Below are 288,358 nucleotides of genomic sequence, written 5' to 3'. Positions count from 1 at the left end.
GCCTCGTCAATGCAGCATTAATTCTTTCTCATTAAGCTAGCCCAAAAGCTCTGGGGGCCTCAGTCACTGATAATTAATTTTCCTTCACTAATAACAAAGCCAATGACAATGATATTGTAGACACGGAGGTGGGAGGGAGAGTAGGCCATTGTCATTGAAGACTGGTAACTATTACTCTGATTAAAGGAATATCAACACTATAATCAGACTGAGCTATGTTTTTGAAACTTCTAAAAGCCTATATGCTGTATCTTGTTGAAAGTTTTAAGAAACATGAATTCATTAACAATAGTGCAATGGTGTAGTTTCATTGTATGCCGATAAACTTTGCATCTCCATACCATGTACTAATAAGTGAAATCATGGTACAGGAAAAGCAGGAAATGTTGTCACTAGAACCCTTACTATTCAGAAGAATTCAGAAATTGTTCTGTGTTGTTATGTTATGTTATGTTATGTTACGTTACGTTACGTTACGCTACGTTACGTTACGTTACGTTACGTTATGAAGAGTGGCATAGAAATCGTTATCTGTTTGGAGCTACACAATAAAATACACAATAAAACATTCACAATGTCTGGTTTAATTTGAGTCCAAAAAATTCTGGATATGCTTCCAACTGGGTATTTGTGTGTGTGTGTGTGTGTGTGTGTGTGTGTGTGTGTGTGTGTGTGTGTGTGTGTGTGTGTGTGTGTGTGTGTGTGTGTGTGTGTGTGTGTGTGTGTGTTTCTTAAAATGTAATCCAATTTTGTTCATTTATATTACTCATATTTTTCACTAACATAATCAATGTTTTTACTGACTAAAATCAATAACCAAAAAAACTCTAACAGTGTGTTAGTCACCGTAAACAATGTCTTACGAGCAAAGGTGTGTAAGGTGTTGAATGATGCTTTAGTATTGTATCAAGGAGAGGCTGAATTAGGGGATAGGTTATTAGAAATTATTAATATGAAAATATTTTTTCCTGGCATTGCCAAAGTCTATGAAATTGATTAATATCAGCCAGTATATTTTTTCAAAGTCAATTGGTCTGGTAGATTAATATTCTCTTTTATGTGATTCATAATCTTTTGATGTGATTTTATTCTTTTATTATGAGTTAACAAATTATTAGTAGATTCATTTTTTTAACTTTATTTATATTGACAAGACAAATACAAACATTACTTAATTAGAAACAGCTGAGGATATTGCAAGCCCAATGCTGGTATTAATTAACAGGCTGCTGCTGCCTCTGTGACTTCCTTACTGAGTATGATGACCGGATAGGAGCGCTTCCTCTTGCATCTGCAGTAGACTAGTTTATGTTGACAACCAGCCAATAATAGGGCCTTGCTTTTCTACTTAACATGATTAAGATATATCTGCCTGTGCAGTGTCTAATGTGATTTGCATTCTGGGTGTTTAAATCATCTTCATAGCCATTTTCCTTTTGCTTTTAGTTTTTAAATCCGTTTCTGACACATTTTTTTTTCTCCATGTCAGCTTTTTTTTCTTACAGGCAACATTGGTTCAGAGATGTCACGCATTGCTGTTTTTCTCCTTTATCTCGGACAGCCAGTGTCACCTCCTCCATGCTTGATGCAACAGCAGCCCTTCAGGTTGATGAGGTTTATCAAGCCTCATAGCAGCACAGTAAAGTGATGCTATATTGCACCTGTTCAGTATGGATTTTCCTTTGCTTGCCTTGTGCAGGCCTTGCATGGAAGCTGTCTGGGGGCCTATGTGTGGGGGTGATTTTCGGTCTCTGTTGGCAAGTGTGTGTGTGTGTGTGTGTGTGTGTGTGTGTGTGTGTGTGTGTGTCTGTGTGTGTGTGTATGCACATGTGTTGGCAAAATCTGGCAAACCCATGGGTGCACGGAAGCTTGTGTCAATAACATTAATCTTAGTTGTCTTCTTAGGCAAGGGAGCAGAGAGAGTTAGAGAAACGACTGTGTGAAATAGTGAGCCGTTCAGGTTGGGTGCTGTGTGTTTCCAAGCTTTACAAACAGCATGCCATACAAAAGCTGGAATAAATGGAAACCAGCATCATCATCCTGCCTGAAAGCAATGTTCACTTTTGATCTCCTGTAGCGGCTAATCAATTAAGTCTTGTGACGTAAAACAGAGTGATGGCTGCCATTTGTTCTGGGAAAGATGTGGCTGTTTTCTCTCTAATGCTTCTAGTTCCTGATCAAGTCTAGATCCTGACAAACTGCAACCAAATGCATTGGTCCATATCAGATGATAGATTTCCGATAACATGCTGGTTCTGTAAGATTGCAATAAGGTTTCATTATGGTTTTATCATTAATAGGAGAGAGAAAAGTCATTCAGTGAGACTGCTTTTATAATTAATGAGAGATTTTCTTTCCAAATCTCTCACATTAAAGGAACAATGTGGCTTAATAACTCATATGGCTCACCGCATAATGAAGATTTGTGCTCGCTTGAAAGCTTTTAAATGTGGATGTCTCAGCCTGTGTTTGACCTGTTAGACACTTTTGCATTTATTGAAAATTCAATAAGAAAGTGAGATCAAGTAATATACAGCATTTCATCAAAAATTTCCCTATCCCTATGTATAGACAATAAATCAAATGTCCAGGCATATAGTGAAAAGACAGCAGCACTCCATGTGATTTCAAATTTATTGTGTAATCTTATTGTGAATAAGAGTCGTGGAATGTATTATTATGAATTCAGCAGCAGTCGTTAAGCAGAGCAAGTTAACGATAGGTAATTATTATTTATACTCTGACGTATAATTATGTTGGCTTTGGAGAAGCCAACATTCTGATTTCCATTATAAGCTTATTATTATTATTATTATTATTATTATTATTATTATTATTATTATTATTATTATTATTATTACAGACCTGGCAACCTTGGAAAATTTTTTGGAGTAGCAACTTACTTCAGCGACACGGCGCGAGGTCAGGCACATTTGCTGGTCAGTGTTGATTAAGTTCACTAGCTCACTCATCACAACTTTTTACTTAGCACATAGTTCTCACTCACCACCATATCAAGTTATTCAACATACAAATAGACCATGAAGAACTCTTTTATTGAAAAGGCAACATAAAAACTATTTTAACAACTCTTTATGTGTTGCCATAAATTAGATCTAATGAACTAAACGGTAACTTCATATCTGACCACACATACATGTGTTAATTTTCTCAGCAATAATGCAAGACTCTAGACTTCACTATGGTTTTGACTGACTGATCATATAATAATACCTCCCTCATCATTTCTACTTTCTGCTTCTATTTCCCTGCTTTTCACAAAAAAATCTGATGTCCATCAGATGTGATCTACAGGAGCCAGTAACAATCGAGTCAGAATACGAGTGATATTTAAGAAATTACATTAGTTTCGTCATGTTATAGCATGACTGCGTGCTATAAAAGGGACACACAGACGCTTGTGGATATTGATTTCTGCGTGCTCGTGCCAGTTTGCCTTTTCCGTTAAAGTACGACGGCAATGCGTTTACAGGCATGACTTACGTTTCCTATATAAATACTGCCAAATAAAGTAAAACTTGATCTGTGCGTAAAACTTAAACTTGAGGCACAACACCGGACACTTGTGCACATGCCCCAGTAAAGGAGTCTAACGACGCCTGTGGTTCGGCAGGCTTATTAAGATGGATGAAATTCACAATTCTGGCCATTTACCTTCTAAACATTAAGTACTCACTTGTAAAAAACAGTCACTGTAAGAAGAACTGAAGACGGACAGAGACAGATGAAAACCACATACGTTTTGACGGTTCTCCGCTTGTAGCGTTGTTACACCCATAGGCGCATTGCCTGGTGCGCAAATGCACAGACAGTTGGACTCAAAGGCATCAACGTTTTTTTTACAATGCGTATTTTGAAGTGACAAATCGTAGCAGCGTAATTTGATGTCTAAATGCGTGTTTGCTACACAAAATGCGTAAAGGTTGGCAGGTCTGTTATTATTAGCCAAATATTTATGAAGAGTAACTCCTCCTAGGGCTTTCGAGCCACATGCACCAAATTTGGATATGTCATAGACCCTGGTCTGATGTTTGTTGCTCCTATTTTTCTAAGCAATCGGAATTCCGGCATTCCCACTACGGAAGCTCAAACTGGCCTTTTTTCCCATAGACTTCCATTATAAACTTTTGAGGTTTATAACTCGGCAAGTTTTTGAGCGATTTACACCGAACTCGGAGAGGTTCTTTAGGACCTTACTTTGGACGAAGTTTTTATTCCGGAGTTCCGACGGATTTTTCGGTTTTCCCGGTAGTCAACGATCGAACATCCCATAGACTTGAATGGGGAATTCCGAAAAGTCCTCTAAGCTCTCACACACGCAATACATCCAACATTAAGAATTGCATGTACTGTTCAATGCAGTATAATAAGTAGAATCCCATAATGACTGCAGTATTGACATGAAATGTCCAAACCCTCAGTAGCCACTTTTTGCCAAAAGTATTGGCACCTCACCGGGTATTCTGGTGACGTCACTCGACACCACGTGACGTCACGTGTAGCCCCGCCCCCAAAACAAGCGAAATCAAAAATTTGCACAACATGGACATGTGACATATCAAAACACTCAGCACAATGAGGGGAACTGCCCCACGGGTATTCTGGTCACGTCACGTGAAAATTAAAAATTTGCACAACATGGACATGTGACATATCAAAAAACTCAGCACAATGAGGGGAACTGCCCCACGGGTATTCTGGTCACGTCATGTGGGGCAGTTCATGTGGGGTAGCGTCATGTGGGGCAGTCACGTGGCATCATGTGAAAATTAAAAATTTGCACAACATGGACGTGTCATATATCAAAACACTCAGCACAATGAGGGGAACTGCCCCAAGGGTATTTTGGTCACGAAAATTAAAAATTTGCACAACATGGACATGTGACATATCAAAACACTCAGCACAATGAGGGGAACTGCCTCACGGGTATTTGGATCACATCACATGCTGTCACAATCTTTCTGTCCACTCGCCTCCAAAAAGCACCGGCCTTTGTGAATACTTGCACTGTCAAAGCCAACATCAAAGTTTGTCGCAACAAACTTTACAAATCTAGTTCAAACAATAAAATGGAAATCAAATGATCAGACATTTCCAATCAGTGTGAACAAATGAATAATTGTATTCCTTTCAATCAATGGGATGTTGGGATAACCTTAAACAGAATTTAGTAGTTAAAATAACACCAACGTTTTATAAAGAACATATGAGTTTGATGTCACCATTTTATATTTCATATTTGTTTTCTGGAACTTTCCTATGAATATATTGCCCCTAGTAGACTAGGTAAAAACAGACATACTTATGAAAAGCTACAAATTCTTAAGCACTGAGTGTCTACATTCATATAAGCCATTAATCACCGATGTGTGGGTGTGACATGACAAAGAAATTTTATGTTGAATATAGACACCACAAAAAAATCTATTGTTTTATCCTCTGGTAAAAAAGCAGTTAAGCATGAACTGGTATTGTGAAGTCATTGAGATATGCATGTGGACCTGTAAAAGCTGGATTACCAGAGCAGGAGTAGACTATCTGAATGTATCAGGCAGGTGCAGAGCCTGATCACTGATGCCAGCTTCACATCAGGCAACAGAAATACACTCACTTTTTAACAGAGTAGAAGAGAACAGAAGATGATTAAGTATGCTCTTATTACACAGTATTAAAAGGGTATACGTTGTGATTGGTGTGTAAGTGTGGACTCCAGCAGGTCTGTGAAAGCATAATTAAAACTTTGTGAGACAGAAGGTAAAAATCAGCCTTCTCTACAAGGCAGGCATTAAAGATTTACAGAAAAGTATAACAAAAATGCCACTCACGTTCTGTAGATCTACCAAAATCAATTCTATATAGTATTTTAGAATTTTATACTTGATCATTTACCGGGAGCCATTTTAGTACTATACATTTTATATATATATATATATATATATATATATATATATATATATATATATATATATATATATATATATATATATATATTAATTGTATACACAATTAATAATACACATACACACACTGTGAAGTCCAAAAATTACTTCTAGTAAAAAAGCCTTTATGTTGTATTCTTTTTAAAATTGAATAAAAAATGTATTACAAAGGACATTATTGAACAATAACTTGGAAAAAAGAAAAGAAAACATTTTCTATTGTTTGGTTTGTCACCTTTTTTATGGCAGTGTGCACTCGAGCCGACATGGACTTCACAAGTTTGTGCAAAAACTTATGATCCATTTCAAATCAAATCCATCGGAGAGTCATCTGAGCATGTGCTTCAGTAGAAAAGATTAGACATGAGGGAAAATCTGACCTTTTGTACAAAACAGTTAAAATTCTCAATATAACAAATTTGTATACATTTAAAGAGCAACCTAGATAGTTCAGAATCTTAAATATTAAATATTTAAAATTCAATATTTTAAACATTTTTCTTCTATTTTATTTACAATTTTAAATTACAAAAAAAAATCTATCTGGTCTCAGGCCCCAGAGTGTATTGAGATTGTTTATGCACTCCCTGGAACATCTAGACAGCAAGACATTAGTCCAACCAAGAAGCAATAAAAGCATGAATTATTATTTTTTTCTGCAGCATGTAAAATAGGCTGCAAGCCATTCCTGGCTGTATATAATGGTAAGTGGAAGAATATCAAGAGTTACTACGTAATCACAAAGCTTACATCTGTACCCATCTGCAACAAAGCACTTCTGCAAATGACAAAGAGTAATATCTGTGGATAAATATAATGTACTTCTACTGAATCATTCATACATTCTCTCAAGTCTCTTCTCTTCTCTATATACTTTGAGAGAATTATCATTGACTAATACGGTGTTTTTTTCTGAGCCTTGCCTAATAACAGGTCCAGTCAGTTTCTGCTTTTGCCAACCCTTAGCCTTCGGTAAATTATCAAAAGATGCCTTCTATGCAAATGTCACTACAAGGGGTACAAATGACTCATGAGTACAACAGTGGTGCCAAAATATGACAAATTTAGTTAATCACTGACTATATTAAAAACCAGTGAGCCTTTTACCGACTATATTTTTCATGCACTGTATATAATTTTAAATATTTCTGTATTAATGGATTTAATTTATTTTACTTTCTTTTAAAGGAATGAATATGACTGAAATGGAACAGTAAATGATGTTAATGATAAGATGAAGATTAGATATAGAAACATTATAGAACATTAACCCTCCAACTGTAGCTAAAGTGCTCACATTGGCTCATCACACCTCACTAAAGGTCTAGGTGCAGGTTGTAGGAGTACAGCTGACATTATCCTTCAGGCAGACAGGATGGTGTTCAATTTTTGATAGAACGATGTCTCCCACTGGGGCACTGGAAGAGCTGAGAAGAGGTGGGTGATGTAATACTATCTAGTTACAGCAAAATGATGTCTACCAGTTAATAATTCTATACAAATAATAAAAAGAAAGTTTGTCAAAATAAATCAGCTTTTGCTGTAACAATTCAACAGCTCTTTAAGAGCTCTGGAGAAGGGTTGTGTGTTTATGTTGATTGTTAACTTTGAAATACCAAAGATTTTAACATTGTAAACAGACTACATCTTTTGTTGCATTATTAGTGAATAAAAAAAGCTAAATTGATTGTGCCTCTTTCTGCATTTTCAACTAAAACTTTAATGATTCCCAAATGCCAGTATAGCAGTATAATATACTCTACAGAAAATAAACACATCACCTTTGTTTGCTTTAAACAATTAAAGCACATTTCCAAATAAGCACATGCTGACTAGAGCACCTACCCTTTTGACTTCTTGACAGCTATGTCATAAAACATCCAGTTGGCCCATAAAACAATGGTGCATTCCTGGGGAGAAGACACAATCCAACAACAGGGGTCTCAACTATACATGCTCCATTTCCCCAGATCTGGTGACTTAGCCTTGCCTAGGATAGCTTGCAGGTCGTCTTGGCTAAGGTCGGGTTGACTAGAGGTTCTGAGAGATTGATCGGTCTTGGGCGACCTCCCTGGTGAGTTTGAGGATATTTTGGAAATCACCCTGGCTTTGTCTGAGCATCACAGCACTTTATCTGCATTTTATTTCACTGTAAAATGCATAATTTGTGTTATTAAAAGAATTCCGATATAAGTATTTGAACAGTGAAACAATTTCCATAATTTTGCTTTTATACAACACCATAATGGATTTGATTTGAAACAGTCAAGGTGGGATTTGACTTTCAGCTTTTATTCTATGGGTTTAACAGAAATATTGTATTAATAGTATCGTTTATTACAGTAATTTCTTTACATACAAGTATTATTTGTCCCTATATTTTCACAGCTGTGGCCTGTTTCCTTTCTGTTTAAATAACAAATTAAGAAGATAAAAATTTTATAGTTGATTTAATCGTAAGTGTAGATTTTGATTTTTTAATTTAAGCTACATACAGTAAGTGTATTTGGTAGCTCTTCATGGGAATTCTCATTCTCATTATAAGGTCCAAAATGGTGTTGATGTAATTGAAAGAGGTCTTCATAACAAACACACAAAACCTATCAAATACATAATTGAAACTTTTTATCAGTTATTAAACAGTAGTATATTCACTGGTTAACACAAAATTCTTTATTTAGTGATAAACAACACCTTCACAACACCTAACCAAGTGTAACAGCACGACCTACAATAACCACAATCACACCAATAGCTGAAGTATTGTTAGTTCATCTAGGTACTGAGCACTTTCATAGTGTTTTCATTGTTTTCCTGTGTATGACCATTGCTACAGTAGTTCTATTGTTTGTGATTTCCGTCTTTGCTATTTGGATATGTTTGCCAGGTTTGATTGACTTCTCAGCACCATTATTTTGCATTGTTTTCTGTCAAAATGTCTTTTATGACTTGTAAATAAACTCTGGATTCTCAGAATCCTGTCTCCAATTACACCAAGTCAAGAACATGCTCTAGGATGTTGGAGAATCAATTGTCTAGGTCTACAATCAAGAGACATCTTCATGAGTGCAAATAGTTAGTTTTACCTCAAGATACACACTTCTGGTAACACTCCTTAAAATAATGCTGCCCAATTCTGGAAGAAGATTCTTTGAACAGATGAAGCAATGACAAACTTTTACTAGAATGATGGGAAGAGTATAAAGAACCAAAGGAAGGGCTCATAATCTAAAGCAAACCACATCATATATCAAACATAGTTTATGAGTTTATGGCATGGGCATGTATGGTTGCCAATGGAACTGGGTCACTGCTGTTTATTGATGATGTGTCTGCTGATAGAAGAAGCAGGATGAATTCTGTATAAATAGTTTACTGCACAGATTCAATCACATACTGCAAAACTGATAGGATGGCACCCAACAGAACAGATGGATAATGATTAAAAATATACCACAAAAACAACCCAATAAGCTCTTAATACAAAGAAATGGAATGGAAAGTCACCTGACCTTGAACCAACTGAGCATTCATTTCACTTCCTGACAACAAATCTGAAGGCAGAAACAAGGAGCAACTGAAGACAGCTGCAGTAAAGGCCTGGTAAAGCATCACAAGGGAGAAAACTCAGCATTTGGTGTCCATATGTCCATGGGTTACATGCTTCAGACAGTCATTGACTGCAAATGATGTGCATCCAAGTAATAAAATAATCCTTATATTTAAAACTATGTTAGTTTGCCTTTCAGAATGGAGGGACTGTGCAAAAAATGTCTGTAATTCCTAAATGGGTTAATGCAATATTTTTTGTTAAACTCCTTGATTTAAAGCTGAAAGTCTCCACTTCAATCATATCTTGATTAGATGGGTCTTCAGTCTTCATTATAATTACCATTATAATGCGATGTGGTGGCTGGTGTCAGGTGGCCTGGAATTCACTTACCTGATGCCCCTTAATACTAGCAGGAATTAGAAATTGTCACAACCAGGGAAGGAAGAAGACGGACCTGTACACAGGATAGCTTCAAATGAATGGGGTTTAATAAATGATAAAGACAAATACATTAAATGACGAGAACTAAAGCAATACAGATGACGACACTTAACAATGACTGTCAATGACTAAGGCTAATGTAACCAAACATACTGTAACTAAAAAAAGATAATGATGACACAATTAGGATCAGGTGTGGAGACAGGGAGGGGCAGACGAAGGCAGGGCAGACAGGTGACAACAACAACAGTAACACATGGCCAGAAGTCCTGGCTGATCCCTGACAGTACCCCCCCTTGAGGCGCGGCTCCCGAAGCGCCAAATCCTGACAAGGTCCAGGAGGGGGTGGGTGAGGCACACAGTGAGGTAGATGGGGGAGCAAGGACCACGGCGAAGGAAGATGGGGGAGCAAGGACCACGGCAAAGGCGATGGGGGAGCAAGGACCACGGCAAGGCCGGGGGGGGGGGGGGTAAGGCACACGGCGATGTAGGCAAGGGGAGCCAAGGCACACGGCGAGGCAGGTGGGGGGAGCAGGGCACAAGGCGGCACAGCCAGAGGGGGCCGAGCAATGCGGATGAAGTGAGGTGACGTCCTCCTCGGCGGATCCGAAAATGGAGTGGTGTTCCTCACCGGATCAGGGTGTGGGCGATGATCAGGTGTTGAGACAGGGAGGAGCAGACAAAGGCAGGGCAGACACGTGACAACAACAACAGTAGCACATAGCCAGAAGTCCAGGCTGATCCCTGAGAGAAATGGTTGAATTAGATTTTAAAAATACTATTTCTTATTTTTACACTAAGTTCAGTCAGAACTTTTTAAACTGTTTTTACTTCAAATCAATTCGTAGCAAGTCAATTTTATTTCCATACCACTTTTAACAATTGTCACAAAAGGAATATAAAAACTGTATTTGAATATGTCAGTATCAAAAATAAGATAAGAGGAAGCATCTTTGAGAGGAACTCATCTGGGTGATACCTAATAATTATAATAGTTATTGTAAATAATTTCCTTTCTTTAAATGGTTTATAACATAAACAGAAGCACATGGCCAAGCACATGGCCAAAATGTCCGGGCTGAACTGTAACAACAGTAGGGCTGGTAATCTATAAAAAAAAAAGCTTTATAAATAATGAAACATAATATAGGTCTAGTTTGGTTCTCCTTTTTTCTTAGAATGAATGACCACACTTAATTAAGTGGTAAATAAAAATTTGTTATTAACAGAAAGAAGGAAGCAGCATTGTACCAGTACCAGTATTATATTACTCTAATACGTATTACACTAAGAATGAATTAGTTGAGATCAGCATATCGAGCTTGCACATTTTATCAGCATATCTTATCTTAATTACACGATAATTCATATGATATAATTATATATTATTTAATTGTATAATATAATTGACATGATAAAGCAGAAATGATAAACAAATAATGTGATGAGCAGAAAGTGAAATTCTTAGCTAATTTCAGTACAGCTTACTACTGATGATCTGTATCTACAATCACAGTCTCTATGTAAATGCTAAACAGTACTGTAGTTCTTTAAAAATGTTAGCAGGTGTTTTATTGGCCTTCATATACCAATACACCAAATTTTGCACTAGGATTGTGCTCTGTCTTGGTTACTCTTGCATGTGTACTAGTTCAAATAGACATAGTAGTCTAAGTAAACCATCAGGCTAAAATTCTGTTTTAGAGTTAGGGTTAGTATGGAAGCTACAGAATACAGTATAACAGATTTTGTATGTGTCTGTATGTAGAGTTTGTGCTTTGAGTTTAGATGGGTCTTCAGTCTTCATTAGAATACATTGTTTGGACAGCTTTTTTGGACATTTAGGGAAAATTTATTCTACCACCTGGGTGTCAGAACTAAGCAAAGAATGTCTTCAGGTAAGTGGGAACTGGTCCGTTTTTGATTTTGTAGGCATGCATAACTGTTTAAGGAGGCAGCCAATCCGAACTGAAGCCAAGCCAGTGACTCTTTGTTCTTTTCTGTGGTAGATGCAAAGAAGGGCATCAGCTGTACATTGGATGGAAGTGCTCAGGCTGCATGTTGTGCACAGCGTGATGTTCAACATACACTGGCTCGGTAAAATAGTACAACCTAGAGTTCTGTTAATGCCAATGACCAGTGTTACAAAAATAGCTGATTGTGTAAAAAGTATTGAAAAGCAAAGTAATACAGTTTTGTTTCACCTGGTGCCTGTACCATGATACCAGTTGAAAAAAATCAGGCTTACAGAAAGTTGACAAACTAAATCAATCCAATCAGCCTTTTTGGTATCATGACATTGCTCATCAACTTTCTCTGTTAACTCAGGGTTTAATCGGTAAGCTTCCTTATGATTAGTCCACAAACTCATACACAAAAACAGAGCAACTGCATTGAAAAAAACGATGCATGGATAGATTAGCAATATATGAGATTGCAAAATATGAATAATATATAGTTGAAGGCATGAAGTAATACTGTTTCTGCTGCCAATGCAAGCAAGAACTGTTTGAGAATGTTTGCTGGCTGTCTTAATGTGTATGTTAAAATTTCCTGTAAAAAATGCATATCTTTATTGAAGTATCAGGGAAAGCCAACAAATTTTTATCTATTCCTTAGATAACAGGCTATGTATGTAAGCCGGTTCCCTGAGAAGGGATGGAGATGCTGCATCAGGACTGATGCTATGGGAATGCTTCTTTGAGGAAGCTGTGTCTGAAGCTCTGCATGCACACATGCCAATTTAATGGCTTGAGAAGGACACGTGATGAAGTGATTACGTGCCAGCATAAGTCCATATAAGGGCATCTATGTCAAAGTACTCCAGCTTCTATTTGTCTGAAGGAAGCACTAGAGGACTCCTGGGGCATGGCCACGATGCTTGTTTCCTTCGAAGCTCGATAATGTTTCAGGGCTGACACTATGGGAACGTCAAAACCCACAGTTACACCACAAGCATGAGCAGTGAACATAAGTCCTCAAGGGCCTTATTGGGCAAAGTAAATGCAGTCTCTCCTGGTCTGCCAACTCATGGGGTGGAGGACAGTAACAGGGGTGTTAATGACAGGGGTGTAGCATTGTGCCCTGTGCCTTAGAAAAGAGATCCTTCCTGGTGGGAACCTCCCATGGAATGCCTTCCAGGAGGGAGACTAGGTCCATGAATCAAATTCGAGTTAGCCAATGAGGAGCAACTAGAAGAATTGACTCTGTCATGGTGTACTCTGGCTGGGCCTTGTGGAAGCAGAGCTAACAGGTGAAAGGCCTACAGACACTGAACCTCGGTCAACGTCTGTACCAGGGAATGCAGGCCAAGAGTGGTCGGATGAGAGAGGAAAGTGTTGTAAGAGATTTGCCTTTAATCTTTAGAACTACAGTACATCAGAGCTATGTCAGCAGTGGTGAACTGATTTGAGGGAAAAGGTCAGACAAATAATGGACTTAAACTTTCTCATGTATGGTAAAAATGGCTGTGTCGCATACACACACCTATACATAAGCCTGAGGTGCTTTAACAAACTATTATTTAAGGGGTGTGCACGTTTATTTAACCAGATTCTAAAAAAATGATTTAAAAAGACCAATGAACTGTTCCTTTTGAAGGTGGAAGAGATCTGACACGAGATATTTTCAGCAGTTTTAAAAGACTTTTTATATCCATTGTACATAGTCTAGTCAGGCTCAGACTGTAAAGGTGGAATCTGTTATGCTATCATGTGGACTGACCACCTGTGATGATCAGGTACAATGAAATGCACAATTACAGAAACACAGTTTTATAGGTATACTTACCAGTCCTACCAGCTGATCGTGAGTGGACAAGAGGGTTTCCTGAGATTTCGAGTCTCAGGAACGACAACTCCAACTGTTGTTTGATTTGAATTCAGATGGCATATAAACACTTGAATCTAAAGTACTTCTCCTCTGTCCTGAATTGAGGTCAGGGACTGAGTTTGAATAGACCATGTTGAACCTTAAAAAGTGCTGGTGGAAGTCACTGAAGCGATATTCTGCACATGGGCAGAGTGTGAAGAGTCCACATTCTTAGTTGTCACAAAGATGTTCTGGCAGACCATTCAGTACCCCAGGAGGGGCAAACAAGACCGTTATAAAGATCTGTAAGTTTTTAATAAAAGATACACACCATACAGGGAATTGCAGCTGGAACCATTACAACCGTGCACAAGACAGAGTAGCACATTGAGGAACTCTTTAACTTAATGATATTAAATGAGGATATTCAACTCGATTTTATTTGTATAGCCCATTTCACAATGCACATTGTGGACTTTGTCTCAAAGCTTCTTTAAATATATGTAAAAATTTAAAATGGAAATTATAAAGATTATAATAAAATTTATATTATATTATATATCATATATGTGAGACTATGACACTAATGAGAAAGCCAGAGACAATGGTGGCAAGGAAAAGCTTCCTGAGTTGATATGAGGAAGAAACCTTGAGAGGAACCAGACTCAAAAGGGAACCCATCCTCATCTGGGTGACTCTGGAGAGTGTGATCATAAATAATGTCCTTTCTATAACTGTAACTGCAAGGAATTCTCTGTTTTGAAATCCCGCTATGTGGCTAAGGTTACTGTGGTAGAAAACTGTAGTTGATGCAGCTGTGGCAGGATCATTCAATAAGGCTGTGTAGGTAGTGTAGTTAAGGTTTGGACTGATATACAGTATTTGAAATTATACAAGTTTGGCATTGCCTGGTTAACCTGCTTCTAGAGGTGTGGAGGCTGGTAGTGATATTAGATAGGAAGATTAACATATCAATACTGTAGTTTCATTATACGTCTATTAGGAATGAACAATGTAGTTTATCACATGGCTCGTGGATGGCATAACAACAATATTGGATATATTATACACACACACACACACACACACACACACACACACACACACACACACACACACACACACACACACATAAAGACAGGGTGGCAGCTGTACTGGTGTTTTCTATTTGTTGAAATGTTTCAAGTCTGTCATGCTCTACTGGTTCATGCAGTGTTTCCTCCGAATACCAAATACATATGACAAAAAAAGAAAAGCTGCTTTTTATTCAAAACAAAAAGAAAAAACTAAACTTTTGCTTCTTTTGTTTGTTCTTAATCTATACTTTGATTGAACAATATGCACTTAGTCAACTTTTAGTTTCTCCTCCAAATGCTTTTCAAAGAGAAAAGGACAATAAAGTAAATAATTCACTTTGTTCATGTTCATTACACCTGAGATTGAGTCTGTAACTTGACTGCTGATTAGGTATTATGTCTGCGTCTGTGAACTGGGTTGAAAAATAGCTTTGGTGCACACCAAATCCTGGAGGCTTTTCACTCTGTGTAATCACCTGACTTGCCTGTCACTGATTCATGCTTCATGAATCTGCTGCAGTGGGTTCAGAATGTTTAGCCCCCAGTTTTGTTTCCTAGCATTCTCTGTATTTTGCTTACAACAGTTATTGGTGCGTTTTTGCTTGGTTCTGCAAAAGTTTAGATTCTATAACTATATTTCAATGTTTGTTAAGAGCATATAATCTGATAGGGATGCCAAAAATGTAATTATATCAAATACTGTACATGAAATTATTTTGGTGTCTTTTTCATATCTGAAAGACCCTTAGACTGGTCAGTCCATTTACATGAGAGACAACTGGACACCAGTTGGATGTGTTCTAGTTATAGTGGAATTACACTTACACCAGATAAAAGATGCAGAGTTCTTGTCAGACTCCATCAATTGTTCAAGAGGAGTAAGCTCTTTACTATTTTTTGCTCTTTACTACTTTACTCTTTACTCTTTACTAATATTATGAATGGTCATGGGAGTATTATAATCCAGTCAACAGTCTTCATGTTTGGTGGATTTGAAGAAAGCCTATAGATGCATCCCAAACTGCATTCTCATGCACAATTCATGGACATTGTGTAGTATAAATAGTGTAAATAGTGTCTTCAGACTGAAAATTGAAAATGTCACACTAAATCAACTGAGTAGAATAAAATAAATTAAGATAAATTCAGCACAATGGTCATGGTTATCTCCTGCCAAAAATTGTAATGATCCCTTCAGACTTTGGCCCTGGTGGAGAAGTTTAAATATATTTATGAAGTAACGAAGATCTAACCTTAACTAAGACGTGAGTCTTATATTACAAATTAAGAAATATGAATAACACCCCTTACATAAAGGTAAACTAAATCATGCATGCTCTAAATAAGACTAAAACACAGGAAAATAATCTTACAAAACACCATCGGGGGAAATGTGCCCCAGGACCGAGCCACCCAGAGCACATCCTAGTACTACAGTGGGATTTAAAAATAGCGGGATAGATAATGACACAAAGAGGTTCAGCTGAAATTACTGGTGCTTGTTGTATTTTTACTGGTGTGATGTTTTTTTATATATTCGTTAAGCAGGGTTCGTGTAAATAAAAAAAGTAATTCATGTACACTGTAGCATATGGCAAATTATAAAAACAATATGAGACTGATGCACCTTTAATTCATATTCTTGCTTTTAGAGCATGTTTGATAAAGCTTACCCCAATGTGTTAATTAATACATTAACTCACAAAACATGTACATAAGGTGATTGTTATTCACACATGAATCCATAAGACACACGCTGAAGTTAAGGTTAAATTTTTGTTATTTCATAATTATAACTCATTGCTTCATATTTAAGTAAGTGTTAATTAAGTCAGATATTAGTGCAGGATTATTCATATAGTGTTATTGTAATGTGTTACCGATCAGTGTATATATTTGTGGTCATATAGATATGATATTTACACAATGGCTACAAATTGTGTGTTCATATCTGTTAGACGCAAGATGTTCTCAAGAAAGCAAATACAGATAACATTTGAGATGTTCAGTTAGCAGCAGTTACAGGTTCTGACACTCAACTACTTATATAAAAGTATGCGTTGAGAACAAAAACTCAGATCCCAGACTATACAAGAGACAGAATTGTCAGTGAGAACCTAAGCATTCTTAAGCTCTCAAAATATTGAGTGATTAAATAAGCAGATTTAAAACAAATGACATAACGCATGGAAATGTCAGATGGAGTAAATGCAGCTGCAGAATGTATAACAAGTATTTACGCAAGACTTTCCCTAAACTCTCACTTAAACATGAAAGTATCAGCATGGTTAAGGTTTCTGTTTTGAGGTTATCCTTGGCTATTATTTATTTATTTATTTTGTGTGTGTGTGTGTGTGTGTGTGTGTGTGTGTGTGTGTGTGTGTGTGTGTGTGTGTGTGTGTGTGTGTGTGTGTGTGTGTGTGTGTTAAAACTCTGGCATTGAAACGACTTTAGAGATTCTTCCTGTCCATGGTTGGACAGCAGGAAGATAAGAGTATTTTTCTCAGTGATGAAAAGAGACAACAGTCAGAATAGGTAGAGTTTCTTTATTATAGATGGGGGACTTGGAAGAACTGCAATTTATTTTTTCTTGGATCGGGACCAAGGATGTGAAATAATAATAAAAGCAGTGTCCAATTGATCATTCTGTACAGAGAGGCAACTACTGAAGTAAAACTTGTATATCTGTGCCTAAATATATCAAAGTCCAGCAAACTAAACACTGGAGTTTGGATGTCTCATTACTGTTCTAACAGCCTCCCACAGCCTCTTCTATTCGACCCCATATTTATACCTTGCACTGACATTACACTGCCCTTAGAGTACCAGAGACTATACTGACTGAATGGTACTTCTATCCTTGCACTAATGAACACATGGAATTGCTAACCTCCTGATCATGATGACTTCTGATCGTGAGGTATGTTATTAACAACAACTAACAAGATAAGCAGAGCAAGGAGTAGATAAGGTGTTACTAATATTCTTACTGAAAATAAGTCGATTCTGTCCAATTTAGCAAATAAAAAAAAAATGTTTCTGCCCAATAAAACATACAGTCTCCTTCATAGGTTTTTGAATAGCAAGGTCAGAGAATTTATTTTTGCAATACACTAAGGATATTTGGCTTTGAGTTCAAAAGAAAATTAATTAACGACAAATCAGAATTTAGACTTTCAACTGAATTTCAACTGAAACTCAAGGTAAAGCTAGAGAAGGGGTGAAATCAACCACAAAGTTATAGGGAGGATTGACGTGTAACAAATTAAGGTGTGATCCCTCTCAGAGTGCCGTGCATATATTTTTCTCTTCCCCTTTAAATAATGTATATATGCACTTAAGCTTATTTTATATGTTTTATTTTTGGGTAACATTTTTCCTACTGAGTTTTCCATGTGCCCAGAAGAATAAATCAGTTTGGGGAAGCGTTTGTGTGTTTTTATGTTATTTTGCGACTAGTAAATTTGGTGAGTTATCCTTTTTCCTCACAAAGACGTGTAACAGACGGCCTCCAATGAATGATGGAGCGATGCCCAGAGTGGAGTGAGGAGGCAGAGTGACATCCTCAGGTGAGCAAGAAGGCAGTGCAATGTCCTCAGTGAATCAAGTACATGGTGTGACATCCTCACCTGAGCAAGGAGGTGAAGTGATGTCATCTTCTGAGGAAAGAGGCATAGCAACATACTCATCAGAGCGGGAAACTTGGAGTAACGTTCAAAGTGGAGTCGGGTGGCATTAGTGCCAGCCAAGGTAGAGTAGGGAGACAGAGCGTGGTCTGTGGCAAGTCCGTGAATTGTACTGTCGTATAGAGGGATAGCGTGACATCCTCAGCCAAGCATAAAGGAAGAGTGACCCCAGGCAAATGCCCCATGCCTCAAAAAATAATCTAAGAAGACACATAGCTTCAAATCATTCTAGCATGCCACCGATTCATTCTCTCTTTCTGTGTTAAAAAGAGGCCCCAATGAATCAGCTAGGTATGTCTAGCTTTCTATTAGGAATTTGCAATGAAGGAGGATACAAGTGCAATTAGTTGACTAAAAACACTGGCAAACAAACCCAACAACGGAAATTTCAGAAATCCTAATATGTGAAAACATGCATAGATAAGGGGGTTGTGTACTCACAACAAATGACAACCTAGACAAGGATGCTACACAAGACAGGACTTACTTTGGCTTCAAGTGCTCCACGGATGTTCATATTTACAAGATGGGAAATTGTAAATAGAAATGCAAAAATGCAATGCTTAAAGAAAATCCAAAAGTTTCCAACTTGTAATTATGACTTGGTGATGGTGTTCATGTGCATTCTATACTAATGTTCATTATACTACACACAGGTACAGTTATATAACATGGTCAGAAGTTTATGGGAATCATAGTTCTGCACTGTATCCTATACTTTGGCTCACCTTAAAATTGGGTGATCTAACACTAAAGGTGCAATGTTCAAAGTTGTTTAACATATTTAGATGTAAATGTCAGAAAATAAAAGCTGAAATTTTGTCAAATACATTTAGTGTACAGTATAGCAAACACAAAAGAATTGGCCTTGCTGTTCCAGTGCTATCGGAATTAACTGTAGCCCTTGGAAAAGAAATCTGGTAGGGTAGAAATCTCAATCTCAAACCTAGTCACACTGATAAACTGCAGCAGTCTCTTTGCAGATAGAGTTCTTAACTTGTGAGCTGCCTCCAAAGAAGATTTCAAACTCTGTCCACTCTCTTTGGCCAGATTCATAAACACACACAGACTGGATACAAATCATATTTCTTCAACCTGAATTCAATTTCTTTCACCACATCAGATTCCACTTGAAATATCTTGTAGAACAGCTTTGTGGGAAGGTGTTTTTGACGCCTTTGATGCCTGTAGACATTCCAAGTACTTGGGGAGACAGTTGGGGGAAGAAAAACAGACATTTTCCCAGCATCCATCTGCCAATCATTGATATGTTGCCTGGGTGGGCAGCGATGGTGATTTTTTTTTTTCAGAACTTGTAAAAAGAGCAATTTTTATTGGCTGACTGCAGAATTAGAAGGAGTCCATATTGTACTGATTGTGAAATGATACAGACGCCCTCAGGAGATAAAAAACACAGTGGAAAGCCAATATTGTAAAGCATCAGCTTTCAGTTTATTGTGTTGTTCTATTAAAGTAAATTATCTTTATAATTGCATTATGGAGAGTTTGAATTTTGTAAAGCGTGAGCATATAAATAGCTCTGGGCGATTCAAATCTGAGCCGTCTTAATGGGTAAATAAAACACACAGTGAGCTGTCACCAAACATTTCAAAAATCATAGTGTGCCTGGATTTGTGGAATGGTTGCTGAAGTTATCAGGATTCACATACTGTATGGGCTAACACTTGTGAACCATGACATGAGCAAAACATATAAATGGATAAATGCTTAAATGTTTAAAAAATACCTTTGTTCAAATTAAAACAAAAACAAAAAACAAACAAAAAAATGTGTCTAATGAAGGATTAAAGTCCCTTGCTGCTTTCTTCAGCAGTTCCTTGGCTGACACCACTGACTAAAAGATCAGCCGTTAATGTGGTGCAAATTGTTGCTGTACATTACAAGCCCATTCCATATCAAGGGTCTTGTGTCATTTTATGTGAATATCTGTTTCTTCTTTGGCTGATGCCTTCAAAAAGCAATCATATCTGGCTGATGTATTAGTCAGGCACTGTTCCAGAGAGATTCAGTATTTGGCAAGACACCAACCAGGACAGTAGGGCTGGCTAAACACACTGCAATACCATGCAAGAGCCACAATATAATATAAATGCGCCTGACATTCAAGCAACTTACAACATTTTGTACAAGATTACACAAATGTGGTGATGCGTGGAGGGGTGGACGTTTTCCAATAATCAAATAAAGAGAATCAGTACTGGAAAATCCATGCAATATATAAAAATGGGCAATAAGTCAAACTGTATGCATTTATCTTCATTAAAATACATGCATTATAAAGCCAGAGCCAAATGGGATTCACTTGCTGCTGAGATTTCAGTGCTTAAACTGAAAGAAATGCACAAGCGCTTGTCATGCCAACATGATTCCACTACAATTCATCTGTCATTCCTGCTTAGTGTTTGGCTTAGATGCTTTAGTCTTAGACCGCCATGGCTGTATGAGCTCCAGTCTCTAGAGCTTCGCCATTCTGAGGATTTGCATCAAAAATCTGCAGGCAATTTGAAGAGACCCTGTCGCCCTGCTTCTAAATGGAATTGCATGTTTTCAGCTTCAAAAGTTTAATACTAAAGGACCTTTTGTCCTACCCATAAGTGCATGGTAATGGACTGGGTGGAATGCAGTCTAGCTCTATCTGAAAAAAAAGACTCATTTGTAATGACCAGTGTTACAGAGCAAAGTATCAAACTGGGTTTCAGTTCACTTTCCCCTACTTCTTTTCTTTTCTTTTTTTGTAGTAACTCCAAAGATATATAATATTTCCATATGGCTGTTAATACATAATAATATTGATTAATGATATTAATGATAATGATAATGTTTTTTTTCCAATTAATTAATACATTAACACATTAATGCATTAATGAATGTATGTATTTCATTTTATGAATTTATTTTTATATATTTTATTGATTAATTTATTGCTTTAACAAACAAACAAATATAAATAAATTACCTTCAACAGACTTTACCAAACAGACCTTTTAAAAGATTAGCCAGTGACAATTACCTTTACTTGGAAACCATCTTGATAAATATTATATGCTTGCCATTCTGAAGGAGAAATACCTTGAGTTCATTTTCACTTTGAGTTCCTTAAATTTTTTTTCTTTCTTGCAGACATTACAACACTTCATCATTATAATTATTACCAAATTCTAATTAGTACAAATTACCTACAACCTGAAACAAAACTATTCAATATTATTAATTAAATGAATCACAAATTACATAAAAATACTCTCTTTTAATAGTTTGCATTTCAAATTCATTCACATGTTGTTGTTGTTGTTTGGCACTGCATTGACATTTAATGGTTACTACATTTGCCTCACACTTCTGAGGTGCAATTCCCACCTCTTCACTGTTTGTGTTGTTTCTACGTTCTATATGTGCTTTATGAGTTTCTTCTGCTTTCTCTGGTTTTCACTTCAAGTCCATGTGTTGTACAGTAGGCTGATTGGCATCTAAAATTGCCCATATTGTGTGAATAGGTGTGCAATTGTGTCCATCAATGGGTTAGCATCCTGTCATTCACTTTGTGGATTGAGTCCTTTATGATAGGTTACAGGTTACGACCCTGTATAGGATAAGCACTACAGAAAAGAGATGATATTTACAGCACATTTTATAGATAGATAGATAGATAGATAGATAGATAGACAGACAGACAGACAGACAGACAGACAGACAGACAGACAGATAGACAGATAGATAGATAGATAGATAGATAGATAGATAGATAGATAGATAGATAGATAGATAGATAGATAGATAGATAGATAGATAGATACTAAAGGGGCAGAAATAAGAACTAACAAGTGACATATTTGTCAGAATGCTGATTAACTACATGAATCTTCTTATGTAATGCGCGCGCCCTTGCTGCCACCTAGTGGCGATCTTGAGTACTATCCCATGAGTGTAAGTTTTTGACGTTGTGCTAAAGTCGTAAAAACATATTTTTCTTAGAAAGGTGTTACGTATTGGATGCGAATTCATATTCAAGGCCAAACTAATTCATATATTCCAGTAGTCCACATAAAATTAGTCCAACCCAATTTTTAGGTCACCACTGAGTTTCATTCATAATTATTGTAACATAAGAAGCCTAAGTTGTCTTCAAATAATGTTGGTACAAAATCGTTGTGGATTAAATTCTGAAAATCCATGCTAAACACAGGAGAATGAAGAAACACAGATCATATACATCTAAAGGAATACCTGAACACCAATGAAAATCCAGGATCGTTATGGAAGGATCTTGGTAAGTATGACCTCAAGTATGACCTACATTGCAGAGGAAGTCATTAATTATACCACAAGCTCTGTAATTGGAGGCCTGTAGGGAAAAGGAACAATTATAGTCTCTATTTATTACTAAAAACTTAGTTGTTAAAAGGTGTGTTGTTTAAGGGCAGCAGAGAAGGGAAAGATTTTAGAAATTAGTCCCAGCTGTGCCCTGTAGCTTGTTCCAGACTGAAACCTGCTGGAATCTTCTGCTTCTATGAGTTAAGGCAACCACTCACAGTGGCCTCAGGAGTTTATTAAAGTGAAATCATTAGATTGTGAGAAGGTAAGAACAGAAAATGTGTGCAGTTAACAAGCAAGTAACATTTGATGTGCTTTCAATTTTTTCACACTATATGAGGTATACCAGCATTTCTCAACCACTGGGTCCAGAAGCAAAAGTGGGTCACGAGATCACCTCTGTAATCTAATCTTTTTTAATATGTCCATAAATCTGGTCATATAAATCTGGTCAAATCTGGTCACTGTCCAATTATAAACCTCAATCAAGGTCCTTCACATATCATTGCTGTTGCATACTGTATGAGCTAGCTTAATGCATCTGGCTCGTCTCAACTCAGTTCAGTGTCTGGAAAAATGATTGTAGTAATTGATTCACAAACTCTGTCTACTTCAAAGGCAAAGTACAAAATGGAATATATAAGTACAGCTTTGCTATTACAGTGGACAGAAAGCACGAGCGTGTCGAGTGAGGTGAGGTATCAAGAGGCAATAATGCAATCCAAACTTTTGACCCATTGCTGGTATCAAACATGATATGAAATCAGAGATGGGGCAAAATTGTATAAAGAAAACAAAATTTGATTTTTAACAATTTTATTTTTAAATATTATCCATGCAGCTATGCACAAAGCAAATAGTAAACTATTTTGTTGTGTTTTGTATTTTAGATTGAAGAATAAAGAGGAAGAGAACATCTAAAGTAAAATGTACCATAATCTAAGCAGCTATTTGTTTCAGTGACATTTTAATTCACCACTGATCGTTACATAGGTTGTAAATATTGTGCTAATGTCCTTTAAAATGTCTTTTTTTTACCCACAGTACACAATTAACTTTTATCATGATAATGTTTCTTGTGATAAGATGTCCTTCAGACGATGCTCTCTGGCTTATTGCCCAGTTGTGCGGAAATTAGGATGGTGATGTGAGCAAGGCTAAGGGAGATGATTTCAGCAGCATCCTGTTCAAAGAAAGAAATGTATCCAAGCAGACAAATATAAAATAGCTGAAGACATCCTTTATGTAATAGAACAACACAAGGACATTTTATAAAAGCAAAAAATAAAGCTACTTTTTCAAAGCAAGCACTATCTATAAATGTGCATCTGTTTGGTTTACTTTCCAATGTTCGTTTTTCAGAACATAATTTTATTCTGGTTAATCTCATGGTTGTAGTCGGTGTATTCCATTTTTCACTGTTTTTACAAATACTATATTTTGGTGATTGTGGTTGATGGTTGGATTAAAGGGACATGGGCATTCTGCATTATTACTTTTTTATACTGTATTGCAATTTCTTACAATCATTAGTCACCAGCCTTCGCAATCAACTTCCAGTTTTCAAAACTCTTCACACAATTAGCAAAACAATGCTCAATCTGTACCAAGCTGTAAAAACATTTTAATTATTTGACTCAAAACAGTTTATATTATATATGTATTATATTATATGTCTTATATTTCTTTGTATCTTGTACTCTTTGTATATTTCACCTATCTCTACAAGCTAATTTTCTAATGTATACATTGTGTTTGTGTGTGTGTGTGTGTGTGTGTGTGTGTGTGTGTGTGTGTGTGTGTGTGTGTGTGTGTGTGTGTGGTAAAAAACGATTACATTAAAGTTTAAAACCAAGAAGAGAAGAGCTTAGAGGTCAAATTGATTGCAGTTAGCTAAGTTGAACTCAGTCAAAAGCTTCAAAATGGACACAGTAACATGTTCTCAGTGTCAGCATGCTACTAAGAGCACAGTGTGTGCTGGAATACTATACCACAAATCCTGAATCAGCTCCAATCCCAAGTGCCTATTTCATTTTTGGATGATCTTTGTGGAAAGCTTGAGCCTAGATGCAAAGACTTCAGGCAACACAGCACTTCACTGTCTTCAGTTCACTGTCACAAACTGTTCAAAGATGGCATTACTCTTGCTTTACCTTAAAGAAGAGGTGAAAAGCTTATAATCCAGCCACCATCTGTAGCGCTGTATTATCCAATACAGGGTTTCAGGGGGCCAGAAGCCTATTCCAAGGGATTCAGAGGACACATTCTCAAGACATAATCACACACACTCACACATCCATTCACACATAGTTTAGAGGTGCCAGAATCAAGCCTTCAACCCTTCAAGTGTGAGACAAATGGTTTATTAAATAAATAAATAAATAAATAAATAAATAAATAAATACATTTATTTATTTATTTATTTATTTATTTATTTATTTATTTATTTATTTATTTATTTCTATGTTTTTTTAGAGTTGGATTTTCTGGAGTTTTTGTTTGGAGTTTCTGATTTTTTTTGTATTAGGTTTATGATTGAAATTTGAAGCTTAAAGCATTGCTTCTATCAACCAAACGAGAAGCAAAAATTACAATGCAAAACAAACTAAAGAAAAAGTTCATCATCATTGTATATAATTTACCGTGGTGCAGTTTCTGTAAAGACATCAGCTATTAGCATATTTTGTCACTATGCTCTAAAGTGATCTTTTTTTGAAGGTGAGCATAGTGTAATTTGTTTGTGAAATGAACTAACGTGATAAAGCAATGTGTTTGTACTGAGCAAGGTGTGAAGAGTTGGATGCTTTATGAAAAAACTGTACTCATGTCTGCTCTTGCTTGAAACACTTTTAACTATGTCTATCATTATCATTTATGACTATTACTTAGGTTTTCAATCGTAAGTGTAGAGTAGTAGTTTGTCAACAAGGCTGAAATTAACATATCCTCGTCATTAGGATTATCCAGATTTGTGATGGTTAACAATAAGGAAGGATGAACGATCATTTAAAAACAAAAAAGAAAGAAAATCCCAACTGAATAAGTTATAAACTGAAAACTGAACCTCAGTAAATATGGTTGCATGATATACAGTACCTATAGAAAGTCATAATATCTTGTGAAAATTTACCTTTTGGCACATTACACCCTGATAAATAATATAAATGAATTCCAACTATTTTGAGTTGTATGTTTATATGATAAAGCTTATCATCAAAATGAAAATAATATTTTAAAAGATTCTGAAGGATTATTATAAGTTAGTTAGTGAAATATTTAGTTTGGTAAAGTGACCAGTCCCTACTATACCATTATGAATGGTACTGTCCAACCAATGATCACACAAATCGAATTCCAGATGAAGCACCAGGCTAACTGTGTCCCACATGAAATCAATTGTAGTGGTTTTTGCTTACTTGCGTATAAAAACAGTGGTTCTTGAATGAAAGAATTTGCCATAAGTGGGGAAAGTGCTTTCCAAAAGCTTTATGGATAAAGTTGTAGAAACACACAATTTAGAAGAAGGCTATAAACAGATTTAGAAGGCTTTAGTTGTCCTCTGAGCACTGTTCAGAGCATTATTAAGAAGTGAAAAGCATATGGTACCACCAACACATTGCCTAGATTAGGCCGTCCATCAACTGGATGACCAAGCCAGAAGGATATTGATCAGAGAAGCTACCAAGAGGCCAAAGGCTAAACTACTTACAAGGCTTTTTGGCTTCGACTGGTCAGTTTGTGCATGTGGTAACTATGTCACAAGCTTTACACAAGGATTGTCTGTTACTTCTTGTGTGGCAGGAAGTAAGCTTTTTCTGAAAAAGTGCCACCCTCAGTCTCATTTGGACTATGCACAAACTTAACTGGAATCAGAAATATTCCAAATAGTCCTCACTCTAGGTGTGCAAAGCTAGTACAGACATATCCATAGAGATTAATGGCTGTAATTGAAGCAAAATCCTCTGCTATGTAGTAAATCAGGGGTCTGATGACTTTCTAACCCTGGTATTCTAACTTTTTAGGTTTTTTCATTAATATTCAGAACTGTCACCTTTTACTTTTATTAGTTTGATGTTGTTGTTTTTTTAATGGTTTTGATTTCGATAATGTACAATAAATAAAGTAACTATTTTAAAGGGGTATGATGACTTTCTATAAGCACTGTATCTAAGCATGCGTGTATTTTTTTCTTTTTTTTGTCAATTACCCCTTGAATCAAATTTAATCATTTCTCTCCACTTTAATAAAAGACCATATGGGATTTATCCACTTATCCACATTACTCTAGTGAGTACTGGGTCACTGGTTTGTTTGCGTAGCAAGTATAGCTTTCTCTCATATGCCTCATCTAATTTTGTCTTTAAATTGCAACCGAGCTTAAGATCCAAATCCACCAAAATATGGCAAAAGAAGCAGTAAATAAATTTACTAAGGCTGGACAGAGAATAGAGGGGCTTTAGAGCGGTTCAGTCATCGTAACCATATCCTCTCTATTTCTAGAGTTTGTGAAAATCATTTAAAATTTAGATTGCACACACAAAACTGCCACCTCATAAATCTAACTGAGGCTGTCCACTCAGCTGACTTTGGCAAGAAAGAAAAATATCGGTTTAAATTTTCAGTAGAGCAGTCTAGTGATTAAAAGATATATTTTTTCCAGGCAAGCTTCTCCCACCAAATGAAATATTCCATTGTATTTGATTAATTAATTGCTGAAGTCCCTTGAAATCCTATTTATAGCCAATATTTTTTTTCCAAATGAAATGGTTTCCCCTTTTATAAGCGTCTTTTTAAAAGGAACTCTTGCTCTGAATTAAGGAAATAATTACTCTTTTTGTGTTCACATTATGAGGGAAAAACCATTGTAGAGGAAACCTTTTAGCCTTCCTTTTTTTTTTTTTTTTTTTTTTTTTTTTACAAAACTACACCAGGTAAAATAAGTAGCCCAGTTCCCTGAAAAGGGAATGAGATGCTGTATCATGGCTGAAACTATGAGTGCACTTATTTGCAGAATTTGTGTTTAAAGCTCTGTTTGCATTCATGCCGATATATTGGCTCACGTAGGTCATGTGCCATAATTGGAGCACACCAGCAAGACCATAAAAGGACATCGATGGAACATTACTTGAACTACAACTACAGCTTTTACTTGTCTGAAAGAAGCATAAAGGATGCCCGGAGCGACACACCATTTTGTTCCCTTTTCAGGGAGCTGGGTTACATACATCACCATGCGTTTGTTGTATGTGTGTGTTTTAAAATATACATTAAAAAAAATAAACTCTCAACAGTGTCTTAGGCTCATGGTATCTTAAGTCTGTAACCTTGTGAACCAGAGTTAATGTATTCAAAGCACTTTTTTATGTTGCTCTGGATAAGGGTGTCTGTCAAATAATGTAAATGTTTATGAAGTTCCCTTTCAAAGGAACTCTACACTGCATCATGGCTGACACTAGGGGAATGCTAATATCAATGACGCCACATGCCAGGAGATGCCTGTCCCGGAGGTAGTACAAGGGCATAAATGAGCCTGGAGAAGAGCACCACTAGCCCTGAAAGACCCAGGATTGGGGTCCAGGTTGTAGAACCTCATATGGCTGTGTGGGGAGGACAAGACTGCCACAGCACAAATATCCTACAGGGTCTCTGTAGGGGTGAAAAACCCCTGCTGAAGAGCCAGAGTTGATCAGTCTTGCAAATCCCAGTCTTGTGAATCTCAAACTATCCCCAAAAAGGTGAACACTCCTCTCTGGGCAAACACTGAGGCTTAGGGATCTACTGTAATTTGAGCAAGCACTGAATCGCAAAGGCGGGCTCCGATGTCCCTTAGCCGGGCTAGGATAGGCCAGTCATCGATAATTAAGTACATGTATGCATTGGTACAATGATGTACAATGATGCCAGAGCAGACGCCATGAGTGAGCAATAACACTTGGCCAAAAATTAGCCTGGGGACTTTCATGTTCCCCTGCTGAGTTAGGCATCCTTCAGAATTATTGTCACAAACTAGTACTTGGCCCTGATCTGTGACACAATGACCTTGAGGGTTCAAACTTGTTTCCGCATACAAAATTGGGTATAGCCCCCTGTCCTTCTTGGGAACCAAAAAAAATACTGGCTGCAAGTCTGAATCTGGTATGGGAATGTGCTCTACAGACCCTTTTACAGATGTGAGAGAATCTGCGACCTTCAGGTTAGGAGAAATCTGACTTGGGAGAGTGAACAAGTAAAATGGGACATGATAGCCTAGTGTGTAAGGTGTTGGATTTCCGATTGGAAAGTTGTGACTTGACTTCGAGTGCCAGGTCCAGCAAGCTGGCCCCTTGGGATCAGTCATCTCTGCCAGGGAGGACAGAAAGGAATCCTAATGCCCGAGGGCTATGGTTTCTACTGATGTCCCTTTAGGACAGGATCCCGACTGTTGCCCTCCCTTCTACCTCTGGTGCTCACTGTTTTTTCAATTGCTCATTTGTGCCAGAGGTACAGTTGCTTGGCTGGAGAAGAAAAGTTTTGCAGTGCACACAGCCGGCTCCCTAGAGAGCCATGCATGAATGTTCGTCTACCAAACAAACATTGCAGAGGGGCACAGATGCACACACTTTCTGAACTGTTTGCTCACCATCTTCCTAATCTTTTATATTTTTTCTTTTTTTCTAATCTAGACAGACTGAACAAACAATCAACACAAACACACACAAAGCCCTTCCTGAAGACAAAGAAGCTGGAGTAATGTGACATAGATGCCCTTTTACATTCTTGCTGGCTCTGCTCTGCTTCTTCACATGACCTACCTGACCCGATAAATCAGCATAATTTCACACAGAGCTTCAGACAAACTTTCGCATAGATGCATTCCCATAGTGTCAGCCATGACGGCTGATTGATTTCTTTCAAAAGGTAACCTGTAGTACCGTTAAACAACAGTAAGCAACTAATATTCCAATATTTGGTCCTATAAAGATGAGATATAAGATATAAAAATATGCCTGTACACACAAACATTTACAATCATTGTGTGTGTGTGTATATGTGTGTGTGTGTGTGTGTGTGTGTGTGTGTGTGTGTGTGTGTGTGTGTGTGTGTGTGTGTGTGTGAGTGAAAATTCTTTTGACACTTATGTTCTAATATATTTTGTAATTGCTAAGTGTTTAGTAACTCTCTTTTTTATATCAGCACATCATTAGAGGTGTGCGAGAAATGCTATTAAAAATACTTAGGTGAAGTGAAAGCCACATCTATTCGAAGATGTAGATGTAGATGCAGCACATTAGGTGTGTGAGACATTCTATGCAAAATTAATAGATGTGGCTTTCACTTCATCTAAGTATTTTTGCATTTCCTGGCAACACAACTCTCAGTTCAATGTGAAAATGACTGACATTTGATTCAATTCAATTTACGAACTTTGACTATGTCTGGATAAATTTGATTTCTCTTATTCAAGTAAGGATTTCAGAAGCCGGCTAATGAACTCACAGTTCTTCCTTCACACTGGTCTTACACCATTAGTGGCTTATGTGCTAATAACTCATGGAAAGACCAAAGAGCCTCTGCTAATAAGCTAACAACTCAAGCAGAGGTAATTGGAGGCTTGATTTTTTTAGAAAGTTAGTCAGGAATATCATGCATGTCACAACATGCTTTGAAATTTCCTCCGTGATCTGAATGTTAGCGGTTTCTGATTAGCAGAGTTGCTTAAGATAAACAGATGTTCTCAAAAGTGAACTGTTAAAAAAAATTGCCCCCTTCATCACAACAATAAGCCAATTATATCTATCTATCTATCTATCTAGCTATCTAGCTAGCTTGTGTTGACTATAGTTCACATCAGCCCTGTGTACCATTTGCCACTAATCAGCACCCCTATTGTCAATGTTGTTTGTTTATAGCCCTGTTTTCTATAGTCTTGCTCACAGCTAATTGTATGTTTACTGTTTTGAGTGACATATTTATCTGCCTTTTTTCACTATTCACAATAAGTCTGCACCTGCATTCATCTTCACTTCCTTCCCTGTCAAAAATTCTTACACCCCCACTGGGACTTTGATCAACGTAGCAGGAATCACAAATTTCTACAAATAGCAGTCGATTTTAGTACAAAACCTTTAGGTGTCTGTAGTGAAGTTGACGAGGAGAAGGAATTTCACCTTTCAGAATGAGCCAAAACATACATTACAAGATTGATGTAACCAAAAATAAGATTGAGGTCTTGAATCGAGCTAAAAATCTGTGGGGTGTACTGAAGCGGGATGTGCACCAAAGATGCTGCACAATTTAATGGATCTAGAAAGTTTCTGCAAGAATGGGTGGGAAAATATTGCAATATCCAGACATGCCATGCTTTTAGTTTAGGGTGATGCACACCTACGCAACTAGGTTTATTAAGTTTGTATTATCAATTGTTATTATTATTATTATTATTATTATTATTATTATTATTATTATTATTATTATTATTATTATCATGTGAAAATCCTTTTTCATCCCAAGAATTCATCCAATGATATGGCATGCCAGAGTCAATTGATAATGATGGCATTTCTTTTGCAACAAATGTGACACAAAATCTCTGTAGATATCTCAATTTAATTACCACATTTAATAAAATAAACAAAATAAACTATTGGCGAAAGGCATTTTAGCTCAGAAAAAGCAATTTATTAAAGACAGTCTGTCTAAACCCATGATGAAGACAGTAAGAATTAGGTTGACCTGCTCCCAAGTTTTTTTTATTGAAATTAGGATGATATCAGACTCAAAATTACAAAGCCTTCTCACACCTTTTTTAGCTAATACTGTGTCGGTTAATAGCCTGAACCTAAGGAAGAGGTGCACAATAGAAAGGAAAGGATCAAAATGATATAAAAAGGATATAAAAAGGTAAATCAGCAAACAATCAGCTCATCAAACAATCAACTCACTGTGATTACTATAGTGTGTTCCCATTTTCTTTCTGCTCACAGATTTAGTTGTCCTTCAGTTGCACTATTCACAATAAAATATCTGCAATTGAATCCATCTTCATCTCCTACACTGTCAAAAGGTCTAATAGCTATTAGCACGTACAATTTTGTACACTTTGAGTACTGTTGATTTTCTCAGTTATCTGTCTCAAATCCTCAGCCTGGTGCTCCTTTTCCCCTGTCTCTCCTCACTGCAAGGCCCAAAATGGGTGGAAGGGCAAAGGATGTCGAATATCCTACTGTATAGAGGGAACTGATAGATTATTTTATGTGACCCTCTTTTGTATTTTTAAACCAGTTAAAAACAGATATTTGTTATAGTTTCATCTGAATCACACCTTGACAATACACCCTGCTCTTGATATCTACCTCTGCTGATTAGGAGCTATCCTTCATTTAGTTCATGCTGACTATTAGATTCGAGAAAAAGACTGGCACAACTGGACAACCTGGCACCAACTGAATACCAAAGCTGTGTATATATGCTCATATTTCTGAATAAACTTTGAGAGATCTTGCCATCCGAATAACTCATCTCTGTGTCTCTTTTGGCAACTATCTCTGGATCCAGAATGGGAGCATCCAGCGGGCTATTCTGTACACAATGGTATTCTAACACAGGAAAAGACCTTAACTGTGTGTGTGTGTGTGTGTGTGTGTGTGTGTGTTACAGTACATGTAAATTGAAACATTATTTCAATGATGTGCTGCCATGTGAAAAATAAATAAATAAATGAATGAATGAATGAATGAATGAATGAATAATAATAATAATATACTTCCAATAATAAAGTCCTTCCAAGTTATAAATAATTGGATCAATTAAAAGGGAATGCCAGTTGTTTTTAGCTGAGAGGAAGATAGCTAAGGAAAAACAGCAGCTTTCCAGCGATTGGTGTTTAAACAACAAAATGCATAAAGAAGAAAAGATTGGGATGATGCATGAAACATAGGCTTGATTGCAGAAAACATAAGAGAGGAGGGTGTACACTTTATGTTTACCTTTAAAGTATAAATATGCATGTACATGGAAACATATGCTTCAACACACATCAGCTTTATTTTGTTTTGTGGAAATTGTTTTCTCTAGCTTATTTCATGAAAAACATATATCTAGACTTTGCTGATTGATGCAGGAAGTACTGGACTGTCTGAAAACGTAGCACACATTCTTGTTTGCCAACGTGTATCACTAATTCTTTCACAGAATTGACTTCCAGCAGAGAGTGCTAAAGGGCTGTGTGTATGTGATTGTGTGTGTGTGTGTGTGTGTGTGTGTGTGTGTGTGTGTGTGTGTGTGTGTGTGTGTGTGTGTGTGTGTGAGAGAGAGAGAGAGAGAGAGAGAGAGTGAGAGAGAGTGTGTGTGTGTGAGAGAGAGAGAGAGAGAGAGAGAGAGAGAGAGAGAGTGAGTGAGAGTGTGTGTGTGTGTGTGTGTGTGTGTGTGTGTGTGTGTGTGTGAGAGAGAGAGAGAGAGAGAGAGAGAGAGAGAGAGAGAGTGAGAGTGTGCGTGTGTGTGTGTGTGAGAGAGAGAGAGAGAGAGAGAGAGAGAGAGAGTGAGAGTGTGTGTGTGTGTGTGTGTGTGTGTGTGTGTGTGTGTGTGTGTGTGTGTGTGTGTGTGTGAGAGAGAGAGTGTAAGGCTTTATAGGAAGTACTCAGTGGAAAGCATCATTCCCAGAGAACCTTTGATTATGTGCTTGTATTCCTTCTGACCCTGAACACTATCACATTTTAATATTCATTGGTGAAAAGACCATTCATTAGCAACCGCAGCAACACTAAAAGTGCTAAGGATTTCTATCCTTTAAAAAGTTAAATCTTTTAACGATTTATTGAACATAGAAAACCTTAACAGAACTTAATAAACTAATGAAGACTTAAAATTCCTTGAAGAACCGATTTTATTTCGCTGCATTTGCACCTTCCTTTTTTTTTCCTTCAAATTTTATCCTTGCGAGTCACCAATTGCTGTACTATGAAGTTGCCAATAGGTTTTCCTACTATTGGCTGCCATAGTAACAATGTTTATTGCTAGTTGGTGGTGTAGTATTGCTGTAGTATTCTTCTTGACAACAAGTCAGTTTTTTTGTATCTAAATGAAACATTCTGGAGGGAGATTTGGTGTTTGTGTATAAATTTCAACCTATGATGATGCATCCTCTCATACAAGATGAAGGAGAAGCAATGTGTGCTCTTTCCCACTGATCACGTGCATGCTGCGGTCTTCACTTCCATTGATAGTCCCAGTTGTTTGCTCCATATTTACATAAACATTTCTCAAATGTATCATGACACTAATCACCTAGTCCACATTTAGTCACCCGAAAATGTCATGGGAAATCACCAGCTCTCAGTGAAAATTAATGATCTCCGGGCGCTTTGTTGCTGCGAGTTGCTTTACACTCTGGATGTACTGTAAGGAATAAGCACCATGGCACTGAGACTCCTTGTCTAATTAAAACAAGTGTCAAACAACAAAAGCTGTACCGCATCAATTATTAATTAGATATTTTTTAAACTTTAGATTTTAAGATTTAGTATTAATATTAGATCATATGGGGTGTCCACACTGTGTACCTATATGAAAGTACCTATGCATCAGCTGTTTCTATAGAAACAATAATATAACCAGTGATATGAATTACAGTTAGCAATAATCAGTTCCTCCATAAAATAATCAGAAATCAATGCAAAAGTAATCAAACCCTGTAATATTTGGAAGAGCTTGCAAATGATCACAGATGTTCTGCAAATTTAAGCCTAGATGTGTTTTATAACAGCCAAAACCCTTTTCGAGTCAACTATCATAGAAGGTACTTACTGTACATATGAGTCTTCATTGGTAGTTTATAAGAAGAATCCTGAGCTTGCGAGTTTGCCAGTTAAAGCAGCTTTTCACAAAATAATATTATATTGGCTTAACTGATCAGATCTGTCTTTTGGGATTTACACAAATTTCGCCTCCCTGTGTAAACATCAAGTAATGCCATCTATCTGCCTGTGGATAACCATTTGCCATATGTTTAGTTTTTTTATTTGCTACTCTGTAATATTGAGCATATAAAGTATATCATTATAGACCAGTGTCTGCAGCCATCAGCAAGGGAGTGACAGTTAAACCATATACTTATGCACTAGAGGCTTCCACACACTTCTGCTCAGACTTGTGTATTTCCTTTCAGGGTCTGAGGCTGTGCTGCTTTTAACCACACTCTTCACTTTCCAAAGAAAAAGAAAACAACCTGTTATATTTTAGCATTCCACAGAATGATCTCTGTCTATCAATTCTTGTATTTCTATCAGGTAGAAAGTTGGAATATATAAAGCTCAGCTATAGGCTAGTCATAATCTGCTTTCACACTATATTTATTTTCATCAATACATTTTACATGTATTCTTTTGGGATGTGGCCACAAGGTGGGCAGAATGTGACCATCTATAAAAAAAATTCGTATTTTTGTCCACCATAGTATTTTTTTCACTGTGCAGCTTCCAAAAGTTCAAAAACAGTTCAACTTTGCTGTAAACCCCGAAAAGAAAATCAAGCAATTTTAACTACCAACTAATCAGTTTGCAGGGTTGAGACAAAATCAGGAAGGACAGTTGCTAGGATAAAAAAGTATTTTAGTGAACAAATACAAGCTGCTTAATGACCTGAAACACTTTATACTGTATTTTAATTTTGCTTCACAAGTAGAGCTAAGTGGATGTGTTCATTTTGGGATGTTTACAGCAAGCTACCTGGTCTTAATTGTCAAGGTTGGATGCAATTGCAGTGTTTATTAACAAAATGTTAATTATAATAGGAATTTAATTATAAAATTTAGGAACAATTCCAAACAAGGAAGGAGAACAATCCAAAAAAAGCAGGGTCAAACAGCCACAGGTCAAACAAGCATAGACTGATCCATAAGGGCTTGGCAAATTCAGAGTAGAGAACACACAATATCCAAAAAACAAGCATCAAGAATTAACATGTGAACATATTCAGAAGGCTTGTGATGGGGAGCATGGGAACGCAGCTGGTTGCTGGGAATTTGGGCATTCATATGCCATGGTAGATTAAATATTTAAAAATGAATTCAGATTAAAATTTTATTTGTCGTACACAGTTTGAGAGAGAAGAGCAATGAAAGACAGTCATAGGAAGATAGAATACATGTGCATGAACAAGAGGGAGGAAAGTAGAATAGAGAGGTTACAGGAGGCTGAGGTCAAGAAGGTGCAGGAGTTTAAGTATACTGGTCTTTTGCCCAGTGTGACAGGGAGTGTGGAAAAGAGGTGGAGAGGCGAGTGAAGGCAGTTTGGAGTGGGTAAAGAAAAGTTTCAGGAGTGTTGTGTGACAGAAGAGAGTCAGCAAGAATCAAAGGAAAAGTGTACAAGTCAGTGTACAAGTCAGCTTTGCTGTATGGGTTAGAGACTTTAGCAGTGAGGAAAAGACATGAGGCAGAGATGGAGGTAACAGAGATGAGAATGTTGAGGTTCTCTTTAGGAGTGACCAGAATGGACAGGATTAGGAACAAGCACATCAGCAGGACAGCTCAGGTAGAGTGGTTATATTGGTAGTGACTTGTTGGACATGGAGCTGCCAGGTAAGAGTAGGTGATTTCAGAAAATGTCCAGGTATGGCCTGCAGAAAGAAGTTTGAAGTTTGAAGTTTCGATCAGTACCCGAGAGCCTTGACTATTCGGCCGCCACTGCACTAATAAAAATCTAAAATTACTTTTACAAATTAAAAGTAATTTTTGATTTTTATTAATGCAGTGGCGGCCGAATAGTCAAGGCTCTCGGGTACTGATCGAAAGGTTGGGTGGCCATTTCTGAGCCCTCGAGCAAAGCACTTATCCATCTCTGCTATGTATCATGGCTGATAAAAAAAAAAAAAATGCAAAAAACAAAAAAAACAAAACAGAATTCCACTGTGCTCTAATGTATATGTGACTGTCACGATGTGACACGGTGAGACAACAGGCGAGTGAGGATCCAAATGCAGTTTTTAGAGTTTTAATCGGCCAATACACGAAACAGAAAAACAGTCAGGCAGGCAACACAAGGCAGAACACAGAACGAACAGGCAATGGGAACATCAAACAGAAACACACAACATACCAACACCAACAACGACCAACAACATTGAAGTGAACAGACAGAGTATATATGGTGAACGAGAACCAATCACAAAACAGAGACAGACAAGGACTAAGACAAAACACCTGGGGAAGAGAATGAATGTAATTAGTGTCCATGGTAACAGATAGGTGGGCGGGGTCAACAATTAACATCGGGGAAAGACGGCAGACAGAAACAAGGGGAAAACACAGACAGACACATTACAGAGCCCCCCCCCCCTACGAGCGGCTTCCAGACGCTCCCAAGTCCACAAAACCCAGTTCAGGCAGGTGGAGCGAAGGCGCAACCAGGGTGGGAGGGCGGGTCGGGTTCGTGTAGTGGTGGCGCCCGCCGAGCAGGAGGCCGGGGTTGCGCCAGCCGAGCCGGAGGCCAGGGCGGCGCCGGCAGAGCAGGAGGCCAGGGCGGCGCCGGGAGAACAGGAGGCCAGGGCGGTGCCGGGAGAACAGGAGGCCAGGGTGGTGCCGGGAGAACAGGAGGCAGGAGCAGCAGAGACCAGCGCAGGACCGGAGCCCAGGGTGGTGCTGGAGGCGGAGCCAGAGACCAGAGCAGGACCGGAGACCAGGGTGGTGCTGGAGGTGGAGCCAGAGACCAGAGCAGGACCGGAGACCAGGGTGGTGCTGGAGGCGGAGCCGGAGGCCAGAGCAGGACCAGAGACAAGGGTGGTGCTGGAGGCGGAGCCAGAGACCAGAGCAGGACCGGCGACCAGGGTGGTGCTGGAGGCGGAGCTAGAGACCAGAGCAGGACCGGAGACCAGGGTGGTGCTGGAGGCGGAGCCCGAGACCAGAGCAGGACCGGGGACCAGGGTGGTGCTGGAGGCGGAGCCAGAGACCGGAACGGAGTTGGCAGCCAGGGTGGTGCTTTGGGCCTATGAACAGGGACAGGAGGTAGAAGGGCTGGCAAGTCCAGCGAAGCAAAACACAGGAAAACAGAAACATGCATAGGTTCAGGCCAGGCAGAGAGTTCAGGTAGTTTGGGTGTCATGGTCCAGCTGGCGGCTTAGGGATGCCGGCCGCCCGAGCCGACCTCATCGGGGTATCCGCCAGTTTGGAGACCAGCCGGTTAGCACGGACCTCAGCCGAGCTCGCCGGTACGGTAGCCATGGGAACTGGCTCAATCACGGATGTGCACGGGACTGGTCTGGGCGGAGGCACTGTGGAGCATTCGGGCGTCCGTGGCTGATTCCACTCTGTGGCCCACGGATCCCGATGCTTGCTGCCCCCCCCCAAAAAATACTTACGGCCGGCTTCCGTCTCTACAGTGCTCACGCTCAGCGTGGACCCGTCCAGGAGCAACGCCAAGTTGACGAACTCCGAGAATGTCTTTATTTCCCTGGTAGACGGCATCAAATACCGCAGGATCTCCCTTAGTCCGTGCTTAAAAATGTCTTTGAGCGCCTTCTCATCGAAGTTTACCTCGCTGCACAGGTCCAAGAATACCTCCGTGTACTCCTCAACTGGGGCGTCCTCCTGACGTAGGCAAAACAGGAGTTCTGCTGGATCCATTGGGGGTTGGTCGTTCTGTCACGAGGTGACACGGTGAGACATAGGCGAGTGAGGATCCAAATGCAGTTTAAAGTTTTTACTAAACAAAACACGAACAAACAGGCAGGCAACGCGGAACAAACAGGAAACGGGAACATGGACATGCACACACCAACACCAAAAAACGACCAACAACATTGAAGTGAACAGACAGAGTATATATGGTGAACGAGAACCAATCACAAACCAGAGACAGACAAGGACTAAGACAAAACACCTGGGGAAGAGAATGAATGTAATTAGTGTCCATGGTAACAGATAGGTGGGCAGGGTCAACAATTAACACCAGGGAGAGACGGCAGACAGAAACAAGGGGAAAACACAGACAGACACATTACAGAGACAAATAAAAATGCTTTTACTTCTTCTTCAATAATACAGCTAGCCTGAATTAACTAGAGCTCATTGATATTGTTGCAGTGTGTGAGCCATGAGAACCTCTCTTTTATGTCAGCACAAAAGACTACAGAATGAAAAACAAGTCTTAATCCAGAATTTCCCTTATACATGTTTAGAATGTTCCTGTTCATCCTTACACTAATTGTTTCTCAGCAACACAATTATTTTATTTGCCTCTTCCCTTAGAAACACATCACATTTTTTTGTCTAGCAAAGACTAGCCAAAAAAACTATTATGGCACAACGTCACTAACCATTAAAAGCTTTCATTTCAAATAGGACAGAAAGTGAAAAAAGGTCAGGTCAGACAATTTTAGAATTGCTATTCGCAACCTCTGTAAATAAAGAGTACATCTTTTGACCAGATGTGATTTCATTTTTGCAATTTGGACCCTTTTTCTGCCTGAACCTAGCTGACAGGTCTTTCACATTCAATTGAGTTTTAAACGTTCAATTATTTGGTGCCTGTATGTCTCTTGCCTGGTTCCTTTTTTTCTGATTTTCACATTTATTCATATTGGACTGCCTCCTGGATGGAATATTAGCAGTAATTTCATGGTCTGTGGTATGATGGATTATGCTATCTGATATCTCCCGGAGAGGGAGAATTCTTCAGGTCAATCAATGTTTATTTTGTGAAAGGTCCAGGCAGAGAGTGAAAGGAGAGTTGATTGATGGATTTTACACAGGCATTTTTATCTGTGAAAAAGATGACAGAGCTCTCTCTCTCTCACTCTCGCTCTCTCTCTCTCTCTCTCTCTCTCTCTCTCTCTCTCTCTCTCTCTCACCTTCATCTGTCAACCATTTTTCATCAGATATAATCCAGATCTGAGTCTCTAAGACGTTATATAGTCGCTGTCAGTCTCTCACTCTGGACTTCCAGGCAGTGATGATAGTGCACTCTTTGAACTTGGCTCGTGTGTTTGCTTCAGTGGTGTGACTGCTGACTTTACGAGGAAGGAATATTTGTAGCTAGAGACAGCAAGGCTCCTAAAGGATATGATTTTGGTCTCTCTGTCAATACCTTTGCCGTAGCATCATACAGAAAGCCAGCAGTGATGGAGTTGATGCCTCCAACAAAACTGCTAGACCCATTAACCATCACCAAGTAAATTCTTCTCACACCACTGTACCCTTTTAACCCTTAACTTGGTCCAACTAAAAACTTTACTATCCTAAATATGGCAAAAGTTCTCTCTAAGGACTTTGCTCTTTACTGTTTCAGCATTATGTTAAGTTTTTAATCTTTATTCAACTCAGGTGCCAAACAAAGTACTTGCTCAAAATGCGCAAAAGCAGCCATTCCACAGTGAAACACCAAAGTGAATAAGTTTCTCTTCAATTTCTCTTCAAGGCTTTTTTGTCTAAATTTGTCCAGAATTCAAAATACTGGTACAAACTGTTTCCAGGTGTTAAACAACAGGATGTGTTTATAAGTATTGGTATCAAGTATATTGTTCTGTAGCTACAACCCAGTCCAGAGGAACACATGATTTGCTGTAATTACAAAGAAAGTACAGTTTTGTAACAATCGTGTAATCCTGCATATAAGCACGGTCCTTGTCAACCAATATCAATATGTAATATTTTTACAATAACATTTTAATTTGACTTCTATAGTGTATCTCTAGTGCAGTGTGGAAAAGCATGGTGTCTCAGCTGTGTTGCTTCTTTCCTCACAGCTCCAGGATTCCATAGTACAGATCCTGTACAGGTATGGCAGTGAAGGCTGGCCATCAGCACATGCACATGGTCACAGCATTATCAGTCAGCCAATCAACTTCATTGTACCAAGCAAGCTGAAAGGACCTGATTTTGCTCCATGTCTTCTGAAATAAATCAGTCTTAGGCATTGAGCTGTTATTTTACAGTATGTCATTTTCAATACCTCATCATTCTCAGTCACAAGAAGAAACACTGAGGAGAATACAGGTGTAGGTTAACTTGATATTAAATCAAAACAGCAAACAGTCCATAAAACTAAGCAGCCTCACAAACAGTGAACATGCTCAGGTCAGGTGATCAGCAAACAGTATATCTGGCAGAGTCAACATTGTGAACCAAAACAAGAAAACTAACAAAATAAAGAACACTGAATAGAAATAGAGAAACTGAACTTGTACTTCTCACTATGGCTGAAACTAAAATGGGTTTACAAAAGATGTGCAGTGTGAGTGAGGCAATATTATCAGGTGAGGTGCAATCAGAAACCCAGTTGGTATGGGAAGTGAAGTCTGGTGCAGCCATGTTTGTAGCAGCCACAATGTGTGATGGGAAATAAATTGACCATTGATTGGTCACTTGATTGACTTGACTTGACAAGCATCAAAATACAGTAATCCCTCGCCACTTCGCAGTTCAAGTTTCGCGGTTCAAGTTTCGCGGCCTCAGTGCATCACTGATTTTTCAAAAATATTCATCGAAAAATAAAAATAAAAACGGTTTCCCAGGATGCCAGACAAAGAGAGAAACTCTCTCAGAGACTTTGTACATACCCACGGGCACTCAGACAAGGCGCATGATTGGTTCCCGGTGTGAGATCTGAGCTGATTGGCTGCGCATCATCGCATCCTCTCCCAGCTTCTTCCCTTGTTGTATCTCACCACTCTCGTTCATGCTGTCAACTGTGTCCTGCGTATTGTGTTCGAAATTAACTTTTCGTTAGGCCCTTTCAATGCCTCCTGGGGACCGTGCCCCTGCGAAAGATTCCTCTAGTGAGCCCAAGAGGAAGAGGAAGATGATGACCATCAGTGAAAAGGTCAAACTTAGGGCCAATCCTACTTCTCGGATTTTCACCTATCGCGAGAGGTTCCGGTCCCCATTAACTGCGATAAACGAGGGATCACTGTACTTCCAAAATCAAGTCGATAAAATTAGTCATTTCTGCTATGTTGCACTAAAAGTCATTTAGTGCAAAAATTTCTATTTACTACCAGCTAGGTTTTACACTTGAAATAGTTATGCCTGGAATCCTGGATTATCTTGTTTCACATTGCTCATACTTTACCCAGGGTTAACAAATAATTCCGGCTATTCATAATCTCACATTTGTACATTCATAATCCTAATCATATTTGCAGCATCAACAACCATGATTGGATTTATATAATTGGGCCACTTTTCCTATGCTTTCACATCAGTAAGAAAAATAGGCTTGACCCATGGCCTAATTTATAAGAACTGCATTTAAAATTCTTAGCAGTTATTGTTATCTTTCACAGTTTTGTTATGGTTTTTGGCTTTTTTGTTGTGTATGTATCTCTGTTCCCTGAGAAGGGAATGAGGCACTGTGTCATAGCTAACTCTATGAAAACGCTTCTTTGTGGAATGTGACAAAGCGTAGCGCACCAGCAAGACCATAAAAGTGCATCTAAGTCACATTACTCCAGCAACTTGTCTGAAGGAACTGCCTGGAGTGTGGCCAGCAACTTGTCCCCTTCTACATATGTAACCTGTTGAACTGTAGTTTCCTTTCAAGCTAACTCAAAGCTGTGTCATGGCGAATGCTACAGTATGGGAACGCCAGTACCAACGCTGCTGCATGCCAGAAAATATCTGTCCCAGAAGTCATTACAGGGCAAATCTTGATCTCATTCTAACCCTCAGATTAAATATAAAAAATATAGTAACACTGCATCAGCCAAAAGCTTTCTCAAACCATTATCTCATTAGATTTAAAATCCACCTTGTGCACGATATATGCAATTTGCCATATCACTGTGTTAAACGTACATTTACATCTGCTACTGCAGAGATTTACCAATAGTCTCCCAGACTCCCAGAGTGTTTAACTCCTTTTCAAGAGACTGACTTAATTTTACTGATAGCTTCTTTAAAATTATCAACCTGCATATTGGATCCCTTACCCACATGTTTCTTTAAACAGATATTACCAGTAGCTACTAAACCCATTCTAAAAATAACAAGTATTTCCCTTATCACATTTTGATTAAAAAACCTGACCTTGACCCAAGCCAGCTGTAAAACCATAGGCCAATATCAAAAATCCTCTTTATCTCCAAGATCCTAGAAAAGGTTTTAGCACAGCAGTTATGCTCATACCAACATAGGAACAATATTGATGAAATTATTTAGTCAGGATTTAAGCCTCATCACAGCACAGAGACAGCAATGGTTGAAGTTGTTAATACTGTAACTTGATGCTGGCCTCTGATCAGAGTTGTCTCTTTTGCCCCTTTTCCACTGAGACAGTTTGAGTGCTGGTTCAGAGCCAGAACCTAATTTCAAATCAGTTTTTTCTTTTTCGACACCCAAAGCACCAGCTGTGAACCAGGAAAAGTGGTTCTTAAGTAGCACCAAAACATTGCTGGTCTAGACTTAAGAACCGCTTACGTCAGGGGCTGCAGGCAGGGTGACTGTGACCAACAAGACAATAGAGACAAATTATGCTAGCATTGTTAGCATCATTATTAAATCCTTTTAAGTTAGCTAATGGAAAGGCAAACCGTGCAAGACAAGACAGACAAGGCAGTGGAGGACAATACAAACAAGACAGACAAGACAGTGCAGGACAAGACAGACAAGACAGTGCTGGCAAAAAGTTTACAAGACAGTACACAAAATACAAAAAAGACAGTACACAAAAGACAGTAAACAAAAAACAGCGCCGACCGACCAGTGTCAATACTGTATGTAATTACTGTAAGTCCAGACAATACTGCGTGCAGTAACACTAGAATGAACACCGTTTCTTAGCAACAGGTCCCTGAGATAGTGTATAAGATTGTGCAAAAACAGCAACAACTGAAATATTGTACAGTATGAGCAAAATGACTGAAATGACTGAAATGTTAGACAATGTGTGCAAGGAGCAAAAAAGTACAAAAGTGTGCAAAACAGCATGTAAACAGTTTGTAAACATTAAGCATGTAAACAGTTTGATGAATGTAAGCATGTAAACAGTTTGATGAATTTAAGCACCATGTAAACATGTTGATAGATGTATAGTTCAGTTCAGTTATTAAGTAGTCTGATGGCTTTTGGGAAGAAACTGTTACACAGTCTGGTTGTGAGGGCCCGAATGCTTCGGTACCTTTTTCCAGATGGCAGGAGGGTGAAGAGTGTGTGTGAGGGGTGTGTGGGGTCATCGACAATGCTGTTGGCTTTGCGGATGCGTGTGGTGTAAGTGCCCATGATAGAGGGAAGAGAGACTCCAATGATCTTCTCAGCTGTCCTCACTAACCGCTGCAGGGTTTTGCGATCCGAGATTGTACAGTTCCCAAACCAGACAGTGATGCAGCTGCTCAGAATGATCTCAATGGTCCCTCTGTAGAACATGGTCAGGATGGGGGGAGGGAGATGTTCCTTTCTCAGCCTTCGAAGGAAGTAGAGACGCTGCTGGGCTTTCTTGGTGATGGAGCTGGTGTTGAGTGACCAGGTGAGGTTCTCCGCTAGATGAGCACCAAGAAATTTGGTGCTATTGACGATCTCTACCGATGATCCTTCGATGTTCACTGGAGAGTGGTCGCTCTGTGCTCTCCTGAAGTCAACAACCATCTATTTAGTTTTATCAACATTCAGATACAGGTTGTTGGCTCTACACCAGGTAGTTAGTTGTTGCACCTCCTCTCTGTATGCTGACTCGTCGTTCTTGCTGATGAGACCCACCACTGTCGTGTCATCGACGAACTTGATGATATGGTTTGATCTGTGCATTGCTGCACAGTCGTGAGTCAGCAGAGTGACTTGAGGAACTCCAGTGTTCAGAGTGGTGGTGCTGGAGATGCTGTTCCCGATCCGGACTGACTGAGGTCTCCCAGTCAGAAAGTCCAGGATCCAGTTGCAGAGGGAGGTGTTTAGTCCCAGAATGCTCACCAGTGGAACCAACTTTGAATCAGCACTCTGAACCAGCACCCGGTTCTTTCTGGTGGAAAGGGGACATTTGTTGGTGTTGCTTGATCTTGAAACCTGTGACCATGCTATTTCACTTGATGGGTGAGAACATATTCAAGTCAAGAAGCTTTTATTGTCATTTCAACCATATATAGCTGTTGCAGTACACAGTGAAATGAGACAACGTTTCTCCAGGATCAAGGTGCTACATAAAACAAAGACAGGGCTAAGGACATGTAAGTAGTCTTAGTCACATAAAGTGCAACTGTGCAACCTGGTGCAAACAGTGCAGGACAAGACAAACAAGACAGTGCAGGACAAAAGACAGTTCAGGACAAAAAACAGTGCAGACATAAAGTTACAAGACGATACAAAAAGTACAAAAAATGCAATACACAAAAGACAATAAACAGTAAGAGAAACAGCGCCGACTGACCAGTGTAAATACTGAATGTTCAAACAATATTTAGTGCAGTAACATTAGAATGAACACAGTTTCTTAGGTCCTTTGGATAATATATAGAGTTGTGCAAAAAACAGCAAATGATTGAAATATTGTATAGTATGTGCGTAATGGCTGAGATATTGTACAATATGTGCAAAAACAGCTGAAATGTTGGACAGTATGTGCAAAACCAGCAGAAAAGTGTGCAAAACAGTGTGCGTGTTTTGTGAGGGTCTATGCAGTCCATACAGATGATGTGTGTGTATGTTGTGCTCAGTCAGTTATTGAAAAGCCTGATGGCTTGTGGGAAGAAACTGTTACGCAGTCTGGTCGTGAGGGCCCGAATGCTTCGGTGATGCAGCTGCTCAGGATGCTCTCAATGGTCCCTCTGTAGAACATGGTCAGGATCGGGGGAGGGAGATGTGCCTCTCTCAGCCTTCGGAGGAAGTAGAGACGCTGCTGGGCTTTCTTGGTGATGGCGCTGGTGTTGAGTGACCAGGTGAGGTTCTCCACTAGATGAACACCAAGAAATTTGGTGCTCTTGACCATCACTACAGATGATCCGTCGATGTTCAGCGGAGAGTGTTCGCTCTGTGCTCTCCTGAAGCTCTCCACAACCATTTCTTTAGTTCTGTCCACATTCAGAGAAAGGTTGTTGGCTCTACACCAGGCAGTTAGTTGTTGCACCTCCTCCCTGTATGCTGACTCGTCGTTCTTGTTGATGAGACCCAACACGGTCGTGTCATTGGCGAACTTAATAATATGATTCGATCTGTGCATTGCTGCACAGTCGTGAGTCAGCAGAGTGAATAGCAGTGGACTGAGCACGCAGCCTTGAGGAGCTCCAGTGTAGTTGAAGGTGGAGTTAAAGGGACAGCCCTCTCCTGGCTCAGGTCTTATTTAACTGATCACTATCAGTTCATAGATCTAAACTACTGACTACTCTAAACATACTACGGTAATGTTCGCTGTTTTAGGCCCATTGCTTTTCTCCTTATATACAGTGTTGTATAAAGTATTAGAAAGCAATACTTGAGTAAAAGTACAAGTATCGTACTAGAAAAAGACTTTGGTAGAAGTGAAAGTCACCTTTTAGAATATTACTCAAGTAAAAGTCTTAAAGTATCTGATATATACTGTACTTAAGTATCAAAAGTAATTTTCTGATATTTAATGTACTGTATTTGAAGTAAAAGTAAAAATTTAAATTTCAGTGATTTTTGGTAGGCATTAGAGCAGGGGCGGTTCTAGGATTTCATCTTTAGGTGTGGTTCATCTCTTTAGGGGGGTTTAGCCCTCAGTGAGAATTTAAAACAAGAAGAGTTTTATATTATATGACTACATAGTAAGCCAAAAGTTATAGTATTGTTAAATGACAAAAGTGGACACCAAAATTTTATGCATGATGTAATGATGCCAGTCTTGAATCAAATCAGTTCATGTATGTGTGCATTCTCTACAAACAGTGTATTTAATGAATGCAGTCATTAAAAAAAAAATATTCACAAGACAAAGACCAAATCAATAAATGTTATTTTTATTTAGTATTTAATTGATTGTTTGCATTTATATTTTGTTTGTGCTATCAACTCTGGTAATAAGAATAGTGAAATTTCACTGCTTTTGGTTGCCGTCTTTGCGGTTTTCAGCTGATTAACGTTATAGATAAACGCCTCCAGCTCTGACTGCGTGTGCACTGCGCGTACCTGTGCTTCTCTGTAGAGCATGCGGAGCGTAATGCAATCTAGTAGCAGTGATTTGCCAAACAGAGTAAAAGTATACATTTTATCTAGGAAATGTAGTGGAGAAAAGTGAAAGCTGACATAAATTTAAATAACGATGTAAAGTACAGATACGTGAAATTTCTACTTAAGTACAGTAACGAAGTATTTGTACTTCGTTACATTACAACACTGCTTACATATGCTACCCCTTTTGCCATTATTTGTAAAAATGGTATTAAACTTCCACTGTTATGTTGATGACATATACTGTATGTTTCAGTTAAATCAGCTATATATATCTATATGTTTCAGTTAAATCATATTTGAGTCACCAGCTAAATAAGACTGAAGATCGTGTGAAGGACATCAGAGAGAAGTAAAAGTCCTTAGTGGGAATGTTGACACCAGTCTCTAGAGCTCATTTGAAGCATTCTTAAATAATATCACAAGGGTAGCCATCTTTCATCTCAGAAATATTGCTAAGGAGCATAAACAAGCTCCGGCAAGTCCAGAACGCAGCAGCTGTCCTAACTAGACTCAGAAGATAAAAATACATCACCCATATTTTATCCACATTGCATTGGCTCCCAGTCAAATGTCACAGTGATTATAAAATACTATTATTAAACTATAAAGCACTTAATGGTCTCGTGCCACAATACCTGAGTGATCTTTTGTTTTTTTATGATCCGTCAAGCATAGTTTGATCAAAAGGTGCAGGATATTTGGTAATACTTCAAGTACAAAAGGCTACAACAGGGGCAGAGCTTTTTCTTACAGAGCCCCAGAGTTAGGGAACAACCTTCCAATTAGTGTTTGGGACTCAGACAGTGTCTCAGTGTCCAGACTGAAAACACATTTGTTTAGTCTAGCTTTTTGTTAATAGCATTCTCAGGTAAAGGAGCAGATCTGGAGTGTTTATGAGCATAAAGTTTTTGGTGAACAGGGATGTCTGGATGCTATCACCTTACCAGCCTCACAAGTCGCGTAGAGGTAGGATGCTTTACCTCCCATGAACCCCTTATGTCTTTGGCTCTCCTTTTTAGTTATGCTGTCTTAGCTAGTCTTGCCAGAGTCCCTGTCTGCACTTCGCACCTTGCACATATTGTACATTGTCCATTAGGTGATTACAATCATACCTAACATTTTTCACTTTTTCTCCCTTCACTATCTCCCTATCTCTCTCTCTCTGCCAGTTTATACATGCCACTAATAAGCTCCCAGTGTTCTAAGTTTCTAGTCTATTCGTCTCTCTGACCTATTCCATCAATCCTGAGGTCCTACCCCTGGTTGGAGTCTTGCCGCCCGATTGTCACCCTGCCGTGGATTGATTTGCATGGTCAGCCAGTGACACATGACATTGCTGTGGTTGTGGCCACCCGGAGACTGTCATGCCTTCTTTGAACCATTGTTGCGTCAGTCAGTTGTATAGTCTGATTTTTATCAGTAATCATTTGAAGATTTTGGTAGTAAGAAATTAGTGTTGGGTCCATAGTAAACTCAGAATGACCTTTGCACTGACCCTTTATTTAATCTTTATATAATTTTTCAGTTGCATGATTATAAACTGTTGTAGAAATTACATTATTTACATTTACATTGTCCAGTGTCACCCAAATGAGGATGGGTTTCCTTCTGAGCCTAGTTCCTCTCAAGGATTCTTCCTCATATCATCTCAGAGTTTTTCCTTGACAACGTTGCCTCTGGCTTGCTCATTACAAATAGGGATATATGTTAGAGATATATAGTAACTTAAATTTAAATGTATTTATTTAATTATGTTTCTTATGTTTTCTATTTCTATACCTCTGTAAAGCTGATTTGAGACAATGTGTATTGTTAAAAGTGCTATACAAATAAAGTGAATTGAATTTGGTCCCCAAACCATAGCCAAGTGGGCCAGCATGGAGTCACCAACAAAAGGCAAACTTGGTCCTGGCACACTCTGGCTAGGACTCCCAGGAGCAGAGCCACTGGAGAAAAGGCATACAGACAAAGCTTTAGCCATGTCTGTACAATGGCTTTAAACCCCAGAGGAGCTGGAGGGAGTGAGAACCATAGGGGTCAGGTGGTCAACAAATCTAATTCTGCCTGGCAGAAAATTCATCATATGTGTTCCACCACCCCAGCATGGAGATGCCATCCTCCTGGCATCAGGTCCTGCCTCAACAGGAGGTCTGATCCCTGGTTTATTTGTTCCAGGATGTAAATCTCAACAATAAAATCCTGCTCTCTGACAAGAACAAAATCTGATTTGCCAATCTGAACAAAGGGCACAAAAGTAAATGAGCAATGTAAGAAACCCTGAAGATTGATGTAATACACTACAGTGGAGTTATCTGTATGTACTGAAACACGGTAATCCCTGAGTTGTGTTTCAAAGACAGAAACACAGCCTTTATATCCAGGCAAATTATCCTGAGAATCTTTCGTCTTCTGGCCCTGTTTATAATGTTTATATGAAAATACATGTCTTTAGGTTTATCATTGCAAACCAGTCCTCAGATCTGATTTGAGACACAATGTATTTGCATCTTGAACATATAAGCCTTTATTGTATGGTTCAGAGCACACAGATCTAAAGTTGGACACAGTCCCCCATCCTTCTTAGGTACTGAATTACAAAATGCAAACTGTAAAACCATGAGTTTCTCTCTGTAATGGGAACATGTTCTATGTGTTTCTGCAATGTCTACAGTGTACTGGCAGGGACCACCCCAGGAAACAGAGTTAAAGAATAAGTGGGACCCACAGTGGACACAACTTGCTACCAAAACACCAAATAACAGTGCTGTCAAAGAAAACCCACTTGGGGGTCTGTCCCCGGGGGGGGCAGGCTAACTTAGCCCCAGAGTCACAGCTCCCTGCAGCCCTAAACCTCAGGCATAAGGTTTCCATTATTGGCCTGCCTAGCAAACATGATAGACCTCATGTCCTGTCTCACTTGAAGGGCTTGACCCTGTGGGTGCTGACTGACCACCCTATCTTTATCAAGGGTGGCTGGTTAGCAGCACTAGCCTTCCTCTCCTGCCTAAGCTAGCCTGATGCCAATGGCTTGAGTAAGGCCTGGGTTTCTGACCACAGCAGGAGATAATCTCCCTGAATGCCACATGCTGGCATTTTGCCTTCTGATGCATATTGAAAATTGTATTAACAGTGTTTCTGAAGAGGCCTGGGGGTTACATTAGGTTGTCCTGGAAGAAAGCCTGCTGCTATGTTTGTTTAAAAATGCTGAGTTAGCACTATAAGGGGAGAGATAGGTCTAGCTAATGTTTCTTCAACCCTGGGTAGCACAGAATATCTATGATTACTGAGGCCTATGACCACTGATCAATTAGAGTAGGCCAGGGTAGGCACAAGAGCAGAATACAGGATTTTCCGCAACTTTGACACCTCAGTGTGGAGTTCGGGAAAGAAATGGGGCTTTCTGTGAGGAGGCAGCACATGGCCTGATGTCAGATAGCAGTCAAGTTTTTAACTGACTCAATCTCATTGGCTCATTTTTTTAAACATATTATTCCTCACCAGTCTCTAATTTATGTTTCAAATCCTAGTTATTCAAACAGTAAATTGAGCACCAAAATGAAACTTTTTTTTTTGTCATTTTGTGAGCCATACTGCGCAATGTTTGGATGTTTTTTTAAAAGTTGTCTAGCTGAATGTTATTGTGTATCACTCTGATCTTTTTAGATATAGATTTGAACACATTTGAATGTTTAATAGAAAATTCCCAGTTGATCAGCAAGTTATGTGTATTAAATTGATGTGCAAATTGTAGACTATTGTACTAATACATATGCATAAAAACATGTGCAACTTGCTTAAATTAATAAGAAATGCAAGTAATTATTCTAACTGATCTGAAACTAATTGTGAAATTTGAACTTACACACCTAACCCCACTTCTATAACCCTTACCTAACCACATAACCTCCTAAACACTACCCCTAAACCCCCATCACAGAACCCCAGCCCTCTAACATCCCAATCCCCTAACCCCAGTTCCCTAACCCCAACCCCCTAACCCCTGTTCCCTAACTCTTAACCTAACACCCTAACTCTTAACCCTACACCCCTAAACCCACTAACCATAACTCCTTATCATCAACCCACTAATCCTTACCCAAATTCTAACTTTAACCATAACTCTCTAAGCCCTAACTCTATCACTAATCCCTCTAATAGCTGGCACTCGCAGTCACAGACAGATGGGAAATGGAAAATGGGTTGTGAATCTCGCCAAAATGCTTGATCATATGTTACGCTTGTTCATCATGTAGTATATGGAATTGGCAAAAGGGGACAGGAAACATAAACGCGTTTTCTCATCAGCTGAGAGTTTGCTGTCATGGTTGATGTTAGTTTTAGCTCTCTGGCTGATATGTTGTTTAATATTTTTGTTTCCATTTTAATTGAAGGTATTTCTTTGAGATTGATGTTATTTCATGTCAGTGTGATTGTGTTGTTTGTAACACTTGTTAAATATAATTGTAAATTGAACACAGCAGATTTTTTTTTTTGCATTTGCATCATGTGCAACATGTTCTAAGGAGAAATGCTTGCTTATTTATTTATTTATTTATTTATTCATTCAATTAATTCATTCATTCATTCCTTTCTTTTTTATTTGTGCTTCAATACAGGAAGTCAGGAAAGAGACAAGCTGCATGTGAGTTCTAATTATTTACAGGCAAACAGCTCAAAAAAATGTAAGCATAAACAGCTCGAAAAGGCTTGGTAACATAACTCAACAGAACTGACATATAATTTGCAACATGAAGTCTTTATACATTGTGGTTGTGAGTGTTTGGCGATTGAAAACAGGTGAGAGTACTCAAAATGAAGGCGATTGTGAGCAAGGGAGTCTATGTGCTGTGTGTTGAAGTCTGGTATGGCCATGTTTGTAGGCTATGGTGCAGTGAGGAAAACGGAGTTTGAGGAATTTTTGACACTTTGACCAGGGACGCAGTAATTTTATCTGTTCTAAAATTCTTTGAAGGAAAGTGTTAATTAATACACATTGGGGTGAAGTTTGTTAGCAAAGAGATTTTTTTAAATTGTTTTTTATTTTAACATTTTACTGGAATATAGTAGGAAACACCAGAACAGATAAACTCACACACACTAAAAACTTTTAAGATCAACATGTCATCCGAAATATACCTTCTGAAAAAGTCAGATGGGTTTACACATGCATTGAAAAATCTCAGCTTTTTCAGAATACAGATTCTGATCTTTCCCTTCTTGTACACAGTGTCAGTGTTGGTCCTCCAAACCAACTCCAGTCCAATTGCACACCCAAGAGTCATCAACAATCCTATCCTCTTCACCCATGATGTTTAAGGACCTGGTCACTGTTCTCATCCTTCAAACATCAACCACCATCACCTTGGCCTTGTTTATATTAAGGAGCGGATAAACCAGGATAAAGCACTTCCTAAATATGAATGGCTGAATGGTGTGGTGTTGACATTGCATATGTAGTTAGAATAGAAGTCAATGTTATTTCTCAGCTCTCACTGAATATAAAGTATTATATATATATATATATATATATATATATATATATATATATATATATATATATATATATATATATATGAGAGAGAGTGAGAGAGAGAGTATACTGTATTTTGATGCTTTTCCTCTTGATATATAATTATAAGATCCTTATCCATTAACATGTAGGTTGTGATCAAGTGTAAAGAAACCTTTCCCTTTCTCTAAGGAAGCAGATGTGTTCTAGTATACAATCTCTAGGGAAAGAAGGCTTTCCTGTGAGAAATGTGTACATCAGCTTAGCTACAGTATACATCTGGCATCTCTATTTCCATTCAACCCAGATTCAGAGTAACCCCCCACTAGTGCATTAAAGAACTGGGATGAAATGTGTGTTGTATGTAAATAAATGTGCAACAATGAGCATCTTTCATCCTCTTTTTTTCTCTCTCACCTTACAATATTAGAACCCATATCACTTAATCAAAATGTATTGAATATGGATTTTTTTAAACCGAAAGAGTGATCAGAGTAATGGAAGGCTACATGTGTTTATATTTCAAACACAAACTCCAATGTCCCAAACAGCTGTTTCTGATCATTCTGCAACACTAACGGTTGTTCTAACAAAGAAAAGGGTCTCCTCATTGTGAGAAGCTCTTTTACATTTTCCATGTGCTCACATATTTTGGGGGGTATAAAATGACTTGACCCCTATACCCAATACCTATCAAACACCGCTGTCACCTGTTACATAAACAGACTACTGATATAATTTAGGTTTACTTTATGGAGATGTGGAAGGCTTTGATTTCTTTTTTTTATTATTCATTTACAGCAGTTCAAAGTGCTCCCCTTAGTCATGGAAAAAATCCTTGCAGTGATTTATGTTTCCACTAGGATGGTATAAATGTTCCATGTGAAGTATCCCATTCTTGCAAAGCAAGGGAGGTTTTCATGATTTACAAAACCAAGTGTTCAGCCATGTTTTTATTAGGTTGTAAATAGCTAGTGATAAAAAAAGATGTGTGTGTTAAAAAGCTCCATTTTTAAATTACATGTATGACTGCTATGATTTTACAGTACAGATTTATGCATGGCTCCTTAACATACCATGAAGAAAAGATTATGGGTGTGTCTCTTTTGGCTACCTCGCTAGATGTGAATCAGTCTATTGTGTAAGGATGGAGATGAATTTCCAGCAACATGACTACACACTCGCTTTGGAAATCATCACCACCGGCATTCATGGCCGATTATCTTTCTGACATATTTGTTTTACCAAGTATGTCAACAGGATCATAGTCTATCTAGTGTATCAAGCAAACCATACATAGAACATCAAATAACATTAAAAATCACAAATGTTATCATTTGAGAGCTACAACAAGCAGCTACTTTCGTTTGTAGAAAAAATGGCAAAGAATGCATTTTTTCAAACTGAGAGACTACAGAAAATTTTACATCATTTTCACATAGTAAGAATCAATGCTCCCTGGGTGTTGTGGTGCACTGTGGGATTTTTTTTTCAGGAAGCAAATGATCTAACTAGAAATATTTAGCAAAATGGTCGACTGTCTGGTCAGTGCAGCGAGTGCTGAACCAGTGAGCTAATGAAGAAACTGCCACTTCCAGGGTCCATTAGCTCTGACCTAGAATAATATACTTTAAGTAAGTAAGTAAGTAAGTAAGTAAGTTAGTTTATTTATAGAGCACATTTAAATTCAGCTTACACTGACCAAAGTGTTGTAAAAAACACAAGAAAATATTACAATACATAATAAAATTACCTTATCCAACAATAAGAATAAAAGAACAAAAATGTAAAAGGAGGTAATAAGTTAATAATAAAAAGTAATTCCGGGTTAAGAGGATGGGAAAGCAAACAAATATAAATAAAATTTTATATACTGTAACTCTAATTTTATTTTAACACATAAGGTTTGACTGTCAAACTTATCAAGGTAAACGTCTTGGTTTCTGTAACAGGTTTGCACTGCCTTGGTCTGTTCTTCATTCTAGTTATATAAAGATGAATTTTCTAAAAGTACCTTGTCTTTGGTTTCTCCCTACATAACACGATCTGACATGAGTGTCTGACATTTTCTCAGCATGCACTTGGGCTTGAGCTGCGGAAGACCAAAGATATGGGTTTTGATTGCCACAAAGAGGACAAGAGGAGGATTAATGCCTCACAAAAGCAAGGCGTGTTAAAGCTGGGTGATCAAAACTATAACTGGATTGCAAAGTTTCTAAAACTATAATTGGATTCTTCCACATTTGACAGGTTTTTAAATTTTCATTTATAAGGGACTGACTAGACATGGTCTTTTATGTATATAACATGCATACAGTAGACATGATCTTACATATATCTTATATTTTTACACCTACATACATGTGCGTAATAAATGGTGTTTCAGTGATGATTCAAAGTAATAGAACATTGTCTATTCTCACTAGATCATACTGATCTCAAGAGTTTTATGCGAGATCAGTATTAACAGATAAACATTACATTAATATGAACTTTTGAGCGCTGTGACTCAAAAGATAATTAATCAGAAGATTGAAAGCTCAGAAGCTAGTCGATAGCTGAAAAGAATGTATAACGTGTCACTGTCTGCATTTAAGTCTATTTGCCAAATGCCACAAAATGGAATTTGCGCCTGCTTTGGCTGTGCCAAACATGAAACATGTGCCAAATATTTTCACTGTTCATGTTCACCACTGAATTTCTTTGTCATGTCACAGTCCACAGTGGTGGTTAATATGAAAGTAGACACTATATTTAAGAATCCATAGTGTTTCTGAAGTATTTCTGTTTTTTCCCTTAAGACGATGAATATTAATTTTACACAAATGTTTATATATTCAATGCAAATGGTGGTATCAATCATTTTCTCCTGTTTGAGATGCCCCAAATTGCTTGTTCATATAACATTTGAAGAACAAACATCTTTTTGTTCAACCACTAAAATTCTGTGTGTTTATCTGGACAGAGGTAAAAACATCTCACACTGAAAGAAAACACTGTTCTAACAAATTTCATACGAGACTTGCAGAGATAAAATTGAATAATGAATTAGTTTATACTGAATAAAGATATCTAAATCAATTTCCATTCTGTGTACCAAATAAAATGCCAGTGTACATTACTGTGTTGTTTCTACTACCGTATACTGTTTTTTTTTTACTATATGTAGAATTTTAAATTTGTATAATTATGACTGAAACTCTTAGTTCCTCATTCTCATCTCTTCCTTTCTTCTTTCTCTATTTCACTAAGTTCCAAACATTTCCCCAATGTTTATCTCTTCTACAGTTCTTCCAGATGTTCTAGATGATTAGATGTCAGTGTTCTGATCAATTATTTGCACTGCAGTCATCTACAAAGGCATCATCTGTGATTCACAGCATCACAAATGATAGCAGCTTAACTACAATCTATTGCAAATGCACACAGTCATAAAAGTAGAAGCAATTATTTGGTGGTTGACAAAAATTTTCTATTTTATTCATCATGCTACAGAATGCTTGGTATCACTGCAAAAAACTTGAAATAGTAAATATGGGGTCAATGTTAAATTTGGGTTAATTCATCCTGGCTATTCATAATATCTGATGTTTCACACTATAGTATAGTATGCAATATATATGCAAATATGCAAATACAAAGGTTAACCCAGGGTTTATGAATGTATAGTGACTATCCATTCATAAACGCAGGGTTAACCTTTGTATTTGCATATTTGTGGTATCAACAGCTATAATGAATACAGTAAAGCTTGCATCTGCTTTAAATAATTGGGAGTGTGCTGTGTATAGTATCACTTGGGAACCATGGTAGTGGCTTTAAACTGCTATTGCTACTGTTGGTTTTGTATTTAGGTCTCCATCATTGAACATCTAATAATGTAGTAAAGCTCTAATAACTTCAGAAATTACGCTAATGATCATATTTAGATGTTAGGAACTAGCCCGGAATTTTTGCCATGTGTTTTTGTTTACGTTTTGTGTTCGTGTCTGCCCTGCCCTTGTCTAATTCCTTCCCACCTCAGCACACCTGTTCCTTATGTATCTAATTGTCTTCCCTATTTATGCTTGCCTTTGGCAGCACGGAATCCTTGTCTTTGTTTTGTCTTTGTATTGTCTTCGTGTGCTCCGTCTTGTTTTCTGAGTTTTGGTTTGTTTTCTTTTCCCCAGTGTTTCCCTGTTTTGTTTGTGTTGTGTTTTTATGTTATGTTTAATAAATCATGTTTTTATCTTATCCCTGCATATGGGTCTGTATTTTATCCCTGAAGACTCCCACATTTTTCTGACAGAAGGATTATGCCACTCTCAGACCCAGTGGGATAGCTTCTAGTTATTGCTCAAAATCTCATGGTTACACAATTCTATTTGACTATACACCATTGTAGAAAGTAAATTATTCGTAAGCACACTGTACAGTGTCACCCAGATGAAGATGGGTTCTCTTTAGTGTCTGCTTCCTCTCAAAGCTTATTCTCAACAGTTGCCACTGTTGCCTCTGGCTTGTGCATTATAACTATTTTTTTTTTTTTTTTTTTTTTACTTTTTATTCAGAATATTTATATTCACGTAAAGCTGTTTTTTTTTCATCTTTTGTTAAAAGTGCTATACAAATCTGGCCAGGTGTAATAATGAACACAACACACCGGAAGCAACAATGCTTTTCTCAAATTGGGGTTTGATCTGACTGCTGTTTGTAAGAAGAAAAAGAATACAGCGGTCGATGGGAGCAAATTTGAACAAAACCAAAAGTCTGATTTAAACAATTTTACAAAAAGAAGAAATTAGTGTGAATTTGGAGATGACAAGTTTAAATCTCACTTAAATCAAACCAAAACACATCTCAGACGGATTTTTTTTGTATTGTAACAAAAAAAAAGATTCAACTACTAATTGAGATACTTAAGTCAGGTTAAACAAAAACACATACTTGAAACATTCTAGCAATTTCTACAAGCTTATGCGAGCTAATACTAACTACTAATACTGTTAAATACAGTCAAATACAAACAAATACTAAGAAAATAGTGGCTAATGTACAAAAGAAATAAAGTAGTGGCTAATGTACAAAAGTGGCTAATGTACAAAAGAAATAAAAACATTAGTTCAGCCGTCTTATCTTTGTTTCTTTCCTTAAACAATCATCATGCAACACATTAAACTATGCATATGCACATTTCACACGCATTATTTTGAAGAATAATTACATAAACATTCATGCATAAAGGATAAACTTGGTAATTAAACCTTTCACATATTAAAATAATGAAGTTTACATACCTAATCTGTTAAATTACCATGAGATTCACTCGTCACAGGCACATTAGATCCAAATGTGTCCAAAACAATCACCAATCCACAGCAAGCACAATAAACAAACTTCTCTCACCACGTGAAAAAGATGGCTTCTCCGACTTAGCCCACGGCTTCAAAACTCGCAAACTTTATTGAAAATTAGAAAGTGCGTCTCTTAAAAGGAGCCATGACCCTTTTTTAAAACACCACGATAATGTACATTTTAGCACCTGCCTACATCCTCCCCTGCTGAGAAATCATTGTCCTCAATGATATCAATACATATTCTTAACCTCTTTCACAGCTTCTCTAAAGAACACACTACCAAGACTTGTAAGAACCTGGTAAAAAAACTTCAGGACTGAGTGAGACAGAATTACAAGTCGATCGTGGCTCATTGAATGGGTTTGAATGCATACCAGCATTTGTTCTGCATGTTCTTCTAGGCATGGGAACAGGCCTCATAGACAAAAGGTGTATCAGGCAGAGGAACAGCATTCTGTTTATGCACCATCGATAGCTCTGATTCCTCTGGCTGTCCCACACTGTCTAGAACAGAAACAGGTTCAACACCTAAGGCTTCCTCACCTGAGCTGGTGAGGTCAACCTCTATACCGCTTGCTTCTTCCAGGCGAGGTAATGTAACCTCCTCCTACACCACATAGCCTGGGTCAGCGTCTTCCACTTTACTCTGCTCAACCCGACACTCAGACACTGATGAGGGCAAACTATGTTCTGTTACCACAAGCTCCTCATCAGAATTCACACAAGGACGCAGGTCAACTCTGTGGACTCTCTTGCTGGGACCACCTTCCAGAGGCACAACTGTATACATGGTGTCCCTTACATCTATGACTCGATACACTGTAGGAGACCAAGCATCCTGTATCTTGTTCCTACCAGCAGGACGGTGACGCAAATAAACGGTCTGACCAAAGACAAAATTAGGACAGTAGACTTGTCATTAAATGGCGCTGGTCGTTCCGCAGCCTTGCGTTCTGCATATTCTTTCGCTCTTTCGTGAGCTTCTCTGAGTCGATTCTGGTGTGTTTCTAAGCAATTCTGCCTACCATCCACAGCTGGCTCCTTGCCTAAAAGTGCATCAACAGGAATACATGGTTCTACACCAAACAGCAAGAAATACGGTGAGTAACCAGTTGTTGCATGAGGGGTTACATTGTATGCGTAGATTAACTCTGGCAGGTGTTCTGGCCACCGTCTTTTCTTTTCAGGAGGTAATGTTCTTAATAACTCATGGAGTGTTCTGTTAAATCACTCACATTGAGCATTACCTTGTGGACGGTAGCCGTACACGTTTTTCTTACTCCATACAGCCGACACAATTCAGCTATCACCTCACTTTCAAAATTCCTTTCTTGATCTGAATGTAACCTCTCATGTACCCCATACTTCATGAACCACTCTTTTAGCAAAATCTTGGCTGTGGTATCAGCTCGCTGATCTTTGGTAGGGAATGCCGGTGTGAACTTGGTAAACACATCTGTAACTATCAACCCATTCTCCCGACCATCTGAGGCAGGATCAAGCATTGTATAATCCACTGCCACCACTTCTGTGAAGCTTTTGCATATGCATTGCGTAGCCTTCTACTAGCATAGGCTATTACCCTCCAACAGTCACCCTGTTGCTGGAAGAGGACTGCACCTAGCCCTTCATTACTAGCATAAGTCTCCACTATAAATGGAAGAGAAAAGTCTGCATAGCCTAATATTGGAGCCAATGTTAACTACTTCTTCAACAACTCAAAGGCTACCTGACACTGCGGACCATAATGAACAAAACTCAAGCTTTCTCACAATTCCATGTTGTTTCAGGCACAAGTTTACCAAATCATGAAGAGAACCGGCTATATTGGACAAACCTTCAATGAACTTTCTGTAATAACTACAGAAGCCTAAGAAAGATCTTAACTCCTTCACTGTACTTGGAATTTTCCATTTCTTTACAGCCTCAATTTTTCCAGGGTCAGTACCAATGCCCTGAGCAGATATCTGATGGCCTAGGAACTTCACTTTCTCCTGAAGAAAATGGCATTTTCCTAGTTTAACCTTAAGACCTGTCTCTTTTAATCTACTGAAAATGACATCCAGTCTCTGGAGATGTTCATGAAACGTGGATGAATACACCAGTATATCATCCAGATAAACCAGCATGATCTAGAAGATCAAATCCCCCATTGTAGATTGCATAAGACGATGGAACGTGGACGGTCCATTACAAACTCTAAAAGGCATACGAGAATACTCAAATATACCAAACGGAGTAGTAAACGCGGTCTTCGGTTGGTCTTGTTCACACACAGCCACCTGATGATACCCGCTAGCCAGATCTATAGTTGAGAAGAACTTGGCACCTTGCAATGCATCAAAACTCTCGTCATTCCGAGGCAAAGAAAAGGCATCTCGCTTTGTCTTAAAGTTTAACTGTCTGTAATCAATACACAGTCTAAGGCTACCGTCAATCTTCCTCACAAGTACTATGAGTGATGCATAGGCACTATTACTTGCTTTGATAACCCCCTTCTTAAGTAGCTTGGCAATATGTTCCCTAGCCTCACTATACTGGTTTGGTGGGAAACGAATATAAGGCTGAGAAATGGGAACATCATTTACCAAATGGATCTCATGCTGCACTTTGTCAGAAAACCCTAGATCTCCATCGTCAAGTGTGAACACATTCACATACCTCAACAGCAAAGCCTCAAGTTCCTCCCGCTGCTCAGGGGTACCACCTTACTGTAAATAGTTAAGGAAATCTGGGGATGTACAGGACAATCCCTGTCTCTCTTTTGCGTTTACCGTTATCTCCTCTACTCCAGCTGAAATTCTCTGGAACTTCACTTCACAACCCTCAGCAGGACTTAAGTATTCAACAGGACAGAGTGTACCCAGCCGGGTGCGAGGCGACAACCATACATCCTCTGCAGAGAGATTTACAACCTGTACTGGAAACAATGGTTTTACTGTGGACACAAGAGAAGGTACTACAATCAAGCCCTCAGGTAAAGGTACATTTCTAGGCTCTAACAAGAGTTTTGAACCCTCAGGTAGTGAACTCTTTACACCACTTACCATTAGAGTTGCAACTGATAAAGCAGGTATGTGTACTGTCTCCTTACCAGCTACCCGTACAACAACTCGTTTCTCAAGCGGACTAGCACTTTGCATTTGCTGGGAAGCTTCTCTCCAGTCAGACTGTAACTGATATGATATGCTATGATATTCATACCAATAAGAGCTGGCACAGCTGAAGAGTTTTGAGCATCTCGCTCAAACATAACATAGTACAACCTAGGAAACCACAGTCTGGCAAGGTGATGCCCATGGTTTCAACCGGTAACTCAAGATAACCCAGGTATGGGATATCTAACCCAGTTGTGGCAGCATATCATCTACTTCACCTGCTAAATGCTCTTTTAAGAAATGCTCTGTAATTGTACTGACTTGACTCCCTGTGTCAAGTAGACATGGAACATTTACTCCCCCAAATCTCAAGTCAACTACAGGACATTTCCCCACGGCATGTTGGAGTAACCTATCACGATCTGAATGCTTGAGGGTCGAGCCAACAGACTGCTCTCACATCGCCTGGCTCACAGCGACCGAGGGTGTGCATTTCCCTGAGACATAGACAGAGATGCATCCCCCTGGACTGTTTGTATGTCCCCTTTCACACTCTTCACACAGTTTTTGGCTATGTGCCCCACATTATTGCACTTAAAGCAAATAGGCTGGCCAGCATCAGTAAACCTAGGTTGCATCTTAGATTTTGTATGATTCACAAACTTTGGCTTAGTGCAGTGTAAATTCAGTTTTTGATCTGCTTGAGACAACTCCCCTATGGCCTTACCCTGTTCCACTACTATCATTAGAACTTCATCAAGCGTAACAGAGCTTGTTGCAGGCATCACCATAGCTGCACACTGGGCTTCTGTAGCCTCTGACCTTACATTACAGTTAGAGCTACTTTACTAGCATGCATTTTAGGACCTTCAAGAGCCCACATTAACGCTTCATCTCTTACTTCAATCAAAGTTGACTGTGGCTTGTCCCTCACTAACTTGCGAAGTACTCTTCTAAGTACTGCATCTCTTACTCCCTCAATGGACTGGTCTCGTAAAGCAACATTTGCAACAGCATCGGGTGACTGCTTCAAGACAGAGTTCAATATTTGTGACAAGGCATGAGAGTATGCACGAAGGTCTTCACCTTCCAACTGTTTGCGGATATAGAAAGTCTGCAATAACTGAGCAAGACTACGCTTTTCCCTAAAGGCCTCCCTAAGGTAGGAAAAGACATCTGCTATTCTCTGAGGTTGGTTATCCCCTCTTAACCTTACTTCTTCGAATGCAGCACCTTTTTAATAGGGAAATAACAAAGCTATTTGATCTTCTGGAGGGTGGTTTCTTACAAGCAATACCCTTTATACCTCTTCAATAAATTTATCAACATTCCTACCGTCTTTACTAAAATCACCACTGAAAGACTGAATGTGATGTTCCCTTTGCACATATAAGCAAGACCTAGTTGGCTCTCTACTTAGGTTGGCGATAGCTGCCATAGCTTCAGCATGCTTTCTCCTGAGCTCTTGGATCTGTCTCTGCACATCGTCCATATCATGACTCACACCTACACCAGCAGTACCCTACTGGATCTACATCAGATTGTGACATGTTAAGTTAAATTAATGTCTTTCCCACAGTAAACAGTCTTTCAATGTCCTTTTTTTCAGCTTCACGGATATATGACTGAGAAGGTCTGTTTAACACTGCTTCTGCTTCCTGCATTACACACGCAGCAGTCTTCTAGTAGACAGCACGCCCTTGAGCTTCGACCCCGGACAGCGATAACCCCTCTTCATCCAGCAATCCAGTCCCTTGGCCACAAACCTTGAGCTGACGTCGTCACGCTGGACACTCCTAGCACGGTTGACCACCTCCACTCCGGGTCCCTGCAGCTCACGTACCCCCCACTACCGTATTTTTCAAAAAAAAAACAAAAATGCCCTAAATGCCTAAAAGCTCCCAACTATCAGATACCCCACTCCTGGTACCAAAATGTGGCCGGGTGTAATAAAGAACACAACACGGAAGCAACAATGCTTTTCTCAAATTGGGGTTTGATCTGACTGCTGTTTGTAAGAAGAAAAAGAATACAGTGGTCGTTGGGAGCAAATTTGAACAAAACCAAAAGTCTGATTTAAACAATTTTACAAAAAGAAGAAACTAGTGTGAATTTGGAGATGAAAAGTTTAAATCTCACTTAAATCAAACCAAAACACATCTCAGACGGCCATATTGTAACAAGAAAAAAGATTCTACTACTACTACTAAATGAGATACTTAAGTCAGGTTAAACAAAAACACATACTTGAAACATTCTAGCAATTTCTACAAGCTTATGCGAGCTAATACTAACTACTAATACTGTTAAATACAGTCAAATACAAACAAATACTAAGAAAATACGGTAGTGGCTAATGTACAAAAGAAATAAAAACACATTAGTTCAGCCGTCTTATCTTTGTTTCTTTCCTTAAACAATCATCATGCATCACATTAAACTATGCATATGCACATTTCACACGCATTATTTGAAGAATAATTACATAAACATTCATGCATAAAGGATAAACTTGGTAATTAAACCTTTCACATATTAAAATAATGAAGTTTACATACCTAATCTGTTAAATTACCATGAGATTCACTCGTCACAGGCACATTAGATCCAAATATGTCCAAAACAATCACCAATCCACAGCAAGCACAATAAACAAACTTCTCTCACCACGTGAAAAAGATGGCTTCTCCGACTTAGCCCACGGCTTCAAAACTCGCAAACCTTATCGATAAAAGGAGAAAGTGCGTCTCTTAAAGGAGCGATGACCTTTTTTAAAACACCACGATAATGTACATTTTGGCACCTGGCTACACAAATAAAACTGAATTAAATTGAATTGAAAAAAATGTTACCAAGTATATCCTTCTTAGCTGTTTTAAGCTACCTAAGATGTATAAAAACAATTTGTAAAATTCCTGACTGTCTTCCAGTTTATCTTGAAAAAACTTTTCTTACCTGAACGACTGTAAATAAATGTTTCCTCTTCACTCCAGCTAATGTGTTTTCCATCACCATTTGACTTTAATTCCCTCAAATGCTGCAACCACTGTATACACAAAGACTTTTGTGACTGTACAAAGCACAAAATATGTGATATGAGGCACACACTAATCAATTTCTGATTGTCTGTTGCTAATAATCTAGCTGTAACATTCTATCACTGCATCGTTTCACACATACACATACATGTAACTCAACGTGGGGATAACACCAAAAAATGCAGCTAATCCTGCTTCATAGCAACGTTTCATAACCCCGGGGAGAATCAAATGATATGCAGGGAAGGAACATGGGGGAAAAACATTCTGTTTTAATAAATAAGAAAGTAAGAAATGTATTTTTAGTCTGTGGTGTAATCTGTATCTACAGCATGATTGTCTTGTGTCTGTTAAAAATGCAAAATAATGATAACCAGATCACCCAGTGTTTTCTGGGTCCCATTCAATATAGAGGACTTGTGTGATATTTGCCTGTCTGCTGTCAACCTGTTTGTTCCAGTATCCAACTGATTTGTAGCAGAAAGCTAAACTAAAAATGATTACTAAGAGAGTTTTTGTTTGAATAAACAGTGACAATACCAATGTCGCTTGGCATTCATTTATCTTTTTCCATTGACAACAGCCAAACTCTGACCTAGCATTCTTTTTGCAAACTGATCTTCAAAATAACAAGAGTCAGCATTTGAATGGGTTTGAATGGCCCACTGCATGTGCCGTCTCTTTGCTTGTTCATCAAAAAAGTTTAGCTTGATGTAATTTGAAACTGCTCCAAATCTCTGCTTCTGACCAGACTTCTATAGTCTTTTTTTTTTTCAAGAAAGTAGACTTTTGTGGTATATGATGAGTGTCTACTTTTTTTCTCTCTTCTTCCTCCTTTTGACATTTTTGATGGCCAATTATATTTAATAAACAGCATTGGTGTGGAAATAAATCAATTTTAGGACAGCCTAATCCTTAACTGCAGCAGACTGTGAAGCCACAGAGAAACTTCTGGAGAAACAGCTGAAATGGCCCATAATGGAACACATATGTCACACAGTGAATGCTTCTGGAAACTTTATACCTAGTACAACCTAGCTTCAGGTATGGAAAGATTGATGAAGGAAAATACTCAGTGCTTAGAAGACTTTTAATTTATTTATCCGTGACGATAGTGGCAAGGTTGCTGTATTTCTATATGTACTCCATGCTCTTCATGTCCTCTAATGACCCCGTCGTCTCCATCTCAAAACAGTTCTATGAGCTCTCTTCGACTGCATGGTTGATGTCATGTGGGGAGAATAGTTTACAAACTGTTGGGTCAAAGGTTTAACTGGAAAAACCCGAACTCTGGGCTTGGTACTGGCTAAAATAATTTGAAGAGTCCCAGTAGCACCATCTGTCTTCTGTTTAATTGGAGGATAAAGAGATGAGCATGAAGATGCTGTTCATGCAAGTCATTGTTTTGGATCTGTATATGTGCTCCCAATATACTATTAATTGTTGGCTCAAACTAAAAGACTTAATTACAATTTGTTTGTTTTATGACTAAAATTTTAAATTTAAAGTTACTTACAGAAGATATGTTTTCTGGTTGTATGCAGGACTAATGTTACACAGTTTGTAATGAATTTAATAGAAGTAAAATATCATGTATCGTGTGTTTTTATATTTAACATTTCCACAGCTCTATAGCTCAGGGGCACTGTACATCTTCACAATCCAAGATAATAAACACTGTTAGGAGAACATTGATAAACAACAACAAACAAACAGACAATAAACAGAATTGACAAAAACAGATCATTACAGGCAGACATGGACAAAAACAAAAAATGGAGAGACATTAAGACAAAAAATTATATAGAGATTTTAACTGTTAGGGAAGTGCTGAAAAAATAAATTGAGGATTTCATACAAACCTTTGCTGACTGCTTTCACTTAGACAGAGACAGGGATTCTTATCCTGAAGTTGGACACTGAGTTTCAAAAGAGCATTGGACTGATGTAGTATACAGTTGTGGGTCTAAATTCTATATTGAAAAAGTCATTATGTATTTAATTTTTAAGCGCAAATAAGAGAAGACACAGTAACAACGCACAATTATGCAAGTGGTTACAACATTACACATTTGGACACTACAATAATGATCTTTCTGCATGTAATTCACATAAGATTTTGTTTTGTTTTGTTTTCCTTCCCATTCCTCTTAACCTATTAATCATTTTTGTTCATTTACAGCCAAGTGCAATAGAGGCTTGACTCCATGTCCAATGGCCTAATAATGTGCATCTCTGTTTGTGTCTACTTGGTTGTGCATCTCTAAGCAACAGTGGATATGTTTCATTACACCAGAGAATAATCCAGGAGGTTAATGAGTATGAATTGACCATCAGGACTTTTCTTATTGTGTTCCACTTGCTTTTATGCCAGACTGGTTTTAGACAGCAAAAGCTCTTTAAAGACTGTGGAGAAAAAAACTAAACCACTGCCAAGCATCCAATGGCAATTGTACAGCGCATGTACCACAAACCTCATACTGTACAGTTTTACCTGCCAAGATTGCACTAAAGCAAGCAAACTTAAATTGTTCTTTATTGACAGGGTCAAAGATAGATGAATAAGGTTGTGAGGGAAAAGAACACATGAAAATGTTTGGAATTTGATTTTATATTACATGTATGCAGTAATTATGTTTTACAGTAACAATAAATTAATTATTTTAATAAATACAAAGTACTGTAAAATATCAGGAAGTACATTGCGTAGGCTATACATTGAAAACACTAGCATAGGCTATACATTGAAAATACCATCTGTAATCATTCACTTTCAGTAATCTTCAGTAAACCTTCATGTCCTGGTTTTCCTGATATATATACACACCTCTTAACTGATATATGTTTCAATCAGATCCATTGCCACAGCTGTATAAAATCAAGGATTTAGTCATGCAGTCTGAATTTACAAGCATTTGTGAAAAAATGGGTTGTTCTGAAGAGCTCAGTGAATTCAAGCATGGTAATAGAATGCCATCTATGCAATAGACGCCTTCAAGACATTCCACAGTCAAATGTAAGTGGTATTATTGGAAAGTGGAAACATTTAAGGACAGCAGCAGCTCAGCCATGAAGCAGAAGACCACATAAAGTCACAGAGCTGGGTATCCGAGTGCTGAGAAGCATGGTATGTAAAAGTCAATGATTCCATTGCTGAACAGTTCCAAACTTTCACTGCCATTTATAAAAGTACAAAAACAGAAGGAAGGCACTTCATGGTATTCCATGGGATCCGTGGGTTTCTATGGCCGAGCAGCTGCATACAAGCTTCTCAACACTATGGACAATGGCTCTTTTCTATTCCATTATGACTATGGCCCAGCACAAAGTAAGGTCCATAATGACATGGTTGGATGAGTTTTGGTGTGGAAGAACTTGACTGGCCTACACAGAGTACTGCAATCCACCCCATCAAACACCTTTGGGATGAACTGGAATTGAGATTGTACTGTATGGCAGGCCTTCTTTTCCAACCTACAGTAACATCAGTGCCTGACTTCACAAACAAATAGTGTATTAAATAAAAGGGTAAAAATTTCCATGGAAACACTTCAAAAACCTGTAAAATTCCTGCCCAGAAGAGTGGAAGATGTTACAGCTGCAAAGGGGTCTATATTAATGTCCATGTATTCAGAATGTGATGTCAAGTCAAATCAAGTCAAGAAGCTTTTATTGTCAATTGAACCATATATAGCTGACACAGTACACGGTGAAATTAAACAATTTTTCTCGAGGACCATGGTGCTACATAAAACGACATAAAGCTACATAAAACAACACAGAAAGTGCAATGTGTGCAACAGTGTGGGACAGGAAACCGTGCAAACAGACAATACAAAACACTAAAATACAAGACAAATACATGAAATAGTTCTGACCAGTGTGCATACTGTATATTATTAAGTATATTGTGCTAATAGAGCATTGTAAACATATTCAAACTTGTAGTAGCAGCGGTTTAATGAGATATATAGAAATGTGGTGTGTAAAGCAGCAATGTGGTGTGCATAAATGGCAATTAAGTGATTAGTGTAGTTTACACAGTTGGGTGTGAGTGTGTGTCCGGTATAGTTCAGTTCTGATGTCTTTACACTCACTATGTATGTATGTATGTATGTATGGATGGATGGATGGATGGATGGACGGATGAATGGACGGATGGATGGACGGATGGATGGACGGATGGATGGACGGATGGATGGACGGATGGATGGAGGGATGAGGAAGAAGCAAGGCCAAATTCATCAGAAGCACCTTTAACAAATAATGTACAAATCAGCCAGCAAGCCCACATGCTCTAAAGTGAGTGTGCACCTGTATTGTGTCCAAAATGTAGTTTATTCTATATTAATTTCTTGTTTTAAGAAATTATACATAAACGCAATATCAAATAAGCAAGACTACAGTTTATCTAAAGAGTTATAGTGACCGTATTATATTGAGTATAACTGTACTTTTGCTTGTTTGATATTTCTTAATTATACATTTATGGATTGGTCTAGATTAGAATTTATCAGTGTTAGAAAAGTCATATGCAGATCAGTTTGTGTTTTGATTATCTAATAACCTGCCATAGATTTTGCCATTTTCAACAACATTAACAAGGTGGTCCTGGGCCATTTTTGTTGGAGGCATGTGTTTCACATGTACAGTGCACAAATAATAAAGCAATACGTGAACAACAATCATCCCTTGGCTGATCACATGTGTTGCAAGAAGAGGGAAATTTATGCTTAGGGCTTTTCCCAAAACCACTCCTTTCATTTGTGCTCCATTTGAGTTTGCTGAATTGGTAGTGTTCCTCTTTCAAATGAGATGCTAGACCACCACAAACTTACACCCTAAATTGGATAATAATAATCAAAGGTTACTGGAAGTTGTAGCAGCATAAATACTGCACACAACTGTGTCCAAATGTTTGCCTACCACTATAAATGAGGAATCCATCAAAGCCCAGCTGGTGCCATTTAACAAGTCAGAGGTTTGGGTATAGTTTGTACGTGTCTTCTGAACGGCAAATCTCTCAAAAGAAAAGTGCTCTAAACTATTTTGCTTTTATTTGTTGGAAATAGAAGTTAGAGATGTATTTCAACCACATCTAACAAGATCCTCAGTAAATCCCAACACAAGGATAGCAGCAAGAATATACATAGGCTGTGGTAGAATGTTATATTAAAATTGATAGGTTTGATAGTGAATTATTGGATTAAAATAATTAAAAAAGAATATATAAATAGGGGCACATAATGTATCAGAATTAGCATATGGTGAGTGAGTTAGCTATTAGAATTAGAGTTAGAATTAACTGTAGTTAAATGCATGAACACAGACAAAGAGAGTATATGATCAGGTAGCATGGTGTGCTTCTTACTTCATTGCTGTCAGTGATGGAGGCTATGATGTATGATGTACTGTAATAGATATTATTCTAGTCTGGCCAGTATCTACATTGTTTTTAGATGACTTTGATCTGTACTACATATCAGTGAATCTGTTTGATATTTTAAAGTCAATAAAGTGTACAGGTTTATTGTTACATGTTCATAATGAGTACTTTAGGCATCTATATACAGTGAGGTTCTTGTGCTACAGCTGCACAATACTACTCAGACACAGTGCAAAACAGTAATGTACATTTACAATATTTAGCAGACACTCTGATCCAGAGCATCTTACATCTATTTCAACTATACAACTGAGTACAGTAGTTAAGGGTTCACTACTGAGCTACCACTTCCTGTAAGTCAGCTTTTACACTGTACAAGTAGCAAACTGTAAACATGGAACAGAGACAAAAGACTAATAAATTATAGTAAACTTCATATGTTTGTCTATTTTTGTTTATTTTTCTGGTTAGTGAACATAATACATCTGCTGGGTAATTATAAATGAACATCTAACAATATCTGCTTTTCCAAGGTACCCAAGCTAGTTAGTAGTTCAAGCTTAATAATTGCACTGAGACATTGCAATTTGATATTGTTTTGGATAGTTATTTTTCAGGAATCGGGGGCACGGTGGCTTAGTGGTTAGCACGTTTGCCTCACACCTCCAGGGTTGGAGGTTTGATTCCCGCCTCCGGGGGTTTCCTCCGGGTACTCCAGTTTCCTCCCTCGGTCCAAAGACATGCATGGTAGGTTGATTGGCATCTCTGGAAAATTGTCCGTAGTGTGTGATTACGTGAGTGAATGAGAGTGTGTGTGTGCCCTGGGATGGGTTGGCACTCCGTCCAGGGCGTATCCAGTATAAGCAGTAGAAAATGAATGAAGGAATTTTTCAGTAATCAATGCAATTTCCGTGTACGTATGGTTTTAATGTTTAATTTGTATAGCTTTACAGACTGTACTGTATATATTTGTACTGTATATGTTTCTACTTTATATTTGCAAATTTTTTTTCTTTGCTGCTGTAACATAGAAATTTCCCCACTGTGGGAAGAATAAAGGTTTATCTTATCTTATCTTATCTTATCTTATCTTATCTTATCTTATCTTATCTTATCTTATCTTATCTTATTGGCATATACAACACAGCCATTAAAAAAGTAAAATAAAAAAAAACCTTTAGTCCCTTAATTACTCTAGTTTAACCACTTGTGTCTGTTGGAAACTGTAGCATCTGCAGCTCACCAATTTGACTTTACCACAGATGTTATGGTTCAGTGACTTTGCCATATGGCCGCATGCTTTACATTTAACAGCACATGGGAACGATTTAGAATCGATTTGTATAAGGAAGGATTAAAGACTTCCTGTACTGAAAAGCTAATTGTTTATTGTCAATGACTCATATGGAGTCTTGTGTACACTGAAAATTTTAAATAATGAAAATAAATGTAAGACTCTGCAAGTAAATAGAATGATGCACTGAAAATAATCTGCATATCACCCTAAATGCTACAAAATATATGTCATGAAACATTTATGCAGCTTCATATTTGCAGGAATATGTGTAGAAGGTATTTAATTTGTAGCTATGAAGAGCTTTCCAGTGTTCAAGAGCTTATGCAAGGTAAAGTACTGTATGTAGAGATATACTTATATCTCTGGCTAAATAAGCACAACAAAATCATCATTCATCGTATGTAATTGCACTATCATAGGAGGGCAATTCCAAGTAAAACCTAAGTAATTCAGTTTCCTTTTATTTGTTTAGTGTTTTAAACACTGATACTGTTGCAAAGCAACTTTCCAGAATCCCAGATGTAGACTAACAAGCAAAACAGAGGTGATGGTGGCAAGTGAAAAGACTGCATTAGAAAGAATCCTTGAGATGGCACCAAACATTTACAGGACTTCATATGTTTGTTAACTGCAGGCATTTTTTTAGGAGCTGCAAAAGAAACCCATGATGACATGAGGAGAACATGGAAATCTCTTCACAGACAGGAACTGACAATAAGACAACCATAGAGTCTTAAGCTATGAGATACCAACAGTGACATTATGCCAAACCACAGTTAGACACAACAATGGAAGACCCGGGGCCAGGTACATTCATACTCGCCGTGGCAAGGAGGTTTGGTGTGTCATACAGCACAGTTTCAGGAGCATGGAGGATATACTAGGAGATGGGCGATTACACATGGAGAACTGGACTGTGTAAAGGTAACAACTAAGTAGCAGGATGGGTATTTGCAACTTTGTGCAATAGGGGACAGGAAGGGCACTGCCAGAGCCCTACAAAATAACCTCCTGCAGGCTACTGTTATACATGTTTCTGACCACACTGTCAAAAACAGACTCCATCAGGGTGGTATAAGGGTCTAACATCCTCTAGTGGGACTTGTGCTCACAGACCAGCACCAAGCAGCCTGATTGGCATTTGCCAGAGAATATTCGAATTGGCAGGTCCACCACTTATTCCGTGTAATCTTCACAGATGAGAGCCATTTCAGGCTGAGCACATGTGACAGACATGAAAGAGTCTAGAGATGCCGTGGGGAATGCTATGCTGCCTGCAAAATCGTCCATCATGGCTGGTTTCGCGGTGGGTCAGTGATGGTCTGGGGAGGAATTTTCTTGGAGGGTTGGATAGACATCACATACCCAGCCATGCGCAAACACACACACTTTCTCATGGTCATTCGTGCTTAGGGGTAAATACTAAAGTCACTAATTCACAGAATTGCATGTTTTAGGAGGTGGGAAGTAACTGGAGACCCTCAAGTAAACCCACAAAAACAAGAGAAGAACATTCCACACACAGGTATCATGGAAACACTTTATGCTGTACTACTGTTCCAACTTTAAACAATGTCTTAAATGAATAACATCCTTAACTGTCTGCCAAATGATGTACAGAACCATACTCTATGCACATACAATATGCACTACGTACTCCACTGTCTAGAGTATGAATTCAAAAGAGTAGCATTTTCTTAAATGAAACAGTAAAGATCTTTAATATCTTTTTAAAGATATTAAGATATTAAATCTTAAATCTTTTTAATGATCTTTTTTATCTCATCCAGTGTCAGCATCTGATAACCCCACCCCCTTCTAGTAGCCCCACCCCTCTTCCACTACGTAAGCAAATCTAAGACTGTTGAGTGCCTGAAGTGTTCACATTTAGATTTTTTTCAGTTTAATAAGTTTATTATCCAGGTACATGAAATGCACTTCTTCACACACAATTTATACTACAAAATAACATGGAATGGTGTATAAGTATGTCATTTGGGATGCAACCTCTAGTTTACAAGGGGAGCATGCCTACCTTTTTCAAACTGGCATATAATGACCTAAAATGTTTGTTTTGTTTTTTTCAAATTACTGGTATCAATGTTACTGTAATTCACTCAATTTACTTGCCTTCCTATTCAGTGTAATTTTATTGGAACACAGAAAAGTGCTCCAACTGGTAGAATGTGCAAATGGTCCAGCTGGCTGTACATTAATATTGCAATTAAAAAAAAATTTAGCACTTGACTGTTCATTAAATAACATTCACTCTCTTGCTATTTATGAGGTAATAAAATTAGATTGTAACCATGCATAGAGCAGAAAGAGACTGTGTGAATGCAGAAAGTAAGATAGAGAAGATCTCCTCATGCATCTGGTATGTTGTTTGTTTTTGCACTTGGATTAAGTGTGCTGGAGAGAGTCACTATCTCCATTCCCATCTGCAGGAACAAAGCAGAGGCCTTGCCTTATTGGCAGAAGCAGATGAACAACTTGTAGGAGATGTTGGCCAGGTATTTGCCTCAGAGGCATTTCACCTCTACCACATGATCTCTCTTTGGGAACATTGACCATCCCAAGCTACAAACCTGGTAATAAAAGAGAGGTCTGTCCTTAACTGGACATGTCATTGATGTGCACAAGATTTAATGTTGCTTGATGTCCTATTATAATGACTTCCCACTTTTGAAGTAATAATTATATAAGAGTGTCATTTTCACGTTTTGTTTCTTAAGGAAACGCATAAGGATAGAGACAATGACTCAAGCCCCAAGAGAACTAAACAAACGTATATAACACAACTAATCAGAACTGAAAAGGATCAGGTGACATGGCGGGAACACAGGTAAGGGCATGACACAGCCCACATGGAAACAATAAAACAAGTAAATAAGAACACCTGCCAGCCCCCATCTAGTGGTCTGGCAAGGAACTGACAGATCTTCTGACAATTTAGATACCACATGAATTTAGCAATAATTGTCTATAAAGGTCATTAGTTTAAAATACATGAAGAATGTTATATTGTCAAGCCAAGAAGTCAAGTAAAGAAGCTTTTACTGTCATTTCAACCATGTATAGCTGTTGCAGTACACAGTGAAATGAGACAAAGGACCTTCTCCAGGACCATGGTGCTACATAAAACAAAGACAGAGCTAAGGACTTAAGTAAGTTAGTCCTAGCCACATAAAGTGCATCTGTGCAACCTGGTGCAAACAGCACAAGACAAGGCAAAAAGTCAAAAAGTGCAGGACAAAAGACAGTGAAAACAAACAATACATGACATTACGCAAAAGACAATACACAAAGGACAGAACACAAAAACAGCACCAACCAGTGTAAATACTGTATGTTCAAACAATAGTGCATGTACAGAAATACTGGAATGAACACATTAGTATTATAGCAGCAGTTATATGAGTTATCGTGATGGATTGTGCAAAACGACTGAAATGTGAAAGACAATGTGCAAAGAGCAGAAACAGTGTGCAAAACAGCATGTAAACAGATTGATCATGGTCTAAATACTAGCTGTATCTGTCAATGTATACAATACTGTGGCAAAAATATTTATTATGCCAGATAGCTTACAGTTTCTGAAAATCCAGCAACAGTGCTTTATTTGACAAATTTTCCTGTCAGCTTTTTGTTTCTATTTTAGTTTATGTTCCCATAAAATGTCTAGAGGACATTTAACCAAAATATGAGCACCTGACAAATGCAAAAATTATGTTCCCAAATACATCATCAGTGTTGTTAACCTGAGGTCATCGGGTCTTTAAACGATCAAACACCTTTGGCCATGCGACCCGGCCACGGGCAAGTATTTTAAGTTCGAAAGTAGCTTATGTTCTCTGGATTACCTCACTTGTCCTTCTGTGTTGCCAACATGTCTAACACAACCAGCATTACACAGGCCACCCCAGTAATTAAAGCTGTAGCAATCTCTACTGGTGTTGTGAATGCGTGTTCAGTGCCACTGGTCCCTTAAGGATTTCTCATTACATTTAACACCACACAGACATCTGCCTAACAAAACCAGAACCATACGAGCATCCCAGAGACTAAAGCTGCGGCAAACCCCACTGGCACTGTTAATGCAAGCTCTGTGCCATTGGGTGCGTATGGACATCGTCACACAAGCCTGCCTACCTAATGCATCCAGTTGTAGCTTATTTTTAAGACATAACAGGGTTCATTGTAGCCAGCTTACTGACACCCTCATCCACTAAAAAACAGGAAAAACACAGCTAAACTTTACTTCTTATAAAGGCCATAACTGCTATAATATTGCTATATTGATCATATAGAAACACAAGCGTGAGTCTACTGAAAAACCTATTTATTGCATTTTTTATTGTAAGTGCATGTCACAAATACATGTACATTTTAAAATTACCTCTATTTTATTAAATGTACGTGCTCCACTGATTCAAAAACTTGCCTGCACTTGACTCTGCTTCATACAGTATATTCAGCTCCAAGGTCCCTGGTTCAATCCTGAGCTCAGACTACGGTCTGTGTGGAGTTTTTTCTGCATGTTGCATCTCAATCAGCGCTCTAGCCCCTTAGAATTGTGGCTTTGTTAATGACCCTTGACATTTTTAAGATGTCTCATCCAGTGTCAGTGCTTGGTAGTTCCACCCTTTTTACTCTATGTTAGCAAAGCTTGTTGAGTGCATGAAGTTTCCCACATCCACTGCAGTTTTTACTTGGTTTTTTAATAAGTGCATAATTCAGGTACTTGAAATGCACATCTTCTTGTTGGAATTTTCAGTGTGTACATATTAATCACACCAATCACACCACTAAACAATTGCATAGAACACTGCATAAGTACGTGATTTGGGACACACTAGATGTTTCATTTCAACTTACTGCTAGCCTTTAAATCAAACTTTTTATGGATAGTTTTTATTAAATAAAGGAGCAGATCTGGAGAGTTCATGGGCATAGAGTGTTTGGTGAACTGAGATGTTTAGTTGCTGTTGCTTTACCACTCTCCTGTGTTCATTCCGGTTTGCTGACTATGGAGTGGTTGGATGCATTATGTCCCAGGCAGCTCTCCCTTTCTGTTGTACTGTCATAGCTTGTCTTGCCAAAGTCCCTGCCACATACCTAATATTCTCTCTCTCTCTCTCTCTCTCTCTCTCTCTCTCTCTCTCTCTCTCTCTCTCTCTCTCTCTCTCTCTCTCTCTCTCTCTCTCTCTCACTTTCCCTCTCTCTCTCACTTTCCCTCTCTCTCACTCTCTCTCTCACTTTCCCTCTCTCTCTCTCTCTTGCACGCATGTATGCTTTCTCTCTCTCTCTCTTTGTTAATCTATACAGACTACTCCTGAGTTCCCAGATTGACTCTCTGAGTCTGTACTCTCTGGACCTCCCTGATTTATCCTGATGGCCTACCTCTGTTTGGAGTGCTTACTCCTGCTGAGGATGGCTCCACGTGGACAGCCCAGTGTCCCATGGGATTGTTGTGGAAAGAGTCACTTGGAGACCATAGCGATTGCAGAGGTCAGTTTTGTCGCCCTAATGTGGATGGACTCCATTTTGAGTCTTCTACCTCATATCATCTCAGGGAGTTTTTTTCTTACCATCCTTGCCTCTGAACCATTAGGGATTAATATAAATTTCATTTTAACTTTGTAGTCTTTATTACAGTTTTTTATATTTCTGTAAAGCTGTTTTAAGACAATGTCCATTGATAAAAGCATGATATAAATAAAATATCATTTTTTGTAATAACACGTTTACCTATAATATTCTATCTCCTATCTCTCAAAAGAATGTGGTTCTCGTTGGTAATTCCCCAATTTAGGTTAAGTACAGTATTTCCAAATAAACTTTTATTTAGTACATTATAGTATTTTTTATAGTATAGAAAACTGAAATGTGATGTTGCTGAAAAATTCATTCAACCATTGTTGTGGTATATTATGTAATATGAGCCCTACTGTTCATCATGTCTTAATATAAATGTTCTCTCTCTATTTCAAATTGGAGAGATGCCCAGTGACTTATGGACTTGATGCCAGCCTTTATTCTCAAGTTTCAGTGTATATTAGAGTAAAGCTGATGGTGAAATGCTCTGTTAACTACAGAAACCGTCTTGTGTGTGTGTGTGTGTGTGTGTGTGTGTGTGTGTGTGTGTGTGTGTGTGTGTGTGTGTGTGTGTGTGTGTGTGTGTGTGTGTGTGTGTGTGTGTGTGTGTGTGTGTGTGTGTGTGTGTTTGTGTGTATGTGCATGTGCATGTGCGTGTGCGTGTGTGTGTGTGTGTGTGTGTGTGTGTGTGTGTGTGTGTGTGTGTGTGTTTGTGTGTGTGTGTGTGTGTGAGAGAGAGAGAGAGAGAGAGAGAGAGAGAGAGAGAGAGAGAGAGAGAGAGAGAGAGAGAGAGAGAGAGAGAGAGAGAGAGTGTAACTACACAAATTTCTCAAGTAGTCAGAAAGGAATCTGAGTAAACTAAAGATTCACATGCCTCCATATGTCACTGCATCTGTTTCAGAGATCTTGTTGCATGCTGCCGGCTGATTCTATAAACACATACCATGTGGCAATAGGTCTGTTTGAATATTTATCCCCCTTGTGCTAACATGTCATTTACATTAACATCGCGAGGGATGTACTGACTAATAATAAATACAGAAACATGTAAAGCCACATGAATAACAGCCATTTTAAACACACACTGGTGCCTTGAGGGCAAAAGATTTTCTATTAAATGAACACATTTGCAGTATGATCTTTTAACAATTCTGCATCTTTTAAATGTATTACCTCAATATGTAAATGTTGTCTTGGTTTGGGTTTGTAGCACATTCCAATTCCAGATCTCTGACTTACTAGGAAAGATATTATAGTCTAGGTTTCATCCAGGAAAAGTTCTTGAAAGGGTTCTCTGTAAAACATATCAACATAGGGGATTGTTTAAAAAAGCTTATTATGTCCAGGCATAGATGTCATGGAGGCATCTAGGTAAAAAAAAAATCACAGATTGCGATATTTGGGATTTAAACATGGCATTTTGGAAAAAAAATATATAAATCAGCAGACCACGCCCTGGTCCTGGGTTCGATTCCTGGGTTTGGACCCGAACCGGCCACTGAGGGTTTATTTAATGTTAGATAAACAGACCTAAGGTTAATTATTTATTTAGAATCATTTCTATTTCTCAGACCTTAATTTATAGATACACAAATGCAAGGTGGATTTGCAAATAAATACCACATTTAAAAAAAATATTGCTGTTGTAGATTTAGTTTAACCACAAGCTCTAAAATCTGCCTTTTTTTAAATTTTTTTTATTATTTATCCAAACTTCCAGTAAAGCAACACATATCCAGAAATGTTATCCCAGGGGACGTGGGGCACAAGGCAGGGGACACCTGGATGGGTTGTCGACCTATCAGAGAGCACAACCACAGATGATTAGTGATATCAATGCATGCTTTTGGTCTGGGGAGGAAACCAGAGTACTCTGAAGCCCCTGATGCACAGGATGAACATACATTCTCACAGAGGGTGGAGGTGGAAATCGAACCCCCAAATCTGGAGATGCAAGGCAAACGTAATAAGCACCAAGCTACTAGAATTAGCAAATTATGTAAGATAGATGCAGAGGGGTTGCAAATAAATATCCCATTTAAAGAAATTTGCTGTTATCGGTTTGATAGTGTTTGTAATAACATCTAAAGGCCACAGGATCTACAACATCTATCATTTTGTTCCTTATCCACACTCGCATTGTTGTTGTTTTTTAAACAGGTTTGTGTATTTTTCTTCTGTAAGGCAGCTTTTTGAGTCTTTGAACCCTTTGAACCCCTGGTTCTTAATAACAACTGTTGTTTGTAATGCTGAATTAGTAACTGTCTATAGGATGGTGTCTTTTTTTTATCAAACTTTCTTTTGCTAAACTTGTTGTTTACGTCTAAATAAGAACAACCATTCAGAAACATTGTTGGAATTATATTAACAGCAGTGATAACAGAAAGTATCAATTTATCGAGATACCATATCTGCATGAATAATCTCAATTTTGTCGAATCTGTTTCTTCACTGACATCACAGACTTTTTCCTCTCTTTATTCTGTTTTGAGTCATCCATGGTGTCGGCCTAAAAAAGAGTCATCTGGTTTTAATATTCCACACTTGTCCGCTGGAAACCTCTGCAGCTAATGCATTATGTGTTAGCCCACTTGCCAAAACACAAAGAGCTTAACTCAAGATCCAGTGCAGATCTCTTGCTGTGGGTTTTGGAAGGAGGAAAATAGTTCCAGGGTACATTGCTGTGTACATTACTTTCCCAATGCTCTTGCACATGACTTGAGTCCTCGTCAGCAGCGTCTTGATATATCGCAACCATATGCCATGAAAAATCATAGAAGGTTTTTCTTGCTTTTCTACTCTTCTTCGGCAAGCCCAGGCTTCACTTAACCGGTCTTTGATTTGGATCAGCTCTCAATTTTCCACGAAGCACGTATTTTAGCTCCTTTTTGAGTTGAATTTGTGTGGTAAAAAAGGCCAGCATGTCTTTCTTCTCAGAACATTTAGCATAAACCAGGCAGATGCTACTGTGCGTGCAGCCTCGGAAATAGGTCAGATTGTGTTTTCTGATTCGCTGGGTGTAATCGTGAGATAGCTTTTTATCAGCAGATGTCCTCTGGAGCTCATGTTGTTCAGCTACCTGCATTTACCTGTCCACTCCCTTATCAAAACAAGAGACATGTGAGAAGCATTCTTGCAAGTGCAAGGAAGATCTGGCCTGCTTCTTGTTAAATCCTTCACGAAAATGTTTTACGAATTATACAAGTACCTTGCAGTCAGTAATTGGATAATATTCTTTTATTAGTATCTTACATGCAGATTGAGAATACAAAAAGATAATAAGGTGTTAAGCCAAAAGCACACTGTAGTATCCTGTACTCAGCACAGATTATCAGGAAATGAGAAAAGGATGAACACTTTTTAAAAGGATGAATTCTTTTTAAAGATTACCTCAATTGCTGGTTTGATGATGGTAGTAGAGAGTGTCCTGTGGATGCTGTCATGCTGGAATAAACCACCGCTATCAGGCTAGACATGCTTCATAGGATAAAGATGATCTGTTTGCAGAAATAAACCCAACATCTAGCAAACTCTGTGCTATCCAAAGGAACTACAGCAGATATGACCTGAGAGATCCAACAAAATGAGCTGTTCTCTGTTATCGCACAAGGGCAAAATATGCAATAAACTTAAACTGTTGTAATAACATCTATTTCTGCAGTAGAAAGCTAAAATATACCAACAAAAAAAATCCTAATTAAGTTAATATTTAATACCAGTTAAAGCATTTCACTGCGTGTCGTACTCTGTATGTATGTGTATGTCACAAATAAAATTTGATTTGATTTGATTTGATTTGTCAAATTCACTACCATCTTGTAGCACAACAAAATGTGTAAAGGTTTGTGTGGTAAATACTTTTGCTAGACCATAATTTGATAGCTTTCTTGGGTCATGAATTGCAACTTTTTGTACTGTATATGTTCCATTTGTGTGTGTAGAATGTAGATTTGAGGATGAATTAGCCCATATAAAAGGAGTTGATGTACTATTGTTCTGACCCACTCAACACTGAACAATGTGTAAATGTGGCACATGATCTCAATTGAGTTTGACACTCAGTTCTATAAGTACAAACCACACCAACAAAATGCTCCAGACAGCAAAACATCTTCATCTTTGCTGCTGTCTTTTTCATGTTAAAATCTACAGCATTTTACCACTGCACTTTTTTCATTGCACTGTACCATTGTTATTATACTCTCTTGCAGGTAAAGGACCAGCGGCAATATTCCACACTATGATTACTGACGCATGGGATCGATGCAAGGGCAAGGACCCAACCCAGTCAATGAGGAGTTAACTCTCAGTGCCAGTCCCAAGCTCAGATAAAATGGGAGGGTTGCAACCCCAAAAAGGGAGCAGCCAAAGGACAACAACTGTCTTGCACTGTTCGCACACATGCACTTTCTATAGTACTATGTGGTGTGATACTTAGTTCTGTGGTGTCCCTTATAGGTCTATGTTTTGTGTAGCACCATGGTCATGGAGCAACGTTGTTTCATTTCACTGTGAACTGCGCCACCTGTATATGATTGAAATGACAATTAAACCTTCACTTGTCTGGACTTGAAAACAAATCAAACAGGTTGATATTTGGTCACCCTTCTGAATATATATACTTCATTCTGTATGCCTCATGAGATACATTTCAATACTAAACCTTCCATATCATCATCAAAACACCAACCATCACCAAATCAGTGACATCACGGGTTATGTGCAGTACAGGTACAGGCATTCCATGGGTTTTTGCCCAGGAAAATGAAGGAAAATCACTGTAAAATGATTTTATGTCACCAGTGCCTCAGTACTTGTTTTGTTCACACCATCTGTCATGAGCATCTTCCAGAAGACAAGTGTAGCCATGCCTCCTTCACGCTGTGCTTCCTACCCTACCCCGGTTCAGAAGAACAAGATCACAAGGTCACTGAGAGATTCGCATGGACATGTTCATCTCCATACCAAAACACACACCTCAACGGGTTTTAAACATACACACAAGACACTCAGTCGGAAATCTGTCAAAGTGTGTACATGTATTTATGGCTTACTCAATAACTGTGTTTTATTTTCAGCTAATCACTACAAATTACTTACAGTGTAGAAGAGCGATGCCTAGGGAATAGGGAATGTTTACTAGTAATTGTTCATTAAATTTCTTTGTTACAAGGAGGGAAACAACTGTTGGATGAAAACAGATCAAAAGAGCAATTATTCATGTCCACAAGGTGTTACCTTGCCCTCATATTGTCTACATATCATAACTAAAGCAGACTACTGATGATTGCTTTATGGCCAGACTCCAAAAGCTGTGCCCTCATGTGAAACCCTTGTAATGTAGATCTATCTGTATCGCTTCAACACTGTCTGTAGAACAAAGAAGCAACCATCATAACTTACTTTACACAAGGCAAGTCACACTTGATATACAGGTACGTTGGTTGGAGACGGTTCCTGTCCAATTTTTTTCCCCTTCCTTTGAGGCTTGTGATTTTATATATGTATATATAAACATAATGCTATTCTTCATACATATTTACATAGCAGGTTCACCTGAACAACAGCATGCAGTATTCACTGGGACTACTGCTCTGGGTTATGTAGCTACCATTTTTCGGAAGAGGCATAAGCCATCAATGCCACCAAGCCATGACTCTTATTTTTTAAGTACACCACAATAACTATACAAAAACTTGGATAAAGGTGCCATATTTTTGACTGCCTTTACAAAGTCAATAACCCACTAATAAATGAAATTGCAGTAGACAGATGAAGGCAGGACAAGGATGCAGTTGGCATCTGCACTGCAAGGACTGAGGATTTGTTGGAATTCTTGGGAGGTGCAGTCTGGAGGTTGTGCAAGTGGTGGATTATAGCTTATTACTAATGAAACCTGGCATGTGCCATTGCAGCACATTTAGTAAAGTGCATTCATTCTGCAGCTGTCTTTTTTACTGATACAAGTGTGCTTAGCTACATTTGGCTGTACGATACAAAGAATTAATAATGTTCATTGTCAGGAAAAACTGATATCAATGCAACTATGAACATTTCTTCTTAAAATATTTGTGGAAATTCTGTTGGAAAAGTTGCATATTGACACCACACCTAGATAAATCCTTAGTGCAATCATTACGCTTGTTTGTGTCATTACTGTGAGCTATTGTCTGCTTCATATCTGTGTCATGGCATGAAAAATACAATTAACATAAGCTGATGATTGTGAGAGGATTTTCAAATGTAAGTGTAATATACCAGGGCGAGGTCAATATAAACCTTGAAAGATCAACATAATTTAATGCTGAATAGATGCTATAGTTCTATCTAGAGGAATCCAGATTCTTGTTATGTGCTGGAACACTTGCAGGGAAGCAAATGGGAAAAAATATACAAGTTTTTCTTTTTACCTATTTACAATAAACAATGCAAATTTATATATATATATATATATATATATATATATATATATATATATATATATATATATAAATAGTGAGAGTTTTTTATTATATAGAGATAAATAGAGAGAGAGAGAGAGAGAGAGAGAGAGAGTAGTATCATCATGTTGCCAGATTAAGTCCTTTCTTTGAAAAGGCTTTATGAAAATGAAATTTACATTGTGATTAATATTTAACTTAATAAATAAAATAGATGTATTTGTATGTTTTGTGACCTTAAAAGAAAAAAAAACAAACTCCTGTGCATGCTACGAATTCTTTCTTTATTTTCATTTCTGTATACTACACAGTATCTGTGTCCACTTTTGAAGCATTGATTACATTACTTAGAGCTTCTGTATGAGCATGTATTAAATTACAGCACGGCTCATATGTGACGTGTGTTTCTTCTGAAGACCAGATCTCTTCCCATGTAAGAGAGACGAGGTGGAGACTTCACATTCATTTGGGAGTGACTACATGCATGCTTTTGTCTTTGCTTTCTTTCCTCTGAGATACTGATGAACCAGGAGTCCTATAATTTAATAGCACACATGTGGATTAAATCGCTAAAGCGTAGCATCACGAGGAATTTGATTTCCCAGAATGCTGATGGGAACACAGTGTTTTCCATCTGTAGCAGACAAAAAAATGTTAGAAAGGTAAAGACGTGGTCATGGACCAGGCCATTCTGGTCTTTGTGCTTGTGCTCCTTAATGTTTTATGATTGCATTACTTTCCAAAGAGGTGGAAAATACCCTTATTCATATAATGGTTAGCACATTTGCCCCAAACCTTCAGGGTTGGAGGTTTGATTCCTGCCTCTGCTCTGTTTGTTTGGACTTTGTATGTTCTCCCTGTGATTTTAGTGGCTTGAGTGTGTGAGAATGTGCCCTGAGATGGATTGGTGCCCTGTTTATTGTGTTCCCCGGCGCTGAGTCCCTGATGATAGGCTCCAGGTTCCCCTGTGTGGGATGAGTGATACAGAAAATCGATGGAAGGATTGTTTCCTCCATGCTTACTACATGTACTAGCAGCACACACACACACACACACACACACACACACACACACACACACACACACACACACACACACACACATTCTTTATCTATGAATTTAAAAGGGATGGCCTTTTAACTTCTAAAAAGGTCATTTATATTGCACATTTTTTGGAAAGAAAAGTCATGAAGTTTTAAATTAATAATGAATCACAGTATACTTAGTATGCACAATAAAAGTCTTATTTTTCTCATTAAAAATTATTCATTCAACTCAGCATGCATATGAACATCTATCCATCAACTTAGCATTTATCTATCTATCTATCTATCTATCTATCTATCTATCTATCTATCTATCTATCTATCTATCTATCTATCTATCTATCTATCTATCTATCTGTGTAACAGCATGATACACAATATCCATGTTAAAAGCTGTATGCTAGGAAAATCTAAATAATGGAATATTTTGTGCTATTTTAGATTAGTATGAGTATATTATAGTATTTATACTATAGATTAGATTAGTATGAGTATATTATAGTATTTATACTATAGATTAGATTAGTATGAGTATATTATAGTATTTATACTATAGATTAGATTAGTATGAGTATATTATAGTATTCATACTATAGATTAGATTACTATAGTGTGAGTTAGAATGTTATTATTCAAGTCTATAATCACAGTATTAAATGTTCTGTGATACCATATTTCACAGTAGTATTCTGTTTTGACCTATAGCAATATGGCCATAAATACTTAAATACATTTGTTGTGTGATAGACATTACTATATATTTTCTCTTTCTAGAAGTGTTCTAATATGTACTTCCTGTTTTAGGTTGGGTGGTGATTTTTTTTATGCCATAACTAGTTTCCTCCTAACTCCCAAAAAGATCATTTCCATATTTTGTGGTGAGAGTAAACGCGCCTCTTTTCGGCATGTTACGGTAGCGCATTGTTCCACACTGCCCCCTCCTCACAAACTTTCAGGCAATTAGTTTGTTGAGGGAGAAGCAGCTCAGAGTTAAGCGGTGCGGCTACTTTCAATGAGCGAGTCTGCAGCTCAGCGCTGATTCCGTGGCGCTTTTCCTCCCTTAACTTTTATACATTTGAAACCAAATCATGGGCTTCGAGTTGGAGCGCTTTAGCGGCGCAGTAGATCCGGACCTGAAGTGTAACCTCTGCCACAAAGTGCTAGAGGAGCCTCTCACGACGCCGTGCGGCCACGTCTTCTGCGCGGCGTGTGTGTTGCCTTGGGTGGCGCAGCAGCGCAGCTGTCCAGCGCAGTGCCGGCGGCGCGTGTCGGCCCAGGAGTTGCACCACGTGCCGCCGCTCAAAAGCCTCGTGCTCAAACTGGACATCCGCTGCGAGTATCACGCACGGGGCTGCCGCCAGGTCGTCAAACTCCAGCAGCTCTCCGAGCACGCAGAGACGTGTGACTTTGCCCCCGCGCGCTGCCGTAACGAAGGCTGCAGCCAGGTGTTCAACCTCAAGGACGTGCACTTGCACATGCGCGACGCCTGCGAGTACCGGCCGGCTGGCATCTGCGAGCAGGGCTGCGGACTCGGTCTTACTCACCGAGAGCGCTATCAGGACGGTCACTGCTGCGTGCGCGCGCTCAAGGCGCACAACAGCGCGCTGCAGGCCAAAGTCTCCAGCCTGGAAAAGGAGTGTAAGAAGCAGGCGATGCGCGCGTGCAAACGGGAGAAGTCACTGCTGGCACAACTCTCTAGCGTGCACAACGAGCTGGAAATGACTGCGCTTCGTTACCAGAAAAAGTTCACCGAGTACAGCGCGCACATCGACTCTCTCACCAAGAGCTTTGCCTCGCCAGCTAAGGTTGCTGTTTTGCTATTTCTCTGACAATTTTCTGACTCAGAAGTTGTTTTTGAATCCTTTTCTCAGTAGGTAAAATTCATTAATTGCTTTCAGCTGGTTTGTAAAAGTGTTTCCCAAAACTGAAACCGTTTACAGTGAACATAATGCAGCTGCGCAGTTGTAGGAGTTTTCTGGGTGGATTGGAGCCTAATTCATGTAAACCAGGTGACGAATGAGGACTATTGTAGCACTTAGAATATTCATTGAACTAACTTTCTTACAAACTTTTTTAACCGGAAAAAAAGAAAAGTGGTCAGACTGACATTCAAGAAAGCGGGTTTTGATATTTAGGCTGATTTATTGATAATTCAGTCGAAATCTTAGTGGTCAGTTACTAGGCTACAGGTATCTAACTTGTAAATCTAACGTCCTCTTTGTCCGTTACTTGAGCTGACACCAGGGCTGACCCCTGGAATATGTGTTTACATATTGTGTACCTAGTTTGCAGAGCAAAGTGAAGGATTTGCTCTTGTGTGTGTTTAATCAGAGCTTTGGCTTGTGCGTATGCAAAACACCTAGTGGTGGAAAACCAAGCCGCAGTGTGATGTAGCTTTATCAGTAGCCCTTTATGCAGGGCGTTGTTAAGTCATGGAGCTGGACTACTTACGCATTGTATTACTTACTACTATGTTTCTGTGCTATCAGCTGGGATGTCATTTGGAGAAGGTGAACAAGGAACACAGTTTGACCTGCCATAAATTGCCATAATTTCAACCATATAATCTTTCGCTACAGGCACATATTCACTGGATATTTTCAAAATGATTTGTATAGAAATGGATTTAACAACGAATATTCTGTCCAAGCAGCTTTACAGAACAAACATAAAACAAAAAGTTAATATACAGATTGATAGAGTACCAAAATTCAAGATTAATATTAGATGTATTTAATTACGTTTGTATTTATCCCTGATGAGCAAGTCGAGGCGATTGTGGTGAGGGAAAACTCCCTTGGACGGTAAAGGAAGAAACCTTGAGAAGAACCAGACTTAAAGGGGAACCTCATCCTCATATGGGTGACACTGGAGGGTGGTGTCTGATAAATGTTGTATTGATAAGGAGATGGTCCTCTTTAGAGACCATAAATTCCTTCCTAACCATCATTGAGAAGTGTTGGATGCCATAACTTCTCAAGGCCCTACCTTTATCCAATACATAATTTCCTGATGCCAGTAGCTTGGCTGCTTCATTTTCAGTTTTTTAAAAAATCAGTTTTGATCTCTATTTCTTGTCCATTTAAAGGTACTAAAAATGACACATGCACAAAAAAGGAAACTTAACAGCACCGCTTACACAGTTTTGAAATCCTTGCTTTATAGAAAGGTTCAATTGTTTGCTTTGCTTCATATTGCTGGCAAAGCGCATGAGTCCTTTTATAAGGAACCCACTTGAAGCAACGCCCAAATACAATATGTGATAAATTGTGGGTGTTTTCTGTATTTCAGTAATCATTAACATCATGTTGCTGGCAGCAACAAACAATTATGTATTCACTGCTTTCACTTGTTTTGAATAGATGCTGTTGTTGAATCCCTGATATGTCCTTTTTCTGGTATAACGCAATTTAGAAGCACTTCTATGTGTACAGGCACATAGAAGTTTAACATTTAAGCATCAGAAATCAAACTAATCTTGAGTCTAGCTTAGAAACACTGGCTACAGTGTAATACACCCTTGATGGGATGCCAATCCATTACACAATCTAAATTATTTTTCTGTGCATAATTCTCCTTTTTTTTTTTTTCCCCTCCCTTCCTTCTGGGATAACTAGTTTCCTCCTATCTCCCAAAAACATGCCATTAAGTGGATTGGCTGAGGTAAATGATTAATTCCCAAAATATGAAAGGATGTGAATTTGTTTGTATGTGGAACCCTGATTTGGACTAGTTTTCCATCCAGGTAATATTCCTGAATCACATTGTTCACAGTGTTCCTTATATGGGCACCGGATCCAACATACCAGTTTAACCAGTTAAATTAAAACATGCAATGGGTTCAGAGAATATTGCGTTATAGATTCAATTTAAAATGAATAGATTGAATTTGAACTCTTTAACTGATTTTCTGTCATCAGTTATCCCACAATAACCAATGATGATAAAAAGAAAAAAATTCAAAGTTTTTATGTATTTGTGATTTCAAAAATCTAAATCAGATGTTTAGCCGCCTTCAGTTTTTGTGCACTATATTGTATTACAGATTTAATTCACAATTCTACACAAAATTTCCCATAATGGCAATGTGATTCAATTGACTAGACATGATTTAGAAAGACAAACACCAGTGTGTATGAGGTATAGCACAATTCACATTTGTCAGGTTAAAAAACCAAGACATGAAGTCTAAGGAGCTCTCCCTTCATCATTAGAAGTTAAATGGAAGAAGATTGAACCACCCCAACCTTTCCTAGAGCTGGCAGATACTGCTCATCCCTCAATGTAACTCAAAAGTGAATAAGTATAGATTGTGAAATAAATGATTAATTACGAGTCAAGCTTTAATTTTAACAGACTTCAATATGTACTGTGTAGAACAATTTCAAGGACTTAAAAATATTGTAAGCTCCGTGTTATTTCTTGGAGCTTGAGCCTGAACCTGCCCCAATAGGGGATTAGAGTTCGGGTTGAAATGCTTAGACATTCCCAGCTAGGCTCCAGTGTCTGTGTGGTGCTTGGGGGTCAATGTAAAGAGAACATTGCGTGTTAAAGTGGCATGTATAGTCCTGAACAACATGGGTCCAATGCCCAGGCAATAGAAATGGCAGTGTTGTAGTAGTTGTTAAGTGTTGTTAAGTAAAGTGGCTAAATTAATATTATGCTTCAAATTAATACTAAAAATGCATTTGTTTAGCATGCTCTAGTTTGTGAATTACAAATCCAGACTTGCTTTGCTTTCTTGTTTATCAGCCACTTAACAGAAGGACTCTCACTACTGCTCGGTGATTTATTTTTAATTAAGATAGGAACTATGTGCATTATTCAGTGTTTGGCTCAAATAGACAAACTTCTTGTGCAGTTACCTTGGTTATTTTAACAGCTGTTTTATATATGATGTATATTGTGTATTGCTTCATCAACTAGCTGTTCTGCTTTTGGCTCGCATGACAATGATTCACCTTGCATGCCCAGCAAAATGAATTTAATACTGGAGTGTTTGTTAACAAGACAGAATACCCTACTGAAAAGTCACCTTATGTTAGTTTGTGTGTCTCATTCATTTGACATTCAAGCAATAAGCTGAGAGCTATGATTATGATGATGATCTCTTAGATAAATGTCAAAGATATTTAAGATATCTTTCTAAGATAAATGTCAGTAATGTATTGTGCTTAGTGACTTATTTAACAAAGCCTATTTAGGAGGTCTGTAGTAATGTTCATTTTAGCTGCTGAACCAGCCAACATTTTCATTACAGTCCCCTTACATTCACCTTGTACTGAAAATACATCACTCTTATTGTGGCCTACTTTAAGCCAGCTGACCAAAATTAAATCAGAAATACAAATGAGGAGGTTTGTTACTCACTGTGGAAGGATGGTGGCTATATTTTACCCCGGTAAATGATTCTGGATGTTTTACAAGCAGCTCTCCGGTTACTAGGTGTCTCATCTTATCTCCCATCCAGTTCATTGACAGTAGAATTAAATATGATTATGATGTTAATATACCTAATAATTGTGCTCAATAACGGTCAATGTGAGCTGCGGTGTCACACACTCATTTGAGTTATAGGAGCTTTACACTTCTTTCTGTTGGCTTTGGAGTAAAACAAAAAAGGCTTGTAATTAGGCTCCAGTTAAGGAAATTGTTATAAGCAAAAATAACGGTCACAAGTTTTTATCAACTGGTACATCTTTTCATCATCACTAAATTAATCTTAAGTCTATTTTGAAAGTCCTGACAGCTCAAACTATTAACTGTTGAATTAATGACAAATATTACTAAACATTGTATAAAACTGTTAAACATTAATCCATATAGGTCATATAATCTAGTAAACTATATTGTATCCAACTTTGTCATGCACTTCTCACCTTTTTTCCACCCATTTGTCATAGACAAAATAGTGCTGCATAAACGAGTCAGAAAACCTGGAAATACAGCAGCGTTTTCCAATTTCAGTTCTATCATGGCAAAGTCAGTGATTTTTTTTCTTTTTTTTTTTTCTTCTTCATTCTCGCTAGTTAGTTGTTTTCAGAAAATTTAACTCATTCGTGAAATCATTTTGAACAAAATGTTTACGAATTCTAAATTTGTGTTCGTTACAGAGCTTTTTTTTTTTTTTTTTTAGCAATAATTCAAAAGCTAATCTTGTATTAAATGGGATGAAGCTACATTCCAGTGTTGCCAACAAAATTGCATCCTCCCCGCAATATTCTATATTGAACCCTGAATTAATTCTCTTTTGAAGCCTGCACTTATTATAAATCTGTTTATTGATGCTACATTGATATGAGTGCTTCATTTAAGGTCAGTATACCTAGAATAGATTAAAGCCCTAAATTTTTTTTTTTTTTTTTTTTTTTTTTTTTTTGTGAACAGTAAAAACATGTCATGTCATGGTCACTTAACTCCAAATCAATATAAAGTGTAAGGTTTGTTAAACCAGCTTTTTAGAATGGCAGTGACGATGTGCTATAAATGTTGTTTTAGATTTAGCCTATGTGGTAGTCTCACGTCTCATCTCTCTTACTTCTTTTACCGTATACTGTAGGTCTTTTACAGTTTACAGGCATTCTTTCAAAATCAAATACACTGTTAGGTGTGAAGTTGATTGATATTGGTGTTCAGTCTCCTGCCTGCTTTGACGCAATTATTTTTTTAATATATAATAACTCTGACAAAGTAGTGTCAGGGTGCTGTGTGGAGATTTCTTAACCCCCCTTCTAGCCCTGAGTCATGCCTGTCAGCTACAGCTCCTAGCCTGCTGAGAGGGGGAAGGGAATGTTTATTAATCTGCAGCACAAGAACACCAGTTAGCTTCTCTGCTAAACTTTTATTGTGTAGATTTTCTCTAGACAAGTATTATAAATAGGAAGCGACTACATGTCTGGTTTTGAAGAGACTGTCACGGTTTTATGACTTGAAATGTCATAAAGTTCACTGTGTTTGAGATGTGAATATTTGTTGCTATATCTTGAGCCCAGGTGAATGGAGTAGAGCTATGGTGTGAAAGATTGCTGGATATCGGAAAAACTCTACATTCTTGCTACTCCGTATACTATAAGCTAGGATTTTAAACTATAGATGTTCAGTTCCTTTAATGTGCTTCAGAAACAGTAGTATCATCAGTTCATTAGAATCATTTTACCAGTACTAGTAGAAATCGACTTATCAGGCATTTTCAGAGAGTAAAAATGGGTTTGATCTCAACATTTAGTTGAAGATATAAACATCAGTATGTTTAGAATTTTTCTTTTTGTGAAGATATTGCCCCCAGTAAAATAGGTAAAGCAGGTATAAATTCTTGAGTCCCCATGTGTGTACTTGCATATGAGCCATTGATCACCACTGTTAAATGATGCCAAGACAATCGATGCTTAACCTGGAAATGTAAATTCTATTTTTTGGCTTCTGGTAAAAAGAGCTATAGAAAAAAAATGACCCCTTGAAATAATAAAGGCAGCACTTCCATTGAGTGGACAAAGTTTTCAATGCGAAGATGATAGAATTTGTCAGGAGTCCTTGGATAATTGTCTTGTTCCAACTGAATGCTCATAAGGTAAATCATTACAGCATGCATAGCTTGGGAAAACTATGTGATTATTGGCTCTCATCTCTGTGATCAACTCCACCTCTTCGTGATTGGCCATTGAACACATTGTTTTTTAAATCCCATTATTTTTTGAATTTTTTTAAAGAAATAGTGGAAGCCAGTGAGATGTGTATCATGTGTCATTGGTTCTGAAACCAATACATGTTTTCATAATAGTAATGTGAATTTCAAGAAAATAGCATACCCCCTCCACTCATTTTTAGCCCACTCATGGTTTCCCATGGAATTCTGGGATTTTAGGCATCTGTTTTGGCTTGTTGCATTCCAACCCTAGACCCCTGCACTGCCTGCAGACAGCTATAAATGGCTGACACTGTACATACCATTAAAATGTGTGTTCTATTTAGACACACTATCCTATGGTGTATAGAACACAGACAGCTGACTGCCCACTACCGCCTCCTTAACAGACAGACGGATTAGACGCACGTCTGGTTTCCAAATCTCTCTTGTCAGCCCTCTTTTGGAAGTAGCCATAGGTTTATTAATAAGCTTAAAATATCAGGAAATACCAAAGTTTTTTAAACCGTAAATCTAATGGTCAATTGACAGCTCTTTTGTCTGAGACTTAAGCTCTAAACAATTGTCAGTTTACCTTTAACTGTTTGAGATTATTTGAGGTATTGTACATGCACTGACAATGAAAATGTGCCTTTTTTTCATTTGTATCATTTGCTCTTTTTTTCAGGTTGGCGAGAGCAAAAGCGTCACAGTTGTGCTTCACAGAGAGTCTGGATCTTTGGGGTTTAATATTGTTGGAGGGCGACCATGTGCGGTAAGTTTAAACAGGTTAACATATTAACAATACTTTATATTCAAATAGGTCATGTTACATATGTCCCATTGGCCTGTCATAATGAACTGACCAATTGGACTCTTTCGGTGCTTACCTCAGGCTAAATTATTATTATTATATACATATTTTTTCTTTTAGCAAACACACACACAATGTTCTGGGGTACTTGAAAGCCTGCAGTTAACCCTATCCAGAGCTCCACAGTGGCATTGTGGTTCTTTATGAACTAGTAGTTGTGGTATGCATATCAGCAAGAATAGGTGCCAAAGCTTTTATGAGTTTGTGTGAGGCATGTCTAAAATAGAAGTTTGACGCACTTTGCTGATCTTTTAACTGGACCATTTCAGCAAAAGTTGTGTTTTCTACAGGAAACCATAATCAAAATATATTTACACTAGATTGTGTCGTGTTAGAAGAGTAATACTTGACCTCTGTATCTGAAGGATCAGTTTAATAGTCATGAAGCTTCTTCATCATTCTAGTTATTGGTTGTCAGATTCCACTCCATTTTTGTTAAATGAGGAAGAATGGTAAACTGCAATGCTTCTGGTGCTCCAGGGCAGCCTTTTTTTTTTTTTGATGAACTACAGCATTGTTGAGTTCTTGTTTTTCTGCAACAGCACTGCTTGAGTGATGTAATTCTGGCTACAACTATTATAAGGTTATATGAATGCCTTCGGACTCTCTAGTGTCAGTTTGTGGTTATTCTCAATCTAGTAGTTTATTCAGTAAATATTAAAAATGGATAAAAAATATGGCTGTTTTTTAATAAATTAAAGATTGTAATCTTTGCCGGCTGTGATTTAAGTGTAACACAGACATCAGTACATGCTGATACTGGAAAATGTCATCACACCAACATGGTATTGATTATTTTCCTGTACTAAATACCTGTGCTTATATATGCAAAGCATAGAAATTAATAATGCAGGAAACGAAGAGCGTTTTCATGTAAACAAGTGTCCCTTGTTGTTGTAGCAATCAGAAGAAAAACAGAGAGGAAGTAGTCCTTGCAGTAATTACCTGCAGCATTCACAGCTTGATTTCCTGTGGTTTCTTAAGTATTCCATTAAAAATTACTCAGCAGTGTTGTACGACTTGGCATGCAGCAGGCAAATGTTTGATGTGGTCTTATAAAACGTTTATAGCCCTGAGCCTTTGCTATCAGTTTATGGCTCCACGCTGGACACTTGAACGGCTGCCTTCATCTTTAGCATAAGCTCTGAGTATCAGGACACTACTTCATGCTTGAGAAGTATTTCAAGTGTCAGTTATTTTCAATATGGTATCTTAGCAAAGCAACACTTTTGCAATTTGCTATGAGCACCTGCAACAATGTCATTTTAGTAGCTGGGGATTTGAGCTGTGAGTGACAGAAGTGTGTATGTATGTACATGTATGTGTGTGTACATAAAAACACAGTGCTGGCTGTTCGGTGTTACATTTTTATCTACATCTGACCTTTGTCTTTTGAGCTTAGGTTACTTAACATTGAGCATCTGTCAGCTCATTAGCTCCCTTGTGGTTGTGAATCATTATCACGTATACAACTGTTAGACTATACATTGGGATGACACAGATGACTCAATTTTTGATGATATTCTAATTTTCTCATTAGTGTCACTACAAAAACTCAAAGACTCTGTCATAAATTTAGCTTAATCACATGTGTTTTTGTCACCTGAGTCTGTGACACTTGAAAGTTGAACTCAGACAAACTATATAGAATGTCAGATAAAGTTACAATTATTGAGAGCTACAACAATAAAAAGCTACTTACATTTGTAGATAAATTTGGTTGAGAGTTTGTCTGTATTTTTTTCTCCAGCTGAGAGGCTTCTGGAAATATGATGTCATTTCCAGTAAGGAAACCTAGTGAGCATCAATGATCCCTGGTTTTTGCAGTGCATTGTGCATTTTTTTTTAATGTGCAAAGGTTCCAGTAAAAATTTGGAGTTTACTTGCATTTGCTTTAATTTCTGCAAATGGAAAAAACAAATCACTTTATTATTAGTATCCTTTGTAGAAATGGCCACTCATCCAATGAGAACATGGAGACATTTCTGATCTTTTCATTGGATGTTCTTTTCAGTCCTTTCAAAATGCTTATTTTCTTTAAAAAACAAACAAAAAAATCAAAATGGACATCTTTTCTTCTCTCATCATGTTCTACACTGTCAAATTTCCTCCTGTCCCTATTTTCTTGCATCTGTTAACTGACTCATTCAGGTCAACAACCATCTGCCTGTCTGTTTTTCTCAGTAACAAAGGATGAGTGAGGTTTTACATATCTTACCTTGCATTTATAGCTCAGGAGTATGCCAATAGGTCACAGCAGTTTCTGTTTACTGGAGTCATTAAATGTTCTTATTAGAACAGTCAGAATGTTGTTCCTGGAGACTAAGTAAATAAGACATTCTCTTACTTGACACATAGTCAGTTTGATCATCCATCTCGGAGATGGTTACATCTTATTGTTTTGTATCTTCAGGATAATGAAGACAGGACTTCAAATGAAGGCATCTTTGTATCAAAGATTGTGGAGCATGGACCAGTGGATAAAGATGGAGGTCTTCAGATTCATGACCGGATAATGGAGGTATGTGTGGTGGCATTAATCAGCTGTTGTTTTTCACACATTTGATTTGACAGAATAGATTTTTACGCATCAATAATGACCTAATAGTTATTCTTAGTTGGACCTATTTACATAACACCTTGCATCGTACATCATCTGCACTGGCTACCCGGAGCATCTAGGATTCATTTACAAAATTCTCCTTCCGAATTTTAAAGCCCTCCAAAGCCTTGCTCCTTCTTATCTATCTGAGCTCCTCCTTCTTTTCATCTGCTACTGGCCTACTCTTTATACCATGCTTCACTACCATTAGTATACTGTCATCGTTCTAAAACTTCAAGTTCCAGAACCTATCTCCACTGTTAAATCACAAATTAAATCACATTTCATTATTCAGTACTTTGGTTCTTCCTCCAAGTGCTTGTCTGCCTGTATTGAACTGTTTTGTGTCTTTTTGGCACTTGTATTTATAGTCTGTTGCTTCTTTATTGTTGTTTTTCTCCCCTGTGTCTTTTAGCGTGGTATATAGTGTCGATTAGATACATTTTTACATTGCTAAATTTAAATAAAACAGCAGTAGTAGTAGTAGTATATTTCTCATTAATAATGTACAGATTATGTAGCCATTAACAGTTATATAAAGGAGGTACCCATTATTGGTCTATTGCAAATTCCTAGCTTAGAAATACATAGCATATGATTTTATGTTCAGATCCTCAAACGTAAATTAAGCCTCAATTGGAACATTACAGGCTTTTACTGGGTTTTTTTTCCACTTTTACTGTGAAACAGCAGACTTTATTTACTTACTTGAATGAATCCATTCTACCATGCAGCTGTCCAGAAAGTTCCCTCTTACATTGGAACAAAACACTCTGTAGTTATAAGGTTTTTATAGCATAGAATGTGTACAAATATTGTTTTTATAATGGCGTCTAGTGCAACTTTTGAAACACGGATTTCAAATTGTTCAAATGTGTTATTGGGTGGTGCATGTTGATGGCCCAAGTTTGATAGTTTAACCAGGTCAATATAAATATTTTGACTATACACAGACACAGCATTAGCCAAAGAATATGCAATGTGTAACATTTTAGCATTTTATCCTGGTGAATTCTGAGCTGGTAATTTGTCAGCCTCTGGTTTTGAGACGCTAGAGAAAAATGTAGGCGGTACTGAGAGTCTGATAATTTTGAGTTGTGGTCCATTTGACTATAAAATTAACAAAAGCACCATTTAAGGAGGCTTTCAAACTGGGAATATTGTCTGAAACAAAGTATTAAAAATTACTTTGAACCTGGACGCATATAACGGAACTGAACTCGAGGCTACCTGTGGGAGGTGGTGTTAGTTTGGTTGCACTGGATTTGTGTTACGTTTCCATAACTCGTACTCGGGCCTGCACTTGTTAAGGTAGTAAAACATCCCCTGCATGTGTTTTAGCTGATGACATCATTACTTAACACAACACATGTGTGCCATTATTGACAGTGGGATGTTTTAGGTCACAGGAGAGGTGAGACAAATTATTGGCTATAAACGCACCAAAATAAAAATATTTGTGAGGGGAAAAAAAGTTTGGTGAATTGTGTTGTGTTCTCCATGCACATTTGTGGTGATGCAAGATGAACACACATGCACCAGGGTTTGATAGAAACAAGTGAGCCCGAAACCACTCCAATTCTGGTTGCTTTTCAATTAAATTAAGTTGAATTTTTAAACATAGGCTTATGTTAATTTTGCATTAAGTAAGCTTCATGTGGTTTTATAAGCAGCTGATGTAAGATTATTAAATCCAGTCAAATAAATACAGAAAATGTGCAGTTAAAATATCAATTCAACCAGTAAGCTACATGTAAGCATAGAGTTCATTCCATTCAATGACGTGTGCTAGAGGTTTGTGGTAAATTTTGTTTTTGTTTAGTTTTTTCCCCTCTTTGGGTATATTTCACTGCAGCTTTCAATAATGGTGGCTATTGAATGTCTAAAGCTTTGGGTTACTGATCTGTTGGTCAGGGATTTGGGTCCCAGCACTTTTGAAGCTAAAATCAAAATCAAGCATTTTTGGTTGCAACAACCACAAACTCCCTGAAATCCTGCAGGAACTGCTTGTTGCTTCAGAGCTTTATATGATTGTTGGATTAGGCACTGCCATGTTTAGATAGCATCTTCTCAAATATTATTAGTAAGGGATGATCATGTTATTTTTAAGAAGGTCACGACATCTAAGGATGCACCTCTGGGTCTTTTTCCGTATCAGGCTTTAGACACAATGTTTATGAAGTGAAGAGTGTAGATCAGGACATCTACCCCAAATCTCCTGCTGAAATAGATTTTAGCATAGTGGAGCATTTGGTTTGTGATGATCTGAAAATCAATAAGCTCGTACACTGTTCCGGTGCTTCGTAGGCCTTTTTTGAAAGGGTACGGTAAAAAACACACAAATTAACCTCTTTAACGCATATCCCTCTCTGTCTTTCTCTTGAAAAGGCACAATTATACCCTTTGCTAGCTGAGGTGTGTCTGTGCACCAAATTTGTGAATTATATGGCTTGTGGTCATATGTTAGCCCTCTGTGCTTTTTTACTATACACAGTCTTGGATTACTATGCTTTGAGTAATGAATCTTGCTGGCTGTGTAATCAAGAGGGGAACTAAATACTTTTTTTTTATTGGATGTAGTTAAACCAAGAGTTAAATGGTCTCATTCTAGTCCTCTCTCTTTATAGAATTAGCTTTTTGAAACTAGTGCCACCGTAATCTTCCAGCTCACACCACTTCTCCTCCTCACTCCATCCATCAAAACATTTGGATGGTTTGTACTTCCAACAGGGGTTAGGGGTTCTAGCTTACAGTGTTTTCAGTTTTTATTTTTAAAATTTTCTCCTCAGCTTCCTAGGTAGTGAATCAGTATATCGTGCACACAAGTTCAGGCACTGGTAAGAACCCTGGCTCACTACACACTGGGACACTGCACATGTCTTATATTTATATTGTTAAAAAATTACATTATGCAAAATAATTTCTGTCTTGGTACTTAAAGTAGGATGCTAGTCTAGCTAGTGGATTTTTAAGCTTATCAAATGTCAAAGTCTTTTGAATGGTATTGTATATGGAACATAAAAATAATTTACAGCTATCTAATCATTTTACAGCTACAAGTGAAAGTTACTTACGTTTGTAGATTGGTTGACAGCTCCTCCTCCGTTTTTATTTTGAGCTGATGGGCTTCAGAAAATGTGACATGGATTCCAGTAAGGAAACATAGTAAGCATAGTGATCAGACCTGACTACTGAACTACTGAGCAGGTTGATTGAACTCAAACTCATGTTTAAATTCATAAACAAGTCCAAAATCTTACTTAATTTAACTTTTTGACCAAAAGGCTTATTTGTTTACATGTTTATCTTTTGTGACCTCGAGAATCTGAATGCAATCATAACAACAGTCTAGTTTTAGTCATAAACTGTGAATAGTCTTCATATCAATGCCTTGTTGTTCTGGGACACTGAATTTCTTGCTTGGATTCAGTTTGATTGCCGTCACACTTTGATAGGCTTCTGATGGTCACACTGGTGAAATTGGCTTACTGCCCATGATTGATGGCGCAACACTGCAGGTGTGCCACATTGCCCTATTACAACATATAGTAACTTTGCTATAAGAGTGCCTTTAATTGCCTAAAACCTAGCTATAGACTTTTAAAGTTTCTTAAAGAACCCAGACATATCTCCACAGATTTCACTCCCAACAATGGTGGTTCATATGATGGCTATATGAAAGTAGACACTCGGGGCTTTAAGATTTTTTTAGTTGTTTAAAAAAAAGTTACTTTTTTTTTTACACAAAAAGAACATTTTGTTATCAGAGATATTTTGGTATCTCCGAGACACCCCATCTGCTTTTTTAGAAGGACATAAAATTTAAAGGTGTTATCTTCCACTAGTTTTATATGAAAATTTTCAGGGAAAAAACCCTGAAAGCCGACCATGTTATGACAAATTTTATATCAGGCTTATCACACTAAAATCATTCGTTTGTTTATACTGATTGAAAATGTATGATAATTTGATTTCTATTTCACCAGAGCAATGGAACACTCATGTACTGGTAAAAAGGGGTTAAGAAGTCTTAACTTTACCTGAGTGTCTACAGTAGTTTAAAAAAAAACAAATGCCATATTTTTTTTTTGTTGCGTATATTCCTTACAGAAAAGTATTTCTGAGCTTGCATTGTGGACAAAAGATCACGCGAAACCATGCATCATTGCTAAACAACTTGCCACAGGGATCACCTGATCCTTACAGCCGAGCTTAAATGAAACCCAGCTGCATTGCTTTGTACCATAGCAAAACATCCTCCTAATTGCTAACATGTATCTGTGAGAAATCAAGACTATCTCCAAGAAAGCTCTAGAATCAAAACTTCATGGTGTTGTGACACCAAAGCAAAGCAGACCCCAATGATTTTGTTAGATGAATGGAGACTTTTTTGGTTCAGATATTTTCTCATAAAATTGTGCTGTGGTTGCTTTTGCTTACTCTCCAAGCTGAAATCATCTTTGTTGTCTTATTTGCCTGACAAGTTTAATTAGAGCTATAGCTAATCCGCGTGTTCACACTTCAAAAGATGTCTTTACTCTTGCAAAACGAGAAAAAAATGGGACGGTTAATTGTTGTTTTTGAATTTTCATCGATTTGGCATGAAATAAAAAAGAATGTACTATTGTTTTTTTTAGCATGGCTGTGTGGTGGTGGTGATGATGATGATTCAGTCCATTCTTGACCCTAGCAATCACCTTATTTTAAAACTATAAAGTAAAAGGAACACAATGTACCAAGGGTCTGTATTTCTTTTTTCCCTTTCAATCATTTATTTCATAAATTTACATATATGAACACATTAATATGTGAGTGTGTTGTTTTATCATGCTACATCACTAGTGAAGGTACTACCATGGTTTTTATTTCTTTAATAAGTGAAGAACAGAACTCGAAAAAGGAAAGGCACATGTATTTTCTATTCTGATTATCCTGCAGCTTCTTAATATTTTGAATATATTTTCAACATAACTAACCACGTTTATGGCAAGCATATTGTAGTATGCCCTTAATCTCTTAACACAAGTGAAAATCATATTTGTCTTGTAGTAGAGGCATTGTTGAGGTTATAACTGTCAACTTGTTAAAGGCTGCAAACACCCTGGTGTCAGAGGTTAAGCTACAACTTTTAAAAGAACAACCCCCGAGACCATTGTCAGCTATTTGCGTGAGAAACAAGGCAAGATACTGCTAGTAAAACATTTTAACATGCACACCGGTTAAAGACCATCTTGAGTTTCTTAAAATATTCAATGCATACAGTGTTGACAATGTATTTCTGTAATTCTGGTAAAAAGCCCAGACCATAGTAGTGACGCTTGCCAGTAGGTCCCATAGCTGCATATCTCCCTTTAGGGTCGGCGAGCAATGAGATTAACCATAGAGTGGCACTTAACACCTCACACCTACTTGAGTTTTTTTTTCTTTTTCTTCTTCTTCTTCAGGCTGAGTATGTACTAAATGGCATTAGATTAGCCTTTTTACTAAATAGACTGTATACGAAATGGGAAATGAGTGGTGAGAGAAATGAACCTATTGCTAGCATGTCAATGAGCCTTCTTTTGATGAGAGGGTGCTGGAATTCTTTTTAGGTCCTGGATTAAAATGAGCTAGTGCTTTGGGCAGTTGAAGTGAAAGAGCAGAGAGGAAGAGCTGCTTCAATAGTCATTATTGTAGTCAACTCCAGATTTATAGAAATATTTAGAATAAATATGTATAAAATAAGTAACATAAAACCGGCAGAATTTAGTTTAGTTAAGGCCTTCTGCTTAATTTTCATATTCATATTTTTGTAAGAATTTTTTTTTTTTTTTTGGATGATTGTTTTGTAATTAATAAAAAACTCTGTTTGTATACTGTGCCTTTTATATGCCTTCTTTACTTCAGAGCACAATTGAGCTTAAATCCAGCACGACATGGATCTTTTGGTGGCAAAATCGTCCTGGAACCCCAGTTTTCTTTCTAGAACAATCTTGTGATATTTTAACATTTGAAAATTTCATCTTGTATATCGTCGCTGTCGGGCGGAATCCTCATATCTCCAAAACCATTATTTTTCAGGAAATTAAAAAAGTTATTAAACATTGTATTGTTAAAGTTGTTATTATGCACCAACATTAACACATTTTCCCAAAGTCACGCTTTATCAGAGATACAAGCTTTATGACTTGGGAGCTGGGAGATACGAGATTATGCTGTCATTGATGATAATGGTACGGACACAGATGTGTTCAGTAATGTCTGCGGTCAAGTTGAGCCTTTTGACAAGAGACAAGGCTTCAATAGTTAACCAAAGCTAATGACCGTAGTTACATACATCTTCCTAATCTCTATTTTAATGGTTTAAGAGCTATATGTGATGCAATACAAAACATGATATGCTGATTAGGCAGACAGTTGAAGGGTCCAATGGAGAGAGATTTGCATTCAAGCTATTTTCAATACTTTAGATTGGTTAATAACTTGTAAAAATAACAGACCCAAGTGGGGACTCACCAATAGCATAATAAAAAATGAAATTTGAACATAGAAGGTTTCCGCCCAACAGTGACAATATGTAAAGTTACACAAAAATGGCACAATTTTGGAGACAAAAAGACATTTGGAGAATAAATCGAGAGGATTAGTAAAGGAAGAAAAGTTGTTGGTTAGGTGGTATACATTTTATGCAGTCATGTCTTGTATCAGTATGCCTATGTTTCGAGTTGGTCTGGCTCTATGGGAGGTTTTAATTCTTTAGATTTATATCTTTAAGTTGAATGCACACTAATGTGGTGGGGGGTTTTTTAAGTTCATATTTTGAAAAGCTGGTAGGGTTTTGGAACAAACCCAAGTTAACCATTTAGTAAGGGGCCTCATGAAATGTTTTGAAGTCGTGAAGCCGTTTCGTCCTTTCTAGGAAAAGCATAATGGTAAGTTGAATCTCGTGTAACTCTTCAGCTATGGGTCAATGGGGTTAATATGTTTTGTTAAGAAGCTTCAATCCACATTTTTTACCTTGTTTCTATCAGCCCTGACCCGTTCTTACAAACATTTATGATTGGCATTGACATAACTGACACATTTAGATCCGGGGCACCATTTTTAGTTTCCACAGGGACAAGAAGTCAGCCCAAAACAGCATGAGGTTGAAACCCTTAACCTTTTTCATTCACTTTGCAATGCTGCTAATACGTTTGTTGAAGCACGTGGCACCTGGACATGTGTCACAAGGTCCTCTGTGTTCATTTTTTGTCTAGAAATGAGGTATAAATCATGAGGGAAAGCTCATGATATCTGTTAGTGTCTCATGGTAAGAAGTGGGCCTTTGTGGATAGCTTTATTGGATTTGGCAGTGGCAGAATATCTCCTACCAAAGCAAGGCATGTAGGTGGTTTAATCTAGCATGCCTTGCAAGCGTGCTCTATAGGAGTCTCAGTCTCAGCTGAGAAGGGCATTCTAGCTCTTGCCTGGCTCACCTAACTCGAGATATCAGATACAGTGGAAATAAAGGGGCCATACTTGGTATTTGTTGCTTATTATGAGGAGATAGCAGCATACTGCGACTGAATAGGACCTCTTTGTGTTATAGGTAGGATGTAGCTGGAAAAAGTGAAGTTCTTCCCAGATAAATCTGAATGTGGGAAGAAGCTACACTGGTACTCAATGATCATCCTTGTTTTGTAAAAAAAGTCATCCCCATCCATCCAGCCATCTTGACCCTGCTAGTATGTAACCCTCATTCAGGCCTAAACCTAACCTAAATGTGCTCTGAATAGCATTTATCATTATAGCATTTATCATCACAGCTTTGCTGTGTTTATGGGGTGCTTATTTACATCCCCAAAGGTCCAGGGAGGCATAATGGGCATATGCAATTAAAGCATATTATATTGGCAATCAATCAAGCAGGCTGCCTAAACATAACTGTAACAATTGTCTTGAGTTGCCTGGCCAGCTGCTCTCTCAGTCAGAACCTCTTAACCTCCCACCCTTTCTCATCCACCCTTTTGACCCCAACTTCCTTGTAGGGTGTGATATGGCATTACATATCGTGGAACAAAAGAAAAATGTTTAAGAATAAAGCTTTTTCAAAAGTCGCTCTTTAGAAGATAATGAAAATTATCTAATAGTGTTCAATTTATGTCCTTAAAATCAGGGGTAGGAGTTACCAAAGGTGCCCAAAATGAAGCATTCAGGTGAATGACACAACTAAGCAGCTAAACTTCCCACAACACACTGACACAGAACAGGAACTTCTGTTATGATTCCTATAACTTGGCATTGAACGGCGTTGTTTAATATTTGCTTTCTATTTTGTATACATATTCATCAATTTTATATTCTGACTAACAAGACGTTGGTTGGGGTTATCATAGCCTTTTGTTTCCTTCTGGTTTCTTTTAGTAATGTTGTATTGTTGTAGGTGGATTGTTGGGAAAGGTGACTGCAGTTGGGGGGAATGCTCACGTTTTTTGGTTCTGGTCTTGATTGAGCAGAACTATATATATGCATGATTTGAGTTTCTAAAATGGATAGTTCCCTGGGTGTGTGGGGGTCATTGTGTTTTTCAGATCAATTAATATAACTGTGGCCATGTAGCTCCTGTACTGAGAACAGCTGCTTGCTGACCCTTCTTCCTTTCTAACAGACACAGCCTTTGTTCCAGATGCAAAATCACTATTTATTTATTTTTTTTTACATTTCTTACACTTCCTGTAAATTATTCTCAATTTCCAGCAGCACAGCTTTACACATAGTTTGTCTATTAAAAATGCAACCAGTGATTAAAATCTATATCACGATTATCTAGTGCTGGAGTGATTTATGGCACTATTATAGTTATTTATGATTGGGTTTTCTACATCATTTCCAAATATGGTATGAAAAGAGACACGTCATTTACAGTCCTGTTCATTTTATCCTGAGGCATGAAGATAACATTCCTATTTTAAAACTTGGATCTCAGTGTTCCTTTTTCCCCCTTTTCCAAGACAAGCCAGTGTTACTGCTGCTCTTGTAAATGTTCATGCTGAAACAGCCATACTGTAATTTGAGTAAGTAACATTTCCTCTCATAAATCACTCACATGTGAATAAAGCATTTCTTTATAAAAAAAAAAAATTGTACTGCATAAAACTGTCAACAATAACAGTCCTATCTGATTCAAGCTAAATAAATAAATAAATACAAAACTTGAATAAAAAAAATCCTATTTTGTTTTACATCCATGTTTAAGGTTACAATGCAGATCAGAAGAATATCTAAACAAAAACAGGGTTATTAATTACTTTGTCTAATAGGATTTTTTTTTATGTAATTATTTTTTTAATTCAATCCCTGAACTTGGAGTAGGGAGTGCTTTTGTTTATTCCATCAGTGACCATTGAAAACAAAGGACAAATGGTCAGAATGTGAACTTTTCATGCTTTTTGGATATATGCCTCTATCATTCTCTGATGGCTCTTAATACCAACCTTCACCCCCATTCCATAGCTTTTTCTTCCGCAGCCGTTTGAAAACGCAGTCCTTCCCAGTCCAAAGAAAGTGGAATCAGCATCTGCTGTGCACTGTTTTCATGCAGATGTGTTAAAATAGAAAACAATGTTACTGACTTCCAGAGAGAGAGAGAGGTCTAGTGTCTTTTAACATTCACCTTTTCTTTTTGATTCAGGACTTCTTGTTTAAACGGGATAGCCTGACATCAGCCATAAGATGAGCGAGACTGGATGCATCTTTGGTTTGGATTCAGCAGATTCCTTGGAATCAACCATTAAGACCACAACCTCAGTATGATGCATTACTTAGATATAAACCAAAAATCCAACCCTGGGCTCTTAAAATATATTCTGCCTCCAACACCAGTGACTCTAAAGCAGAAATTGTGGTAGAGGAAACTGGCTTTTAAGGATCTTCTAGAGGGCAATCACCAAGATGTTTGGATCCACAGGCAGTGGCATGATGTCAACAAATTAAAAAAAGATGGTGTTGCCTGTAGTCATCTGTTCAGATTTGGTTGGCTCTTTCTGAAAGGAACATAATTGACTTCTGGACAGAACCTTGAAAGTTTTAGGGGTTTTTAATGAAATGGCTTCTGCCCTGTTATGGGTTGTATTTTAAAGCATAATTAGAGAAACTGAGAATAACACTTGTAACAATCACTAATCCCTTTCTGAAGTGTTTGTTCCCTTTTGTGTCTGGTTCTCATACGGTTTTGAGATGTTTGTGGACATCCCCTATTCGGGTGATCTGCAACCATTGAAGGCTATCTGAGAAGATGGGTAGATAAACATGGGTGGAGAAAGATCCATTTATAGGATGGATAGAGATTGATAAATATAGATGGATAGCCATGAATGGATATAGATAGATGAATGTAGAATGATAGAAGGATAGTTTGCTGTGGATAGTTGTATGGTGATAGATGGATATGGATGGATAATTAGATAGCTATGAATGGGTGGATGGAAAATACAAACGCTGTATGGAAAATAAAGGTAATTTCTTCTCTGTATGTTGACTTTTGTGAGACCTTGAATCCCCCGTCCTGAATTTTGTATAGTGGCTTTGTGATCAGATCTATTCTGGATCTATTGAATCTAAATGTTCTCTTCAAATTGAATTGAAATTATAACTTGAAGTAGCATGCATTCCTTACTTGGATTATATTACGGTATAATCAAATATTGCACATTGTGCAATTGTAGAAGAAAGTTAACAGTTTAAACTTTTATGAATGTCTGAATGAGGTGCTGTTTAAATCACATGGGCCTCCGATTTTTTTTCCTTTTCATTTCTGATCTTTTTTCTTTTTCAGCCAAGTTAATTCAGTGTTAAAACCATAACTGCTTAGTTTGAATGTTTTGTTCTCTTGGACTCTTGGCCTGGCTTGTGAGGGATTCCAGATGTAACCACTAACATACAAAATGGGGTATTGAGTATTGTAGCTGCATTCAAGGAAGAGATGTTCAGGTCTTCATTCTCTGAGAGCATACCTGTCTGACTTCCCACTGAAACTAAAGACAGGCACCCATTGTGGAGCTTGACTGATTTCAAAGATGGTAGACTTAATCTATGGAAAGGTGGTGGAAAGACAAGGCTGGAGATGAAACAGCTGACGCTAAGAGAGTTGGTCGTATATCTCAGCAGGGTGTGTGTGAAAGGGCTCGGGTACAGCAGGGGTGGCTTTAGTGCAAGTTCTGTCAGACAAGGTAGGTGATGTTAAATAAACCACAGCACATCTGCGGCCAGGCATCAAGTTTCGGACTGTATTGGCAGACTGACAAGAGTTCCTTTGTGGACTAGAGGAGGCTCCGCTCCCTCTGCACAGCTATCCTCCTCTCTTTGATTTGCAATGGCTAGCATTGAATGCATCATTCAGATTTATGAGAGAGATCAGTGTTGCTTTTTTGTGATGTGTCTTCATCCAGCCTCATTCTGTCTCGGAGGGTTATCAAGGGAGAAGTGAATGTAACATATGAGTGAAAGTATTTCAGTTTACAGATGCCTAAATGACGTTTAGCCTAACATAAAATGTAAGTAAGCTGTGAGAACACGCGTCACATGCCTTGAATAGCAATGAAAGTCCTTTTTATGAAAGGAAGGGAAGACATACGGGACATGTGCTGGACCTTCTTGAGATTTGTCCAGTGTCTTAATCTGACAGTTTGTTGTCCTAATATCATTGCTAGTGAGTTTTTGGGAAATTTGAAATAAACCGAAGTCTTTTCCGGTCTGGCTTGCATGAGAAGAGAGCTAGAAAGAGAGAACAGTAATTCTGAACTTGACTGTCCCTTCCTCTCCACTGTTAGATCAGGGTAACAGCTGCTATTTTTTGTGATAAGACATGCTAGCTGCCTTAACCTTTCCCAGACAGAGCTGCTCTTGCGCAACAATTTTTTTCCCCTTACAGTTTCTTGTACACTGCAAAAACTGATTAAGTGAAAATATCCTGAATAATGTCAGATTTATCTACTATTTCCTATTATAAGATTACGATTAACTACATCCAAAATATTTTTTTTACTCATTTTAAGCTTTACATTTAGCTTCTTTCTGAAAACAAGTGCTTAAAATTGTCAGCCAATATAACATATTAGTAAAAATCTCTAGAACTGGCTTTTAATAATCTTATATTTGGTTTGTTGTAATATCTGCTCAGTTTGACTATATTCAAGATACTTTCCCTTTCTAAGAGGATTTTGATTATTTATTTAAGTGCAGTCATCTTACAATATCACCATCTTTGGTTCCACCTACTTGGGCAGTCATGATAATTGTTAAACACATTTTGCATGAATATGCAGAGAATACATAAAGTATTCATCAAATAAAGGACAAATAAGAGTGTATGATTGGTTTAAGAGAGAAAAATTGAGATATGGAACAACCACCATGATGATGATGGCCTGCCCAATCCATCCTGATGCCCTTGTTCTAGTTGGAGTCTTGTCACTTGGCGGCTGATTACTGCTACTGACGATGATCCCACATGGACAATCTGGAGATACATGGGGTTGCTGTGGATGATACCACTTAAACACCGCAGATGGCTTTGAGTTGACTTTAATTGATACAGTCAGTTTTGCACTCAGGTCTCTATACAAATGAATTTGAATTTGTTGGTGCTTTTAACAAATTGACATTGTCTCAAAGCAGCTTTACAGAACATAAACATAAAACAAAAAGTTAAAATAAAAATTAATATTATACAAAAATTCAAGATTATGTTCGATACATTTAAATATTGTATTTATCCCCATTGAGCAAGTCTGAGGCGACTGTGGCAAGGAAAAACTCCCTTGGATGGTAAAGGAAGAAACCTTTAGAGGAGCCAGACTCAAAAGGGGAACCCATTATGATTTGGGTGACACTGGAGGGTGTGATTTTATAAATATACAGTCCGACAAATGTTATATTCATGAGGAGGTTGTTGTCCTCAAAGACCACATGTAGTCAGAATATCAGAATATTTCATGAAGCAGATTCCAGCTGGAGCTGGTAGATCTCTAGATGTCTCAGGATCCTCACATATAAAGGTCCAAAATCTTCATGACACGGAAGACGATCGGAGCTAGTACAATTTCTGGATGCCTCGGGATGGATAGAAAGAGAGAAGCCGTGGAGAAGAATTACTGTAGCATAGCTGGTATTGATTAGTATGTGAGAATTTCTTCTACAGGTCCAGCATTCCTAATGTGTGAACATTTTCTAAATATCATAACTATGAATCCAGTTTAGAAAATCCACGTGTGGATGAACATGTTTTGAGGCATGTTAGACTTTATTTACCCCCTGGGACGAAGAAGGTCATGTGCATGTTACAGATCAGTTAGATGAGTCTGTTTGATGTAGATATGTGGAACATACAGACTGTGCCCTCACTCCGTCTGCCCTTATTCCATTTCACTACAGTTTCCTGTTTGAGTCTCAGAGTGGCTGTAAGCCATTCATGCAATAATATTTTCAGGCATTATCACTTGAGTTAAGCTCAGAAAATGAGAACCACATGTTTGGCTACATTCTGAAATTACACATAAAGGGGAAAAAGAGGGAGATGGAGGAATACGGAGTGGAGCTCGATTTCGTCCCCATTTTTTCTATTTCCTTTATCTCCAGGTGGCAGATGTGCCAAATAACTGAGGTAGTGTATTTTAGCCTTTCAGTAAGGATAGTTTTAATATAGATGTTCTAGGAGAAACCTCCTTTATTGTCTGTTCTTTGTCTTAGAAGTCAAAGAGCTTGTAGCTGCATGCATCAGCACAGTCAAAACAATTCAAAATTGTTTTGGTCTGAGAGAACACGCACACAAAAAAACCTTTTTTTAGACTGTGATCTTGCCGATTGTTTTGCTTGAAAATGGAATTCCCTGGGCCTTGATGTAAGATTAACACCACCATGTAAGGTCTTGTAGTTTTAGATTTAGTTTGCCCATAACAACTTTGCTGTTTTTACCTTTTGCTTTATTTACATAGATTAATTTTGTCATAATTTCAGCAAATGACCTCGAGCATGTATTTTAATTCGGTATATTTTAGCATGGTGCTTTCTTTAAATGACTTGATCAGTTAGATAACACACTTTACAAAGTCAGTGCTCAAGGCACATATTTTTATTGACCCCTCTTTGTATCTCTTGTGTTTTGTTGTTCTTTTGTACTTCTGTCTCAGTCCCGTCTATGGACATGTTGATATAGAGTCTATCATATCTTGTAGATAGAGCTGTCCAGGAAGCCCTGTTCAATGTTTGCCTGCCACTGAAACCAAGTGCTGACAGAGTTTAATACATGGAGTAAAAAAAATACCATGATATCAGACAGAACACAAGGACCTAGGATGGGTATAATCCCTGTATATAATTCAGATTTTTTTTTAAACATACACACAATCATACAAAGTGCAATTTGTTGTGAACTATATATGTATATATGTAATATAGAGCTAGTGTGTTTGTATTTATATACATGACTCACAGTCATTGCATATCCCATGGAATATATATATATATATATATATTATTATTATTATTATTATTATTATTATTATTAAGAAATTTTTGTAATGTTCATTTCTGATCTTGTTTTAATTTGTACCTGCACATAAAAGTGATGTAATTGCTTATAAACAACAATAAAAACATTTTTCACTTATTAAACATGTATGACCTAATAGCTAATATTTCCCCCTTTGGCTGAAATTTCGGACATCAACTGGGAAAAAGTTTCCCCCACTAATAAATGCAGTATTCTTTGAGCTGTGTGATGTTTGAGGGGTTTCTTGCATGCACAGTCTGTTTCAAATCACCCCACAAGATCTCAATAGGATTTATATCTCGGCTTTGAGGTCTCTCTTCCAGAATTCTGTTTTTTTACTTTTCAGCCAGTCCTTGGTGGATTTACTGGTATGTTTTTGTCATGTTGCAAAATTACAGTTACACCTTCTAATTTAATGTAGAATTCATAGATTCTATGACGGTTAGCTGGCCAGGTCCTGCTGCAGCAAAGTATCCCCAAGCCATAAAATAAACATCCATGTTTCAAAGTTGGTATGAGGTTCTTTTGTTTAAGTGCTATATTTGGTTTACTCTATACATGTCCTCTGTTTTGGTCTGTAAATAATTAAATTTTAGTTATTTTCAATTTGTCTAGAGCGCAGTCTCTTTCTGATTGTAGATTCATGCACTTTGACATCGACTGTAGAAAGAGCTTGCTGTAGGTCCTGTAATGATATTGTAGGGTTTTTGGAGACTTCTTTAAGCATCTTATGGTCTGCTCTTGGGGTGAATTTGCTTGGCTGTCCTTACCTGGCCATGTTGGCAGTTGTTTTAAATGCTCACCACATCTAAATGATTTTCCGGCATTGGAAAGGCTGATTATAAATTCTTTTGAGATCATTTTATATCTCTTACCAGACTGATGAGAATCAACAATCTTCTTTCTGAAGGCCTCAGAGAGCTCTTTGGATCTCACCCTGGTGATAACGCTCACTTCAACAATTAAGAGCAAACCAAACTAAATATCTGGGGTTTATATTAGACAAAGCATCCTGTGCTCTGTAACAATGTTCTAATAATTTGCACCTGATGTGATACACCTGTATGCAGTTTTATCCATTTTAAATACAAATAAATGTGAGGGCGTCCTTACTTTTTGCTAACAAAAAGATTTATTTTGAAATTACATTTTAAAGATCACTTTTCTTTGCAGGAATACATTTCTTTGATTTAATTTGTTTAGTTATATTACTTGAATCATTTGATTAAATGCCCATATGTTTTTATATTTAAAATAAATAAATAAATAACCCACAGGCTTTAATGGGGTGTCCCTTTCATGCACATACTGTAATTTTTTTGTGTATGTGTATATATAAAATATCTTAATTTTTGTTACTCAAAATTTGAAGGAACATTTAGCTGTGGATATACCACTGTTCCACTACAATGTTTTACAAAATAAAACTTAAAAACAGTAAGTTATGGAAATGACCTTAATCAAATTTTATGAATGAATTTTTGTGCTTGTTTGTACTTGTGATGTTATGGGCACACATTCACATACAACCCACACTACAAGAGGTTGTAATAAAGGTCAAAACAAACAGGTTGTATTAAATATATATGTGCGAAGACTTTTCATCTCTGCCACATCCTCTGTGAATTAGTCATCATTATTATAGGTATGCTCTTGCAATAATATTTATCATCCTTGTATAAAAAGCATATCTTCTCTGAATAGGAGGTGTTTGTGCAAACCCCTAGCAGTTACTCCTCATAATGGTCACGCTTATGAGTGTGAAAAACGATGTTACATGATTTAACTGTTTTGTGTGTGTGTGTGGGGGGGGCTCTTCATAATCATTGTGATGACATATCTCTCCTGAAGACCTTAATGCAGCTGTGGGTCGATAAAGAGGCAAGGTTCACCAGTCTATCGTGTGAAGTACACTGTGTGTAAAATAGTGGTTTAATTTCACACAAGATGTAAACATTTTTACTGGAGTGGAGTAGGAGCTATTTGGGGTAGGTACAGTAGTTGCACTGGAGTAGGAGCTATTTCCACACACAGCTCCTGTGACTGTTGATGTCTTTATGATCGATAGTAGTAATGAAAAATGGGTCTATAGTAATATATTTTGGAAATATTAGTGTTTTTCTTTTTGTTTCATTTCATACTGAGATTAATGGATTTAGAACCCAATGCAAAGTGAAGCTAACAATTTTACAACAGTTTGCATTTCTGGAGAATTTATTAATAACAGACTTTAAAGAGCTTTGCAAATGGATACACACACACACTCTCTTTCTCCCTGTCTGAGAAGCAGACTTCTAGCTAATGAAGCATAATACTCCCTATCTCTGTCAGGCTGTCTAAGATGGGGCTGTGGCTTTGGGCGCTCACCTTTTGGTCCTGTTTGAGGTTTTTATTTGGGTTAAATGATGCTGGAAAACAGCTTTACAGTATTTGTGTCAGAAATCTGTCATCCTTTGTGCCAGGGCTGAAGCAAAATGCCACTTATTGACCCACAAATGCACATCTGGATCAAGCGCGGAACTTGATATTTTCCTAACAGATCCTCAAATCCATAACTTCGACTCAGTTCTGTCAGTTTGTGGCTACATCCCAGAGAGTAGTTTCTGTCGAACATATAATCCTCATGGCCATATATTTTCACAGAATTAGATCACCAGAAGCCCAGAAATACCGCTGCGAGTGCAAGTAAGTCCAAACTGTACAACTGCAATTACTGGAAACTTTTCTGCTTTTGTGGTCAGACTAGCTCATTCATCAGAGAACAAATTAGATAGAAAGCCACAGACTGGCATGGGGAGTAGCTGCGCTTGTTAGGGAGCGAGGGTGGCAAGGTTTCATTCGGGGCTCCTTTTGGACTTAATCTGGCTCTAGCTGTCAGATGGCAAACTAGAGGAGACGTGCGCTCTGTGATTTAGATGACATGATTTATGACCTTTAGGGATCCAGACTTCTAACTCCAACCTTGACCCAGTCATATGACCAACCAGCGAGGGGCTTACAGTTGCATCTTCATTACAGCTTCTTTCTTAAAAAGGCATGTCTCTATTTTTTATTTCTCCTATGTTTCACTCCTCAGTGGACATTTCTCCCATTTCTCTTTCCGGTCCTTTGCTCAACTCTTTCCTTTGCTCACTCAACCTCCGAATGGTGTTTCTAAGAATAATGAGCTATGACTCCCGAAGGAAAAAATGCTTTCTGCTCTGGAATATATCTCCTCTTAGAACAGAAAAGGAGACTACCCTAAATATGAAGTCCGAAGAACTAAATAAAAATTTACTGCAGATACCGTAAATTATAAAGAACCTATTAATGACTGCTACTGTTTTTGTATTTGTTTAAAGCACACATCTGTCTAACATCTGTGCAAGGATTTTGATTGAACAGTTTTAAAACTGCAATTACGTGTCATCGGAATTCAAAAATTAAATGTATAATTTCTATTTGAGAGCATATTCCAGCATTATTCGCCTTAGTTTTGGTTGACGTGCAAGAATGTGTATATAGTGTTGTTACACTACAGTAACAATTTAATTCAATGGTTTTTTTTTTTCCAACACATTATTGATTAAAGAATCATTACTGAGATTTGTGATATTGTTTGAAATCCTAAGAGATCCTAAAACGTTTCGCTCCATAATACACATCACAGAGTTAAGAAGAAAACAGGATTTGTATGACCTCAATCTAAGCTGAACTACCGGGACGGGTTTGAATGTAGCTCACAGACGTAAGGTGACATTAGTTCTCTCCTCCAAACTCTCCTCTGTGATCAGCTATTTTTGTTGTTTCTGTGAAAGCAAGGCTGTATTTGACATTCACGGGTCATTGGTTATCCTCTGACTAAGCAACACAGACGTACATATATATATATATATATATATATATATATATATATATATATATATATATATATATATATATATACACACACACACACTCACGGGTCACCTTGTAAGTCTTACTGTGATTAATCAGATCAGCATGTACTGATGTGTTTTATTTTATTTATATATATATATATATATATATATATATATATATATATATATATATATATATATATATATATATATATATATATATATACACGTATGTATATATGTATATATATATTATTAGTACAGACCAAAAGTTTGGACACACCTTCTCAAAGAATTTTCTTTATTTTCATGACTATGAAAATTGTAGATTCACACTGAAGGTATCAAAACTATGAATTAACACATGTGGAATTATATACGTACATAACAAAAAAGTGTGAAACAACTGAAAGTATGTCAAGCATGAAGCACTTGTTGGCCCTTTTGCCTTCACTCTGTGGTCCAGTTCACCCCAAACCATCTCCAACTTTTGGAAGGTGTGTCCAAACTTTTGGTCTGTACTGTACGTGTGTATAATATATATCATCATTGTGCCCGTTTCTGTGTCTTTCCTAAATCAGTTCCACTTCGCTGTTGCTCTTTATAGTATCCCTTTCTGCCTCGTTCATTCTTCAGACTTATTGCTAATTGATTACCAAGAACTTGTAAAAGTGGCAACAGACAGAGAACAAGGAAGGGGAATGGGAGAGAAAAAAAAAGGAGGGAATAGGGGAATGAGTTTGAGGCACCCTGGCAAGCTTTTGGCACAAAGGCTCCAGTGAAGCAGCTAAGAAATTACTGCAGCATGCATCTTTTGGGGATTATATATTTATTTTTTTAATAAATGAAAGCTGGTAGTAACAGATTGCATGTACACACACCACACAAGAACACACACACCACACAAGAACACACACACACACACCCTCAAGCTTATCAGCGGGTTTTTCTGAGGCATAGCCTTGTGACTAATGAAACAAAATACTCCCCGTCTCTGACGGGGCAAATTATCCAAGCTGCTTAAAACTCTGTTTAAAAAAAAAAAAAAAAAAAAAAAAATGGAGCTTGTGATTGCTGAGAGTATTTGAATTGATTATGCCTCTGACTGTGAATCATTTGTAGATATAAAAATGTAATGAATTGAAGTGAATTTATTAAAAGCCAGAGTCATCTTATAATGGAAGAATTAACGCTGGAAAACTTTTTTTCTATGACCCCAATTTGCCTGTGTGATGTAATGGTGTTTTGAGTGGGGGTGGGGCAATATTTATTCATTCATTTTCTACCGCTTATCCGAACTTCTCGGGTCAAGGGGAGCCTGTGCCTATCTCAGGTGTCATCGGGTATCAAGGCAGGATACACCCTGGATGTAGTGCCAACCCATCGCAGGGCACACACACACACCCTCGGTGACAATATGACCTAGTATAATGTCGATCTTGGGAACATTTACATCAGAGTACGATTTTTTGAGATATCGTCTATTTTGGTATATGATGTTCAAATTTTGTTCAGCTTTTTCCTGGTGAAAACTCATCAAAAATATTTACGCTTTTTAAATCCATTACAGTTTTGCTGGAAGTTTTCTAGCAACTCATGTACATCATGAGTGACAGTTCAACAGTTAAGTTTCTGGGTTCTCGATCAGAAGGTTGGCGCTTCAAGCCCCAGCAGTGCCACACTGCCACTGTCGGGCCTCTATGAACAAGTCCCTTATCCCTTCCTAACAAGCTAGGGTTTGAAGTGTTAAATGTGAAATGAGTGTGTTGTGAAGAACTGCTCTCTCCTGTTTAATTACCCATGAACAGATACATTTACATTGATCTATTTTAGCAGACTCTGTTATCCAAAATGACATACAAATGAGGAAATCCAAGCAAAGTGATACATCAAATAGAGGAAAATATATGTACTGCTAGCAATTTATTTAGATGGTTAGGAGCAAAGTACAGGGTTAGTGATTTAAGAGCAAGTGCAAATTCATTATTCATTTATTATCATTTAGTATAGTATAGAAGTATTTTACTTCTTAGATGGTTTTTAAGTGAGGTAATGTCCAAAACATTGTTTATTTTCTCTTTTTAACTGCTTTGTTGTGGTGATATTCACAGTGCGTCCATAGCCCTATTCGGACGGGACTAGTTTTCCAAACGACGTTTGAGTTAGAATTTTTTTCAGCCGACGTCGCATTTCATGAATGTATTCGGATGGGACTAACATCTCTGTGTTTATTACGGAGGTAGGAGTGTCTGTGTTCTACATGTGGGCGTTGCACAAGACCACATGTCCATTATGCGTGGATCACGTATGGTCATATGACCGATCAATAAAAAATGTTTAACATCATATGGTTTTATATAGAACTTACTATAAACCCACTGGAATAATTACGTTTTTATATAATTTTCACGTTATGTAATTGACTATGGAAATGAAAGTACTCTTACCTGAAACTGATATTACAGTAGCCAGTCTTAACAATTTATGTGATTTGGCTCTTCTTTTTGATTTAATTTTTTTTTTATTTCTTTGCAGGGTAGCAAACACATTTACATCCATTATTGGTGTGCAGAAAGCAGAAACTTGAATACTGGTGCGCTAGGGTTAATACGGTAGTTCATGTTGACCAAAACAGACACGAGAACATGTTTTGGAAAAAAACATTTTCGGCAATCACAGACATTCGCATTCAGACGGGATTGGATTTCTCAGAGGAGCGCCGATTTTGCTGACAAACAGTAATTTCCTAATTCCAGGTCCGAATAGGGCTTATGATACACACCAGGTCTATCAGGATAACATTCGCACACACATTCAGACCAATTGGTATATCTAGTCTTTCTACTCAGGGGCGTCGGAAGCAAATAAAAAGTATAATGGTTCCGACACCCATGGATTTCAGGAAGCAGGAGCGTGGTCAATGCTGTAGGTAAAACGTGGAATGGAGGTTAATTTATTAAGGCATTCCTCAAGCAGAATGGATTCGACTGGCGGCGCTCTGAAAAGTAATAATAAAAAAAAAAGACATTATGCGCTGAATAGAAACCGTAAAAGTGGGTGGGTCCAATATTATTGGTCTTAATAAGTGGGTGGGTCCTGTCCCACCCACACATAATTTTTCCGACGCCCATGCTTCTACTGCATGATAAGCCACAGCTAAAGCCAGACATTTCAAACAGATGTTCCTATATATATTAAGTGTGAATCATATTCTTATTCTCTTGACTCGTTTTTTTTTTTTTCACCTCAAGTGCTTATGGGTTTCCTTGTTACTTGCCCAACCTTTTTTTTTTTCTGCTTAGCTAATCTAAGCATATCAGGTTCATTTCTGAAGCGGCTGCTCTACTCCAAGCTCGGCTGCATTCGGCAGGTTGTGTGGTCCGGCGTTACCCCAATGACAGACACTAGTCAGCAACACAATGGACCACCTACAGCCAGGAGGAGATGCCTGCGCAGTGCCAACTAACTTCAGCCAACCTGCTGTTTGCTGGAGTGTAAGCCACCATTTTGCACAGCCTCAGTTCACGGTTTTTAGACACAGTTTATATTTTTAGAAGGCCTAAACAGTTCTTGTTAGGATTAGGGTTAGAAGATGTTTTGTTTAACATATCTTGCTTGCAAATAGCAAAATGGAAAAAGAGGCATAGTTTAAAATAAGACCTTTTAGATAAATTTGCTTTTTTATTATTTTACAAAATGGAGTTGATGGTGTGCTTCTTACCATCTCGGTACTTGAACAATCTCTTCATTGGTCACACTTCAAACAGAAGTCTATCTTAAGTTGCATATGAGTCCTATGTGGGAGTTTTGATGTTTTTTGCATTAAAAACAATTTGTTTGAGGAGACTGCCTATGAGATTGAAAGTAGGTATCTGGTGGATATAACTCTCACACTGAGGCGTTGAACTGTGCACCATGATGTAAAACCTCTTGGTCAGCTTGGCTGTGGTTTCTTGTTTTACTTCAAGTTTTATTTCTTGAACATTTCCGACAAACCACTTGCTAACGATCTACGGTTTTAACTGTATACAAGTTTGGTTGGAAGTGATGTTTGTATTTACATCTTAAGAAGAAGCTTAAGCAAATCAGAAATATGGAGTGACAGGTCAAACATGTAAACCTTTGTGCCAGACTTGTTTTAATTCACAGATCGCATCTCTGTCCAAAGCTTCAGTGAGTCTCATTCTTTGCATTCTTCTATGGAGACTCTATTCTTTGAGGTTGACCTTCACGCTATCTGTCCATCAGTGGAGATTTAAGAACCATAGAAAGAGTGAGGCTTGGTTTGAGGGAAAGGGGCACTCATTAACCCAAGCAACCGTGCTAGAAAGCATGAGAGATTGGAATGAAATCCCAGAACATGACCAGAAAATGTTTTCTTTTATTTGAATTCTGAGTATTTATTTATTTATTTTTTCCAAAAGTCTAAAATGTGTTCAAATGGTGCCATTTTTGGAACATTTCTCGGTATGTAACTTTGTTTAGTCTGATCCCAATGGACTGAGATGGTGTTCTCCAACTGTTCTCCAAAGAGGAAATGATTTAAAAGGAAGAGTGGGTCAACTGGGACTGGGTCTACATCAGAGCCAAGTGGAGCCCTGGTGGGAAACAGCGGCACTATTTGATGTGCAGCACTAAAGAAGCTTTGCATGATCTTAGCTACTATTGCACAAGCTCACGCAAACAGCTGGATAGAGAGCCGAGCGCTCAGTAATGTGTTCATTTTGTCAAGTAAAGCTTTAGTCGAGATGTCAGATGGAGTTTATCAAATCACTGAAATTCAGCAATAAAACTTGCCTCTTGGAGTTCAGTGTGTCATGCAGGGGAAAAGAAATAAGACCGGTGGGAGGAAAACTCTGAGCTGCAAATGACTTAATGTGTCGTTATCGCTCTGGGAGTTGGGTGCGCACTTCAGTACAACTTCTTATCTCCTGCACAGCATATATTATACAATAAACTCAAATCCCAGTCCATTTTCTGGCGGTTTTTAATAACCAAGGCTGGAGAACAGGGTGGGACCTCATCCATTTATTTATTTATTTTTTAATCATTTATTTTATGATTCTGTATTTGCTGATAGTTGGGGTGAGGGTTATAGTCTGTACTGATCTGTACTATAGAGTCACTGCAGTTTATTTGTTTAAGATGTGTGACTTTTAATTTTATAAGTGAAGTTTTATTTAAATTGCAGTGGGAAAAAAAACAGGTGAAAAATGTATATATTTTGAAATTTATATTAAACTTCACTTATAAAATTACTCACAAATCTTAAACCTATATACACATACACATAGATAGATAGATAGATAGATAGATAGATAGATAGATAGATAGATAGATAGATAGATAGATAGATAGATAGATAGATAGATAGATAGATATTAATGGGATTAAATAATTAAGGTTATTCTTTTTTCCTTTTTATATACACCCACCATCCCAGAACAACCCCCTACCTAGTGCTAGTGCTAGGTGTATTTCTGGAGGTCTTGTAAATCCTGATCTGGTAACACGCCACAGCTAATTGGGGGATATGTCCTCATGTACACAGCCACAGCTGAGATCCAGAGATGTCATGCCCACACTAATCAACATCAACTGCCTGCAAATTGCTAACACATGTTGCCTGCTTGCTGCAGAAGGTGGGACTTGGCCGTAAATCTTCGGGTATTGTGCCTTTTTACAATAAGAATTGTCTTATGGAAGGGGCCGTTGGTCAGAAATGAAAAGCTTTAGGGAACCTGGTGTGATTCTTGATTCTACTACAGACCACACTCCTTTTAATTTCTTTCAATTTTCCTCCAAGCCTACAATGACCTTATATGGTGTACCTTATAACAGAGATTGAGATTAGTTTTGGGCAAGCTCATGAATTTCGTGTATGTTCACAGATAAGTTTGTCACTGCCTCATAACCAAAATTCACTGGGAAATAAATCATTAGCAGTACTCCTAGACAATCCTTTTCTAGATTCATTAGCAGACAAGACATGCTTCCATCTGTGTTCATGTTCCATAGCTTATTAGTGAAACATGTCTTAATAGGAACACCCCCCCCCCCCCCCCGCGCGCGCGCGCGCGCGCGCACACACACACTTGATTTATGTCTCCAAGCTGAATTGTCCTTCATTGCACCTTTCATAATTTCATAAGAAGCAGATGTTGTCTTAGGCACCACTGATGATCAGAATTATTTATTTCACATGGGTTTCATTTTATTGAGTAAATTAAAGCAGAAATTCAGGAGGTTCATCAGGTTTCTCACAGGCTCTGCTGTACCAAGAATGGGAAGTGGGAACTCCTCGAAAATACATCCTGACAAAGTTTTATATATTTAAATATATTTTGTAAAACATTTTTGAATTGAATGAGTTTAATACAAATTTATGAAAAGAATAATAATAATAATTTGACATTTAAATAATGTCAGTTTGGCCCTTGTGTGTTCTTTATTAAAATATTTGTAGCTATAAAAAAAATTGCCATAATAATCCAGTTCAATTTTAAGCCTAATATTAATTATTTGGATTATGTTTGTAAATATGAATCTGTGCTAAGGGGCTCTGTGAAATTTATACTACTAGTAAAGGGCCCCCCAACTTCATAACAATTCGAGTCTGGCTGCATGTTGAGATGTATCATTAAGGGAAGTGAGCCTATCTTCTTCTTTAGTGCCTCCTTCAGTAGAAAACTTGTGTTTTGTTATCGCTGCCCTCTTGTAATGTTTACCATTATCGTGTACTCGAGATGTTTAAACAGTCAGCAAAGTCTTGTGGTGACACTTGAACTAGGGTAACAAGGTTGAAGGAAAGGCCACTGATTTTCAGATTCCATCTTTTAACCAGAGAAATACATTGTCTTGTGCTAAAGCCCTCCTTTTTTTTTTGGTCTAACCCCCCCCCTCACATTCATTTTTATGTTTATATCATTATAATTTAAAGACGGAAACACTGACTGAAATTTGAAAACTGAGATGACATGTTATGACTGCACTTTTCAAAACAAATGCATCAAGTCATTGGGTTTTCAAAGAAGGAAATAGAAGGTGTAAAACATAGATCCATGTTTGTGGGTTGTTTTTTTCCCCTCACTCTTGTATTTATATCAATGTTTTAAAGTGTGAAATATGTCATAACTGCATTCTGAATGACAAACAAGTCAAGTGTGCTGAGCTTGAAGCCCGAGCTGCAGTTATGACCACTCTGAAACCAAGACCTATCTAAGAGAGGCAACTGTGGCATGTTGGCATGCAATGTAATTTTATCCATGTGCATGTCTTTTCCCAGAAGATTTACGGCAATAACCACCAACGTCTCCGCCCGCACGAAACCCGTGTACATCCGAGAAGTGCGCTGACGGTTTCACAAATTTTTATTCTTAGATAGTCACCGTTATTGACATGCTGTGTGTGTGTGTGGACTTATAGGATCTCAGCCAAACTTTTACTGTGCTATTAGGGTAACAGTCCAATCAAAGACCTGAATAGCTCTCTTGTTAGGGCTTTTCAAGGCCCCTTCCTGTCCTAAATCCATTAATACTGTATCAGAATGCAGCTTAGGAAGTGTGCATGCGCACATGCGCGCGCACACACACACACACACCAAGAGATGCAGCTGTTTTCTGCTTTCTGAGTTCAGAAAAGTGGAATCTTGTAGAAGTGTAACAGGAAGAGCAGAGACCAAGTTTGTGATCATGGTTCTCTCCCTCGTTATGTGATTAGCATAGTTCTTTTTAAATAGCTTGGGTTTGTTTTGTTTATAGCATGTGATCTTCACCAGTGGCATGCTGGTGCAACCCCCCTGTGTGCTGAGACATGGGGTTTTAATTAAGGGTCTCTCTGTACACAGGAGATTTTTTTTTTTTAAATGCCCACATTCATGCTTGCCTGGAGCCTATCGAAGCCTAACTTCTCTGAGACCCTGAACAGAGACGCTCTTGTGAGGCACCGGTGGAAGTGCGTCAGCTCTCACAGGGGAAAAAATGCGAGAAATGCCTCACACAAGCCGTTAAATACGTTTCGTGTGCAAACACATTTTGCCAACAATACAATCTGACAGTAACCTTTAGTCAGAATCTCCAGCCAGGTCATACATTTAATAATGAGGAAAAACATGAATGAGGTGGGGAATTTATTCTGCACCGGGAGCTGGAAAGACAAGACAATGTTTTTAGGTAATAGTATTGCATTTTTGTCAAAAACAAGGGCGCACCAATGTGGCACGTACATGTCAGTAATAATAGCCGAAAAGGAAAATGCTGTGTTTTTTAATCTGATACCTTTTCACCTCATCACCATCATTCACAGCCCCGACGCAGACATCCTGCCTTTGAGTCACACCATGTATCTTTGCCAGTGAGTGGGAGTTAATCCTCCATCTTTCTAGTTTCCTGATGTTATTTCCATTGGCTCTGGAAATGCAATCTGCAATTTAGCACTAAATCCTCTGCAGAAATCCTTTTGCTTTCTAAACATTTTTTTAATGTAACTTTTCACCAGCAGAGCATTCAAAGCAAGCCATTCAGGTGGTGTCTTTAGGCAAGACGTGTGTAGCCGAAGACAAGAAAGAGGCACGGTCCAGCTGTGTGTGCAGCTGTGTGTTGGGCTCATGGTGGACCTGGGCTCTTTTATAGACTTGATTGGTCACATCTGGCATCATTAATCCCATGTGTAAGCCACAAAATGGAAGGCCAGGTCCTTTTTTTTTTTTTTTTACTGAAAATACTCCTTCATCCTACAACCTCTGCATATCTTAACCCTTGGGCTTCTATTCAAAATTATGGTTTATCTGATCTAGATGGAGATAATGGACCTTTTTTTAGTTCTTGGCACTATCGCCATTATGCTGATCCACTGTGACCTTCTGATGACACAAAGGTCCTAACTCTGATTGGCCTTTATTCACTGGTGGCAGGGTGACACCAGCCCAAGTGCGAAACTCAATACGGCCCGGACAAAGCTCTTTGGCCAGAATCCTGGTCCTACAGACGAGCAAACAAGTCAGAGAATGGAGCAAGCCATGCTAGTGGACCCTACTGCTGATCTAGGATTTGTAACCGAGAAGGGAGAGAGAGAGAGAGAGCGAGGAAGAAAGAAAGGTAGGCTTTGAAAATGTTTTCAAGAGCGCTTTTGGAGAGTGGACATTTGGGTGAATTCCATGGCTATGAATCCCCCACCCCTCCCCCTAGAGGACCAGTGTTTCCTGCCTTGCTTCTCTGTTGAAATCAGATTCCAGACCTTGCTTAAGCCTTGGCTTTTTTGGCATCAGCCATTGCTCAGACACTTACAGAGAGTTTCAGCTCCCACATGCTTCTTTCTCTCCATTCTGCTCCCTTCTTTTCTGATCCTCTTCGTCTTCTCAATCGTCTACGCTCATCATCTTAACAGTTAAAGAGAACAATGAGGTTCCTAGCTGGTGCATGTGTCTGGTGTATAAACTGACATTATAAAATGATAGTGTTGAGGTGTGTGTTTCCATGCCGTGTTTGGCATTCTACTGAGCTCTGTCCATCTAAATCGTCAATATTTTTATTTATTTATTTATTTATCCTCACCCCCACCCCCGAAGCATCCATCATGCCAGTAATGTACACATTACTGTAAACCTTGTAGCTGGCATTACTGTGGTGTTTTAGGAAATAAATCAGTACTAATCAGGTTAATAATTAGAAACATTCTTCTTGAATGTTTAAACTGTGTATATATAATACATTTGAAATCGAACTGAAAGATGTCAACACTGTACATTTGAATCTGTACGTTTGTAGTCAGTGTTGACATATTCATGTACCAGAAGATTTTTCCTCTCCCTCCAGTTGCCAGAGAGGCGAAATGACCATGTTTACATTTGACAAGCTGTAAAAGGTGCACTGTCTCATTCAGCCAGTTAGTGAATCGAACACATACTGTGTCTTATTTACACTGACTGTGTGTGCGCGTGTGTGTGTGTCCGTGTGTGGTTTTCAAGCAGAGTCGGGGTGTCTAACTCGTCAGGTTTGGCTCATCAGCAAAATTAAACAATGCCACACTTTGGAAAAATTCGACTCTTAGGCTATATTGGTTTCTTAGTCCACTGTTTAAACGCTCATAGAAGAGCCAGCTGTTCCCAGAACAACAGTAACAGTAATCTGTGGATCTTTGGCCGACTCTTTGCACTTCCTCCCCCGTGCTATTTCTTGCATACCTACAGCAGCGCTCAAATGAACTCCATATGACTAGCTGTCACGGCTGCACGTTAGCAAATCCAAAGAAATTTGGCTCACTCTTACATACTACTCATGCAATGTTTTCCATTGTTGGTTTTTTTTTTTTTTTTAGGTTGCTTTAGTCAAGGGAGCAGGAGGGGATTGGTTTATGTTGGTCTGGGAGGGTCAAGCATTGCGTCATGTTGTCTGTTCAGCCCTGCAGTTGAGTTATCACACAATTACAGCTGTTTATAAACAGACGGGGCTTGTAAACCAGCTCCATTGGCCCTCCACTTTTCCAAACACAGTCAGACGACCTAATGCCTCAGGGGGAAATGAGAGGGAGACAGAGAGACGGAGTTGTCTTCAGACGAGCGGAAAAATAGAAATAAATCTTACGCCCCTTTTCACAGCCTCTAATGTCTGGGATGCCATCATTAATAACGGTGGCTGTTGGCACTTGCACTTCAGTTCTGTATGACTCTTTCATAGCTCTTAGGGCGGGGCAGATGAGAACAGTCAGTACAGGATGAATTTACAAACAAAGGGACACTTAGGTGGAGCAGCACTCATCTCCGTAACCGAAAGTCGTGGTCCTTGAATTCAATAGCAGTTAAAAGCTGCCCTTTTGTGGCTATGCAGAAACAGCTGCATTGACTCCACAGAGTCTGTTAAGAGCAGACTAGAGCCGAGGCTTCCTTCTGTACATCTGAAACACACAGATGTAAAGAGCCACACACACACACTCACACTTGCTACATCACTCATACTGCATACTTATCTGGCCTGTATAATAAAGGACAATTATAGAAGAAACAGCAGCATGCTGACAACAGACCAGGAAACAGATAATGGGTGTAATGAAACACTTTGATCTTTGATGGTCTGAGGGTTTTTCAGCCAAGATATTCAGCCAAAGTCAGTGTGAATGCATATCTTTTTTTTTCGTGTTGGTGTATTTTTCTCCAGTCGTATCCCAGACTAATCTGCATGTAACCTTTTATCGCACCAACTCAAACATTGTGTTCAGAAAGACGTCTGCCTGCAAATCCACAGAAAAAAAAAGAAGAAATAATAATTCGTCTAGGTCAGTGGAGTGCTGTTTGGTTTTTTTTGGCATCTTCAACTCAAAAGCTGCTTTGGAGTACAGGTCAATTTGTTTTAATGTCTGGTTCAGTGTGCAATGTTTGCTAGTTGCTGGTTGGTCTCTCTGCCGTGCCATTGGCCTGGGAGCATCTCTTGCGGTAGCCCGGGAGAGAGATGATAATGCTCCTCTTGATGGCTGGGCACATCGCTTGTGCTGATTTGAGGCTAAATTTAAACCTGTGGACAGACGGGGTGTGCCAGAGAGCCATGAACTCAGTCTACAGTCTACTGTTCCTTCATTCAACACAGCAGCATCTGAACTCTTGCCTGAACTAACTGGACTAACTTTTATTAACAAACTAATGAAAGCCTGTAGCAACTGTGTAGCTACTGAGCTCGTGTCGTATCCGGTCAGAGACCACATTACAGAGAAGAGTTGTACAAGTGAACAGGAACATTTTACTAATAATATGCTGTCCTCTGGTATTAGTGATGAGAAGCGGATCACGGATGCAAAATACCGAACAATTATCAGCAGATTTGATTCATTGTAAAGTCAAGGACTTCCTTTAAGTGACACTGAGAGCGAATGAGAGAAATTGGAGTGTTTATATATAATACGTATATAATGAGTCCCTGGTATTTATTGCTAAATAGAATTTAGGACAGATTAATTATCTTCTCAGATATAGATATAGACACAGTGAAACTTTCTCGGTGGCACAGTATACCCATATACTCTGGATGAGTGATGTGTATATTCTAGAATATTCTAGCATGGAAACACGATTCCATCGATCCTGTAGGAAGTAGTAAAATTTTCCAACAACGCTGCTCTATTTAGGCGTATGGAATGTTTGAGGGGATAAAATCTGCAGTTCATAATTTTTAGGAATATGCAAGCGAACCTATGCGCGCACACACAAACGCACACACCCATACACACACATCTCTAAAGAGTGGTGCAACCAGCTCTGTGAAAAGCCTCTTTCATTAAACACAAGCAGCCAGCTCACCAAATAAGGCCAGTGCTGCACCCTTGCCGCTCAACACACGCTGACAGACTGTTAAAGTACCAGCATGTCAGCAATAACAGCCTCAGAAACCTGTCCTCCATATTCTGATATCTCTTCATCACTAGTTAGTCACCCCCCCCCCCAAAGGATCCATTTTAATAGGAAGACATTCAGAGTTGTAAAGCAATAAAATCGGTCATGTAAATAAAAATAAATAAATAAAATTCTCTTTTAAAAATCAGGTGTCATTTTGCCCCATGCAGGTAATTCTTTTCAATATCACTTGAGAATGTGTGTAAAAGTATTAAGAAATCATCTGAAATATATCGATGTTGTGTTGAAAAGTATAGTCCAAAGGTAACACTCTCTGAAATGTTTTTTTCTTTTTATCTATGAATTAATGAGTGTCCTGCATTCTTTAACAACATTATAAAGTCTTAATCAGTCTCTCCAGGATTTTGTGAATTTGCGATCACAGAGATGAAAGCAAAATTACTGTGGTGTTCAGAGGAGCTTGCAATTTTTCAAGATGACCACGGATCTGAACAAAGAAGAATCATTTGCTTGCAAACGTGCGTGCACAAAAAAAATACAATAAAAGTTTGCACAATCCTGGATGGATTGGGGTGTGTGTGTGTGTGTGTGTGTGTGTGTGTGTGTGTACTCCGTATACTGTATATATTGTAATATGAAGGTGTTGTTCTTTCTCTCTTTGTGCTTGCAGGTAAGATTTGAAGCTCCTCATCCGTAGAGTGTGTGATCTTCCGTGTGAGTAGCCGTGTGATTTGTGCTGTCTGTGGCACTAATGTTGTTTTGACAAAGGCTGGAGTAACCTGCCTCTACAAAAATGTGTGTATCGAGTGTGGATAGAAAAGACTCCACACTCTCCACCCAACTGTAATCCTACTGTCAGTCAAAACAAAGCTGCAAGTAAATGAGCAATGAACTGTTGTCTTCTTTCTCTATTTTCACAAACTTTTTTTTTTTAAATTCAACCCCGTCCCTGTTGGCTTAGTTGTAACAGATACTTAACCTTTATTAACTGGGTTCTTTGAATAATTACCCCAACGAATGCAACTTCCCTAAAGTGTCTGTTATTACTTAGTGAGAGGGTCAAGGTGAGAGCATCCTCTAAACACTTAGCGCTCATGAAATTCTGTTGTATGTTGTAGAAATTGGATTTTTTTTTCCCCCCCCAAACATGTCACTTTACATGTACGGCTTAGTTTTTCTGAGGAATATATATATATATATATGTGTGTGTGTGTGTGTGTGTGTATATATGTATATGTGTGTGTGTATATATATATATATATATGTGTGTGTGTGTGTATATATATATATATATATATATATATATATTATTTTAATACCAATTACTTTGCCAGATTTTTTTTTAACTTTATACAACTTTTATAACATGATTGAATAATTAAGTAAAACTATTGTTTTCTGGCTGTCCTAAAATTTCAATTCGCCACCTTTACATTGCTCGTGCAGCCCCTTAAATACCTTGAGTATATAGATTATTTTTTAATAGTTTATTTAGATGGATTTTACATAGTCTGTCTATGTTTCTCTAGGTTCTTTGGATATATAAATTAATGAAACATGCTAGTAAGTATATTGGCTATTTTAGGTGTTAGAAAGTGTGTGAATGTGACTACAGGGTGCCCAATGTTTTGGACAGTTTTGTTTGAGTTGTTTTTTTTTTTAGATTGGTTCTTGATCCACACTAACCCTGATTTTTACCAAAAAAAAAAAAAAAATGATGCTGGGCACTGAGGTCTGAATCAGAGTGTGTTGTACGTGGTGCCCCTGCTGCTTTGTTCTGGTTTCAGACTCCCTTGGTTCTTTCAGTGCATTTGTATTCATCTTACATTACAAGTACTCATGGAGAACACAATAGTTTTATTTGGGTGTTATTACACACAGTAATACACTTCACCTCTTATGTCCTGTAACATTCCCCGGTCACCTGGGAATCGGGCTTCAGTTCCAGTGCAACCGAACTCGCACCACCACCTACATTAGCCTCAGGTTCAGTACTGTGATGCGCTTCCTGCTTTACACGACAGCTGTCACGTTTTCAATTATTCACATAAACTGTGCTCCATTTCAGATTAAACTGCCAGTGTGAACGCATTTTTAGATCCATTCTCATCTGCGCACACACACACACACACACTGTATGTCAGGTGGACCCCCAAGCAACTGCAGGTATTGTGTGTCATCATTTAAAAATGTCTAAAATTCGACACTTAGACAGGATAGGACTTGCAATTGTGTTTCAAAATAAATCTAACAAGATGGCCTACACCAAGCTGTGCACCCATTAAGCAGTGAGTAGAACATTAAGTCAAGTGTTGAGGCTTATTAAAGGTGACGTGTCAGGCTTGGCACGTAAAAGCGGTAAGACGGCTTCATTGTATCCTTCACAGACAAGGAGGAAAGATCAAGGGAGTGAGAATGAACGTGTCGACTGCGGCTGTTCGGTCACTCTGAGGTTTTATTGTTGTTCAAAGCACTTAACTTTAGCAGGCAAGGCCATCCTCTGCCCTTCATTTGCTTGATCACACTCACATGCTCACAATTCCAGGTTTACATAATCTTTCCCAGCCACAACCTGGGAGGACATGCTCGGCTAGAAACGTGAGACGGAGAAAAGGGTTACAGGAGAAGGGGGGGGGGGGGGAGAGAAACCATCACACACTGGAGAATAGGAGAGAGAACGCATGAGTGCAGCATGCTCTTACGACTCTCATTCAAAGTCTTATTGGAACACTTTGCTCCAGATGCAAATGCATCTCACAAAATCTCCTGTCTACATCTTCTGTGCGTAACTACGAAACGTCCCTTTTCTTGCTCTGACGTATTCCATATCAAGTGCAATCTTCATGCTGAGAAAAGACACTAGGCTGTAGCTGCACCGGCGAGACCGTGGCCTGTTATATTTCGGCTCTGGATTTAGAAGTGCCATTTCCATGTTTATTGGAGCCATAACACCACAACCCATGTGTCCAGGAACACTGCGTAAAGCCTCCCATTCCGCTTTGTTTCATTTCCAAACCTCTGTTCACCTCGCCCAGACCACACAAACGGCCCGGCGATCGCTCTTGCTGATTCTCTCTTTCCACTCTACATTCACTTCAGCGGGCAAAGTCATTTCTTACATCAGTGAAGCCAATTAGAACCATCAACCCAGATTGTTCTCCAAAGTATATTTTTTTTGCACTATTTATAGTAATAATAGTCAACTACCCATTCTGAGATTAGCCTGCGTTCTGCAGGTCAGCACCATGAGCGTAAGAATGATCTTTACAAGGGTCTGCCTGATCTAATTGTGCTTACAGGAGCTGGGCCGGCCTTGTGGTTGAGAGAATTCTGGGTAAAACAGGGGGAAGAAAGTGCAACATATTCACAAACCAAAGGGCCCTGGATACAATTTTACAAATGGCAAGCACATCTGGGCCTGCTTGTTTTCAGGCCAGTGGATGATGGATAAAGACAGGGTCTGTGCTCACGTCAGAATCTAGCTCATTCTTCATGCCTGTTCAGTTGTCTTTATATGGCATTTGAACTTGGACATGCAGAAGTAGGTCTGACGAGATCGAGCTCTGCTTGGCAAGAGAATGTGTTTAGAAAGAAGAACTCATCTACAGTGAGACCACCACCAGTCAGAACAGAAGAGAGAGAGAGAGAGAGAGAGACTGAGACTGTCAGCAGTCAGGAAAATTTGTTTGATAAGCAGTCAAATGGGGGATAAAAAAAACTCCTTGCTTGTGGTCTCTGTTGTGATGACTTAAAAATTTCCCCTTTCTCTCTCTCCCCAATTTTCTTCACCACTATGATGTTGGAAAATTCGGAAAGCTTCGTGTGGACAAAGGGTCAAGCCAAATGTATTTCTCTCAGACCAGCAATATTTTTAACCGCTTCTTACTCATATCTGGCATTTGCTTGCATCCTCACTCGGTTTCAGCTCTGACTGACAGCACGCTAGTTTGTTGGTCTTATTTTTTTGGACAGGCTAGCTCTCAGGACAGACTAGCACTTTTGATTTCCATGAAGCAGATGTCCAAAACCTTCATCAAGCTCTATTTCTGATTCAAAGATGGTAATTTACCAAGGAGCTAGCGAGAGGATAAGATCTGGAGGTTGACGGAGAATTTATGGAAATACAGAAACCCAAAAAAATAGCAGTGAAAAGGAACAAAAAGCCTTCTTTTATTCAGGATTTTTGGTTTTATTCTCCTGCTCTCTTTTTGGTGTATGAAACTGGGTGATAACACTTAGGAAAAGTGAAAAGTATCAAATGTAAGAAGAAAGAAAAAAAAAAACACCTGAAAAGATTCACTGAAAAATGATTTTACACCATTAACAGTAAAAAGAAATGAAGCATCATTAGTTTAGTTAAATCTCTCTCTCTCTCTCACTCACTCACTCACTCACTCACTCACTCACTCACTCACACACACACACACACACACACACACACACACACACACACACACACACACGAAACCCCCACCCCATGCAGATGCAGACAATGAACCTAGACTGCACACACCAATCACATACCATGAACGTACACACACAGAGAAACCAAGAACACACACCATGAACATATACCAAACACTCTGAACCTACACTCACAGACTCCATAAACATGCACACATTTTGCCTTGATGTTCTTTCAAATAATTTTAATAAAACCTGCTTTAGGAGTACCAGTGTCCAAAAACCAAAAGAAACAGCTTGGTTTTGGAGGCTGTTGTGATCTTAATAAAGACAGGCAATGTCAGCAGCGTACTCAATGGCCTGTTGTTAGTGCAGTGTTGGACGAATCGGTCAGAGGTTTTCCTTACTGTGGCCAAGACAAACAGCAGAGAGCTGAAACTGCTGAGCACACCATGAGTCTCTTCAGTTCAGCAGACCTGTTAGGGTGCTTGAGGCCATTTAGCTTGGCTGGGCAGTGCCGCATTTACATTTCTAATCATGCGAGCTCCGGTTGTGTGCTCGGGCTGCTTTGTTGAAGTGGACTCAATCCGCCTCTGAGGCTCGCGCTGCTTCTTTGATGTTACGACCTTTACCCTGTGCCAAGTCTGAGAAGTAGATCCTCTGTCTGCCTGCTGCCTATAGTAATGTGTATTCACAATCTGCTGTCCAAGACATACTGTCTTTCATTCAGTTTATTTATTTATTTATTTATTTATTTATTTATATACTAAAACACTCCTTCGCTGTAAAATGATCTGGATCTTGCTCAAGTAAGAGGCTTCCAGTGGCTAAAGATCAACCTCAACGGTCCCAGTTTGCTATATCTCAGTCAGGAGTCTGAGGTTTTATTTAATTCTCTTTCCAAAATGAAATGAGAGCAAGACAAAAAATGAGGCGTAAGGATCTGATACAGGCAGACTTGACCTCTGATTCTCTGACTAGTGCTGCCCCCAGGGACCCCCTGCTTCGGGGGGATTTCTTTTTATTCCACCCACTGAGCCGTCTTCAAAGGCCATGCAGGCTCCATTGCCCACACCCATGTTTTCATTAGCCAAGAGATTAGAGTTAATCTGTACCAGTGCACCTCACGTTCAACTGCTTCCTCGCTGCTCTAAACTGAGACTTGCTCCAGCTTCCTGAGTCAAGGCAGGCTGCAGTCCAGGAGTGAACCTGATCTGTTAACTTGTTAATTAGGTGCAGGCCGACAGAGATGCTGTACACTGGGTCAGAGGAATTATGACCTGTTAATAGGTACAGTTAACTTTCAGTATTACAGGCAGCCTCTGTGAAGGTGAGGGGGGAAAAAACATACTAATGGGCACATGCTGACTGACAGGAGGCAGTGGCAATCAGACAAGAGAGAGCACATGTGAAAGTGAAAATAAACCACACACAAGTGAGTGTGTGAGAGACAGATGTGCAATTGTAGGCTGGATTTTTACCCTTTTTCCCCCCTTTTTGACCATTTCTTTGTTCTATAGTTTTGTGGGAACTCTTATGGGTATTTACAGTATCTGAAGAAAGGACATTTTGCTAAGTAGTGCATGTACAGTTTGTATAAGAGTGTAAATTTGCTCTCCCCTCAAAATAACTCAACAAACAGCCGTTAATGTCTAAACCGCTGGCCACAAAAGTGAGTACACCCCTAAGTGAAAATGTTCCAAATTGGGCCCAAAGTGTCAACATTTTGTGTGGCTACCATTATTTTCCAGCACTGCCTTGACTCTCTTTGGCATGGAGTTCACTATAGTGTCACAGGTTGCCACTGGAGTCCTCTTGTTGCTCCTTGCGCTCCTCCACATTCTGTTTGAGGATGCCCCCACAGATGCTCAATAGGGTTTAGGTCAGAGACATGCTTGGCCAGTCCATTACCTTTACCCTCAGCTTCTTTAGCAAGGCAGTGGTCGTCTTGGAGGTGTGTTTGGGGTCGTTATATGTTTGAATACTGCCCAGCGGCTCAGTCTCCAAAGGGAGGGGGATCATGCTCTGTTTCAGTATGTCACAGTACATGTTGGCATTCATGGTTTCCTCAATGAACTGTAGCTCCCCAGTGCCGGTAGCACTCATGAAGCCCCAGACCATGACACTCCTACCACCATGCTTGACTGTAGGCAAGACGCACTTGTCTTTATAATCCTCACCTGGTTACCGCCACACATGCTTGACACCATCTGAACCAAATAAGTTTATCTCGGTCTCATCAGACCACTGGACATGGTTCCAGTAGTCCTTGTCTGCTTGTCTTCAGCAAACTGTTTGCGGGCTTTCTTGTGCATCGTCTTTAGAAGAGGCTTCCTTCTCTGTCGACAGCCATGCAGACCAATTTGATGCAGTGTGCGGCGTATGCTCTGAGCACTGACAGGCTGACCCCCCTACCCCACCCCTTCAACCTCTGCAGCAATGCTGGCAGCATTTATATGTCTATTTCCCAAACGCAACCTCTGAATGAGACAGTGACCACGTGCACTCGACTTCTTTGGTCGACCATGTCGAGGCCTGTTCTGAGGGGAACAACTGAACCTGTTCTGTTAAACCACTGTATGGCCCTGGCCACCACGCTGCAGCTCAGTTTCAGGGTTTTGGCAATCTTCTTATAGCCTACACCATCGTTATGTAGAGCAACAATTCTTTTTTTAGATCCTCAGAGACTTCTTTGCCATGAAGTGCCATGTTGAATTTCCAGTGACCAGTATGAGAGTGAGAGCTATAACACCAAATTTAACACACCTGCTCCCCATTCACACCTGAGACCTTGTAACACTAACGAGTCACATGACACCATGGAGAGAAAATGGCTAATTGGGCCCAATTTGGACATTTTCACTTACATTTACAACATTTGGCAGGCGCCCTTATCCAGAGCGAACTCTCAACCTTCCGATCGGTAGCCCAACACCTTAACCACTAGGCTACCATACACTTAGGGGTGTACTCACTTTTGAGTAGTAAAGTGTAATTTCTTCAGTGTTGTCAAATGATAAAATATAATATATTTACAAAAAAATGTGAGGGGTGTACTTCTGTGAGATACTGTACATCATTAGCCATTTTTTAAAACTGTTTTAACTAGCAGGCTGAGGCTAACCTGGTGCTTTTCATCAGTTTGGCACATGGGGGCATTGGGTTTAGGGTGGTTGATGGTTGGTGTCCCTTTAAGCCCTGTAATGTTGAGCATATTTGCTTAATTTTTTTGTTTTTCTTTACATTCTAGCCATAAACCCATGACCAGCACTGACGAGCTCTCTGAGACAGTGACTTGCATTAGTCTGTGGACGTCTACATTTGCTGGATCGTTAAATGAGGGAAATGAATGGCAAGCCCATATATGCTTTAAATGCATATTTGCCTGTTTTCTGTAATGTGTGCTTAGCAATTTTCAAGCCTGTGCTTAACAAAAGTAAATCTTTACACAGTAGAACAGTAGCCTTGGCATGTGCACTGTCAATTGTCTGCCGGTGATTACAGATTACTTTTTTTTTTTTTGTTTCTTTCCCCTCAAGCTTTTTCTTATAGAAGATTACTGTCAATTATAGTAGGAACCTTTCATTGTGCTTGCTAGAGCGGTTTCTTTTAAGGATGTGGAAGCTGAGTGTGAAGCATGCTGTTTTAACCTGCAGCCCGTTTCACAAACGTCGTATATCATTAACTGTGACTGCTGTGTGAAACGGTTAACATCAGAGGCTTTCGCTGCTGCAGAGGACTCTATGGTTATATGGCGTTAAATAATAACCTCAAGTCTAAAGCCAAGTTGACTCATCAGACACGGCGTCTTAAATGACATTCGTTTTGGAAGTGCACTAGAGATTATGCACCAGAATAGACTATACTGATTTGAGAACACATTAAACTGTCTGGAAGGAGCATGATGTAACTTTGGAAGTATTAGAACTTGAAGCTTTTGTCTAATGAAAGGAAACAGGAGTACATTAGAAAACATTGCCCCGTTGTATGTGTGCGTCATTCAGCAAGGCTCAGTCCAAACCTGTAGCATCTGAGGACAATTTTTGCCTGAACTTGTGGTCGGGAAAGCACGTTCGTAAAAGATGGGTTTGGAAAAGCCAAATCAAGAGACTTCCATTGCCAACACACACTCACATAAACATACATGAATGCACACACACATTCACACAAACATGCACATAGAGCTTTTGGGGTTGAAGTTGTCTTGGAGGCTGTCATTTGCGGCAGAAGGCCCCTTTGTTCAAGTGGATAAGAAGCTTGTTTACTTTGGGTCTCCAGCCTCTGTCTGCTGCAACCATGAGGCGAATCCCAGTATGGGCTCAGCCACATGCCACACACACACCATTGTGCCAGCATTGCTGCGACAAACATTAAAAAAAAACCTCAACAACAGCCAGCAAAGGCCTGGACAGTGTTTCCGGTGCCAGACACTGACTAAACCGAGTGTGCACAGACACACCAACACACTCGGTGGTCAATTTGGTAGGTGAGTCACATGCAATGTAAGTGCTGTCTGCCTGCTCTTCCCTGTGCTTAACCACATGAAGACCACCAATGATGATCGGTTTGCATCGGCATCGGGAGCATAATTTGTAGTACAGCACTGACGAGATACAGCACAGATTAAATTCTGTAGATGGATAGATGGATGGGGAAATGGATGGAAACGTAGATACCTACGTCTGGCATTTGGCCACTGGTAATTTGGCATTTGTGTGTGTTTTTTTTTTTTTTTACATCCCAACCTCTGTAAGTGTTCAGTTTGACCCTATTTTTTCCTCCCCTGCACAATTTTGTAATTGTAGTATAGCTTTATTGCTAGTGTGACTTTGACAACAGCACTACTGTTTGCTGGATATTGTTGGTTAGCTGATTCTCAATCCAGAAATGACATTTAGGTGTAAAAATTCTTGCAGCGAACCAGCCCCCATTTTCACTCATAATTCCCCCCTGTCTCTATACACACACACACAAACTTGCACACCATTCAGCCAGTATCATGTCTGGGTCAGTGCTATGCTGAGATTCACCACCTAGACATCAGGTCAGCAATGCTCTCTTCCTAATGACCGTTTGAGTAAAGCTAAGACAAAGTGTACATAGCCACAGATGTACTACAGTCAGTGTAAATGGTAGTTTTACCTGATCAAATGGACAATCACTGTCACTAGAAAGTATTTGTGTTTAAAATGTTGGCCACAGAATAGAATATGCAAACACATTCAGACGACATTCACGCATTCTCAGAATCCAGAGCCGGAGACAAAGGCAAGTGCTTGTTGTACTGCTGGAAGGGCAGAGTGTTTATGTAAACTGGGTGGCCGGGTGTTGAGCAACAGGCTCATGGAAGAGAGCAAACACACACGCACACATGCATACACACACGCACACATTTTAATTCCATTTGGATTGTTGCTGTAGTGTTTCTGTCTGGTTTCGTAAACCCTAGTGAATTTTTCTAACCTTTAGCGTCGTAATCCCTTCCTTTCCCAGGTTTCTCCTCCCTTAAAGCCCCCATTTTCTGCCCCTCTGTTACATTTAAACAGTGAACTCACTGGCCACCTTTAGATTAGTGGGTTGAAAGCTAAGCATTATTTGTTTATGGTTTGTCAGCGGTGAACCATATAATCTGTGACTACGCAGTGCATAACCCCAAGCTCGCTGTCATATGACTTTTTATAGTGGAATTCACTCATGCTTGTTCAATGCTTACTATGTAGTTTACAGGAATATTGCAGAGATATTTTTTATAGAGAGATGAGTTATGCATCCCCGCATTGTGGCATCATTAAATATCGAAAGACGCAGGGTTTTTTTTTCTGTCATACAAGAAGTTTCAGAAGGTCTCCGTTAATTCTCGGGTGGGTCTGGTTTTCAGAGAGGCCCAGAGAATTTTAGGTCCTTCCTCAAGTTCTGCCAAGAGGCCAGCTGAACTCAAGTGATGAAGGATGGGGAGGGGGGCACGGGAACTGAGGCGAGCAGTGTCCCCTAGTGGACTTGCTGTTCAGCAGTGGTCTCAGTCAGAAGTGTGTACAGTAAATCATGTGTTTTCCATGTTTCTGTGTTCCAGAAACATGGAAAATGTTTCTGGAAACATTCACTTTTGAAGATCACTTTTGCTCTGGCCACGGCTTGGAGGATGTTTTGAGAACACAGTCTGTCATTAAGTCTGTCTTGAACTGAACGTAACAAGTTGCAACACGTCTGGTAAACACCAGGTGTTTCATCTGAAAAACAGGCTGTTATGTTCTGTTTATGAAACCTTAGTTGTTTAGTTGTAAATGGCTTACTATAGGATATTCAAGGCATGTGTTTATAACGGTGCGAAAAGAAAGAAAATGAAGCATATGTGCTCATCAGCAGCATAGACCCACTTAGCATCTTTCATCACCTCGTGTCACTTCAGCTGCTGTGTGTGTTTAGCAAGACTACAGTATATTTATTTGAATGATTATGTTGCTCGTTTTAGACACCTGCTTCAGGAGTCCTTATTTTGGGTGAATGCAAAGCTTTTTAACGTCCTGTATGCTTTTTTTTTACTTCATACTTTAGGCCATATTTGGGTCTCAAATAACACAATTTCACCTTAAATTACTTACCTAAGCTTTCCATTAGATATACTTACACTCTCATTACTCTAATTGAGCCAAATTTTCTGCAGTTTTCTCATCAGACATTTTTACCAGTGGCCAAAAAATGGTTTTTTTTTTTTCTTTTTCTTTCTTTTTTTTTTTTTTAAAACCTAGCCTACTATGGCCTGTATATTCATAGAAAATGTCCAAAAAACACACATTGCTTTTTCACAATGTTTCTCCTTCACAGTAACTGGTACGTGACACAATGGGGGTTTTTACACCTGGTCACTTCAGGCGTTTTCTGTGATCCGATAGCTATCCGATCGTTAAAAGACCAGGTGTAAATGCCCTCCGAAACGGTTTCGAGACGGATATAAATCCGATCGTCCAAACCACTTCAGGAGGTGGTCTGGGACGCATTTCAGATGAAACTGGACAGGTGTAAATGCATGTGGTTGTTCAAGCCACATAGGTCAGCACTATACTCCTCCCAAACGGAAGTACGTCACTCGCAGGTGACTCGCTAGTCGTGCATCGCACCAGAAACAAATATGTTTTCCCACCAGCGCTGGCTCCGATCTTTCACCCAGGTGTCTCGTTTGGTCTTCAAATGCGCTGATGTCACCAGCGAAAATACAGCAAACAGTAAATGCTGTTTTTTGTAGCAACCGCATACACCAAAGCATGTTCCATTTCAATTACCCCGGAAATGAGGTAAAATATAATTACATTTTGGGCGGGAGTAGAAAGATCAGATTGATATCCGATTCGCCAAGACGCATTTATGTGGCCTAATGTAAATGGAACAGTTTTAACAAATCAGATAGCTATCGGATCAGAGAAAACACATGAAGTGACCAGGTGTAAAAAGGCAAATAGACACGTGCATTTTGGTTAGACGTCTGTGTTATCAAATCATTTAAGACACAATCCGTCAAACAATCCATCAAAACATTTCACAGAAATTTACCTTTACGACAGATCCACAAAAAAGCTTAAGATAACTCTTTATTATTGAGAGTTTACGCAAGCTTTGCTCGTATTTAGTTGCATCATGTTTTTATAAAATTGGCAGAGATGTCATTCATGTGTTGTACACTCACTGATCATTTTATTAAGAACACTATACTAATATTAGGTGGGGCTTCCCGCAATCAGCCTGATTGTAATTAAGAAAAGATTGTAAATTCTGATTGTAAGATTGTAGAAACATTCTTGAAATTCTGGTCCATTGTCTGGTGTTTCTGCAGATTTCTATACTATTTTACTGGATTCAGATCAGAACACTGACCTCATTGTCTTATCCATGAAGTCAGTTTGAGACATTTTTTACTTTCTGCCAAGGAAGTAGCCGTTAGATGTTAGAAACTGTGGTAATGAAGGCATGCGCAGGAACAGCAACAATACCCAAATAAGCTGTGACATTAACGTAATGATGGGTATTATTCTGTAGCCTCCAAAGTGTGGCATGACCCATCACTTCCACCAGACTGGACTGTTGACACAAGGCAGTTTGGGTCTATAAATTCATGCTGTTTGTGCCTAATTCTGACAGTACCATGTTTCTGCCTCAGCAAAAATCAAGATTCATCAGCCCAAGCTACATTTACTGTATTTTCTCAGTCTTGGTGATCATCTGCTTACTATAACCTCAGCTTTCATTTCCTGGTTGACAGAAGTGGAACCTGATATGATTTTCTCATATTGTACTTTCACCACGATGTTTGATGTTTTGTGGTTTCTGAGATGCTTTTCTTCTCATTACAACAGTACATAGGGTTTATCTGAGTTACTTTATTTTTTCTTTCAGCTCTGTCCATTCTCTGTTAATCTCGCTCTCATACAAGGTGTTTCTGTATGTAAAACGTATTCACACTGGATGTGTCTTGTCTTGTATGCACCATTCTGAGTAAACTCTAGAGACATTTGTGCATGAAAACGACAGGGGATCAGCAGTTACTTGAGTTGAGATCAGAAATACTTGTTTGGGAGCCTGCTTCTATTCAGAGATGCACTGCTTCACAACACTGGAGTTCACACACATGCTCAGGATAAATCAATATATATTGATTTTTATTTTTTTTTCATTCTTAGCAGCTATAACTGTTGCAAACACTTTGTACACACAGTTGTTTTTTTTCCCTGGTGTTTCTTCAAGCTTCACTGCAGTGAATCTAGCCAGGCTTGACGGAGCTTCTATCTCTTGAACCCGTCGATCCAATGTTTGATTGGGTTAAGGTCAGTCGCCTAGTCAGGCCAATTCATTACAGACAACACAACATCTCGAGCACAGTTAAAGGCATCTGCAATCAAACATCATATACAGTATGATCCCCCAAACACTTGACACGCAGTATATAGATAGCACAGAATGAGGTGAACAGTTGATGGAGGAGGTGTATCCCTCTTTCTCTCTCTCTCTCTCTGATACTGGTTTCACAGATATTCAGTTAGCATGTAAATAATGGTCAAGATTCTTATTTTCTACACATACATACACAATGTTTTTATAGTTAGTTTATTTTAGGACAGGGCACCTATATATTCTCTCTCTCTCTCTCTCTCTTTCTGTGTGTGTGTGTAGACAGAGAGTGTGTGCTATATTTAAATGGTTTGTGAGTTAATTAATTAGTTGCCACTTGTCACTATCGGAGTCATCTCCACGTGCTTTTCCCGGATACCATATATCTTGATGCCCTCTTTGATTTGTGTTACGTGGTGATGTGATGTAATGTAGTACCACTTTGTGCCTGTAGGGGGAAACAGAACCTCACCAATAACATGGGCCTAATGGATCCTCTTCAAATAATCTAATGTGTTCCATCTGTTTTTCCATTTGCTCACTGCCGAACTAGCCATCTGACATACACACATGCACACAGATATCTGGTCTGCAGTATTCCCTGTTACTGCCAGAGTACATCTTCAGTACACCTTTGTTATAAAAAAGATAAAGAAAGATAAAACTCTCTACAATCACAGAGACTGTACAACTTTTAATTATTATGGAAAAACATGAGGGCAAGACCTTGTGAAGGAACACCAAGACTTCTGGAATAATGTGCTTGGGACAGATGAGTCTAAATCTGAATTATTTACATACCATAACAGAGGGCATGTTAGGAGTAAACCAAATACAGCATTTCAGCAAAAATAACTTCATACTAACTGTGAAACACCCTGGATGTTTTATGGTTTGGGGATGCTTTGCTGCAGCAGGACCTGGCCAGCTCATCATCATAGAATCTATGAATTCTACATTGCATTAGAAGGTGCTTGAGGAACATGTGAGACCATCTGTCAAAAGAGTTGAACCTGAATGGGAACTGGACCTTGCAACATGACACAAACATACCAGAAAATCCACCAAAAGTAACGGAGAACTCTGGGGTTTCTTGCATGCACATTGTGATCTTTAACTTGATCATACGAAACAGCTGAAGGAATTCTGTATTTAAGAGTGGGGGGATCATTTTTCCAGTCGACATCAGAAACTGATAGATAGCTACAAGATACATCTCATTAAAGTTATTTCAGGCAAAGGGGGAAACAAGAGACCAAAGTGACTCATTACATCACTTTCATCTACAGGTACATATTAAAACAAGATCAGAAATTGACATATTACTCTGTTCCATTCTGCAGTTTAGGTCTTACCCACTGAACATTAGCAGATGATTAATATCCATCAAAGTACCTCTCCACCTGAGAGAACACACTATCTCACAATATCTCTCTGTAAATCTCACTCTAACAAAGACATTTATGGCCGTGGACAGTAAAAGACCCTCTGATGTAGTGCGCCTCTGGTAGTATTTTGTCTGGGACGCAAGAGTCATCATGCTTATCATGTATATTGTTTTATAATTAATTACGTTTTAAAAGAAATACAATTAAACTTCTAATTGAATTTTAGAATTATTCATTGTGTTATTAAACACATTTCATCTTCTGAAAGGTTTTTATTAGCAGAATGGTCTCTCAAAATGCAGATATTTCTTTTAGTGCAGTTTCAACGGAGAAGTTTGTGTACGTTTTAATCTCAAACTAAAGAAAAAGCCATATAATTCTTTCTATGTTTCTGTTATGCAACATAGTTCAGAACACTTCTGAAAGAAATCTTCGTCAAGAGATCTTTGTTTCTTTAATTTCAGAGAAACTTTAAGCCTCTTCAAAAGGACAAATAAGGTTTTAAAGAGGTGTGTGTTCAAGAAGTAAAATGAGGTTGATTAGGTCAGGTTTGTTTATTTAGATTTTTATCACCCAGGAAAAAGGGTTGCCTAGATTATTAATAAAATAATAATACATGTTCACACGTTGCTTCTATACTTCATACATACATTGTCCATACACTTACAGTACATGCTTCCTTTCTATACAGTGTTTCTAGTCATTTTATATTAAATGGAATCCAAATATTCTGTCTGTAACAGGCTATTTAAAAAAAAAAGTATAGCAGATATTTAAAAAAAAAATCCTTCACCATGTGTATGTGTGTGTGTGAGTGTATATATATATTTTAAACTGTCCATGGTTGGCAAGAACTTGTTGAGAGAATATTTGGACTCTATTTAATATAAAATGACTAGAAACACCGTGTATAGAAAGGAAGCATGTAAGTGTATGGACAATGTATGTGTGATGTATAGAAGCATGTCTGCTTTATGTATCACTAACATTAGGAAAGGGAAAGTGAGGTGATGGGGTGGATAATGTCTAACAGGCTATTTAAAAAAAAAAAAAAAAAAAAAAAGAGTATAGCAGATATTAAAATAAAATCCTTCACCACAGTTAACTTGTTTCCCATGCAAAGACTTAAGGGGGGTTTGGGGGAGAGGAGGAGAATGCATCTCCCTTTTCCAGTACCCAAACATTCTGGGCTAGTTTCGGGTCTTTTGTGCGGTTTTCAAGACATATTTGAACTAAAGATTTTGCTGAGACCTTGCAACCCTGTCGTGCATCGTTTAGATCATATCTGGCATTAAGGCTGCAATGTCAGCATGTTTTACTAACTGTTACAGTTTTTTGTTTGAACTCACATTCTTCATCGCTGATTAGTTTGAGGCTGTGTGTGTGTGTGTGTGTGTGTGTGTGTGTGTGTGTGTGTGTGTGTGTGTGTAGCCCTCTGACAAGAGCACTTTTAAAAACGCTATAGCAACTCACATTAACAACCATTTGCTCTGGCTGCTACTTAATGAAGATACTATTTTAGTGTAGTGTAGCTTCAGTTAGTGTTTGTTGGACATAAGAGATTAGATCTGTGTGTAATTTATCTTACAAGTCTGTTGTTCTCCTATGCAGGGAAAGATTTTTTTTCCTGCCTCATGCAGTTTTCAAAGAGCTTGTATCTGGTTCAGATGATATGGTTCTCATGTTCACTCTTCCTTGTCTCTGTGTGTGTGTGTGTGTGTGTGTGTGTGTGTGTGTATGTGTGTGTGTGTGTTTGGGTGTTGTAATCCCTCTCACCTGTTTGCCTCATTATCGGCTGGTGTGTGGTGAAGCGTGACGGAGCATGAAAGCGAAGGGAGTTTGGAGTAATGAGCATCCATCACTCTCTGTCCCGCTACCACTGAGCACTACAAATCCCCACTGAGAGACAGACAGCCTGAAAGAGAGAGGGATCGCAAAAACATACACAGCTGCAGTTACGTTGCAATTCTAATGATTAGAATTGAAGTTTGAACAGCAATTAAAATGGTAGAGTAAGGCAAATTACCACCTGAGCTGCAGTTGCAAATAAAATCTTCATTTAAATCAATCAAATATGTGGAATAATGCATTTAAAAAAAAACCCAATAAGGCAGAATACTTTTGAATAGGTGGATTGCTGCAATTCCTTCTCGTGCACATAGTGTCAAAGACAGTGTTTAGAAAATTGGGAAAGGTGGAAGAGAAAATTGGACCCAAATAATGAGCAGACATGCTGTGTGCTGTGTAATTATTTGACAGTGACAACTTTTGCTGTTTATCTCCCTAGGATTCCAAATAAAAATGCAGACTGTTAGTTTTCCTTGTCTTATCAGGTGCACTATCAAGTAACCGCCATTTGTATGTACTTGTATGGGCCATTTGTACGAAATCAAAATTCCTCCAGGAATATTAGTGCCTTCAAGGATTGAATAATTTATGGTTAAAGATGCTATCTAAACGATGTTATTGGCATTATTTACGTAATACACAACTCAAAATAGCAAATTATAATAGCACATTTCAAATTCATGACCTCAGATTAGCATGACTTCATTAAGTTGTGTGTCTGAATTACTGTAAGTGCACAATGGAAAAGCAACATATACACTCAGCATCAGTATCATGCAGATGCAGGTGTAGAGCTTGATAATGTTCACGTCATACATCAGACTGAAGAAAAACCCCTGTGACACAGAATTTTCATTTGATTCCTGTTCCTGGCTGACAGGAGTGGAACCTAATGTGGTCTTCTGCTCTTGTAGCCTGTCCACCTCACGCTTTAATGCTTTGTGCATGCTGAGATCTTTTTCTGCTCACCACAGTCTTAAACAGTGATTTGATTTGAGAGATCATTTTTGGCAGCTTTAACTATTCAAGTCATTTTTCACTGATCTTTTTTGTCAACAAGTTGTTTCCAGCAACAGAAATCTCAATCACTGTTTTTTTTTTCCCCTCCCCATTTCTGCCCCATTGCTCTATCAACTTTAGATATTGTTTTGTGTGAAAATACGAAGAGATCAGCAGTTTATGAAATTCTCAAACCAGCCCATCTGGTACCAAAAACCATTCCAAGAGACTTAGATCATACTTTTCATCATACTCTTTATTCTAATATTTGTTGTAAACATTTGCTGATTATTATTATTTATTTTTTTTTACTTCCTTTACTTTTACATCTGCATGATTTTTATTAATTTATTTTTTGCATTGCCCTGCTGTCACGTGATTGGCTAGATTGATTAGATAACTGCATGAACGTATAGATGTTTCTAATAAAGTGGCCAGTCAGTGTAAAATGCAGCATGATTGGAAGTGCTGGTTCACGTACTGTTTTATCCGTGTTTGTAAACATTTAGTTCTTAGCTCTGTACTAAAATATTCTATGTTTCAAACATCAACTCGAGAAAAATCTGGAAACCTCAGAAGTACGAAATATAACAAGATATCAAGTTTATTTGCATAATTTGAATTGAGTACCTAAAAAATCAAGCTCAAGTCACTGACTTGACAGTATATTGACAGTATAAAGTGGACAAAAGATTGCGCTGATTAAGTTACCAATTAAAGTTCTGCTTTTGTCAGAACAATACCATGTCACTTTCCAGACTGCATCCACAAACTATAGAATAAACGATCCAGAATATCACAAGTGACACAATAATAATAGATCTGCTTACCGGAGTTATGTCTTACTCTAATGGCCAGTTTAGCTGACAGTAAATTCTGATCGACCCACATTCAAGTGTTTGGCATGAACTCGCTGCTCAATATCAAGCAGAAACACTCTGGGTTTGCTGTATTGATTGTTGAATATTGAGAAGATTCAGAACAATTGCTTGTATTACCAGCCGCTTCTAATGATTTTACTACCGAGGCCTAACTAACTCACTCACGCTCTGTAGTAGCAGCCTTGTACATCAAGTCACTCGAGCTGTGCGTGCTGAAAGAAACTGATCTTCAATATATTCAATAGAATTTATATAATTATAAAGTCGTGTAATACATTAAGGATAGGATCGGGGAAAGTCTTGAATAGCAGGTATCGCATGGACCATGCGCTGCGAGGATATATGTGAATCTCAGTTACTAAAATAGTATGTAGGCAGTGCCTATTAATTACTGGGTATTGTCATTTGTTATAAGTTATGTGTTTGAAGATGCTGATGTTTTTGGTTGCAGTGTGCGAAGATTTTGTTAACGAAGTAAAGGAAACACCATCTGGCAAATGTTTTTTCTAAAGATCAGTTTTAAGGGGTATCCTGCAGAGAAGGGGCCATGGTCAACAGCCCTTTCCAAATGCACAAATACACACACGAGGCTAGGCAAGGTCTTAGTGTCAGCTTTTGAGTGACGGGTACAAAGTAAGCATTTGCCACTCAGGGAGCCAAGAGAGAAGAGCAGAACAAGCACTGTCAGTCAACCGTTACCATGACAATGGAAGGGCTTGCCCCATCCTCTGGCCCCTTTGTGTCTTTATTGAATTAGCACACAGGTTGCCTTTGTGGGTCCAGGCAATGGTAATTGAAAACACATCACAAGAAGAGGGCTTGAAAAAGGAAGGATGCGCTTCAGTGCACTCCATTAGATAAGCCGACGCTGAAGAGAAAAGGAATGATTAATATATCAGAGAGACAGAAGGAGTAAAATGAGAAGTTAAAAATATCACAGTTGAGGAGCAATCCATAACCTTTCAATCTATCCATATTGACACGCCGATTATTAAAAGAAATCACTCGATTTTTAATAGTAAGCTTTTCATGAATAAAGAGATGCATATAAACATCTCTATGCTGTACTTCGTGGTTGGCAGCAATGTGCTTATGTACAGTCAATTCAAGACTTCCTGTCCTGTCCCCCACACTGTTCCCATAAACCGTGCATTTACTTCACATACACACACTCAACCACATTGCAGACAAGAGCTCATTACATTTAAAAGCAGCAACATTGAAATAGCAGTGAAGGCCATGTCCTGTTTTATGGACAACAGGGGGCGGGAACCAGTCGAAGAGTTTGATTTCTCATTCCAATATTATGGTACCTGCATCAATTCTACAGATGGAGCCCAATTCCTGAGTACTAGTAGACCCGCAGATGTGGTCTCTATTAAGCGTGGGCAGCACAAAAGAAGCTGAAGTTTCATGATCTTTTTAGTTAAGACACCAATCGATTTATGTTCTCCAAGCGTACTTCAAAGATTGAACTCCAGCGTGCCAAAGGGTTGACCTTTTACTATCGGGAAGCATTTACAAACACAGCTATGAGGGTTTTGGTGTGTTTTTAAAAAACTATTTGATCTGATAGTCTGGTTTTGATTGTACTAACACAATGATATAAGTGTAGACTTAGACCTACGATAAAGATTTTTATACAAGTGTATATGATGACTAAAAGGCACACCCTGCTCTTATCCCGTTGCCTACCTTGTCTCCTTGTCTGGCCAGAAAAAAGAACGGGGGCAGTATTTCCTGGCCAAGCTTAATGGATTCATGATGTCTCTCCTAATTGAGCTGAGCCATTGTACTCCTTCCAAAAAAATGATAGCAGGGCTGTTCCAGTGCAAATGAAGTTTGAATTGGTGCAAAATTACAGGGTCTGTGGTCTTTATATAGAAAAGAGAAAGATGGCCATTTTCCTCCAATTCTCCATCTTGTAACAGGGTGTAAGAGGGGGGTAGGAAGATGGAATTATCTACAAACAAACACAAGGCTTTCCATAGCTGTGTTGAGGGGAAACAACTACCAGGGAATAATGGTCTGCCTAATAACCCAGGCTGTAAGAGTAATGGTGACACTGGCTAAGAGCACCTTGTGTCTGTTTTTGCTCTTTAAAAGAGCTCTGAGTGCTTCTTTGAGGCTCCCAAATGATACAGTATTGACAAGCTTTAGTTGCCGTTCGAGAAGCCTTTTTTTAAATGGCCTTCGGAGGAAATTTACTAGTTTTGTTTTGCCGTTAGAATGGTTGTATTCATTTTCTTGTCTGAAGTATGACTTAAATGAAAACCATAAATTTATCAATTAAACAGGCTAAAATCCATTTTAATCCAATATAGTATTTTATTCTCCACTTTCTACAAATTCGTGATGATTCTCTCTTTAGCATGAAGTGTGCTGGCAGTTTTCATGCTTGTCGTTGCTATTCATTAGCCCCTGGATTATAATGCAGGAAACTAAAGAGCCGGTACAAATTTATTTTTCATTTCTTCTACTAAAAAGATTCAGGACTGGAACTTAAGTCACTCTTTTTGTCTAAGCGGGCAAGGTGTCAAATGGGAAATGGAGATGTGAAACATTTGGCTTTGTCATGCTAGTTGAACGGATAATCAAATTGATTTAATGTGCTAACTCTATTTGTATTGATACTGGATGATCTTTATAGATAATCAGCAGTGAAACATGTCAGAATTCCCAAATGGTCGCACAATCTGTTGTTTATTGTTATTGCACAATGTTTGATACTGGTTATAATAATTGACTTTGAATTTAAAGTAATTGTCATCTTATGCACTGTAAGGTATTTCATAATTGTGGACAGTAGCAATATCACTTCAATGTAGTGTTTTTGCCCATGTGCAGTGTTGTATAATGAATATCGTTGTGTAATTTAGATTAGTCCATAGCAGCTTACCAGCATTTCTGGTAAGGTTAAAAATTAAACCTAAACCTCAGCAATAAAAGGTGCACAGTAAATGATGTATTTATTAAAGCTAAAACAGAAATTCAAAACACAAAGAATTACACCCGTTATTCTTTTTTGTTCTTCTTGACCAGCATACCAGTTATTTCCTTAACTATAGCTTTTTTTGCTTGAAAAACCATGCTGCAGACAAAGAAAACCTGGCCTCTTCCCAGGTCTGACAGAAAGAAAAGGTGTCCAGCACTCTTCTCCCCACAATATGAGACCCCATTTCTATCTCATTAAGGCTGACAGATGAAATATGAACACGTTTAATATCCAGCCTAATAGCTAGCGTTGACAAGCCACATAAGTTAGCCGGCTAGAGGACTGTCATGGCATTTGGATAATGAACAGTAAATAGGATTTTATTAGGCTTCACTATAGCCGTCTAGAGCAGGGTGAAAGGAGGGCTTATAGTGGCAAAGGTTAGTACCTGGTTTTACTGCCCTTATTATAAGCGTTCATGCTGCTTTAACCAGTAGGTGTGATTTGGTGTTGGTTGGAAGCATGCCAAGACCCAAGACATATTAGCAGTGCCAGTCAGACAGAGAATACACTTGCCTGGTCCAAGTTCCTCCTCTCTCATCACCTTAGCCAATTTATTTGCGTTTAAATCCATTCTTATCCTCCTCACTAAGAACCCTGTGCCTGACAGCTTTTCATTGGCACTTCTTCATTTTGTCTGATTTTAACCTTTTATTTTTCTTTTTTTTTTTTTTGCACATTGAAAAACCCAAAGCATTTCTTGTTCTGTCAGAGATTAGTGGTGAATATGGTGGGAAATATTTTTGAACGTAGCTCAGACCTACTTAGGCTACCTCTCATGAACAGCTGTGTCTGATCTTATCGGCAAAGGGTCGGGCCGGTGTGGGTGCAGGTTTTCATTCCAATCAAGCAATAGCCACAACTGATTCCACCTGAGAGCTTAATCAGTTGATCTTGACATTCGGTAGACTCAGGTGTGGCTTCTACTCCATTGGAATGAAAACCTGCACCCACATCTGTCCCTTACAGATAAACTTGGACACTCCTGCTCTTGATGATATCCCTCATAGTAAACTGTTCATTCCTGGTTATTGCAGTGTTTATGATCACAAACTGGTTATTTCCATTTATTTGCACACCTTGCCTTTGCTGAACAGGGTGCTATAATATGTGAACCCCCCCCCCAAAGTGCAGATGTAATTGAGGCCATCCTTAAAAATATTCTTGTTTGTCGTAACCCGACCGACCCTGTCAATTTAGAACCGACTCATTTTTATTTATTTTTTTTGCTTCAAGTCCGACCGACTTGCCGGTTGTAAATTTGCGTTAAGCCCGACCAATTATTTTATTTTTTTTTTCTCTTCAAACAACTAATACAAAAGCATTAAAATAATATTAATTATATTTTAGTAAGTATTGTGAATATATAAATTGCCTAGACCTACATACAAACGAAGGCTACGTTCTTTCTTTTAAATAAAAATCCGTGACGTCATCTATGTTTACACTACTGGTTACCGGATGTCACACTATGGTTTGTGCGTTCGCTTCGTCTCATTCTCTCATTCACTGTCAGAGTCAACGGTTCGCGCTTGGTAATGATGGCTGCAGTAAACAAAATGTTTGCGGTCACCGTTCAAAGTCATACGGGTTCGGGCACCATAATACATCTAAATAATTCATTAAAACAGCTCAACACCGCTTTAACTTGGCACGAAGTTCTGGAAAAACAAAAAAGTTTAAAAGTCATACCTATGTAATCACCATCACCAAAATTGTACTTTTTTTTTTTTTTACATTGAAACTTAAAGAAGAAAAAAAATAGACCTACCTACCAACCCTTTTTTTTTTTTTTTTTTTAAACTGTTACGGCAAACCAACATATTTTTAAGGATGGCCTGAAGATCTATTCTAATATTTATGTTTATTATTCAAATGTGTAAAGTAGCTGTTTATTCTATGTTTTCCAGAACTTTCCACCAACAGAACTGTTGTTGTAACTGAGGTTTGGTTGCAATTTTAGCTTATGTTACCAAGTTAAAAATTCATTTTAAAAAATACAGCTATGATTTAAAAAAAAAAAACTGTTGCCAGTATCGGATCCGTTCTACAGTACTGAAATATCATGTCTAGCCATCATTTTGAAGGGAAAAATACTGACCAAAATGCTTTGTGCTGAAATAATTTATTTATAATTGAAATAATTTGTGCTTGGTGGTTCAAGCTCCAGCACTGCTAAGCTGATACTATGGGTCCTTCAGCAAGACTCTTAACACTGTGCTTTGGGGATTCAGTATCATTATCAGTATCATGGCTGACACTGTACTCTTTTGTTTGTGACAAAAACATTTTATTTTTATTACCAAAAAGCCAAAAAAGTTGTTATTTGAAGTACTTGCAAAATTCTTATCATATTCTGTGACAAAACTTTGTTCTAAATGTTTTCCTGCCTTCCCTGCAAATTGCAGCTGGTTGGGAGATAAATAGTGTTTGACATTAAACTCCTTGAAGTTTTTTTTGGAAGCGCTGCTTTTCATCCACAGGCTTGCTTGTTGATGGTTGCTGCATTGGGGAAAAAAAGAGGATAATAACAGCACTTTGTGCAGGGAGACTCACCATCCTGGATCACACCACCATCCATGTGACATTATAATGCAGAAAGAGCAGATGTGTCAGTGTCTTCTCTAGCCAATACATTATAGTAACCCACCCCCACCCCACCCCAACAAATGCTGGCTTTGTCTGATTCCACTCTGACCGTGTTATTACCTGGACCACTGTCTGTTAATTATCCGTTTGTCTCTTCTCTTTTGTCTCTGGATCTTGGTGTAGCTCAGAGAGATGGATAGCATGGCATTTCCTCTAGTGTTTGGCTGAAATGTTGAGGCCATGGCTCTATTAACTGGAGTCTGAACTCTGATCTCCACAGAGTGTATTAAATGGAGGAAGATAAATTCCCCTGCACAGCCGGAGCTACGTTATAGAGCACTTTTATCCTTGTGCGCATCCAGTTTATAGAGCTAGCCAAGGTTATACTGACAAAGATTAGAATTTCTAAAACCTTTAATAGGCATTTTAACTGTGATTTTAAGAAACCAGTCATATTATATCATTATCAATATAGGCAAGACTGATCCGTCATGTAGAAACGATGCATTTGAGTGGCGTTACGCTATCAGTGTTATCTCAGTGCACATAAGGCAAGACTGAGAGAGTGTGTATTTTCAGGAGCATGCCCTCTGTAGCAGCAGTTAAAATAACAGCATAGCCAACTGTTAAGGCTGTTCCTGTGGCGCAACAGTGTGCGGTTTAAGCAAGCCAGGGCCATGAATATGGATGGCGTATCGGAACAAATGTCCAGACAGGAGGGGTCACTGCCTGTGCTGCTTTAATTAAAGTAAGGATAAAGCAGCGGCTGTCTTCCCATAGATAAACCCTCCCACCACCATCCACTAGAATGCCTTCCCATGTTTTCCTTTGTTGCAGCCTGATCCCACATTTATTTCCATTGGGAAAACTTTTTTTTTCTGTTTCAGCATGTCCGGAGGTCCTACTGCTAGTTATTCAGGCTGGTTATCCTGCAATAAGGCATCTACTTATTAAGGGCTGGAGTGGTTGCGCTCATTTGCTATAAAGCTTTATCTGCTGTGGTGTCGGTATGATCATATAGAAAGATGCAAAGCTGATATGCGTAAGGGTTCAGGCCATAAGAAGACAACCTCACTTCTCAGAGACACAGCAGAATCTTCATGATAACATGGGCTCCATTTCTGGCAGTTAGAGAGCAAAATGGCTTTGCTTTTTGGATGAACTTTGTGAGAATGTAACAGCAATGCTCATTTAAATCATCTCTCTCATTTGTTTCACACTTGCACAAAATGTTTTGCTCAGTAAAAAACTACCATGTAACTTAACATTTAATTAAGGAGGTTAGCACCAGGACTGGAAAATTCTCAATTTTCCCCATTTTACTGCGTTTCAATACCGTTGTAGCTCTATTCGTTGATCTTAAGCTGTGGTAACACCTAATAACATCACAGTGGTGAAAAAAACAGTGTTGAGGGATCAAGGATAAAGGAAAGTGTCTCAGAACAGCAGGATCTCTAAGAATGTTTGAGTTTGGGGAGCTCATGCCTCTACCACATAGAGGAAACACTGGAGACCTTGGACCCTAAACCTGGGACAGATCATATGGAAACATCTGGCCTCAGGAAATTCCACCTCTGGCATTGAAACCCACACTGAGCGTCTCCTCTCCTCTATCATTCTATCATCATGTAAAAGAGACAGGTATGAGAACAGTACATCGGCCAGCAAGCCAGCTTCCTGTGTACTGAGATGGAAGTGTTAGGCCATCCAGGGTGGAGGGCATATTAGCCTCCCTGTCTGTATGTATTCCAGATTATTTCATCAATTGATAACCTCATACATCCAGCAGAGGGAAAGAATTTACACCCCACTGATATCTTTAGCACACTCTGTGCAACGTGTGAAAATAAAATGGCATGTATGGAATGTTAAGTTGGACACCGTGGCCTTTGTGATAGGAGATTTAGCTGTCTCGCGTGCAACAGTGGCATTAAATCTATATCTTTTCTCACCAGTTCTTGTTGTGGGTATACATTTTGCACATTTCTTTAAGCATTTAAGGCATAACCGGGAACATTACTGTTCCACCATTTATTGTCCATCCATGTGGCTGATGTTCAGTGTAAATGGTTTTATTCTAGCTTGATATCCAGCCAATTGACAAAACACAGTCCATATTTTATTCATCTGTGTATCTAGTACAGGGACAGAAGGAAAAGGTGGTCAAACTTTGAATTGAATTCTATGAGTTTTCTTGCTTTTATGGCACTCAATCAACGTAATAACCTCATTCATTATATATTCATATATTTTATTAAAGATGAAGCATAAATTCTCAGTGCTGTTGCCTCACTTCGAACATGTGATTGGTTTACTCACCATCAGTGTGATGTCTTCCATGTTCTCTCTGTGTTCTGTGGTTTCGTACTACTTTGCCCATGTGTGTATGAGAACGTGTGAGCTTATGGTGCCCTGCGATCGACTTGCATCCCATCCAAGGTTAATTCTGTCTCCTTGCACCTTGTAGTTGAATTGTTTGAAATGAAACGCCCAGTGAGATTTAGGAAGCTAGAATATGAAAGCGTTAACTTTTATATTTAATTTTTTAAACAGACACGTTGTCATCAAACTTTTACAAAATCCGACCCTTTCTTTTTGCTCATTAGATGATGGTAAAATATGTAAAATATATTACTTAGTCATGCATCTGATTTCATTGATTTAATGAATGAATATAATATAGACTGATGATACAGGGTATTACATTTAAATAGGTTAGTAATTAAAAGAAAATCAATACAGTGATGCTGTTTTTTCTCTGGTCTAAAGTTATCAGTCCTAATTTTAAAAGAAAATAATTGAGTGCAATGGCAGTACTCGCTCTCTTGGAGGACTTGGAGCAAATGCTGCACTATGCGGAGACTGAGCAGAATTTATCTTCACATGATGAGTAAATAAAAGCTACTAAAAGCCATCATTTTCTACAATTTGAACAGATAAATTATCCAATTAACCAGCCATTAGTATTAATTGTGGCTTCTCAAAAAAAGGATATTTGGCAATATTTGGTTTTCAAGTTGGAGGTAATGCACCTGCTCCAATAATAAGATAATCTGCATTTAATAAACAGGTGACAGGTGGTATGGATAATATAAAGAATAATCTGTATAATATAGTGAGGTTTGAAATGATTTTACACTTGGACCCACATGGAGGTAATTAGCAGTTCCGAACGGGGAGGTGCTGAGGGTCATTTTGTAACATTACAGAAAAGAACCTATAGTTCAATTGTGTGTGTGCATGTGTGTGTAGAGGTAATGCTGTCCCGCTTGATGCCACTGCTCTCTAATTGCTGTTTGCGTATGCTTGGCTGAGTGGCACCAGAGTGATGTGTCAGAAGAGCGCCAGGTCTGTACCGCCCTTTTGTTAAACGCGGCGACAGAAAGAGCAGGCACTGAATGAGCGAACGCTACTCAAATGGCAATGTTGTTTCACATCAATCAGCCCTGTTTGGCACTGTTGCCTTGTACATGCCTTGTTGATGAGGCAGAGAGTAGTTCAGTCAGTTTGTCTGTTTGGTTACGGGCCAAGCCATTAGTGGGAGCAAGCGGCGGAGCAGTCGGCTGCTGGATCGTCTTTGTTTCTGTATTGCGTTGAAAATGTATTAAAGGTCACTGAAAACATGGTTAACTCAATGGCTTCCTGCATGTTGTCCACTTCTGCCTCATTTGTTTCACGGACATTTAGCCTTTCCGATGTCTGATGCCTTGTTTCTAAGAATATCTGGAAATGTGTTGATCTGAAATGACCTGTGGCTTGGGAAATTCTTTCCGATGTACGTGTATTAAAATTTCTTTCAATATGTAGTACTTTTTTTCTTGTGTTTCTCAACCAATGTTGTGTTAGAAAGGAGTCTAAATAACAAACCATTTCTATGTGGCTGTGGTGACACATTTCTTAAAGTAAAGCTGTCAAAGTATAATATTTGCATAAATATTACATCTAAATAGAGATTTTTCTGGAATTTTGTCATAGCATCAACCACCAGTTTTACCTCGCATATGGTTTTATTTATTTTATTTTTTTTGCGTGTTTGTGATATAACAAACTGATCTGTTTCATTAATTATCCAATCTCATGATGGACCCTTTCTTGCAGAGGATAACCTGATGGTTGTGTTGAAAGGAGAGATTTCTTATTTTTCAGAATAGCATTCAGACTCCCCGTTTCATTCCAAGTCATTATGGCTCATCCCTCTCATGAATATTCAATGAGCCTGCTGCTTAATATGCATGAGTGGGTGTGTTTAAGCAGAAGTGTGTTAGCGGTGTAAAAGCATAAAAGGCAGAGAGAGAGAGAGAGAGAGAGAGAGAGAGAGAGAGAGAGAGAGAGAGAGAGAGAGAGAGAGAGAGAAGGGGGGGCAGGAAATGACTGCACTTGCACACTTGGATGTGTTCACACACAGAGAACACTACATTGTGGAGTGTGTGTAAATCTTCAGTAGTGAGGAAGAGCGTGAGAGAGACGCTTCCAGGAGGGAGGGAGGAGAGCATACAGAGTTAGTGCTCTCTTCCAGAAGCTAGGAAGGCTGGATGGTGTGAACGCTTCATCATGGGATGCAGCCTCTGTACTTTACAGAAGCCAGCAGAGCGATACAAACTACTGTATGAAGTGTGCCGGGTAACTGACTTTCATTCACTTTCACTGATCATATTACGTAAAGTCATTTCTCATCTCTCATTTCATGGTCTGGTGATGTCCTCTGGTGACATGGTGCACTTAATATTGCATGTGATTTTAAGATTCTGCTATTGACTTGTTGTGTTTTTTGGAGCGTTAATGGCGAGAAGTTTGTGAAACCAGTTTCTGTTGGTGTAATGTGTACAGGTTGCTGAGAAGAAATGGAGTTTTTGCAGTGTGTGATGTCTGTTTCGTCTGTGTTTATAGTTCCAATCAAAACACTTTGGAACTTGAAAATATTTTCCTGTTTAATTTGGTTTTCATCCAGTTTTTTCTTCCTTTCACTGTTGGTCAGCCTGAGAGTGCTCCTATTCAATTTCACTATAATATATCAGATTGCTCTAGTTCTCATTCATATGGATTTTTGCCTTTGTTCTTAACGTAAGTAGATTTTGCTGAAGGTACAACACACATAAAACGTAATTAAAGAAGACGAGGTTTGTCCGTGTGGTTTTGAAGTTGTTTTCAGGCAACACATTTACACATACAAAAAGTTTGAAAGTATTAGTACTGTGTGCTGTGCAATATCGTCTCATGGGTTTTAGTTTAGTTGTCTTCGGATGCTGAGATCTACTGTTGTAAGTGGTCGATGGAGCTGTGATCGAGCCAGCAGGGGGCTGTGTGGAGACACACACAAACACACACACACTCCGTACCAACTAACATTAGCATAAGTATTAATGCAGTTAATTATGCTATGTCTAAATTTAATCATAACCTTAAGTAACAAATAAATATTTGTATCTCTTCTACAGTTGTGTGTATTTGAGGGGGGGGGTTTCCCAGAGTCACTGACACAGTCAGAATCTGCCAATATCTGTTTCAAACATCACGGAACTCCAGAAAGAGCATTGTATTTGTTTGTTTGTGTGTGGACAAAAGAAAAGCTAATATGCACCCACTGTGTGTATTTCTCATTTGTACCCGCCTGTGTAGGTGTTCCTCTGCTGACAGCATTCTTACTCTCATGTGTCTGCAGATGAGCTCTGCTTTGATCAACCCCATGTAAGAGTGCGGCTAAAAGTCTTGAGGGAAGACTTTGTGTGCTCTAACAGTAAAGTATGTTTTCAGTCCAGTTTTTTCTTTGCAGAAGAAAAAGGAAATATAGGGCCACCAGAATAGATCACAATCCTTTGTCCTATTCTCTTCCCACTCTCTGTAGAGACTCCTATCATGCAAACTGTCAATTAGGTTTGAATGGCAGACTGTCGGCTAAGGGAACCATGCTGTTAGGCTTATGGCCCCTTCGCCTTGCCAATTACTCTTAGCAGGGCTACCAACTGTGTGGACCGAGCTTCAGGACACAAAGGCAGTCACCTATGTTTACCATCAAACTCTGTTTATCGCTACTCAGATAAGGCATCCAGTTTGCCTTGAATTTTTCCCTCCAGCTTTTTTGTCAAATGATAAGTCAGGAGAGAGACGTTTTAGCTCTAAAGACATGTAAGGGATAAGCATTATCTCAGTGTGACATTGCCAAAGAAAGTGACAAGCACCATGATTAAATTTCTCAAATTAATGTTACCCATCATAGCATCTGGACAAGAGATGGTCCTGGCAATCTACTTGTGTTGCTTTTTGCTGCTGGTTTTTCTCTCTCTCTCTCTCTCTCTCACCTCAGTCTGCTCCTGAAAGGCACTTTAGGGGTGATTTATGGTTCTTGTGCATGTGATATGAAACTCCTTAATCAGATCATGTTGTAAATTTTCTTTCTTAGCTATGTAGTGAGCTGTCTGGCACTGAGAGGAAATATTAGTAGGGTGGCACTAGTGGATTTTTGTTTATTTTCTAAACTGAAATTATAGGCCAATTCTATCCACTTTCCTTTGAAGCAACAGATAGCTGAAATGCCATCATGTGCCTCCTCTATGACACCCAAATAATCCTCTGCATGAGAAAAGTACATACTGGCATCCTCAACATACATGAGCTCTTAGACATCTATGACTGGATAGTGTTGCTCATGATTGACCGGGAAGAATAACAGCATCCTTCCCCCGGATAGCACAGTTGTGGATGGCAGTGACAGTGTCAGGATTCAAACTCATAATATCTCAGTAGGGTGACCGTTTTATGTTGATGGGTACCCAGCACAGGTGATTTAATAAACAGAGCCCAACGTTTTTATTGAAATGTAAAAATCTCATCCCCTCTTGTCAGCCATATTTCCCACAATATATTTCATAACTCATAGGTCTGTGCCAGAATACATGACTTGACCATCCTTTGCTGGATATTTCAATGGCAGCAGAGATAGAATAAGCCAAGATGTGTCTTGTCGTATAAGGTGTGTTTGTTGAAGAATGGATGGGTTACATGGAGGTTCAGGCTCCAGGCTTGTGTGATCCTCAGATACTACACAGATCCTATTCATTAGTTTGTCTGGCATCTCACCTACCTTCCAGCTTTTCCCTCGATCACTTTCTTTCTCTATGTGCCACGGTCAAGAATGATGTCTCTGTCTCATCAGTTCCATAGTCAACCACAGACAGGAGAAGAAACATGCTCCCAGATGTCAGTTCCTCTTCAAGGTCCACACAGGACATGTGCCTCTTACATTATACCTGAAACCTACTGTACAAGTATGAGAGTTGTCACAATGCCATGGAATCACTTAGCTAGAAGATATTTCCATCCATCAGTCCACCTTCTTACTCACAAACTTTCAGCATTAAAGGACCACTTAACCTCCTCAGTGCCTTTGTAATATGCTTAGGCAAAGTTTAACAATGCTTAGTTTGGTGTTTGAAAATAGCACTTCATTCTTCCCATTCATTCATTTCAGAAAAAGGAGCCTATTGGGGGAACACAGGAAAAGCGCATTAGCACTCTAGTCCCTAAAAGCATACAATGGGAAAGAAAAGCCATTTCTCCCTCAGTTAAGATAATTAAAGCCCAGACTAGGCACAGTGAGATTTTTGTCTTGCCGTCCTTGCAAAAAGTTGACCTCGCTAAGTGCACCACTACCCCCTGCTGACAGCTTCAAAGCTGGAAAGGTATGCACCATGTGGAGATGCGAGTTCCTTCATTGGTGTTTGCCCTTAATCTAGCTGCATGGATAAAACTGTGACTGAAAGTATGGAGACTCCTAATATCACACAGAGGCAGCCAGTAATCTCCATGGCGCCTGTATTTTGTTTTCCTTATCGCTTCCAAACTAGCTAGTAAGGTTCAGTAAAGATCTTGACTTCATGATGTTTTCTCTGTCCGACATTGGTTTTGATGTGATTAGAACAAATTGTCTAATGGAAGAATAGGGGAAGGTCATTTTGGTTGGAAGCAAATGTAAATCTAATTCAGTTTCATGTACAGATAAGGAGGCTATCTCGTGCAAGATAAAGGAGGGTGGGGAAATAGATTTAGGATGCTACATTTTTAGGTAATTCAATTAACTGTTAAGAATAATGTGAGCTTCTCCATGGATACTGATTTGTTTAGTGCTCATTAAGGAATACCAAACTAAGATTTTTTTTAATGTACTTAATAAGATAGCCATCTGACAGTTGAGAATATCCACACTCCGGAGTCTGTGTGTTAATGAGGCTCGACAGAGCAATGGCGAAGCCGTGGTTAGCTCACATTGTGCGAGTTAAAGGAGGTCGGGAGAGCGAGAGGACACTAAGTTTAATCAGAGACAGATTGAGGCCACATTGCCTCCACAGCTGTTTCACACTGGAGCAGGTGGCCAGCAGTCACTGGGGACAGATCAGTACACTCTGAACCAGTGGAGACATAACAGTCTCGCTCACATGACAAGATACACAGGTGACACAGACAAGGAACAGATATAATGTGATTGCTAGAGACATGACATGTAGACAAAACAAGAGTACAAGCATAAGAAAAAGGCAAAGCAAACACTTTGTACTTAAATAACAGGATTAATCAAGACATAACACAACATTATCCAAGCAGGTCACAGACATGAGACAGCAACTGATATGAGGATAATGTAACAAATTAAAAATATATATATATGACCAGAACGGTACATACAGGCTCAAAATGTGTAAAAGAAGGTACAGAGCAGACTTTTTGCAGTGTTTTTGCAATGTACTGCATATTACAATCTGTGAATCTAGAATAATTAGATAAGAAAATTAATGGAAATCTGACAATAGCACTGTTAGTTGTAGATTTAGTATGTGGGTGATTATGAATGTAGAATACAATTGAAAAATGTGCACAAACATGAACACTAGCATAGAATCTGAGAGGTATAAAATTCCAAAAGTATAATACTAGATGCAGTTCTATTTTTAACTGAATGGGGTTTTACAGTACAGATGTGGTGTTGAGCAGGTGTGATTGGGTCTTTTTCTTTATGGTCGATGCATTGTGAACAGATGTTCACAAGTGCTTTCTGTTGATCTTTGAAAATAACACACATCAGGATTGACTGAAACTGCTGTCTGCTTTTCCTGGTGTATGTTGTGTAAGATTTTTGTTGGCATGTCTTTGTTCTTTCAGATTGTTATGTGTATTGTGATTTAGTTGGTGATGTGTATATATACATCTCCCCCCAATCAACAGATAACACCAGTATGCTGATGACAGTCTATGAATAGATGAGTTTATTTGTAGACTCTTTTGTGTCAACACCTCTATTTCTTTGCTCCAGAGGCTTGTTACTCACCAGTAAATGATGGGATATGATTAATGATATAAATTTCTCATGTGAACACATGTTTCGGAGGTAAAAAGCAGAACGTATCCTCACTGTCCATGCCGAGTGATGAATAAAACATGCTGACAGAGGTCTAATCTCTTGTTAGAGCTATGGGCCCCTTTTAAATGCAGATGATGGAGAGCCATTACTTCTCATTATTCCTTGTCAGCCTGACTACTCCCTCAGTGACTAATCATCGCTATCCCTCTGCGCCGGACAGCTGATATTTAGGACACACAGCAGAGGCAGTGAAAAGCCTACTCTCGACTTCGTGTATATGATGTTATTTAGTTTAAATGGTTGTTTAGTACAGGAAATAATGCAGCTGTTTTTATAAGACTAATTTTTTTTCTTTTTACTTCTTTTTGTAGTCTGCGGGCTGTTGAACATCCAATTGTCCATGTAGTCCTCTCTTTACTGTAATTACCTCCATTTGTATGGAAAGGCATACCAACAGGTTTTAGGCTGTGGGTGGGACTGGGGTGCGATCTGCAGTCCAGTTCATCCCAAACTAAACTGTCTGTGCACTCAAGATCTTTTGTTCCAAACTTGGCAAGCCATGTCTTCAAGGAGCTGGCATTGTGCACAGAAGCATTGTCATGCTGGAACATGTTTGGGCCTTTTAAGTTCTAGTGAAGAGAAATTGTAATGCATACAAATATGTCCAATATAATCAACTTGGTCAACTTTGTGGCCGTACAGTGTATAACAAATTTGCAATTGTAATTCCTTTACAAATATGTATTGCACATGAATGCTTGCTGGTTCATTGGTTGCTAATGTGACTGCAGATTTATGCAACAGCATGTCCTCCTTTCTGCTGAGATCTAGTCTACCTGTTTGTGGTTGAGGCTTTTCTTCAAGCTTTCATCAGCCTTTTCTCATCATTACTGGCAAAATTAATCATCCCTTTCCCCTGAACTACAATCCCACTGACCTTTCTTACAACACCGTATGTCTGACCAACCTGGATTTTCTCTTCACATTAGACTGCATTGAGATTCCTGAATTGCTGCTGTTTAACTAAATATAATACCGTATCATTTAGTTTAACTCTCTATTATTTCTCACTCATTTCTAGCAGCTTTAAAAAAGTCTCTAATCGCACAAATCCTGGTCTCTGTGACACCTCAGTCTGTGAAAGGGATACAAAACAAAAGATGTTAAACCACTTTCAGCCAGTCAGGACAAGGTGTCATCTTTAGTTCTGAATCCGAGTTCACTGACCATTTTCAATGCTTGTTTTTCAGTTCACAGTTCCATGTGACCATCCTGATGTAGCAATTCATCTCTGAATTTTAACTATTTTTTTCCTAGCATGGGAAAGTTTGTTCTCCCCAAACACCTGAAGCAGTGCTTATTAAGCTATGCAGAAATTCCAGTGAGAGCTTGGAGGAAGTGACCGTTTTTCTTTTATCGTTCTCTTCTGGAAAAATACTCAAAAAAAAAAAAAAAAAAAAAGTCTCACGCTTAAACAGGATTAAGTGGAAATAAATAATACTGTATTTTTCTATGCTGCTTATGCCCATCGCAAGCAGCCTGTCTTGCTGCCTAATCCACATCAAGAATGCATGTCAGGAGTTGCTTGGTCTTATGGCATCTAAAGAAGCTGCTCTTGCCACCATTAGGCATCCCCTGACAACTCTACTGGCTTTACTTATGTGACCAAACTGCTAATCATGTAAGAAAAGGAGGATTAAACACAACTGTAGACAGACCTCCTCTGTATTGAGAATCTTTGCCAATCTTTTTTTTTTTTCCCTAGAGTCTTCCAGCTCTGACTTATGTCCATACCTCAAATTTCTCTTTTCCTCTTATGGATCAAGAGTCTTTAAGAAATTGAGAAGGAAGTATAGCAGATTAGAAACCATAAAACTTCAGTTTAAAAGACATACTGCCACATTTTCCCAAGGACTAGCTTAAATCACAGCATGTGCAGAATGAATCAGTGCACTGATCAATACTTAAAGCCTATTACTCAGACTAGTTACTTAAAACGCATCCCTGCATGAAGAATCACACAGCTGATTCACTTTGACTGTTCATCCACAGCCAGCTAACTACAGCACTGAAAATGCAAAGCAGTGTTTTATTGCTCATTATTATTGCTCATCATTATTGCTCATCATTATTCCAGTCGACGAGTGTGTGCTGTGGCCTTCTGCCATTACCAAGGACTCAGCTGAATATTAACATTTACCCAGCTGCCCGATTTAACATAAAAAATCCTCTGAGGCATTAATAGCCTAAGACTTATAAGATTGAGCAGAACATCAAGACACTGAAAGGTCATTCTATAAGCAATTTTGAGCAGTTTGTCAGTGTAAAATTCCTGTTCAATAGCTTTGAGTTAATGAAAGGCTGTTTGAGCAGAAATGTTTACTTTACTTTACATTACTTGTGTCGTCTAGCGGTGACCATCTCCGTAGTTCAGCAAGGCGAGGAGTGTTGGTTCACAGAGTCTCTAGTGACTAGAGGCTACAGCTCCCAGCTATTGTAGGCTGTGTCAAAGGTGAGATTGTTGAATGGGGGATCTGGTAGAGTGTATTCCCTGGTGAGGAGCTGGATAAGGGAAGGATCCTGGGTGTAGAGCTAAGCCTGCATGGCCACTGCTTTGTCTCAGGGGTCATGGGTTCTAGAGGAAAGGGATTCCTCGGGAGGTTTTGCAAGGGAGCTGAGCACAGCAAAAGGAACGATTGTTTTGTTTTGGTTTGTTTTCTTTTTTAACTCGGTAAAAAAGGGAGAGTATACCATGGAATGAAAGCACAAAGGAAGACACTGAGAAGTGGATAGAAGGAGAAAGAGATAAGGGATGTACAGAGCGTGAACAAGAGGGTCTTTCCTGAATTCATAAAGCGTGAACAAGAGAGGCTTCACTATGACAGTATGCCGTAGAATTTAGCCAAGAGCTGAATCACATAACGCCTGTAGCTTATTGTTTTAACCTAACATTACTACAGCCATAACTTCTTTCAAATGGTGTAAATAATTAGGTCAGCAAATTGCTCATAGCTTAATTTTAAAGTAGATAGAAGAAAGTCACTCTTCTGACTTCTGATTTCATAATTTGAATTTGAGCTCATATTAGATGATCCAGCTTGCCTTCAAGATAGGATTAGAGTTGATATTTTCTGGTTAGAAGTGATCGCATAAGTGCTTCAAAGTTAAGAGCGCATGACTCGTCAGTGAGCTTCCTCATCACTGGAATAATGCCTTTGGACAACTCCTTACTGCAAGCTTTTAGTAGGCAAAAAGAGGGATTGTTCTTTAAGGATTTTGTTCTTAATGATTGCAGTGGATTTGTATGTTTATATGGCTTCCATGCAGAAATCTTTGTTGTGACAGGTATCAGATGATATCTTCCCTTATGCTCATCAGAATACTAAAACTGTGAGCTCACAAAACACAGAATACCTCCATATTATATTAATGTCAAAGTAAATCACAGAAATGGAATGTTGCATGTCAGTTTCCTATGAATTCACTTCAGTTTCATCATCCCTGAAATGTGCGTTTCTCAGCTGTAATGTTGAGTTGTGTGCCCGGACGTATAAATTCCCCAGGCGCAGATCCTATCAAAGCTGTCTCTCATCCAGGAATCACAAATGAACACATTGGGATATGCCGTGGACGCTGAAGCGCCTTGGGAGAAGCTCTGTTAGCACTGTGATAAGAGAGGCAGCAGACCCTGAGTTTAATATCCAGCTAGCTGTAGTGCTAAAATAGCCTCGGGCGTCTTAGTACCTTAATTAACCTAGCCAAGGTAGTCTTTCAGCTCATAGAAATCCACAACCCAAAAATGTGTATTTTTCTTGGGCCTGAACAGACACAGCCTGAAATACTTTTTACTATATCAGTGTATATTTCTGTTTTCAAATATTGGGGAACTAAATTCAATAAATTTAGTCTTGTACTTGATATTGTTTTTCCAAAATACCAGTTTTGCTTGGTGCTACTTTCTATACAAAATACTTTCTCTTCAAATACAAAAACTTAAAATCTGCCAATCCCATACCTAAAAACATATTTTACAGCTACTGTTATGCACTACACACTATATCAGCTTAAAAGCTGAGTAGTAAGTACATAGTATTAATCACAAAGTTTTCCTATAAATCAATTATCATAACCTTTAGATTAACAACTGGTGAAAAGTTAGTTTTAATATCTTGTTCTGGTGGTGTTCTCATCTTATCATTTAACACAGGTTTAAACACTAGAAGAATATAAATTGAGTGTTATATTTCCGTACAAACAGTCAAATAGACAATTTTATGCAGTTTGGTAAAACCTTTAACCCTTTAATTATAGAAACAGTTTAAATTAGCCTGTGAGAACCACAGATTTGGCAACAATACATAAACGCACCAATAGCACTTAGATCCTCAATCTGTGTTAAGATAGGCTATATACAGTATGATATGCTGTGACTCAATAGAATGTTAATTACTTGATTACACATCAGTTTATTTGTTTATTTATTTATTTATTCTGACAATGATTTTGCTTCTGATCCAAATTAGTATTTTTTTTAGGCATTTAGTTTTTTAATTAACTGGCCAAAATGCCTACATGTGTATTCAGATATCCCTAAGAAATGCATCAGACCCTGAAGGTTTCCGATTCATTAATTAGTCATTTAGCAAACCCACTGACAAGAAGACAATTTTAAAAATATGTCTCTTTCCTCGTCCTACTTTTTGTAATTAACTTTCTCTGCCCCGCTATCAGCGTGCTGCGCATATTAATCTCAGCCGGTTAACATTCTGCGCCCACTTAATCTCTCAGGGTGGCTCCATATTTCACTGGCCCTAAAATTGTTCAGCTAAAGGAGTCTACACACACACACACACACACACACACACACACACACACACCACTCTGTTCCCCACAATCTGGTTTCCCTAAGAGCCTTGGTTAATTAAGAAGGGGCTTGTTCTAATTAACTTTTCCCATTTTGCATCATTTACCTCTGACCCTGAAAAGAAGCAACATGAACATATTCTTTACAATTTATCTTCGGCTTGTGAGAAACTAATCAAATCAGTCAATCTGTGCAGACGTGTTATATTCAAATACTCCTACTACACAATTAGCGTTTTTTTTTTGTTTGTTTTTTTTGTTTTGTTTTTTTTTTGCTCTGTGCCATTCTATGGTTCATCCTTTTTTTATATATATATTTGGGTTTTTTTTTGTTCTTGTTGTTTTGTGGCACATCCCTGTTCTTGCTCTTCAATTGAAGAATAGCTTATGGAGGAAAAGCCTGCTGAGGTAGACAGAAGGCTCCTGAGAGCTCAGGGATGGGAGACTGCACCAGCTGTGTTTCAGAAGTAATGCTAGAGAAGAGATTGATATAATATATAATACTGTGATCATGGTCATGGATTGGGGCAGCATTTCAGTGTTTATTATTATTATTATTAATATTAATATTTATGTACAGTATGTGTCTGTAATGCATCTATATCCCTTGCTTTCCATACCTCAATATTTATCAAAGTTTCCTCATGCAATACTTTAGCTCTAAAAGACAACATTAATATGATTTTCCCTCTCTTTCCCTCTCTCTCTCTCTCTCTCTCTCTCTCTCTCTCTCTCTCTCTCTCTCTCTCTCTCTCTCTCTCTCTCTCTCTCTAACTCTTTGTCCAGGTAAATGGCAAAGACCTGTCCAACGCTACACATGAGCAGGCAGTAGAGGCCTTCCGTGCAGCCAAAGAGCCTATCATGGTGCAGGTGTTGCGCAGGAAGCCCAAACTGGCCGGACCTGAAGGGGATGCACAGCTGTTGGACATCAGTACACAGACAGACATCACCTTCCAGCACATTATGGCTCTCAGCAAGCTGCCTGCCTCAACACCTCCTGTACTTGATCAGTACATCTTGCCTGAAGGGTGAGTGGTTCCTCGTCTGGCCTGTCTGAATGAGGAAAGTGAAGGAAATATATATTTTTAAGGACTGCTTACATAGAGTAGACTTGATTACACATATTGCACATACGAGTAAGTAAATAACATTTAGTTCCAAAAAATAATTCATCCGTTGTGGATCTTGATGCTCTTTTGCAGTGGCATTCAACTAAAATTTATAACAGATGAGTTATATTAAATTGTTAGCTAAGAAAGGACTGGATAAGAAAGTAACATGACTGAAAGGTGATAATAGTTAACTTTTAATTTATATGAGTAAGTGACTCCAACTAAGACAATTTAAAGTGTTTTTTTTTTCCTCATGACTTTTAAAGTGACAGATAAAACACATTTGTTTTGAATTTGTCAAAATGAGAAGACTCGTACATCTCTTTGCAATAATCTTTAAACAAAATCTTAAAATTCTTGGCAAATCAAAGCAGAGGGTGGAAATAAAATGTGTGGAAAGTGTCCCTTTTCTGACATTACTAGGGTCCAGTCCAATGAGGTGCATTAAGATTAACTAATTTCCATAAATTACACGATAAAATTATTAGAAAACTAAGACACCGAGCTACAGTCTCATACATATATTGCCTCTACCATAGTGTTTTCTCTAGTACCAGGTCTGATGTGCTGAAAGCATTTGCTGGATTCCATGCCTTACAGGATGCATTTCTACTTAAAAGTAATTAAAGCTAAAAACAACAATCTAGGGTTGTAAAAGTTAGACTACTCCATTCTATCCCATTACTTTTGTAATTAAAGCATTTTATCTAATCTATTTAAGTTATTTTTTAATGCAATAATACGGTGTAGAGTTTACTTTATTCAATCCTGTAGAGAAATTAGCAATCGTGTTCAATAGCACTAGAAATCTTGCAGAATATTTTAATGTGGGAACTGAGGAGTTTGGGTTTTTTCCCTCTCTTACTCTAGTCTCTCTAGATGACCCAATGCTTCATATCTCTGTCTCTAACTTTCTATCTCTCTCTCACTCACTCACTCGCACACTCACTCACACTGGCTCTTGCTCTCCACTAAACAGCACTCACATTTCCAGTGCATAACTAAATCTGATTTCACTGACGGTTTCACTTAATTAACCACCCTTCTTTCTTTCCCCTTGGAACATTAACCTATCAGTTCATGTGCGAATCTGGAGGTTAATTATGAGAGCTTTCACTGAAGCATATGTCAGTCGGTAATGCATGGTTTTCCAAATGATGAATACATCAAGGACTGGAAGTAATTTTAGGGCCTGCATTAAAATTATACCCTGATTATATCAAAAGCATTCATTAAGTTCTATTTTATTCGTATAACGCTTTTAACAATGGACATTGTCTCAAAGCAGCTTTACAGTAATATGATTACAAAGACGATATGAGGAAGAAACCATGAGAGGAAGCCATTTCAAAAGGTACACGTTCACAGCTCAGCATCACCAGAGAGTGTGATTTGGAATAATTTCCACTCTTTTAACGCTTATATAAGCAAGTGTAACCATGAGCCTTCAAGCAACAAGTAAGAACATCAGCGTAATTTCTGAATTCGTTCTAGATTTATTCATTGTAGATACATAAATTCCTTCCTGCCAAAGCCATCAAATAGTCAACAATGGAGACCCGAGTGCAGAATCGTCCTTCATGTCATAGAGGAAATATGTTTAGAACCTGTAAAAGTTTGTATACGTACTGTATATTTTATAAGCTGTTTTATGGCGGTGATTTTCTTTTTACAGACACCCTTCTGGGCATGAATATTTCGACCCGAATGATTACCTAGAGACCATGCAACAAGATATGGAGAGAGAGGAACTCGAGTATGAGGTAACACTCACACAAATTCTTATCCTTTTAATTTTAGAATTGTTATATATTTGTTCTTACCAACGGGTTCTCCACTCCCACGCTCTCTCTTTTGCCCTCTCTGCCTCACTTTTCCACTCCAGCTCTTCCCCTGAGCATAAATAAAGATATATTTCTATTGCTCTGTCACTGTAGCCTTCTTAACAGCACAGCTTAAAGCCTGTCTGTCTCCAGTGCAGCAGCATTAAGACAGTTTACTCGGTACACACCCCTGTACTAGATCCATTCTATTGACAAGCCAGTCCATTAGAACTCAATCCAGGCCAGTCCTATTGAAGACATCAGTGAGATTGTTCTTTTACAAATGTCACCGATTTCCAGGTCTCCGATCTCCAAGTGAAGCATGAAACGAATTAGAATTGGGAGACGAATTGCGAAGAAATTGCAGTCACAGTGCAGAGGCATTAGAAAAATGAGATGTCTGAAGGGTCTTCAGTGTATTAATAATGAGGTGAAGTTCAGGTTTTTTTTTTTTTTAGACAGATGTTCAGCACACAGTACTAGGCTTTGACATTTCATTGGCCCTGAGGAGCATTCATAACTCACCGTGGGGCCACAGAAACACAGAAATGATTAATAGAAAAAGCCAAAGCGACGCTGCGCCTTTCTCACAACCAAATAAATAGTCCTTTCCCTAATGACCATTGAACTTGTCCTGCCTTCAGGTGCGATGTGAGGGGAAGCATGATGGGGCGAGCTATAGTGGAGAAAACCATATTCCTCTGTTATAGTTTTGAAATTTGCATTTTCACAAATAGAGCCTTAATTATCAAGCATTATACTAATGAATATTTGTATTTAGCAAGGACATTTAAATGCAGTGTGTATGAAAAGTAGTACTAAGGCAACTCACCAATGTGACCCGAATTCCATAGGTTTTCAAATCATATGCTTGCTGATCAGTTACAGTATTTCAAATTGTGTTTAACTTTCAATTGCACAAACTGAATGATTATTTGTACAAAACTATTTTACTATATATTTATATCAATATTTATTTTTAAAAAAAGAAACACTAGTATATGTACATACACCCAGATTTTTCATTGTATCTGTTATTCTAATCATTTCTGTTTATTTATTTATTTTAGCAACTACTATTTTTTTACTTTTAGCGTACACATCTTCACATCTCGTATCTCTCTCATCATGTCTCAACAGCTTGAAAAGCAAAAACATTCAGCAAATCCACAAATCAAGGCAGCAGTTTAAATAGAATAAAAGAAATGCCACTATATAAAGAACAGTGTGTCCCCGTTGTAGTCGGTGCACCGTGATGACTGAGCTGCATTGCACTAGTTTGTCATTTAGTTGTCACTTTCAGCTCTCTCAAAGCTTTATTTTTAGTTGGCATCATTTAAATGCAAATCTGCTGGATGATTATGATGATTAACGGGAGTTTATGGATGATTGGTTGTATCAAGATACACACTTGAGGATGGAGAAAATCAATTCAGGTCAGTTTTAAAATCAAACTGTAGTCAATCTGTTATGAATTTTTGGTCCAGTTTGGACTATAAAAATGATTTGGCTCAAAGACTGAAAAATGATTCCTGTTGCTGGCAGGTTTCACATACATTCAGGCTGCACTGATGGATCATGTGATACGATAGAACAACGGCAGTGTAAAATATGGACCAGAAAGATTTATTAAAGAATAAGACATTCTATTAGCACAAGTGTCCTTGGTAGAAATTGAATCTGAACCGGTTGCACTGAAGTGCAGGCGGAGGAGATTGAAGGAGATTTGGGTAGTCAGCCGTTCGATCCGCCTCCTCTCCTGGAAATAGCAATCTGTATTTTACCGATTACAGGTGTTGACAAGTGATAAATGAGGCTCGACTCTAGTGTTTATTCTGAGCTCTTCATTCATCCTGTCAGCCCTGACTCTGAAAAATAAAAGACTCCAATCCAGTTAAAAGCCTGCGAGACTGATAAGAGGGGCAGTGCCTGTGTTGTTCTGCTGATGTCTATATGTCAGTTAACACTGGTAATGTACTATATATGCTAATGTATTCTGTATGTATAATGATATATGCATGATTAAGAAGAACAAGTTGTTTTGTTTCTTTTCAGGAAGTGGATTTGTACAGGACAAATATCCAGGACAAGTTGGGCTTGACTGTATGCTATAGGACTGATGATGAGGATGAAACTGGGATATATGTCAGTGAGGTGGGCTCTTTTGTGGTTGCATTAATTTGTTGTTCATAAAAAACATTCTAAAGCAACATTATTTTATTATATATATGTTTTGTGTGTGTGTGTGTGTGTGTTTCGTTTTTTTTTTTCTTGCTTTTCTTGAAGTGATTGTATGAATGATTGTAATTAGCATTATTTTTGGAAATATATTCAGAATGTCCGCAAAGCTTTTATAGAATTTTAGACTTTCGTGAAAATGTATTCAAAATATTTATATTTTTAGAACTAGTGAATTTCTTGTGTGTGTGTGTATATATATATATATATATTTGGAAAACTACCTGAACTAGTGAATTTCCAAGCACAGAATTCTTCTTTTAAACTTCTTTTAAATCCGTGAAGACGCATAAGTAATCACATGTAATTAAAGCTGTGTTGATGCTTGACGAATGAAAGAGGGCTTTGGCTGAATGTATTTCTGTAATGTCACACAACACATCTTGGTTCAAACCTGCTTTTTTTTTTTTTTGCAAACTTGCAAGCTGCTACACCGATCATGACCGTTGCTTGGGAGCGTGTTCTTTTCTGCAATCGCAAAATCACTAAAGGGACTGTCAACGTTATTAGATTGTCATTTAGATGAATTGATGCATTAAATGAATCTGATTTTAATAACGCATATTATAACTTTTTTATAAAGTTTGCTTTTGCTGAAAACAGGTGTATTGATTCTTTCTTTGGCAGATTGATCCAAACAGCATTGCTGCAAGAGATGGTCGAATCAGAGAAGGGGACAGAATCATCCAGGTTTGTACTTTGCTTGGATACACACAAGACTCCTATGTTTTACACACCAGTGCATTGACATTCAGTTTACATCGCATGTGACTGTGATTCAGATCAATGGCATAGAGGTGCAGAATCGGGAGGAGGCAGTGGCTCTGCTGACGAGCGAAGAGAACCAGAACGTGTGCCTGCTGGTGGCTCGGCCAGAGATACAGGTATATAAGCAATTTCAAACATGAGCACACCATCACCAAAAAGGAATTGCTGTCTCTACGTTTTAGGGCATCGGTAGCCGTCACCGTATTTTTAGCACAGACATTTAAAAAAAAAAAAAAAAAAAAAAACTTAAACTTAAAAAACATCTGTACTGAGTTACAACTTATGTTAATTAGTTCACTTCCCAGTAGGATACTATGACGTACATTTTTTTAAATACCAAAGCTGCCCACGGAGATGGCTCAGGGTATACAATACACAGTACAATGGTTTCACCATTGTAGTTACTCAGCATGTTTCAGAGGTCTCAGGGGAGATCCCTAGGATTTAAACAGTCTGCCTAACAAATAAAGTAAGATACATTGATAAGGTAAGATACCTTTTGGTATACAATACAACATAATTTAGGGACCTTTAGGGAATTAAGGACATTTAAAACAGTATACTGTAAAATATTTACAAGATTTCACATATACACATCTCAATATACATTTCAATAACCAAGGCTATATACATATCACACATTGAAGTGTACTGTATGTAGCCTAAATCCACTAGAGGCATTTTGCAGATTGTCTACAATGAATTTCATTTCTGTCACTTTATATAAAGTGTACCTTATTGCATATTACATTACAAATATTGCAGTCCATTAACACTGTTTTGCTCTAAATGCACTGAAAGCTCTAATCCATGCAAAAAAAAACCCCAAAAAAAACGAATAAAGAAACCTTTGTCTGTTTAGGACAAATGTAACCATTCATAGTAGGCTGAGATTGATGGCTGTTCCCATTTGTCTTCTGATACAGCTCGATGACGGATGGATGGAAGATGACAGAAACGATTTCCTAGATGATCTGCACATGGACATGCTCGAGCAGCAGCATCATCAGGCCATGCAGTTCACTGCCAGCATGCTTCACCAGGTAAGCAGTCAATCAGACACATTCTTCACGTGTCAAAAGTCTTGCGTGTAGTCTCCAGCTCTGTCAGTCATCAGTCAGTCATTCCATTAACCCCATCACGGCAGATAAATGACCTGAAGTGAGTTGTTTTTGTAGGAATTTTGTCTGGCTTTTAGAATCAATAGCTAATATGCCCCTTAACTTTTGATTTTTAATGAAATCCTGTGCAAATTAAACTCTATTGAAGAAAGCAGATTCTTGACTGGTACAGTTCTGTAAAGCTTAGGAGAGAACTTCATATGTTAACTTCATGTTCTTTCCCACTGCAAACATTTTCTGTTTCTGACGCCAAGGAGATTCTCGTCCACTATTCACCAACTTTGTCCCAATAGTATTTAGTGTAGAAACATGTCTATGTAGTGCAAAGCAGAAGCTACTCAGAACTATTGAGCAGGCCACCTTTATAGTCTGCTCATCAGTATCTTGGTAAAAGCTCAAAACAAATATTAAAATGGAATCTAAATAATTTATGCAACATTCATAATTTTCCAAGTTCAAGTCAAGTCAAGTCACCTTTATTGGCACATGTGCCTTGGTGAGTGAAATTCTTGGGAGCGAGCTAGAACAAGAACAGAACAATTTACAGACAGGTTAGGGGAAAAAAAAAAAAGTCAATTCCAATGTCTTATTTTTTCCCTACCAGAATAAACCTGTGGAGGGTGGAGGCATGATGGACACAGGAACACTGCTCTCACAGCAGCACGAGAAGGACAGTGGTGTGGGCCGCACAGATGAAAGCACCCGCAACGACGAGAGCTCAGAGCAGGAGAACCTCTGTGATGACCAGACCAGTGCCTCTACCACACTGGGTAGTCGCAGGCGTCTGGCCTACAGTCAGGACACACTGGGAAGCAGTGACCTTCCCTTCAGCAATGAGTCCTTCATCTCAGCCGACTACACTGATGCAGATTTCCTGGGTGAATTCCCAGCTGATGAGTGTGAGCGCTTCAGGGAGTTGTTGGAGCTTAAATGCCAGGTGAGGAGTGGGGGTGGCTTGGCCATAAGCTGGCCCAGCTTTGGTGTAGATGGCAGGCAAGGATTCTGTGGTGCAGGGGATGATGACGTGGACAAGGAGCTAGAGCTTCTTAATGCAGAGCTGCGTAACATTGAACTAGAATGCCTCAGCATTGTGCGGGCACACCGTACGCAGCAGTTACGTGAGCAGCCATGGATGTTGCACAACAGCGGCTTTCGCAATTACAACACAAGCGTGGACGCACGGCGCCACGAACTGGCTGACATCAGCGAGCTCCCCGAGAAGTCAGACAAGGATAGTTCAAGTGCCTATAATACAGGAGAGAGCTGCCGAAGCACACCACTTACCCTAGAGCTCTCACCGGACAACTCTTTACGCCGGGCCAGTGAAGGGCTTGCAGAAACCAGTGCAGGAGGTACTGTAACAGGTACTGTAACTAATGCCAGAGCCCCGAGGTCCATGCTGTCACCTGTCCAAGAGTCTTCTGGATCAAGCAGGAGTCACACTGCTCCTCTGAAAGAGCCTGATGCTGGCCACCATTCTGAGGCCAAAGAACGCAAGCCGAATCGCCTCAGCCAGCCACATTCTCCCTACAAGCATGCCCACATCCCAGCACATGCTCAGCATTATCAAAGCTACATGCACTTGATTCAGCAAAAGTCAGCTGTGGAGTACGCACAGAGCCAGTTGAGTCTTGCCAGCATGTGCCGTGATCCTGTCTCTGCCGAGCCCAAGGCAGAGTGGAAGGTGAAGATCCGCAGCGATGGTACCCGGTACATCACCAAAAGGCCAGCACGTGACCGCCTGTTAAAGGAGCGTGCCCTGCGCATACGAGAGGAACGCAGCGGAGGAATGACCACAGACGACGACGCAGCCAGTGAGCTGAAGATGGGCCGCTATTGGAGCAAGGAGGAGCGTAAGCAACATGCTGTTCGTGCCAAGGAACAGCGCCAACGTCGAGAGTTCATGAAGCAGAGTCGTACAGACTGGCTGAAGGAGCAAAGTGGGAGTGGCCCCGACGACAAAAAGGAGGTCAACATTATTGAACTAAGTCACAAAAAAATGATGAAGAAGCGCAACAAGAAGATCTTCGATAACTGGATGACCATCCAGGAACTGCTCACGCATGGTGCGAGGTCTCCAGATGGGACACGAGTGTACAACTCACTGCTGTCAGTAACTACAGTGTGAGCTGGTGGCTCTGGCTGGTGTACATAAGACACTACCGATTGGGGTAGAGAATCCTGCCTCGTTCAATGTGGCAATGTTTGTAAATAAGGAAGTAGTATCTTTGTTTGAAGGGTTTTGTGATCAGCAGTTGAGGTACGATGAGAGTTCCAGAGAACGGACTTGGAGGAGAGAAAATGACACAACGGTTTTGCATAATACTTTCTATGTCGTGCTTGCTTTTTGAGGATTTTTGCTTTATAAAGGAACTTTCTTAATATTTGGGCCTTTCTGAAAGATTTCTACAAACAGTTTAAAGACCACTTGTTATAAAACAATTAACAGCAACATTTTTATTACAAGTTTTTCAGTATTTTACTTCTCATGCATTCATTTGCTTATTTAAAGTAATACAGTGTATTTAGCTTCATGGCCAATACAGTATCTTGGGCGAGAACATTGTTACATTTTTTTTCCAACAACACTACAAACACAACTGTATTCTAATTATTTTAAAGGTGCTGTTTCAAACGGTTGCATGATTTGTGTTACAGCTGTTAAATAGGTCAAGACAACTTAAAGGTGCATACCTCTGAGAGCAAGTTCTCCTTTTGTTAATACGGTAAACTGTCCATCAGTCCGCATTGTAAAGAAACATTGTGTTTTTATTTTCTTGAACAAAATGAAGACATAGTCACTAATCTGCTGATTTAAGTACAGTTCTCAAAATCGTAGAGAAATCTTGAGACACAGGAAGCAGTATTGCAAAAACACTTTTAATTGCTTTGTGTGCATTATCATTTTGCAAAAGACATTTAATAAGATTTCTATTTATGTATATAGCTTACAATCATGGAGGTAAACAAATTGGTCTTAAACAAATTTAGTGTCAGGATTGGCCCTTTACAAAATGCTTTATAGTGGGAAAAAAATGAGTGACTAAATAAATAAATGAATAAAAGTCTTTTGTATTGGACTCCATGTATCAAATCAAAATAACAGCAAATCTTTAGTTACCAACACAATTTGATGTCTTGTAAAATGGGAGAAATAATAAATTATTGTTTTATATTTGATAAGCTTTGTTGCATTATTTGTGGCAGAAATGTTTCTGGATGAATCTGGCTTTAACCTGAAAATGAATGCAGAACATTTTTCTTTTAAGAATTTTAGACCTAGAGATTAATATCGTTTTATAATTCCACAAAACCACAAACCATATCAGACATCACTTCACCCACAGGCAACCGTTTTTTTTGTTTTTTTTTAAAAGCTTTGTGTGTGTATATTTAGTCCAATTTTATTTGTATAGTGGATTTGACTATAGGGCATTGTCACAAAGCAGCTTTACAGAAATCTATTAACTCAATATAAATTCTACGTTTTTTTTTAATTCCTCCCTTATGAGCAAGCCAGCGGTGGCCAGGGGAAAACTTCATGGGATGACATAAGGAAAAATCCTTTAGAGGTACCAGACTCCTCTGGGGGAATGCATTCACATCTTGCTGACACTGAATAGTGTGATAGCCTAGTGGTCTTGTGGCTAAGGTGTTGGATTACCAATGAGAAGGTTGTGAGTTCGAATCCCAGGTCTACCAGGCTGCTACTGCTGAGCCCCATAAATTGAGATAAAATGTAAGGCTCTGGATAAGAGCGTCTGCTAAATGCTATAAAATGTAAATGATTATAAGTAATTTCCCTTTAATATCTGTCTATTGTGTTGTCATAAGTGAGATTATGTACACGGGGGAAAAAGATTGTCTTTCTTTTAACCTTTCAAATGTTCACTGACAGAAACTTGAGTGCAAACTGTTAGAAACCCTGAAGATGGCTTAACTATGTGGTAGCATCCACAGCAACCCCATGTATCTAATGGAGCTGCGTTGTTTCTGTTCATCCAGCTGTGAGCATTCCGAGTGAACGAGCTTAACAAATCCTTTCTGCTTGTTTGAAACCCTTCCCTTTGCACAGCGATTCACAATGGCACATCCACATAACAGAGCAAGTCCTCAAAAACATGCAATTCATGGTACTTTAGTAACAATTTAAATTTGTTTACAAGAGCTTTTCAATCCGCTGGCATGTGCGTTTGGATCTCCGTGAGTCCAGAGGAATAATTATGCTAATAGTAGCGGTAAGGTTGATTCAGTCTCACCCTCTTCAGTGTCTTTTGGAATGTAATTGATGGTTCTCTTCCTCAGGGTTGATGCAGACCACTGTGTGTGATTTATTTCCCCGGAGAATGATTCACACACACACACAAACACACACACACACACGCACACAAAGAGGAGCACACATTGTTTAATAGGAGATAACAATATGCCATGCAAGCCAAACAAAAAGCTGCTCGCATTCAATTCCAAAATGGCTTATTCTCTTGATGCAGACTGAGATTACTTTGAGCGCGCTCTCCAGTTTGTCGCCTCTGGCATGTTTTCATATCGGTATTGAATTAGACCAGGCAGTCCAGGAAGGCCGTCCTCATGTCGTCGTTTAAATGCCACGGCAGAAGAATGCAAGAGTGAAGCAGCTGTTGACTGATAAGGCCAGTGTGCTTGGGTTTCTTGGCTCACTCTCAGCCTTTCCTGAGGAGACAATGTTAAGGGCCTATTTTTATTGAGAAAATGCGGCAGGTTACAATATAAATCTCATATTGACAGAACCTGTATTTCATTTGTAAATATACCATGAGTCTTCTAGTATAAATATCTCCTTATGTTCTAGCATAGCAACAACATTAAAAGTAAAAAAAATGACATTTTAAAGTTGATAATAAACCATGTTAAATTATTATAAAACATAGATTCACTCAGTTGTAGTGTTTTATAAGCAGACACACTATTGGATCTTTTTTTTTTTTTTTAAGAACTCTTGTTCTTTATTTTCTATACTCAAATGATTATACTGTAATTAAATGTGTTCAGAATCATCAGGGCCAAAATCTGATATATTAACATTATGGATTAGCAAATTAGGAGCTGCAACACAACATGGGATTACGTGTTTACAAATGAGGTAAAACTCAACTCTTTGTTTTATTCAGTTATTTTTACAAATTAATATTAGAAAGATTTTTGAAAGATTTGGTGTGCTAATATTACTGGGAATCACATTCGGACATGGTGCACTTAGAGGCAAAATATCCCTGGATGGGTTTACATCCACCATCACAGTCTACGGTACTCCTGCAGTCATACAGCAAAATCTAATTAGTCAATGCTTTAGGCAGCAGCTCAGTGCCTAAAATAAAGCAGATAAGGTCAGGAACTTCCCTTAATGTTTACACCAAACATCCTGTGAGACACGATGACAGATGAGAACTTTTGTTAGTATCATTTCCTCCGTTATATCTTTCCTTCAGTTTTAAACGTTCGGTAAAATGTTTCACTGATTTCCCGATTTATTTATTTCTTTTGCCATCAAATGCCATTAAAACGAGTAATCACACATCCCTCACCACCCAGCACCACTGTTTGCCAATTATTGAGACGGATGTTATAGTTTAAATAGGCATAATAAAACAATTTATCACAAAATATCATGAAACAATGCTATTTTCCATATAGGGAACTTTATGATGTGTACTTACGTTTCAGTTAAATTATTTACATTTTAAATGAGTGTGATAGGGCTCTCTGATTTACCCACTTGTGGAATGTAGAAAAAGTTTACTTGGTCATCTATGTCGTTTGAAAATAAAACACTATCATATTTAAATGTAGGAAAAATGCTTACTTGGGTGTCTTATAGTGCAAAAATATGGCACATGGGCTCCTATATTGTTGACATCACTTATATTGCAAGCCATATCTCTCTGGCCCCTAATTTGGGATGCTTTTCATGAACTGCTCCCCATGACAAATTAATTGAATAACACTGACATATGGGCAGGTTTGAGTATTTCAGAAACAGCTGATCTGGGATTTTTACACACAATAGAGAGTTTTTGCAGAATGATGCCAAAATTTTGTGAGAGTGACAGTTCTGTGGGCAGAAATACCTTGTTTATACAGTAAGAGACATCAGAGGGGGAAAAAAAGCTTCCAGGAAGGATTTAGTAACCCAAATAATCACTGTTTACTACCATGCTAAACAGAAAAGCATCTCAGCATGCACAAACCGTTGAAGCCGGAGGTGGATGAGCTACAACAGTAGAAAAAATAATTAAGTTCCACTCCTGTCCGCCAAGAACATGAGGCTATCCTGGGTACACACTCAGCAAACTGGACAGAAAAAAAATCACCCTTTTCTTTTTCCAGTCTTCAACTGATGTGGTCTTCTGCTGTTTATCAAAATTCGATGTATTGTGCTTTATATAAAATACAGAAGCTTCTTATATGGCATTAATTCAATAATACCCTGCTGTTTTTTTCACATATACAAGGTCTACAAAATAAAGACCGGCCAAGACTGAATTAATTACTTTAGACTTAATATATAAAATATTATGCTCATTGTGAATACATGTCTGTGGGGTTTGTGGTAAATGATTTAATCCATTAATCAAAGCATTGTTGCACCTGGTATTTCATCTCTTAATACTCTTGACTCTTGTTTATAGTGGACCTGCTTTTGTGCATACACTTCACATTCACAGTCCTAGTCAGATATCATCATGGCTCTTTTGTCAAACATGAAAGAAATCACTATGTCGCTACATAATAATATCTAAATAAAAAGATAGTCACCATTTTCTTTTCTTAACAAGCACAACAGTGTTCGCTCAAATTGCGCTTCTGTGTGATTTGTGTTGTGTTCAAATCCCAGTGCTGCCAGAGAGCCACTATTGGGTCCTTGACTAAGACACTTTACCCTCAACTGCTTAGCTAAAGCATCTGGCAAATGAGTTCTTTGGATAATTGTCCCTCAGTGGGAATATGAATATCTAAAGATACCCATTTCTAAATCTGGCTGGTTTAATGACTGCTATTTTAAATGCAGATTGAAAATTAAACACAAGTCTAGTAGCCATTATAGTAAGAAACGTTGACAATTTTAAAACGATTCACAGATGTTGCTGTCCATCATAACCTTTGAATTGATACCACAGCATTGTTTATTTCTTAAATCTGATTTCTCAGAAGATCTTGATTCATTTTCAGTGTCAACATGGGTCTGACTGCAGTACCACCTGTAATTCAAACCACATATTTATATTGCTTGTTCTAATACATATTATGTTATCATTTCATCGAGACTTAACGGTGGACGCTAAGTCTAATACTTAGACTCATATTTTAAAATGTTGCTCTTGTGTAACAGGTCATTTCTATAACATCATTGGTCAACAAATAATTTGTTACCCAAACGGTTTTGACATGGCACATAGAAATGCAGCTTAGATACACCTAGTACTATTGTTTCATTTGCGAATAGGCGGCTGTGCTAAAAAGCACTGACCGTGCAGTAAGTATATGCTTTCAGGGCTGAAATGTGTGGAGCATAAAGCACTTGTCAACCCAACAAAGATATTTTTGCCTCTTCTTCATATTAATCTTGCAAGCAATGTACAAGGAAATTGAAGGTTGCCAATACTTGAGACAGATGTTTTCCAAAATAACAGATGGCAAAATACAGAAAGCATTTTTTTTATCGTTCCAGAAATCAAATAGGTCATCGATGACTGGCAGTTTGAAAATCTTCCAGTTGGACCATTAAAATTTTGCATGGAAGTCATTCAAGTTTGTTGCTGAAAATCTTTTTGGAAACTATAGAGCACCAAAGTACAGCCAGCTGTTGGCAAAATGCAACTATTTTGATGCCTCTAGCATATAAAACCAACATCAACATGTAACTAAAGGTGTGTGTATTTTCTGCACTCATATTTACTCAGGCGCTCAGAGGAATTATTGGTGCAGTGTGCAATGAACTTGGTAAAAGTTCTCTAGACATTTAGATGATCTAAAAATATTGCTGCATCATTGTTGCATACCTCAAGCATCAGACACTAGTTAAGATCCATGGAGCTATTTCAATGTGCTAGCACTACCAGATAATTAAATATTCATACTGTGTCAAATTTGTGTTTAATGTGTTTCTCCAAATTATTACAGGACCTTATTATATTTATGTTCAATAATTTTTGTAACACCTATGTAAATAAATATATGTCCAGTGTAATCGTTATCTTGAAACCTTTTGTAAATACATGATTAACATTTATTATTTATGATTCTCCAGTTTCAGGGCTTTGCAAATCGGACATAAACCTGTTTGAATAACAGTAACAGTAGCTTTGCATTGGGATACGTCACACCACCACATCATTGATTATCTTCCTTACAGCACACCATGTTCTATTTCTTAGTTATATAAATATGATTCTGGATATTTACTGGACTGGGATCTGTGGTGTTTTGTTGCACACCAAATGTGGCTTTAACTTGTCTGCCAACACTAATTATTATTGCCAAATACTGAAAGCCTGTCAAAAATCACCATTAATATGTCTAATATGATGTCCTTTTGCATGTCAAAATCATTGCATATTTATTTTTCCATCAAGAGAAGGAAGATCTTCAGTCATGGAAAATATAGCACAGAAGAAAATTCAATCGGTTTAATCAACAAGGCTTTAAAAGAAGCATGTGTGTAATACACATCAGGCAGAGACATGGTTTGGATAATGGCACATATTCATGAGTATTCATTATTCCATTGGCTCAGATTTGGAGTTATTCAGTAAACCAGAATGTTTCCAAGGGTAAAGCTGTAATACTGCTAGACTGTGAGCCCAGAAGAACTCACTGCTTAATGAGAGCAATGTCTGTACAATTAAATGTTTTTATTCAATATGTGGAATGAGGAACCTACAATACAAACTGTGAACAAAATGCAAGAAACAACACAGAATATGACATTAGATTTTGTTAAATCACAGAACATCCAACCTGTTAGTGTATTTCTTCAATTTAAAACTTAGCTATTCAGCTGTCCATCACTTTGTATCGATGAATTCTGAACAGTGACACTTACACATACATACAATGATGTACTTTTTGTTGTTTTTGTGTTGGTGTGTTTAGGCCTGTAGTAAAACACAAATCATCTTATAGGTAAAACAGTAATAACTGCAAGCTCATTACACTGAGCACTTCTAACTATTTGAGTAAGTGCTCAATACATGAATGGCCTTGTCCTGGAATATTAAGTGGTCCCTCAATTTGTAGGGAAGAAGAGTCGTAAACTATAAACTACACTGACATGCTTTCAGAAGCATTTTTGAATTGGAGTGGTCTGTAAATGGATGCGTTTTCCCTTCTTTTCTACTGCTTTCAAAATTCATTTGATTATTTTGGTTTTATAGTGGAATGCTTGAGAAATATTAAGCTTTTTTCTCTTTATAACGGACAACTTTGGTTTGGGGTTTTAGTAGACCTTGGAGAATAACTTGATGAATCCTTTTGGAGCGGCGTGTACTACTTGGTTATTGGCGTGTCCTCCCAGGAATGAATTCAAGCATTTATGAGATCATCTAAGCAAGGTTTTTTTAAATTGGACAACTTGTAAAATATTTTATATCAGATGTGCTCAGTTGCCCTTTACAAGATACTGCAAAAAACAAAGCATACAGTTTACACAAAAGATATTATAATATAATAGAAGCTGGATACTGAAGAAAAACACACAAGACTGACTTGGGCCTGATCTCTTCAACTTAAGTACCACACACTACGCATTGCTACATTCCTCATGCAGTATCTTTAAGTTACAGTTGGAATTGATTTCGATAGTTCTTAAACAAACTAGATAGCAGTTCTGGGCCAGGATTTATTTAAATGTTAACATGCCCCAGGTATGGTTTTTCAGTTGGGCCAGTATCAATTATTCTATCCATACCGGTTATCCTACACAGGGTTACAGGGAGCCTGTAGTCCATCCCAGGAGACTCAGGATACCTCGTAGGGGACACCCTGGTCAGGGTGCCAAACCATCACACAATCCAATCATACACAGACCGATTCATACACTGTAGACAATTAAGAGTTTTCAGTCAGCTTTTCTTTGGGCTGAGGAAACCGGAGAACTTGGAGTTAACACCGAAGCATGTCCCACCACCTACCCTCACCACCAACCCTGATGCCACTTTGCCCCCACTAAGCCACTTTGCCCCCTAGCCATTTCTGTTTTCTACTAAGCATTCTCATTGAGGCTGATCTTTAGATCTTTAAAAAGATGAAGTTGTTTGAAGGATTTATCACAAAGATTGAAGTATAGAAAAGTGTTGCTAAGCAACACATAGATTTGTCTCAGCCATGCTACAGCAAGGCTAATTTGGATATTAATATGGACAATAATACCATCCCTTGTTGTATTATTAGTTCTGCATTCAGTAGAATTGAATTTTATACTGCCATTCAGAAGACACATCTCTACATTGTTAAGCATGAAAGAAAAAAAAAGAAATAACACTGACTATATCATCATGCAAGTCCAGTCATTCCTGTAAAAGAATGGGGATAAATAGAAATCACAGTTTACTGCAGAATAGCCAACTATCATAAATTGTCTTCACTAGCTGTTTGACCCTTGACCAGTGCATGGACCTATTTGCAAAGATCTGTTGTTTCATGCTGTTTTATGACATTGCAGTGAAAGTAACTAGCAACAGAATTCCATCAAATCAAGGTAGATTTCTATACGCATCTAAAGAAAGACACAAAAAATTACTTCTTGTAGTGAACACAATGATAATTGAACAATATATGTATGCAACAAACATTTGTTTTTCTTTTTCAGCTAATATTCCGTACGTTTTAATTACCTGCATTCTTAAGGTACATTTTATGGGTTGTTGGTCTTAAAAATGAATATTACTTCCCGAGGTATTTGGTGTTCCTCAGCTGTAAAGTGTTTCTGCGCCAGAGTCTATATTACAGCATTGCTGCTGCTGTAGAGGATTTCTAGTTTTACCAGATCTATCTTTGGACAATCTAGATTTTGGACCAAAGAATTTGCTCTCTCCTGCAATCAAGGCACTGGTGTTTAGCAGGGATACTGGTGTAGTTGATGGTAGAAGTAACTATAATTCATTTTTGTTACAGCACTGGGTATGTTTAAACCTGTCAGCTACTGGTTTAATGTCTATTTTTTTTCAAGTAGGTATCAACCCTGGGAAAATTCTTAAAAGTGCTATGTGGTATTTCCCTGCTGGAAATGTTTTCAACTAGAACCCTTTTTAGAAGTTATGATCCCTAATGCAAGGGTTTACCAATGAACCCTTAAAGAAATCTCAAAGAACTAGTAAATGCTACTAATGGAATGCACTCCTTCATGGGATATCCTGTCTATCACTGTAGTGCCAATGATAATCAGCCCGTGTCAAATGCCAAGGTTGTCATCTAAGGCTTGTAAATGCACCACACTATTACACTGGGCAACGTAAAGCCCAACCAAACACTCATGGAATTTGGTTTTAAAAGGAACAAAAACGTCTCCATGCCAAAACAAAAGGAAGTTATACTGCTTTGTCCTGGACATTGAATGGTCTTTCAGCAATGCAACAATGCTTTGTCTAACATTTTTGTTCAATTTATTGCCTTCCTTGTCTTTGGTTAGTGTCAAAGTGTAGGAGATGTACAGCTTTTCTTTGAGTACACCAGTAAAGACAGGATTCAAATGGTAATCTCAGAGTTCATGCACAGGCTATAATGCATTTCAGTGGAAACATTCTTCTAAATTCCTTAACTTTTAACATTTCACACTGCTAGTTACTGATTTAAAATTGTAAAATTGTATATAAGGCAGTTTAGAAATTTACCTGAAATCCTGCTTCTAGCCTGAGCATAATGTTCTTATGCAAAAAAAAATGCAAGATATTCTTTATTTAACTAAACTGGACACCATATTTCAACCCACCTTAAGGCTCTCTGTAATAATTCATCATTTGTAGGCATATTTCTAAGAAATAAACATGTGGGCTTAATTGTATCATTTATATTAATCAGAATAATTTGATCTAAGTTCTTCTGATGGCAGCCACTTCTTAATGCTCTTTGGCCTTCTGAAGGAATCTGTAGTACCTGTAGGAAACACAGCACATGCAAACTCAGCACAGGGTAGAGGCAAGAATCAATACTCTAACTGCAGAGATGCAATGCAACAGTGCTAACCATTAAGCCACCGTGCCACTGTGCCCTTATAGAATATGCTGTATATTGTCCAAGAACACCCAAGAAGTATTTGAGGACCACTCGGTTTGAAGATTTTTCTAGCCATTATCTCACAGCCTTGGCATGAATCCACTGTCTGAATGTTCCTGAAATGTTTTATAAAGATTCATGCTGCTTATAGACTTGTAACTTGAATGGCTTTATTGAAGAGTTTGTGACAAAACTAACAGGCAAATGCTAGTCTGGAAGCAATCAGTAGTATTCTGGGGCATGTCTTTACAGATTTCTTTGAATTAAAGTATTTTGTTCCTCTAGGAGTCACAGCCCAGCAATTTCAACCTTGTAAGTTCAGACCTAATTACTAAGCAATGTACGGTATTATCCTTCAAGAGAGGGATAATTAGTAGGGGGATTTATGCACAGGCTTTCTGGTTGCATGTTTAATTAAATTTCAGCACTTAAATCTTCATATCAGGACTTATTTTGTATGAATATATATGATTGACCTTCAAACATTTTTTCCCCCCCAGAAATCGATCCATTTGCAGCAGTCGCACATTTATTGAGCATTAAATATCCTAATGCCTCTCTTGGGAAATGATGCAATGCCTAAAGGAAAGACCTAGAGCTTGACATAAGGTTTTAAGGGCAAGCTCAGAAGCCAATTCTAATACTAAATCTAGCCAGAATCAATCTATAGACAATATTAAGAGCTTATGAATTCATTTTCACCTGTCAAGGCTGCCACTGCATTACATCCATTGTATTGATGTGTATGTTATGATGATATAGGTGTAATTTGTAGTGTGAATTTGTTTTATGGGCAGTGTGTAATGCAGTTGTGTCATATTAAGACAGTTCATCATTGAGCACACTGACCTAAATGGTTCTGCAATACAGCAATTATCAAGGTTGAACTATTACCAAAGCTGTAATTCAAATCAAGACATTTATGGCATTTGTTGTTTCAAGCTATATCACTAATTTCATAATATAATGCATTTTGTTAAGCATCGGTAGAAAAGTTTAAACTAAAGGTTTCAATTAGAATACACCTTCTGTACATCTGGTCAACTTAAGTACCTTATATCTAATGCTAGTTTTCAGCATGACATACTGGTTCACAGTGAAAGCTCTTATTAAAAAAGGAAACGTTTGGTGTGGTGTATTTTATGCACATCTTCTGCTACTGCTGACAGAGAAAATTGCTCTTGTTGGCCTTTATTAGTCTTCTATTCACACTTTTTACTGCCAGTGGCAAAGAGCATCATGTCTTCGATAAAATGGCTGCTAAAAGCTTTGTCACTAAAACGGGTCCATCACTGCTATTAACTTGAGAGGCCCTGGGACATCTATGAAGACAGTAGCCTTCAAAGGAGTCAATTAAAGCACTTCATTAGACTGTAATACTTCAGTGGAAGTCAGTCTCCCAACCTCAATAATAACGGTGTCATTTTCTTGAAAAGGAGATGCTTTCCACAGTTTGTATTTGGACTGGGAAGACATCTAGGATTAGCATTCTATATAACTCTATTTTACCTTGTATTTCCCACCAGTTCATGATTCTTAACATTTTTGGAAACAATTACACTTGCGATTCATGGAAAGTTTATTATTATTATTATTATTATTATTATTATTATTATTATTATTATTATTATTATTATTATTATTTGTTTGTTTGTTTGTTTATTATTTGTTGCCACATTTATTATAAATGGTATATACTGATAAAATCCACTAGTTATTTACTGACAGCAACAAGTAAACTGGTGAGTGGTGATCACTTTTTAGTATTTTTTTTAACTATATTTTTTATTGCTAATGATATTCAGTATTCAGAGGCATAATCAATGTATTTCTTCAGTTTGTTATTAACTCCTGTTAGCTAATACATACAGTACACAGGCCATAGACAGATAGGAATAGCCACATTGTCATTTTTGGTAGATGAAGATTATGAAGAATTTCAAATATATAGTCCTTGGATCGAACCTGGCCACCACATTTTAATGTAATGTAATTAAAATGACATTTGTCTTGCTCAGTGTCTTAGGAATGCTGGCTATGTTTCAATTCAAAGCAGTTCAATTTTATTTGTATGACTCTTTTATCATTGGACATTTTTCATACTGTCTTTACAGAAATATACACATTCAGGATATACTGTAAATTATCCATTTGAAATGTAAATGAATCCCTGTGTAATGAGCCTGTGACTTTGGCAAGAAAAAACCTTGTATTTGGAAGAAATCTTGAGAGGAACCAAACACAAAAGGGAGCCCAACCTCATATGTACATTTCCTATACGTTAAGATATGTGCTTGTGTTAAAGTCTTTGTCTATGTTATTGAATTTATGTGTTTCTATTCCTTTTATGGTCTTTTTATTCTTTTATTCTTTATTCTTTTTATTCTATTCTTTTATAGAGGATGGAGTTTATATTCCATTCTCATTATCAATCCATTACCAAATAAAGTGTTTTGAAGATTTGAAATTGACCATAGTTGCTGTCTTTTACTGCATGAAAGTTGTGAGATGGACACTGCAAACGAGCAGAAGACTCAACAAACCAAGCAAGTTGGGCTTTGCAAGCAGACCATTTCCTAACTACTGTGTGCACAATTGGAGTCAAGGAAAACTGACTTGGCAGACAGCATTCAATATGTTCCATCACCTGTTTCTGCAGAAAATACACAGATGGTGGAACACAGGTGTCGGCTAAATATGCAATATGAAGGCTATAATTTTCACATCAACATCTCTGATGAGCTCAGGTTTCTCCTTGTCACCTTAGAACAGCACAAAAACAATTTACTGTAAGTAGCATTGTCACTCATGATGATATATTATTAAGCCTGGGAGGACTGTGCACTAAAAGGCACAATTTACAGTCTTTGGTTTTTGATTTTTGATTTTTTTTTTTTTGCCTTGTCTTGATCAAGGTTCATCTGGCAGGTTGTTGAATTCAAACAACATGTACCCAAGAACAACGTATATACTGTAAGACTCAATATATGATAACCTGGCAATAGCTTGACGTCTCTGTACCTGAGGATATTAAACTGATTGGGGGCATCAAGATGTTTCCAAAGATGATCTCACATGTGTTATGTCTTGTTTTTTAATGAACTCATGTTTACAACTACCTAGCAAATATATGTGCAGATTACCACTGATTTATTCGTTTTCTTATTTTAAATGGATAAAGGAACATCCTGGCTGTACAAAACAAGGCATCAGTAACACATACTGTTTGCCAGCTATTGTATGTGTAGAACATCTGACAATTTCTTCTGCCAGAGAATGCAACAAGACATCAACACTTCATAAACACTTCATCTTGAGTACTCACATAAAATTGGAGGCTGACTAAAAATGCTAATGTAGTTAGCTGCGAATAAAAATGAGTTGTTCCAGATAGCGTGTGGTTGTGTTACATAGCAGTAGCTGCTTATATTTTGCCATTTATTTAACCCTTGGCAACTCATTTATGCTGTATAATTGGCTCTTACTGTTTATATTACTGTTATGTCTATAGCTTCTGTTGTGAATATATCAACTCCAAAAATATTATTTAATTTAAGAGATTTCTGAATTTTCATTTTCTGATATTTTCTTTCAGCCGATTCAAGTTGCGCAGGATTATATTTGAATCAAAAATGATCAGGGTTAAGGTTAGGGTTAGCCATCTCATCAGCTACCTTTTTTCTTCAATGACAGCAACTAAAGTCACTTTTTTCCTGTTCAGTCCACCTCATTGTGTCTGAATGTGAGCAAAACTATATATAGTTTGAATTGAATGATTTTATACGTTGTATTGTAGTGTTTTGTGTGTGGAAATGATGATTACAGTAGTTCTACCTGTGAAAAGATGGAAAATTAGCAGAGCAGCTGCACTATGATTTAGAAAATGTTGGTTTACATTGTACCAAGACAGTAAAGGACAGTACAGAAGGAAAGCTGTGTTGTTGTCTAATTAACACATTTAAACAAAAAAAACAAAACAAAAAAAAATAATAATAATATTTATACCTTCACATATAAGGTAAAGCCAGGACTACAATTTCTGACAATCTTTTCCATATTAGTATAATAAAGTCACAAAATAACAACTGACAAGATAAACCTAAAAATATGTTATTCTGATCTTGTATGATCTGGTATGTATCGATTTTCTGCAAAATGAATAATTAAGAAGGTGCAAAAAGTGGGTGGAATCTTGGCTACTGTGTGGATACTGCACATAATACATACATAAATGAGAACACAATACATTTGATCTATTTTTATTAAACCAGCCGAACAATATGCCCGCTGCTCCTACAAGTCACAGTGCCATGCTATGCTGATCAGTGTTGTGTTTTAAGCTGGCTCAAAGGAATAGTGCAATTTTATTTTATTTTGGATCCTTCAATGAGCATGATGCTGCTAGAACTATGTACAGAATACAACACCAGACCACCTTTGTGACTTTGTGGATCTGTCATTCTTATATGCTTTTTCAATACCATACTGTTTATATTGATGTTTACAGACACTGCTTCCATTCAGTAGGCTATATGATATGCCTTTTATATATGCATACATTTAAAACATGCTGCTTTTAGTTATAGTTCAATTGTAATTAGGAAAAATATAGTCTTGAATCGTGTAGATTATTTATTTATTTATTTGTTTGTTTGTTTGTTTGTTTGTTTGTTTGTTTGTTTATTTCTTTGCCAGGAGCTTTAAGCAATCATTACTGTTACTTTTCATCCAACTCAATTTAAAGTTCATCAAAGTGTTGTAATAAAATACAAATTCTGACTTTGCAAGCCAGTTTTTAACCATATATTCAGAGCTGTGAGAATTAATCTGGAGGCTACATTGGACACACAGCTTCTAAGGGGAGAGTCTTCATCCTTTCTTCATGCTAGGTTGAGGGATAATGGAAAGAGGGATAAAGAAGGGAAAGAGGAGGAGCACAATCGTATCTCCAGCCCAGGGCACTCAGACAGACTTCTATGTCCTGGTTGAAGAGTAATCCACTTAGGGGTGGCTGGAAGACTAAACACTCCCCTCTATTGGATGACACAGAGATTTCGTATGGTTGTAAAATGACCCCCTTCAAGTGTGGACTTGCATTAGAAGAAAAAAAAAAGTAGAGCACTTGCATAAAACTTTAAATCCCTTTGCTGCATAAAATGATTGAAAGTGCAAAGGCAGTCATATGAAGGGCAAAAATTGGCATTTACTTTTTAGAGTCTATTAGACATGATTTAAAAGTAAAGAATTCTGAATAGTGAACTGAATAGATTCAATTGTAAAATATTTAAAACACTTTTGTGGTAGTACAGGTCAAACAATATGTTTTTATCTATTCTTACTTATCTATTTGCTGCTAGTACATTTTATATTATATATATCGGCTGGGGGGTTTACTGTGCTACTGTGTTTGTGAAATTTTATTGCCTTTATGTTCCTACTGTATGCTTGAATCTCCTCTATATATATATATATATATATATATATATATATATATATATATATATATATATATATATATACACACACACCCACACACAGAAGATGAAAAAACTGTACTAAGTCCCTCCTCAGTTTGTATGTCTCCTTCCTGCCATACCTGAGAGATGTTCCACGGTCTAATCACCAGGGGGACAAAGACAAATGAGTTCCTCAGTCTACTAGTGGAGCATGACAGAGACATCAGTCTATCACCGAACACACTCCTCTCTCATCTGCCTGGTGAATATGTTGTGTGGTTGGTTTTGTAGATGATGGAGAGAAGTCTGTCAAGGGGCCTTATTTCTGCTTCTGGCACTAGTGAGTTCAGCTCTGTCCCAATAACAGAACCTGCTCTCCTCACCAGTCTATCCAGTTGTGTCGCATCTCTCTTTTTGCAGCTTCTTCCACAGCACACCACAGCATAGTCACTCAAACTATCGATCAAACTAAGTAAATAGCAAGTTATGAAATAAAAGGTGTTCAATGCAAATTTGTAACTGGCAAGAACACGATTAGTTGTTATCATGTCATCACACTTTCTCTTCTGCTGCACAGCATTTGTAATTTAAAAAGAACATTTCAACTCATCCAACAAGACACATAATGAAACTTATCCTCTTAACTATAAAAGTGCAGTAAGTGAAAAGTAATATCCATTAGACATGGCCTATATTCAGGGGTCTGGTCGTAATTAAACTGAAAGTGAATTCATAATGCAATTAAGTAGATTAGTTATGCACTGGGAGGAGAGATCATGTAGGTTTATCTATTTCTTCTGTGTTACTCCCTTTTTTCTTTTTTCTGCACTCAGTGGGGTCTCATGAGCAATATGGTCTATACTGTAGCTGTCAATGAAACAGGGAACAAACTAGACTGGTATACAACCTGTGTGCTGTCAGATTTTACCTTCACATTTCGTCTAACAGAATATTTAGTGTACCAACAAGCTGAACATTCCAAAATGATGTTAATTAGCTAACAGGTAGCTACGAAGATAATAAATTTAACATTAGCAATTAAATTCGATTTTGGATTATATATATATAGTATATAATTTCTAGATTAGCACAACAACTAAATAATGAAGAAAGAGAACAAATACACTATTTATGAGGAGTGTTTTAAATAAGACTAACTAGCCACCGAGATACTTTGCTAGGTTGTGTACCAATTCCTCCAAGGTAGACTTTTTTTTGGCAAGGATTGTGACTGTTTTCATCCCCAGTAACTCTTAAGCTGTCTAGTGTATATTATTCATGCTTTGTAATTAGGAGAATGCTTTGTTTGCATTTTAATCCTGTTAAGTAATGGTACATGAAAAGTGGGGCAACCATGAAATTTGATTACCCATATGAAAAGACATGGGACATCATTTTGTTGAGACAAGCCTGTGCAACATATTTTTGACACTGATTTACACACAAGTGTAAATTCAGTTATAGTCCCTTCTAATGTATTAACAGACCCCTCTGAAAATATTGGAACGGTAAAACCAATTCTTTTGGTTTTAGCTATATGCTGAAAAGATGTCATGATAGGTCAGAATGTAAGCTTTCATTTGCTGACATTTACATCCTGGCATTTACTATCTTGCATCTCAGTCAGCTCTCTAGTTCATTCACCATAGCATCGATTAGAGAGTCAACATTTTAAGTGTTATTTCAGTCACAAAATGATTTCAGTTCACTGGAGTGTTCACTCCCTATGGAACAGGAATGTTTTTATGATTTTAAAAATCCGCTGGTTAAGCTACAATCATGCTGTTCCATGACAGAAATATTTTTTCATAATGTACTTTAAACAACATATAAATGATTATTAAAGATATTGGCTTACTGTTGATAAAATGGCAATGGGGACAGTTAACAACACAAGTATGTAGTCATATTTCCAGAGTGTCCTAATGTGTACTGAACACTTTACCAGTGCCCCAACTCACATACACAATATATCGATTCATAATCTAGGGAGCTGATTGAGACAGCCCTAAAACATGACACCTTTTGTTTTTCCATTGATCAATAATATAAGAATGGACTAAAAGACTAAACTGTTTCTTGTTACCCAGGTGTACCCTGTAAGAGTGATTGTTTAAACTGTTAAAAGCTCTGAATATCTACCCTTGATGTGAGCCCTGGATTTTACCTGTGAAGACTGCATTTGTTGTTAAAAATGATAAAACAACCTGAAGACCAGAGAGCTGTCTATGGGAGAAAAGAAAATCATTTTGAAGCTGGGAAAAGAGGTAAGGTTTTAAAATGGCCAAGTCAATCACTGAAGGGAGAACCCCCAACCCTCCAGAAAACAAACAACAACTGAAGCTGTGGTACAAGCCTGGAAAGTTCTAGCCAATTCAAGTAGATCTATATTGTCCTCATACCCATATACAGTGTCTAGTGCACAGTGAGATTAAATAACATTTCCTCTGGACCCAGAAAGCTAGATATATGTATAGAATACTGACAGGACATAAATAAAGTGTAAAAGGAACAAAAAGCATGCATGAAGGGGGAACCAGTGGAGTGAGTACACAGAGGTTTACACAAAATAAAATTGTAACATGGGTAGCAATATGATTCATAACTGGGACTATAATGAAAAGTTCATGTAAACTTTATAAAGTTAAGTAAAATGATTAGGTGTAAGTGCATTAATGTTTGTGATTGCCACTTAATCCCCATTCCTGTCAGGTTACAGTGTTGATGTTGGTATGATTTAAGCAGCACATCAGTGCAGTAAATGAGGAAAGTGACATACATGATCGATGATTTAAAGTGTTAAAGTGTGCATTCTGGCATCAGTTGTTTCCATGGTAATGTGTGTGGAGGCTTAGCACAGAGTTCAGGAGTGATTTCAGTTGGTTGCTGTCTTAATGTGATTATTGCAAGTGAAGGATATTGCAACCAAATATTAAATGTTTATATATGCTTATTTGTATATGCTCTGATGCTTTTGATTGCTTGTAAAATAGGAGAGTTCATAAAGAAAGTGCATTGTTCTAAGTTGTTTAAAACGTCTAAATCTAAATCAGGAAATTAAAGTTGGAATTCTCAGATATCATATTCATCTCAATCCCAAATGTCTTTGCGTCTATAGCAAGAATAAATGAACTGTCCTTGCTGTTTCAATATCTTTGGATGGGTCTGTATGTTAAATTGGGCAGATTGTTTGTTTTATTTTGTCATAAAAAATAAAATAAAAATCCATTCAGAAAAAACTGAATACTTTGATCAACTCATCAACAAAAGTCCCCATACTGTACTACATCACAGGTATAAAGTTATACTTATTTTTATGTCTGATAACACTGGACCAAGCATATTCACCACAGATGACATGGGGAGCTTTATATGTATCATTCTTGTGCTATTCGTTTCAATTTTATCCAGATTTTTTTGCATCAATGTGTGGCCACACCATCATACTATGTAATGTAATGTATACACACGGTTCCCCTTTGTTTATTTGATATTTCCTTCTTTTATGGTCAGAATTTCTTTATATTCTCTCAATAAAATCAAAGTGAATTTCAGACAATCATTGAACTGATTTTGAAAAAATACAGTTTTTTTTCTAGTTTTTTCTATATCTTCAAACTAATGTTGTTTAATATTGCAGATACAGGTTGTAGCCACTTTAGGAGCACCACAGGATCTTCAGTTTTAGTGTCTGACCTCATTTATACCTAATGGAGCTGTACAAATTGATTTGACTACAATTTGAACTATGAAACTACCAATATAATTGACATTATATCCTTGGCAACAAATCATACATATATATATGTACATATTTTTGGAGACCACTCTACATTTCATGGCTGCTGGTTTGAGTTAAGTTAAATCAAGAGGTGGTGTAATGAACTTCCCCTAGAGGTCCGGACAGCTGAGTCACTGGCTATTTTCAAGCGGCGGTTGAAGACCTACTTATTCAGGAAACACTTCAACTAGCATTTCTTTCCTTATCTTTTGCATTTAAAAAAAAAAACAAAAAAAAAAATTTGAGACTTTTTCATTGTAACTTTGAACAAATGTTTTAAACTCATGGTATCTTAAGTATGTAACCTAGTGAACCAGCATTAATGTATTCAGTGTTAGAGATTTAAGCACTTATGTACGTCGCTCTGGATAAGGGCGTCTGCCAAATGCTGTAAATGTAAATGTAAATGTAAATGTAAGAGCTGTGTAAGTCAACCCTTCATAATCTACCTTGTGTGGCTGTTTTGCTCTGTTAAAAATCAGGAAATGAATCTATCTGGCCCTCAATTTCACACGAGCAGTGCTATTTCAATACAGCGCATATGCTATCTGTATCTTCATGTGACATTTCCCCCACCCATCTTCCCCCTAGTGCTGGAGTCCCTTAAGGGTTCTTCTTTTGTGCCCATGCAGGATGTCTCTATAACTGACTTTGTACTAGCAATCACCTCAGCACAAAGAGTGCCATAACGATAAAACTCATCTTGCATGCACTGAAGGCCAGGTAATACAGACGTGACTTTGTCTCTAAAACTGGAGTTTCTGCCCAAGGTCATACCACCCACATCTATAGCAAGTGGATTGATATCACAGTATTTCATGAAAGTGTGCCTGCAGAGCTTTACTTGGCGTGTCCAGTATGTGCCATATGGCAATATTTGGAACTGAACAGTGACTATTTAATCTTCAAATGCATTGTTCTTCAGTGGGGAAAAAGTATGCTGTCCTGTCTACTTGACCTATAGACTGCCTGATTACCCATTTTTTTCTTTGGCATGCATATTTTACACTACACACTAGGTTTTCAGAGCTGTTTGACTAAAGTAGACATTTTCTGTTCTTTAACATTAAAGATAATATACATACATCTAACGTTATTCTTTCGGCTGCTCCCTCTTTGGATTCACAACAGGGGATGGTTGCAGGATCCTGCCACTGGACCACCAGGAAGCTAATATAGATACACTTAATAAAGGTCAATAGATCCCCATTTGGTGACTTGCAGCTGGTACTCTGTAGAAAAGTGTATGCATCTCACACAATGCACTCATACCATATAAATGCACTCATACCTTATAATTCCTTCAATACTGACACTGCTGCCTCGTGTTTTATTGTAAGTAGCTTGCACTTGGCAAACTTTCCCGTGTCACAAAGGCTCAATGTTTTTAATGAGCACAGCCATTGAAAGATCTGTGAATTAAATGACACCTCTTTTGATTTAAGAGCTCTGTCTATTACCCAAGTGACTTGGCTTATTTCCCCAGAGACTGGCGTTCAAAGTCTACAGTTAAACACAGCAGGCTGCTAAGCACCATGGCTGGATTTGGGCAATCCACTTTTTATTTCCTCTGAGAGGCAGGGTAAATTTCAGTCAGTGTTAGGTACAGAGGTTACAGACAGTCTCATGACACTGAAATCGTGCCGTGAGCTACACAGCTATGAAACAAAGCCGTTCATTAAAATAGATAAAGACTAAAGTATGTGTAACATGAATGTAAGCTCGGATTAGGGAAAATGATATTTAGGCCGATATTACTAACTAAAAAATCTAATAAAGAAATCATTCAAATGAAAAAAAAATGTAAAGCTTAAATATAGAGTTAGAACCGTGCTCTGAATTTGAATTCTAAAATCTGAATTTTGGCACTGTAGGAAGGAATTGCCACTGTTATTTAGGGATACACCTGCCCGTACCCCAAATGGAAGGCCAGATTCTGCATCTCCTTCCATCTAGTTGCAAACTTCACAAGCCTTGACATAAGGCCATCCATCTCAAGAAAATATATTCATCTCTGTAAGGCACTGTACAGACAAAGAATTTTGGCTATCAGTCACTGGAAAGCTTTGGCTTGTGCACCAATTTTTCCTTTACCATGTCAAAAACCCTGAGGCTTCTGGCCATATAAAGCTTTAAATGGAAAGCCTGGAGTACCTCCTAAACAGCAAAGAGACATTTATAGCAATTAAGTTTGTCTTTGTATCATATCATAAATAATGCAGAAGTACGGGTAGGATAGGGTGACTAATGGCCACACTTCATAACTGTCAATGACCAAAATATGGGTGAAGGCATGCCGTAGAATGTCATCACTCAGCTACTCCAAGGGGAAGTCAGAGAGAGGTGTTATTGTTGCAAAAGTACCAACAGTACCTGACTGCTGACCAGGAGAGGTTACTGGGGAAGTGGAGGCCCGAGGGAACCCTAATCCACCTGCATCTTGGGGCACTCCACATAGAAATGATCTACCTCTCCACAATTATAGAGCCCAGTTGCAGCTCTTAGGGGACTTGATAGGGATATCCAGGATTGTGTTCCCACCCCCAGTAGTCTGTGCTGCTGTGGCTTGCCCCACTGATGATAACAGCAGATTCTTTCTTCACAAGGTTTGTGTCCACTGAGTGAACAGGATGCTTGTGCATCTCTGTAAACACTGCCAGGAGAGAAGTCTGCCAATGCCTTTTAAAGAACACCACCAGTTGGTGACATTTCACAGGTTGGGGAAAGAAATGACTCAGCATTTGTGTGAAAATTCCAGTTGGTCAAGTTTTATTTAGTTTTAGAACAATTTTAGTACTGATAATGCCATTCAGCTGTTATGGATACTTTTGTGATAGAGACTTTGTATGTGCAAGTGTAAAATTGTGTTTATTTTAGATAAGAAACCATAAAAATAAGCTGGATAAGGAACGGATAACAATGTTTTGGTAAGCATTTAATACTCTGACCCAGTTGTGTGGCCCTCAATAAAATCACTCCGCTCCCTCCACTTGCTTATTTTTTCCAGCCTCCAACAAATCATTTTCAAGAACTGACAATTAACATGCTGCTTAATGTATCCTACCTCTTGACAAGCACCACTTTAATAAGATAAGTGTTTCATTTCACCTGTCAGGGCTTTTAATATCATAGATGATCATTATATACTCACCTACGCTTTTTTAATCAGTAACAGATCGACTCTTGACTGAACAGGACAAACATCTTAAAAAGCAGTTTAATGTACAATGCGAATTTTTACAAAATGAACTGGAATGCAATATTAGTGATAAATTATGAACAAGCTTATGCCATTTGTTGAAGTGTAAAGAAACATTTGGACCATTTTGCATGCGTCATCATTACTATTTTAGTCCATGTGTATGCACAGCAGAAGTTCTTATTCGCTGCTTACAAAGATGTCATATGAACAATGATGGAAAACAGACAAATCAATAAGAAAATACAATAAGAATAAACACTTCATGTGCACATTTAAAATCAGAACATTTATTGCTTCACCTGAATACTGCATTGAAAGCACACGCATTCAGTATACACAGAAAGGTCTTACAATAATATGGATCCACAAACAGCAGTTAACACAATGCTCTACAAAACTACCGAACTTTAAAAATTCTAAATATCAAAACAGTACAGGTGCAGTAGAGGCAGTCAGTTGTAACCGGTGAGACAGTGTGGTATAGACATGAGCGCCTCGCACACATTCTCTCACTTTCACAAACACACGGTTTTAGCTCAATCTGACTAGTGCTCAGACTGGCATCCAAAAAAAAAAAAAAATTTCTTAAATTTCTCAAAAATAGAGTGATTCATTGAAACGTTCATATAAATTATTGTTGTGAACCAAAAAAAGGTAATTCACTTGAACTCTTTTCCTCCAAGTATACGTACCTTTTATATGAAACTCTTTCCTTCGTTACAGACTAGGGTGTAACAGCAAGAGTTTAAAAAAAGGGAAGGGAGCGACAACGTAGAGACAGGGGTGTAGAAGAGATGAAAATACACAGCTGATCAAGCTTTCTACATGGGCCCACATGCAGACAATCTGACAGATGTAACAACCCCTAACTGACAGCCCAAAGTACGTGGGAGAAAATAAACTGAATATGAACCAACAATTATGGCCCTTGCTTCGAAGTCTTTGGGGAAACTATATAAGGAGAAAATCTACTGATCTGGAGATAAAGTCTGTGTAAATGGACTACAAAAAGGGGGGGGGAGAAACCCCAACCAAAGTGCGAAACCATAATCCCTCTGCTGGACTATAACAGAAGTGGAAATGCCTCTGAAGACCACCTGCATTCAGTGGTACTAAGGTAGGGTGTAAGTGAAAGAGAATGAAAACTTCCAGTTTAAAACCTTCAATACAAAACTAAAAAGGAAATTAACAAACAAAAAAAAAATTACATATGTACACCAGCATAGTGTGTCCACCCATAACAGGTTAGAAAGCTGGAAAAAAGTAGCTGACACTGGACCAAAAGGCTGTTGTTGGCCCCAGTTAAAGAGCCCATCCTGTTACTGTTAGTGTGTTCTGAAATCTGCACACGCTGGCTGTTTATGCTACAAAGTCTGTGTTCGGGTGGTGCCTTAATCCTGCTCCATTGGCTCTTCTGTGTTTTCTAAGTCTAGATCCCCCAACTCCACTCTGCCCTCTGTGGGCGAGTCCGCACCACTGGGGGCGGAGTCAGATGAGGCGTCAGGGCCGGCGGCAAGCTCATTACTGCTGCTGCTACTGTCCGGCTCGCTGCACTCCCCTTCCTCCTCCTGCCTCTCAGGGCTGGAAGCAGGAGCTGTCTGCTCTGACTGGTCCATGTCACTGGGTTCCTGGACAGAACCAGAAGGAACTTCCCTCTCGTCACAGTCGGATTGCGTACTGGATGGCTCTGCAGACAGAAAAGAATAGTTTGGATTCTTATTTTTTGCCATATAAACCCAAAGTGCACAAATGTGTCCACACAACTTAACCTTTTTATACTTCTTCTGTATAAAAATCTTGCTTAAACTGCATTAGATATAATTGACAGATTAATTTAATTTTAACACATTTATAAACAGAGGTTAAAAATAGGATCAAACATTCAGGTGATACCTTGGTCCTCACAAGCTGCTGTTGAACTGGCATCCTCCCGCTCACCCTCGTGCCCTTCGTGTTTCTCCAGTGTCATGGATGATGGCGAGTCTGCATTTCCCGACACACAAGACATCCCCTCGGACTGCATGGTTTTGTCATCTGATTCACCTTCAGTGTCTTCATCCTCATCCTCACATCCTTCCTCACTGAACTTGAGCCTCTTCACCTCCTGCTGTTCTTCCTCTGGGTTTTCTTCCTCATCCTCATGCTTGTTCTTTATGCAGCTATTCAAGGGAGATCCAAGGCCTGACACAGGCACATCACTGAAAACCATACATAAAGTGCTTGAGTTAAAATAGCAAGCGTTAAAAAAATAAAAATCATCCAACTGCGATTCCTCTCGTATACAGGATAGGCCAGAGATGTAGCCTGCCTCCAATGGCATCAAACCGGAGGCGGGCTGGTTTTCCGTGGACCACCTTGTATATGAGAGGAATTGCAGTTGGATGATTTTACTTCTTGTATGTAGCTAAAACAAGCTGAATATCAATGGCAGCTTTAAAGAACTACTTAGAGGAAACATGCCCATAAAAATGTAGAATAAGTGAAAACAAGAGTAAGAGAAGTATACCAGACAGGTTTGCTGTGGCCAGGAGTTGTGTTTGAGTCTTTGTTTTCTGTGCTGTCCAGCAAACCATTTGTGGCCAGTGAACTGGACGAAGAAATTTTCAGTCTGTTCATCGGCCGTGGTGTTCCTGGCCCGTTCACTTTCCTGAAAAAACAGAGTGCACCCTTAAGTAAGAATAAATGCTCAATATGTAATCATAGTATTTACTTTGTTAGATAGAATTGTAATATATTTATTGATAAGCATATCCTAATTTACCTGTCTGTGAATATGGATGCGTTTCCTTGCAACATGACTCCATTCATTCTGTTAACACCACTACAACCGTTTTTCCTGAGAATTGGGGGGGGGAAGTCTCGATTACCAACAATCACTGATGAGCAGAACTACTGAGGTAAATTGGGATAAATTGATAGCACTTACTCTGAGGTGGGATATACACAACTGACCACCATCACATTCTAAGAAAAGACAAAAGTATAAAAATAGCATAATAGTACAATGCCAAGTCATATTCAAGCCTTTTCCTTTACTATAGTTAACATAGAATATTAACATTTTAAATAGTTTAATGTGTGACCAGCTGGACTGTAGGTACTAAGATCTCTAGGCTCTGCAAGCTTGATAAAATATGCTCTAAATATCAGGAGTTGTGTTTTCTTTATAATCACTAGTGACAGGTTTTATATGTTCAGGCTGTGGGGTGAAAATTTTTTGGGGGGTCTAGACTACGTAAAACAAGATCTCAAAATAAATAAATAAATAAATAAATAAAGCTACTAATAAAGGGTGGGGAGATAAAATCATTAGTTTAACAACTGATACACCAGCACTTAAATCCTCAAGTCTGACTGGTCAAAAGATGTTAATTGTCTGTTAGAGCAGCTCTGACAGTAGTGGGACTCCAAACTCAAAGTACAGGTTCATATTAATGTGATTGTTCCAATACATAAACAGTTTCTACATATAATGTGTAATTGCTGATTTGGTTACATTCCATTTCAACTCATTTATGTAGTATTTTTGCAAAGTAAGGGTCTCCAGGAATGACAACATTTAGAAGCAAAGCTGTTGCTTCATGTTTCTCAACATGGGAGGGTTTTCATAACAGAGCACCTTCTGGTTTTCCTGTCTTATTCATTTACACAGTATTTCCTGATCAGAAATGGAAATGTATTTATTCTGGTTAAATGTGCATGTTCTATCCTATTCTAAATGCAAACAATTTGAAAATGACCAGTACAGTCCATTCTCACCTTCTCAACACCTCTTAGAAACTTCTCTGTTCCTGTGTAGTTCCTCTTGGGATCTGTGAGGAGCTCACACAAGCGCTGGATAGTAAATGGAATCCTGGGAAAGAAATGTATTGCATACATATTATTGGGCATGTGCCACTGGTACTTTTTCATATCATGCTAAGTGTCTGCCCTTAAGATTTAACAATATTATCCTAATAGTGTGTTTAAATATACATTTAAATACTAAAATCATTCCTTAAATCTAAACAGTTCTCTCCACCAGTTTTTCAAACCATCATTAGGGTATAGTATTGGGTTAAAAAAAAAAAAGGATTAACATCTTAATGCAGAACTGAATAATATATAATATGCAACTGATTATAATTGTTATTACTATTCATTTAGATCTAAGCATGTTAGGTAACTGAATGCCTGACCTCCTGCTTTTCCCTCATGGTGCATGTCTCTCTCACCCATTTAACTGGTCAACAAAAAACCAAATACACAAACCACAAATGTTACAGTAAAGCCATCACTTAATAGCTGTCTCGTTCCTCACATATGATTATCTCAGTCTGTACATATTACTTTCACAGGGGTAAGAATGTCCACTCTGCAATTATCCATAACCCTGTTTCCACCTGCACTTTAATGCAAGAATTGAATGATTATTAAATGTAAGGGGTTGAGTAACAAAAGTCAGACCTGAACTGCTAGGAATACTAATGCAGCCAGGACAAGACCGAATACGCTTTTCGGAAAATCAGTATGAAGGCTATTGTGGCAACAGAAGCAAAAAAAGGAGGACATCTTTACGATTATATATCTATCTCTTGACATGGCTGATTTAACACTATATGCGAAGCAAAAAAAAAAAAGGAAGGAGATGAAGGAGAACAAAAGAAACACCTAGAATGCAGGGAGTGATTCAGGAATGACATTTAAATTCTATTAAATCCATTTTATGTGGAATTTAGGACAAGTCATGTGTGATATATTTTGACTTATGTGAAATCAAGCATGCCAGTAAGACGCTATTAAAAGACTGCATAATGCCAAACCCAAACAGTACTAATAGGCATGAAAGTGGATTTTTGTTTAATATAAAATCCTTCTAGATCTTCCACATTTTAAATGTTTATCAAAATTCATTTTACGTTATTGCTCAATTCAGTAAGGAGGGGTCAAATCAGTAGTCTGGGCATAAGGCCAAGCAGATGTCCTGTTGGAATATTGTGTTATTGGTTAAGAGACTGTAACCCCATGCACAAGGTGGACTATCACAAATACACTCGCACACCCATCCACAACGTATAGACAATTTAAAGATCTCAATCAGTTTACAATGTCTTTGGACAGGGGAAAAAACAGAGTACCTGGAGGAAACCCCCAAAGAACAGGGACATCAAACCCACAACCCGAAGGCACAAGGCAAAAGTGCTATCCATGCCCTTTGTATAGTAATATTAATAGAAAACCGAGATGATACAAATAATCATAATATATAAAATTGTTCCATCTGATCAGGTAGATTTGTACTTAAAATGGTTTGAAACTGAATTTGAAATATGCAGTTCAACATATACAACAATAAAAATTTAATTATAAACATGTTACATGTATTTAAAAGTGTGTATTTGACAGTTCGCACTGTTTGGATGTGCAATAACGAGCGGCTATTTCTTAATATTTTAACCGAACTGTCCAATCTGATCGGGGGATCTATCTTAGTACTCCTTTTTATTTATATCTATCCTTCGTTATTTTTATTCCCCATTTTAGTACACTGTAAAGTGACGTTTCTTTTTGAGCCGTGCAATGACGATAAACGATCATTCTGGATGAATCAGGGGGTTTTCCACCCCTGGATAACTTTACTCACCCGTTGTATCCGTTGACGATCTTCAATATTCTCTCTTTCATCTCCTCAAACGGGACAGACTCCACGTTAGGGTTCGCAGGTCCTCTCTGCTCTGGTGCTGAAGCTCGGAAGTCTTCCATAACCTTCTCCAGTTTGAACAGAAAGTAACTTTTGAAATGCAACCAGGAGACCCTACAGACAGACAGACAGACAGACACACACACGTTTATTCAATATGTACAAATTAAGTAAGGAGAGCAGGCTGAAAGACATTCACGTGACAATATTCTCTGTGATGCTATTTGTTCTACTTGTTAGAAGAAAAAAAAAAGGTTTGTTAGAGATTGTCCACATGACTTACATGGTCTCTCCGGTCTTAGCGACATGGCACAGAAACTGGTCCAATACCGGACACACTTCATTTTTCCCTTTCTTCTCGAAATCTGAGAACAACAGAGGAACACAGGAGGAGTTCACTCACACTGCTCTTCCAGTACCAGCATCATGGTTAGAATTAAATTGTATAACAACAAATTAACCACGACTTTTAACCGCACAAACCTCTACAACTTATTATTATAAATATAGTTGATCAAAAAAAAAATCTAAATATTAAACTGACAGATTACCGGCTTTGATGCTCTCAGATTCGTAATAAGCTAAAATGTAACACAGGCTTCAGTGAATTGAAATGTTGGCTTAGCTGAGACGTTTCTCCTCTTTAAGCCATGTACAACTTTGACAAAGACAAAAGCGTATACAGCGAAAGAACAAAACGTCATTGGGACACTTCAGGAAAAAAACATATTACTTTGGCGTGTGTAATGCACAGCTAGCTAGCTAGCTAGCGACTCACAACTTGCCGGAATGGCTACCAATTAGCAGCTAACCGCTAACCTCGCTAGCTGTGTACACCCACCAGGCGAAGACTCGATATGACTAAAATGTTTTATACCACGAAAGAGCGTGATAGAACTCGTGAAAAAGACAGAAGGTCAAATCTGAACATAATGAAGTTAGCGGTGAGCGCTAACGAGCGCCAAGTTGTCGTGCTAACGTAAAGGTTTCGGTGGCTAACAACACCGCTCTGTGTTTAGCCGTTAGCTCTCGTCTCTACGCCACCGGCCTGCTACGATAACTAGTACATTAAGTAAACAACAACAATAACAACCTTTTAGTGCCTCTTGAAGGGTGTCAATTTCCATGTTTCCGAGCGTGTAAATCCACCACGAAGCGACGTGCTAATGGCTGCTGTTGAGGGGGGGAAAGCGGAAAAAAATTCAATATGGCGTTACGTGACGTCACGGGCGGAAAGCAGCCGTTGTTGTAGTACGCATACTCCAAGCTAACCTACATCACCCTGACCTCTCCTCTAATTACTGCCCCAATGATTAGCACTGCGGTGTGTATTTCTGAGTGTAATCACTGATTAGTCTGTTTATAACCGAAAACCCCCTGGCTGAGAACAGAATGTTCGAGTTCATTCGAGGAGAATTCGAATGTGTTGCTTCGAGAAAAGTGTCTCTGACAACAACTGTCTCTGACAGGATGGTATTAATACACTCGACGCTTGAAGCAGCGAATTCACTAGATGGTGAACAAAAGCAAAGTTCACTAGGCTACAGACTTAAGATCACTGTTACAACACATACAACAAAACAGGGAATGAAGTGCTAGTTGTCATGAATACAGGGCTCTCAAGTTTTGAAGACAGACAAGAGTGACATCTCCTCCACCCCCCACCACCACCACCACCACCAAAACAACAATGGGGTGCCCCCTACTTGCCCTCCCCCAAGAAAGTTTCTGACGTAAAACATTCCAAAGGTTAATATTTGAATTAATCAAAACAATAAATTATACAATGTAGTGCTAGTGGTTAGTAGCCTTATTTGTCTGAGATTTAATTACCCAGAATTTATGATAAATTTATTATTTTATAAAATTTCATAAAACCAGGGCCCCCTGGCACCATCTCAGGGCAACCAGTTTGAGAAGCACTGGCCTTGACTACTTGTTCTGAGCAGGTGTTGTCAGTGAACAGGCTGTAAAACTGTTGGCTAAGTTGCAGACACTCATGAAAACCTGATGCTGATTATCTGGGAAACTTTCTCTAACAGCAGTCAAAATGTCATTCTTTGTGTAAAATAAGTTGTGAATTTGTTGAACATTAAGATCATGACTTACTCTGTGCTCAAAGTGATGCTCGCAGCTCCATTGGTTTTCTCTGTGGGTGAACGAGGACGATGCTGAACAATTCCAGGATTTGCTTTTTTTCATTGGTTGTTGCATTAAATCTTACCCAGATACAATAGTGCTATTTTCTGATTGGCTATTGTGTAGCCTCTTTTTTGATTCGCTGATAAGTGACAGGCTCGACTAAGCACTCCAAGGGAGACACGCTCAATGCGTGACACTTGAGAGCCCTGATGAATATGTAGGTCTTCAACCTTGGTTTTGAAGATAGCCAGTGCCTCAGCTGTCCGACCAGTAGGGGAAGTTCATTCCACCACCTTGGTGCCAGAACAGAAAAGAGTCTTGCTGTATACTTGCTGGATCCAGTCGAGCAGTGCTGGTAGCTCTAAGGGTGTGAGGTGTGGTGCTAAGAGTGATATGGCCTTTGAGAGAAGATGGAGCTGGTCCATTTTTGGCTTTGTAGGCAAGCATCAGTGTTTTGAATGTGTTTAGCTACTGGAAGCCAGTGGAGGGATCGCAGCAGCGGGTTGGTGTGCGAGAACTTAGGCAGGTTGGAAACAAGTCAGGCAGCTGCATTTTAGATCATTTGCAGAGGACGAATTGCGTTCATAGGTAGACCTGCCAGCAGTGGCTTGCAGGAGTCCAGTCTTGAGATGATGAGAGACTGAACAAGTACCTGAGCAGCCTGTGTGGACAAAAATGGCCGAATCCTTCTAATATTGTAGAGAATTTAACCCGACATGCGCGTGTCACATTAGCAACATGCAAGGAAAAGTTTACTGTCCATGGTTACTCCAAGGTTGCGAGCTGTGACTGAAGGGGAGATCACATCACTATTCAGGGATATCGCAGGATCATGACCTGGGGATGAATCGGATTGAGCTTCAACTGATGAGCCCTCATCCACGATGATATTTCTGCCAGACATGCTGAGATCCGAACAGAAGCAGTGGTATCTGAGGGTGGGAAAGAGAAGATAAGTTGTGTATCATCTGCATAGCAGTGGTAAGAGAACCCGTGTGAGGAAATAATTTCACCAAGAGAGTGATTATACAGGGAGAAAAGAAGAGGACCAAGTACTGAGCCCCGTGGGACAGCAGTGGAGAGTCTGCGTTCTCTATGTATAGCTGATATATACTGTAAGACAAGCGATAAAAGGATCCATCCATATAATGGATATATTCTTTTTATATACTGTTCATCCTACACGAGGAATCTGGAGTCTATCCCAGGGGACTCTGGGCACAAGGCAGGAGACACCAGGGACGGGGTGTCAAGCCATCTCAGGACACAATGCACACACCACAGGTACTTTAAAGATGCCAATCAACATGTCTGTAGACATAAAGGAAAACAGTGTACCTGGAGGAAACCCCTAAATCCATGAATACCAAGCGTGCTATACACTAAACCAATGTGCCACCTTTACAGGAATTCACTTTAAATGTATCTATAAACTGTTAAAATGTATAGCACAGCATATATGTTGGGCAAGTCATGGCCTAATGGTTAGAGAGTCTGACTCGTAATCCTAAGGTTGTGGGTCCGAGTCTCGGGCCGGCCACGACTGAGGTGCCCTTGAGCAAGGCACTGAACCCCCCAACTGCTCCCCGGGCGCCACAGCATAAATGGCTGCCCACTGCTCCGGGTGTGTATTCACTGATGTGTGTGTGCACTTTGGATGGGTCAAATGCAGAGAACGAATTCGGAGTATGGTTCACCGTACTTAGCCGTATGTCACGTCATTAAAATGTTTTTTTTATGGGAGCCAAAGATTCAACCTCTGCCTGTTTAATGGAATGGCAATGTAAGGGATGATGGGTAAATAAAGTTACGTTTTGCTAGTGTTAATTTCTATGTAAGGAGCCGTTTGGAACACAGTATGTTATAGCAATACTTGCAGTAGTTCAGAAACTAGTTCTTTGTTTGATCAGCTCAACCTTGTATTTTGGCAGCTAGTCAGACCAAGCTAGAACTTCCAGCAAGGATGTGCTACAATCAAAACCTTACATGAAAAGCCATGATTTACTACATAATAAACTGAATAGAAGATGAGAAAAATCTGGTGCATTTTTATTTATTACATTCCTGACATGCAAGGACAACTCTGATTTCAAAAAAGAAAAAAAAAAAAAAAAAGATATTTTTTAATGTTTTCAGATTGTTCCAATTCATCAGCAGTGGGATGATGCTGGAAACCAGTCCCAGATGAGAAAGATCACACTGTGCTGATGGTCATATTGTGACATTATTTACAATACTTTATTTCTTCAGGCTTTCAAATAATAAAAAAAAATGTATAAGCAATTAATCATCAATATAAAGGATTGAAATACAAGCAAGCAAATATCACAAGATATTTAACAGGAAGGTATTATAGAGATTTGTCATTTCTGTAGTCTTGGAGGTTATCTGGGTTATTTAAATCTGGTTCAGTGTCTGTATCCCTAGGAAAATGTACTGTTTGGTGCATTTTTATTTTATGTGAAATGTACGTTTCCAAACAAAGTATTACTACTTAAAGGAAAATTCTTCCTGGAAAAGACACTTACCAAGCATTTTATAGGTTAACATATTAACCTATTCGTTCATAGTTATGTAATTTAAGCCAATTGTGTGGCAGCAGTGCAAAGTATAAAATCATGCAGATTCAGGCAACAGCTTTGGATTATGTTCACATCCACCATCAGCATGAAGAAACAATGTCAGCAAGTTTGGCTGCGGTATGATTGTTAGTACCAGATTTTTTTTAGGAACGGAAGTCATTAGATGTTAACACAGAATGATGTGGAAAAACAATAAAACATCACGTGAGTGATGGTTCTTTTGGTGAAAACACCTTGTTCATGAGAGAGCTCAGAGGAAAATGGCCAGGTTGGTTTAAGCCAACAAAGAAGGATACAGAAACTGAAATAATCACTCTTTATAATTGTGGTAAAAAACAAAAACAAACAAATAAAACAAAACAAACAAACAAACAAAAAAACACCACAGTACACACAAACCAAGAAACCTTAAGATGGATGAGCTACAACAGCTTAGGATCACATTAGGTTTCACAACTATCAGCCAAAAACAGAAAGCTGAGACTACAATAGACACAGAATAATTGTTGTCTTTCGCTCACACACACACTCTCTCTTTCTCACACACACACTCTCTCTTTCTCACACACACACACACACTCTCACACGCACACACACTCTCACACGCACACTCTCACACGCACACACACTCTCACACGCACACAAAACACTCTCTCTCTCTCACACGCACACAAAACACTCTCTCTCTCTCTCACACACACACACTCACACACACTCTCACACACACACACACTCTCACACACACACACACTCTCACACACACACTCTCACACACTCTCTCACACACACACACTCACACACACACACTCTCTCACACACACGCTCTCTTACTCGCTCTCTCACACAAACAGACAGACACACACACAGACATTCAAATGTGCAGTTCGTGTTAGCTTTATGTGCGTGGTTAACAGGAATGAAACCTGATGTGGTGTTCTGCTGTTGTATCTCTATGACTATATATATTGTGCTGCTGTCACATGATTGGTTGATTAGAGCACATGAACGATGTGTTCAGTACATTAAACATTGTTCCTTCATTTACATTATTCCTGGATAAAGCCTGCTAGAACATTTAAAACTGTGTTAAACAGTTTAAAAGATTGTGGTGATATTAAATGGAAGTGATGGCTCTTTAGGTAGAGAGTAATGGCTCTTTATGTAGAGAGTAATTATGAGCTCCTTCCTAGGTTGTGGAATGGTCACAACAAAATGGCTGAGAATTGCATCAGAAGTCAATGAAGTATCACTTCTTATCTTTGAATTATGTTGAATTACCCAATTTCCCCACAGGGATTAATAAAGAAATCAGATTCTGAATACATTTGCTTGTTAAACTGACAACACTGATGATGCAGTTTGCTGTTCTGTGGAGGAAAATATGTACAGTAGGTCACTCGTACATCGTAGTTTGATGGCTAGCTTGTTGCTGAAAAAAAGATGAACAAGGAAGCGTCCATGTTTTTTTCTGTCTTTGTACGTGTGAAAGGTGCAGAGGTTCAAGATGGCTTCATTACGAGGGATGTCAAATGTACACAAAAGGGGTAAAATGTACACGAGGGATGCACAAATCCTACTGTACCACTACCATGGGGTAGTCAAATCGGCATTGAGGGTAATGTAGGAAATCTTGATAAAAAGAAAAAAAAAAAAGAAAAAAAAAAAGAAATGAAAAGGGATAAAAAGAAAAATAAGCTTAATTCAGAATTCCATTACCAAAAAAAAAAAATCCTGGAAGGCACCGAAGGTCACGTTATTTATTAATTATTATTAATAATAATAATCAATACTTATTGCTCATACTATGGATGGTTTATTTTACCTTAAATTTCCTCCAAAATGCATCTACTAAGCTCACAGGCATTAACTTAGGGTCACAACCTCATGTTATTGTTTGTATTATGAATGAGTAATGTAAACTTCTCCATAAAATTGCTGTAAAAACGAAATCATTATTTAGTCGTTGGCTTGTGCCTGCTAATTTCTGTTCCTTGCCAGATGAGGTGGTGGCAGGATTTTGGAAATGCTCAGTAGGATATTGGTTTGAAGATGCACACCCCATACACAATGATGTGGTGTATTATGTATGCAACACACTTCAAGGAAATGATGATTAATGATCAGGGTGTGTTTGCAGAACATCGCACAACCTTGAAAGGAGCACGGAGTGGAAAAACACAAGTTTCAGTTCTTTATCTCTTTTTGCCACAAGATGGAAATAATAGCACAGATGTCTTGGAATATTGCTGCTGCATTAGCAGTATATTAGTTTCCAAAAGCAATTTCACTGTCATATTTTACGGCTTGTAGAAGCCTAGGAGAGGTCAAATCTGTGTCGTATCCAATTTTAAAAACATGCATTTCACACCAAAAAACTCTCTACAAACAAAATCATGCAGGGTCTTTTTTTTTTTTTTAAACCAGACAATATTGTATTTTAGTGGTTTATATCATAACATAATACTGCCATGTCAAAAAAAAATGGAAATGTACCTCATTATGATCACACGAATTTATGCAGATTTCACATTATTTATGGCTTATGACCTGGGCAGGGCTTTGTTGTAGACTGGGTGGATATGTAAACCTTGCTTTTAGTTCCAAAGAGACAAAACTGGTAAACAGCAAACACAATCTGACTACTGAAATGAATAAAAGTGGCCCATTATCAGGCAATAAAGTCACTCAGTTCTACGACGCTGCCCCAGGCAACACTGACTGGCATTTACTTTCTTCTAAAGCATTTATCTATGAATAGGAACACTGCACATTCAAAGTGCTACACCACCCTGGTCATGTCTGTGCCAGACCCACAGAATGCTCCCTACATTGCTTTTTTTTTTAATGTCTGTCTGCCGAGTGTGTGCTCAGCAGTTCTCTTAATATTGTTTTCAATAAGAGTCAAATGAACAATATAGCATGTGCAATTTGTCACTCTGTTATGCTGTGTAAGAGAAAAACGATACTATTTTACCATCATCTCCATCACTTCATATCATACCAACTTCTCTTAAAAAAAATAATAATATATATAAAATAAAAAAACGGCTAAAACTCATTCAACATATACCCAAAACCTTTCTTGGTATTACCCTTATGGACTGTTCCCCCCCCCACTGCTCTTATAATTAAATGGTTCAGTTCTTTGGAGAGCAACCCCCTCATCAAGCTGCCATTTCTTCTATAACTGCTTAAAACAAAGTCTATCCAAGAATTTCTGCTTCATCCTTTCCAGACAGAGTACACTGGTCCGTAAAACACACAGCGTTCTTGGTATTGCACATGTTCCATTAAAAATCAGCCCTTCTCCTTGTCGTTTAGTAAACTGCAGCATCTACTGCGGTTCAGCGACGCTGTCTGCGTAGCGGGCGAGCGTGCCGGACCACTTTTTGCTCGAATGCGGCCTTCATGGTCTTTTCAATCTGCTTCATAAACACCTGAGGAACTCTGCCACATAGTGTGTTGACCGTGTCCAAGAATTTGGTCTGGAGAGGAGAAAACAAGGACTGGAAAAAGTTTTCTCCAACAGGATACTGAAAAAAGAAAAAAAAAAATGAATACATGATCACTGCAGGGAATAAGAACAGAGGTTAACGGTGATGAACAGGTCACAAGTCATAATGCTCTTCGTATACGAAAAACTGAACAGCCACATACCCTTGGCTGGTCATTTTAATAGAAAAACCAGCAAATTAACCAATCCCAACCTGTGGCAGCAGTACAATACATAAACTCATCAGGTCAAGCTCTTCATTTAACGTTCACATCAAATGTCAGCATGGGAATTCTGGACTTTGACTGTGGTGTGGTTGTTGGTGCCAGGCAGGCTGGTTTATGATGATATCTTTGGAGTTCCATGCACAAAAGAACAATACAAAATACAACAACCAAAAAAAAAAAAAACAACAACATTTAGTCTGTGGGTGGAAACAAATTGCTGATATGACGGGACAGAAAAATGACCAGACTGACTTAATCTGATAGAAAGTCTACATTAAATATCAATGCCACTGTTTACAACCATGGTGAAGACAACCATAGTTGATCAGAGTCACCAAGGTTAGATTCTGCTGTTTTATGCAAAAATACGATTAAGCTCTTGACCTGAATCTGCATGATTTTAGGCACTGTGCTGCTCCTTGAGGATAGGTTGACACTTTGCTCACTTCACACCTGACTGAGCTGATGAAGTAATTATTGAGCTCATCAGCAATTCAATTAGTTGCACTGGCACCAGGGGAAGATGAACTACTGAATAGAGCTGAAATAGATGCCTGTATACTTCTTTTTAATACAAGCACGTGTAAAGAGATGACTCACATTTCGTATAGAATCATACATCACTTTAAAAGCTGGCTGCTTGTCGTCATGGTAAACGCCACGGTTGCCATGGAGAATAGACACACCCTCCTCCTCTGCCCCCTTGCAGTTGCTGCCATACATGCAGTGATCAGGTCTGTAGTTCCATTGACACGGAAATGTATACAAGCATTCTGTAGAGGCACACATTGCATATTTCACACACGCACACCTTTTAAAAGTGATACAAACACACACAAACACTGGAAACAAAGAGGCCATGATAATATATGCTATTTTACATCAATGACAAGAATGACAGATTGCTGTCTGCCGTATGAGGTGTGACGCATCAACAATAAGTTACTAGCTTTAATTAAGCGTATTAATAACTGGTGAGCAGGTAAGTCAGGAATTACCACAACGCTCCTTCTGTTGTTAAAGCCAAACATTGTACTTGAGTGGGATGATACTGATCAGGTATTAGTTCAATACTAGTCAAACCTCTTCAAACTGTGTGAATTATAATCATACAGATTTCATAAACAGTAACAACCGAATAAATTCAGAAGTATATGAACAGTTCAATTTATTAACATAATTGCAATGACTTATGGGATTTAATAACAAATTCAGCAGCCAAAAAGACAAATTATAAAGTGTCTATACACATACATATACACACACACACACACACACACAATAATATGATATATATATATGTATTTCCCCCCCAGCGTAAAACTCTAGGCTCTCTGACTTTAACGAGCTTGTTTCACACGTTCCTTTCACACGTCTGAATGGCTTTTTTTGGCACTGCTATTTTTGGCTATGTTCCATCTCGCTGACAGACAAACACAAGCAGTGCCAAGTCTCTCTCTCTGCCACGAGTACTTAATCCCTACACCTTGTTTGGAGTTTGTCACAGTTACTCAAGAGTCGTCAAGTGTTTACCTACTCGCACGCAGAGTCCTGAAAAAACTACTGCGGAACTTGTTAAAAGGTTCAATCGCTGGGGGAGGGAAACGTCTGTTATATACCCTGACAATTTTCTAGACGACAAGACAAGCATCTGCATATATGTTTTGGGTTATATTAGTGGCTGTGAAAAGATGACCTATGAGAGTCATATTTTAACTTGACCATCACCTTCCAAATGGATTTATTCTTAATTTGAAACCCTAATCGACCTACAACTGAGCTGAGCAGTGAGCTGAACTTTAGCTAAATACCTTATCTGAAGTCAATGCTACTCAATGTTACAGTATACACAAATATACACAAGTCTACATTAAAATAACAATTAAAAGTAACAAAAAAAAAAAAAAAAGTACCTGGATTGTAGTGGAAAATAATGTTGAGGAGGTCCTGATCCCCCCATGTGATGTGGTTCTTGTATTTCTGGTAGAGTGGATGGAGCAAGTCCTCCCATGACAGGCCACTAGTGATCATGCTGTTCTGTAATATCGAGAGTGGCAGGTTATTTTCCTCAGCATTGAGTCTGAGAGCGTACGTTCGAACACCTGCCAATACAGAATATTTCCATTCATGGCTCCTGTGGAGTCAGGTTTGAAATGTTCAAACCTGACTGGATTTCAGAAGGATGGTAATATCGAAGCAGCCGCTTTCACAATTTTCCCAAGCATGTTAACTAGCAGCTGCTCTCAAAGTCTCTCAATGATGCTGTGTGACGTGGTTCATGAGAACTGCAATGCCATGGACAAGTAAGGAGTAAAGCCTTAGCCAGATGTCAAAGAACTTATATTTTATGTGTGCAACATGTTAAACATTGTTGAAGATGGTGGCACATTGTAACAATAGACACCACCCAGGATGAAAGTAAATAAAAAAAATTCTTGACTCAAGAAAATTCCTGCAGACCTTGGCTCAAGAGCCGATTCTAATCTATTTTACAGATAAACGCAGTACATAATCCTGTAATAGGGCCATTTTTCATCAGATATATGAGACTGACCATCCATTCCTTTCAAATACTATTTAAAAGCTTAACTTCCACTTTCAAACACTCGCTAAAAAAAAGAATAAAATAACATCTCTGGAATTTTCCAGTGCTTTTTGGAGGAACTGGTGCATTTATAAAAACACACAAATGGGTACAAAGCTGTGGAATCTCTGAGATATTGCCTCGCTCTGCACTATTTCCAGCAAATTATTTTCTCTGGCTACCAAAAAGCTATTTGCCCATCTTTGATCTTAGAAACTTGGTCCCGTTAGCAGTCTGAAGAGGCACATAAATTAGATTAATGTAGGTTACAGCGAGGAGGGAAAAAATTTCATTGGTAAGTTTTAATACTTTACATTTATCTTGTCTCTGAGATTCTACTCCTCTGAAGAGGGCTGTAAAGTTCAGGGAATGGAGAGAGATAAAAAATAATAATAATAATAATGATCAAGTAACATTTCATCCTAAGAAATGAGAGGTCATTAATGGTGGAGGACTCTAAAATGATGGTTATGCCTACAACAACACATCATAGTTTTATGAAATTAAGAGATGAAAGAAGTACCAGATCTCCTTAATGGTGGAGGTGCTGTGTTGTAAATGGGGGAATTAGACGGTGTGTCTTTTGTCTTTTTCTATGCCAGGACTAAGCATAACTCATTTCTAGCACTCCCATTTAAGTTTATAATGCTTCCAGCAGCATAGCCGACCCATTAGAATTTATTTCACAAGCTCAAATAAGATAAAGTATATAAAAGAAGCAAAAATCATCCAACCAACCAAAAGCAAATGAAATAATTTGTTTATCGTTAGAGCAATAATAAGAATCACTTTGGAAGCTCATTACTTCTTACCTTAAACAGAGTGCTGCGAATACGCGTGAGGTTCATCAGCATGACACCGGAGTTGACCCCAGTTACGCCGTAGAACGGGTGCCGTGCAAAACGACTGTACCAGCCGATTTTAGGAATCTCGTGCTCAGGGGCCATGGCCGCCAACTGAGTGCTGTTAAAATCCTTTAGGAATTTCCAGATATCATCCATTGGTCGGAGAAACAGGACATCTGTGTCCACGTATAGCAAGGAGTCCACATCTTTCAGGATGACCTGAGGTTTGAACGAGAAAGGTTATTAAAGTCTTTTCACATAGGGTAAGAAACAGATAAGGAAAAACAGAACGAACATCCTTACTGGGAGGAAGAGTCTCTGGGCAGCACACGGCTTGAAGAGTTTCTTCCATTCCTCAGCGTTCCCCACGGAAAAAGTGATAGGATAAAGAGCATACTGGAGCTTGGAAGAGAGTGGCTGCGGCCAGCGGCTTAGCTAAGAGATAAAAGGAAATCTGTCACTTCAACAAGTTTCCTGAAACAATCAATCAGCTTTCACTACTTTAGACCAATAAGGACATTTTTCCTTCTACAGGATTAAACATATTCGGTGTAGTACAAGTACTTGGGTGAAATATGCTGAAATTCACACTATACAGCAGGCCACATATGCCATGTGAATCCCAATCGGTTTTCTGGAAAGACTGAGCTTTGCTGTCCCAGCTCTTAAAACAGTAGTCAGGAACACTAAATGCTTACTTGATCAAATAGACATTTTTTGCATGCATAAGTGTAGACGAAATATTTTTGTCTGGTTTATCCCTCAAAGTGAAAAATGGAACAATGCATTTTCAGCTTAGAATCAACCATTTACTTACTTCATTTACAATGAACTTAATACCTTCAATAGTATAAGGCACAAATTATAATGATTTGATGATTTACTTTTATCTTCATCCACATTGCTTTCTCTAGTCTCAAGTGTGGCATTTTAACTGTTCGCTGTTCTTATACAAGCACGGAAATAATTGCTGATTAATTCTCTGTTCCGTTGAGTTCTGTTGACTAAAAAACCCTTAGATTGTACAATTGAGATAGAGAACAAAAACATGCAGAACCTTCAATATAAAATAGGACAAATCCACAATGTCCCACTTGTGTTGATTAAATAATTGTGTTGCAATTTCCTAAAATCACACTTACAAGCTTGTTAGATTGAACTGATTTGTTTTTAGGCACTACATGAACGCTGTTTTACATTAGTGAACATGTCTCTTAAGCGATTTCCTAGGTTTGACTGATTGTGATCCTTTCAAGTGATTATGGTTTATCTCTTCTGAACTACAAGGAACAGCCGTTTTTCTGGGAACCTTTTGTAAACGGGTCATCGGATACTGTTCAAACCAGTTATCCTAATACAGTCCGATATCAAGTCATGTAATATGGAAAGAAATAGAAAACTGGGATTATTTAAATGAGTCACAGAAAGAAAATACACTACACAGTCAAACATATGTGGACACCTGATCGGCACACCTGTGTGTGGTTCCCCAAAAAGCTAGCAATCGCGAAGCAAAATATAGTCTTAAATGTCTTTCAATTTTATCCTCTACTCTAATGTTCTTGCGGAAAATCCCTACACACTATCATCTAATAGAAAAACTTCCCAAAAGAATGGAGGTTATAAGAGCAAAACAGGATTAGCATAATACAGTGCCTCTGGAGCAGAGAGGGTTAAAAGCTTGTGGCCCAAAAGTGGCAGCTTGGAGGTGCTGGGGCAAGAATCCACAAACATCTGATCAACAACCCAGAGTCTTAACCATTTCAACTATGGTGTACATGTAGGCTATGAGAACAGTTTAGTTCAAATTATATGGACCAATTAATAAAAATCAAGCATAACTACTTAAAGTAGTAAACTACCTCTTTACTGGTATTCGTGTTTTTGACAGTGGCTGAAGAATGGCAAATTATTCTGTCTGGTTTAACTGAGCGTTTGATGAAATTGGGAAAATCAACTCATGATGAGCATCAGAAACATGATTTATGCACACAACAATTTCTTCAATTACTTCTGCACTGTAAACTATTAGACACTGTTACATTCCTTTAAGTAATGGACTTCTTTCCTGCAGCCTCTATTAAAGCTTCCTGCTGTTTGTTTCCTGCTCCCTTCTCCAGAGCTGTTTGTTTTATCCGGAGCCTAGAACTCCAAAAGCTGCCTGTTCTGCATGTGGCCTTGATCATTTTCTGCTTTGTTGAATGCCGAGTTCCACATTACTATGAAACAGCCAGTTCCATTGGGAGCACTTGCAATGCCAAGAGCCAGCAGTTGTGTCACTGATATGGGTGAAGAATCAAAGCACAAATTATGTAAAGGCTTCTTCCACTCGCTGGAGGTTTAGGGGCAGGAGCTTCAACTGAAATTTGCAATAACAGTTCTAATAAACATTGATGTTTCTCTGTTTAAGGTCAACGTGAAGTAAACTAGCGCGTGTGTGACACAGCAACCCGGGCACTTCACTCGCTCAAACACGGTCAATTATGCTTATTATTACTTATCACCGGTGAGCATAACAAAACAAAGGTTTAAGCATAAAGCTTAAGACATTATTGTATTAATTAAATTAAAACCATAATGAGATGTGCATCTCAATCTACCAATATTCTACACTATGCACGAGGACTCTAGGTAGGATGCTCAGTTCCATCATGTTATAGGGTGCAAGCAAAGTGAACAGGAAGCCATTTGTGATATGCCTTAGATCAGGTGTCCACGCTTATCTGGAAAGGGCTGGTGTGGGTGCAGATTTTAATCCCAGCTAAGCAGAAACCACACCCGAGTCTATAGAAAGCTAAGATCAACTGATTGAACAGGTGGAATTAGATGTGGCTCCTGCTTGATTGGAATGAAAACCTGCATGTACGCCTGTCCTTTAGGGATAAAATTAAACAATGCTGCCTTAGATAATGATGGAGAATCTAAAATATATACAGTATAGACCAAATAAAAAGTTATTGCGGGTAAGCAAATACCAAATCTTAAACTGCTGCTGCACACAATGATGCTGCCTCTTATATCTACTTAAATATAAAGTACTACTTTTGAGAAGATAAATAAACTTAAAGGTAGACATTAAACTAATCCACTCCAGAAGAGAAGTGATTTAAGCCATTAATCAAACTGTGTGACTGTTTGATCAAATCACAGTCCTGAACTATTTTTAGTTCCTCTTGTTTGTCACAGCTCTGCTAAGGCAAATAACAAATTGCTTCCTATTCACTGGTTTCACCCTACAGAGGACAAGCAATAGATGGCCAAGGGTTTGTGGACACATGACCATCACAACCATACGTGGGCCAAACTGTTGTGACGAAGTTGGAAGTATCAGAAGAAAGTGACCTTCATAAAGACTGGAGCAAATGACCGCAAGAGTCCTGTACAGATCCCTGGTCTAAATCCCAATAAGACCTTTGGGATGAACACTGTCCTCTATACCTCCTCATCAGACAGAAGTGCCTGAAATCACTAATGCTCTTGTAGATGAATGACCCCAAATCCCCAGTCTAACAATAAGACTTTGCAGAAGAGCAGAAGATATAAGAGCAAAGAGAACTACATCTGGAATGGGATGTTCAATAAGCACATGGCTATGCTGCTCAATTATGCATAGTGTAGAAAGATGCGAGTCTTGCTAAGAAGATAATATATTAGTGCTGCACGATTAATCTTATCGTAACCGTGATATCAAGCCTGTGCGATTATATGACGCAAAATGCTGCGATTTTATGAAATAAATAAATACTAATAAAATGCATGTGTGGACATGACAACCCTTTCTCTCTGAAAGCTGTTTGCCTTTCATACACTACATCGCTATCCGCTAATAAAAAAAATAAGACCAGTGAGTTTCAGTTTAGGCAGTGGCACGTGTGGCGCGTATGGTCATGTCGTGACTTTTTCCGGTGTGCAGCGCGGAACGGGTGAAGATGGATGCCGAGCAGACGGCATCCAAAAAAATGCTACCTCTGTTATATGTAGTGTTAATTCCGTCAGACGAGACGAAATATGTTCTACGAGACGATGACAAGACTGCACCACTGCCTAAAAATGCTGACTAAGACCAAATTAACATGCATTATTGTTGATGAAAAAAGAGGAGACAAAAATGTTTTGTATAAAATAAAAACTAAGATAAAATCTGCTTTTTCATCAGCTGTTACGCCTTTAAAATATTCAGAACGAGTTCACGGCTTTGCGCTGTTGATCAAGTTACAGGTCTCAACTGCTGAACAATTGTATTGCTTCCGCTAAAGAAAATAGTGCGATCCGTCTCTAAGGTTAGAATCCTGTATGTCCATGGCAGCGGTGTGTTATAGTTAGCAGCGATCTGTTATCAAGAAATAAAATAGTGTGCGCATAGAAAAAATTCGTCCACACACTGCTCAAAAAAAAACTTTTTAAACATCCTGAGCACAAGTCCACCGTCTAGGCGGCTTTTTGTGTTAAATGATATTTCCTGTCGCTGTGCAGGCGCTTTTATTGTACATGACAGCTTATGTCCCGATGACCGGTCTTTGCATTACGAATAAAAGCAGTATCAATAAAGTAAAACATGTGATGTGCAGTCAAGTTCGAGTGTATGCTCTGTTTAAACGAGTGTTCTCAACTTCTCACTAATACTTTTGCGGAGTTTTGACAAGTTTTATAGCCTTGATATTGTTTCTTATTCAAAAGTGGTGACAGAAAAAACTCTTTACCCCCATCCTGAAACCTCTTCCCCTGTCACAATCACATCATAATCAAAAGTAATAATTAGGCTTAAAAGCAAATGTATATGTAAGGGAATCAAGTGTAATAATTACATGTAATATTGCTCCAAATATCATCTATAATGGTGTGTGCAATACCATGTATAACTTGCATTAAGTTGGTAATTTACTTGTATAATATATATATATATAAATAAAAGGGCTGCACGATTTAGAAAAAATGTCATTGCGATTATTGAGGTCAATATTGCGATAGCGATATAATACTTGCTTGGTTCTCAAGGAAAATGCACACACAGATTACTGATAATGCTGAAATTTGTATTTCTAAACTCAAACTAGCAACAACCAACAAATGCAAAACGTTTTCAAGTTAAAATATAAAATAACATTAATGCTGATTAATGAAACAAAACTGTATATATATATATATATATATATATATATATATATATATATATATATATATATATATATATATATATATATATATACACACACACACATACACACACACATATACAGTTTTGTTCTTAGGCTTTTCATTAATCAGCATTAATGTGTTATTTTATATTTTAATTTGAAAACGTTTTGCATTTGTTTGTTGTTGCTAGTTTGAGTTTAGAAAATCAAATTTCAGCATTATCAGTAATCTGTGTGTGCATTTTCCTTGAGAACCAAGCAAGTATTATATCGCAATCGCAATATTGACCTCAATAATCGCAATGACATTTTCCCTAAATCATGCAGCCCTTTTATATATATATATATATACATACATACATACATACACACACACACAAAAAAAAAAGTGAAATCTTGTGTGCTTTTGATAATGCAAATTTCAAACAGAGTGCATCACAGTGGAAAATAATGTAGGGTCCTGATGTTCTGATAAGAGCTGAGGTCGAATTAAACACATGATTCAGTGAAAGAAAGAGAAAGTGTGTGAGAGAAAGAGGCCTGCTTTCCCTGATAAATGCTTGAGCATTCATCTCAGAGATAGACCCTCAAAAAAATGCAAGCTAAATATGAAAAAAAAACAGACTAAAATGTCAAAAACAACAACAACAACAACAACAAAAAAAAAATCGATTTACTTGATAACGAAAGGAAGGACACCTTTAAATGAACTCTTACCTCTTTCTCAAACTGTTTTGCAAGTTCCTCCTCAGCAAAGATGTGAAACTTGATCTTTTTGATGCTAAAGAGTAGTGCTGATTTAACCATCGTAAGAGTTTCCTCTAGTCGGTTTCCACAAGCAACCACAGCAAGGTGCATGATGTCCTCCACCCTAGGGACCTTTACCCCAGACTGCCCAGGTGCACTCTTTTGCCTGCAGGGGTTAAAACAAAAAGGTACAAATGCATCTCAATTGCAAACTTCAAAAGGGATATCCTCCCAACCCTAACCTTGAAAGAGAAAAAAAAACAAAAAAACAACAACAAAAAAAAACAACCCAACACCCTACTTCATTAAAAAAAAAACACCCCTAATAAGTACACCAACATTTGGAAACCAGGTGGAAAAAATAGTGAATCTGTTCCAGAATCAGCCATGCAAGCCAAATACATGACACTACCACCACCATGTTTTACAGATGCGCTTGTATGTTTTAGATCATGATTAAATCATTTCATCCTCCACACTTTGGCCTTTCCATCTCTTTGGTAGAGGTTCATCTTGGTTCCTGAACTTTTGTTTCTTATCTCTATTACATTTTGTGGCTCATCTCTATATTCCGATCTGGCTTTCTGATTTTTACTGCTGATGAGAGGCATTCACTAAATTCCAGGGATTTCGTTACCACGAAGTAAAGTGGGCATGTTCCCTGAGGTCTTGGAAAAACGCTCACTAAAAAAAAAAAACAGCATACTATGAAGGACAAAACAGTCATACAGGTAGATTTATTTTCGAAAATATCAACAACTAAAAACTATGGTTATGGGTAGATTATCAAATAGGCCACGCCTACCCGATGACACAATATCTGTTACGCTGTTCTGAAATCCCTGAAAATAAGTGCCATTCCCAGAAAAAGCTAACCCAGCTACTGAAGAACTAACTCTCAGTGCCGGTACCAAAGGCTGGATAAAATGGAAGGAATGCGTCAGGAAGGGCATTCGAGACAGAACTTATATCTAAAGAGCCAAATCTAATATGCGGACCACGTGATCCGTTGTGGAGACCCTGAACAGGGGGGCAGATAAAAGACCACCACCACTATAACTAGCTACATGCTAGTTCATGCCAGATTTCTCACAACACTTCATCTGACTTGGTTTTCCTTTGACAACGAGTTACTTTTCTTTTGACACCTTTCAGAACTCGAGTCTGTCTTAAGTCATAAGGAATTGGGTTCTTCTGGTAATTTTCTGGTTATTGAACTTGCTTGTCTTGTGGATAACTGAATAAAAAGTCTAATAGGGCATGAAATCTGCTTGTCCCTGGAACCTGGGCTAGTCATTTGTACAACCTTGCTTCTTCTTGCTTCGTCGTGTCTGTATCCGAGATAAAAAGGGCTGCCTGTAGAGAATGTAGGGAGAGACTGAAACTACAGTTGAATTAAACAAACAGTCTCTCAGGGATCCACTAGGCATATAATACATGCAACATCACACCTACTGTATCTGCCATTATTGGCACTAAAAATCATTGGCTATTCGTCTCATCGCATGTTTCAGCTTGTTTAGCTTATTTATGGTCTATGACATGACATCCATTAGAATTGGTAAACTCTCCAGCACTGCAACCAGAGACCACCTTGGGGACCCTGTGCTCCATTTCTATTAGGATTTAGTTAAAAGAAAGCGTCAGGCAGCCTGAGGAGTTTGTAGCATTTCAGACTAAAGAGAGGAGGGGGAGCAGACATCAAAATAAACTTCCACAAAAGAAGGCCAACTTAAGAGTCGAACGTAGACCCTGATATGGGTTGGAAGAAACAAGAAACAACAACAACAACAACAAAAAGAGCTACGAAGTGAACTTTCGCAAATGTGAGAGTTTTTCTGTGGGCCTCAGACCCAATCACAATACACACATCAGGCACAAAGGAGAACTGCTGTGAAGATTTTGGCTTTTTGCAAGGTGGAACAGTTGAATACACTGGCTGTGAGACTGAAGCAGACAATATTTCAGGAATAAAGAATAATGATCAATATTACACCATGATGTGTTTTATTCCTCTTATAGAGCATCAGGTTCCAATGAGAAGAATTTTTAAATGCACAGAAACACCTACATGGTCAATTCGTTCAAAGATTTGTGAATTAAGTAAAATAAAAATAAATAAAGAGACGAACAAACCCATTAAAAACAACCTAAACAAGCCATTAACCCCCATATGTAACCCCATAACATTGCTACTACAGCAATTCATTCGATAGCTCCACATTTTTACTGTCTTTTTAATACACTTGTACATTTTAATTGATGTTCATGTCTGAAAGAAGTATCTGATGTGTGACCTCGATGTGCTCGATTGGCCGGAGGTGCATGTTGAAAGAAAAGGATGAGACCATGTTGGTGCTGCTGACCCAGAGCCGCCAAGCGGTGGAATGCTGGGACTGTGGGTACTGATTATTTTGTACATTTTCACATGTGTGTATTTGTGATTTATTAATTTATATGATTTTTTTAAGGCTGTTTTTTCCCCCAAACAACAAAGTTACATAAACTCATCAAGTCAGTTGAATTTTATTTTTCCCCCATTATTAACAAAAACTGCCAAAAAGTTGAAAATCACGGAAGTTGAAATGACAAGTGGACAGATATCTGTACAAAATGAACAAAATGTGCATCCTATTTGTATTTAATATTGTGTAAGGCTCACAAATGGTCGTCAGCCCTGTGAAGCTTATAACAGCCATAAACGGTCATATTTATATAGCTATAATTCTGTTACTCCACACAGTGCTTTATTTTTGCCACCCTGACTAGCAATAGAGACTGAAAACCTTTTACCTAAAGGTTATATTTAACATTGGTAACAGTTTCATCAGAAACTAGTTGGATTGGACCGTTTTAGATTTGACTCGATCCTGGATTTGTCCGTCTTTCGAAGCTCTTGTTGTCTTGGTAACAAATCCAAAAGCTCGTAGCTGCACGAGAGCAGGCTTATCCGATGTAAACAAGATCAGATCAAATACAGAAGCATATAATCTTTTACAAATTCAAAACAACTAGCTTTCAGCTCAAGGTGAAATAAGTCTCAGCTATGAAGTTGTGTATATAGAAAGACATTTTGTCAGCATGGGACTACAAATAGATTGCCATTGCAAACCACACCATTACTGTATGAGGTCTGTTAGAGATGGATTTTCTTTTCCTCTATGGGCCTTTTCAAAAGGAAGACAAACTTATCCTACTTAACAAAACTGTGCACACCAATTCCTTAGACAAGTAAAAAATACTTTTGTTTTCTGCATCATTCACATTATTTCGTCATTGACTGCCTAATAGTGCTTCAACGTTTCGATACATCAGCACTGTCCATGTCAAACAGGAGATCTGGCCACACTAATCAAGTTCACTTGCGCAATCAAAAAAACGTTTTTTTTATTCTCACACATCAGTAAATGTATCACAAGTCATTTTTATCTTTGACTCGTAAAGCGATGTACCATGAACAAGGCTCTGTTCATTATTGATCACACTTGTAACTTTAAAAAAAAAAACAATCACTTTCTAGTTTGCTTTTGTATATTAAATATTGTTTTGCTGTAAGCATACAACATCTGAATTGATTCTCCTCGGGTTCTGCGAACATTTTGGAAATCTTTGTGTTCAAATATTTTGCTAAAGTTGACTTGCTTGCATACACGTGGCATGTAGTGCATGTTATCCAACTTTTGGCTTTCTAAATCAGGCTAGCATGCGAAACAGAAATGAAAAACACTAGATAGGATACACAAGTGAGCACCATATTAGCAGCCTCACATCAAAAGAGGAGACTTTGAAGAAACTCTCTGCACTATAACCTATGTACACAGTTTAACTGAAATTCCCCTTTATAGTCTGACGCCACTTTTGCCACCCTGTGTGGTACTTCCCCATATTATTTTTTGAGCTTTTTCATTTCCTTTATTCGCCCCTTCAAATCTCACAAGTGCACGAGACAGTCACACACATCAACCTCTTTACATGCTGCTAAGGTACATTGACATTTAGTACATACAGTCTTAAGATTTCTGCATGCATCGTTGTTATCCTACACACACACACACACACACACACACACACACACACACACACACACACACACACACACACACACACACACACACACACACAAACTCAATAACCAGGCGATTTTATTTTCTAGTTTGTGTCCATCGTAGCCTCAGTTTCCTGTTTGTGGCTGACAGGAGTGAAACCCAATGTGGTCTTCTGCCGTCGTAGCTCATCCACCTCAATCTCAGAACACACCGCATTGTGTGTTCCGAAATGCTTTTCTGCTCACCACAGTTGTAAAAAAAAGTGTTACTTCATCCCTCCTCTTGGCTGAACCAATAAGGCCTTTTCCATTTGACTTCTCGAAATCAACACGTTGTTTCCACCCACAGGACAGGCACTTAATGTTTTTTGTTTTTCCACACCATTCTGAATAAACTTAAGAGATCCTAAACATCCCAGGAGCTCAGCAGTTTTTGAAATAGTCAAACCAACCAACCTGGTACCAACAATCACCAGTCAGGATCAGTTTGATCGCATTTCCTCTATTCTGGTACTGGCTTTGTGCATTAGCCAAAGCTGTTGGTCTGTTGATTGGCTGACTGTATGGAGCTACAGGTGTTCCTAATAAAATGCCTAGCAACTGTATATACTCTGAAATAGCATATATACATAATTTATACATAAAATGTACATGTTTAGAGTGACAGCAATGACTAATCACTCATTAATTTCAGAAAAGACATTTTTAAGCAGAATTTTTAAGCAGATTTTGTCCCAGGGAAGGACAAATCACTAGCTTAGAAGCCCAAGATGAGCAGGAAAAACAAACAAAAAACAAAACAGTGAATTGACATACGGCTAAGTACGGTGACCCATACTCAGAATTTCTTCTTTGCATTTAACCCATCCAAAGTGCACACACACAGCAATGAACACACATACACCGTGAACACACACCCAGAGCAGTGGGCAGCCATTTATGCTGCGGTGCCCGGGGAGCAGTTGGGGGTGGGGGCTCAGTTGTGGCCGGTCCGAGACTCGAACCCACAACCTTCGGGTTACAAGTCAGACTCTAACCATTAGGCCACGACTGCCCCCTTAAACACACTGAAAAACAAATCATTTGCTACGCAACACACATGTCGTCTGGCTATTTTAAGAACCATTGCATATGACCAAAATTTGGTAAAATATGCAACACCTGGTCCTCACAGTACAGTATTTCACAATACAGACGTTTTTAAACATTCCAGATGTTGAATCTCCTTTGCTGTTATAATAACCTCTACTCTTCTGGGAAGCTTTTCCACTAGATTTTGGAGCATGGCTGTGAGGATTTGTGATCATTCAGCTACAGTGGCTCTGGTGTTAGATGAGGAGGCCTGGGCTGAAGTCACGTTTTAGTTCATCCCAAAGGTGTACTGTGGGGTTGAGGTCAGGTCTCTGTTCGAGTGATTCGAGTTCTTTCAATCAAACCACGTCTTCATAGAACACATGGGTGCACCGTATTAGTCACTGTAAACTCTGCAAACTATGCATTATGACCTGTGTACGTGGTTCAGCTGAAATCTCCCTCAACAGCTTGACTACAGCTTTGCAAAGCATGTCTTCCTGGAGCTGACAGAGTGCAGGTGCATTGTCATGCTGGAACATGTTCGGGTCTCTTAGTTCTAGAGAACGGAAAGACGTTTTTCACAGTTTTTGTGACATTTTGCCATCGGTTTGGAAAAAGAACCACATATGGCTGTATTGGTCAGGTGACAACACACCTTTGTCCATGTAGTAGAAGGTCACCTTTTTAGAATTTTTTTTTCAGGTGCACTGTTTAAAAAAATATTCTGTAGAGCCTGACCAAAATCTTTCCAATTTTGTGTGCAATTTGCATCAGATGTTCAGCCAATGATGTTCGCATGATGTTTGAGGTCAAGACTAGTTCTTGAAATAAAATTGATCCGTCTTATCAGCAGTCCAGCTGTGATGACTATAAAGCATGAGTGGTTAAGCCCAGGTGACAAATATAATATTATTATATTACTATTAATTAAAATCATGATGCCTGTAGGAGTTGCCATTAGGTGAATATTTAATATACTTGTTCAAAATAAACGTTTTCCAGTGACCCTACCGCTACCTCTTCGCGACCTCCAGGTTAACTGTTGATATCGTTTTTATATATATATATATATATATATATATATATATATATATTAGAGGCATATTAAGATGCTTGAATGGTGGCTTGACTATTTTGCATGAGGAAAACTCTTATACAACTGTATTGCTGTGTGAGCCTTAAACTAGATTACTTCAGTAAGCAAACACGCTAGCCAAACTAAAAGATCATATCCGTATGTCTGACTTTAGTGTTTATCAAAGTTTGTAGCTGAAATTTCAACAAAATGTCTGCCTTTGTGTTGAGGGTTCAAACAGGACATGCTTCATCAACAGGCACATTACCAAGACTGGATGAAGATGAGGGATACATAAAGAACATCTCCCGGGGTTTCAAGTCCTCATTTATTTTCCACAGACTGCATTAATGCACATAATTAGTTCCTCTTTTTTAGCTTAGTTATTTGGGCCTCTGGGTAAACAGAACAAGGCCTAGCTAATGAATTAATGATTTGTCGTCTACCCGCTGCTCCATTTTGTATCCATGAGGTACTTTTCCTCCGCATTCAATAAAACAGTCCATTTTTAAAGTACTGCATGAGGCCACTGTAGATCACTGGCTGTGCCTCTGCCACACAATAACACCAACACAAGGAGTTGAAAGGGTTCTTATTCTCCGACTTAACTCGAGAGGCACGGTTTCAAGAGACGTGATATGCGCTTAGTTTAAGAAGCTTCGTTTCGGCGCTTGCCTGGTATCGATCTACAGACTTTCACATTTCAGAGCTTGCACCTATTAAATGCATGACCTAGATAACTGGTAGAAATACTCTGTACTCTCGACTGTTCTGCTCTCAGCTCTGAGCAGCACAGAACGCTCACAGACATAGAGCCGACTGTGGAACATCTGCAGCACATCTGGAAGTGTTTAACGCAACATTCTGAGGCTCGAGAAGGAATAGAAGTCGTTCTTAAAGGGTGTGTGTGCCTACAGCAGGTAATCATCAGGTAAAGCCTTGCTAGGACAGAACAGAGTAAAAATAACCACCTACTTTAACTTTCTTTAAGGCTATGTGTTGAACGAAACGAAATGTGTTGAAAGTAGCTCCAACTCTGGTGTCGTGTGGAGAAGGTAAAAAGGCTGTATGTATTCCAACCAGAGAAAATGCTCTCTCTGAACATGGGAGTCCAGCCAGCAGTTTTCAGCAGGCTTTTTTCCCCTCAGCAAATAGTCTTGCACAGCCAACCGAATTAACACTTTTCCTCCTGCTTGACAATCTCAGTCGTGCCTGCCAAAAGACTGGGTTTTCTTGCCATACTTGGCTGTTGATTACCTGGTGATGAAAAGCATGAAAATTGGGATTTTGCTTTGCGTTAATGCAGGGGATCGGAGTGCACGGAGTCAGAAGTCATTGGGATGCTAAATGGTGAGCGTGGAGAAAATGTGGAGCTGTACAGAGAGACAGAGAGAGAGAGAGAGAGAGAGAGAGAGAGACAGAGAGAAAGAGAGAGACAGAAAGACTTGCCAGATGCCATGAACCGGTACGTTTGCCTTGAGGGAAAGGACATTAAATCCCAGGCAAAAACGAGTGCCATTTGTTTTACAATGTGTATTCGGGGCCTGTTTACGTGTTCTGCGATGCTACACAACACTCGAAATGGTGCGGCAAACCTGATGATCCAGCTGTGTTTTACCAGTAAACTTTAATCATATGACTGACTCATGCGTGTGCATGCAAAACAACTTAAAAGCGGAGTGCAGAGTGCAAGCCAAGCATCCAGTTATTAAAGGATTGCTACAAAACAAGTTTTCTTGCAAATGGAAAAATACCAAGTGCTAGACAGACGATAGAGGAACAGAAAGACGAAGGTTGTTGTGATTGCTAGTGCTCTGGAGGGCTACTTATAACTAGCACCAAGGAAGGAAGAGAAAGCCAAACTGCACAACAGTAGATGTTTTGATGAGGTGCAATATGTTATCATAGAGTTTAATTTCACTTTGTGCTTTTGCATTTATTCCTCGACTGATACTCTAGGGTCGTTTGCTGCTTGGTTTGCTATCTGTTCAGAGATTTTTCCTTTAGTTTGTAAATAAGGTGGTTTTCACACAGGGTATGTTTGCTGTGGTCCAAATCAGACCACATCAATCTGTGATCGTTTTTGCAGCTTTGGTCCCCAGCATGAAGAACAAACACAACACACTTTTTTTTTTTAATTATTTTTGGTGCTATTATATTCAGTACATCACTTCACCTCTTCTCGGTCCAACAACATTCCCGTCACTCACTGTACACGTGTTGTGGAAACTAAATGCCATCATCGACAAAAACACAAGCGCAGGTTAAGTTACTTCCTGAACGAGTTCGGATCCGAGTACGAGTTGTGTCTCAGTTCTAGTGCGACCGATCTTACATCGTCTCCTACATGCGCTTCTTGCTCCAGATGACAGCGTTCACATTTCAAATTCTTCACATAAACCACGCTCTGTTCAGACCAATGTGTTAAATTCATGAAATGATTATTTAAAGGTTTTGCTTGTTGCCTCAAGGACAAATGGAGGAAACCGTGATGGAAAATTTAACTAAGAAGTTGTTTGTGAAACTCTGACCTTCTGTGTGCGTGATAAGACGGTCTTTGTGACTAGAAGTTGTTATTCCTAGAGAGGAGATGGCGAGACTCAGGCCCAGTAACAGCTTAGACAGACCCCCGTAAGGTTATGCTGATCCGGAGATGATCAGGCGAATGTGCCCCTTTCTTTGGTTTCTAAGTTTGAATCATGCTTATAGAGTGTCAATGTATCAAATGGTCAGGTCTCTTCCTCTCTCATGCTACAGCTATATATAGCCCAAATATATTGTGAACCTTTTGACTCTTGCTCATGCCTACCAGTGTGCTATTTTCTCAAAAACCTCCACAACAACTGCCAAAGTGAAAGCCTCTTTAAAAAGAGCCTGAGACCGTTTGGAGTGTTCACACGCAGGCCAAAAATCCTGCAACCTGTGCTCAGACAGCTGAAAAGGACCATGTGTGAAACCGTCCTAATGAAGGAAACAAAAAGTCAATTTGTTTTTTTGATAGAGACCAAAAAACATTACACAAACCTTGACAATCTCTGGCGAAATCTCTTCTATTGCCTCATTGGTGGCTTGCCTCATACCTCCACGGTTGGGGGTTTGATTCCCGCCTCCGTTGTATGTGTGGAGTTTGCATGTTATCCCTGTGCCTCCAGGGTTTCCTCTTGGGCACTCCGACTTCCTCCCCAGTTCAAAAACGTGTTGTAATAGCGGTAAATGTCTGTACTGGGCGAATGCGGTTGTAAACTCAAATTTAGTTATTTATTTATTCTAATAAATCAAATTATCTTGTTGACATTAAATAAAGAATCATCAAAAATGTTTTTTAAAATACAACACCGTATTGCAGGCAGTTTAGGAGCACGCACGCACGCGCGCACACACAAATTGTGACGTTTTTTTTTGGCATATCACACCCCACGACACAACACATCATTAACACATCATAAGATACACTTGTGTGGAAGAAATGTTTACAGTCGGGGTGTGTGAACCAACAGTGCGGCTTCGTCGCTGTTCTGGCAGTCTCCATCCTGAACTCTAACTCAGTGTGAGGAATATCAGCCAAAAGAACAGAGCAGCCTTACCTCATGAAAGGATTAAGCCAGATCTCCAGTTTCATTTAACCTAATCCAACGGGAATGCTCGGAGCCCTTCCCTGAGCTGACACACTCTCAGTACTCAACTGATAAGAATTCAAGGCCTTCAGTAGAGTGCTCTGTTCCAGTGCAACACAGAACTCTTTCCCAGACCATGTAAAAAGAATTTGACGGTCAGGGCTTATCATTTATACCAGAGGATTTCTATTGATCTATATAATTAGACTAATGGTGAGGGCTGATGAATAAATAACACGGAATAATTAAAGTGCGACAGGACGTTCAGACAGGAGGGGGTATGTAATAAAAGTATGATTAAAAATGATCAAGGACGAACAAAAATGTTTGGTTAAATGCAGAATAGTAACAAAACGGCAGCGCAGTCTCGATCTAGGCTCCTTAAGAAATCTTTCTAGAATTTTCTTCTATAGCTGTGTTCCAAATACCACACACTTTGGACTCTTATTTCTAGTGTATGAATTTAGAAGGGTTGTGTTATCTCAGATGGAACGCTAAACTTTTTCTAGTGACGTAATGCTGTCTGCCACGTGTACTGCGAAGCCGGTTTACTGTTTGGAAGAGGTCTTGTCCAGCAGAGTGTTGTCAGACTTCTTAAAAATAGTTTCTACTTCTAGTTATACAGGGACTACTCAAAAAGTTCTGATACCAGATTAAACCTTTATGTAAACCATTTATACAGTTCATCCATTTAAGCAACAAATCTTCTGCACATACTTAAACAACAGGCAGAAATGTGCACCCCCCCCCCCCCCAACAATTGCTGAGTGTCTTTTTAGCAAGACGCGAATGCTTTTGCATCAGAGAATGTGTGAAATTTCTCAAAACGCTGGATTTCAGCAGCACTTCACATACATTCACACTTTCCACCTCTTTCTAAAACTCGACAGTAGCTCAGGGGAAACTGTGACCTACACTTGTATGTCAGTCACAGCCTGGTGAGGCAGGAAGTCTGTCCGAGGGAGGATGAGTGTAATATGGAAAACAAACAAAATAAATAAATAAAGAAGAATGAGCACTAATCATATTGAAATCAAACGGCGCATTTATTTTGAGCTTTTTTATTGCGAGTGGAATTTTCCAAACAGCCCTTCCTCATCCTGCCCATGTGTATACTCAAACTGACACTTCGCAGTGGTGAGGACAAGAGTGTCTATGTGGGTGCAGCGATAGATTTGTGTTGCGAGTGTGTGTGTGTGTGAGTGTGAGGAAACAACGAAGAAGGTCCAAGTCCAGCTAAACAATACCCGTTTGTGATCACTGCTCTATTTGGTGAACAAGATAAGTTACACTCATCGCATCAAGGACCTGCACACGTAAATGTCGGCATCTGAGCAAAACAATACCACCGATTCATCCGTATTTCATCCAGTAATGCTCACAATCGCTCCTTTTTGTAGCGCTCTGAATGGAAGCAGTGGCCGGCTGAATGGAGAACGCCGTTCGAATCAAAACTGGTCACAAGGGAGCAATCTCGCTCAATTAGACCCAACAAGCTGATCATTGATTTTGGCCTTTCTTTGTATTGCTCGCGGGAGTCCTTCGGAAATGAGCCACTTCTTCCCAAGATGACCTCAGGTCAGGCCTGAACACAATAATATTCTGATATATAGGCCATTTCGTGTGGGTTATGTTTACATGAACCTTCAAGAAACAGAGTTCTTGGGGTCACAGCCCCTCAAGAAGAAAAAAACCTGATACTGTTATGTGATTTAATATGCTATCTGACAGTGTTTTCATTTTAACATATAAAACAAATAAAATGGTTATGCCCTTAACTTCTTTAATAGGGATTTTTTTAATTTTCATATTTTCTTTAATATGGTTTCGTATAAAGTTATAGAACGTTGTGTGTGTTTTCTCTGGGCTTTCCCTGTACCACCTCCCAAAAAGCTAACAAAAAAGACAAAAACTACATCCTAGTTGGTGTACTGGATTTGGTCAATTGCATGTAGGTGTGAATGGGTTGGTGTCCCACCTACTGTGTGTTCCACAGCACACCCAGTGCTCCAGGGATAGGCTCCGGATCCACTGCAACCCTGTTCAGGATACAGAGTTACTAAAGATGGGTGAATGTCTGAAAAGATGTTTGTACAGTATGGATGTTTGTTTGAATGGATATTGTCTTTGTTCCATTGTCTCTTTGGAAGGAAAAATGATTTTTGGATGTCTGTCTGTCAGGACGAATGTTTGTCTTTGCTCAGTTATCTGGATGGAAAGATGAGGTTTGGATGGAAGGATGATGTTTGTCTGGACGAACATTTGTCTGCTTGTTTGTCTGACTGGCTGGATGAATGATGTTTGGATGGATGTTCGTCTGTTAGTCAGGATGAATGTTTGTCTTTGCTCGATTGTCTGGATGGACATTTGTCTGTTTATTTGTCAGGATGAACGTTTGTCTGCTTGATTGTCTGTCTGGATGGAAGGATGATGTTTGGATGGATGTTTGTCTGTTTGTCAGGACAGATGTTTGTCTTTGCTTAATTGTCCGGATGGAAAGATAAAGTTTGGATGGAAGGATGATGTTTGTTTGTCAGGAGGAACGTTTGTCTGCTTGATTGTCTGTCACGATGATGTTTGGATGGATGTTTGTCTTTTTGCTTGTTTGTCAGGACAAATGTTGGATGGAAGGATGATGTTTGTCCGGATGTACATTTATCTGTTTGTTTGTCAGGATGAATGTTTGTCTGCCTGGATGGAAGGATTATATTTGTCTGGATGTACATTTGTCTGTTTGTTTGTCAGGAAGAACGTTTGTCTGATTGATTGTCTGTCTGAATAGAAGAATGATGTTTGAATGGATGTTTGTCAGGACGAACGTTTGTCTTTGCTCGATTGTCTGTATGGAAGGATGAAGTTTTTCTGGATGGACATTTGTCTGCTCGATTGTCTGTCTTGATGCAAGGATGATGTTTGTCTGGATGGACATTTGTCTTTTTGTTTGTCAGGACAAACATTTGTCTGCTCGATTTTATGTCTGGATGGAAGGACGATGTTTGTCTGGATGTTTGTCTTTTTGTTTGTTTGTCAGGAGGAATGTTAGTCTTTTTTTGTTTGGACGGTTGGTTGTCTGTATACTGACACGGATACTGATTTGAGTGGTGGTTGATGCCAGATATCGTTGTTCCACCACATTATACAACCCAAACGACACAATATCCTCACTCATCCTGTTGGATATGTAAAACACGCGTGAAGCCCAAAGCCAAACCGCAAAAGCATTTGATTTTCAAAACCAGCAGATTTGCTTTTCTCTTTTCGCTGATTAAAACCGCTCGAGCTTTAGATAACGACTGAGAGCAGTAACGATGCTCATGTTAACCGCACAACCCTCTCACACACCTTCACTGCAGCTTGGTCTAGTGGAAATGTAAACGGTCTACAAACTTAAAGCAAACTGGGACTATAGAAAGTGATGCACGATGGCAGGAGACACAAATCAGACACTTAAGGGTGATGCATGGACAAATAAATCTGCACGTGAATACAAGCTCACTGTGTAGCATTTTTTTTTAGCATTTTATTTACATGACTAAACTATATCAAACGTGAATAATTATACAAGTCGTGTCCTACCTAAGCTTAGAGCTGCTATTGACTCCTCTGTAACCTTCTTTGCGACTCGGACGGATCTGTTTAGGAATCTCATGAGGCTTGAACACTTCCACAGAAACTAGTTTTCCAGAAGCAGATGGAAAACTGGGAAGTTTGCGGTCTTGTTCCTGGACCGCGCTAAGCGGCGGCGGCTCGTCCGCGGCGTTTCCCCCGAAAAAGTAGAAAAGTAGGAAAACTCCGAGGGACACAGCGAGCGCCACGACTTTGCAGTGAATTCTCATGGTGGAAAAGTTCTCTGTGAGCTCGGCCACGCATTGAAACGGCGAGTTAAAGGTCCGAATGAATAACCAGAAGGTGTCTCCGAAGCGTTGCCATGCGCGTCGTGAAGAAGAAGTCAAGGCTTCAAGCTCGGCTTTAGAGCGCGCAGCCCGTCCACGAATATTCACTCTCCCGAGGGAGGCGGAGCTTAGACGCTGTACCGTAATGCAGCAAAAACTTCGCTCTGTCGAAAACGAAGTTGCCTAGCGATGTTATTATTGAGGAACGACGTTATGGTGATTTAGTGGGTTTCGAGGGATTATTATGCTAATTGAATATAACTGATGTGCTTAGTTACACGTCAGACGTAAGAGTTCTAGCTTTCCGTGACTTACTAGCAGTCGTATTGACCGAATGCGTTTTTATTTCAAGAATTACGGTAAGTGCTTTGACGCTGTATAAAACAGGAACTGGCCCGTCCATGTGTTCGTGTTACTTTCTACACGTGATCGTTTTGACTAGGGATATTAAGGTAGGTATAGTATTATTCTGTTTAAGCAGAGAAAGCACAGGCTTTTTTGTGGCAGTTCGATCTCTTATGGACTTTAAATACGACCACTTTTCAAGGCACAACACGCTGATGAAGAAAAACCAGCTAATGCATATTACAGCTAATGCATATTATAGCAAGCAATCTAATGTTGTTTTAAGTGTAAATCTTAGACTATTATGAATACTTTGACGGCTAATTACAATTCTGTTTATCTTATTTAAACCATGTCGTGTCTAACTAGAGATTTCAGGTTGTGATTTGGACTTTTTCCTGTGCGTCCTGCTGATCTGACTGTTATCATGAACATTGCACTCTGCAACAGTTAAAGTGTGTTTAGGGTGATAACGATACACACATCCATATACAGTGATGTGCATAAATAGCAGAAATAAACATCCTATGATGTCTCATTAATTACAGTATTCAACATAAAAAAGCACAATAATTGTGTTAATACACACAGTCAGTGACTGTGTGATCCGTTTAGATTACTTAAGGCGCATTAAAGCTGTTTATCAGACTAACAATGTGAGCCATGCTTATGATGTTATTGATGTGACGTATATGGGGGCGTGCCTTGTGCAAAGGGGCGTGTCTTATGCAAAAGGGAAGTCACTCACTTTAGTCCCCAGTAAGTGTTTTTACTACTGGTTGTCATGGTAACAGCGTTTTAACTAGCAGTACATTTGACAACTTGCTTGCAGTTAAAAATTCTATATAAAATTCACCATATCATACAAGAATGCCCCTTTGCCAGTGATCATGTTAGTACCAGTGTAACACACACATTTGTCTGGTCAACTTTGTAACTCTGAATGTTCCTAGATCTTAGGTCTTAGAGATTAGGTCCTTAAAGTTTATGTTCCAGGTCCAGCTTGCTGCTGAATGTAGTAAACTAGCATGCTAGCATAAAGTCTGCTGAGTCGAGATAAGAACGAGAAGGGAGTTCATGCTTGAGTCATTTTATGTGTTCATTACACCTCACGTTATGTAAACAGAGTGATGAATAGCTGTTTTTATGATGTAGCCTGTTGAATAGATTGTTTAATAAACTGATGTAGATTGAAAGACATCTATACAATGATACTGTATGTTGTATTGATGAAGTTTGACAAATTCAGAGTCCTGCTCATCACAGAAATACTGAGTGAGGAACAAAATACAGTTTCTCTGGGACTCGCTGCTACATTTAACTTGAAATAGCTGTAGGCATTAAGCAGGGATGTGGTAGTTTAGTGGTTAATATGTTGGACTACTGATCTGAAGGTTGTGAGTTTGAATCCCAGGGCCACCAAAATGCCAATTCTAAGCCCACGAGCAAGGCAAGGGCACTTGCCCAGCTGTATAAATGAGATGTAAGATGCTCTGCCATAAATGTAAATGTAAGCACAGGACAGTGGAGTTTGGATTACTACAGCGCAGAGTAATATGTAGTGGTAGTCCTTAATGACTTTTACATTGACAGAGGTGCAGACAATGTAGAGGTTAAGTGTTAATGTCTGTGAATATAATGTGAGTGAAGTCTTCAGATGTCAAGTGGCTGGGGGCAGTAGGTAGTCCAATAGATGACAAGAGGGATGAAGGGGAAGTTCAGCCTGAAAATTTAGATGTCTGGCAGGCAGCTCTGTTCAGCACTCCCACTGCCTGTTGGAAGAAACTCTTCAGAAGTTTAGAGAGACTTGGCTGGAATGCTCTGTAGTTTGTTTCCAGATGGAATAGGTCTGAGGGGTGAAAGGGATCCTTCACAATGCTCTAGGCTCTTCCTTTCACTCAGTGTTCATGTATGTAACTTTGGTGATGATGCGCACCCATGCCCAGGTCTTTGATCGTGATTAATCAACTGCATGACAGTTAGTTATTTGACAAATTCCATTGTTGTAGTGACTGGAACCTTCCCAAGCTCCCATGTTGGAGCTGGTTTTGTATGATAAGGAAAACTGTCTGTTACATACATAGAACCATAGATACATGTGTAAGTAACATTGAATTTCACTCCTCTTATACAGTGGAATAGAAATCAACATATTGGACCATTTCAATCAGTATAAACAAATGAATTATTTAATCCCTACAATTGTGACAACGGACCCTGTTGGCTTTTAGTGTGAGACTCTTTTACCTCTGTATTTATACCATTGTAGTGATTGATTATGTCTTAAAATTTTAATTGCTTATGAAGCACTTGGTGTCTTAGACAGCAGAAATAGGTTTGATATCACCATTTACATGAAAGATATAAGCATTTTAGAAATAATGGGATATTTGGATATATGTTGTCCCTAGTAGGCTATGTTAAAACCGAAAAACTGAGAGAAAGAATTTCAGTACTGATCATGTGAACCCAAAGTGGTGGAAGTTCCATTTTTTAGCCTCTGGTAAAATAGATTCAGACCAGCAGAGCCACAGACATCCTGCAAAATTACATTAGGAAATGAGTTTCTGGAGAGTTGAGTCAGAATATGGACACCGATGTGCAGTATTAGGAATAAAGTATTACAAATTTTAGTCATATTTTACAGTGTCACATGCTTATGAGTTGGACCTTAACGTTTTAAGACTCCTATATGTTATTCTGGTGCAGATGAATACTTCTGTGGTGTGCAGATGTACATAACTGAATGACGCTGCCACATGTTTTGCAGAGAAAACTTTGTCACACTTAAGTAACAGCAAAGGCCTGTATTCACCACCACCTTGTGGTCAGCAGCAGTTGTAATATATTACACTATGATGTGGTTGAACAGTGTGAGCTCTCTCACTTTTAGTAGTAGAGCAAGAGTGTTAAATAGCTCTTATGTGTGTGTCTTTCCTGTTAAAGGAGTCCTCAGTGGATGGCTGAACAGCCACCAGATGGAGTTGTAAACTGTATTAACACCAAGAGACAAAGCTTCACAGCTTGAAGATGATCGTTTGTTAGATGTTTGAGGATTGGACAAAGAGCATAATACTCTGGAATAAACACGTGGCAATGTTAATTATTTTTTTTTTTTACTGTAGCTTGTGAGCTTATACTAATAAACTGGACATATAGAATAATAAATGTACTGTCCTAAAATTCAGGCAAATTTAACAAACAAAATCAAAATTATGGCCGTGCACACTGTGGCAAACTTAAAATAAGCTACTAAAATAACAGCATAGTACTCAAGAAAATGTCCAGTTTTCATTTACTCAACAAAAACATCCAGTACAAAGTCTTGTTTCTTCTACTGGTGAAATTTTGAAGTTTGTTCATAATATTTAGCATTTATAAGATTTATAATAGTATTTGAACAGAATAATACCTCCAAATTTGCACTACATGTATATTATATTTTATACCATTTTTGGGTCTTCAACAATCTGTTGGCACATAGTTGGAAGCACACACTCATCTAGAGCGTTTTTATATGCTGCAGCATTAAATCTTTATGTCACTGGAACTAAAAGACCCAAACCTGTTCCAACTTGAACATGTCTTTGTGCACTGAGCTCCACGAAGTCATGAGCTGCAACCTAAGTTACATACTTGTGCACTATTCTATGCCATTTCTTAGTATGACTTGTGTGAATCATTGTGATGACCCTGAGTATTTCATCAAGACGTACTTGGATGATGCAATTTATTGAATAATATTCAAAGATAGGTCATTAGACATCTTTGGACAAAACATCTTAGAAATGACGTTTATATCATCCCACATTTGTGTCCCACTCATGTGCTCTTGTTGCTGATGGCCAAATACTCCAGCCATGTATTGAGGTTGATGTGGAAAAATACATATCTAGTGTAGATCCCATGCCATCTTCTGGAACAAAAACATATTAGTATGTTCCTTTCCCCTTGAAATAAACATATAGCCTATATAGTTTTTTTTCTTAACCACTAGGCAGTGTAAATGTTATGTGTTGCAGCATTAATTTTTTCCAAAGTACTTCTGCTATACATCAGCATCTTTTTCTTGATAAAGCTGTGAATGACTCATTCTCATTCTTTCAGCCACTCAGATGCTGAACAGTTTCAGGCACACATCATGATAACGCCAGCATTTGAGCTGAGTCAAGACTCCGACTTCCTGACGCTGGTGATCCGCGTTCCTTACACGAGAACATCTGAGTTTGACATCTACGTCGATGGAGAGGACTTCAAGTTCTATGCTAAGCCCTATTTTCTCAGGTGTCTGTCCTGCAGATGAGTGTTTCATGCTAAACTTTATGCTAAATCTAATCGAAGAACAAAGTGGGACTTTCTTTGGGTAGCCTTCTAGAACTTTCTTTGGTTAAAGAATAAAGACGAAGGCATCTGGTCAATGTTTAGTTTTTCCTAATGCATTTTTGTGAAAATAGTTCTGTATATGTTTCTGATTTTCTTTTGTTTCTACAGGTTGACTCTGCCTGGAAGGATAGTCCAAGATGGTAGAGAAAAGGCTTCGTTTGATATTGAGAAAGGTAACATCGTACTCACTGTCAGAAGGACTTTTTTTTTTTACTTTTGGTTACAGACATGCGGCAATGCTATTAAAATCAATATTATATCTTAGATTTGTAAGGTTTATTCGCCCTTAAAGCTATTAGAAAGATAAAACCATTGAAAGAACATTATTTGAGCATATTTATTTTTTTTATTTATGTTAAGTCGTGGCAAGTCGTGGCCTAATGGTTAGAGAGTCTGACTCGTAATCCTAAGGTTGTGTGTTCGAGTCTCGGGCCGGCCACGACTTAGGTGCCCTTGAGCAAGTGCTCCCCGGGCGCCACAGCATAAATGGCTGCCCACTGCTCCAGGTGTGTGTTCACGGTGTGTATGTTCACTGCTGTGTGTGCACTTTGGATGGGTCAAATGCAGAGAACAAATTCTGAGTATGGTTCACCATACTTAGCCGTATGTGACGTCACTTTTTTTTTTTAATTATTCGTTTAATTTTTAGTCTAACATTTGAAAAACGAGTCGAGTGTCCATTTTAATAGTTAGTGAACTAAAGTTATAATAGCCAAAACATTTAAGCCAAAAAATTTAATTTTTAATTCAACAGTCCATAGTGCATTTTTCCAAAATGCCTCTATCTTATCTAGACATTGTTTTAGCAAACATCAAATGTTTAATTTTGCTATGAGGTCTCACAGTTTTCTTCTGATGACTCTTCTATGCAGAGCTAAGTTAAAAATGATGTTCGGTACAGAAACATTCCGTAATTCTTGTTCGTTGTTAGTTATTCAAATAGCCTCACACCTCCAGGGTCAGGGTTCGATTCCCGCCTCCGCCTTGTGTGTGCGGAGTTTGCATGTTCTCCCCGTGCCTCAGGGGTTTCCTCCGGGTACTCCGGTTTCCTCCCCCAGTCCAAAGACATGCAAAAATTGTCCGTAGTGTGTGAGTGAATGAGAGTGTGTGTGTGTGTGTGTGTAACAATTGAAGGATTTAATTATTTTTAAACTCCAAAAAAGTTTCCTCTGTAATTTCCATAAACATTCTAATAACAATACATCATTTTAAATATTAAATAAAGTTTAACAAATAAGATATTACATGATTAAATGGAAAAAACTAAATCTCAGTGTCTACAGGATGCAAAATTCCAGTAGTACGGGTCAGATACTTTAAAATTAAAATTAATATATTAGTTTAGAAATTGTTATTGGCGAGTCCACCTCAGCTTGAATTACCCTACTATATTTGTATGTGCTGGAAAAAGGCAAGAGAGAGAGAGAGGAATTGGCGTATTAGCAGAACGTGGCAGTTGTACTACAATTAGATTTGATTTTCTGACTTCCATTTCTCTGACTCCAGCATAATGGATGATGGCATACTGAAGAAATGAGAATAAAGATTTCAGCTGATTTATTATTCCTTTGATTTGGCATACTGAATCATGCGTTAATCAGCTAATCTACAGAGAATGAAAGAATCGTTTTGCATTAAATCCAATAGACGTCAGTTAACTGATACATTGTTCTCAGTGGAATTTAAAAGGCCCGAAAAATAATCTTGAATACAGTATATTGGCTTGCTTTAGCTTAGAGGCTTTATACTTGGAGGACTAGAAGAATATCTGAATACGCTCTGCTTATGATGATTTAGCTAAACAAAATGGAAAGCAAATACAGGATACACATAGTTATTCATATAAAAGAATAATATTTCTTAAAAGCATGATAAGATTACAACCAAGGTGACGGCAGAAGTAAATAAATATACATGAGATTGTCATCTTGCCTAAATGTATAAGTGTAAATGTTAAGCATATAATAAAAAAAAGTTCTCCAATTTTCTTTTTTTTAATGCAAGAAAATATTATGATAACTGTATGATCATTTGTTTTTAATCATGTAGTAGGTTAATTATCTATGTGTTTAACAAATATTTAAGTATAACATCCATTTTAGAGGGAATTATAGCTGTTCGTAGAGGCTGGGTTTTGGCATGGGTATGTATAGCTGCTAATTGCGTGGCGTCACTGGTGTTTATTGCTGACGTGACCACTGGTTAAAGAATCAGGATGAATTCTGAAGTGTATAGAGCTATACTTACTGCTCAGATTCAGTCAAATGCTGCAAAACAGATAGGATGGCACTTCTCAATACTAATGGATAATGACCCAAGTACTAGTAATTTTTTTTTTTTTGTATCCTATAAAAGGATACAAACTTAAGTCTTTTACCCAAGAGTGACTTGGCCAAGCAAGCAACAAGAAGACACAACAAAAAGTAAAGACACAACAACAAAAACATTTGAAAAACCCAAGACGATTTCCACCAGCAAAGGAAACGCAGTAAACTGATAGAGCCAAAACGGAAATAGGAAGAGATGCCAGTATTTCTAAAAAGCTTGAGATCATTGAAACCAAAAATGTTGTCTTTGCTGCTATGATTTAATAGAATCAATGGACCTTCATGTCCTTGAGTCAATTGGAGGTGCTATTGAAAAGGTAGGCCATTTCTCAGCCTGTGATAGTGTACTAGATTTGAAAGAAACTTTTGCCAGAGATACTACAGGCAACAAAAAAATGAGGCAATACTGTGGCAATGTTTGAATTTGACTGTAAAATCTGATTTTATATCCTCGTTCATGAAAAATGTAAACGTCCATCTGTCTCCTACACACACACACACACACACGCACGCACACTGCGATTTCATCATGGAACCTAACAAAATACATCATATCTCATCATTTCCACATTGTCGCTACAGCGGTAGTCAAATACTATTGTAAAAAGGACTAGTTGCTCTATCTCCTATGTCACTCTATACTTATCCCTGTCTTACTCATGCTAAATAATAGATTATCTCTCCTGACAGGCAAAGTGCTGACATGTTTTAATGATCATATCTGTTTGCAGTTCTAATTCTGCAATATTACTATACTTTTTTTTATTTTATTATTATTATTATTTTTACTTTTTTTCTGCCAAGATCACTTCAGTGCACCATCTGGGAATAATTCATATTAGAATTCGAAATTATTTGAATTATTCAGATCATTTTAAGATCCAGACCCAGAATACTGTATCTGTACAACTGCTTAGATTTGTGGCATTGTCTATGGAAAAAGCACTATTTCAATAATGTTGGTGTTCAGCTCATCTGTATAAAATTGTGCCTTGCTGCACGTGACTGTAATAGAACTAAAGACAAGGTAGTATGCGAGTTGATGTAGTCAATCACAATCTTGATTACAAAATAGATTAATGCAATTACAGAGCAGGAAATTGTCTTCATAGTCATATGATGCTATAAGACATGCACAATTTAGCAAGACGTTAACATTAAACACTGGACAAAGCTGCTAATGGGAAGGTTGTTAAAGACCGTTTTGCTTATTCTCTGAATTTAAATTCGTCTTGGATTTTGTGTCAACATAAGGAAGAAGATCATGCAAAGACTTAGTGTAACACTGGTGTATTCCCAAAATCTTTTTCGTCTTAATCAGCAGAGTTTTACTCCTACAGTTTTTGCCTAATTAAATCTTGATGTTTTTGCTTGATAAAAATGGTCCAGTCTTATCGTACTTGTGTCCATTCATTGAGTGAAGAGAATCTGTGTGCTTGTCAGGTCTCTTTACAATGTGCATTCCTAAGGAGACAGCAGGACAGCACTTCGAGGGACTACAAATGCTGACTAGTCTCTTAGCCCCCAAAGGCTCCAGGTCTGCACAACCTCTGGTTGAAGAGCTCGGTATGTTAAAATGTATCTATAACTTACTCCGTCTTTCAATGCAACTCCTCTACTGACTTCTACTTCTTTTTTTTAACTTCTCTTCTGCCTGACTGAAAAGGAGCATGTGGTACGAGTGAGGCATGTCAGGAAGATAAAGATGAAGAAGAGGATTTTGATTGGCAGCTGGAACAGCAGCCGTACATTGAGTCATCAGAGGAAGACTTGAAAAAGCTGCAGAAATATGGCTTCGGAAACCTCAGGACCGGGGTTTTCTTTCGACTTCAGGTATTAAGAATAAATAGAAAGGATATTAAAAACGTTTAACTTTGTGACCTTTACTGTTTAAGAAGCACATTTGAGCTGTCAGGACTGGAAATTCTGGAAACGCTTTCTTAGCACATTTCTCACTTATAGGCGTTTATCTACACACTAAGCTTTTGATTAAAGATTGTAACCTCTGACATGCATTTAGTCAGAAAAGTCAAGAAATTGTCCTCAACACTGAGTTCATCATATCAGTATGGTTCTTACAATGTACGATAGATCTTACGATAGATAGTTCGATCTATGAGAATTTTCTCACTTAAGGTGTAATAAAAATAGATAAAATATTAAAAAAAAGATTTTAAAAAATGAAAGTAAATGCAAATTCTGACCTGATCAAATGAGACTGTTCAGTTTAGATATAAAGAAATAGCAGCTAGTAATTGAAATAAACAGTATTACACACACAAGCAGCGTGAACTGATGAGCGTAAATATTTTTTAAATATATATCGTTTGTAACATAAAAAATTGAATTCAAATGAGCAGCTGAATATATGTATAAAACAATAAAAATAAAATCAAAATAAGCAACTGGGATATTGCACAAATACAATGAGTACAGATGTTAATCTACCTCATAAAGAAAAGAAAATACTACATATTGTAGTATTTGTGTTAATCAACATAGTCAACAAAGAGTTGGTTAAAGCTACAAGCTAGTGTTGTGAGACTATGTGCCGTTTAAGCATGGTTAGATTAGTGTGATTCAGTTACTCCTGCTTGATATATTGATGTTTGGCAACAACACAGATTTTTTTGGGATTACGGACTGGACACTAATGTGCTTCTTCTTGAGCCACTCCTTTGTTGCCTTGGCTGTGTGTTGTGTGTTTTGGGTCTTTGTCATACCCATCCATGATCCATTTTCAGTACACTGCCTAAAAGAAAAGGAGGTTCTCAACCAAGATTTGATACATGGCCCTGTCCATAGTCCCTTTGATGCAGTAAAGTAGTTTGACAGGTGGGAATGTGTTCTTTGGGTCATAGGCAGCATTCCTCCTTCTCCAAACAAGTTGAGTTGATGCCAAAGAGCTTGATTTTGGTCTCATCTGACCACAACACTTTCACCCAGTTCTTCTCTGAATCATTCAGATGTTCAATGGCAAACTTCAGACGGGCCTGTACATGTGATTTTTTTGAGCAGAGGTACCTTAAGGGAACTGCAGGATTTCAGTCCTTCAACGTGTAGTGTGCTACCAATTGTTTCCTTGGTGACTACGGTCCCAGCTGCTTTGACAATATCCTCCCATGTAGTTCTTGGCTGATTCCTCAATGTTCTCACGATTATTAAAACTCCAAGAGGTGAGATATTGCATGGCGCCCCAGACCAAGGGAGACTGACAGTTATTTTTGTTTCTTACATTTGCGAATAATCTCACCAACTGTTGTCACCTTTTCACCAAGCGTCTTGGCAATGGTCTTGTAGCCCATTCCAGCCTTGTGTAGGTCTTCAATTGTGTCCCTGACATCCTTGGACAGCTCTTTGGTCTTGGCCATGGTGGAGAGTTTGGAATCTGATTGATTGATTGCCTTTGTGGACAGGTGTCTTATACAGGTAACCAGCTGAGATTAGGAGCACTCTCTTTAAATGAATAAAAGTATAAGACACCTGGGAGCCAGAAATCTTGCTGATTGTTAAGGGATCAAATACTTATTTCACTCATTAAAATACAGATCAATTTATAACTTTGAAATATGTTTTTATAAACTGATTTGTTTCTTTGACAGTGGGCAAACGTACAAAATCAGCAGAGGATCAAACAATTTTTTTGTGTACAGTGTGTGTGTATATATATATATATACATATATATATATATATATGACACTATAATAGATTACTGATTCCACTAATATTAAACATCTTTCATTAGGTCTTTAAGCTCATACCAAACAAACAAAGGACAACCTTTAACGTAGGCTTTTTTTAAACCATGTTTTTTCCCTAGTTTGTAGCTCAAATGTCCTGGGAAAAGAAAACAATTCTCTGAACAATTCTCTTGGCGAATGCAGGTTTTATTAAACAAACAAATCCTTTTTTATGTGTTCCAATCAGGAGGAGCTGTCAGAAGTGATTGATGTGGAAGACCCAGAAAACTCTACCCCTGCCAAGAGAAGATCTGATCGCTTGGACACAGAGACCACCATATTCTGTGCAGATCATTATCTGTGAGTGTAACTGGCTTTCATTTACCTTTGGATCAAACATTACACACTGAAAAGCATGAACGTCCACATTGCGTTTCAGTAAATCTTTATCGAGGATCTTAATGCAGAAAAAAGCAGTGTATGTGTTTTAGAGGTGCCAAAGATTTAGCTTTGTGATTTACAACATTGCAGGAAATACTTTTCTAATATTGAAAAATTCAGTTTACTCAAAGTGAAAGGACCAACCTATGACATAAATGACATATTTGTTTGAGGTGGCAGTTAATTTCGATTTGCATAAACTCTCTCAGTATTGTGAGACAATAGAAAGCCAGCAGAAAAGCAAGGGATTGCCTACCAAATTTTTGGTTGGTGAAAATGGAAAAGGTTTTGTTGAAAAGTGTTTGTTGATGACCCATAAAGTGCAGAGTGTTTCTGGCACAGCTCATTTGTATTTAGTGACACTAATAAACGTCTGTAAAAAAAAAAAAAAAAGTTCAATGTAATAAAGAGCTATTTAAACAAAATGCAGAAATAAAGGCAGAACGACAGAAAAGGAAGTTATTTTGACAGGAAATGAGCAATGAATATAAAGGCTGAAAAGCAGAAATTGAAGTTATTTTAACTCATGCCTATGCCAATAAACAGTTGTTAATAATATGTCATGTTAATAACAAATCTAGCTTTGAGCAGCAATTATCGGGGTTCAACCACTTTAAGAATTTTAAGTGCATGTGTAAAAAAAAATATGCATTTTTCAGCACTTACAGTACACTGGAGATGGAACAAGATGGAATTGTCCTGGGATGTGGTAGCTCAGTGGTTAAGGTGTTGGGCTACTGATCGGAAGGTCACAGGTTCAAACCCCAGGTCCACCAAGCTGCCACTGCTGGGCCCCTGAGCAAGGCCAGTTGTAAGTCACTCTGGATAAGGGTGTCTGCTAAATGCTGTAAATGTCAAAAAAAAAATGTCAAGATAATGGCGCACTTATGTCTGTTGTACAGAATCTTAACACACAATTCAAAATGGCCAGTATGGTAAAATTGGATTTCATTCAACTCTGTATGGTTCACTGAGTCTAATTTAATGACCAATTATACAGAAGATATAAGCAAAAATGGCAAACTTTTTATGTTAAATAATGTGACCAGTAGAAGGTGCTGTTATGAAACTGCTCTTGTACTCTCAAGTCAAGGTTAAGACACCAATTCTGGTGTTAATATAACAAATTGTTAAGGAGATATAAGCTCATGTTCCTTTTTTGTGTGTGCTCACTGCTGTATTCATTGAGATGTTACAGTATACGTGTTATACTCTATAAAAAATTGTTGGATAACTTTAAGTCTTCAAGCTAAATTTGTTAAAATTCTATAAAACTGTCTAATTGATATTTTATTTAAAGCTATAATTTAGTATTGCCTTTTAGAAGCTACATAAGATCAGTATCCATAAGATAAGTATCCACGGTGTCCAATAGTAATAATGTACACTTATCGTCCTGTTCAGAAGTTTACGCCCACATGACTGTTAATGTTGACTTCTTGAGCATCAATAAATATTTGCAGCTGTTGTAACAGTTGCTTGCAAGTTGTTCAATTGTTCTTAATTTGAAAAGATAGATATCATAATATGATAAAAGAAGATGCTGGAAAGGCAAAAAATGAGCAGGTCCTGTACATTGTTTTTAATGTTTGATGATAGTTTGGGTTTGTCCTGAGCAGTTAAACTTTTGCACACTGCTTTTCAAAAAAAAAGTCAGTGATCATCCTGGGTTTAACAACCAGTATTAAGAATCTAGCAAATGTAAACTTTTGAACTGGTTCATTTTGTGTAAATTCAGTTATTATTGTGTATTTGCTTATATGTACACATTCGTCATGTGCAATAGCCTATTCAGGACGGCACCAAATAATGAAATTTTAAGAATCCCTTGTTATTATATTTTTTTTTTATTTGAGATTCTGCAAGGCATATGTAAACTTATGTCATCAGCTGTATTGTGCAGACACATTTGTACTATTAAATTTGGCATTTAAAAAGCAGTGATTCACATTTCCCCACAGTTGTCTTTGTACGATGAGTAAGAGCAGATTGAAATTATTTAAGAGAAGAGATGCCAAATATATAGCTTTAAAAGCATCACATAAAATCACCTGAAATATTTTTCAATTCAGACAATAAATACAACTATCAGTGTACACATCCCCACCACGGCCATGGTAGAAGGTTACATATGTTAAGTGCATTATGAACTTAAAGTCTGTAAACCATTACAATGAAAACAAAGCTACCGTAAAATAATCGCAGACCTGTTTATTCCTAACAGGTGTGATCTATACGAAGGTGAAGAAATGAGGCAAGTTCATTTGGATTTTAAGCCGTGGTGGACTGAGCCGAAGCCAGACTCTGATGCTGAATCTAGTGAGTAAACGTCTTGAAGTTACACCTTCGATCAAAAAACAGTTACTCTGTATGGTTACTTGTAACACTGTTTAGATTATGTACTCTGTTGTAAAAATGATTATTACTAGCACACAAGGGCTATTAATGCTGACTCCCTGAGGGAAAGTGTGCTTTAAAACACATTGCATTTGTTTGTTATAATGAAATTGTAAAATTGAAAATATTTTCTGCACTGTGATGACCTTTAAAAACCGAGCAATACAAACAGACAGAAAAAGATTAGCTTTGACTGGAAGGAATATGTTTTGCTATTGTAAATGAAAAGCAGTTTTGTCAAAAGCAGTCTGAAACTAGTTTACTACTACTGGTACTAATGCTAATACTAATACTGCTGCTAGTACTACTACTACTACTACTACTGATGCTTCTGCTACTAATACTACTGCTACTACTACTACTAATACTGCTACTACTACTGCTACTAGTAATACTGCTACTAATACTACTGCTACTGCTACTACTACTAATACTGCTACTACTGCTGCTACTACTGCTACTAGTACTACTGCTGCTGCTGCTATTACTACTACTGCTACTAATGCTACTACTAATACTGCTGCTAGTACTGCTACTAGTGCTTCTGCTACTAGTGCTACTACTACTAATACTGCTGCTACTACTAATACTGCTACTACTACTGCTACTACTGCTACTGCTCCGGGTGTGTGTTCACTGCTGTGTGTGTGCACATTAGATGGGTCAAATGCAGAGAACGAATTCTGAGTATGGGTCACCATACTTAGCCATATGTCACGTCACTTTCACTTTTTCACTTACTAGTAATACTGCTACTAATACTACTGCTACTACTAATACTAATACTGCTACTACTGTTACTAATGCTACCGCTACTACTTCTACTGCTGCTGCTACTAGTAATACTGCTACTGCTGCTACTACTACTGCTACTACAAATACTAATACTCAACCCAGTCTCACGGCAGATCACGAAATTTAATCTATTGATTCGTGTTCATGGACACACATTTCCTTTTTTTTTTTTTTTACGTGTCCCTCAGAACGACTTTCGATCTAATGTGTTTCAATAGGAAGCATCTTTCATGTCTGCACCACATTTTTCTTTCTGCCACTCGGAAGCATTGTTTTTGCTCATTTGTTATTCATTTTAAACTTTAAGCACTACATTACTCAACATTTAACCAGGAGATTTTATCCTTGTTTTTATTGCTTTATATTCTGTAGGGTACTAACTATTGTGCTATGGTTTCTTTTCTGAGAAAAGCCATTTTTCCATCTATTTGGTGTGTGAACTTGGACAGTAAACTAAATACTACAGTACCCATGAGCCTTATCTACTTTTACTATGTTAAGGACGTCAGCTAAAACTACCTGATGACCTGCCGACCGATTCTCTTTTAATGATATCCTCATCTTTCTTTCAACACAAACACGAAAGTGTGCTAGATAATTCAACAATATGATGTCATGACCATCCGTTTTATTTGATTCTCCTGATTTCTGCAGGCCGCGAATTCTCCTTCATTGCGCTCAAACCACTTCCCATGTAATGTTACTTGAATGTAATGATCAAATTTGAACATTTAGAATTTGCGGCCATCACAAGCACACTTTTGTGTGTATGTGTTTGAAAGAAAGATGAGCATATAGAATTTAGTTTACTGTCCGATTTTTGCTCTCATTTACTCTTTAAAAAAAAACTATCTTAAACTATAAACTGCAGTAAGGGTTAATAGTGTAGTAAGGATTAAAACACAAACCAGGTCAAGAGAACTCCAAAATCAGCACAAATAGCATATTTTTATACAATAAATACTGATTGTATTTTCACCCTTCGCAGTAACACATAATTTCTCAATATTATTCTCTACACTCCAGACAAAATAAGTAGCTTGTTTTGGGTTGTAGTAAATACAAATGAAAGACCGAGACAAAACATTGTGAATTGTTGTTGTTGTTGTTGTGGTTGTTGTGTTTTGGGCTGTCATGTCACATGGACCCCAGCATACAACCAGTTAGCTATAAAATCTTTCCATTTCCACCTTGTCTATCTGCTGTGAGACTTTCTTTCTCTGTCTGCTTTGATGTTCTATGAGGTTTTGCTTACGACATGCCCGATCTGCCCAATCTCTTCTTTCTAAAGCACTCAAATGTGATTTGATTAATTTCACACTAGTTTGAAATAACCTCCTGAAATTAAATTAAGTCGCCAGTGTTTCTCTATATTCAAAGGTGGTATTTTCCTCTCGTGGCTTAAGTTGAACTTTCTGGAATTGCTACTATCCTCATTTTATACGATAAAACATTCAATACTGTTTTTCTTTTTAAAGTAAATAGCACAGAAGTCAATGTTAAACAATTAGGGTCCTGTTAATCTGTGAAGTGACAAATGTAGAAATAACAATGTGTGAAAATTCACTTTTCCAGTGAATTTCTTGCTAATATCAAAAAACACAGCATTATGAGGATCTTGAGCGTATATTTAGAGGTATACAGTATCTAAGCAGTTTGAAGCATTCTATATTTTTCAATCCCTTGAATAAATAACTCGGCAGTTTTATCAGTTATCCACTCCAGATTAATTTCTTTCTTGCCATCAATGTATCGCCTTGTCAAGGCTGTGAGACTGTATTAAGTGTATGTCACAAAGCCTTTTATACATTTGCACAGAGCTATTTATGATCATGAAAAAAAGTGTTGATGGTAGAGGTATGTGTTCTTTTTGACTCGAATTGAAGTAAGCCTTTACATGAAAGGTCATAATTGTCACTCAAACATCTGGTCGACATGGACAGAATGTCAGCTATTCTGTTTTAATTACAAGACAGCAACACCGCAATTTCTCAGTAATTTGTAGAATTCCAAACATTTTATTCATTCTGACTTGGAAAAACAAAGTTTGCGGGTTTATGGGGTTTTTAACTCAGCCATCAGTTGTCAGAATGAACCAGCAGGTGGCATCATTTTGCCAAAAAAACAAAAAACAAAAAAATGTTGAGTGGGATTTGGGGGATTTGTATCTAAATCACTAATGGCATCGTAATTTATTGGCTCTAGTACTCAGATTGTGGTTCTTTGGATCTTGTGGTCAGTTTAAATTACTTTAGTAAAAATTTACTTAAATAGCTGATGGTGACTCATAGAATAACGTTGAATGCTGTTGTAGCTATGGTGTTAAATTGCAGAGTCATTTTGCATCTGACATGCAGCATGATTCATTTGGGTATTTTAGTCAGTGAGGCATACACACCACTCCAAACTGCCTACTCTCAAACCCACTGTCAGTCTGCTGTCTTTCTCTCTCTCCCCCTCTCTCTCTCTCTCTCTCGCTCTCTCCTTCCTTTCTCTGGCATTTAAAATCAATGGGTTTATCTGACACATTTAAAGCTGTGATGCATGGGTCATTGACTCTAGTGTGTGTGTGTGTGTGTGTGTGTGTGTGTGAGCGTGCAAGGAGAGATGAGAGCGATTAAGCGCTGCAGCGACGTACCGACAATTCAATCACACACTCGCACACTTTGTCTGCCTTGAGCAGCCTGTTAATTTTGCAAAAGCCCTACGGCCCTGACGAACAAATGACACTCAGCCACCAGCGTATGGTGGCTCAGAGGAAGCCCAGGAGGGGAGAGGATTAAGATGGAATAGATAGTGCTATTGAGAGACAGAGGGAGAGAGAGATAACGATGGGAGGCGAGGCGTGTATGTCAGATCCGCAAGAGCATGACTGTGCCACCGAAGCAGCTGTCAGTCTTCTGTAAGCAGACATCAATCAGCAGTGTGGAGCTTTGATACGCTCACTGCGAGACATGCTCTGTAAAGAACAGCTACTTAAATAACGCACACATTTCACACCCGTCTGCCTCGTGGAGTCATCTGCGCACACACATATACAAATATCTACAAATATCTATGCATAGGATTCTCGCATTTTTCTGACGAGGAATCCTGTAGTGTTTCAGCTGATGGCTTGTCGTGTTTTTGTGTGTTAATTAGAGCGCTGCTCCAGGCTTTGCACCACCTGCACACTCATGAAATGACCAGCCTTTTTACACCACTGTTTTAAAGTAAAGCTCAATTCAGCATTTTGTGCGCACACAAAAATATATCTAATTTTGAAAAATAATGATAATAGTTATATATTTAAATAATAATACATTTACTGTTATATTTCAAAATCTATTTATGTCCATGTCCACTATGTATGCTACTAGTTCATATATGTACAAAAGACTGTATTTTTAACCAAAATATTCTCTAGACTCCAGACAAAACTTGTTTTGGGTTGTAGTAAATACAAATTTAAGAGACTTCTTCGTCAAAACACTGAGAGTTGTTGTTTTTGGCTGTAATGACACATGGACCTGGCACATAACCACTTTTTATTTCCTCTTTGTATGATGTCTTTTACTGACATCACTAGAATATTTCATAATTAATGGTTACACAACTCGACTTGATTATGTGCAGTTGTAGAAATAATATTATTTATTCATGCTATCCGGTGTCACCCAGATGCGGATGAAGGATTTTGAGTCCGATTCCTCTCAAGGTTTCTTCGTCGTTTCAACTCGGAGTTTTTCCTTGCCATTGTTTCCTCTGGCTTGCTCATTTGAGATATAAATATTAAATAAAATTTGAAACTTCATTTTTATTCAGAATTTTTTTTTATTCCCCTAAAAAGCTCCTTTGTGACAATGTCCGTTGTTAAAAATTTGAATTGAAAATGTGTTTACGGAAATGCCCATGTAGACCTATTTGCACAGTGTAGACCTATTTGCTTTGGGCTAATTAAATATTTATTCACAAAGCGTTTTAGGATTTGACATTTTATTAGCAGCTTTGCTTGTCTCAGATTAAGTAACATAGCCACACAGTATAGAGCCTCCTGTACAATGATGCTTTTAAGTGGCTCTTAAAAAAAATGTGGCTTTTAATGTTCTTTCACTCTGCTCCATATCAGAACTCTGATGAGGATGCTATAAAGCTGTGATGATAGAGATCACATTACTGCTCTTAACCACAACACACTGGAAAAAGTGTAAGCACTGCAAGAATTATTTAAAAAAAATCTCATCCCGTAAATACAGTATGATCAGATACACCTGTTGTTCTCTGGAATTCATTGCCAAAACGGAGGGCGGGAAAAATCCAAATTACACAAAAAGACAGGCAGGCAGTCAGACTGAAGGATTTCAGTGAGGTTAAAATTCAGGGACTGAGATTGGCAGTTGATGAATGTTTGGCTCAATATCTTGCTCCTCATTTATGTCCAAGTGTGTAACCTCCAGAGGCAACCAGGTTTTGTGATAAGATACAGTAGATCCTTGTGTACCTAGAAGAATTGAGGACGTTTTCTCCTTCACACATTCCTCAAAACCAACAGTCACTCATTCCCCAGACTTTTTGTTATGGCTTAATGGTATTTTAAACGCTATTTTATGTGTTCATATCTATTACTTGATAGTTTTCTTTTGCAGTTCAAACAACCACATGTCTCTCTTGTGTTAAAGGTTCTTTCAATATAATTTTCCAAAAATTAGACTAACTGGGATTTTCTTTGATTTATTGCCACACGGTCTTGGGGGGGTCTAAAGCTTTAAACTCCGAACCATGAACCCGAAGCTGTAAAAAACCTAAACCCTTAACTCAAAACCTTATACTTGGACCACAAAATACCAAACCCTGAACTCAAAAACCTGGACCCTTAACTCAAAACCCTGAATACATATCATGAAATGCCCAGAATTCTAATCTCAAAACCGTAAAACCTCAAACCCCTAACCCCACAATTCCAACCCCAAAGCCCTAAACTATATTCCCTAAAAATCTAAACCTCGAAGCATAAATCATTCCTCTGGGGAAAACCCTTAAACTTTCTTCATAGAGCTCTACAACCTCATTATCTCTCAAATGTCACCTGCACCGATGTTTAATGTCAACGTTGATTTTTTTTTTGATTTTTTTTTTTCCCTTGTCATTGTCATATGTTCTAATACACACTGCACTGTCATCTGAAGGGATCTTTAGCGTTCCTTTCCCGTCCCCCGCAAGACATGCTGCCAACACTACAAACAGGAACATTTTAATGTGCAGCAGATTCCAACCTCATGGTATTCTTCAACCTGTGAAAATTTTTACATCAAAGATCTGCCAGGTGGAAGAAGTGTCTTAGATGACATATTTTCTACAGAAATCTATCAGATCTGATCTAGAGCTGATGAACTTTTCTCACACACACAAACACACACACACGCAAAGCATTAAGCTTGTCCTCATGTAAAGCCACCTTTTATTGCTCTTTAATTGCCAGGATTGACAGTTCCAAGCAGGCTGGCTGTGATTCAGACATCGTAAATGCCACTGCCAGAATACTTCTCCTGCCTCCACACTCCATCAACGCTGTTTGCTTTTCAGAGATTCCCCTGACTGCATCATCGTTGTTAAGTCATAAAATGAAAGATTATAAACCCATGCTTTTTTTATGCTTGGAAGCCCTGAACAGACCCTTAAGCTCCTGAGGTGGCATTGCTTCCTGATATGCCAGGATGATCCCTGATATCGGTTTGTTTTTTATCCAATTTTAGTCGCTAAATTCTTTACTCTGTTGCTTGTTATTTTTTATTCGGCTATAAATTGAGGGGTTAATGCTGTTTGATCACTTAGTCAGAGCCCTGTTCAGCCATCACTACCATACATGTGCATCATCATCATCATCGTCATCATAATCATTAACTTCCCTGTGACGGCTGGACTACTGCCTTGGTAATGTAGCAACACAGAGCCTGGATCTAATCAGCAGCTTTGTTTATGTACTAAACTCACTGGCCTGATGGTTGCTGCGGAGATATGACGATATCAATATCTTGAGATATGACATCTTGACAGACTCTGTTGAGCTGATGAGGGTATTGTGAAAGCACTGACCGACTCCAATGTTTACAGCAGTTGCATGTTTCCACTTGCAAATTTTGTCACCGCACCGCTTTTCTCTACTCCACTGGGCGTTTCTTGTGGATTTGGTTATGAAGAAGCAAAGTCATCCCCTATTTGTGGAGCTCTTATCTGACTGGCTAAACACAATGTGTCAGTCATACTCATTTGCATGAAGATGAGCTTCACTGAACTTTTACCTTGGCATAACGAGTATCTGCTCTCCAGTGACATTAATGTAATGCAGAGCAGAGACAGACATGTGGACATGTTGAATAAGTATCTGAAAGGCTTTTCACACTTGAAATAGTTCAGCATGATTGATTGTGGACAGTATCCTGGGTTATCTTGTTTCATAGAGCGAGAGAGAGAGAGAGAGAGAGAGAGCTCCTGTCATCATGTTGCAGGAATCCAGCGGCTCTTGGCCAACCCAAGACCCAGCTGCAGCCAGCAGCCTTGTTTGAAGTGTGTGTATGTAATGGCCTCCAGATCCTAGATCTGTTGACTGTATATATCAAGTGCTCTGTATTGGTGCAGTTCACTCTCCTATGCTGCCAGAGAGATCACTCTCAGCCATACCCTTAAAGTGCTCTTTCTCTCTCTCTCTCTCTCTCTCTCTCTCTCTCTCTCTCTCTCTCTCTCTCTCTCTCTCTCTCCATCCCTCAACCTATGGTGAATTATCAAGGCATCAGTCAAACTCATTAATCCCCTCTCCATGCACTTACTTCAGCTGCACACATTAAACATTTGCAGTGATCCATCTCCAAGCAATAAACTTGCATCACAGAGTCCAACTTCTCGTGTGTGTGTGTGTGTGTGTGTGTGGTGGGGGTTTGTTTTGTTTGTTTGTTTTTGCACTTGCACCGGAACAGTCATCCATCTTCCCTCGCACAATATGTGTGTTGAAGTGGCTTTGAGAAAGAGCTGCTGTGAGGATAAAATTTCTGCCTGTCACAGCAGTGACCAAACTCTCATTTTATTGGGGGACAGATGGCGAAAACATAGGGGGTGCAGGCCACAGGCTATCTGGAATAAGAAAAATAAATCATTAAACAGTCATGCCCGATTTCCAATATTGTATGGCTTTTAATTTGTGTAAACTTGCTTAATGGTTCTTTCTTACACAGATAAGTTGCTGTACAGATTTCTACTTTTTGTCATAGGTTGTTTTCTTCATTACACCAACTGAGTTTTGATAAAATAAAACAAAATGAAATTAACTTCTCATCTAAAAAATGTTATATTTTAATTTTTTTAATCAATGTGTATAAAAGATATTTTTGGTGCCACTGTGTCCATGCAAAGACTAGGTATAGTCTCTCTTTCAGACACACAATCTCTCTCTCTCTCTCTCTCTCTCTCTCTCTCTCTCTCTCTCTCTCTGGTTTACCAAGAGCTGCTGGATTCCTTTGCTTTATTTATGATTATACATTATTTATGGTTGTTTTTTAATTTAATTTAATTTGTAGACATTGGTGAAACAGTTATGGCCAAGGAAGATTTGAAACTTGAACTTGATTTTACAAAGAGAGAGAGAGAGAGAGAGATAACATAAGATCATTAGATATCTCTTTCTCTCTCATTTCACTTTTCGGCATTTCATCTGTATTGTGTTGCGATTGCATCTGGATTTCTCCACACTATATGTAAATGAGAGCTCTTTAGCTAGGTGGAGTGTGGTACGTCAAACAGCAGTCAGCAGATTTGGTTATCACGCCGTGTACCTCTACATTTTCATCTATTAGTCTATTTCATCTATATTTTAGTCATCTTTTAAGTGGAGACGTAAAACCATGCCAGAGTGGGCGCACCCTGCAATTTCGTTCGCGTTCATTTGTCACAAGGAGTAGTGAATACGCTAGCAGGAGAGATAACAAGCAAGATGAAGTTCATCCAATCAGCATGCATGTTGATATTGATGAGCTTTATCGATTGGGAAGGAGGGCAGACTGCTTGCTGAGTGGTAAATGCACTGTAGAGAAGAAGATAGCATGGGTGATACGCCAAAATTGCAGTTCAGTGTAGAACATGATGTAGGAGGCTTGAGTGTGTCTGTTTGTTTGAAATTCAGAAAGTATCTATTTGCTAATATATATTTTATATATATCAATCTATATTTAGCTAATAAACAATGAAGAGTATAGACATTTTTGTTTATTTTATTATTCTAGAATAAACCTAGAATTTGGTTATATTGAATAACCCTCTTTGTTTGTTTGTTTGTTTATTTAATTGATTGATTGTTGGCAAAGCCCAGAACTAGCTACTATTTTATTTGATGACATTCATTTAAATGTTACTATTGCAGGCTTTGTTGTATTATTATTATTATTATTATTATTATTATTATTATTAATTGTTGGTAAAAGCAGCAAACTAAAACATCTTACTAAGCTTCAGACACGGACGCACTTCTCGCTCCGCATGACTCAAGCTGGACTCATCCGGCTTGTCCACTGTTTGCAGCAGTTGTAATTAAAAAGGAAACGGTCTCAGGTGGTGCATACTACCCTTTGCTCAAAGACCAATTAGCACAGTTGGGTGCAGTTTCATTTGACATTGATGTGAATTTGATTGGATGTCTTTTAAAAAAAATACACAGGAGAAAAAACAGAGCATGGTTTAGCAAATGAGGAAAAATCATGGCATGTTATATTTACAAGTACATAAAGAAAAGAATAAAAAAGTGTGTTTTGTTTTTTCTCTTGTAAATGTACTTGCATGAGAGTAAATGTATTGAATGCCAATATCACATGATTTAAAGTACAATAACAATGGATTTTTCATCCTTGAGTATTACTTTCATCCAGAGTAATAGTATTCCGGTCCAGTGATTTGTTGAGTACAAAAAGTACCTTCTCAAAATCTTATTACAGTAACTGTGCATAATTACACAAATGTTTTTCACTCCCAGGATACATTTTAAGAGACATTTGCAGTTTTTTTTTTTTCCTTTTTCTTTTTTAAATTGAATGGGATGGGTGAAATCGCAAGCACAGGATTCTTCTTTTAAACTCCTACCAGTGATTATGCATATATAATTATGAAAGCTGTACTTATGGATTAAACCTGTTTCGTGATGATGTCACATCACACATCTTGGTTCAAATCTTGGCCCATATTCATTTAAATGTGCGTTTAATTCAAGATCAGTTTGATCAATGATTCACGTGTTCATTTGCAAGCAGTATTGTAGACCGACTCAACTTATCTAGCTAAATGTCCCAAAATAGCTTGTAAATTGCTGAGATTCTTTTTACTGTAGCATCATTAATATTAATCTGAATCTGCCTGAATCTTTCTGTTTCCCTCTCTCTCTCTCTACAGCTTTCACCGATGGAGAAAAAGAACAACTGAGAAAGTTCAAAAATCGTTCCTATGTGCTGGATAAGGCAACTAGATACCATGTCTGGCTTGGTCTAGTGGATATCATTCTGGCCTACGTCTACGATGTGCGCACTACAGAAGGAGAACACAACGTGAGTGCGACCTTTGTTTACCTTTGGTGTATGACGCACTGCTGTAAAGAGTCTCTGATTTGGTGGAACGATGCACATGGAGTGCAAGGGTGGACTCGAGTTCCTGGGTTTGAACATTTGCAGCCCTAATGGACTGTAATCACAGATTAATAACAGAGCGATACAGCATGCAATGTATTTAAAATCACCATTTAAAGCTATAACAAGGCAAAAATACAATACTGTGAGTAAAGCTACAGTAAATCAGGTTCATCGCCACTTGCTGTGCTATGAAGTCATTGGAAAGGTGTTCCATAGTAATAAACCGGTTGCCATAGTAACACTGGGTTTCAGCGGGTGGTGCAACTAGCATTTCGCAAATCAGATTTCTTGCTGCTTAAATGAAAACTTCTCAAGGGAGATTTGGTATTTGTGTACAAAATTCAGCAGTGTATATCAATGTCTTATTATATGGGATGGAGTAGAAGCAGTGTGTTCTCTTTGCCACGGTGCAGTGTGTGCTCTATTGTCTTCACTTTCATTTCAGGCGCTGCCATAAGTGCCTACACATTTGCATACAGTAAAATTTTTCATAGCTTTGTTGCGTTGGACAACACTGACACGCCAACTGACAAATGCCAAGTGAACGGAATCCTGGGGTATTTTGTTTTGCACTGCTCATTCTTTACCCACGGGTAACAATTAATCCTGGCTGTTCATAAGCTGACGTTTTACACTGTACATTCTAAAACCATGGATTAACCTTATTAGTCGCATATTTCCAATGTCAACAACCTTGATTGTTGATTGAAATACAGCACACAATGCTTTAAATAACAGCTTTTCTCACGCTTTTACACCAATCAGTAAACAAAAGAGGACAGGTCCAACTTTCTGTACCCTAGCAGGTATTGTTAACTTTGCTAGTAGTTGAAAGGCCTTTTGTTGATATCTAGCTTCCGCTAATTTTCTGTGTCAAATATTTTCCCCTCACTACGGCTTGCTCTTGACTGTGATGTCCAGTGTTTTGTTGCCCAACGCTACCGAGCCATTTTTGTTTATTGTCCTGGTTTTTATGTGATATGAGACACACACTGTTCAGTGTTCAGTTTCTGATAGGGTTCAGTTTCTCTCTAGGTATTTAACCATGACATTCTGACCACATTGGTTCAAACTGTCATAACAATGTGGGGTTAAACTCACAAATTCAGAGCTAACCATGCTTAAGAGCAGACTTTCATAACCCCGGGTAAAAAAGCAGTGCTTACACCGCTTCTAAATTACAAGTGTAAAACATCCTTCTACCCGGGGTTAACTGCAGGGTTTAGAATGACAATAATCTGGGGTTAAGCACAGTCTAAAAATCCTTACTGAAAAAGAATGGTCTCCGGTTGCTTCAGAATCAAAATGAAAAGAAAGATTAGCCTGTCAAGCAGAATAAGCTACCAGAGTTGTGTTGGCACGTAAAGCAGGAACGAGTCTAAATTAAGAGTTGTCATATATATTTTAGTTTTTTGCACATGTTTTTGGTGCAACCTTGTGACAACCTTGCAGAAAACCTCCCTATAGAATGGGATTAGCAGATTTACACGTTTTACTATATACTGCACTAGCTAGTCAATTATATCTACTATTTCTTATCAGAATAAATCTATAAAACAAATATAAGATTATTATGCTTTTTTACAATGTTTTACTGTTTTTAAGCATTAAATCATCTTAATTTGTTGGCAGATCTTTTTGCTTCTTTTGTGTTTTAAATGTAAATATTCTGACAACGGAACAAGAAATGGTAAGCTTAAGAATCGTAAAAATAGTAAAACACTATTCAAGTGTTATAACCATTATAGTTGCACTTGTAATCCTTTAATAGGAGATACTAGATTTGATGTTTTGACTATATTTAAGATATTTTTTTTTTTACATTTTTACAAAATCAGTGTTTTTGGTGGTGTTCATTGCATTAGCATTGCATTTCTTTGTCATGTTACACTCCACAGTGATGGATAACGGCTCAAATGACACACAGGGCTTTAAGAATTTGTGGTTATTCTTAAGTATTTCTGTTTTTACTTGGCCTACTGGGGCAATATTTCATAGAAAATTAACAAAAAAAAAACAAATACGGTTTGTTTTCCACACAAAAGTTTATTTTCAAAGTACATGATCTCCAACCCATTCTTGCTCTCTGAGATCTCCCAATTGTTTGTTCAGAAGCTTCTAAAATTGATGTAATTTTAATATAAAACAAATATATATTTCTGTGTAAGGTTATCCCAACAGAACTAAAAATATCTCATTCTGAGTCCTGACTAATTTCATATTTGCTCAATGGATCACATGTGTACTGGTAAAAAGGGTTAAAGTGAAACTGACAACAACTGTGTTTGATGTCGCTTTCAAACCATATACTGTCGTATTTCAACAGTTTGGTGTGCCGTTCATGCTGTGCTGAATGGAAATACCCTAATATCTGCATATGAAAAACATTACCACAATAAGAGAGACACAATGGCATCACCTTATGCCACATCTGACCACAGTGTACACAACACATTCTACTACACCGATTGTAAATAAGAGAGGTGTGTGGCCCGTCCAACAAAAGCTATTAAAAGTTAGACTTAATGAACGCTTTCTAATTAAAAACTAAGGTAGATGTTTAGCTCTAAGAAGGATTAGACATTGATTAATGTGTTTGTTTTTTATCGTCATGCCTCACTGTCGTACTGTATTTTCTATTATCTGACATTATGACAATGAGCACATGAGATTGCACTTGTGTGAGTTCATAACACTCCAAAATCTTAACCAGTTAAAGACAAATTAAACATAGTATCTTGAATGAATATTGCTTGATCTTGATATTTTATTTGAAAGAATTTATTTTTAGGTTTGATTAATCATCCAAGGCCACAGATTATGTTAGTCCCTGCATACATCCTGCCGTGGGTCAGCCCCAAACATTTAATCTGTTGTCATAGACATTAATTTTCCTCCTCTACTGTTGATGCTGAAGCTTTTCAATATAGAGTATTTCTATACCCAGTACACTGTTGTGTTTATCTCTACACTCTACAAGTTATTTATTCAAAAGATCATCCCTTATTCCATTACATCAGTTATTATTGTTCGTGTGTGTGTGTGTGTGTGTGTGTGTGTGTGTGTGTGTGTGTGTGTGTGTGTGTGTGTGTGTGTGTGTCAGTCACCAAGGGTCCAAAGGAAAGTCCTATAAAGCTGACTGATGATATAATTCAGCCCTCAGCTGTCATTTGTCAGACCTCTTGTTTTTATATCAATTTAAATAGTCATTGCAACATTTCAGGAAAAAAAAAAACAGATGACACATACCAGCAAAAAACAGATGTTAGTGTATGATATATATATATATATATATATATATATATATATATATATATATATATATATATATATATATATATATATATATATATATATATATATGATAGTTAGATAGATATGTTAGTGCATGATATACAATAGCTTTTTCTTCAGGGATATGAGTTTTAAATCACAGGTTTTAAAAGCAGGGAAGCTGAAGCTATAATTCTACATAGATCCGGGGTGCAGCTCCTGTAAACACAAGTGTTGGAACGCATCCCAAACGCATGACCTGCTGTACTAGAAATGTTTCTTTCACATCTGTGTTTTAGTTTCCGCTTGCAAAAGCTCCAAAGCTTTTCAGATTTCCTTATAGTGTTTCCTTTGTTAAAACGTGTGAAGGTGTTTGGTGTGAAACTATTTTGCTGTCATGATTAAAAGAGCAACGCTGTGGAAAGATTCTGGAACTCATATCAGATATGATTGATGTGGTCAGTTTTGACTGTGTGTGTAATACTGTATACTGTTCCTTGCTGCAGGTGGAGTCAGCATGGACCATCAGAAAAATCAGTGGGACTCTGAGCTGGCTGGAGGTATGTATACGGTATCCTACAGTTTCATTTTACATTTTATTATCTCCACTCACCAGGACATAGAGTACTATAGAATCTTTGCTGCAGATGTACAGGATATTAAAAGGTTTCAATACAAAACAGCAATAAGTACAATATCGAACATCTGCAAAAGTTTGAAGATAGGCAGTAAACAACAGACAGAAGTAAAACTCAGTGTAATCTCATAGTTTCTGTGATCTGTGATACTTTTGTAAATGTTTGTAAAGAGTGGTTATAAGAGTTACCGTAGCCTAGCCATTTTTCTCAGACGTCTGTCAAAAAACAAAAGCTTTTTTTCAGTCATACCACCAGGTCGGCGCTGCTACTTGCCTGCCCAGAAAACTAATCTGATCAGCTAATTACTTTATTCCTTCTACTATCAAGCTAATAAATGCTTACATTAATCTACCAAGATAACCCTTATACCTTAGAACTGTTTTTTCTGCAACCCATTGATCTGTGCACGTGTTTATGTATTCATTTTGATTGTTATTCATTCTAATCTATGGATGGAAAGACTAATTGCCCTATGGGATTGATATTGTATCTGAATCAGAAAAAGGCATTTCTGCCCACTAGAACTGTAGCTGACTGGATGTGCTGAGACAGTTGTGTGTATTAATCCAAAGAGATCTACAGTTTCCAAAATACTCAAATCAACCCATCTAGCACCAACACCCCTGCCATGTAAAAATGACTGAGATCACATTTCCCTTAGTAGTAATGTTTGATCTGAACTTTAGCCAAAGCTCTCAGATTTCCCAAACATTACCCAAATTTCATGAATGAGCAGGTATACATGTGAAGTGCTCGGTGAGTGTATTTCCAATCCGTGTTACAAATTATTGAGAGATCTAAGTACCAGAGATTTAAATATGGTAAGAGGAAAGAGGTAGGAGATTTTAGAGAGCGTATGTGCTGTGTAGAAACTGTAGATCAAATACTTTTTGAACATTTTGATTACCTCAGTACATCTTGCTAGATTACAACAGGACAAAGTCGTTTGCTTAAATTTGCTTGGTCTGATAGTACGCTACGAATGCTCTCATCATTAAAATATGAACGTATAACAAAGGTTTACAACCAAGAATTATTTAATACATTCTAATGATAAATTATGTCTTTCAAATCACAATGCATTTTTTTTATTGGAATATAGTTTATGGCTAAACGTTTGTGGACACGTGGCCCGCACACTCATGCAGTACGTGCTTTTTAATCATACCAATGAAGATCTAGTATCTCTATTGCTGTTATAACACCCTTCATTCTCCTGGGAGGAGATTCTGGAGAGTGGCTTTGGGAATTTGTGCTCAATCAGCCACGGAGAATGTCTGGTGAGAATGGCTGTAGGCAGAAGGTGTTTATTGGGGTCAGGGCATTGTTCTTCCTTGGCAAAGCATTTTCATGCTTTAAGGAGTTTAGGCGTCTTGGTTCAAATGAAGGGAAATTCCATGCTTACAACTTTGTGGAAACAGATTTGAGGAAGAACCAGAGATCTGTGTTATGGACAGGTGTCTACAATGATGTTTAACTACACATGCCATGTAAGTCAGTTTCCTGAAAACAGTGGCAGTACTGATTTAAAATGCATTAGAGACTCTGCTGAGTCAGTATTCCTTATTTGGCGTTAAAAGATGCCAGCGGGAACCTATATGAACAGGTTATTCATATACGGTTACATTTGGTTGATGTTTTTATGCTGCACAATTTACTATTTAAGATTGGAAATCACCCAATCAGTAGCCCAAAGTCTGAACCCGTGAGCTCTGTCTTATTCTCATTTTTTCTTTCAAGCAGCTGGAGAACCATGTTGCACAATGTCAGACCCACGCAAGCTGTTAGAAAACCGCTATGTTAAAGTTTGGCTTTAAGACCTATAAACCAATCTGAAAATGGTGTAAATGTGTCTACAAGAATCCTCATAAACAATCTTTCAAATTCAACAATGAGGACACTATATGTATGTATCAGTATCCGTTTACTGCTCCAAATATTTGCATGTGTAAGTAGACGTGACCTTAGCCTTAAGGGTCGTTTGTTTGTTTGAATCAGATATGAACTACTAGGAAACACTGAACACATAAATCAGAGGTAGAAATGCCTTCAGCATGGTCTGAGACTTGGTCTAAATATTTTAAATTCAACTTCTAACTTTTTTTTTGGCTTGCTTATGATTAATTTGTTCTATTTTCCAAAATATAAGCAAGATAGTTCTCTATAATTTAAGAAAACTGCAACTCTTACCTCATTTTCCAAAAAGTAAAAGAAGATAAATAGGGGATCTTCTTCTATTTGTGTCTGTTAGAGCACATTCTGTTCCATCTGAGTAACGTTTTCATGTTCAGATTGTGTCTTTAACACGAATCATTTGGAAAGATTTAGAAAATCTTTGAGCTCGTTTTAATAAATGTAGTTAATAGCCGTTTTAATAAATGTAGTTCCGATTTTTCATTTATTCTTCAAAAAAGTACGAAGAAAAAATGTGAAATTCTATCAATATTAACCTGCTTCTGTAACTCACCTGGAGTTTGTATACCGATGCTATGGTAAGGATAAAGTAAATTAGGAAATGCTATTTTATTTCATTTGACTTCTAGAAAAAACAAGAAATCTGTCTCATGCCTGATGTAATTATTATTGATCATTATTTTAAAAAGAAGAAATAAATAATGTTTGAATAACCTTGTCATAGTCTTTACAAATCCTGGAATTTCATTAGGAAGCATCTGTATAAACCCTGCTCCTGACCCTGAAATAATTTTTTATAATATATTATGTAATGTATAATATAATTTTGAATTGTGCTCAAAAGTTTGCATACCCTGAAATAAATTGTTAAACATTACCATTTATTAGGAAATGTTTAGAAATCATGCAAAATATTTTTTACTTATTTAAGGATAGTGGTTACGTGATGTCATAAATTATTACAGTTTTTTGACTCCTTTTTAAACCCTAATCATAACTGAAATCACCTAAACAACCCTTTTCAAAAGTTTATATATCCATGAATGTTTGGCCACATTATAAACACACAGGTTGACGCACAGAGTTTTAAATGACTCGTAATTAGTGTCTGTGCATTAATAGTCAGTGAGTTTCTCAGCTCATGAGGTGATGCACTGACTTGGATGGATACTGCAGCATGGAGGAAGACAAAAGAACTGCCAATGGACCTGCATAATAAGGTATTTAAACTTTATAAAGCAGGAAGAGGATATAAAAAGCACATGAAAATGCCAGTCAGTGCTGTTCACACTCCGATAAAGATTTGGAAAATAAGAGGTTCTGTTGATACTAAGCCACGGTCAGATAGACCAAAAATATTTCACTGACTACTGCCAGAAGAATTGTTCCGGACGCAAATAAAAACCCACAAACAGCATTGAAAGAAATACAGGCTGCTCTGGGAAAAAGTGCTGTTGTTTCAAGGAGCACAATAAGGAAGTACTTGAGCATAAATGTCCTGCATCGTTGAGGTCCCAGGAGAAAGCCATTACTGCGCCTATGCTACAAAAAGGCTCGCCTTCAGTACGCCAGACAGCACCACGGCAAGTTTCACAGCTCTGGAGCGGTCATTTGGAGTGATTAGAGCAAAATTTAAATTTAAATTCACAACCATAAACGTGTTTGGAGAGGAGTCAACAAGGTGTGCGGTGAAAAGTAAAGCATGGTGGTGGATCTCTTATATTTGGGGGCTGTGTGAGCTCCAGTGGAACAGGAATGTTAGTAAAATTGATGGCAAGATGATTGCAGCATGTTATCGGAAAATACTGACAGACAAATGTAGTTTACAGCACAAAGGTACGCATGTGAATGTTCGAACATGAAAATGATCACGACGCACAAGGCAAGGTTGGCTCTCCAATGGTTACAGCAGAAAAAGGTGAAGGTTCTGGAGTGGACATCAGTCTCCTGACCTCATTGTCATTGAGCCACTTTGGGGAGATCTCAAATGTGCAGTTTGTGCAAGACATCTAATAGAAGATAAACTTGCAAGCCTGCTGTTTGTTTTAATAAAAGAAGAGGAGGTGTAGCTCCTGTGAGTTGGCTGTTTCATTGTCATCAAGCCCACAAGCACAGTGACGACAGCGGAGCTGGTAAGAGGGTTTGAGTCACGCTTGGTAACACAGTGGTGGGTGAACAGGCTGTATAGCAGTGGGATGACAACACAGCCAGATTTGTGGCTTTCTGGAGAGTTGTTTATGCCAAAAGCCATTTTTTGTGACCATCTAAAGAAAAGACATGATTAATAGAAGCAGTGTTTTACTAGTATTATTATTTTGTTGTTGTTTTTTTTTTGTTTGTTTTTTTTGCGAGTGTCTCAGCCAAAAAATCCTTAATTTTGTTGCAGATTTTTTTCTAATTTCATGATGCAACTTTTGAATTCAATTTTTTTTCTGGTCACATGCACAAGCATACAAAAACACAAAAATTGAATTGGAGAAAATAAATAAACAAAATGTAAAAAATATGATGTGAATATGGTGATATGAAAATATTATGCACTTTTATGAATGTGAAGCTGCATGTGTGCAATGTGTGTGGAGCTTTAGTGCATAAAATGCAAAGTAGGATATGCAAAATGTCCAGTTGAGGTACTGGGTGTTCTAGGCAAGAAAAGACCGGTCTAGGTGATAACCCAAGTGGCCTGTGGGAAGATGCTCCTCCTTAATCTCAATTTTTATTTTTTTTTTACATTTTTGTGGAAAATTCTTGAACTGGTGAAATTGTAAGCACAGGATTCTACTTTTAAACTACTACCAGTGAAGACGCATTACTTTCTATGATAGCTGTACAGCTAGTCGTACCCTTATCTTCCTTACCCAGAAGTCTTAAAGAATGGTGACCAAACGAATTAACAAATTACAGTACAATCGGCTAGTGCAATCTAGTAAAGTTAGATTTTCAGTAAATAATCCTGTTTGCTATAAAAACTTTAACCATGGTTGTAAGCCTGAGAGAAAATTGCTCCGTATCATACTCAAGATTCTGTCTGATGTGTGCATACTTTTACAACACTACGTTGTTGATGGCTACATCAACTTATTCATAGGAAGATGAGGTTGGCAATGAGACAACTGCACTCTGTGGAGCTAGCGAGACCGAGGTAAGGCATCTCACGAGGCAACAAGGCAGGAGCCCAACCTATCGTACCACATATGCTGCTACGTTTGCCTGCCACACCAAGTTGAAAATATTTTTACAGTTTTGCCGTATCGCTATCGTCCAACGTAAGATCGAAAATCGAACTGCCGTAACTCTGAGAGTACATGTACTTGTGTTTGACGCAAATGAATCTGCTAAGTGTGTCACATGAGGTGTCTTGGTCCAAATCTGCAGAAAATCTGTGGTAATTTTGAAAAATTGCAAGTACAGTAATACAGCAGGCTCAACAATTAATGACCCAAAAAAGGGGTTAAAGGCTCATGGAAATAATATCTTTGTGGTTAATTAACACAATGTAGACATTGTGAATAAGGTCAGAATTGTAGGTGATACTGTCCCAATAAAAATAATGATTTTTTTCCAGAGATATCAATAGACATGTCATTAGCATCAGCAAGTAATCTAATAGGTCGCGAACACTTTTAAAACACTGCATGGGTTTGTATCTTCATTACTCACTCCTCACATCATGTGTGAGTTCTCTGCTTTCTCTGTTGGTTTTCTTCTTTGTCGCAATATTTCAGAGTTAGCAGAGATGCTGTTGGAAATGATCAGCAGTGAGTAGCTTTCACAGAATAAAGGAAGGAAAGGAAAGGCGCTAACAACAAAATGAACAGGCTAACGAATGAGAAGCTTAGTGCACAAAGGCGAGTAATTGCTTTTGTGTTCAGGATCTTTTAGGTGACTCGGGAATGTGAGTATTTTATGTTTAAGTAAGTGTTGTGAACTGAGGGCTAAGCTGAAGACAGAGGCTTAAGGAGCTATCGACCAAGACACGTCTGACCAGATGCTGAATTATATATTTATTATACGCATACTGTATTCACACGCACACACGCATGCAGTGATTCTATTCCTGGAGTGATTCCAGGTGTTATTGGGTAAAAACTCTATTTTTGGCTGTGTGGGGTGTTTGTTTAAGACCTCTTGATACTAAAAGGTGAGAATTCGCTGCTTTGCAGTGGTGTGCGTATGTGTTAGAAATTGTAGCAGGTGTGAATTTGTACCTGACAGATAGACAGATGGAGTTACTGAGGCTATTCCCATCATGATTACACACCATGAGAGGAAACGCATATAAGAAAAAGATGAGGATGGCTTTGTGTGGCCCCAAACATAAATGGTTTTTGTTTTTTTTGTTACACATTCTTTCATTTTCTTCTACAAAAGACTGGTTTCCACAGGTGTAAGTCTGAAGTCTTGGCATTCAAACTCCAAGTCAAGGTAACATAGATGTAAGATACAGTATAATGCGCTCTTTTAACAAATTTAAAGCCAGAGTAACAATTATAATGGTAAATAGGGGGGCAAAGATGTTTGTGTGCAATATTATCTCCCAGCTGAGTTTTAGACTCATGGTATTCTTTGTTTTTGATCTAGAAAACCACAAGTTTTACATTGTGCTTAAATCTGAAGACATTGCAGAATTTCTTAAACTTTTCTGGAAAGACATTGGTCATAAATAGAATTAGTACAAAGATAAGACAAAGACAAGATTTCTAGTCTGAAATGTACACTATATGGCCAAAGGTATGTGGACACTTTACTATTACACCTGTATGTGCTTTTTAAACATCCTATTCCTGACTTGGTCCCTTTTACTGTTAACCTCGCCTGAGACAGGGCAACAGCAGCTCTTAATCCTACACATTTGCACGGCGAGTGTGACAATGAGGGAGCGTAACCTAAGCCTCCACTCAGTACTGAGCCAACACTTTGATAACTGAGACTAGCTAATGACATCCTCCAGCTGCACCCAACACAGACACACACACACACAGATACGCGCACACACACACACGCACACAATATTTGCCTTCTTTTCTCTCTTTCCCTTGGTATCCCTTTTTTCATTTTGCTGTAATGCCAGCCTTATCTCTCACACTATCCATCTATCTCTTACTTTATTGCACCTTCAATTTCTCTTTCTTCCTCTGACTGTCAAGGACCTTCCCTCCGTATCTCCATCTCGTTCTCTCTGCATTTTTTGCACTACCCTCCTGTCTGTCTCTCTCGCTCTCTCTCACACTCACACACACTCACAAACACACACACACACACACTCCGCCTGACTAATGCTGCCTCCTAACTGTCTCACTCGGCTCTGCCTCCCGCTGCTGGTTTATTTACACCGCTGTTTAATAGCCCGGGGGAGTGCATGAGCTATGATGACACGCTACAATGACTCGGGGCGGATTCTTAACAAGCTGCTGAAAGAAGAGAACCGGAGGCAGGAGGGGCTGGCTTGCTAGCAGTGGTGGTGGTGGCAGCGCTAGTTGGGGGTGGGGTTGGGTGGAAGGAAGACAAACTTTTTTTTTTTCCCCATGTAAATTTTAACACGTCTGGCATCATAGATGATGCCAGATTTTAAGCGCTGCGGAGTTTAAGCTGTCAGAAGGTGTTTAAAAGTGCCTCTCGTGTTTACTCCTTCAATAAAACGTTGGGTCGTTAGGAGTAATTAGAGCACTAATTGCTGCAGTTATGAGGAAAGTGTTCAGTGCAAGAGGGAGAGGAATAGAGGAAGCAAGTGGCTCGTTGATAAAACATGACCAGCTTTTATTGACCAACTCAGGTTAGTGATGAGACGGATGGATTCATAATCTAGTGTTTGTGGGCTTTTTTGTGTGTTGGGGGGCCTGCATTTATTTATTATATTATTTTATTATTTTTTAATTTTTAAAAAATCCTATGGTGACATGTGTGTGTGTGTGGGGGGGGGGTGTTTGGGGGGGGGGGGGGGAACGCAACAAACCTAAAAAGAAAAACACAACAAACCTAAAACAGCCAAAATGTTTTAAAGTTAGGGTTAGATAAAGGTGTGGGTATAGTAATAATAGTAATTAATAATTGTGTCATAATTGTGTGTGTGTGTGTGTGTGTGTGTGTGTGTGTGTGTCTTTTTCAGACGTATCACTCTCTACCCGAGGTTCTTGTATCATTTGGCCGCAGAGTGCTGTGTTACCCGCTGTACCGCCACTTTTCTCTGATCACCAGGGCGATCCAGGACGCCGCTCACATTTTCCAGAGTGGTGAGTGTTCACATTCTCCTTCTGTCTGTCTCTCCCAGCAGCAGGACTCCATCACAATAAAGCCCTTGAGTGGTTTTCAAACAGCGCCAGAGGTCAAGTCGAGGGTCAAGACCTTAACGTGACCTGGCTTTCACATGCCGGAGTCTGCCTTTCTTCCTCCATTCAAACCCTTGTGTGGCCCTAATAAGACCTGAACTGCTTAGCTTTTCCTATTGAAGAAGAATTTGTCCGGTCTCCCATTGTTCGCTCCCTGACAAGAGGAAGAGTACCACCATCCTTCTTTCTTCTTTTTTTCCCCATCCCTTAAAAACAGGATTGAAAAAACAGTATCTTGGTGAATGAGTGCTTTTGTACACTGAACTAATAGACACAAAGAAAACATGGCAGGTGAAGTGAGAAACAGTCAGAACTGAGCACACAGAAATCCATCCCTGTCCTGCGGAGTGTGATGGCTAAAGGAGTCTTTGCTCTTAGTAAAGTCAACAGATTTGCTTCAGCTCACACGTGGAAATCTAACCGCTTCTGTCAGCAAGAGAGAGGGAGAGTGAGAGAGAGGTAGAGATAGAGAGAGAGACTTCACAGGGAGCCCTGGCTTTGCAGCGTACAAGCTTTTGACTTTGATATCTCAGTGGGAAGAGTAATCTTTAAATCAAAGTGTCTAGCTGAGAGAGAGAAAGAAGGAGAGGAGGATAGGAGGGAATGGAGAGGGGCGAACTCTCTCTGTGTAAATACATTTAGAATGTGTGCGGTGAGCTTATCCAGAGCATGTTGGTTAAATGCTTGTAAATGATGGCAATTAAAGGGCTTTTTAGCTGCTGGATTAGAGCGGCCGTGGCTCATTAGAAAGTGAACACCTCGCTTCACTGGATTTCGAGCGAGCTCATTAGCGCCTGTTAATTCGTCCTGAACTACCCACCACACACTGTCTTTCGGAGTGCAATTCCATTCGAGTATCACAGGAGACGCGACGGTCGATTTTACTCCAACACAGGTACGCGCTTTGATTCTTATGTCGTTAACTCTGAATACAGCGTCATGTTCTGCATACCGTGTCGTACGTTTGTGTGGAAAATGACTAGTTCTTTTTATTGATTTGCTTTTCTATAGGAATGAAATGCAACATACGTTCTTGTAGCTAATCGGTTGGTGATTAGCTGCGATTAGTCAGTATGCTGTGCTCAGAATAACAAAACATTCTAGTGACTGAACACTAGATTTCAACCACATCTACCATTCAGGATTCATTGGATTTCATCCAATTATTTCATTGACGTCATTGCGTCACCGATTAAGAATGGATTGTTTCTGAAATACCTACAATGCAAGAAGAATCTCCACTTGTTTCCGTGTAGAAAACTGGAGCAAGAGGATACTTTTGGTAAACAATAAAGGAGAGACTGTTTGGCACGGCAGCATAAATAAAGAGCCCTAGAGGTAAATATAAATATAGCCCGAATAATTGTGCAGGGAAAATGTTGCTGGGTAAGCTGAGTAAAGTCATATTGTTCATTGCTGCTGGGAAGTTATCTTTATTTATTTTTGCTACAACACCCTAAGAACCATGACACACACATTCATTTCTGATAAACTGTTTTGTTATTCTGGGTTTCTCTCACTCTCGTTGCCTCATGGTACTTGTTGCATGTCGCTCGATGCACCACTGGTTCCCCAAGAATTTTACAACGGTACTTAAATTTGTAGGGCAGTCTGAGGTCATGGACACTATGAAGAAACGATTAATAAAAATAAAACCAAAGCATTTAATTCTGTTGAGATTGGGAGTAGTGTTTGTTGGTTTGTTAAATCCACAACTAGCATTTTCATGAGCAAACCAACTGACTAACCAATCGTGTTATAGATCAAATCGATGTATGTTAATTCTGGAAAATAAGATGTCCCCATTCAAATAAATACAAATTCACATACTATTCATTAACACTGTGTTTTATAAACATATACGATTTATAGCCTCTTAGTTAGCTTTGCTCAGTCCTCTGCTACAGCATTGTATTTGGCAGACGCCTTTATCCTGAACGACTTTTGTTTTTATCTCATTTATACAACCGAGCTCGTGAGATATAACGTTCTTGCTCAAGGACCCAGCAGTAACAGCTTGGCAGTGATGGGATTTGAACTCACAACCTTCTGGTTGGTAGTCCACCATTTTAAACACTGAGCAAACACAAATTATCCTCTGACACCACCGGGAAAATAGGGTGTTAGAAGGAGCAGCAGAGCAACGGGAAGAGACATTGTTGATTCTGCTGGTGTTACAATCGGAGAATAATTTATCAGGAATCTTTAACTGGGGGCTCGCTCCTCAGTCACAGGGTCTACCGATGCCCCCGGACCAATGTATTACAAATCTGCTTAAAAGCATTGTAACACATGAAACCGGGAGTCGAGAGAATCTTTTTAATGCTCACAGTGATCAAGCAATCTGATTCCCATATTAATTTACATATATGTTTTAGACCACCCCCCCCCACCCCAAATGTTACTTATATATATATAAATGAAGAAACCGCATGACTGATATGATGATATCTGATTGAGAAAATAGCTGATTGAGGAAAAAAATGTATTTTATTTTTCCTATTTTTCCAGTTTTTTTCAGTTAGATCGAAATGTAATTTGGTTCTGATTCCAAACGCATTATTTGCTTGCAGGTAAACCTAGCACCTAGCTTACGAGCTCAGATGAGACCGTCTCCCTGAGCCGTGAGCCTTATTGAAAATGAGTCATTATTCCCTTCATTCTGATGAGTTTAGCTATTCACCATGATGACAGCAGCATCCGTGTTAACAAACCACACCAGCGACCTCCATCATCACTTCCACGTTAAAACACTCATGAGCCGCTTCATTACATCGTAACGCCCCGCTAATTAAATTCCCGGGAAAAATCCGATTAGGCACATGCACTCGTAGCGTGTGCCGATCTGATCTGACGCACTTGAGCGGCTGGAAAGCGAGCAGTTGTACATATCGCCGGAACAAATGCGTTAATGGTGTCGTCGGGAGGAGGAGAAGGAGGAGGACTGTGCAGGAAATGAAATCTGGGGTAAATATTTAAACAGCCCTCGAGCAGTGTGTTTGGTGTTTCAGGAAAACATTTAGCTTCTAGAGGCTCGCGATTTGATGTTTGGTGTTTGCTAAAGATTTTCACGGAAGTCAGCAATGCAGAATCATGCAGAAGACAAACAGTCTTTAGGCAAGCCTGGTTTAACTAGCATGGAAGAAGGAAATCAACAGATGACATAATGCCAGAGCATACCACATGCTGTACACACTCTTACTAAGTTTTAAATGCATACAAATTGAGTTTATAGAGTATGCATGATGGCCCGAGGTAACACTTCACAGTTTATGCTTTATATGCTTCTGAACTGGTATTTTAGTCTTGCACATCTGACACAAAATAAAGCTATATACAGAATTAAAAGAGAAAAGGGAGAAAATCTTATTTAAGGATTTCATCCACAGTAAGACTACCAAGCCTACCTCTATATTTATATTAAAAATAATACTGATAAATTTACAAAATAGGCATCATATACGGTTTCTCTTGAAAGTATTGAAATGACGAGGCCAGTTCTTTTGTTTTTGCTGAACATTGAAGACCATCGAGTTTGAGGACAAAAGGATTTTGTATCCTGATATTTAGATCTAGATGTCTGAAACAACTTGAAACAACTTTGGCAGTCCATCCAATTTTTAGCCTTACACTACACAATACTTAATATTTGGTTGCAAACTGATGCATTTTTCTTTTGTAATGCTTTTGTCACACATGCGCACTGCACACTCTCTCCGCCACATATTGACAAGACACGCCCCTTTCTGCTCATTGGCTACACGTTTGTTTTGTTTGTCGGCCCGACTCCGCTTTCTGAAGCATTTCTCAAAAAATGTACACCCCACCTTTAATGTCTGGTGATTGACACAACCAGTCAAAAACCTTCCACCTCTTCACCCAATAAAGTCCTCTGTTGTGTCGGTAGTGTGTTTTGGATCATTGTCTTGCAGCATAATGAAGTTCCATTCCATTAGAAATAAGGCACCTCTCTGTAAACTTTTAAATTCATTCTGCTGCTACTATCATGGGTTACGTCATCACTAAAGATTACTGAGTCTATTTCAGAAGCAGTCATGGAAGCCATCACCATGTTTTACAGATGTTTTGAATCATGAGCAGATCCTTTCTTCCTCCACACTTTGCCTTTATCTATCACCTTGGTAGAAGTTCATCTACATTCCAGAACTTTTGGGAATTATGTCAATTTTGTGTGTGTGTGTGTGTGTGTGTGTGTGTGTGTGTGTGTGTGTGTGTGTGTGTGTGTGTGTGTGTGTGTGTGTGTGTGTGTGTGTGTGTGTGTGTGTGTGAGAGAATTCCAACCTTATGATTTGATCTGTGTATTTCTGTTCTCAAAGTCTTCCTCAGACGTTGGATTGTGAGACCTTCACCATTACCCTGTGGAGGCTGTTAGTGATCCCAGTGACTGTTGTTTTGAGGTTTTGCTTCACAGTTCTTACAATGTTTATCCCTAATGTCTAACCCTAACCCTAACCCTTGGCCAACCTCTTCTATGTCTGGTTCTTAGAACACCAATGGCTCTCTGGTCTTTATGTTGGTTTATCCATTTTAAAAGCAAATACGTTCACCAGTGACTCCCAGGCTTCAAGCCATGAGTAATCATCCAGTGCTATTAATTGTTTAGAACAATCAGTTTAACAGTTAACATCACTAGAGAAATATTGTCAGTTTGTTTTTTTTTTCTTTTGGCTCAATATCTTGGTTTATTATTAGGTCATTTAAACTCTTCTGTTTGTCACCATCTGTTCTGAGTGTGTAAGCTCTTTTCGGTATTTGATGGAGATGAAATGACAGTCCGGGAGCATCATAGACATTTTTACATTCTGCATTTGATTACAAACAGAATTGATTAAGCATCAGAGCGTGGCATGCTCTGTGTAAGAAAAACACTAAGAAGGTTTTAGACATTTTTCTGCAGACTGACTGCATTTACAGCTGCGTTTGTCTCTTTACACTTCATGACCTTTCCGCCAGACAGCTAAAGCAAGGTTAGACAGTATTATAAGTATTATATGTATACAGATTTTAGTCAAAATGATATTTTTTCCAAGGAATCGCATGTTATCTGAATGGTGAACCGGCACAGAAACACTATTTCTTTTCAGAACATAATCCCAAGCCTTGACACAGACTACAGACTCCGATTCAGACACAAGGCTCTGAATCCTACCTCAAACCGACTGAATAGATATTGACATGCTAGCACACTTACAGTTCTGCATTATTTCCCTGCATGATACATGCTGATGTCACTAATTAAATCTTGCCACAACTCTTTCATTTACATTCCCTTGTTTTCTCATCTTCATCCCTGTGGTTTACATTACTCTAGTCTTGTCTTCAAAGTTCTAGCAAACCTAAAGTTCTGGAGAAAGCCACCCACTTTGTGACTTCAGTCCTGCTAATGAAACAATAACAAAGCAAAACAAAACCCTGAGCAGAGAGGAAAACGAGCAAAAGGTTCCACATGGATGAGGTAATGGAGTTGTTGAGAGAGAGAGAGAGAGAGAAGTAAGGAGAAAGAGTAGTACAGAGAGATTTAGATCCCTGGAGGGTTTTTTTCTGCTGGGATCTGCAGCAGTCAGTCATTTTCTTTCCTGCCACGGTAAGTGCCCTTGCTTAAACGGGAACCAAATGTTTCTGCAAAGCTTTCCTCAGCGCAAGAGCACTGTTTGTTTTCGCAGGAGGCTGGAATGTCTCCGCCGGCTGCCAGGCTATTCTGTGAGAGGCCCGGCGTATCCTCTTGTGCACCTCTCACACTTTTCGTTTGTCTTCAATTTTCCTATTATCTACTGCTAAGAGGGAAAAAAAATTTTTTTTACACCTTCTTCGGAAAAATTGTGTTATGTCAGGTATCATCTCCTCGTCATGGCCCATTTTCTCAAGACACCACTCTCAAGTCCTCAGTTGCCTTTTTACCCCTTTTATATATATATATATATATATATATATATATATATATATATATATATATATATATATATATATATATATATATATATATATTCTATGTAACAGTGTAAAACCTATGGCAAATTACTTTCCACTAATAACGCTTCCCTGCAGAATTTTAAGTTAAAATTTAAGTTCTTTCCCTCAGGTTTTCCACTGATTCGTGTAAACAACCTTTCCTTTATTGTCTGTTGCTTGGCTAATCTGCTTGAACGATTTCCCTCGTTCCAGGTAAGGCCTTTGTCCTGAAATGCCTGCTAACCATCCACAAGATCTTCAGATCCAATGAGCCGGCCTACATCCTCAATGACCTGTACATCACAGACTACTGCATTTGGATCCAGCGGGTTAAGTAAGTTCACATAGCTTGCTTTTGATGTGGCTGTATGGGAAGTTTGGGGAAGTCAAATTGATGTTGCGGTGGAAAAAGGGGGCAGGCTTGTAATTAGGGAACAAATGTGAAGTGGCCCAAAGCTAATTTGTGTAGGTCAGTCTAGAAGGCAATTATTGTCCCATATGCTATTGAAAAAAAAGAATGTTAAACATACTGTATAAATGAATACTTTAGCTCTGCGAATAGTCTTAAGCACCATCTGGTCGTCTACTAAGGCTACAAGCTGGAAGCAGGATAAAATGTTTAAATCTGAATTTGTTTCCTTCTGCACACAGGCAAATTTGTGGTTTTGGACTGTTCTGGAAAGTGAGCGTGAGCTCAACACTGTGTCAGTGTATGAATAAGGGCTTTAATCAGAACTGAAAATCTTGTTAGATGCCATGGCTTTGTGTCCTCATGCTGGCCTCAAGGGTTCTGCAGCTCATTACTGATGAATGATGTTAAAGCTTTTGTTTGTTATGTTGTTATGCAAAAGTATTCTATTCAGTTTCGGTACAAATAATAATGCACCCCCCACCCGAAAAACTCCTTTGACTACAATTACTTGCATGTTTAAAATCCAAGCCAGTGAGCACATAATTGAGTAATGAGCTACGAGCTCCGTTGGCAAGTATTCAGGCAAAGTTGTATTCTTGTGTGTAAAGGCTCCAGCAGAGAAAAATGGGCCTGATGTTACAGGCCTGGTGCCCAGATGCAGAGGATAAAATCCGTGAGGACCCAGTGGATTTCTTCCAGGTTCCTCTTTTGTCTGGCACAGAAATTTTTGGAGGCAAAAGCCTTTATGGCCAATTAATAATAAGTGAGTAAAAATCAATCATGTTGTTCAGAGTAGTGTTGGATAAAGCTGCCTATATTTTATAGTGTAAAATCTTCTAGAAGTATATAAACCATGAACAGCCATAACATTAAAACCACTGACAGGTGACATGAACAATATTGATTGATTATATTGTTACAGCGGGATATATTAGGCAGCAAGTGTACAGTCAGGTCTCAGAGTTGATGTGTTGAAAGCAGGAAAAATGGGCAAGTTTAAGGATATGAGTAAATTTGACAAGGGACATATTATAATGGGTAGACAACCGGGTCAGAGCATCTCCAAAACAGCAGATCTTATGCTGTGTTCCAGCTTTGCCATGACTGGTACTTATCAAAATAGGTCCAAGAAAGGACAACTGGTAAACCAGCCATGAACTAAGGCTTCTTGGTGCACATGGGCAGAGAAGGTTAGCCCATCTGGTTCGATCCTACAGAAGAGCTAGAGTAGCACAAAAAGCTGAAAGGGTAATGCTGGCTATGACAGAACAATGATGTATAGTGCATCACAGCGCACTGTGTATGGAGATCATACAGCATATGGAGACCAGTCAGAGTGCCCATGCTGACCTCTGTACACGGTGTGCATGTGAACATCCTAGCCGGACCATGTCGCGAGTGGAATGGAAGAAAGTGGCCAGGTCTGTTGAATCACATTTTTCAATGCAATTTTATTTGTGTAACGCTTTTAACAAAAAGTCCGAAAACAAACGACAGAGTTTAGCATTTAAATTCACATTCACCCTTAAGAAACATGTCCGAAGCAACAGTGTTAAAGACAAACTCTCTGAGACGATATGAGGCGGAAACCTCGAGATGAACCGCACTCAAAACAGAAGTCATCCTCATCTGGGTGACACCAGACAGTGTGATTTCTAAATAATTTCCCTTCTATAACTTTTTATATGTTATAGAAATATGTAACCCAGAGTTTTTTGGAGAACCTCATGAGCTTCAGCGTAACATCTGAAAGTAAGAGAGAGTGCATTAGGTATGCTTGTAAGGACATAAATAAATAAATAAATAAATGTAAATTATGTGCAAAGTGTAAACAAGGACTCTGGCAAGACTAGCTATGACAGCACAACTAACAGTTTGTCTCAACCACCAGACAATATCGTGCCCCAAAACCAGTCTGTAAATTCTACTTTTTCTTCTTCTACTAATTATTATTAGTAGTTGGCGTAATAGAGTGATGATGAGGACGATGAGGATCATGATCGGATGTTGCTGTGGCTGAATTCTGGCAAACCGATTTTAGCCAAAATTGTGTTGTTCAACTTGTGATTCTTCTACTTTCAGACAGAATAATATATTCAAATCAAATCAAATTTTTATCAAATATTTCATCAAAATTCTCTTGAAATCTTTGTACTTACTTTCCGATCTTACCTCGGAGTATATACCAGACTGAACCATGTGTCTGACTAAAAAACCAATTACACATCTTACATAGGAGCTCCTCGTTTTTAACATGTTAATACCAGTAATCGCTCAAAAGTAGACCAAATGATCAGTCGTCTTTTTTCCTCCCCACTAAAGCATCAATAGCAGACGAGCCGAGCGACGTATAATCCCGTAATGATTGCTAATTGTGCAGGCGTTTTGATCTCCCTGATATTGACACTCTCTGGAAGCCCCGCCCCCTTCCCCTTATCTCACATTTATAAAGCTTTAATCCGTGCTCATGTCTCAAATTGATTTTTCTGCTTGAAAGATACAGTTCCTTTCATTTGCGGCAAGGGAAAATGAAGGATCTTTTCAGTACATTAATGTGAAATGAAATTTACCAGTGTGCGTTTAAAAAGAGCCTTTCTTGTCATTTCGACCGTGTATATATAGCTGATACAGTACGGAATGAAATGAAAAAATGTTCCTATAGAACACTGTTGCTACATAAAGACACAATGCAACATAAGACACCACAGAACTAAAGGCTATAGAGTAAAAGTTAACCAACGCCTCACACCTCCAGGGTTGTGGGTTCGATTCCCGCCTCCGCCTTGTGTGTGTGGAGTTTGTATGTTCTCCTCGTGCCTCGGGGGTTTCCTCCGGGTACTCCGGTTTCCTCCCCCGGTCCAAAGACATGCATGGTAGGTTGATTGGCATCTCTGGAAAATTGTCCGTAGTGTGTGAGTGTGTGCCCTGTGATGGGTTGGGACTCCATCCAGGGTGTATCCTGCCTTGATGCCCGATGAAGCCTGAGACACAGGCTCCCCGTGACCCGAGGTAGTTCGGATAAGCGGTAGAAAATGAATGAATGAATGAATTATTAGATTTAAGGTTGTCAAGTGAACATGATTAAGTTGTTGTTTTAATTACGTAAATTCGACCAGTTTCTTTTCCAGTGTACAATGTTTTTGTTTAAAACGACTTTTTGATCACACTTCTTTTCACTTCTGTTGTCTTTGCCATGACGTTCGATACAAAGATCAGAACCCAGCATTCTCTCGGCAGCACCATAGATATACGTGGAACAGTTGGATCCAAAACAAAGAATCGCCTTTGTAGTATTGATGAACCGCAGTACAGACGACATTTTCAAAATATCTACCGGTTGACAAATTTCTACTGGTGTCCAATTTCTAGCACTAATTCACAGCGAGTTGGAATGTGTACATTTCCTGTGGCTGTGAAAAAAAGAGAAAAAAAAGAGATGGAGAGAAAAGAAATGATGAAAGACAGGGAGTAAGCAGAGCACAGAAAAGTACTTTGTCTCGAGTGCAGAGTGCGTGGAACAGCTCCACTGTCAACATGCTGGAGAACTCGATTAGTCTTGTCCAGATCATCAAGTAGATGAAACAGCAGGAAGCACAGTTTCCTTCCATCGCCTTTAAATATCAACACGGCATGTCGTCTTCCTCTCTTTCTCCACGCCTTTCATCTATTGCGAAATGGATTGACCGGGATATTGACGGCATTGACCCATGATCAAATGGTGATTCTCCTTGTTTTCTCCTCTCCAAGTTCGGTAAAAAAAACAAAAAAAACCCTAGTGTTTGTATTTTTTTTCTTTAAACAAAGTTAGCCTTAAGCTAGAACTGCAAGACGGGCAGCACAGGATCCGCACACTAGCCTCAAGGCATTTGGTGAAGGAAGAGATACTGCTGCTTCCTTATTTTCTTTTTGGTTCAACATCATGCTGAGAATTGATTTGTAGCTAAACTTGGTTGGTGGTGGTTGTTGTTGTTTTTTTTTTTTTTTAAACATTAAAGCCTGCTTTCTGGAAGAAGCCCAGCTCGTCATGCAAAACAACTCGTGGAGATGTTGCCACTTGATTCCACAGCGTTTTTCATGAAAATCCCTCCTGTTCTGGTTTGCATAGGCAGCACTTCTGATATCTTTCTCACTTTGTTGAGGCAAGCTTTTCAACTCCTGACTCCTGCTCTGATAACAGATTATTTAAACTCTGTGTTGCTCCACCAGTTATCTGCGAGAGATGCTTCAGCCCGAGGCGTTATCTGATCACTTCCACTTGTGCGACGGCTCCCCAAATCTTTCATCGCCTCTCTGACACAATCAGCTGCTTGCGAGAGACAAAAGGATTAATGAGCACCAGCTCGCTGGGTGATTTACGACATCTGCTTTAAAAATCCGAGCGCTGGTATCGCTCAGAGTAGTTCTCTGTCCGGACGTCCTCGCCTGCTGAAAAGTCAAGCTGCGATTTATGACCTCGTAAAAGTTATCAGATTGATTTAAACTGCTGTGAGGTTCCTCCCATCAGAAACGGGACAAAGTGAATGGAACGGAGACGAGTATTTTGACTAAAAGGTTTCCTTGAATGCCTTGTCTGAGTCAACATCTTTTGGGTCTTCGTCATGCCCGGAGTAGCATCATCAAATATTATCCGAAGAAAAAAGAAATTTATTTGAACTTGACGAGCTTTAGATTCAAACCTTCTCTGTTCTTCTGCTTTTTTTTTTGTTGTTGTTGTTTTTTTTCTTGGAGTCAAGTGCTTACGATGGCCCGGCTCTTACAAATGTCCTTTCAAATATGTGCATTTTCCTCTTGAGGAAGATGGTGCCATGGTTTGTTTTGACTGACAGATTTTCAGGCTTTCACTATATATTTCACTTTAGCTTCAGTAACTCAGTTCCAGCTCAAGCTTTGTTTGGATTTGGAAGCGAGTTTGCAGTAGGGGAAGCCCTGCTATCCATTTCAGCCCAAAAAAACCTGTCTGTGACGACAAGCGTGCTTACACTGTGTTATTCATTTTAGTGTGGCTTTAGCAAGTTGTCGAGATGCCAAGGCCTCACATCACCGGTGCCAGACTGCACTTTGTTTTTTCTTATCATTTTCTTCCTTATCCCAACTGTTAGAATAACCCCAGTATGAATTCCCTTCATGCCATTTCTGCCAACAAGATAAGACCAGCTCTGTTCCTGTCATCTTGCCTCGCTTTCTGTGGTTGTTTCCAAACTTACAAATTGGGTCAATTGGATTCCGACAGGCAACCATGGCAACGCAGGGTGCCGGACTTCAGGACTTAGCTTTTCATTCTTTCAGGCCAAGAGAAATGGCACATTGTCTGAACTTTGGTGACAAGCCAAGCGTTACTCTCACAGGACAGAAGCTTCTCTGCGGTAGTCCTAGAGAGCTGCCAAAGATGGTGGGCTGCTGAGGTCATGTGAGGTCATGTCTTTGGAAAACCATTCAGTCCACCCCCTGGAGTGGACTTGAGCTCTGTCAGCTAGTGTTTAAATCACTTAGCAGTGGGGAATTGTGGGAAAATGAGTTTCAGCCTCTACCTGCATTAGGGGGCAATCAAAATATAAAAGACTTGAGAAAGTAGTCAGGGAAATAAAGTTGGAAATGTCTCAAGTGGAGTGTAGGCGTTCGATTTTCAAGGAAATTGGCTTCAGATGCTTGTCTGAATTGAAAGGTCTTTTGAGGCAGTGTTCTTTGGTTTACCCTTTTTTTTCTTTGTGACTGGAATGGATGTGTTGCACAACGGTTCAGAATTAAGATCTACATTGTAGAGAATGCTGCATAGGATTATACTGTTGGAAAAGAAAAAGCTCTCAGGATTATTTGTCTCATTACATGGATTTTTCTTTCTTAGTAAAGCTTTAGGCATCTTTGTTATGTAGTTTGATAAATGCTTAACACTCAGACGGCTCCTATAATAACTGCTTGCTTTTTCTAAGAAAATTGTCCTAGTCTTGCCATGTATTTTTTTTTCAGAAACTTTCTTAATATTTAACTTTGCCGTATTTCTTTTATGAGCGTTGAAGCATAGTCTAGCATTATGCAATGTAATGATTAATAAAAGACATATCTGTCTAATCATACCATGTCCACTGATCTTTTCTGTACAGCATGTTTATTGATAGCAGCGTTTACACTGTTCTGTATTATCAATAACTCCAGCCGTCTCTATCCATCAACTCGAGTAGACATGTCCGTTATCTGAATTATTTTCATCAGTAAATAGTCATGTTTGTGTAGGGATTGAAGTGTTCCACTGCTTTAGATGGCAGGCTTTCTTGTCTCAGAAATTCATTATATCACATATTTTCTCGGAGCTTGGGGGCTTTTATACTCCCGTATAGCCAGAAGACATGTGACTCAGTGCATTCAGGGTGTTCGGACGAGTTATTTTCCATCAACTTCCGAGGCAAATGCTGAGTAGTCAAAGAGACGCCACATTCACATCATTTAGCAGGCGCTTTATCTAAGCAATTGAGGGTTAAGGACCTTGCTCAGGGGCCCAGCAGTGGCAACCACATCCCTAGACGCCACTAGAAGTTACCACATGATTGTTGTGGAATTTCTTCCCAAAACTATAATGAATTTCCTAAATTAACACGAATGCTCATTCTTACACCTTAATCAAAAGCTCCTGGTTACACAATTACACTTTCACCCAGATGAGAATAGGTTCCCTTTTGAATCTGGTTCCTCCTCAAGGGTCTCAGACATTTTCCTCACCACCATCCCTTCGGCTTGCTAGTTAGGGATAAACAGATATGTGAATTTAAATAGAATTCACATATTCCTATAAAGCTGCTTTGCTGCCATTTTTAAAAGCACAATACAAATGTAATTGAATTAGATTATAAAGACAGTCAGGCTAACCAGCTTGTAGGATGTTTTACATTTCGGTAGAGGATAATGATCATATACTAACAAAGTTAAAATTGGAGCACATGTTAACAAGTCATTGGCTAATTGCTATGAGCTGTGTTGTACCTGACATAAAAGTTATTATTCAAGACTAGGTAATGTTCTACGTTTAACGCAGGAAAGAGACTTGCATGACAGCTTTGTGCTTTGTGCTGACAGCTCTGTCATTCGTTCATTCGTGCATGCTAATGAATCTATCTATGACACCTCATTGTAGTGCAACAGGCACCGGGATTCACGCTATAGATATAGCATCGAGATCCGTCACACCACCATGAAAAAGAATTAGTCTCAACTTCCTGCCAGGTGACAGCTTTTTCTTTTTTGAATGTCAATAAGACGTGTTTTTTTGTGTGTGTGTGCGTGTGTCAGCTATGAATAAAATAAATCCCAAATCAGCTTGTTTTGGATGCGCTGGCTACTGATTTGTACACCTGAAAGTTGTTAAGTATTTTTTTTAATTTGTGGATCTTAAGGAAACCCCCAAAACAAACATCCTTCAGATGGATTTTTGTTATTGTTTATATTTATTTGGTACTTTTTTATTTTGTTTTATTTTATTTTTTTCAAAAATCTACTTGAATTGGCGAAACTGCAAGGATTTGTATTTTTAAACTACTAGCAAAGAAGACGCATACAGTGGCTTTGGAAAGTATTCAAATCCCCTTCACAATTTTGCCATTGTTTGTTGTAGCCTAATACTATGTACTGTTGTCCATAATTATTTTTTTTTCTCACCCATTTCTTTTGATTGTTACTGAGGTGTTTCTACAACTTGCTTCGAGTCCAGCTCTGGTAAACTAAATTGATTAGATATGATTTGGAAGAGTGGCTTAGTGGTTAGCACGTTCGCCTCACACCTCCAGGGTTGGGGGTTAGATTCCCGCCTCCGCCTTGTGTGTGTGGAGTTTGCATATTCTCCCCGTGCATCGGGGGTTTCCTCCGGGTCCTCCGGTTTCCTCCCCCGGTCCAAAGACATGCATGGTAGGTTGATTGGCAAATGAGAGAGTGTGTGTGTGCCCTGCGATGGGTTGGATAAGCGGTAGAAAATGATTTGGAAAGGCAAACACCTCTCTATACAAGGCCATACAGCTGACAATGCATATCAGAGCAAAAACCAAGCCAAGAGGTCACTGAGGAACTGTCTGCAGAGCTAAGAGACAAAAATAACAAGCTCGTTGAGTTTAAACATCATAGAGTTCGCGTTGAGTTTGTGTTCATTTGCGTGATCACAAAATCCGAGAGGGACTGGAAACTGCAGCTCTATCTCATATTCTAAGGTAAAAAGTGTGCTGCTCTAAAATGAATAACATCCCATATATTTTCCACTTCAAATTCTCCAAAATTTAGTCAGCTGTCAATTCCCTCCCATTCAAACAACATCTTTTCAAACTGCTCCTCATGCCCTGATGAAATCTTCCCTCTTTCGCATACACAAGCTCATAGAAGCACATTCAATGAGCATCACTGTGATTGAGGGCATTAAATCTCTCCTTCCCAAACATTACGGCATTTTTTTTTTTGCTCCCTCGTCTCCAGCATATACATGGATGACCTTTGCATCGGAGGATATCGCGAGCTTAGATGCTTCCTGCAAGACCATTTAATAGATCGTACTTCTTATTAGTGGCTGTTTATTACATCAAAAGCTTATGTCGTTATCTTTTATAGTCCCACTCATAAACGTGAATCTGAACGCGCGTATAAAATTCACTTGGAATTTGTTAAGCACTTGCAAAACATTCCAGTATGTGACCCGAGAGTGATGAAGTGTGTTAAAGGTGCAGACGTGTTTCCTCCTCATATGTGTTTGATTTGTTCATTAGAAGTTTGCTTTCTGAACCTTAGTAGTTTAACATGGGTAATTTGCCATAAGTTCACCTTGGTATCAAAGTCTGCACTTTCATGAGTCGTGAATTATCTGGCTCATGTCATGATGAGCTTTTTTCTTCTTCTTCCAACCTTGAAAGCCACCTCTCATCACTTAATTACTGCAAGCCACAACAGTGCCTTTCCAGTGACTTAATCGCGTACAACATTATTCTTCGTCCAAAAAGGAGCCTTTGTTTGCACCGTAAGCATGCAGAGAGAGAGAGAGAGAGAGAGAGAGAGAGAGATAGAGATAGAGATAGAGATAGAGATAGAGATAGAGATAGAGAGAGAGATAGAGAGAGAGATAGAGAGAGAGATAGAGAGAGAGATAGAGATAGAGATAGAGATAGAGATAGAGAGAGAGAGAGAGAGAACAAGCACGCCTCTGCAGCGCTAACTCAATAATGACTTCCCACGGGTAGAAAGAGAATACTACGTGTGTTTGAAGTGCCGCTACTTCCATGGAACTTCCTGCAGCAACATCGCTCCAGGAAGCGCCTCGCTGGTTTTTATGGACCTAGACTGCTCTGCAGGAGGAGGCTCTACAGTTGCTTTCAGGTGTGTTTATGGGATCATGTTGCGCTTTCCATCTTCGGGATCATCTGAAGCTCATGGCTTGAGGACGTATTGAAAGAACATCTCTGAAGAAGAAAGCTGTTACTTAATCAACTTTGCCCTGAAGGACATTATTCCTTTGACTTGTATTGACAGTGAGGAATAGGATCCCGCTTCAGGAGTTTTGTTGCGTGTACACAGATGGGCGGCTCAGTCCTGACTTTGGAACTCTCAGGAGATAAGATTACATCCAAGCTTGTTTGCAGGCATTATTGATTGCACGATCGCTGCAAATCTGTCTTGATAGCTGTTTTCACACGATGTGGGAGGTTTAAGTGTTCTCTGGTCGTGGAGTTTGTTTACCTTGTCAGCCTTTCACCACATGAAAACGCAAACACGGACTCAGCGGTACGCCCCCCTGCCTTGTTCCCCTGCCTCACTGTAACAGATTGCTCTTTTCTCCGCCTTAGAACCGTCCTCAAACCTGTAGTTCCGGAGACGCAGCACTCGAGGCTAAAGCGCTGTATAAACAGACTCCTCCAGAGGCATTAGCTGAACTCTCCCATTCTCAATAGCTCGCTTTGCTCACCAAGCGGGAGATCATTAGCCCCGCTCCCTAATAAGGATGCAGCTCGCTTCTCAGTGGTGGGTTAATTGAAACGCCGATGGCTGTGTCTCCTTTCGTTTCTCTTCCTCCCCCCAAAGCCACCCCCCGGTGAATAAGCCGTGACCTCAAAAGCACTCTGGACGCTCCGATAATCACCATGCCGATGTAGACCGCTAGCTGTCTAGAGTGCTCAGTAGCAGCCACTTGAGTTTTGGCAGCGACCTGGACTTGTTCGGCGCATGAATAATGCATGTTTCTGGGGCCCCACTTGCATTATAAGCTTTACCGCGCAGCACAATCGTAGCAGATTTTTCTTTCCGCGTGAACGGTGAGCTTTGTCGTGTTACTCGATGCAGCCCTTGTCCATAGGAAAGCTTGAAAGCAGAGCGAGTTGTTGTATTTATTTAAAGCACTGCACTTGCTTGGGAAGGAAAGTGGCACATCCACAAGTGTTTGCAGGGAAATCCACATGTCAGTGTGCTGAAATGTGTCAAATGGTGGGTATGCATGTGAGTGCGCAAAACTTTGTGTGTGTGAGAGAAAAATCTGTCTCACTCCTAAAATAATTATTCCACCAGAGAGCAGGACTGATAAGCATGCACTGAAGTGCTACTACAGACTTCTCCAACAGTAGCCATGGAGACAGTTTTTCTTTTCTGTGAGGTGAATGCTAACATCGCCTGTGTACTGCCTCCTTTCCTCACATACAAAACTCCTAAGTGTATCTGACAGGCCATGCCTGGAAACAAAAGAACTTTATCCCCCACACTAAAGGTTCACTGTCTAGTTGATTAAAGATAAGAAGAAGAAGAAGAAGAAGAAGAATACGTTTTTTTAACCCTTGGGGTATGTTCGGCTTCTCAAGGGGACATGACCAGACCCTTTGCAATACTTCAGCCAGGTTATTTTATTGTGAAGGCGTGACATGAAAGATACTCACCTAAATAAAATTTGTTTGTTATCTAATGCTCCAGAAACCAGAGAAAAGTCTTGCGCAATATACGTGCACTAACGCACCTCAACAGTATACAAGTCTGTTTTAATTAGCACTGTTAGAGATTTTTATCTCTCTGTCTTTTGAACCTTTTGGAGATTCAGTTTCATTAGTGGTAAAGTAATAACGAGACGAAGGAAATACCTCCAAATAAAGAATTTTGTTTAAAAAAAAAAAAGGCTTGAATAGTGTTTGCATATTTGTTTGTTTTATGATATTGCAGGGAACTTTTTTTCTTTGTTAGAATATTTCTGCACTACTGTACATAATACTCCTTAATGATCTTATTAGTGATGATAAAATGACCTTTCAGTCTTCTAAGAGGTGTATAGTAGGTGTTCCTGTTCGTTCACGCTAACCAATCCTTGTGTGGTTTCACTTGTGACTCTGAAACGAAATATTTTAATCTTGTGTTTTAACAATAACATCTTTTAGTACGCCTATGTGCAGGTGAGACATGGAGGTCAGGTAATGGTGTAAAAAGCAACTGGTTGCATCAGATTTCAATTCGCCATTATCATATTCAATAGTGAGCATGAGCCAAGGAGATAAAGTTGCTTTTTTGGGGTTAAAGCAAATTCACAAAGCCAAAGGAAATATGAAATTTCTAGTGGAAGAGAAAATTTAATACTGAACATAGTGACACACAACAGGATAGGAGGGGTTACGATAGCAGGAAGAATCTTGTCACCTTGCACATCCCTTAATCAACGTGTGTGTGTGTGTGTGTGTGTGTGTGTGTGTGTCCAGGTCCAAGCACATGGTGGCTCTGGCTGAGGCTTTAAACAAAGCTGAGCTGCATAAGAATGACCTGGACCTTGAGCTGCAGATTCTGGAGGAAGCTGCTGAGCTGGTGGTGGAGGAGGAACGTGAGGAGGGAATAAAGAAAGGGCAGCAGGAGCAAACGAATCAATGCGAAGACGAGGCTGAGTCTAGCAGCAGCAGTGAAGAAGACGAGAAATACTCTAGTAGTGAGGATCATGACCGCAAGAGCGAAGAGGAGGAGGAGCAAATAGGAGTACCAGATGGACTAGCAATGACTTGCCCCTGTTCTCAGGAGCTTAAGCATGGAGAGAGTCTTATCCGGGAGCTGGGAGAGAGGCTGGAGGAGGAGCTGTGGATCAGAAAAGACGTGCCTCAAATAACCGCTCACTCCAGCAGCACAGTGAGGGAGGAAAAGGGAGAGGTGGAGAGATTGGGAAAGACCGACGACTCCCAGTTCCCTGAAGCTCAGGATGGAATTAAAATCGCAAAAGCAGCAAGTGACACGGATCTGGTAGAGCACCGGCATTGTAACGTACGCATCTTGAATACTGAGGAACTAGACAGTGACGATGAGGACGAGAGCCAGCCGATTCAGTGAGTGCTCACAGGGATCTACGAAGATAAAATGGACTGTTTGTTTTTCTTTCACAATTTTTTTTTTAATACCTGAATTGAAACACTTAAAATAAAGTTAAATTAAAGTAGTACTGAATATTTTCTTGTTCTGGTATTATTATTATTATTATTATTATTATTATATAAATTGCATTTATATTATTATATAATTATATATTGCATGTTAATCATTTTTTGACTGCATTTTAATCATAGGTTAAATTTATTTTAAATATTTTTGCACTGGCTGTGTTAAAAATATTATTTTTTTAATACTTTTTTTTATACACATGCAACTTCTTCTAGTTCCCTTTTCTGTGTAGCTTCACATTTCAAGGCCTTGTCATTTTTGGAACATGCCAAAACGTCATCGTGTGTGACAATGTCAGTGCTCAGATCCCTTTTTTGTTGTTGTTGTTGTAACCAATGCTGCACTCCTGTCAGCTCTACATGCTGACTAATGGAAGATTAGCTTGTTTCAGTTACACTCTGTCGTCTCTCTTTGGAAGTAAAACAGCAAGGGGCAGTCGCTGAACGATAAACGAGGAGGGAACTCATATCAGCAGGAAATGTCAGCCCTGAGTAGCTCTCAGGGGAAAGTGGCTAAAGCTGTGAGAAACTACAGTTCCAGCTGAGCTATTGCTAAAGATGGTACACGGATACAATGTAAACCAATTTCTTTTTTTTTTTTTCTTTTTTTTTTTGCAGAGACGTTTTTGGGGATTAGCATTTTATGCTCTTCTTAAATTGACAGCTCAGCTCCAAGTGGTGTTCTCATTGTTCATTTACTTTTAACCCCTTCTTACCAACACCCTAAAAAGGACTCATCAGACATTTTCAGTGATATATTTTCCCTTATATAATTAGTCCAGGACACTGTTGGCTTTCAGTGCAAGATATTTTTACTTCTTTTTGGAACGCAGAAATTTAGTGG

The 288,358-nt window shown here is 38.4% G+C and overlaps 4 protein-coding genes across 5 annotated transcripts; 2 read left to right on the top strand and 2 right to left on the bottom strand.

The window, feature by feature from the left end:
- Positions 1-84,627: 84,627 nt before the first annotated feature.
- Positions 84,628-173,772, top strand: pdzrn3b (PDZ domain containing RING finger 3b). 2 transcript variants are annotated; one of them, XM_027147299.2, is made up of 10 exons: positions 84,628-85,493; positions 91,998-92,084; positions 94,597-94,704; positions 164,471-164,712; positions 166,472-166,559; positions 168,675-168,773; positions 169,485-169,547; positions 169,640-169,741; positions 170,552-170,668; positions 171,351-173,772. In XM_027147299.2, exons 1-10 carry the CDS (start codon positions 84,777-84,779, stop codon positions 172,872-172,874), a joined length of 3,147 nt encoding a protein of 1,048 aa, XP_027003100.2. In that variant the 5' UTR covers positions 84,628-84,776; the 3' UTR covers positions 172,875-173,772. The 2 variants fall into 2 exon arrangements, with proteins under 2 accessions (XP_027003100.2, XP_047670140.1); XM_047814184.1 differs by lacking the exons at positions 84,628-85,493; positions 91,998-92,084; positions 94,597-94,704 and adding an exon at positions 153,846-154,092.
- Positions 173,773-195,701: 21,929 nt separating this feature from the next.
- Positions 195,702-202,520, bottom strand: ppp4r2b (protein phosphatase 4, regulatory subunit 2b). Its single transcript, XM_027147197.2, has 9 exons — positions 202,208-202,520; positions 201,398-201,479; positions 201,058-201,228; positions 199,194-199,287; positions 198,361-198,398; positions 198,196-198,270; positions 197,941-198,081; positions 197,328-197,632; positions 195,702-197,121 (listed from the first exon to the last, which is right to left on the bottom strand). The coding sequence occupies exons 1-9, from the start codon at positions 202,239-202,241 to the stop codon at positions 196,826-196,828; spliced, it is 1,236 nt and encodes a 411-aa protein (XP_027002998.2). The 5' UTR covers positions 202,242-202,520; the 3' UTR covers positions 195,702-196,825.
- A 5,496-nt stretch (positions 202,521-208,016) lies between these two features.
- gxylt2 (glucoside xylosyltransferase 2) lies at positions 208,017-232,671 on the bottom strand. The gene is made up of 7 exons (XM_027146541.2): positions 232,254-232,671; positions 218,840-219,035; positions 213,291-213,422; positions 212,955-213,206; positions 211,472-211,595; positions 210,159-210,331; positions 208,017-209,371 (listed from the first exon to the last, which is right to left on the bottom strand). The coding sequence occupies exons 1-7, from the start codon at positions 232,511-232,513 to the stop codon at positions 209,183-209,185; spliced, it is 1,326 nt and encodes a 441-aa protein (XP_027002342.2). The 5' UTR covers positions 232,514-232,671; the 3' UTR covers positions 208,017-209,182.
- Positions 232,672-232,849: 178 nt separating this feature from the next.
- shq1 (SHQ1, H/ACA ribonucleoprotein assembly factor) lies at positions 232,850-287,521 on the top strand. Its single transcript, XM_027146539.2, has 12 exons — positions 232,850-233,022; positions 237,023-237,199; positions 237,407-237,471; positions 241,069-241,191; positions 241,292-241,458; positions 243,554-243,666; positions 245,972-246,066; positions 256,345-256,496; positions 260,357-260,410; positions 268,509-268,632; positions 274,912-275,032; positions 286,795-287,521. Exons 2-12 carry the CDS (start codon positions 237,057-237,059, stop codon positions 287,405-287,407), a joined length of 1,770 nt encoding a protein of 589 aa, XP_027002340.2. The 5' UTR covers positions 232,850-233,022; positions 237,023-237,056; the 3' UTR covers positions 287,408-287,521.
- Positions 287,522-288,358: the final 837 nt, after the last annotated feature.

The sequence above is a fragment of the Tachysurus fulvidraco genome, chromosome 5, assembly GCF_022655615.1.
Source record: "Tachysurus fulvidraco isolate hzauxx_2018 chromosome 5, HZAU_PFXX_2.0, whole genome shotgun sequence".
In the NCBI taxonomy this organism is placed as follows: Eukaryota; Metazoa; Chordata; class Actinopteri; order Siluriformes; family Bagridae; genus Tachysurus; species Tachysurus fulvidraco.
This window is presented reverse-complemented; position numbering and strand designations above follow the sequence as displayed.

Coding starts and splice junctions, on each gene's coding strand:
- pdzrn3b (XM_027147299.2), top strand. CDS start 84,777: ATGGGCTTCGAGTTGGAGCGCTTTAGCGGCGCAGTAGATCCGGACCTG. Junction 94,705..164,470: donor TTCATGACCGGATAATGGAG/GTATGTGTGGTG, acceptor CTCTTTGTCCAG/GTAAATGGCAAAGACCTGTC. Junction 169,548..169,639: donor AAGGGGACAGAATCATCCAG/GTTTGTACTTTG, acceptor ACTGTGATTCAG/ATCAATGGCATAGAGGTGCA.
- ppp4r2b (XM_027147197.2), bottom strand. CDS start 202,241: ATGGAAATTGACACCCTTCAAGAGGCACTAAAAG. Junction 198,082..198,195: donor GCATCCATATTCACAGACAG/GTAAATTAGGAT, acceptor CTGTTTTTTCAG/GAAAGTGAACGGGCCAGGAA. Junction 197,633..197,940: donor GGCCACAGCAAACCTGTCTG/GTATACTTCTCT, acceptor TATGGTTTTCAG/TGATGTGCCTGTGTCAGGCC.
- gxylt2 (XM_027146541.2), bottom strand. CDS start 232,513: ATGAGAATTCACTGCAAAGTCGTGGCGCTCGCTGTGTCCCTCGGAGTT. Junction 219,036..232,253: donor AATAGCAGCTCTAAGCTTAG/GTAGGACACGAC, acceptor TAACCCCTGCAG/GCAAAAGAGTGCACCTGGGC. Junction 211,596..212,954: donor TTCGCAGCACTCTGTTTAAG/GTAAGAAGTAAT, acceptor TCGATATTACAG/AACAGCATGATCACTAGTGG.
- shq1 (XM_027146539.2), top strand. CDS start 237,057: ATGATAACGCCAGCATTTGAGCTGAGTCAAGACTCCGACTTCCTGACG. Junction 241,459..243,553: donor GGGTTTTCTTTCGACTTCAG/GTATTAAGAATA, acceptor TGTTCCAATCAG/GAGGAGCTGTCAGAAGTGAT. Junction 275,033..286,794: donor ATTTGGATCCAGCGGGTTAA/GTAAGTTCACAT, acceptor GTGTGTGTCCAG/GTCCAAGCACATGGTGGCTC.